This window comes from Anoplopoma fimbria, chromosome 20, assembly GCF_027596085.1.
Source record: "Anoplopoma fimbria isolate UVic2021 breed Golden Eagle Sablefish chromosome 20, Afim_UVic_2022, whole genome shotgun sequence".
Lineage (NCBI taxonomy): Eukaryota > Metazoa > Chordata > Actinopteri > Perciformes > Anoplopomatidae > Anoplopoma > Anoplopoma fimbria.
Window position 1 is genome coordinate 5,493,551 of NC_072468.1, and position 264,210 is coordinate 5,757,760.

Sequence of the window (264,210 nt, forward strand, 5' to 3'; positions counted from 1 at the left end):
GAGATTAAAAGGAGTATATTAAACTATATAACTCTACTAGAACCTGCTCTCAGAAACTTTCCCACATGATATTAAATTCCAGTCTATTTTCCAAGACATGAATTTCATTGTTTTGAGCGGTAAAAATGCTGCTATTTAGTGCACGAATCATTAGGAATTTGTGCTCTTAAAATCTGCCAGATCAAAATGGATTAAGTTTATAGTCAAATATGTGTAGATGAAAATGCTTAGCAAAATTATAGAGCTAATTAGGACAAGACATTTAGACAGCTTTACCTATATTTAATTGTCTCAAAAACTGATATTTCCTTGGGGTTTTCATTTCTCACCAGCTTCCCATCTGTATTAAGAACGGTCCACCACCCTGAGGACATCTGGCCAATGGGAGCAGAGTGGTTGAAAATGGCTCATTAGTGAAATACTGAAATGTGCAGTGAGGGAGAAGCTAGTTAGTCAACTGACAATCTGGTATATTAGAGCCAGAAAAAACAATGGTAGCCCACACAAGTCATTATGCTTTGACACGCGCAAGGGAGGAAAACCAAGAACTTCCCAACTTCTGTCCCCGTCGCTTTCTGCTTGTGAGAACTTCTGATATTTACAAAACCGCGAGTGCTTCCATCTATCATGCAATGTGTCAATATTGCTGGCCGTCAATGCTGTTTGGTGACTTTCCCGGCACACATTCAGCCCCTCGATGAGAGGGGAGGAACGCCACGGGGTGTCTGTACATCAGAGGCAGCCAGGAACATCCCTTCATTGTACCCGCGCATGCTCCTCTGCAAATTGATTTTCTCCAGCAGGCACATGCCGACGCCAACAGACCACAAATGCCTCCATGAGCAGGACACTGAAATCAGTTTACCGCACTAACCTGCTCAGTCACTAGATCTCAACTGAGCGTTTTCAGGATGACATGGTACAAACTGCAGCCGAAGCCCACCGCCGAGCACCAGAGAGGCTCCTCAAAGGGATTCTCTCTGACAAGGAAACCAGAGCTCTAATGAATTCATATGTCATTCTAAGAGCTAACAGGGGGTCAAAGTCAGTGTTTAAAAGGTGTTACTATTAGTGTATTTCTCTGAGCAAACACCCACACTGAGCAAACACCCTAAACCTATTTGACATCTCAGCCTAACACCAGCTTACATTACATCATCACCCTTTGGGTGAAATCTGCTCGATGAAGCTTCGGAGTAACTTCAATGAAAAATCCCTCTGCCAAATATTTCTAATCCATACACAAATCCCAGACTCAGACTTTAAAGTAAATGCTTAACCCGAACCTGAAATCAAACCTGTTCCTGCCAGTCAAAAAGCAAAAAGTCTTCTTCATACTTTCTTTACTGAGCGTTCTGTGATCTCAGTCACACTCCCTTGCTGATCCTCTCTGCTTTGATTGCTGCAATTAGCTTCATCTTGGTCAGTTACATAATGTCCTGACAAGCTGCCACCTCCTCATGTCATCAAGACTGTGGCAATTATCCATCCATTTCAACCCAGTCTGTCCCAGAGAGATTTTAGGAAGCCAATGATTTTCCCCTTTCTATAATTTCTGTTACTCTACTTCATCTGATTTGTTTTAACACTCAACTTTAAAATAACGTAATTTCAACAAACTCTTCTCAGACATACCGCTGTTTTCCCTAACTATACCGTTTCAGTTACAAATGCTAATACTGCTCTGTAGATAGCTTGTAAATTCTTTATGCAAAATGGCTCAGGTTTCCGCTCAAACACGTTCCTATCATGTGTGAGAAAAATAGTCCTTTTTTTGCAGCAGCACAAACTGTACCTATACAAGTGTCGTTAAATGTCCAATCATCAAAATTGACCACTCTTAAGATTTGTTAAAAAAATAAAATAAAATGACAGTAATTTATACTTGCAAAGCAAAGTACATTCAAGTCCCTTAATTTTGTTCCTTTTCTGGAGTAAATTATCAGCTATTTGTAACCACCGACAGAGAGAGGCAGGTTAAATGGCACATCACAGCGTAGACAAAGAACTTTTAGAGTAGCTAATGCTGCAGTTTGACTGCTCTTGAATGCGTGCAATTTGGATAATGGGACGTCAAATCATATACCATTTCCCTTTTAAAATGTGTTTAAAGGTTGAGACTGGATGTCAGCTCACACTAGGTGTTATTGTTAACAAGGATTATTGGCCACAATGCATTGCTACAGGCTCTCTTTAAATATCTACAGTGTCCCTTGGACAGAGATAATGTCAGTGCTTATTTTGGGTAAACCAAGCTGTGGTCAGCAAGTGGAAAACTCATTAAAACTCTGTAAAAGGCGCAACAGAGAGAAGCAGCAGACTGAATGATAAAAGCTCTCAACATTATTTCTTACACCAAAAATACTGTAGCAGGGTTTCACAATGGAGGCATCTCTATTAATAAAAAAAGAATAGATTGAGCTTCATTATTTTATATTTTATATATAAATTAAGGATTTGTACATTGCTGATAAAGAAAAAATACAAAACATCTTTTGATCTTACATGACATTTACATGTGAAATTTTACACAACATATTCAATAACTTACAAATGCTTTATTTCTGCATAAAAAATATATCTCTTTACAAAACTTTTTGTAATATGTACATATTCATATACACAGGTTTTTGAATGGGATAACAATTGTGTGGTACATTTGAAAGCATTCTACTCATCTGATGCCTGTGAGACTGACTTGCCGCATAATGTTTTTACCAGGTGCAATTTCTTTTCTCATCCATAAGAAAGATGAACTCGCAAAATATATTACATATTGATAACACAAGACATCTTGCCAAAGAATGCCATCAAGTATCAAAACTGTATAAATGTACAAAATGTAACAGCAATGACAGGAATCAAAGTAGTGGTACAAAGTACTATAGCAGCAATTGCTATACCGGATCACTTTTTGCCAACATGAACGGGTATGAAACTATGAGCTGCTTTTCAAACACACCTCTGCTTTGATAAACCATCAGAGCTGACATCACTCAGCTAAATCGTTGCAAACTGTGCAGATACAGTACACCTATAACAGTTTTACTAATGCAATAAATGTCATGTCTTCCTTAAAAACATATGCCCATACAGTATTCAAGGCACTGCAATGATGTAGAAATGTGATGTCTCAATTTCATTTTTAAAACTTGGATGGACTTGGATGATGGTGCAATACTGATAGTGGCTCATGTTAAAGTGTGCAAATTTGTTCATGTATACTGTACATTTGTTGGCAGAAGCTGATGGTTCAGTAAGACATTGAAATAACCATTTGTATCAGTGTGTGTCAATAAAATAGGCCAAGGCCGTGTATTCATCGCATGTCTCAGAGTAGGAGTATGGATCAAGAATTTACTGACTAAAGCTTGGTTTCCCAAAAGAATTATAGAAACACAAACCCTGCTCCGTTTATTAGAAACCAGAGATGATGTGGAAGTTGCACTTGTCCTTTTCTTTGAATTCATCTTAAATAAAGGAGCTGCATGTTAAACAAAAGACAACAAACTTCATCTGACCTCAGACTGCGTCTTCGCACTTTGATTTACCTGCATCACGGCTTAAATAAACTTCTGGGAAACCCTGCCAGCTCTAGGTTCTGTGTGCTGTAGGTATTCTCTTTTTGTCATCCTATAAAACCTTAAATAACTAATCAAGGTGCTCCTACTTTAAGATTCTGGACATATACAGACTCAAGGCTGGGGTTAATTCACACCAAATTTGGTTTGTTTGGGTCACAAAAATACTGGAAAACTAGGTAGAATAAACAAGAATACAGGTTAAATATATGGATGAGGCCCAGATGACCAATATACTGAAAGTTACGGTTAGCATTGACTAGACTCTCAGACTAGTCAGCAGTAACTCTCATACTTAAACAACATTCCTGTCAAAGACGAATTCATAGCACACATCTCGATGATAAACCCTAATGTTAACTATATATCTGAAGAAAATGTAATCTGTTGCTGTCAGAAAGCCTGCACCGTAACAATAAAAGCCGCAGCATTCCCAATGGCACTGGAAAGAAATCGTACTGCACTTCAGTAATTAAATCCCTGGCCATATATTTCATCAGTCGGAGGTTGCATCCAATTAAGAGGTATAATTGAGCATATAACTTTGAACAAACTACAGCAGAGACACTTTTCAAAGAGAGGCAGTTTCTTCTCTACTTCCTCATCTACGTGCTTACACACTCCACTGCTTGGAAAATAGACTCTAAAGATTACATTGACTGACTCACAGTTGAGAGGCTCCTCACCTCCATGAGAAGAAAATTAGGATGAATGTGAGACCAAGACAAAAAAAAAAAAAAAAAAAAGGTCTAGATCTGGGCTGTTTTTCTTCAAAAGAAAAAGTTAGAATTTTTCATTTGGCATTGTGAAGTAACCCCTTTTTATTTATACTACAGAGCATAAAATACTCTATTTTATCTATATGCCAGAGGCTTTTTTATTCATAAAGCAACACTCACAGAGTGTAAAGAACTACGGGAAGATCCGGAGAGATGAGGGACCTCCCCTTCATCTCTCTTTAATCTTTGACCTTTTGTATCCGATCGCTCGCAACTGCCGTAAGTGTTGCTGAAAGTGTGCTTTATATTTCTGAGCAATTGTGTGTCTTTGATGTATGTCATCAGAAACAAGAAAAATATAAATATGTCCATATATATTCATGTTAAGCAAACAAGGAGAAGTTGTATTCTCCCTCTATTTCTCTCTCTCTCCTTCTATCCTTCTCTCATACTCAGTGGACATCAAACCATGGTGCAGATGGTGTTGAGATTGGGGTCAAAGCGGACAACTTTCCCCTCAGCCGCTTTTGTGTTTGTGTTGTACATGGGATTCTCAAAAGTGGCCTGTCCGTTGTTATTCTCATGGACAGAACATCCTGTGTACTGCGCTTTATCTGTTTTCCTGTAGAAAAAAAAAAGGAGGTTGCATATTAGTTGAGAGACAGTATCCCAATTATCTCCCCCCCTTCCAATCCAATAAACATGTCTCCATTATCTTTGTGTGGACAGCTGCAGTAGGTAAATGAGGCAGAATGGTAATTATTGTTGAAAAGATCAGTCAGAGGAGCCCTATACCCGTTCACTGGTAACTAACATAATGAGTGCAACATTTGCATGTCACAGGTTGTGTGTGTATTTGCTGATTCAATTAAGACAAAATCCTCCAGTCTGCACACAGTACATACATTCATACATCACATCACGAATCGTATTGAAGGTGTTCTCATTAAAAATGCCTGACGTATGCTGCTGTGTAATGAGGTTTGGAGTGTAACACGTTGATTTATATTGCATCATGCTTTGAAGCCATTCCCAAGAAAGCTACTGTATCCAGAGAGGAACCTTTCTGCATAAAGCAGGCTGTGGAAGTGGGCCACAGTGTACCATCTCACTGTGCATTTCCTTTGGCTTCAACTGAACAAACGTCTACATACATATGGGTTTCTAAAACTTTTTCAACATCTATGGTCAATAACTTTAAGACTCAACATGGGACGCAGATGAAATGGTGCTACTTTCTTTCTCACGTGGGAACAAAACAGATATCCTATACAGGAGCTACTAAATGTGGGTTCTAAGCTAGTATGGAAGACACCAGTGTATACTACATACCTCTGTTTGTAGAGATAAAATCCGAGGCCTGCAAAGATGAGGGCAAAGAAAGGCACAAGGATAGCAACAGCAACTGAACTGCTGTTGGTAGAGCCGTTGGTTTCAGGGTCAGTGAGTGTAACATTCTCTCTCACACTCAAACCTGGAAGAAAAACATCAAATTACAAAAGGAATACGGAATATAGTCATAATACTGAATGTGTGAATGAAGAACGTGTAAAATATTAAGATCTACAGAATGGCACAAACACTGAGGAAACAAAATGGAATAATGGAAAGATACGTATCCTCTGCTGGTGACGATAATGATGATGATCATGATGATGATGATGAAGATAATGCAAAGGAAGATGATCACAATGATGACAAGTCGGAGGCGCAGCAGCCAGTTTATAAAGATGCCAGACATAACGATCTTACTGATAATGATCACTGCGACTGTGATAATCTTGTTGAAGACAATTATGAAATGATAACAGAAATGTTGAACAAAAAGAAATGAAGGACAACGATGTGGAAGGGAATAATCTACTTTTGACTGTCGCAATACGTGAGTGACACCCCACGTATGTATGATGTCAATGCAGAGCAAATATTATGTATCTTTATTGTTTGAAAAAGAGGTGTTACAAATCTTTGAGTGAGCCACTTAACTCAGACTTATCCAAACAAACTATTTCCATAGTAAGTCTGTATTTTACTAAAATGTATTGACCTTTTCCCTTTTCACAATCTCAAATATTTAACATGGATTACTATATAATATTAATACTCAATAATATTAATATTATTGTACAAGTCTATTTGTCTTTAAAGACCTCTTGAATGGTCTCCTGAGATTATCCTCCTGAATTTGCATTCAAAATGCTGTCAAGACTTCATTCAGTAATAATTGCCAAAGCAATTATAGAAACCAGAAAAAAGTGCATAGAAAAAATTTGATAACAACTCCAAATAACACAGATGCCAATTCGTAATTTTATCACATGACCTGTGCTAGGTTGTTTTTGTGTGGTGCAATTTATACTTGAAAAATTCTGGACATGGCAGATTTGCACATGATTGAGATCACAGACAACCTATGCTATTATTAAACATTACTTGAGGTCCCCAGATTACACTAATCCCATGCGAACAGGATTTATGACCTCTTTTGGATTTCAGTTTCCAGTTGTATATAAAAAAAAAATACTTTAAATGAACCCTGTCACAACATGTTCTGTGTTTTGTTTGAAATGTCCAGTGGCTGTTTTCTCTCAGAATCTATTAACAGTGATGGAGAAAATATGTATATGCCAAAAATGTTGTCATATCTGTACTAAATTAAGGTTCCCCTTCAGACATACAAAAACACAAAACTCCACAGAAAATTCAATTACCTGGTTCAAATAAAACATTTAAATTACACCTATTTTTTCTCCCTTATTAAAACATTCAGATTCTTTGATTTCTTTAAAATATGTTCTACTTTCAAAGTTCAACTGCTTAACAAAAGATGTGGCCTACTTCACTGAAACTCCATTCTCAGTTTATGTGTGCTGAAGATTTTGGGTTCCCACATTACACTTGTTTAAGCTGCATATTGGAACTAGTAGTGATGTCATAAATCATGTTTATTTGTATGAATCTCTTAAACTCAGATTGAAGGTGAGCACAGAGAAACTTTGCTCCTTCAGAAAGATTCATGTGAAAATAGCCCTCTAAAGTCAAAAGCTACAATTGCATCATTCATTCACAACAATCAGACCACATTTTGGAGTGGAGAAGGGGTCTAAATATCATTCTTTCTTTACTTTTATTGTGAAAATGAAAGACTAGGAGTGACCAATGGCAATGGGACTCATTGCATTTGAAAAGACACATACCGAGTCTCTGTAGTCCAAACTGTCCGTAGTCTTTACCCTGTATAAAGCCTTGGAACACATAGCTGCCACCCTCAGGCTCAGCCGAAACCTAGTGAGAAAAAAAATAACACAAAGCTCGAGGAACAGTACATTTTGTTTCAATTGCATGAATTAAATCAGATTTTTCTTGGCACATAAGAGAGTGTCTCATCCATTCCACACCACATCAAAAACGACATTTAGTACAACAGTCAACGCATTCTGTCATGCTACATTCAAAAATAACACCTTTGTTTTTGTAATCCCCGCTTTGGAAGCTGTGCAGTGTGCTATCAATAGCTCAGCAGTGTGCAGTCAGCTGTCACACTTTCTTATTAAGTGGACCTTGAAGTTTATTTTAGAAGAGGATCTTCAATTCCACAAACGAAAATTGTTGTCATTCCAGGTCCCTTAGGTGTCAGGTGTGTCTGAGCTTGTTCAGCAAATTGTCAGTAAGGGAATGCTTAAATGGCTCATACAGAGCCACTGGCTCCTCTGATGTAAAGCCTATTTAAATACTGTATATGTAAAAAAATATCAGCCAATAAACTAGGGAATAACCATTCTACTTGTTATCACAGTTTCTTCTCATGTATTGTGATTATTTTTTTTTCCATTTGCTGGTACGGTAAGAAGGATGAGAAATAAACAAATAATCAGTAAACATTGGCTTGATTCAGTCCAAGAAAGGCTTATTTCTGGCTCCCAAGTAGTCACAGCCCCATTACCTGAAATATTCTACTTGTCTGTCTGACTGAACAAAAAGATAATAAAAAAATAAAGAAAAAGACAGTCACAGCTCCTGGTTATTTTTCAAAAGATCACTGGCAAGCTTCAAATTCCTGTGTATACTCACAAATCCATCCATTGCCCAGGTCTCATCAGTAATCCTGTTCAAGGAGCTGTGGGCCAGCACTCTCATCTGGTACAGCAAGAGCATTAACCGTGCCTCCTGGCGCTTGTACACTCCTACAAGGTAGAAGACAAGAGGCAGTACGAGAAATGATATGAATAAAGAGATGAGGCAATACGAGTGCGGGGGAATGATAAAAGTAGAAAAAAAGAAGCGGGGAGAAGTAAGGAGAGAACATAGAGAAAAGCAGAGGAGAAACAGTAAGAAAAGATCGTCTGAGGAAGGAGGGGAGGAGACGAGTGACTCTTGAGTGGGCAGTAAGTCAGTCAGCGCAGACTAATACATCCGTCTTTAGAGCCAATAGTTAATTTCCACTCTCATGCATGAGATCATTTGGTGATTGACTGATTGACATGAGGCACCCTCAAATTAAATGGAAGTGACATACAGAGATAGTGGGAGGAGGAGAAGGGAGGAAGCAGAAGACGTATGATTTTTTAGATGACTCACCAGAGAGCAGAAACTCCATGTTGCTGTCGTTTAAAGTTACATTGACTTTTCCCGTTGTGGCATTAAAGCTTGTGACCGTCAGAGACATCGGCTGTTTCTGGCCTTTGTAATCGTAGGAACCCTTCCACACGAAATCAGAGGCAAAGACGTCATCAGGAACTTCAGGAAAGAAAAATAAAACTCATTTAATAATGTCATTAAATTATCTTTCGGAAGTAACATCAAATCAATATTAGGTTCTTAATGCAGGCTGAATACTTGCACCCACGGTGCAAAATGGTAATTAGATATGCACTGGAATCAACATATCAAACGGCTGATAACAGTCTTTTCTTCAGTTTGAATAAATCACGTTCCTTATATGCTTTGACAATCTCAATTAATGATAATTAAATACATTCTGAAAGAGATAACTATAGACTCAATCTGTGAACTCTGCAAAAGTTTTTTAACAGTTTTGAACTGATTAAACTTTTTGTGGAAATTTTAGAGCACTGTCATTATCTACTGGTAATTATTTACTAGAGAATTATGAGTCAATTATCCTCGCGGAGAGGTGACTGCTGGTAGTTAATAACAGGAATTAAACCTAATAATAGTCAGAATAATTATCATTGGAACAAAATGAAGAGGTGGAGAGGGGACTTCGATGCGATGTATGTTATTTTACTACAACTGACGTTGCTAATAGTCTATTACTTTGTATGATACTGACTAAGCAAATGTAAAACGTAATTCCATAAAGGGTTATGCTACAGGCGCTCTCTTTCACAGTACAGTTTCACCTTCCTGGGTAAATTTGAATGGTTTACCTGGAACATTGGCTGAATGCACTGTCCCTTGTTGGTCTTAATATGGTAAAGACTTGGTGATTTTATTAAAATACAATATTTTTGAATATCAATGCAGATTAAGTGCCTTTTGAATATCTCCATCATAAACACAGAATAATACCTCTACCGGTTACATTTATTTATTATAGTATAATCAGCAAGTTATTACATTGTTGCAGCAAAAAGTTTTTAATTATTTTCTAAGACAAATTACATTATATGTATTAAGTTGATATTGCACATATTTATGACCAGTAAAAACGGCCAGGTAAAAAAAAATTACACTTCATTTAATTTATTTACCAATTAATCTTTCTTTATCACTTAGAGATGAATGCATATGCAACTGCAAATCAGAGCATGTTATTGTTATAATACAAACAACACACATCAGGTTCTATGCTAATAATTTACTCATATGTTAAGTATCTTCCTCTGCTGTAAGAAACTTAAAAGCACTAATGAAGACAGTGAAACCTTTATGATCTTGCTGAGGATATAAACAGATTTAGCCACTGTTTAAGACATTTCACTAACACAGGACTGCTGACTTCTGTGGCTACCCGCCGAACAGCTTGTGCAGTTAAAACTCACCATGTATTTTAGGGCTGGGTGTCCCTGGTACGGGTTTGACAGTTTTCTCATGTGATTTGGAACCGACTGCAGAAAAACACAAATATGTATTTCACATAGATGAACACAGCGGGGCTTAACAGCAGGAGGATGTTGGAAAAGTAAACACTGCTCAACTGTAACATGTCGCCTGCATTAAACTCTTCCTCACTTTGGTAAGATTTCTGGAAGCTCACTTCATACAAACATTTACAAATCAACACACTGTTGAAACTTCAAGTTTAAAAAAAACAAAAACGAATAGGGATATAAAATCAGTTGACAGTACAGTGACACAGAAAACATCCCGGGAAAACAAAATGTCTCATTATATTCTTATTTCACTTAACTATCAGTGAGCAGTAGCACATTGGATGAATTCTGAAAAACTAAGCGTATGCACAAGTGCAGTACACATGCCTCTAAAGCGCCCTACGCTTTACACACATTCACAATCTTTCCCTCACACATTTAAATTTTTTCTCCAACCCCCTCCTCCGCACCATCCTCTCCATCTTCTCCATCCACTGCCCCCGCAGACCTCCACGGACAACGTACCTCTGCACACCGGCACCTTGCCAGTCCAGCTGCCGTCAGAGCGGCAGACACGGTGCTCTGAACCCCCGGAGAGGAAATAACCTGACTGACAGGTGTAGACCAGGGTGTAACCGTAGGAGGGAAGGTCTAGACCCGCGACGTCGGCGTTGGCCGGGCTCCTCGGCTGCTTGCAGGAGTGAGCTGGAGAGCGGGCAGAGGGCAGACGCGTTGTTGGTACACACACATACAAATGAAGCCAGATACACACAGCCATGCACACGCACTGTCCAATGCACACACTAGCGCACACGCTCACACACATATAGATAGACAGGAAGATAATTAAGCACTCACTTTAGGGAGTGAGGGGAAGAGAGAGAGAGAGAGAGAGAGAGAGAGAGAGAGAGAGAGAGAGAGAGAGAGAGAGAGAGAGAGAGAGAGAGAGAGAGAGAGAGAGAGAGAGAGAGAGAAAGAGGGGGCTTGAAAAAAATCAAGGATAAAAAAGATAGCACACACATTTTACAATGTAATTGAGTCCAGGGAGTTATTAGGGGGCATATTGATACTTTAATACATTTAGTTCCTTTTCTGATATGAATATGGACACTTGTGACTTAGCTGATACATTTATTTATTTTAGCCTGCAAAATGTATTGAGCACAAATTAAGTCCAAAACTGTAACTGTGTGAAATGTTAGTCATTTAACCATAGCCTTGGTTTGCAAAAAAAAACAACCAAGAAGCAGTACAACAGAAAGGTCTGGCTGACTCATTATCATTCAGCAACAGCTGGAAAAAAAACACTGGGAGTTGTTTTTGTGTTTCTTGAACTAATCAAAAATTTCAAGGGCGAGACCAGACAGACTAAGCTCATTGATGTCCTTGCAAAGCAGTGCTGAAGTGAATGTCATTGTAAACCGTGTGAGTATTTTCCATTACCAGGATGTACATATAGGTTGCTGGGTCACAGACATGTGTGGACCCTGGAAGGAAGAAGACTGATGCCTGAAATAAGTGGATAATAGGAGGCTTATAAGTGGAGCCCATGTGCTGAAAGACAGACCTGTCCAACCAGTGGCAGTGTCACAGCCACTAAAATATAAGAATGTTGTTGTTGGAACTGGAGTTTTTTAAGGCTGGGAATCAGTTTTAACTTTCCTGACTCTGACTTTCTCAGCATATTAAAATATTCTGTTTCAAAAAGCAGGAAGGTGCGGATTTAGGATAGAGTTGAAAAGCTTAGTTTATAAGAAACTAGGGACAAAAGCTGGTATTGCTGTGTTGCAGAAACACTAGCTTCTTATAGACCCTACTAAATATTTTTATTCTGCCATGAGTGGGTTGAAAATACTTAGTTTAATTTACATGTCAACAAACTCTCAAAAAACGTATGCAAATCACACCGCACCACCAAGACACCGAGGGGTTGAACATTCAGGCTCAACAATAATATGAAAATAGCTAAATAACTTTGCGGCTTGTGAGTAAAAGAATACGTTGCCAGCTGCTGAATGGGAGGCAGCTGCAAGGGAGTCACAGTACAAAATCGGTCCTTCATGGCGTCTTAATGACATTAGTGGCAATTGGGTGTGGAAGGGATGCCAGGATGAAAGTTTCTCGGCTTTATGAAAGACAAGGAGGCTGCAGGAAATTCCTCTTGTTGGATATTACTTTTGCTGGTGTTTAATATGATAATAATATATGTGTGTATGCATGTCTGAAGACATACATTTCTCAGTGCTCTAGATAGTAGAGCAGGTGCATGAAAACAGTGTGCAGAAATCCAGGGGAATACTTCTCTTATTCACAGCTACACAGGGCCTATAACGATTTAGTATACATCAAGAAAGACTGATGTAGAAAGCACAAGGACAAGTGTATAAGTCACCCGTGTGCTCCACCCAGAGCTTTTTCATGAGTTGATAAATCTGCCTTGAGGAAATCTAATGTGATATTTATTTACACTACAAGGAAGAAGAAAAACTGCATCATACAGTTAGTCGCAGATTTTAACTCTGGAGACCTAAATAAATAAATAGATACATATTTAAATAAACACCCTTCTTGCTGTCTATGTTATCCATTTAAAATAGCAAACTATCAGTGCATGTCCAGGGTGGCTGCAGACCATGAATACTGAAGACACTTACAAGGCCCATGGATTGTTGTATCAAGACTCGTCACAGTGCCATGTTTATTTACACTTCAAACAGCACAGCAGGCTTTACTCCTGAGTTTACATGAGGCATCAAAAGACTCTTTCACTGTGTAATGTTCTTGGTTCAAAGTTGGTATCTCCGATAGAGACTGAGTGCATTAGTTCGACTCAGACAGACAGAGACAGATGGAGGCAGACACAGAGAGACAGTCCCGCTGATGGAGTTCTGTTTGAGCCAAGGAGGTTGGCCCGCTACAGACAGCAACAGCAGTCCACTTTCAAGAGGACAAAGTTAACTTTTGAGTTGTTACAATGTGTTTCTTATTACTTTTCAGAATTATCTTTCAGTCTTGTTCGCATGTCTTGCTGTAGAAAGTGATACATTCTTAAAAGGCTGATGCTTTGGAACTTTAATTCATTGTTGTTTTTCAAAACATCACTGTTGGCTGTGAAGAAATCAGGGGATTTGGGCTGTGTATCTTATAAACAACAACATTGATCTGATAGAAAGGTAACATTCTTAAGATCCAGTGATGCTAAACTCTGTCCATTGCATCTATTACATCATTGTGTTGATAATCCCTCTACATTTTTTTTGCTTTTGCCAGCAGTACAAGATTGGTTGGCTCCACTTTTAAATCCATTTAGGTGGCTTCACAGTTACAGAAGAGCATTTAATCACAGAGAAAGGTATTTTAGAGGATTTATGACTGTTTTGACCGAGGGTCAACACAGCGTGTCGAACCCATACAAAAGCACTTATACTTAAATACATAACCACAGCTTTCCCCCCAATGTATTATGGACTAGACAGCTCTCTGAGTCCGCATGTCCACCCTCAGGGCTTCACAAGTGAAAAATGAATAAAAAAAATAATGCCAGACGTCAAAGGACTAAAAGTGTTATATTAAAGCAGGATAACACAGTGACCTTTTGCTTTGTGTTTTTGGATCTCCAATGATGAAAAAAAAAAACATACTGATTAAGGTATATGGAGGGCTATTCAATGACACATTATTTCAGAGTAACTTTACAAACATAAATGTCATGTTGCCAGAGTAACATAATGTTACATCTGTGCAGACCTGTAAAAATAATAATGGCTTCTTCTTTGCACAAATAATAATATATTTATACATTAGACCAGCAATTTCTGAGTTAGCAAGGTCTTTTAATGACATCATTCATAATTTTGCCAGGTTGCATCTTATCAATTGTCACCACTTATACGTTTATTTAACTTAACCAATATTTCTGTGACATTAAGGTTACAGTTTTCCTCAGTCATACATGCGATACGTTTGAGAAGTTATTCCTAAAAGTATGGGGTGCTAGAATCTGTTGACCGTCAGAGATACATTTCTCGATTTTAATTCCAACAGTAAACAATGACAGGACGAGGGCAGAGGAAAATCGATACATTTTTCAAGCCACCACAGGCAATGGAACAGAGCCAGCGAGCGGCTTCAGAAATGCTGCAACCTCAGCAGAGACGGACAAACCTGGCTAAAAAAAAAACTGCACCTGCTGAACAGAGCGAGTCGGGAGAGTTAAAAGCCTAAACACAGGATGCCTCTGAATGAAATTGGTTGTCAGACTGACATGTCAGCAGCTGGCTTCACAAATTCATGGTTACCGAAAAAGGATATAAAACGTGGTATTATAAATGTACCACTGAGAAAGTAAATGTGGCTGCTGGGATGCTTTGTATAAAAATCCAAAAAAGGTTGACGAGAGGAACCACCCAGAGGCTATTCACTGGGGTTCAATGTACCACCAAATTCAAAGTATGCACTGGCATCTAAAATATCAGCTCTAAACCTTAAATGTTTTAAAAGTTATACATGTACAACCAGGTGGAAAAAGTTGCTTAATTTAATAGAAAAACAATACACGTTCTATAAAACAATACCATAGATGTTGTGTGGCGATAAATTCACTATTGTTGCCTGATGTTTATATTCATGTTGAGTTTATGTCAACATGTATTCTTTATTTATCAGTTCATGGACAATGTGGCATCCATTAACCCCAACTCGACAACTCTGATTATAATGTCTAAACGTGAAGTTAAATATCAAACATTGTCAAAAAGGAGTACAGAATCAAGACATTAACTCCTGACCTGAGCTCGTGTTTGTGTGTTGCCCAGCAGTAGAATGCTAAGATGCTGCTGATTAAGTGCCTTATATTTAGACCTTTCCAACAGCATTGGTAGACCTCATATAACATAATAATGACATTATTTTGCATTAAGTTTCCTCAAGAGAAATTGGTTGTTGACCTGAAAGTGAATTTAAGAAAATTTTATTTCAGAAGGCTTAGAAGTTTATCTTCTTGTTCAGTGGCTTCTCTTCCATTTTTGTTGAATTACTATGAATATTGGTATTTTCTTTTTTCCTCAGGAGCTCCAAGAAAAAGTATGTATCTCACAGGACCATGCCATCTCAGCCTTTTAAAGATTTAGACAGCAGAGTGTGCAGCCCTCGAGAGAAGGAGACTTGTATATGGTGCACTATTTATCACTCATTTATCTGCATGCAGATATTTCTCCTCACCTGACGAAACTCTGCCAGAGAGAGGGTGTTAATTTTCTGGTTATGACGAATTTTGTATGTGCCAGTATGAGGAGTTTGCTGATGCTTTAACCTATAATTCTGTTGACATACTCTCACTCTGACTGCTCTTTTATTCTGAGGGACCTGTCACAGTGCTGGCAACAAATGCCATTAAGGAGCCAGGGATGTGCAATCTCCTGAATCATTCCTTAGTGAGCGGGATGATGGGGTCACCAGTTTGAAGACACAGGAGAAGCAGGAAAAGCTGAGGAGTCTAGACAGGAGAGTTTTGGGGTTTCTCTTCTCCTGTCAGCTGTTAAACATTTATTAAAAAATAAGCTCCATGAATAACAATAAGACTATGACTGTGACAGCCAATTTTGTAAATATTTTGTTGCTGTGTTCTGCTGTAAAATGTTGTGTATAACTGTAAACTCGAGTATAATTATATTGTTTGTAGATTTATTATAGCAAATCTATAAGAAAATATTATTTTTTTATACCAGATATTTATTACGTAAACGGCCTGTGCCTACACACGATCACAAGCATGCATCCTATTTGTTTCAATGAGGGGAGACTAAACATTAGAAACACCTCTCAGAATCAACACGATACGTTTCCACAGCAACACAAGCTACAGCCTCCAAAACGACCATTAAGTGGAATCAACACCTCTCTAAAACAGTTTAACATCGAACATGATAACCCTCATGACAGAAGGACTTAATGAAGTGATCACGTATTAGCCTGTATTAGTTTCAGCTAGGTGTATCTAATTATCTAGCAACCAAGTGTATGCACATTAAAAAGACTGCATGCACATATTCAAGGATTCACAATCCCTCTGAAATGTCCCCTCTTCCCACTAAAACACACACACACAAAGCCGTGCTGCATAGTAGATCAGGCAAAGAATGACGGGTAAGTATTACGATGTTTCTGCTCCCTCAGCACAAATTCAAGTGGGTGTTACATCTTGGGGTAGTTATGAAATAAAGACTACAAAACATCATTTGAATCCCCTTATTACACAGCTTCAAGTGTTTACATTGTAAGTGCATAGCAAAACGCAGACTATAGTACTTGAGTTGGGAAATTTCCATGAAAAATGAAGCAGCTGAAAGGGATTCCACTGAGATACTGTATTACATCACAATGTTATATAGTATCACTTGGCGAAGCGACTGGGCTAAACTGCACAGCCCTGGTTTGTTGTTGGTCGACAGTACAGGTAGTTCAAACACAATGACAGTGATCAGGAAACACCTCCTCTCAGAATTACATGGCATCTGACCAGGAGGTCAAAGGTTATGGCCGGACAGAGCGAATCAACAGAAGGAGAGCGGGTGTTGAGGGAAATAAAATACATTATCTGAGTAACCTGCAATGCAGATAAACAGTGTCAAGATGCCAGAGGGGGAAGCAAAAAAGAAAGACAGGGAGAGTAATATGAGGATATTGCGAGAGAGCGTGAGAAACAAGCACTCACGGATACAGCTAGGCTGGATGCCGGTCCAGGTGAGATCTGGCAAACAGAGGCGAGTGGTGGAGCCCTGCAGTAGGTGTCCCTGTTGGCACTGGAAGTCCACTCTGCTGCCCACCTGGCCACAAACAGACAGCACACAAAGTGGAGAGAGTCAATACACTGATGCAAATGCCAATAGGCTCCCAGCATCAAATCTAAAGAGCTTGGAAAAATACTACACACTAAAGTTTTTTTCCCCCCTTTTTTTAATGATTATCTGTAGTGTGAGGAGGCAGATGGAGACTATTCCTAGAGGCGATGGCCCATGCTTGTGTTCAAAACTGACGCACAGACAATTATAAAGTCATGGAAGGAATATCGAGAAAAACACGTTTTCAGTTATCTTATTTGTTTGTTTGTGTCAATCTTTGTCTTAAAACATTCTTTGTTTTCTGCTATCTTAATAAATTACTTATTTTCAGCCACCAGCCCAGTCGGCTATCTAAAGACAGCATCTACATCTCATTCGGGCTGTCAAGATATTGGTAATGTTGTTCAGTAATGCAGAAAAATGCAAGAGTACAGTCATTACAAGCAGTGATCCAAATAATAAGCTGCTTTTGCTTTCATTTGGGACAAATTTCATATCAGATATTCTGCTGAATGTTGTGGAGAAATTGTTTGCACTTAACTTGTAAGTGACACTCAGAGAGCAACACGGAGGAAATAAAATGAAATACACTGGCTGAAAGCATCTCAAGGGAGCTACTGAGCACACACCAATGGTCATGATGTCGCTTTTTCTTTTTCGACTATGATGCATTTTAGCATTTCTCATTCTACATGGATGGTCAAACTGCATGAAAGGCACATTATTATAGATCCAGACCAAGCCTGTACACATTCACAGTGTTAGAGAAATCCAGTGTGTTTTCTGCAGTGCATCCACCTGGGATGGATACATGCATCACTGCTTCATCCTTGCTCCCACATAACATCATCCAAAGGAATAAATGATGATTCTACAATCCATTGGAAACGGCCCAATTGAAAGAGGACTGAGCACAGGTAACACAGTCGAGCTGCAAGCTATGAATGGTACGTTGCTTCTTCTTCATCTACCTCAATCATATGGAGATTTGTTGTCCAGCTGAATTAAGAGAGTGTATAGTAGACTCTTCTTGTGATAGTTGTATACTCAACATCCATTCTTATGCTTCATGTTTTATCTATAAGCCTGCCTCCAACTAGAAATGTAATTTTTCTGGTCCTGTTTGAAATACATTCTCTGATAGAAATTCACCTCAAAGTTAAAAAGCATAAGAGCATATATTTATAAAATCTACGCATTGCAGGTTTAGCTCATTTTACCTTGAAGCCCGTTGTGTAATTCATGAAGCCATGCTCAGGTGTCCCTGGATTTTCACAGGTGGTTCTCGTAGGCTCTGGAACAGGAAATCATTGTCATGATGAGCCGGGGAAATGAGAATATGACAGAGGGGCAATCATTGATAATGACGAAGCAATTTCTCTCTGGTGTACCATGTACCAGAGGACAATTACTGAAGTGGCGTGGTAACATGAGCAGAATTACCCTGCCATCTTTAGTCTCTTTGACTATGAATTCCTTGGCTTTTTCAAGTCTCAGGAATACAGACTTCTGAGACTTTTAATCATTGGTGAGACAAAATTCAAATTAAGACACATCCATTTTGGAAAGCGTTTCATCAGCACTTAATATATCCTGCAACACTGGGCTGCAAATATAAAGCATCACCCCTGAGGTAACAATATAAATAATGCAATGCATTCTCGTGATTAAGCTTTACATCAGTGCCAGATGGCAACGCTCTGATTCTAGTTCACCTTCAACTGTGTTTGATATCTATTGTTCGTCACTTCAAGGGAACCAACAGAGAATGATCATTTGGAGTAGTGGGATGGTACTTCTTCCATCTTGTATATCTGATTTGCCTTTGTTATTTCACTGCACATATTAATATGCTCTTATCTTGCTTATGAAATTCTGGCAAAACATAATTAAGCGATTAATTATGAAATTGAATGGCAAATCACAAAAACCACAACTTTTAAAACACAAGCATTACACCCCAGTCCGAAACCTAATTGTTCTTTGGATTAGCTGAATCAACATACAAATGAATAATTCCGTACCTATACATCGTGGCTGAGAGCCGCTCCAGGTGCCGTCCTCCTGGCACATGCGCGTCGAAGATCCCACCAGCAAGTAGGGGATAGTGCAGCTGAACACCACCTCAGACTTAAAGATGAAACTGCGTCCTTCTCTCCGTCCTCTGGCAGGCATACCAGGGTCTCCACAGAACTTGGCTGCAGAAGCAGAAATGTGGAAAATTGCTGATGTGATAAACTGGGGGGCCAGCAAATTCAACACAGATGTTATGCATTTTCCTGCAAGTATTCATCCAACAGTGAACCACACCGCACTGTTGCACCTCCCCTACAGTTCTTGTCAATGTTGATGCCTTATTCCTCTTTCCTATTTTTACGAATTAAACATTAATTTCTTTCTTACCTGATAACACATAAGGAATACTGCAGCAGCTAGTCAATTGAATTAAGCATTGGGTCGACTATTCGGCATTTAATTCAGATATAATATGCGTTGCTGCACCCATAAGATCAGACCATGGTGAGGAGTGCCTTCAGTGGTTTCCTCTGCTGCTGTGAGCTCAGCTGTTTTTCCATGGTCTTTTTATTATACCTGATTTATTCGAGTAGCTGTTAAAATGATTGTCTTTCCATATGATTTGGAAAGTCTTCATGGACTGAATTATTCAAATTGCATTGACATTATGCTTGAAACACAAATTCCTCTGGCCATTTTCTTATTGCGCGTGGGCAGATGCACCGACGTCTTTGACTCGTGATGAATTGCTCCGTCTCAACAATTTTTCTTTTGTTTCCAACAATCAACCTTTCTGTTGAGTGGTTACAGTAGGTATGTAAATATTCATCCTGGCAGCAAAAGGGGGAGTGAAGGAGGTCATGGCACTCGATTTTAGATCAAAATAATTAGCATGTGAAATATTAATTTCTCTGACAGGGCCCTGAGGTTAACACAACTAGAGCCATCTGCTGCCGCTGTTGCTCCCCAAGCCTCTGGTATGATATCGCCTTCATAATGGGACTCTCGCCACAGCCTCAGCAGACGAAGCCCGTTTGATTATCACTGCTGCTCCTTCAATTTATTGCTTATAGACATCTAATCAAATTCACTGGAATAATTTAGGCTGAGTGGCTTTGATGGGGATGTATGTCAGCCATTTTAATGTCTGCCAATGTATCTTCCTATCCATCTTTATGGTATATATACACATCCATCAGCTATAACCGCACTGATCAGTAAAAGTCACTTGTTAGCTGTGGGAGGTTCAGTAATGCTCAGTGTGTGAGAGAGCAGAGGCGAGGATGAGAGTCACAGCGTTCAGTCACGCAGCCGGAGCACTGTGGGATCAAGCCAATAATAACGCAGACTGCTTCTCCAGACCTGACATGTGCTGCTGCGTGGAGGTCTGGAGACAGAGATAAGTTCTCGCTTACTCTCTTCCTGGAAGTCAGTAACCAACAGGGGCTTCCAGCCAATCCCTAACATAATAGATATCTAGTAAAAAAAACAAAAATGGAGATTAGAATCCAGCCCATGCAGGAATGGCTGAATAAAGCCATTATTGCAAATACTGTTATCTCGGAAACAAATCCTTGTATTCAGACAGATATCTTCTCAGAGAAAGGATGTTTGTCTATACTGCAGGTCCCATCTGAAAACGATGTATTGTGAGTCCTACCCATCGCCCAATAGTTAGTTTGACTGTGTTTGATGTGTCCACGAATAAAGATGCAATTCTCTCTCTGGATCTGAAAAGATAAATGTCACTATTCAAGCAAAATTGTGAGATTGCATTTTTTTTTTTGGGAGGGTTGACAATACAGGCCAAACAGGTGACATGCACATCACTCATAGGCTTCAAGCTGCAGGGAAATAATGTGCTGTTTTATGGATGTATAAGAGAAATGGCCGTGGGCCAAACCAAGCTCAGCATATTCAATGTGCCTGTGTGCGTGTGTGTATGTGTGTGTGTGTGTGTGTGTGTGTGTGTGTATGTGTGTGAGTGTGCGTGTCTCTCTCTCTCATGCTCTATCTCTCAGCTTCTCCCATTCCTTGATGAATTATCAATGCTTTGAAGTAATCAGTATGCAGAGGCCAGATTCAAAGTTGGGATCACAGTCTCATCCCTGCAGACACATGAACTAGCGTTCTCAGACACTGCATTTTGCCACTTGCTCTCCTTTTCCCATGTGTTGTGATAGGGACCATGAATATGCATCTTAATCCTGTTTGGCTGCAAGTGCCTACATAAGTACTGATGTTAAGAAATGCACAGATGGATTTGCAGTGCAGATGCATGGCATCTCCTGCAGTTTTGCTCAGCTGTATTTCAACTAAAAGTGCAGAGTATGAATTGCAATCATATTTCTAAAGTCTACAGCAGTGCGAGCCCACTATATGTCTAATACACAGCAATAATTTTGCACCAAAATAAATGTAATAAACTTATCGGGGAACATTTGCTGCAGATGTGTATGATAGAGCCTTAAGGAATGTGATTATTCCTCCTACTCGGCTCATGATTGTGTTGGTAAATATCCTCAGTGTACAAGACAAGTTAATGTATTGACTAATGCTTGGGGTATATCTTTATAGTTGCATTTAATGCACAGAGATAACAAAACAATTACTAGCCTGTGGGCATATTCAGACGTTCCATGAAAAATGTTTGTGTTTATAAAGTAATGCAGAGTATGTACAGTAATGGTCGGGCCTATGACTACATTGTGAACATTGACACTAATTAAGGATTTACCCCTTAAGGATGACTTCATGATTTATAGGGACCAGCACCTGAGAATGCTGTATATAGTGCTGGGCTCACATTTTAAATACACAGATAATAGCCTTTTCTACACAAAATATGATCAGCACTTTCTTCCCTTTTTTTTTTTATTTTTTTTTGCCTTTAGTAAACCTCTGTCATTTATCACAGACTTTCACTTCGAGTACCCAAGCAGGAGGCTAGCTATAACAACATGTTTAGGAGAGCAAAGTTCTTTACAGAAGCTGGTTATTGATCACACGGAATTATATTTTTTAGTGTATTGCTCTCAATTTGGGTCAATTTTGCACAAGCATTGTAACCTGTATTGTATGTTTTAGGTAATAGAGCTATTAAATGTCATTACTACATCAAAAACTATTCTCGACTGGGACATATTAAACAACCATTGCATCAAGGAACATAAAGGTTACTGGCTCACATAACTGCGAGAGGTTGTTTTGGGGGTGCTGATGTGGAAAAATGATTGTAGTTTGTTGAGGGGTGACACTGCTCATCATAATTGCAGTAGACAGTAAGTAGACATGGTACATCTACCAAATGGAACCTCATCCTTTTTATGTCCAGATGACATTTTTTTTATCCATTATAACAATTCGGGACCAGAACACAGATATACCAGTGCACTTCAATAAAACAGGCAGTTGGTCACTTAGTAGGGCTAAAGCACATATCTGGTCATAACAGACAAATCCTTTACAGAACCTTTACAGTTAAGCAGGACGTAAATCAGCAGTGTGCAGATTGACTTAGAAGAATTACAATAAACGACAGCAATGTGGCCATTTGGAAAGGCAAATGGCTGCATGAGGTACTGTGATTCCAGTTGCATGGTCACAAACACTAGCAGTCTGTCAGCTGGATCGCAGATGCTAAATACTCAAATGGGACCATGTTCGCTTGACTGAATATGGCCACAAGCACCGGAATTCTGTCATCAGCATCAATTACAAAAGAATACAGAAGTGAAAGCAGTTCATTTTAAATAGGCTCAGGGGTCTCGGACTGTTTTTTAGTAATGATCCAATGTGGGTTACTAAAATACAAACCATCTTACTTCTCCTCAATTGATAAACTCTTATCTAAAGTCAGCAATCAACCCAGTGTAGTCACAGTCTGCATTATTATATCATGCAGCAATGTGATAGCAGAAACTCCCTGCAATAGAAGGCTGCAATAATCAATCAATATGATGCAAAATGCAGCACTTCAGCAGTCAAAATGCCTATATTCACTGGTTAGAGTAGAGATCTTTTAGCGCAGCACAGCTGTCCAAAAAAACCGCTGCCTTTTTCAGCACTTAGAGTTCTGTGCATGACTATTTATTGTGGCATTTGCTTCTTTTTTACTACCCTTAATCCAGCAACATTCAGAGAAAAACACATGCAAGTGCTTTACCCTTCTGGAATTTTAGATTTCTGACTGATTTATATAATGAAGTAATTATTTTGATGACAGAGAAATGGTTTTAATGCATCCCAGGGATTATTATTATGCTTGTAAAGATGATTGATGGCCTTAATGCAGTAAAGAGCATCAGACAACCCACTAAGATGGTCATCTTCATCATTAAATTGTAGCTTGACTTTAGGCTGGAGGTCAATTCACTTTTCATTGAATCAAAATGTAAATTGGAGGTTCCATTTTTATGTAAGAACAATGAAATGTTAATTTACGTTAATGAACAGGTAGGATACAGCGTTTTTATCATGCTTGGCAGGTTTTGTATTTCAAGTTCGAAAAAGAAAAATACACACTGTATAACATACTGCTTATGAAAGAAAAAAACTTGACATCGCAAGACCCAGCTCTGCATCTCTGCACGGCTGTCTTATTATATGTAATTCAGCTTTTCCATCTAGACCCTGATGTTAAGTTCCATGACTTATTCATGACTTTCAATAATTTCATTAACTTGAGATAACCTCTAAAGTGGAAAGCAGCAAAGTGGTAAAATGGGCTTAATACCAATGAACTGAATGTATAAGGAGGAAAATTACATGCAGATATATCCCGAGTACGAGATCTATTTGAGAAATAAAATGATATTCTTTTACTCACCAAAGAACATTTATTCAATGTTTGGACGTTCTATCACTAGGTTATATATACCTCTCTGTATTCCATGTTTTCTACTTATATTTTCACACGTGGCAAGGTAGAATCTCTTATTTCTATTTCCAAATAATCTAATTCTGAATCCATGATCATGAGATGAGTCAGAAGAAATGCAACAGGAGGCCAGATTTTAAGCATGAGTCCAACATTTTACATGCTTGATAAAGTTTAAAAAGGGGCATCAGGAGAAAAGATCCAAGTTAGCACACTGTGCAAATGACCATGTTTCAGACAGCAACAGAATCGAACCAAGACCATCTTATTTTAAACATAAAGAAACTTCCTCTAGAGACCACAATAATCATTATAATCAAAAAAGTACAAAATGGTGACTCACGCAAGCACTGAGGCAGGTCTCCGCTCCATGTCCCGTTCCCTGTGCAGGTGAGCACAGCAGGGAAGGACAGCTCGTAGCCAGGTAGACAGCTGTAGCTCACGCTGGTACCCCATTCCAGGACTGAGCCCTCCAGGAGGCCGTTGGGTATGGATCCGGGTCTAGGACACGTCACCACTGTGGGGATAGTGAGGAGACAGTTACAGACAAGATCAGCTTATTGGAGTGCAATAAATGCACAAAATGGGTCCATTCAAGTTTGATTAGAGACCAGGATCCAAAGGGAGCTTAAAACAAGACGCACATCAGAGCAAATCCAGCCCTACTAAAGGGAAAAACAAAAAACTTTGAATCCATCAAAAATCAATTATAGAGGAACCAGATCTAGCTTAGATCGTATGATATTTAAAAATATATAATATTGCAATTATTGAAAAAATACAAAGCAATAGTAGACTGACAGCACATAGACGTTTCTAAGATTACATTTTAAAACATAACTCCTTATGATGTAAACATGAATGAGTTGGAGTGAAGAGAACAAGTTAAATCCTTGGTAGTTTTTGGTTACTGTGCATAAACTGCACTGTGTAAGGCTCTCTTTAACAGTCCCATCTAAAATATCTGCTGTGGTCATTTGATAATCAAGACAAATTTAAACAAGAACACTGTTGAAAATATTTGGTTTTACAATCTTGTACACAAGAATGAAGGAGCAGAAAATATCCTTAAAACTAGAAGTACCACTTTGTGATTATTTGCCTCCACCATTCATGTTTCAGTCTACATGCATTACTGTCCAAAATGTCCTCACTTCATGATTAGATCCTATTCAACATTTGTGGGAAATTGTCATAATTAGCCAAAAACATGTTTTGTGAAGTCACAGTGACCATTGACCACCAAAATCTAAATGTTGAATGCAGTTGCATTTATAAAGTGCCTTTATAGTCTTTCAATCAGTCAAAGTGCTTTAAAATAATGTCAACATTCATCCATTCACACACGTTAGGGACAATGCAAGGTGCCATCTGCCCATTAGAATCTTAACTCAACTAATCGTTAACACTCACACACCAATGCCATAGCCAATTTGGGGTTAAGTATCTTGCAAAAGTACCCGAGATCAAACCGCCAACCTGTTGACCCGCTCTATCTCTGAGCCACAGCCGCCCCAAAAATTGAATCAGTTTATCCTTGAGTGCAAGGCTCAAGGTGTTCCTGAGATATTGAGCTTGCCTGACATGATCGTCCGAACTATGTATGGACGGAAAACCCCAAAACATAAGGCTTCCTTTCATCGATGCGCCTGCACAGAGCCATACAAATTCTGATGCTTAGTACAACTGAAACAAAACTACAGCTATTTGGTGTGACTCGAGGATAACAGAAAATGTTAAGCTTGGAGATAATTACGAGGATTATGTGGATTTACAGGGATATGGCTAGATCGTGGGTCTTTCCATTTCTAATCTAAATTTTAATAAATGGAGGTGGTGGTGATTATGGTGAGAGGGGCAGTGGTGTTAAAATGTGTTAAACATTTTAATGAACCCACTTTCTATCCAATAAATTGTCATTCTTACAGGTGTTATCTTCCCATTTAAATCCAGAATGATAAAATGGCCAGAGGGCCTAATCCCTGCTTCCTTAAAGACAAAACAGGATTGAAGTTAGCTTCTTCATGCAGAAAAACCATGAACATATTTTGTCAAATTGTATTATTGCACCACATAATTAAAATGATAATGCTATTTAACAAGCAATACAAGTGGCACAAATTCACCATTCTAAATAATGTGGATTATGACTGAATGAAAACAAGGTCTTTAGCCCAGAGAAACAGCCTGTGTTTTGACTCGGTGGGTTTCTGTTTGGGGTATACTGAATTATTTCTGTAAGAAATAAGGGGACATTTTGTGTCTGTGTAAGCCATAAACTTTCTGTTCAACAAATGCAATAAATTAATGCATAATAAAGCTCGGAGTTTGTTCTGACACACTTGGAGATGAACCCGTGGGGATGCAGATGGGATATAGGTTTTAGGGATGTGAATAAATTATAGCGGTTGTTTTAAACCATTCCTATCCTCCCTCATCACCCATCATTTGCCCAATTCTCTCTCTTTCTTTTAGACATTCTCATGCATGTTGAAACCCTTGAACAAAAATCTGCAATTTGGACGCGTGCTATATCCAAGCCTCGTAACTGTCTGGCAAGATCAGATGTTTAGTTTACAAATCCAGTTACTTAGACGGTCATGTTAACACCATGGCTCTGAAGTTAAGGTTTAGTATTTCTGCAGAACAACATTATTCTCATTTACCAAATACATGACAAAAACACACTGATGCAGCCATGTGAAGGCAGAGAGGTGGACATGGCTCTGGGTGGACCAGGAATATAGACACACGTCAAATGAATGGGCATCACTAGAAAAAGACTTAGCTAAGGCAGGTTGGACTAGCTGCCAACTGACCAATGGTCACTACCATGACTGCCTTCTTCCAACCAACAATTCTGAAGCTTCAATAAGTTCAAAGCATATTACCTTTTCATTTCCAGAGGTCCACAACCCACCTCTAAACCAGAACTGTTCCTACCGTTCCTCAGTTGAAGATATATTCATATTTCAAAACACCATCTCTGGTGACCAAAAGGCAATTGTTTTCTTTATACAAATTTAAATGGACTCAAACTATGATGCATAAGGACAATAAAGGAAACTCATTTGGACCTAGTGTTTCAATATTTAATATAAAGTAGCTGGCAAAATGAACAGATACAGTATTGCATGGTGGCTTCTTTTCATACACAGACGTTTTATTTACACACTTCGTAAAGCCTAGGTTCACCTGTTTAAAAGCTAGGTTTTAAACTGTATAATAGTTAAAATTGGAAAATGAATAGGTTTCTCATGATAACATTAATATAAGGCAGCCACATGATGGACAACTTTCTTGCCTCTTAAACTTTTTCTACAAAACAACTTACAGTAAATGTGGAGCAAGCCACTGTGGGATATTCACACATTCTCTCCAAGGTGGAACCATCTTTTGTTCTTGTTTGGCAGCGGATCCAAAAGGATTTCCATATGGACATGTTGCAGCAGTATGTATGTATGCTTTAGATGTATGCTATACTTGGAAAGATATTTAGGCCATGATTAATACTGAGAAAAAGTTAAAGATAAACCATGCTGATGTTGTAATCTGTTCTCTAATGTTTTGTTTAGTAAAGTAATTTCCTTTTTCAAGTTCTCAAGAAGGAACAAGTTCACTTGAAATAGTTTCTTTCTGATGTTAATGAATTAGTAAAGTGCACCTTCAATTTGGGATTTCCATGCTGTTGCTCTGGAGCCCTAGAATAAAAAAAGGCACTTCATTTTGAATACCTCTCTAAAATGCCCAGCTGGATGTTGTGTAGTAGAAAGTTGGTTTGTGTGTGTATGTGTGTCTCCCCCACAGTGTGTGATAGAAAAGGAGGGAGAGGAAAGACAGATGGAGGGAGAATGTGTGAACACACATGTGCAAGTAGGCAAATTACGCTGATTAGAGGGGTAGGCCCACTAATCCCATAAGCACTGCATCAGAAATTACTTTGAATAAATGAAAAAATAAAATACTAAAAATGGCAAGGCATGGGTGGCAGGCAGAACTGAATGGGAAGTGGAGAGTGTCCCCATTTTCCTAAGTAGTACTAAGCAGCATTAGTGCCTCTTAGCTGAACACGCCAAACCTGGGATTCAAACTGAATCCTTGCCGGGCGAGGCTTAGGATGCGTCATCGGCAGTGTGTTTATGCACAACACACACAAACGGCATGGCCATCACTGACGCATCCACATTATGTTTAAAATGAATGCACAGAGTCGGCACACGTAAAACCTCTTTGTCTCTTTCAGTCGCAAATTCTTTCCCTCCCCCTTTTTCCTTCTCTCACTTTCCTCTCTCTCGCTCTCTGCCCCTCCCTCCCTGGAATATCGGCTCATATCCTTGCGGCACATCATCCAAATCTATGACAAGATGACAGATGCCCCGCATCATGACAATTTCAAACAGCTCACCCCGCCTGAACCGCTGCACCTTCAACTTGAACCCAATCATGCAAAAGAAAAAGGCAACCGATCTTATTGGAAGAGGCATTGTTTTCAGTTTAGGAAGCGAGAAGAAAAAAATGGATATTTTCTGAGTCCTTTCTAAGACCTCTTGCTGCGTGGGCTGTCAGCGAGAGATGATAAAAAAGCCGTGATTACCAGCAAGCTGTTATATTGCTTGTCCTAGATAGTCTTAAAATGAGACCAAAGGAGATGAAGTGAGCAACGGCAAGGAGAAAAAAATAAAGCCTAAAACATCTGAACTTATTCTTAATACCCCATACACACTGAGGAATCACAAAAATGAATATAGTGCATACACTTCGTAATCATACTCCTCTCTCCTGCCTGTCTTTTATTCATTTATCCCATGGGAGAAATACGTACTATTAGAGAAGTGAGAGCAGCGGCGAGGGTAAGAGGAGGTGGGAGGAACCCTGTGGCACGCTGACTAATGCATACAGGTCAGTACGGGCTGACAGCACTCAGGCAGCGGCGGGAGTAAGGGGAGCAAAAGTGAAGGTGTGTAAGCATCTGTGCCTTTATATGCATGAGAGAGACACTTGTGTAATTGAATGCCCCTCATGTGATTGTATGCATGCATGGTGTGAGTTCGTGAGTGTGATGAGGATGGCTAGGCTCTGGAGTTTTGCTCCTCTCCAAGCCACCGCCATCGAGCGTAGCAGTATCGGGGCTGAGTGGCCTGAGCTGTTGGGGTAGCTGTCGGGGATTAGGGCTCGGAAGTTAGGAGCTTCACACACACTGTTATACACACATGCGTGCACATATACACCCATGCTCTGTCTCTCTCTCTCCGTTTAAAAACTTCCTTGGGTAACAGCTGTGCGACCATGGATTCATCAGCCTCAACATACCACAGAACAGGGAGCATTAATAATGTAACACACCCATGAAATATTACAATTCAGTGTCAGTTTGGATGTTGTAAACATCTAGGCAAGGTCCTACAGGGAGCCTGAGGAGGGCAAGAAGTGTGCGGCTTAAAACCACAGTTCCCTATGAGTTGAGCTGAGGTGATGACAGACAACTTCTGGTCAGTAAAGCCTTTCTATACACAGCATACGGTACCTATATACGTTATATCTAGAACCAAAAACAGCCATTGCATATGAAGAAAAAAGAACAGGCTTCATGTTTTTAACAATCCCTGATACTCATTGCCTTACAAAAAAAAATGCTGTCTGATTCTCTGTAACTGTTAGCCTTCGTTTAACTTATCTGTACATTTTTCTCCCACCTGTTGTTTCGTTCATTCGTTTGCATGTCCGTCTCACGCTCCACCTCTTAATTCTCTCACAGTTAATTTGTCCTTTCCCATTTCTCAAGAGGCCAATTCAACACCAGCTTTCTTTTCTGTAACCGATACATCAGCCTGGGAATGGTTCCTTAGCAACAGTAAGCAACCATTTGCCTGGTAGGCTCTTCCCTTTCCTGGAGTACTTTTGAACCGGTTGCTGCACAAGTTAATCCTCCCTACAATACTTACTTTTGGCTGTCGATGGAATACGTGTTAATCTATGCCTCCACTCGAGCGTCATAAATCATAGAGTGATGTAGTGCTGATGGGTGTTCAACAACTAAGTCCTTCTTAGTGGATTTTTTTTAAAACTTTGATGTTAATCACGCCCTTAGAGTGCACACATACTCTTATAGAGAGGAAGCCAGTGATTAACTGTTGGAGTGCAATTACAGGCATCCTTGTTGTGATGAAGTGGACTTGTTAGCCATCCATCATCAGGTGTCAGATTAAGTTTTAGCCTTGGCTCCGTGCCATCACAGGTGTAACAGTACTGTAGAGGCAGGTGTGGGTGAAATCACTGTGTCCTGGATCAAGTGCTCAAAAAATGTATTATCTGGGGACTTGTCAAAATATAGTACTACTTTTGTACTGGACATTATTTAGAAAATCAGATTCAAAATTGCCTGTAGTGTTTATGTGGATGTGTGCAATTCTACTTACGCAAATATATACTCCTGAATATGCATTTGTGTGTGTGTGTGTGTTTGTGTAGTCATTCAACCTTATGCATTGTTGGTACCACCTTTATCAGCACACTGAAGTGAACAATATGACACTATCTGACCACACAGGAAGTTCTGTGTCACCTTGCTTACAAATCTCATTAGATCTCAGGGTGTAAGCATGTACTTTATATCGTACGTGACAGGGTGCTAGCGTGCCAAGGTTGTTACAGCACGGTCTGATGGTTATCAAGGTTGACTGTCTACTGTGTCACGCGGTGTATGTGAGTGTGTGCATTTGCGGGGTGGTGCTTACCTTGGCATGCTGGCATGGTGCCACTCCAGGTGCCATTGTTAGTGCAGGTCCTTGTGACAGCGTTGTCCGCTCCGATCATCACATACCCCAGCTGACACATGAACGTCACATTCTGCCCCACGGTGACGTCCTCGCCAAATCTAAGTCCATTTGCTGGAATACCAGGGTCGCTACAGGTGATCACTGTAGTCGGGAGTCAAACATAAAAAAGTTGCAACATTGTAAGTTTGTCACCAATGACAGTAGGTGTACATTGAGTGGTGGTCTTCAGTAACTGAGTGTTAATTGTTTTATTACGTATATGGTTTGAACTGTTCTCAACAGTTGCAAATAGCGTCCAATTGTTATTGCACAGTACAGTTACAGTACTCACTCAAACCATCCAACTGTCTTCTTGAGTTGTACTGTGACGGGAACACTCAAGTTATAACAAGTTATAAACATGGGCGTTTCTACAATCTATTCAATGTGACGAGAACGTGGTTATAGTCCAGGGCACAGGGTCACCATTATAACGAGATATGGTTACAGTGATTTACACAATAATGTTCCCAAATTAAAAACTGTTCATGGACTCAGAAAATAGCCTCGCTTTAAGCTTTGTGACGATGCATTTGTTAGATGATATAATGGGTTTTAGAGGGTCCTTGCCTAATGCTTTGGAGAATTCCATTAACACATAAAGGAACATTTATTTTAACTTTAAAATCTCCAGATATTGGGAAATAATGGTCTTCGAAGGACAACAATGTATTTTTATATGTACAAAAATCCACTGGACACTAAACATTGTATGAAGCACAAAAGGTGGTGGGGTTATTGCGTTTGTTGTGCACAATTGTATCAAGGCAACCACAATGAACTATAGTGCATAATGGCTCTATGCTTCCATGAAGCATTTTTTCAAATTAGAAGGCCAAGATTGTCTCCGCATACAGTATGCACGTACATAATAAAAATGTGATTCTGTTGAGTCTCTTATTTTCATATGCCTATTCTTGGCTTCTTCTTATGGCATGATTAGTCCAAAGTAAACAGATGGCAGAGCGTTGGCCCACTACACTGTCAGGTCCTAACCTAGTCCTATCTCCGATGTAATTGTAAGTTGTCCGCTTCTATTTGATTGCTTTTTTCAAAGCCCTCGTTTAATCTTGGAGCCCTTATTTGTGCCTACTTATTATAAAATCGTTCCCGACTTGTTCACCTTAGTGTAAGATGCCAGTTTGATGCATATGGCTGTCCCTGCTTACGCCCCCTCCCTTAAATTAATTCTTGTTTGATTATGTTCAGTTCCTGCCAAGGACCTCAACACTTGGACATATTTATCGTTGCGGGGTGAGACTAACTATGTATCCTGACAAGAAACATCAGAGAGCTGTTGTGAGCACAGAGTGGGATCTTCACATTGCCACCAACAGAGGTCTGGAGTTGAAGGCAGTAAACTGTTTGCTCCAATAATTAATTAATCCTAGATGTATCCACAACATTTTCAAAAAATTAGCATACAGCTACAACACTGACAGCTAAGACTGTGCCTTGCTGAAAATCTTGTGAAATGGCGGGTAAACTGTAAAACCTTTTTGTTTCTGATGGTATTTGTTGTGTGTGTTTATCTGTTCAGGAATTACATTCTAAATCCTCCTAAAATGTCCATGCCCCATATAACCTGTAATCTATCAGATGACTGAATTGCAGTACAGTTGCCATTTGATACACGGAGACTCATGATGGAAGCCCATGATTTCTAATTTCTCTTGTACATTTGCACTGCTGCATGCCTTTTATGGAGAATAAAAAAAGATTGTGTAATAATTTAATAAAAGGGACCTGTCAAACTGATCTAATTTCTTGGACTTTCTTGCTCTTGCAGGTTTTGTGTCAGTTCACCAAATCATTCACCAACATATATTCCCAGTCAAAGTGAAGTAAAAAGTATAATATTTCTTCTCGCAAAAAAAGTATACTATAATAATAATAATAATAATAATAATAATAATAATAATACTACAAGAGAAAGTAGAAAGTGCCATGAAAAGAAAAAAAAACCATGTACATAATTTGTAATACAGTAAAATGTGCATTTAATACATATGTACAATGTGTAAGTACTTAATACAATACATATGTATGCACATTGTTGGGGAACATGGGTGTTTTTGTTTGCCGAATTATAGTTATTCGGTTCATTTAAACTAAACAAAACTAAAAACACATTATCTTGAATTAAGCATGATGCCTCTCCAAACATAAGCCAGAAGCAGCTGGCATGAATGAAAGACAGCTGATTCAATTTAAATTGCTATCAACTAGAAACACGTCATGTGGATCTGGAAAGTGGTCTTACTAAAAAAGAGAGAGACAGAAAAAAGTATGTGTATACATGTTTATGTGTGACTGTCTATCTGTAGTAGTGGAAAACCCAGTCAGTCAGCAAAATGCAGAGAAGCTGCTGGCTGTTGACTTTGACTACTTAACAGCTTTTTCATTTAGTACATTTACTTGGTTTAAGGAAAACAAGTTAGGGGGAAAAAAATCATGTTATGGCAAGAAATCAGAGAAGTTTGCATGCAATGCTATCAGATCTCTGTTTATCACTGTATCATATTGATGAACCAATGCTGACATATTTCAGCTGTCTTAGTGACCTGAATAAGCATTCGCAGACTTTAGTTACAGTCTGTCATAACACTGGAGCACTTGCACCTTAAAAGAGGACAGGGTGCATAGTGTGGAAACAGACTTGGATTTTGAATTTCATTATTTAGTTAGTTATTTGCAAGTACACCACTATGACTTCTGATAATGTTTTGCTCATAAAAATGATGTTTAAGAATCAGTTGGTATTGTTATTGGTTGTATTTATGAGCCCTGTGTTTTATGTCTTCTAAATGTATGCATCCCACTGCTGCATAACCACCTGCCCCACTGGGGACGAATACAGTTATTGATTGGTGCGGCAGAAAATCTGACTGTTCACTTATAAGTGCACTAATAGGCATTTTGTGATGCCTTCATCTAATCCTATCCTCCACCCCACATCCCCTTAACCCCCACCTACAACAACTTTGTCAGCGTTTAAACTAGGGGAGAGGGGAACAGAATGGAGAAGAGGAGAGGAGAATACTAAAATCTAAAAGAGAAGATATAAATCAACAGAATCACGGCATGTTACAAGGCAAATAGTCTTCCTGAATAATCAGTGTTTACTGTTTATTTAATCTAGTGCTCTATGGCTTTAGTTCACAATTCACTGAGCCTGTGTCTTTCCTAGTGCACTTCTGCTAATTCGCTAATTCCTTAACATGCTCTAAAAATTTCATTTATCAAACATCAAGAGTGTTAAGAACAAAATAAAAAGGAAGAACGTTCCTCTCTCCCCCTTGAGAATGTTGTGTGACTTTGATCTGGTAACCTACATGATCGATTACCCATGAACCGTGAAAATGATTGCCTCCTTAATGACGGCACACTGAGCCAATCTTGGCATCTTGTTGATGTTGATGGCGTGTTGATGTCCCTGAACTGACCACTAAGACCTAATGTGAAGTGATGGCATACAGGAGGATAGCAGTTTGCCGATGAGTAGGCTTAAAAGCGGGGGCAAAGAGGAAAAAAAAAAAGCTATTCTGCCTTTCTGCATGTTTCATCATCATTATTCAATCCAATTTTCAATCTTTCTCTCCTTCTCCCTCCCTCCCTGTGTATCTCTCTCCAAAGACTCATTTCATTCCAAAATTGAAAACTATGCCCATACCATTTATCTTTTCATGTGATTCAATAACAAGCACACAGAATGAGGAAGGAGGAATATGGTGATTTTCAGAGAGAGGAACAATGTGTAATTTTGTTTGATAGTCAACCTGGTGCAAATTGAATATAGATTGGCATACTTCTTAATTACTGCAAGGCTCATTTGAGTACCAGACAATAAAAAAACTGCCTGACAGTTCTGAGGCTCTGCAGGGAGAGAAGGCTCAAAGAGATTTATGTGCTATTTGAAATCTTATACTCTATTTTAGCACAGCTGTTGATCATTCAGAGCGCCTCATTTTGGCAGACATAAAGAGGAAAATCATCTTCACTCCTGTCTTTCTTAATCCTTCATCTGCTTTACAGTATAAATGACATGCTTAATTTGTCCATACAGTATCACTGTAGACACTTATTGAGACTGACACACGTTGACATGTGTTATTGGTCAGAAACTTCCTGCCATGCATCAACGGGACTGCCCTATCTTCCTCCTCCTATCTTTAGTTATTTTTCTTCTCTATTTTGAAAATCGACGATAACTAATTCTGACACTGCCATTGTAGGGGCATTGTGTGACTGAGCTAAATGTGATCAACCAAGAAACAATGAATTGTGCTCTGTTGCGTTTTCTGGTTCTCTGCACATATAAAACTCACTTGTGCAGTTGGGAGCCGTTCCAGACCACGTGCCATTTGCCAGACACTGGCGTGTGGGCGAGCCAGTGAGGAAATAGCCCTCCATACAAGAATACACGATGGAGTGGGAGAAGGTTGTGCCATCCACACGGGAAATACGGCCATGAGCAGGTGTGGCTGGGTTCCCACACTGTAACGCTGCAATACAGGGGAGAAAAGGTGAAGGTCAGAAGTGTAAAATAGTAATGGATTTTCTATTTTCCATATCAGCGATTCACAATCCGAGAGCTGGGTGTCTCCAAGGTGGCTGCAAGATGAGTTCTGAAGGTCTCAAGGTGATTAAAGGGCAGTGAAAAATATATTACTTCCATATTGTGTCAATAGTCATTTTTATTTATAAATAATTGCCGTTTTACTTTTGACCTGATATAATATTTGCAGTGTCTTGACTCAGTCCGATAAGCACTGAGGGAGAACAATCTGAAATAGGCAGATAGAAATCGTTGGCTTGTGTCAGAGTTCCCCGTTATGTGTTTGAGCCTCACATCAGCTTTTTTTTTTAAAGAATCTGTGAACCAAACCAGCAAAGAACCACTTATACTAGCTACACAGCATCACAGCTTTATTAAGAGAGGCTAATTAGCAGAACTGGTACAGTAGTTCACAAATCCCCATCACCCTTTTGATGACTCATCAGTAAATTAAGTTCAGTTTGTGTATTGTCAAGTCTCATAGTACATCCATAGTAAAGACATTTAGTGCCGTCTAACAACAAGAAGAGGATCGGGAATGTAATGTGAAAATTAGCAGCTGTGGTCAAACAATTACATAACTTTTACAAAAACACATGGAACACATAATAAGAAAACAAAACAAGAATAACCAGTAAAATTAACAGTAAACATAAACAGCAAATTCTAAAGAAACAAATATATGTTTGAAAGGAGTAGGCAGAAATAAACACTTAAGAATCTAGAATGTAGATTAATTTATAATATATGAAATATATGACATATCACTCCTGGAAATAAGCACATAATGAACTCAGACGAGAGGCTGAATATCATGGTTGAGTGTTACTTTAGATGCACAAATGACAGTGATAAAAAAAAAAAATTCTAAAGTGAACTGAACTAAGGTGTCCTTTACATCATTTTCAGAATAAACAGAAATGTAAGAGATGAAGGGACAGAGTTTGTTTCATGTGTTTTCCTTCAGCTCCAAATCATGTCTAATTACAAACTGATTTGCTCTCTCAATCACCTAATTGCCTGGAAAATCTGAAACAGTGATTCTGGTAGGAGGCAGACGTGACGTAGGTGTGATATCTCAATTAACACACACGCACACGCACGCGCACGCACACGCACACACACTACTCAGGCACATACCCAAACACAGCAGGTGCCATTCTGCTCACATTACTGTACTGTAAAAGCGCACACAAGCTTATGCACACAAACGCCAAAAATATAGTATGGGAGCCCCTTTGGCTCCTCTCTTAATAATTCAAGACAGACATGATGACAGACGCATAAAACAAACCTTGATTGTATTGTGAGTTGGATATTAAGCTGAATATCCTCAGTGACTGTTTTCCAGAGACTGTGAAAGGTTGTGGATAACGGATGGATGGGCTTTAACACTAGACAAGGTTTTAGATCACAGTAAGACAGCACTGAAACTCACTCAGGCTCCAGTGAATTTCTGCCCCCTCCCTCATGAGGTGGAGGGACGGCTAAAACAATCTTTAAATCAGGACTTCAGCCGGTGAGATGGAGAGATAAAAAGGGTAGTGGAAGAGAGATGTGGGGTAAAAGGAGAGGAGGGAGGCTAAGGTTGAGCGATAGAGAGACAGAGACAGACGAGGGTACAGACGGAGTAGTGGACAGGGACAGAGCGATGGCCAGGCAATGACATTATGACAGAGAGAAATCAGGGGAGAAGAAAGAGAAAAAGACTGACAGCAGGGGAAACAAAGGATAAAAAGAGAGAGACAGACAGTAAAAGAGAGAGAGAAAGAAAAGAGTTGGAATAAAAGGCAGATATAGAGAGAGTAGTTCAGAGAGCCTATCATATTAAAAATGACACTCGCACTGTGCCAACCTGAAGGACAGTAAGAAGAAGAAAGCAGAAGCAGTCAAACATTTGCTTCAATATCCGGTTGACCCCTGGGGGTAATTTATGCAAGATGTAGAGCTGCCGTTCAGTGAACTAATATCTTCAAAATCCACAATGATTCATTTATCACAATCCAAAAGAACTTGGCTTTAGGTGTCTAGAATTAATGAATTTTTTGGTTGCAATCTGGAAGCTAGTCACAGCACCATGTGCTGGCAGGAAACACCAGACTGCAGCAGAGAGATACTTATCCATCTGGTGCAGTACTGTTTGTGAGCTTTTGCAATCATTTGTGTGCGTAGTTGTGGATGCACATGAGCACCTATCTGCACACTCTATGCACATTCATGCTTGCGTGCTGCCCGTGTGTGGCAAACAGTGTCTTTGTGTGTGAGACACTGCTGGTTACAGTTTGAAAATGTTCGATACCACAGCTGATGAGTTTCAGTTCCTTACCAAAACAAATTTAACAAAGTGAACATATCAAATTCATCAGTGGTTAATTTTAAAGGGGTATTTCATCAATATGATATTGTACTTCCATAACACTAGGCGACTAACAAGAGACAGGTTTTCAAAAGAATCATTCAAATTGGAAGGGGGCCTGAGATAACTAAACATTTAACTCTTAAATATAGATTAAGCCTGTAAAACACTGGATCCACCAATCCCATTATGCAATCCCATAGCGTCGTTTGTACCCTGCATAGTAAATGCCCATGTCTTGCAAACTACATGCCCCTAGTTTATAACAAAGCAGTCGTACTGAAATGTTGCCTTGATAAAAATGATTAAAGTAAAACAATTTCCAAATTAATTTAAAATAGGAAATATCAGCTCAAAGAATAATAAAATCAAGACTAGGAATCTCATCAAGCCTTCAATTGCAGCTTTTAGTAATTGACAGTTTTTAATATTTGCTGCTACGGGCAAAAAGGCAAAAAAGTACTGAGGTATGATACCCTATCCTAGTGAATCTCTCTGTGTAACTGTATGAGCTATACCATGTCTGTGGGCCTGTGTGTGAATGAGTGTGTATGACTACGTATGTGTGTACCATCTCTTTGTATGACCCCTATGCACTCCCCTCCTACTGTTTCATAAGCAACATCACAGAGACATTTGACAGATTTCCCTTACGTTTGCAGAACGGCTGTCTGCCCGACCAGGTCCCGTTGGGGAAGCAGATCCTCTCTGCCGACCCGTACAGCGTGTGTCCCACTGCGCAGGTGAAGCGCACCTTGCTGCGCACTTTGAAGTTCCCTGCGTCCCTGGTGGCATGCACTGGTGTGCCAGGATCCCCACAGGTGCCCGCCGAGTCGCCTGCAATGGGAGATAACCAGACAGGGAGCAATGTAAACAAGACCCTGAAGATGCCATCCACTTCAACTGTCTCTGTTTGTGTTTACAGATGGACCCTTTTAAGCTGGTATGGCAGTGAATTACCACACAATGTTCCTATGAAGCGGAGGGACACTACAGAGAGGACTTACAATCAAACTGTACATCTTTTGAGTCCTCCGGGAAGCAGCTATAAAACACACAATGCACCAATGAGCACTTGTCACCGCGCCAACAACCTGGAGGTCCAATACCTTTTCACGGCTTTGACACCAGGAGCTTTCTGTCCATAAAAACAGCAGGGCCAGCATTAAAAGGCAACCAGCTGTGGTTATGAGGAATGATGAATGCAGTTTGACCTCTGAAGCCAAATGCGCTTTCATTATCCTGAATTATCTCTCCTATCTTTTATTCTGTGGAGTACTTTCAGTGTATTGCACCACCTGTCTTGGACATCTATAAATTAACTGGTATATAAAAAAAGATACTGTGGCTCTTGTAAATTCTCTTCTCGTGTCCTCATTAGGGCCATCACTAATGGACGAAAAAAAAGGTTTTCTATCTGAACCATTGAATGGGAGATAAAGATGATAGGTATGGATGAACAGCAAGCAAAGGCAAGTGTTGTGTGAGTGAGGACAGAGTCCAGGTTTTTTTTTTTTTACTGGGGACATCCTCAGAGCAAAGGAAAAAGCACATGACACCAACCACCGCTTCCACCGCTGCTTCTGATCTCCCAGAAATTAAACCAACTGACGCAATAAAAGAGAAAAATGTTTGGCATCAGAAGACAGAGTATCACAGAAAGAGAGATATAAAAGGAACAGACAAAGCCGAAATGCAGATAGGCAGATATTCAGACGGACAGAGACAAAGACAGAGAGATAGATCACTGTGGTTGTCTGTACAGTATATGCGTTGTCTCTTTGTGAAGGACCTGTGCTTTATTTGCTGCAAGATCCCGTTCTTTGAGCTGTGCACACACCCTGTGCATCATTCCCTGTGCGTTGGCTGCTGCTCTCGGTCTGCTGTAATACTGGACTTGTTGACAAAGCCTTACTGCACAAACACAGAGCTCATATCTTCTACATGCATCCCACTGCTCACATCTGCTCAAACTGGATTTGTCAGGTCAGAGGCTCACAGCTGGAGATGATTAGTTTGTGTGTGGTTGTGGTTAGCAATGAGTGTGTGTGAAAAAAGTGTATTGTTGCCTACCTTTGTTCTGCATATGTCTGTCTGAGAGTGTTCTCGTTGAATGTGTTTGAGTCCCCCATTCTGTCTTTGCATGTACTTGCATACACTCGTCTTTGCAAGTGCATGTTAAGGATGCGTACTTATTTGTTGCCTGTGTGTGTGTGTGTGTGTGTGTGTGTGTGTGTGTGTGTGTGTGTGTGTGTGTGTGTGTGTGTGTGTGTGTGTCCACTTGCGAGTGCACATATGTGTGTGTGTATGTCTCACAGCAGCTGTCGGTACTTCATTAGTCTCCTTCGGTTAGGTGAGGCAGCCCGGCTCGGCATGTACTGTGCCAGTTATAATCTCTCTAATTGGGATGTTGGTGGATTTGGTTGGAATCCGAGTTAATGTCCGTTCACCAGGCTCCCTTTGTGAAGAAATAATAAGGCCTTCAACTCAGCCATGCAGCAGACAAAAAGGGGAATGGCTTCGCAAGCAGTTTTAAACCTCCTCTTACTAATTGACAAAGGAGGACGGATGAGAGGAAGGATAGACGCATGGATGGATAAATAGATGAGACATGTTACTGAGGCTGGGCTGGACTTCTGAGGAATTCATAGCCCAAATTATGGTGTTGCTATTGGTGATGAACACTCTCTGAGAATACAAATGTGCCATTTAAATAATTTCTAGTCCTGCAGACAAAGCTGTCTATAGACTCCGCAGCAACCTTTCTGCAAATAAACTTTAAAATCCTTGCGGAGGCATCACCAGACAGAGGCATTTAAAGTGTTAGTAGATATACTAACCCTTTCAAGATAGCTCGTTTATTTTGCCAACACTACAGTTCTAATTGCATCACCATAGAAGCCTGTGAATTTGCTGCATCACAACTTCACTTCCTGTAAGCAACAACTCAGATAAAGCTCCGTTTCAGCAACAGCTGAAACAGATGTTTACTTTCATGGATCTGAATTCATCAAGCCTCTGTGCAGCAGTACAGAAAATTGCGATTGCAATAGATTGAGATGCAAGAGTTGTTGTGCGATGTTTGCACAAATGGTGTCTTTTTTCATTTTAATTTGCTGATTTCATAGTTAATTAGGAGCACTGTTGCAGTACAATACCGTGAAAATGTTACACTCTAACGACTATTTATAACCAACGTCAATATTAAAGATGTAGCATAGTTATATGGTTTCCTACAGGTCACAAAAACCTAACTACATAATTTCTGCACTTTCTCTTAGTTTGTCCGTTTGTTTTTTTATTTTTTATAAATATATATATATATATGCACTAAATCTCCAATTTATATGATCATGATAAGGTCAAAAATTGAAATCAGTGGTGTCAAATGCTGCGCTAAGGTCAAGCAGCAAAAGTACAGAGCAGTGTCCAGAGACTGCAGCCATTAGTAGGTCATTTGTAACCCTTAGAAGAGATGTTTCGGTACTATGTAGCTTGCGAATTAAAATTGTCAATAAACGCTACATTGCGGACTGTGCAGGTTGATTGCAGCCAGGTATGGAAGCTAAGAATGGGGCTATAACAACCCACTCCGAAGTTGAGTGGAGGGATGGGGCCGGAGATAAAAATCTGTTTACCATGGGCCATGAGGGAATCAAAATTGCTAAAGTTCCATTTTAATATTTCTGAGGCCTGACTAGGAATGTCTATAAAGCCGATATGGATAAAAAAGCTCCTGGGAGAGGGGGTTCTTGGCCAGGGTGCTAGGAATCTGGTCCAGTATGTCAGTCACCTTAGTGCCTGGAAAGTAGAAAGTCGCCACTGATTTCTTTTTGACGTTCCTCACGATTGAATCCCCAATAATGAGCGTGGTTGGAGGGGAGGCGGACTGAGGAGGAAATTGTACCGGTGATGACAGAATGGATCGAAAACAATTGACAGAGAGGGGAGCAGGATTGTGAAGTGCACTGTGTAACGGCAAGGAATGGGGCGGGAGGAGGGCCTAGGTATGACCGGTGGAGGGATCGGAGGCGACATTGAGCTGTAGGATAGTGAAGGCAGGGGAGATGGAGAAGGCTGGGATTACCAAGCCAGAAAAGGGAAGATATGCAGGTATGCAGCGCATCCATTTTTCTGCAAGATGTCATAGTTAGGACACGTAGGAGAGGAGAGCCTCCCTTTCTGCTGACCGGTGGTTTAAGTCTAGCCCCAAGTTGGACCCAAGAGGGAGAGACAGAGAGAGCAGCAGGACAGGCAGCAGTGGCATCAGACTCTCGGGCACAGGTTGTGTGGACTGTTCTGGGCCAAAGATGATGGTGTCCATGAAATTCTCAGCTTCCTGGATCTGGTAGAGCGTGGAGATTCTCTGTTGCAACTATGCAACTTTATCAGCAAGCGGACGCAGCTGACACAACCAGATGGGGAGCTGAGTGGAGCCATGGTATGTGGATGAGGTGGACACGTGGGCTCCAGAATGGGAGCCTGTTGCGGTGGTCAAGTGGTGGAGATCCTAGTTGTGACACACCATCAGTGTGTTGGATCACAGCCTCCAAACTCAATGTAGGTAGGTAGGTAGGTAACTAGCCTAGCTGTTAGTTTTTAACAGGAGTAACAATAAATTTGAAATATTTGATCAAAAACAACATTTTGTTGGCTTCGTTCTCCAGTTTTATCTCCTTCCAATGTTAATAATGCCCAGGTTTTCCTGGCAAACCTTTGTCTACCGTGCAACACTTGCTCTTTTGACCATAAGCATTAAAATGACATGCTATATTAGATTCTACGGCTATAATTTCAGGCCTAAAACAGCTCTTAGGCTGTACACAGCAGATTATTATGCAGGTGCAAACAAAAGAGAAATACTCCACATCACCTTCATATCACTCCTTCCATTCTGCAAAACTAAGAACAAAAAATGTCATGGAAACTGACAATGAGAGAGGTTTGAGTCTCTGCAATCATGCGCATCTCCTTACTATCCTGGGAGTTTAAATTCTCTACTGCCTCACTACTTTCCAACTGTCTCAGTAAATACAAAATATTGAAGGAGAGTGGAGAGTTTGCACCCCCATTTAAAGAAGAAGAAAAAAACACTTTCATACGAGTCTGCTTACAAACATTACTTCTGGGCCGGTGAGTTGAACAAACCAAGTGAACATTCAGTAAAGAGAATCCACTTAAATGGTCAGGAATGCTTAAGTGAGATGGGAGGTAGGAACACAGAGGGGACTGAGGGGGGAGCTTTATAGTTCTGCAGACATACACTAAACTTTCTTTCAGGTTTTCAGGAAACGTCAAGAGAAGAGCCTGCAACTAAATGTGCTGAACACAGAAAATTCTGTTAAAACTTTTGGTTGCCAGAGTCCGCACTCAGATTACTTCAGGGGTGATATTTCTCACTCGAATGATTGTTTTATGGAGGAAGCAACATTTGCTTCTACACTTTCTTTGGCTGAGGAGTGAAGTCATGACACCCTATCACTGTTTTAAAGTGGAAGGATGGGTAAGGGTTATTTCGTTCTGATCTACCATCAGTGTATCTTTACAGTCATCATCAGCCAAATGCACAACAGTGCCTGTTCTGAAATGCTGTAACTGCTTTGAGTAGATGGGGAATCGGTGGACAATAACGGTCAGATATTTTGGAATGTAGGTACAATTAAAAAAAATAACTTTAAGAGCTCCACATGGCTCTAGTTTGAGGGCAGTAAATTGGCTCAGTAGGCTGATAAATATCCCGTGCTTGTTTGCTCTTCACACAGTCTCTATCCAAATATCCCATCAATGCCAGGACTCCCAGGTACTACGATAGAGTTTTGGTTTGGTTTTACATCAAAACAAAATTGGGCACTAAGACAGCTCTAGCGGGCTCTAATACAATGGAGTTTAATTATATTTAGTTTGAGAAATTACATTTAAATAATTCAAATGTAATTGTCTTGAATGTGTGTCCTGATTAGTCTGTATAGTTTTCATTGGAACTACTTACTACCAAATAAATAGTCCTTATGAGAACTGTTGACAGTGTACTCTGTGGAGTATTAGGGGCATTGTTTCTTTATAAAAAAAAGATTTTTTTTAGGAGTCATCTTTTAATGCTATGAACTACACAAACAGAATTCCATTATACTCCATGGTGTTGGGGTGATGGCATTAATCTCAGACAAAGATATCTTAAAGCCTGAGCAAACAGAACTAACAGTATCTATGTGGCTTGATATCACTAGAGGAAATTGAGAAAATATGTTTTAATATGTTTTGGTAAACAGAGAATCTCTCTTTTGAAGGCACAGACTAAGTTACATTACATTACATTACATTACAGTCATTTAGCAGACGCTTTTATCCAAAGCGACTTACAGGAAGTGTATTCAACATAGGTATTCAAGAGAACTACTAGTCACCAGAAGTCATAAGTGCATCTCCTTTCTTAAACAAGCATCTTAAAGCATAAACCAGAGCAAAAGTATAGTGCAGAGGCAAATTACTACGAAAACAATAATTGCAACAGAATAATACGAATATAATAAGTGCTACAAACTACTACGAATAGGATAAGTGCAGTAAACGAATACGAATTCAATAAGTGCAGCGAACTGATACGAATACAGTAAGTGCAACAACTAATACGAATACAATAAGTGCTACGAGGAAGGCTCAGGGTAGTACTTTTTGAAGAGGTGAGTTTTCAGCCTGCGCCGAAGGCGCATACTCTACTAAACAAATCAAACAACTACCTTCTCTAATATGAGACTGATTTAAGTGTCATAAGGGAGAGTGAAAGAGAAAGACTTTTGTTTCATTGTGTGAAAGCATGAAGGAATAGGAATACTTGTGTATGTGTACCACTATATTTGTGTACCTGAGCAGTGGGGCAGTGGACCGCTCCAGTGTCCGTTCAGTTGACAGGTGAGTGATGAGTCTCCTATGAGCTGGCGGTCTCCAGAGCAGGAATAGCGCACCGTGGAGCCAAAGGTGAAAGTCTCTCCGCTCATCACTCCGTGGGGAGGTGTACCTGGGTGGCTGCAGTCAACCTCTGCATGACAGAGAGTGAGGAAATTAAATGTTGTATGGCTCAGCAAAATCCCCAAAATCCCCACCAATACTGGTGACACAACCAACGTTTTTCTACTGTTAATAAATGGCTTGATGAAAGAGGGACATACATATTACATGGCTTGGTGCTTCATAAAGAAACATTTCCAAAACTAAAAACCCATCCGGTAGCATGTTGATCTACAATTCTGTGAACTTTGAGTCTATATGCAGCTCAGAGAAGCTTGTGTAGAGAGAACAATGTGAGAAGACTAATGTGCCCGAGTATTAAAACAAATATTGGTTTGCTTGTGAAGAGCTACTTGTCTTAATCATTTTTCATTAAAAAGTCAATTTGATTTAATTTTGTATATACACTTAAATGAATGCTCAATGGGTTGTTTTCAGGACTAACATCTGATTTGGTACGTTACTTTCTGTGCTACTTTATCATTCTTTCGACTCTTACATGTTTGTGGGTGCTGTTACATATTCAGCTTAGTTTTATAATGCAAAGGAAGTTTCTGCAAATATTATTTCTTAAAGAGTCAGTGAAGCCTGGAGATATGAATAAACATTTGAGACAGACACTCCTCTAATTACAATTCCGCTTGATAACTTAAATTCCGTGCGTCATTGCTCTTCCATGACATTGAGGGCTTTCTGAGCCTGTGTGCAAAATGCAAAGATTTACTCTTGATCATTCCACTAGAAATAGGTCATTACTGTTGGCGACCTCCCGCAAAAGTAGAGTGCACGACGAGCCAGGTGTTTGAGAGACATCCTCAGATAAACCCTACAGCTCACAGACGGTTGTTGTTAGAATTTCAGCGTTTGGTTTTGAGGGAACATTAGCTATAGCCTGAACAACTGGCCCTATGACAGTTTCCCCATTTCTCCATTAGGCACAGTGCAACATAACCATAAGCCACTGGGGCATCGAACATTACACAGATGCTCTCAGCCACAGCGTTTAGCAACTTGTACCATTTAAACTCTAGAAGCAAATGAGGACACAAACAAGGTTGTGGACACTCAATCGAGAGTGAAACTTCCCTTCATTTTTCATTTGCATCTCTTGCTTTGTCTATCAATTAATTAACTTTTGCATAAATGCACTAATTGCATAGAAAAGCAGATAGGCTGATGCACTAAATAACGAACAAGAAAAAGACAGGAGAACACTGGTAATACAATGATTTGGCAGTTGATCGCCAAGGTAATAGTCTAAGTAGCCACCTTACCTATGCACTCTGGTAGAGGTTTGTCCCAGTGGCCCACCGGTTGGCAGGTGAGCACCGATGAGCCGAACAGGTAATATCCCGGGTTACAGTCGTAGAAGACCACGCTGCCGAATGTAAAGATACCGTGCTCAATCTTACTCTCCCGGATAGAATTAGCAGGGATACCTGGATCTGTGCAGTTTACCACTGAAATAAAAAGAAACAAATATAGTTGTACCATCATGAGTCAGTCAATTAGTTTAATCATAACAGGGGAATACTGACGCCAGAATACTGACAGCAGCAATCAAATCTATTTATATTACTGCAAGGATATTCCTGGCTAGACAGACTTTTTGTATGTTATTTCAGGCAAATTAATGCTCAGTGCATTAATGCATAGTGGAATAACAAATTGTTGAAAAAAAGCCTGTATTCCTGTGGCCCCAAATGGAGTCTTATCGAAGCTCTTTATACCCTAATTTTACCTCAACATAGCAAAGAGTTAAAAAAGCAAGACAGCACAACTATTAACAGGCATGTGGCAATCTGCCTAATTAATTCCACCCAGCATCTTCACTGGGGATCCGACTTTTCTTTCCTGGATGCTTTGCAGCCTTCTTTTGTTTGGAGCCTCATTTGCATAAATACTATCTGTCAGCATGTTCCCACAGTGAGTTAATAATAGAACTGTTGATATGACCTGATCAGTGGCCTTTTCTGTTTATTCTACAAACAGGAAGACAAGTGAGTTCAGGCTATATTTCTCAAATTCACAAGCATCCATTTAAAAGGCAGTCGAAATTCTCTAAAACTGCACTACTTGTTTAAACAGCTGAAAGTAGAGGGTGAAATTAAGCTCAAAACAACATTTAAGTTAAATCAATAATGCAAATACACGGAAAAACTAGTTAATTGTGAGAAAATCTTAGTGGAAACAAACACACATTTTGACAAACAGAGTCATGACAGTTTAATACGATTCTAGTATTTTGATCTTTTACCAGGTCTGTCTCTAGGATGCCATTCACAGTAATGAAAACTGTGTCTCTTCACATCTGACTGCCAACAAAACTCGTGCCAAGAGGAGGGATATTTTTAAATGGGCCAAGTCTGGCAAATCTAGCCTTGGTCGACTAGATTCACAGGTAGCAGACCAATTAAAGCCAAAATGGAAATCAATCAAATGGCTTTCTTTAATTGTGTTTTAATGATCACTTCCTGATCTCTTACTTTGTCTTACAGAATGTTTAAGCCAGTTGAGATCACATGTACCTACATTTATTACAGCCCCACGCTGCAACAAATATATGCATTAAGCTAGAAGCATTTTCAAAAGGAATATATGAAAAAGCATTTTATTTTTTCCCAAGCATTGTTCAAATAAATCGCTTCCATCATTCTGCACCATATATCTATTGTCCATTCCATTTTATTCGGGGAGAAAAAAATGGAAATGGTGGAAAACATTTTCAGAGAAAAGCATTGTCAACCTGTCAAATTATTTTGGGCACACAAGAAAACATTTCTCTGCTATGGTCCCACACAAAAAATGCCTGGAGTGTTGCTGATTGTAATGCACCACTAATGAGCCTAACCTGGGCAAACAAAAATTGGACACAACCAAAACACAGCCACCGTCTGACACTCTCAATAAGATGTCTTCCACTAAATGCACTCTGAGCTCTGAAGCCATCAAAGTAATCTCTCCCTGCAGCAAGCATCTTGGTAAAAACTGGCAGTAGAAATTGTAGAAACAATTCCCCTTTTTCTCACCCCTTTCCATACATTCAGCTGCAAGCTCGTTATAGCTGTTTCCCTGCTTCTGCTCCGAGGCAAGGGCTCCAGATGTTGTTACCTAATGCTTAACTCAGAGAAGTAGAACAGATAGTGACTTTTCTCATTCACATCAATAGATATGTGGACACAACCTCTATCCATTCTGCCTCTGTGTTCATGCCTGTGCAAGCTGGCGGTCACTGGCTGCTAATTCCTGAATGATCACGATACATCTGCTGGCCTCTGAATTCTTCTGGTCATCCTAGCCTCTGATTCCTGAACCATCACAAAGCACCGTAAAAAGCCATTTCATTCAGTTCCAACACTTTGGCTGGATCCTACTTCTGCTCGCTGGCAGCTAGCTGCTCTACTGATGGCTGGCCTGCTTCACAGGAGCAGAATTAGATAGAAGTGGCTTCTGTTATCCAACATTAAAACACCTTTGGTTGTAGTGATACACTGACAGATACACTCTTCAGAAATGGATAATTGCAGGTGGTTAATGAGATGCATATGGCTATGACAAATCTGCGAGTTCCAAATTCTTGTAGTAATTCTTGCTTTCTTTTTTTCCTGTCCGTCTCGCCTCCTGAGGCAATGTCTGTGGTTTGAGCCTTAGCTGAACATGCTGGCAGAGACAAGCAGCTTTTTAGTTCAACTGTCAAGATACATCTGCATCCTTCTGATACTTTGAGTCAGTCCAGCTGCTAATCATTTATGCAGGAGCTCTGTAGCTGGACTTTACCTCTGCATGTCGGTGGCTGCTGGCTCCACTGGCGGTTGGCCTGGCACTGGGCGGTGGAGGGTCCTTCCAGGGTGTAGCCTTTGTTGCAGAAGAAGCGCACCACATCATTGTAGTTGAAGCCGTCGCCCGTGGTGCGGCCATAGATAGGGCTACCTGGGTGGCCGCATGTGACAGCTGAAGTTGACACGCATCACCCGGGGATGTGTCAGGGACGAGGAGTAGGTTGGAGCAGAGGATGGAAGATGAAAGGCAGCAAGGGATGGATACAAAGGGAAGGTAAATTGGACGGGGGGGAGACACAGAGTGTGTGGAAAGAGAGAGAATAAGGGAGAGAGAGCAAAATTCAATAACGATGATCGATAGGTGATGTACAGTGACACCTATCATAGGAATTTCATTATCATATCATTAACCTCAAAGGACAATAGGATAATTAGGAATCAAGACATGATCTTGATTTGGAAAGGGTAAACAGCTGACTTTACATCGCATCAATAGGTGACTAGGAGATTGAGAATCACATTATGAGGATATGTATCAACTATTGACTTCAGCGCTTCTACAACTGAAGGAGAAGGAAGCTATTTAACAGTGATTTAAATCTTTAAGAATGCGAAGAAATTATTATCAATTGATGTATTTTAACAATGCAATCAAATCATTGCGTTTGATTTATTAGTTTCTTGTGAATACAAATTTACACATTAAAGGCTTCCTTGTAAAATGATCAAATCAAAATCTAGGATTGAAAAATACAATCGTCTCCATCAGCTCTTTCCGATCTGAACAATAATGTCTACAGTGAGAAAATCGGGAATAACGCACACCTGATCCCTACTTGCAGTCAATGAGGGAGTGAGAATTGTTGTTGAAGTACTTACAGATACAAACTGGGAGCTGTCCAGACCAGTTGTGGTCCTGCTGGCAGATCCGCACTGAGGAGCCAATGAGCCTGAATCCAGGGTTGCATTGGTAAACCACTGTGTCTCTATAACCAAAGTTCTCCCCGATCACCTGCCCGTTCACAATCTGCTCCGGAAGACCACAGTGACCGGCTGCAGCCAAAAACAAAACAGTGTTGCAAAAATGTTTTACTATTTAATTGTCTTAATGTTTATCTCTCTTTCTCAACAAGATCAGGATTTTTTTCATAATGGAGACCAGGAAAATACAGCACACATTCCCTAACACTTGTTGAATATGGTAATAATTACACTCAGCTGTCCGAACATAAGCGACAATTCAGTTGTAACTAATGTGGGGGTCAAATTTGTGCACTAGGTGCAATGCACTTTGCATTAGAAATCATAATGAACTATTGCAGCCAATCATTCATGTGGTCCAGTACTTAAGTTCCGCTTTCTAGTGTCTGAGAATAATAGCTCACAGTGGCGTCCACTGAACTAATGGACGGTGGTTGCATGGTAGAAACACAATTTTGATTGTGTTATCACGTTTGAATAACTTTGCATTTTGACAACTGTATTATGAAATTAAATGAGGAAACTGGTGATTTAAAAAGGTCTCAGAGTTATAATGCTGGCAAACAAAATTAGTTTGTATATTCATGAAACATATTGGATTTGGAAAGTATTTTTCAGCTCATTATCTCTGAATTATCATTTCTAAATTCACATTGGCTTCAGCTTCTCTTATGATAACTCAGCTTTTTCTCATCTACAGTAGACAGAGGGACGCATGTGAAACTCCTCAAAATCATTGCAATACGCTCATGCACGTAATCGTATTACTTTCAGCTACAATAAATGCCTTTCAGAGACGAGAAATCTTGCGGAGATTTCCACTGACACTTAAAACCTGGGAAATTGCCACTGACTGTGAGTCTGATTTCCCTAATTCACTCGTGCACCCAAAAACTCAGCCGAGCATTATATTATCACACTCCAGTTGAGTGCAGCCAGATTCTATGAAGATAGTGCTGAAGTAGGAGACTATACCGAGAGGACCCTGGCTATGTAAACCCTGACAGTCACATTACTAAACAGGAGAGGTGCCCTTCTTTTAATGAACTGCACCAATCTTGAACGGAGCTCGGAGCGCTGGAGCTACAGCGTTGATAAATGGGCTACTGCGTCTGCCAGGGAAACCGTCACAGTCTGCTGCTGCGTGGGTTTGAATGCGGCTCAAGTAATTACGTATGTCTCATTTTCTTCCACAGCACAGAGCCGAGATGAGCTGTTGTAAGCTAAGCTGGAGCCTATTTTCTTGTTTATATATCGTAACAGCTCAAATTGTGCTGGTACAGCTTGGCAAGTGTCTCATAGATTCAGGACAGTCTTAGCTCTAAAGCTGCTCTCTCACATTTAACACCAAATCACACTGACTCGGGGGCTCCACTGTACAGCGCCATGATCCAATCAGTTTTTTTACTTAATGCTCTCTACAATGTCTGAAACAGTCTGATCTGAACCAGCCCAAAGGAAAGGAAAATAGAAAGTGGCAGCGTTGAGTACCAGCATGATGTCAAAACCAGAAGACATAAAAAAACGGACATCTTTCTAAATATTTGTACACTTGGCAACAGAACCAATTATAGCCACCCTCTGCTTCCCCATCTGGTTCAATTTCAGGCATGTTGGCCCACCAAAAAAAAGCTTATATCCTGTCTGAACAGATCGCCAGCAGTGTTTGACCCCTGTCAAGGCTGTCCTTTATAAAGTTAAAGAGAACATTAAGACCCCGCTTACCCAGGCAGTGAGTCTCCATCCCACTCCAAAGGCCAGAGAGGAGGCACTCTCTCACTGTAGATCCGGTTAAAACATAGCCAAGGTTACAGCTGAAAATGGCTGATGCTCCGAAGGTAGTTTGAGTCCCAATTTTCTTCCCATTAGAAGGAGTGGGCAGATCCCCGCAGGAAATGACTGCAATAAGATGAAGAAGATAGTGAGACGAGGATGGAGGAGGCACAGAATGAAAGATCAAGAAACCAGGAGAGTGAGAGAGAGAGAACAAGAAAGCGAGACAGACGAGATGGAAGTTGGCTTACATCTTCAGAGTCAATGGGAGAGTGCAGTCATTTACACCCATCTTGCTGTCCTTAATGCAATAAAAGAATGACCTGTACTATATCATGGGGAGGATAATGATGGTGTTTGCCTTTGTACCAACATCTTTCATCATGCTGGTTGGCATCTCCTCTTGCCATTACACAGGCTTTTCAGCTCTTTTGCTCCTCAAAAAGTAACTCCCATGGCAGCAAAGAAAAGCTTTTATTTCCCATTGCTGCAATAAACAAACTATCCTAGGCTGAGACAGGAGGAGGTATAGAGTAAAAAAAGTGTATCATTGAGCTGTTGATTGAGTGAGCTGTTACTAAGGGGTTCATTCTCCAATCTTGCAACATCATAATCCTTGAATCTAGTGTGCGATCTAGGACTAAACTTTTTCATTTTGGTGAATACAAAAGGTTCAATTCCCTTCTCTTCTATCTTTACTATGAAACTAATGAAACACATATACAGTGTGTTTGTGTAATCACATGCAACATGTGTGCATTCACCAATGTTTTTTTCATGTATTTTTCATGATAATGCAAAGGCAAAATGAAGATGGAGATTTCATTTCATGGAACTTTATCTTTTTTGGTTAGTAAATTTTTTTATGTAAATGTGTGTAATCTGCAAGTGTTTATTCAATGTGTTGTCACTTACTTCTACAACGAGGCCTTTCGTTTCTCCAGCTCCATACCCCATTAGCCAGGCACTGGATGTGGGCGGGGCCAACACGGTAGAATCCAGGGTTGCAGGTGAAGATTATTTTAGTTCCGTACTCATAGTGCGAACCGTTGACGATCCTCCATTTCCCGTGGTCCAGAGAGAAGGAGCTGAGACTAGGGCACATGATGACTGTGCAAAAGAAAAAGACGACGACGGGGAGTGGACATTGTTAGTCATCCAAATGGACTGACATCCTTTTCCATTTCTGTCTCTCATCCCTTGCACACACACTGCTAAGCCAAAATCTGTAAACATATGTACCAGCTCAGCAGTGTAGAAGAAATTGAAATAGCTTTAATCTACATTTTAATTTGAATCAGTTGAATAGACAAATCCGTGTAAAATGAAAACTTTTCTGCTGTTATTGTATACAAATGTTCCTCCACAACAAAGCTGTTTATGTATTGGCAATCTCGAAAACCAAATGAGTCTAAAAAAAAAACCCTCTGCTTCCCTCTTTGCTGTGAAACACACATACAGCAGGGAATAAACATTGGTCTCAATAGTAAACAACGTTGTCAATCACTTGCTAAACTGACTTTCAAACTTGGAGGCTTTGCACTGGCATGTAAAACACTCACCCCAGTGCCAGCTACAGATGTCCTTTTAACTATTCCTCCCTTTCATCCATCCATCTTATCATCACTACCCAACAAGTTAGTGTTTCTATAATGAAACCAGAACGCCTGCTTCTGTTGGGACTGCAAACCACATTCTATGACACCCTCCTTTACAGAGCAGTGTTTTGTTGAAACCTTTTGATATTCCACAACTTCTCCAGAGAATTTTTTATTTTTTTTAAACTCTCACTTTTTCTGTCTCCAACACAGCTGTCAAAGTCAGTATCTTCTCCATAACTTTTCCCTATCCTCATCTCTCAACTTCTCCTTCCCAATGCTGAACCGTGCGATGGGTTGCGGTTAGCCCCCCCCGTCTTTCTAAATCGCTCTCCCCCACCAAAACCTCCTCTACTCACCGATGCATCGGGGTATCTTGTTGTGGTTGCTCCAGGTGCCGTCTGGCTGGCAGACTGTGGTCGTCAGCTCTTTGGAGGAGAGCCGGTAGCCGCCGTTGCAGAAGTAGGTCACCCGTGTGCCGACGGAGTAATCAGCAGCGAGCACACCTCCGTTCACTGGTGCACTGGGCACACCGCATGACACAGCTGTGGGCGACAGGAGGACGGCTGTCAACACACGTGTTTGTGTGCAGTACAAGACACATACTAGAGAGATTTGCAGAGAGGCGCCTGACAAACATTATGTTGAAGCACAGTCACATTTTTGTGAGCAAGTGTTAAATACAAATGTAGTTCTGTAAGCGTTGGGAGTGTGCGACCCCTTCGTGGTACACAAACAATGTCAATTGTTATGTAATTTACATAAGGAGCTATGTGTGTCTTTTTTATTTTCCCTTTCAAATGGTTGCAATTATAGTAAGTGAAAAAAAGAAAACCATTGCTCAACACTTGAGACATTGAACGCCTCTGTAGAACAGACCTCACTCACGTGGGGAAACTGTGACGTGTCACAGCAGGGAAGGCACAGGTGTTAATAACAACATGAATAATGACTGCGTTCAATTTAGTTCAGCCAGGGCCACATCTTTGGTGCTGTGCGTGCTAGCTTACTGGAGCACTAAATGGAACTGGGCCGTCATTAACAAAATGTGATGCACCTGTGGTTTCCTTGCTGTGAGTCAAAAAAAGTCTCCTACAGGGTAAGTATAAAAGTGCCACATTTCCCAAATATCAAAATAGTACGCCTCCCTCCACAGACAACGATTTACGCAATACACAAGTATTCACACCCACCCAATGCATTTATAATAATGATGCTGGCAGGGGCGCCGCTAGGGATTTTGGGTCCCATGAAAAGAATCTTTACAGGGCCCCCAACACAGCGGCAAAATTTTTTGATGCTATTTTACATACAATTATGCATTTTAATGGTATTTTTGACTATCATTACCATATTTGTGAAAGAAGAACAGCATGACAGTTGACATGTACAGTAGGGGAAGAATATAAAACATGTGTGATTATATGTTAGTTAATAACTTAGTGTCATTATTTTTTCTGTATTATAATTTCATCATCATTAGGGGCCTCTCTGGGCCCCCCTCCATCATGGGCCCCTAGAATCCGTCTCCTTTACCCCCCCTTTTCGGCGCCCCTGGATGCTGGCATGCTGAGTCATGGCAACACTTAACCAAGTAATTTGCTCACTGTTATTATTTTAGGCCATTGAATCCATAAAACTGCTCTTGAAATCTCACTAGAGCTCAACTAGAGAAATCCTCAGAGTGGAAGTAGTGTAACACACTGCAGAGAGGGGTGTTACCAAAAATAAAGTCCTCCCAAATCTTCTAAGGTTTAAGATTATATTTCATGTAAGAGAGTAAAGCTACTTTACAAATACCTATTCAACCAAGTCAATGACACTTCCAGATATATCTCGGAGGATTTTAATTTGTCAGTGGGTGAATTGAAAACAGTGACTAGTACACGTTACTAGTTTCAGCAGTAACTCTTCCTGTGCAGCACTCCCACATAGAAAGACTCCCACACAGCACCGTGTCCTTGCCCCAACACAGAGGGAATCTGGGTTACTGTGGCCTCAGAGCTTAAACCAGACAGAAAGCTCAAGATAGTAGGTTTCAAGGTGTTTATCATGAGAGCCGAGTCAGAGGGAGTGAGTGGAGCGGGGGGGAAACCAACATCTGCAGGGCCAGACTAAACGGGAACAGTTATGCAAACACACATATGATAAAATGGAGCAGCAACGGTAGCTGCACACTGAGAAACATCAAAGGTAGGAAGATGCCAAAATGGCCTGGAGCCAAGACGTTGCCCCTCACCACCCCATGAGAGAATCAATCAACATTAATTTGAGAGCACTGCTAAGTCACAATCTAACAAGATGTTAATCACGAGAACTAAACACTTTTCCACACTGCAGATGGAAAGTTTCAATGTTAGAAGATTACATTTTTTCCTGAAGTGTATAGGGTCAGTATTTTAGGTCATTGCTCTTTCTCTGAGATGCATGACCAAAACTGATGGATTAATATGCCGTACATTATCATACACGGGATTGTACATACTGTAAATTTAATCTTCACCATCTAGCAGATGGACAGCGTCTGTATACATATATTAGTTCATTTGGAGCCAAGTTTGGGTTTATGTGCTTTGGAAAAGCTATGTGCAATTACCAAAATGACGGAATTAATCACAGGTGTGAAATGTTTTGAATTCATTTTATAGTACATGACATACATATTTTGATTTCAATGCATCAAGCTAAAATGCAATTGAGCACACCATCTGTTGCTGTCTGTTGCTCTGTGAGTGTGTGTGTGTGTGTGTGTGTGTGTGTGTGTGTGTGTGTGTGTGTGTGTGTGTGTGTGTGTGTGTGTGTGTGCTAGTGCATGCAACCATGCGCACGTAAATGCACACATTTCACATGGGCGCATCAAAGAACCCAATTAGTTGAGTGAGACCCAACAGCAGCAGACACTGCATGCTAATGGCAAGTTAGCCAAAGTAATTTGAAGAAGTGGAAATTGACAGAAGAAGGGAGGATTGATTTCCGATTCGTTTCCACCTGACGGGGTACCGGCTCTCAATCAGGCGGGATTCAGTTCAGCTGCTAACAACACAGGAACAGGGCTCTGGATGAGACACTCCTTAAGCGCCTGCCTGTCTGCCTGCTGAGCACTGGGGTAAGGAGGCGGTGAGGAACACGGAGAAGAGGCAGGCTCAAATTGGGAATAAAAGGCTGCTGGGGCAGATGTGCTCACCTTGACACGCTGGGACTGGCGCATCCCAGGCGTAGTAGCCATAGGTGGTCTTCTTGCACACAGCTGTGCCCTTTCCGATCAGCTTGTACCCCCTGTCGCAGGCCCAGCGCACCATGCTGTTAAGATGACCCCCGGTCTGGCTCACTACAAAGCCGTGTTGTGGGGAGTCCGGGGTACTGCAGTACATTGCTACAATGGATGGAGGAATAAAAGGAACAGGGGAAAGGAGCGAGATGAATAGCAAGGCAAGGGAGAGGAGCGAGAAACAGGAGGGAAGGTGAGAATGAAGTCAAGGAAAGGGAGTAGAGAACAGATAAGCAGATGTTTACAGGGAAAGAGAGAAAAGATGCAGAGAGAAGGATGAGAGGCATTAACAAGGCTCCTCTAGAGAAAGACTTAGGTGAACATTTTAGTTGCAGTAAGGCTCCATTTTAAATGCAGAAAGATAATGGAGGAGTGTCACATCTATTTAGCACTCGGGCTGTGTGCCACACAGCAAAGGAAGTCCTCAAAAATCACATTATTACTATTCCTCTCCTTGACTATAGGCAAGAACATATTCAATTTGATTTAACACATGCAATACTGGTGCATCCTGCAGTTATTTGTTCCACAGCCTTCCTTTCCTTTCCTTCATTTTACAGTCCTTCCAACACAAAAGAAAGCTAAATTTGATTTCCAGAATATGAGCACTGAATAGCCGATGGGACAAAAAAATCCAAGGGAGGGCTGTCCGCTTCGCAAATGTTGTCAAACATTCCTTCAAATCAGCATGACTGGGAGACAGCATGTGATAGCACACGCTGGGGTTTAAGTCCGCTCCTGTTCAAGTCAATCAAGTCAAGGAGGAGTTTTCTCTACAAAATTCATCACACCAACTTGCTTTCAAAGCAACACACTAGTGTATTAAATATAATGGAGAGACAACATGAAAAATAAATGTCTTTTGTGCTTTTTTCATAATTATTGATGCATTTCAAATGGAAGACGAGTCCCTATGATACTCTTGCTTAGCACCACTTGCTTTATTAAAAAGATTATTAAGAATTTAAAACCTTTTTAAATTAACGAGAGCGAAACAGCATGGAAGTCTTCCAGTGACTTTCCTACTGTCTCATGATTTCTGTGTGAAGACATCTCCTATTGTGATCCATTATCAATTCTGTGGTACTTTTGTAAATTAACTGATATTAAAAACTCAATAAATAATACCCCCAGAGCAATCACAGCACACCGTGATAAAAATCATGGGGTCCCATTGTATCTGCGGTAATATGCAGTCGCTTCAGCAGAGAAGGTTCAATGAATATTTGCCCCTACTGTAGTGTTATGACTTGTTCAAATGAAGTGCCTCTACACAGTGCTTACAATGAGTTGTAAACCCATGACTTTTATCACTGTTCTGTAGTTTAGAGACAAAATGTATTCAAATAGCACTAATAAAAAGAGAATATGATTATAAGCTGGATACATACTTTGATACTCACCCACGTATCTGATGTTGAAGCCGCGTCGGTTGGTGCCGTGATCAGAGGACCAGCGCAGCAGGAGCTGGTGGCCTGTGGTGGTCAGGCTGAAGGGTGTTTCAATGTCACCGCTAAGTGATGCCAGGCTCTGGCTGTAGATGTTGGGACCTTAACACAGATAAGACACACACTCAATTTCCAAGTAAAAGATCAGTGTCAAAGAAAAGTAATCTTTGAGACAGACGTGAAGGTGAATCTATATTTTCTTAGAAATAAAAATAAATAATTACAGGTAGGCTAGTGACAACAACAGACGTAATATCGATGACATTTCTATATGACAATCATGGCATCAACCAAAGAGTAACATTTATTTTACCGAACACATGGCTGGAACACAAAATCTGCTATACGGTACCACATTCAAAACATGAATGCAGAAAATAGTAGTGCATAGTAAAATATCATAAGAAAAGATGAATGCGTTACTGAGAAGCACTCAGTTCATAACAAGACGAACACATCAAACATTTCAGCTAAGTAGCATTTTTGGGGATCTTGCTAACGTAATCTTTTATGTTAAGCCTATAAACCACAAAATTCCAGCAGAATTCACCATCAAATATTTCCAAGATGTCAAACTCCTTCTCTGTCTGGAAGAGTTCAAAGTGCAGAGTCATGTTGTAACCCTTCTCCACGTTAATCAGCCAGGAGCACATCTGGAGGTTGGGGTAGTTGTCTGGGTAGCCTGGACTCAAGATCACCCCCGTTGAGTCGAAACGCACCTCATGGGCTGGACATTGGACTGGGAGAAGAGAGGACAGAGGTTAAAGAGGGAGATGAAGGCAGTGAAGGCAGTGTAGGCGGTATAGGAGGCAGGATGGAAGGCACAGTTAGAGATAAGGCAAGATGAGGTGAGGGGAGGAAAGACAGGAATGCTCCACTGTGAGAGTAGAAATTACACTGAAAAAATAACTTTTACAATTACATTTCAGCCAGACTGATATTGCACATAAAGGCTGAGCTGGTGAGTCTGCTGTTGTCCCTCCCCCCCTCCAACCTACCCCCCAATATCAATCTATCAAACAATAATACTCAGTAGGTGAGACAGCTAACTTTGAAAGGAAAAATGCCGTGTGTGTGTGTGTGTGTGTGTGTGTGTGTGTGTGTGTGTGTGTGTGTGTGTGAGAGAGAGAGTTAATTTGTGTCAGCTCAAAGCATTCCCTTAATTTCCTGTAGGCTGGCATGTCTGATATAATGACAGTTCTGTTTCTTTCTTTTCCTTTTCTGCTGGTAGCAGAAGTCTCTCTTCTGGGCCACTAGTGAAGAAACATGACGCATATGAAAGGTTAATGCGAACAACTGTTCCAGATAAAAAGGTCACGGGAAACAAGCGGACATATATCAAGAAAAAAAGTCACAGGGAAAGGATTGTTACACAAATGCATATTCCTGCTGGCAGGTCACTGCAGAGGTTTTCAACTAGAATAGCCTTTGGCTGAAAGATAACAGGCAGATTTGATCTCCAAAAAGTCAAAGTCAGGGATTTTCTAAATAACAATGCATTTCTTAAATCACACAATACACCAGGCCCTCTGCAGGAACAGAGGTCAAGAAAATGCCATGTAAAGAATACTACAAAAGTGAAACAGGTTTTGTCTATAGAAAAAGTATACAGTATTCATTAGAGAGGCAACAAATCTCAACTGGATCTATTCAGAAAATAAATCAGCACGGCAATCAAGATAAAATGGCAATATTTCAACATGACCATTGCTTCACAGTTTGTGAAAGACATGATCAATAAATCATTTCCTGATGAGTTGCTTCTGTTCTTTGCATTTGACAAAGTTCTCTTCATTAATTCGGTTCTCTGAAACGGGCTGAATTTCTTCATGAATTAACACTTTTGATACAATGACTAAAATCCATTTTCAATTATTGCACAGCCCACAAGGGTAAAACACACAAAGAAAAAATAGGATTTTTGAGTCATGCCACCTGAAAGTATTTTGTCTCATTGTGAACACTGACGTCACAAGGAAGCACTGCACAGTAGTGGGTGGTAATGAGTCAGGTCAGTGGTCATTTTTTCTGTTCGTCATTCAAACTTTGCTTTTCTGAGTGCTTTTCTGCACAGTTGAGAGACTTGATTTTGCATTTGAGATGAAAAAGCAGGTTTGTAGCACTGAATGTTAGGGAGAGAGTTATGACCCTCACTGGCCATATGATAGAGTTCAGAATGGGGTCTTCAGTTGGTGCAGTTGCATCAATTCACACGGCTGCTTCCTCAGTTCCGTCTTCAGCAAGAGCCTCTGCTTCTACTGATGCCAGTGGGAACACTGGACATAGAGCCAGCACCAATTCATTTTTAAGGAAATATGTGAAATTTAAAAGAAATTGCTGCAAAAAATTGCTAATTTCTTTTCTTTTTCATACACATTATATCACTGAGGTTAGCAACCCAGGAAACAAAAAAGAGAAAGTTTTTTACACTGTACAGATGTCGTTCCCTGCAGCACTTTACCATATTGGATGGCTTTAAGATGTACATGAAAGACTCACTTGATAGGATCTTATGCACTGCAGGTAGAACCATCTATATGGCAACAGTTTCTTTTTTAAATAATTGAGCCCCCAATGCTTGTTTCATAAGCTAACGTTGCCAGGCAACAAACGTAACTCCATCCAGTAAGCACAGTTGTGGCTTAAACTGCTTTGCCTCAAACTTTAGTTGCAGGGATTTAAAACATGAATCATGAGAGGCTTAAGACCATTTCAGACACCTCAACACTGCTACTTTATAAGATGGGCTTTTAGGGGACCATAATCAGGATAGGATGCTACTCTAAATGCAGAGTGAAGCTTACAATATATTCATATGCTAATTTGGCTTATATACATATGTAGACCTCTGTACCTTAGTGTCACAAAAATGGAAGGCAGCCAGAGTACTGTTATTATCATACCAGCTCAAATATTTAATATTATAAATATCATAGCTCAAGTATTAGGCAGATGAATTAAAAAAAACAAAACTAATATTATTACTAATATATTAGTATAATAAACAACCATCCTCAGCTAGTGAGTTACATTCAGATAACTACTGAAAATACTGATTTCATGCACTGTCTCTCAAGACCCTTACATAAAGTAATGTACAGTTATTTGCAATGGAGCCCATGCCAACATGATGTGTTTGAAAAGAACTGGCACTGGCATTTGTTAAATCTTGCAAACATTGCAAGACGCGCCTCTGTAATTCCTTGTGCAAACCACCAGTTATTTATTCTTTTGCTCAGCAAACTGTGTATGGAATGACAATGCCATGGCAACGACTGTTACATATTGACTGCTACAGAGAATCATACAATCAGGCTCACATGAGTCTAGTTAAGAAAGAAATTAGAGCAGAAATTGTTTTTCATAAGATTTTCTGTTACATGAAAATCAATGAAAATGTGAAGACCAATATTACAACAATAAATGGATTAGACTCAACATCAATGTGGCAGATGGTTTACCAAGCAAACACAGCAGTCAACTCAATTGTTGATCTATCCTTGATCAAAGCTACTGCATAACCTTCCTCATAGGAAGACAGAGCCTGGGGAAATATCTTAAAAACCAGGGGTATTTGGGGGTGAAATTGCATAGCCGTGCAAGGACATTTCAGTGTTATCTTATATGCATAAAATGACAATTAACGGAAGGGTTGACCGAAAACAAAAGCGGAATTGGGGAACACAGGAGAATTCTTTTTCCTGCCCGATCGGCAAGCTGCCAACAGGAAATGGCCCCTTTAAAAGCTTACTGTAGCAGTCTCTTGGATGTGAATAGCAGGTCAACTCAAATTAAGTTCAATTTTACATGTCCCAAGGAGAGCAATTAGTTTCGTGCTAGAGGTGGCACAAGGACATAACATATCCAACACAAGAAAATGTAATGAATTCTTGACTACAATAATGAGGTGATCCATGAAAATGTCAAACAACGAATTACTAACCCAGACGTCCTACAATAGTGCTAACTATGCCAATTTTATGCTCAAGGCAGGTTTATAGGAGCAGTTCGATAAAGATTTATACGATACTTACTCATCATTTGGATGCACACTGTAACTTGCCTGTTATCTGCTCATTTTGGTATGGGTTTTAACAAGTGTAACCTCTTCAGTAGACTACCTATGTCTTTTCTCATATGACTCAAATGTTTTCTATACAATATTGAATTTCCTTTGTTCAATCCATACCCAGAATAACCTGATTTACATGGCCCATTGACTTGGCAGTGCACTGCAAAATGTACTGGGATGTATGAGAAACTGTGCTGTCCAACATCAAATTATGCCGCTTGACCGATTGCCTTGCATAACAGAAACCATCTGAAAAACAATGTTGCATTCTCCCAGAATAGTCCCAATGTGCTTTGCCAATCTGACTTTGGCAGGTTAATTTAGGCTCTCAAATTAAAGCATGTGAAATAATTTCAAGTACAGTATGTAAGTTTTAGCTGAAAGGAGTTAGCTGGTCTTGGCAGAACTCTGTGTTACCGTAACACATGAGAAGGTGAGCTGGCAAGGCCAACACAACAAGAGAGCTTGAAATACCTCCCAGTACTTTCAAGTGAATGACTTGGCAGGAAAGAAACGGATCAAATTATTTCAAACTATTCCTATTGTCGCTGATCTGCTAACTTGGTTACAATAAAAAAATGAACTAACAATTAACAACTAACAATAAAACAAAGCATTGGTTAACATGTCACAGCAATTCCATTACTGTCAGGCTTTACATGTTCGTACATCTATATGCCAGAGAGGTATGATACAGACTGCATGTATGCAGTGAAGCTTTTCTCTCCTCTGTTTCCCCTCTCTCTTACTCCGCACTGTCTAACAAGCTAATAAAATGCTGCAGGACTTCATACCCCTTGTGTTTTTATAAATTATTCATTTAAAAAAAATGCCAAATGCAGCACAAGTGAGGGTAGGCCCTGTTGTTTTCAGGACTCCCACGTATGCACCTACATCAATTAAAATTTGATCAAATTACCAAGGTTTAGGTCTCTTTGACCTTTGTGCATACAGAAGAAAAAACCCAGAAACATTGTCAGTTCTGTAGCCTTTATGAATAAAGCATAAGAATATCTTCCAGAGCTTGGATCACTGATCTTAAGCTTTGCCATTACTATTTCAGGATTTTCCAGACAGACAAGAATCGCGTCCTACACTATTCCTATCAGTGCGAGACGCGCCGTCTACGACTATGAAATCATGTCCTGCATGCTTATTATTAATTATGACAAATTGATCATAGAATAATGCAAACACACCTGCATATGCACAACACTTCACTTTAACGCTACAAAAGCTAAACATTTCATGCCATGTTATGGTCCATTTAATGTTTTTGGGATCCCATTTATTGCTCTGAACCTGGCTTCTCTTTCTTTATAATCAAAGTCTCTCAGAAATGCCCAACAACACACATTGAGACCATTGCTATGTATTGCAATGTTATTCATTTTTGGGAGCTTTGATAGATAGCATACCATTTCATTCTCAGCTAAAAGAAAATAGGAGAATGTTGAAATAGTTTTCCATGACAACACAATATTTTTCCACAACATTTTACTTCTTCTCTCATTTTCCAGGATGAGTGGGAAACCCTGTATTTGTTGCTTTACTTGTGGCACTTTCCATATACTAAAATGAATCAGGCAAATTTTTACTTGAAAGAGCAGCTGCAAAATTGCTGAAGGGTAAGAACCAAGATATCAGGACATGCATCAAATAATAACAGCAAGGGTTGAGCAAATCGTTTCCAAATCACTAGTGCTATTCTAAGATGCCATATGAATGCAGGCTCTGAGTCTGAAAGTCCAATGTGATTACTCATAGTTTCTAGAAAAAAAAGAGAAGCGCTCATCAACTCATGACCAGACAAAGGACTTAAGGGCCCTTCAAAAAAGGCCTATCCTAAGGGAATAAGAGGTTTCAGAGCGCTCTGTTGTCTGTGGCAGAGATGTATTGGCATGACAGGCAGGCTTTTGGTCTAAACAAAATCTCTGATGCAGACAACACAGACATTTCTTTTCCTTTACTTCATGTTTGAAAATCCATCTTCTGAAAAAGAAACATGCCTAGGAAGACATTATACATCAGTCAAACCCACAGCGCCATTTGAGCAAGGATTAAGGGGTAAAATATAAGCTCCTATCCTTCTGTGGGGAAAAACAGCTTGAACTAGCCCCATCTACCTTGTTTCATTGCAACAAAAAAAACCACTTCTGTAATCTGTTTCACGCTGATCCTTCACAGTCATGTGCTGCTTCTAGGGGAGCGTATGTCTATGATCTTGGGTCAGTAGTAGTATGTCTCAGTGATTCTTGACAAATTAGAATAGAGATGTGGTTTTTCCACCAGGAGGCTGCTAAAAGGGGCCCTGCTAAATGATGCATCAACAGTGGGTGCTGCTGACTGCATCCAACCTTGGCAGAGTGGCATCAAGCACACTGATAGAGGCACACATACCTGAATATGGATAGTTGTACACATTGCATGTGCATTGTGCACACACAAGCATTTGAAAACACATCGAGAGGAACACCTGCAAACTACAACATTTATAAAGCCAAACAAAAACATGAAAATAAAGATTCAGATATTGGATAAACCAACCTTGACAGATTGGTGGGGCTCCATCCATCTGTAGCCTCTCTCCGAGTCGACAGGTCAGAATCTCACTGCCCACCAAGGTGAAGCCTGGCAGGCACGAGTACCGAATTATGTCCCCTGTGAAGTAATTTACACCCACAATCATACAAACACACACAAGCCGGGAGTGGATATGAAAAACACATCCATCCATTCATCCGCCCACCCAACCACAACCAAACAAACACACACACACGCACATCCCCACAGAAGTGTTAGTTAAAGCCTCCTCAGTACCAGCACTTGAAACAGTAATCAACAAAACATTTTCTAATGAAGATTGACGTCCCCTTAGCAGGCTGTGGTACTGAAGGCACTTCATTACAATACAGCCGCACACTTATACACAAACACACAAACACTCGCATACGAAATCAAAATTACACTTAAATCCATAGACACAAAGTTAGGCAGCCAGTAGCCATATGATTTCCAATTCAGACTTACTTCTGAACACTGAAAATACAAAGAGCTTATATGAAGAAATATTTAGTCCTTCCCTCAATCTAATATTCAATTGCAAGAAGTATGAAAAGATGGAAAAACTCAAGAGTAAGGAAAGAAATATAAGACGGAATAGCAAAGGGCAAGAAAGAACAAGGAAGACAAAGGGCACATTTGCAAGTAGAATGAGATAGTGAAGGTTGATGCAATCTATATTTTATACATTAATTTACATACATTTGAAAAAATGTGTATAACAAAAATGTTCAAGTGAATATGAACTACAGCCAAAGCTGTTTGAAATTATGAGATGGATATAAGAGTAAAACTTAAAGAGAAAACATTCAAACAAACAATGCAAGATATAGCATACAGGGGAAATGGATTTATTTATTAATGGCTAAAACACATGATATGTCTATTCCCATTTCCTTCTTGTGCCCGTGGCTGTCCAAGCAAATTATGTTATGTCTGGTGCAAATTTATTTTAGTATGCACTGTCCCTGGCCAGTAAACAAGCAAAATAAGATAAGACAAACCTATTTCAAACTCTTCATCATCGGTTAGGATAGTGGCGTTGGCAACAGGAGGGGGTGGCTGACATGTTCTCAGCTGGTATGCTGTTGGGAGAGGACAAATGCTGAAATCTGCAACAGTGTATGGTGTGTGCACTCAAGTGTGTGTGTGTGTGTGTGTGTGTGTGTGTGTGTGTGTGTGTGTGTGTGTGTGTGTGTGTGTGTGTGTGTGTGTGTGTGTGTGTGTGTGTGTGTGTGTGTGTGTGTGTGTGTGTGCATGTGCCAGTTAGTGAGAGAGAGTGAGTGAGTGAGTGAGTGAGAGAGAGAAAGAGAGAGGGATAAGAATATGTGTTTTCTGGTCTTACTGTAGTACATTCTTTACTCTTCTATCATGATGACACTTGATTAGATCATAAATTGCCACCTATCACTGTTCATGATCATCAAAAACCAATCACTTATTTAGGTGGGATGGGGGGAATTTTATTATTAATCAACTTCTTTTCGATGGGGCGTTTTAATAGTGCAGGCAAAAAAGCTGGCATAAAAAGGCATTCATCATTTATCATTACAGAGAAGTGGAAGCAATACCGTATACCAAAATGAGAAAAGCCGAATAATGACTTATAAATGAGGGAAAATTAGAGACGTTCCTACATAGAAACACAGGGACAATTTCCCTCTGTTCTTTTGTGGTCTTCATTATTACACTAGGGTTCCAGCAAAGTGGAGAAGCAAAGCACAAGTGCGGGACAAGGACTTTACTTAGCTGGTATCAAAGGGGAGGTTACCGTAATAATGCAGCACAAAGAAGCCGCTGGTGCTGAAGTCGCTGTGGAATTTGATGAGGACCTGATTGGCGGTGGTGGACACGCCGTCCTGTCCGGAGCTGCCACTGAACTGACCAATTTGAGGTGAGGCCTGGTCAGGTCCATCCCTGAATACAGAGAAGGGGAGGTAGGAAAAGAGAGAGATTAAAAGAGTGAAGGGAGGAGGGAGACAGAGAGAGAGAGGGAGAAAGAGAGAGCAAATGGTTTATGAATAAACACCAGTAATAACTTGCTGGGATCAAAGAGCAGGTCTAGTTATCCCCGAGCAGTCTTACCGACCCAGCAGTCATTCCGAATACCTGAGAAAAAGTTTCACATTAATCAACACTGTCAAAGTAGAAGTTTAGTATGAGTAAGCTGATGAGGCAGTACACCACTGAAACTTTTGCCTCCTCTAGCCATGTTCCATATTGATGGGGAATAAAGTTTTTTTTTTGAAAAGAAAAAAAAAAATCAATGATACAGAACCCTGCAAAAATGTGCAAAATCCACAACAGCGTCTCTGACCTCTTTTTTTCCTTCCAAACCATTCCTTCAAAATTTCGTTGAGATTGTTAATATTCTGTACGTGTACGTACATAATCAGGCTGTGTGGTTATCAGTATGCTTCGGCCCCCGCGACCCTGGAAGGAAGAAGTGTTTAGAAAATGTATGGGTAATTATCAGAATATCCTAAAGTCTTTAACTGAATAACATGATGGACTGTAAAAGGAACTGTAGCCCTGGGAATCAAAATGTAATTGAATGGTAATGACCTTTTTGATTTTCACTATGGAGTGTAGGTTGTTTTCTGTGAAGGATGGGTAATGCTATGAGAGTGTATACCCACATTATATTACATTACTTTTACACTAAATGTCATTTAGGCACATATGGCAAAGATGTGACAATAGTTATATGTTTTGAGTGATGAAAACTAATAAACCAACTTCTTAAGGTAGCTATAAATCACAAAACAGATAGAAAGATAAGAGGCTAAGGCCATAAAAGCCACTGAAATAGTTATTGGCATGATGCCAGTGGTGGATGAGATGCTGAAGGCCCCGAATGTTGTCAGCCTGTCGTGCCTGACGCATCACTTGGACAGCATCCACCTAGGGCAGTTGGAACTGCGACCCCAAGTGAAAGACTTTTTAGTATCTATGGGCCTTGTTCCCAAATGAGGGTACAATGTAGTGTGAAATTGACAAGTGGCATAGTAGTGAAATGCCATGATGAAAATGGAGCTAAGCCTGAAGGTGAAGTTCTCAATTTATGGATACAAAGAGCTGAAATGAGCTGTCTGGGTAGGTTGGGGTCATAGAACGAGAAGACGGGTATATGGGAGGAGCTCAAAGTAACACCTGCTGCTCTACTGCTGCTCCTGGAAAGAGCCAGTTAAGGTAGTTCAGACATCTAATGAGGATGCCTCTGGGACGGCTCCCTGTGGAGCTACATCAGGCACATTCGACTGGGAGGAGAGCCTCGGGGCAGACCCAGGTCATGCTTATACATTCCAGCTGACCTGGATGGACCTAAGGATCCCCCAGGCGAAGCCGAAAGGAAGTGGGTGAAAATGGAGATGCATATAGATGCAGAGCTGGCGAGATGATTGAGATTTAGCAACCTCTAAATATTTCACATACTGTTTCTACTGAAGTAGCTAAACTCATTAATATCTTTGACTCTGTTGGGTGATAGAGAGCAATGTTACACGAGCAGAACTACTTTATGGCAATATAGGATTCATAGGATTTTTACATCTTTGTGATATTGAAACTTGATTTGTCATATCATCTTATTCATGGTAATTTCCTATACTATGACATGTATCCCTACTGCAATGCAAAACTAAATTTACTGAGACTACTCTCCATATCCCCCATCCCAAGGTAAATAGATAGACGGATGGCTGTGTACTGGTGATAGAACCATATATAAGATGAGAATTAGCTGCTGATAGCACAGAACACAGAAGCATCTCTGCTAATGAGAGCAGGGAGAACTTTCAAAACCCTTTTAAAAATACCACCATGATCTGTATTCTGAAATAAGCTGCCGAAATAAGTTGGATACATCTTTTTGGGACGTGATGTAGCGTGTGCTTCTGTTCTCAGAGAATAAAAAGAAAGACTCATGCGAGAAGACGTTGCTTTTCTATTATGTATATATGAATGCCATTTTTGTATAAGAGAAAAATATTTCATTACTGGCACTTTTGGGTAGCTCCAGGCCTATTCACGTGAATGATGTACATTAAATGCTTTTTGTATGTGTACCTTTAATATAATATATATTAAAAAAAAGTCTTAGTGCAATTTCATTTCAGAGTGATCAGCAAAATGGGAGATGGCAGTCAGGCAGGGAAATGCAATGTTGCCATCAGGGAACAGATTGTTTATGTACTTTTTCATTTGAAAACAGTAGTGCCAATAGCTCCCTCCTCCCCTACTGTATGCTGGGAGGCATTTCCCTCCTCTATCACCCATGAGGTGAGGTCCATGACTGCCTGAGGCTTAAGAAAGGGAGAGGCAGAAGGAGAAACAGAGGGTGAGACAGCCGCTGGACTGATTACAGGGGGTTAGTATGACATTGTTTACTGCTGTACAACTATCTGACAAGAGTTAACGTTTCTCCATACTAACAAACATCCAAGATAGCTCAGAGCTGATGTTTTCATGCTTGCACACATTTCTGTTGTTTTACGTAACACTCACAGGAGAGGAGGGACACACAGTGACTCAGACTTTACTTCAGTTTCTCTTGTTTCCTCACACACCAGAAACTATTTTGTACCAGCAAGGGGCTGTCAGAATAAAAGTTGTCAGGGAAAGTAAAATTAATCCACAGATTTCCAGACAAAAGTCAATATATTTGGATGGCTATATGGATGGCCCTCTAATATGGGTGATCGGATATGGATTGTCCAGCTGGCCTATGGCCTTAAAAAAGATGCTGAATTCCTTTCACAGCATATCTATGATGAGGGATTGCCTCCACACAGCTCTCCACATGGCAACAATTTTTAGTTTGCTTTTGGGATAAGTAAGGGAAATACTTGACCCATCTGGGTGTTTTGGCTCATGCTCTGCTGCAACAACACAGTCTGTACTCCATGTTGTCCCTTGGTCCGTCACATCTTTGTTATTTTTGAGTGTTCCTTGTTCTCAGTGTTTGATTGTGTGCAGTCTGTGAAAGCAAATTATCCTCAATAGAGTACAATAAAGAAGGAATCTGAATCAATACAGAATATAATTCTGAAAAAAAATCTTATTATGCCCCTCAGTTTTTCCTTGAGTAGAAAAATAATACTTCAATTGTAAAATCTTTTGGGAGCTGCTCTATTAGCAATGCGCTGTATGTGGTACAAACTTGGCAGACACTTTAACAAGGGTAGATTTTGTGGTTAACTTCCAACTGTAGTATTGTTTGTATAAATATATATTATCTCGATTTCTAAAGCTTAAACAAACATCACTAATAATTGAGAAAGACCGCCTCCCAACAATTGTCAATAGAACTCTGTATGCAGCTATTTATACAGAAAACTTTGTGTGTTTGATACGCCATACGCTGATGGTAGAAGAATAATGTCAGGAGATGAATAATGTCCTACTGAGAGAGAAATGAAAACTTACCACACAGTAATGTAGTCATAGATTGGCTCTGTATTGATAACAGAGAAATTGATGTAGATGCCATAGCCGGGAGGAACTCGGACAGTCCACATGCAGTCCTGGAAGTGTGGATACTCGGCTGGGTGTCCAGGAGAGTAAATTGTGCCATTCATGGATGTTACATTCCCACCACAGAGAGCTGGAGGGAGAGAAGAAAAATCAGAAAGGCTGGATAAAAATAGAAAGCCAGTCTTTGATTTACCTCAAGCCATAAAACTTGCTTTTATGATTCAATCGCCACTTCAATGTTGATAAAACAAACCGTAACTGTGTGTTATTGGGTTATCACTGTTTTACTGGGGGGAAAGAATGCGCCTGTTGGACACAACTTCGGGTATGTGATCTTGATGCCACTGAGTAGTTCAGATACTAAAACTCCCCCGTCATATCGCTTTAGAGGGAATGTGTTCAAATTTGACTTTGAACGGGAAGTCAAAGCTAAAAAGCTGCCCTAAGGATTCCAAAAAAAACAACCTGTAAACTTAACGGGTACAATACTGCATCTACGGAGCAAAACAAGACTATTTACCACTTTCTCAGACAAATACCAAACTCTGTTGTGGACTCGAAACATATGTTCCTTCTACACTTAACTTATGAGAGGAAAGCCATCATTTATCATACCTGAGCAACACCTGAGCAGTGTCCTTGAGACAGGTGTAATCAGCTTTGTAATAAGGACTTGCAAATGCTCCATATATCATTATATCAGGCTGTGTCAGTTTATAGTTCAGTAAAGTGGTGGTAAAAGTGAGTCAGATGCTTTCATCAGCTAGAATAAAGGACAAGACTACAAGAAGACTCAAGAACCTACATTCTTCTTTTCAAAATAACTTCAGAGAGTTTATTTTTAGCTAATAATGGCGATGGAAAAGCATTTCCTTCACTTTAGTCAGCTTCTCAGAGAGTAGCATGCATCACTTTCTCAACGATTTCTTTTGCAAACATGTATTTTAACATTTCTCCACTAAGTTTGGGAAAATCATGACTGATAAATATAGATTGTTGTCACTGTAAATGTATGCTATTTGGCAGTGCAACAGTAAGAGGGGTTCAGCGCTGCTTTTTACACATTATATCTGCACATAAACAACACTCGCCAGAAAACACCTGTTGTGTTTATAAGAGGCACTAGCCAGTCACCTTCGCAGCGTGGTATGGGGTAATTCCAGTTTCTGCTGACTCCATGCAGACATGTAAGAGATGGCTCTCCAAGCAGAGTGTAACCTGAAAGGCACTCAAAGGAAATGGTCATCCCCACACTGTAGTCCTGACCGATCACTATGCCGCTACGAAAGGGTCGCGGATCTGGACATCTCTGAAGCTCATATGCTGTGGAAAACACAAACCAACACACATACGTTGAGGATTAACAACCACAAAATCCAGGAAGTAAATTATTGAACGATACGACTACAATACTATAAAATATATAAGATGAAAGAGAACCAAAGGAACCAAAGCCTGGCCATTGAGATGTTAGGAGCGGCTAATCTTACATCATTGGTGAAAGGTTATCAGATTGCCTACATTATGATATGCTTTTTTATTAAAAACATCCATCTATTCTTTATCATCTTCAGGAATGATATATACTTTTTGTTAGGATTATTCTTTTTTTTAGGTTTACTAACGTTATAATTAAAGTCACTATCTTCAGGAGACACCTGTAACCCACAATCAAACATTACATTTTAAGTTTCAGCATTTCTGCCATGCATTATGCATGCATGCTTACACACATGTCCCATGCAACGTTTATCTAAGCTATTTATTTATATTGTTTAATGCGTGTGGGGGGGTATGTATGTTTGTTTTTATTTATGTAGTGTTCTGTATTTGTCTTATCGCCTAATGTCTGTATGATTTATCATGGCCCAAGTGTGCTTAGCCTTTTTCTTCTAAGATGTAGGTTGGGGTCATTTTTCTTTTTTCAAAGTTCGCCCAAAATACTTAAATTAACAGTACTGTAATAATGTTAGCCGATTACTAATTCTTCTTTTTCCACATTGGCTTTAGCACAGAAAATACCCCACTGACATAGCAAACACTATTACAATTCAAGAATATGTGCTATGGAACGTCTCGGAGGAGGTCAGCATTGATTTCTTTTTTTCTTTATTCTTTAGCCTTTTGTAATCTTCCAACCAAGTGAAAGATGTCCCTGGTCTGTATCCAACATGATTGACGGTCTTTTAAGTGCTCTATTAGCAAACTCTCTTTTAACGTTACCATAAGGACCAATCTTTGCTCCTCACCCTGGTAGACAATGTGGAAGCCAGGCTTGTTCTGGGAATAGTCGCTGTGGAAGAAGAGAGTGGTCTCGTGGGTGGTGCTGAAAAGAGAGTTGGGCACAACGGGGCCACTGAACCGATCAATCACTGTTCCCGTCTCCAGGTTCCCACTGCGCACCTCAAGGTAGTCATGAACAGGCTCTGTGGAGAAGTTCAGAAACTGCAGATGGATCCCTAAAAAGCAAAAAATAAAAGGTTGACGTATGAGACACACTCAAGAATATATGAATAAAGTACAAGTGCATGAATGTGTATGTTCTTTTCAGATACTGTAGTGGGAGGTTACTTCAAATTTAATGTTAGGCATGCATAAAACCAGCGGGTTCATTTTTAACAGAATAAGAGGTTGAGAGGAGTTAACAGAACAGTGCAGAGGAAAGCAGCAGAGAAGACATTGGAGCGAGCAGAACAAAGAAAGAAAAAGAGAAAGGAGAACAAGAAAGGAAAGACAGAAGGGGGATGACAGACCGAAACCAATAGGGAGTTGAACTCTCCAGCTGCAGTCCAGGCTGCTCTGGTAATTCCCTGCGAAGCCTGGGCTGAGGATGACGCCGCTGAAGTCTGTCATAGAACCACCACACTGAGCTGAGGGAGACCAACCAAGGAGAAAGAACATGTCACTTCCCCACAGAACGGCTCCATGGGAAAACAAAGAAAAACAATGACTGGGCAAATATGGTGGGAGGGCAAAGAACACGCATAGTTGTTCAGTATGTGTGCAATAGAGGAGGAAGAGTAGCAGTGCGTTTAATGTCTGCATTTCGCTACATGTGCTGATAGGCATGCGTGTTATATGCTCGTGTTTTATACGCAGACTGTCAGAGAGGGGGGAATGTGTGGGCAGGAGAGAAACGGAAATGCTGCGAGTGTGCTTTATGAGCTTAGGATTGGGGAAGCGGGGACGGGTGGGTGTGTGGGGGTGCATGTACATCTCTGTTTGAGTGTGTGGATTATGCTCCGTAAGGGCGTCCGTGAAAAGATAACGGACTCAGGCACATTCCTTGTTTGGTGGTGCTTTAAATTAAAATAAATGAAGGAGTCAATTCAATTCAATACGGCATCACTGTTTACTTCATCCTCCGCCTGCAACATGTTTTATTTTTTTTCTTACTGTGTGTTGGAGAACACTTCAGCTTGCTGTGAAGGTTACACTCATCCCCCTCTCCTGTGGCACATACCCTAGTCTTACATAAACACCCATGTGTAATGCAATCGGAGCCACCAGAGGCATCGATGTAAACGTGTAGTCATTTTTCCCCCCAACCCTATTTATGAGGCAAATGGTTTGGAATGCGAGCGGTAATGCTGCTAGTTCTTTGGAGACCATCAACCAAGGCCAGCACACAGGAAAACACTATCTCAGGATTTAATTGTGCTGCTGGTGGGGGAAACCTGCTTGACCTGTTTGCGTTTGAAATGAAAGAGAAGCTGAGGAGAGGCACTTATGAGGATGTAATACAGCATGTGTGGGGGCATGCAACCACTTTGATGTGAGTTTATCAGCAACAAAGAGGATACAGATCCTTGGGTGTTGGGGTAAGCGCATGTACTGTAAATGAGCGAGGACTTGAGCTAATGAGCGAACACACACGTCCAAGAGCAGGCCTGTCAGTAAACAGTAAAGCTGGGATTTATGTCTGCAGTGAACTGTGAAAACCACAGGGACAGAACATTTACATGAGGAGTGCAATGAGTGTGTGCCTGAGTGTGCTATCGTGTGTGTGTTTAAAAGTACGGTAAGGCGTGTTCGCACGAATATGTGTTTGTGTACAGCGAGGTGTCAAACGACAAACTGCTGCGCTTCCTCGGTAATCTCTGGAATCTGTCACTGTGACAATCAACTTTAGAGGAAGTGTTGGGTGAGAGTAGAGACTCATGAGGGCTATCAGAAATCAAACAACACACTGAGATGGTGCAAAGCCTTATTGATTTTCAACTGAGGGGGAAAGCAGAAAAATTCATAATCCCCACTACTCAAGCCTCCCCGCCCACCCATCATCCTTTCCCCTGGTCTTACAATGAAATTGTTGCTTTCCCTAATACAATAACAAGTCCTCTGTGAGGGCATTGATCTATTGTGGGGCTTTGTACGAGTAAAGTATTGCTGTGGGAGGAATAAAAAAGATATAAATGAGAGAAAAGTCAATGAGAAAGGGAGAAGTGCAAAAGACAAAAGAAGGGGCTAAATCTGTGTTTTATGCAACAAATATGGATTTGTAATGCAATATCACCTCATTCGAACCCTATACACTGGCAATGTCAGGCTGTATAAAATAATACATTACCTAAACATAGAGGTACGGGGTAATTCCACCTTCTGACGGGGCCAGGCATGCAGGTAATATATGCATTACCCTGTACAGGAAAACAAACAAAAACAATATCTTCACCAACTCCAAAATACACGGCAATAAAAAATAAGGAACACCTGGAGATCAAACAGACAAGTCTTCTGCAAGCAGATTTTATTTCAGTCCTGTGGATCTTTGGAATTGGTTAACAGTCAGATTTTTGGATTTCTAAAAATCCTCTTCTTAAGGTCCTGTGTGTGTAAATATTTGATGGTATTAAGAGAGGGAGAGTTGTACTACACACACACACAAAACACACACACACACACACACACACACACACACACACACACACACAAACACACACACACACACACACACACACACACACAAACACACACACACACACAACACGTGAACTCGGAAGACTCAGCCATACATGTGTTTTTGTTTCTTCAATGGCCTCTGGTCTGTTCCTGGTGTTCAGATACCCAGCCCCGAAGATGTGTGTAAGAAGCTGCTAGTTGGTCGAGAGAGAATGGGAAAAGATGTGAATGCTTGAGCTGGGAAGGGAAATCGGTGTGGGATTAGTGAGGCGACTGTTAACACAATCCATCGCCCGTGGCATCGGAGGGTTCTACAGCTCAAAAAGCCGCGGCTACAGAATCTACTTGAGGAAGATTGGAGGAAGTTAAAGCTGCTTTGTTACAGACACACGCTCACACAAACATCCAAGTAGAGCAGCATGCAGGCAAAGTACACACAATAAAGATGCAAGCTCTAATACATGGACAGTTACACCACCCGTGTGTATTGACTAATTTTTTTCCCCTGCACTCTGTTCCGCTAGCTCACATACACACACACACACATGCACGCACGCACACAGATGTCATAGAAAAAGTACTTAGTAACGCTGCCTTGACAGACTCATCCTTTGGGGTATTCTGTTGAAATTGTCACTGTAGGCAGTTAGATATGATTCACTTATCATAACCATAAGAGAGCTGGATATCTGCTTTACCAGCACTGTGTGCTTTCACCTACCTGTAACGAGAAGCCTTGATCGCACTGGAAGGACACCATGTCACCCACGGTGTAGCGGTCGCCCACTTTCAGGCCGTTACTGGGAGGCAGCGGCTCTGGGCATGAATCCAAACCTATTGCTTGGGACAGAGTCACAACACACAAGTGTGGACAGCAATCATTCTTCTGCACAAAAGGGGAACAATCAAACATTTAAAAAAAAAAAAAAAAGATTAACACATTTGATTTTGTTTCATTGTTGAACATCCATCGCATAAACAATGGCCACATTTACATTGAATCCTCCAATAATTATAGAAAGGCATAATTTAAAAAAACCAAAAGTTTAAACACGTAATTACACGCTGCATCATTTTAATGGGCTTGTAATTGCACAATAATTAAATAAGTCGTTTTTTTTCCCTCTGTCATGTCATCGTAACATTTGGAAACTGGGACATGTCAAAAAGCTATTCTATTGGAGGCTGTTATCGCAAATTCCTTCTGACATTGATCTGAAGCAATCACTGTGAAATTGCAAAGCAATCCCTGTAGTATTACTTGACAGTAAAATTGTGCTCCATTGGAACACAAGTGATTACAGTGCCACTTGCCAGGTAGCGTGAGGCCTTTTAAAGGCTTAAAAGCCATGGTTGATGGCTATATATTAATGTAAAAGTATTTGAGCAAAAGTTAAAGTTAAGTTAAGCTTTTCATTTACATAACAGGAGCAAACATCTCACTTTATTATTTATACACTAATAACATGCTGTTAGTGAAAAGTAGCATTGGAAAAAATGCTTATTTTTTAAGCTTTCAACTGACACAAGTCATCTGTCAATAGGTTTAAATTCCAGAGATGCAGCAATTCCTACTGTCAAAGTCTGAGGTTTTCATTCTAAGAACTATAATTGACAGTAAGGCTCCAGAGCTTTGTAATTACTATCCCGGAAAACAATTTCAACACTCTTGAGGTCAGTATAAACCCTCAAAGATTCTAAATGTCACCCTTTCACTTTCTTTTTGTCATCTATAGGGGTTATCTGCATAAAAAAACAAAAAAACTTAGAATTCAATTGACTAGGAATTAAATGTTTGTTTCTAATTTAAATAATTACTTTGATTAAAAAAAAAAATCTTGGCATTGATAGTTTTTACTATTATTATATATTATGAGCTGCTTAGAACTAAGAACTAGTGTTAGGAAATTAAACCGGTTATTATTCCTTCTTTGATATCAGTTTCACATTGCTGTGAAACGTCTCCTTCAAACAACTGTATTTATTAAAGCTGCTCGCCAAAAACTACAATTTACAAGATAATATGTCAACACATCGATTGATTAAACTTTGCTACTATTTTTTACTGAGATTGACACAAGTCAATAATAATAAATCATGCAATCTCTGTTAGTGTTAGCAGTTAGCGCCTATATAAGATGCCTCCGCTACTTATTTTAGACAAATTGCAAGCTTCATGTCTACTTCACTCAAGTGGAACTCAAGCTCACAACATGTTTGTGTGTGTGTGGCTGTGATGTTACCCTCTATACCACATCCGCCAGCATTATATTATTCTGTGGCACATATGTGGAAATGTGAGCGTCAAGAAAAGAAATCAGAAATATATAACTGACTGGTTGGCCATCTGTCTATAAGATCAGCTGAAAACCAGCCAGTTCTGATCGGCAGCTGATCTTTGGTACATCTTCATTGATTTCAGAAGTAAAATTGGATGCTGTACTGCAGCAGCAGTAATACAAAATGTAATGGAAAGAAAGGGAAACTTTGAAATAACTTTGAAAAAATATATAAATATACATTAATGCGGAAGCTTTCTCTTTGACACATAATTAGTAAGCAGGGCGTAGGGTGAGAAGTAGTGGGTGGGAGAATATACAAAACCCAGCAATAAAAAAAGAAAACAATGTATCACAACCTATGTGTAGGCACAGATAACACATACAGAGAGCCCTCGAAAAAGAAAAACACTAATTTATATACACTCGCACACAAGTCCACTCAAAGAGCTAACAGGTCCAAGCAAGTATGTGGGTGGAAAAATGTAAACATGGCTGCTAAAATGGCCACAAATGATTCAGAACAATTTAAAGTCAACTCTTAAGAGCACTGAAGAGCGGGAGTGGCCACTCCACTCAGCATCTAGTGAAAGTCAGAGAGGATATTTGGGTGGGAGGAGACAGTAACCTAATTATGACAGACATTCACAGATACAACAACTAACGACGAGCTCCTGTACAAAGGCAGTGGGCGGATGCTTTGACGTTTTCACATATGTTGGTTTAAATTAAAGTAATACTTTGACAAAGTCATATGACTTTGAAATAGATTCAAGGAGATTTGGTGACGGAATTCATTAAAACAGTGTTTGCTGCTATTGTGAAGGGCTGCCATAAGGCAGGTTTGACATCAAAGCACAATACAGCTTTAAAAATGAAACTGTTGCATGATATTATACTGTGTCCTAAACAGCCTTCCCCTTGCACTGTTTTGGCATACTGTTTCCTAAAGCAGTGGATTCTTAATTAAATAGAGGTTCAAAGAATGAAAGTGAATATAGGATTGATGAAATATTGTAATACAGGAGCATCTGACAAATGCCTGCACTTATCAGTCATTTCGAAGTAAGGTTTTTTTCTTACTCACACAGCCAGAGGCAGTTTGCCAAATTTAACTGGGCACAAATAGACCGTCACACTGTTGTCAGGTTAATAGTGGGTGCCCACTAACAGACGGCACTGGTTCCCGTTGAGCTCCAGATGGGTTCCAGTCAAATTATCAGAATACACATTTTGGCAGGGACTGTTGTCATCCTGCTGTGAGAAGGTCGACACCCCACTGTTCTAGAGAACACTACGGCGTCTGTAGGGAGTCCCGTCCTTATCAACATGAATCATATTTTCAACAGGATGCCTTGCTGATTGTACCCAACCAATGAAATTTGATCACTTCATAACTCAACAGTTACTATCTACGCTTCTAGCTGAGCGGTTTACTGTCGCCTTTTTTCAATTTAATATGGGAATTTACATGAATGTAATTATTTTAATAATAAACTGGAATATACCAAGATAATAAAAATCCACTAGGCAGATGCAGAAGCAAAAAACAGAATAGTTTTCTGAGAGGATTTCTAAGGGCACACACATGCAACAGCAAGCTGAGCGATTAAGTTTTTACAAAGCACAGTACTGTGGTTATACTGTGGTCTGTCAACAGCACAGGCAACGGAGAGTTTAAGATAAGGAAGAGATGCTTTAGGTGGGTGGTGGCATGCACAGCAGGGAAGAGTGGTATAGAGCAGATAATTTAAGGTACACCAAATATATGTTTCTGCCTGAGTCATTCGACCCTATGCTTCATACAAAGTGGGACTTGTACACAAACCGACCGGTCTATCTCACTGTCAATTAACGTATCTCTAGCCCTGGTCCATGAGCATCGTTGTCTCTTTTATTTACTGGTTATGATGCATTGCTTTTGTAAACAATTCACAGTCTAGGAGTTGAACCTTGACCCCTATGTCAGAAAGGTTAGTGACATGAGCTGCGTTCCAAATCACATACTTTATCTTTTTACTTTTGGTTCATACCGCAGCTGCCCTTACAAAAATGCAACTAAACTATTCATTTATATAAATCAACGTAAACCTGTAAAAAGCAACTATTTAGATCAAATGCATGGATCGTATTCAGAAAAAAAGGACAGCAATACATCTTAATTATGTTATTATACCTCATATTTGAAGGTAATGATAAATGGAGGTGGTAGATGGCATTTCGAATTTTGTTCCAAGATCAACATTATCTCTATTAATTATCAAAATAAGAAATGTGATGATTATCATCACCAATATCACATCATTATTATCCTCCACTGTGTTCTGATCCTCATCCTCATCATCATCAACCAGCAAATTAATCTCACTTTTGCTACCTTCATAAATAAAGTAAAACAACCAGTCTAATCAGTTTGACAACCAGGTGATTAAAATCAGGATCATACTAATTGCCATATAATCAATATTCTTGATTTTGCCATCATGACATTTCATCAAAGATAATTAAAAAAACAACGAGGCCTCACCTTTCCTGAAACATGAGACAAATGCTGTTGCTTGTGGGGTAAAAGTACACATAAACCATAATCGTTTCTGAAACTATATGACCGGAGGCACAGAACCCGTCCTGTTACCGTGCAACACAACTTGACACTGGAGCAGGATAAATACACTAATGGTAGGTATTGCAGTATCTACAGGTGGAGTCAGTATGAGATTCAAAAATCATAATTCACATCAGCTTCAGTCATAAATCCCATCAGCTGCCTTTATCCTTTTAAAACAGTGGGTCAGAAAGGAGATAGATAACTCTCAATTAAGTATGTACCACGAGGATGCCTGCTTCACACGTAGCTTAGTCTGGTGGTTAGTGTGTACAGAGTTACAGAAGGTTCTGTATCCATTATGCTATATCTCAGTGTTGTACAGCCAAATTAAAGAGGTTACACAACTCTCTAGTACCCCATGATTTATTCATCAACCGTTTTCTGCCATTTTGTCTTCATCAGGTGTCAGAGGCTGTTTCTGTTTTTTTACGGAATTCTTAACCAATAAACAGGTAAAAAGGGTGAATATTTTCCAATACAAATAAAACAGTCCTGTATTCTTTATTCAGGCTACTCTTTCAAAACACAGTGTTGTTATCCAACCTTCATCACTTATTATAACAAATACCTAATCTCAAAGTCCATCTGCATTTCAACTTAACACATCCAACCAAGACCCACATTTCCAACGGCTCTCAAAGATACCATGTTAATAATTACAAAAGCCGCCAGACTTGCATCCAGATGAAAGTGACGCTTTGAACTGGCACGAAATTAGTGGCCAAAGAGTTGCGTAGTACATAGGGACTAATAGATGAGAGAAAGACCTCAGCACAGTCATATTAAATTGCACTGCAGTGTACGTTCCTGCAGCACAGTTTACTGTATTGTTCACTGCTGGAGAAGCAAGTGGTAGTGAGAACATGTGAAACTTGATTGCAAGTAATCAAGTATGGGTATAGACCAGGTGATTTCTGCCCTTGGTCTTTGAAGGAGCAACATTCAGCCATAATGCACATAATCATTTGAAATCTTTGAATAACTTGATTATATGCACATCCCGATACTTATCAAGAAGACTACATATAATATGCTTAGCATTTACTGAAAACTCGCATTAGTTTTGCTTATTACCATAAGCAGTGCCATAATGTCCTTTGAGTGGCGTGACTGAAATTAGATGTGTGGTGAAAAATTTATTTTCAGATCTTGGGGCTATTTCAGGGGATGAATTTCTTTCCAAGTTTTCTAGAATCGATTCATTCTGTTGTCACAATCACTCCATGATGGTCGTGGAAATAATGTGGGCCTCTGCAGACTGCAGCAATTGAAGCCCAGTTAGGGAGTTTATTTGGGATGCTTACTGCCATATTGCCTGTTAGAAGATGCCAGTTTTGTTTACAAGTATAGCATACTGTCTGCCTTAGGAGAGCCGGTTAAAAGCTTGCCTCTTAAAAAGTTGTAGTGATGGGTTGTATACAAGATTTTCAATAACTGGTGGACTGCAACAATCACCCAAAGGAGACATTTGAAAACAGATGGTTGACTGGCTGGATCTGTTTCAATCCCTCTTGCCTTTTTCTTCCCACTGTACTGAGTGTTCAGCATTCATTTCTAGCTAAAAGTGTACAAGTGTGTAAAAAAGAAATGGGTGGTTCAAAGCAACCAAAGGCTGGAAACTAGAAAAGTGCACTAAGTAGAGTGCAGATCTCCGCCATGTGTGTCTCCAACAAACACTGCTGTAATGTTTGATTAAATAAACAAACCACAATTGTCTAAGCTCTTGTCTAGACCACGAGTATATCCCACAACGGATACACTAATTTAATCTACAAGTGCAGTACCCGTTTGTAGCACAGGGCCGATTGCTTGGCTCCCGGTCTTACTGCATTGTTGACAACCACTTACTGCTCATTGACTCTAGGGAAGAGAAGAAGAGTTTGGTTGTAACGTAAGTATTTCCATCAGTGGACTGCAGTCAATGAGCCGCAGTCTGCTCGCTACAGAGGACTATCTCGACTGTCAGCAGAGCCCTGAAGCCCCGACCCCCACAGAGCGGCGTTCGCTTGTTTATTCAAAGTTTAATAATATTGAAAGTGTCAAATTCGACACGGCACTCCCCTTCGGTCCCCAGCAATACACCCGCTAAGTGTGAAGAAGATCGGATGAGCGGTTCTGGAAATATGCGAAATACATACCCACAAAAAGACAGACAAAGATTACTTGCTCTATAGTTCTGTTGCAGCTGTCTGCACAGGCTCCATGCAGGCATCGCGTCTCACCAGTATAACCGCGACGTGAAGTGTTTTTTTTATGCTTCAAGTTTTTCTTCAATGTTTTTTTTAACAATACGCTGGTAAACGCAAGTTTGATACCCAATAAAAAAGGATCTGAATAAATATATCTATCTACATTTTGCAACCTAATCAGAGCAGAGTGTGCTGCTCTCTGGCTCCGTTCAGAGACTAGTTTGTCACAGACTCTCCCTTCACTTTTGCCCAGCAGCTAGGAAGCAAGACACAGGAACTTGTTGGGTATTGGGGAGTATTTTTGCCGTGTTAATTCGGGGTCAAACTGTCAAACTGCCGTGAGCACAGACACAATCTCTATCTCTCTCTCTCTCAGCCACACACACTCTACGCACACGCACACTAAGCACAGCCTCATCGAGCTAAAATCATATGCATGTGTTGGAAATCAGGTATACCACTGGGCCAACGTGCAGCTAACCTAGGCATGCAAATCTGACTGAAGCAGTTGTTGATCACTTGAGTTTAGCCTGGACACATGGATGCACACACAGGGATTGGATTATCACAAAATGGGAAACAACAGACCACAAGATGAATACTTGAGCAGTTCTATAGAAAAGCAACATGGCTTTATCACACATAGATGTTTGCCAATAGGCACACAGTAGAATCATATACTAGGCAATCAAACAAATATGAACAACAAGAAGAAAAGTAGAAAGGAGTTTGACCGGAGCTGGGTTTACATAAAGCATCAGGGAATGCACTTTACATGGGCAGCCGTGGCAAAGTGTAAGACAGACATTGAGGAGAAAGAGCTGACTGTGAGACATGGCACTGAAGTGACTCTCAGCAGTAGGTGGTGTTGGTGGTGGTGGTGGTGGTGGTGGAGGGGGGGGTTGGTGCAGAGAGGAAAGTGCCCACAGAGAGACACACAGCTATGGAGTGTTGCCAGGAAAGAGGAGGGTGTAGTGGAAACGGAGCGCCGACTGCGAGAGACATGACTGTGAAGTCGTGTCTCAGCAGTGGTGTAATGCTCGCGGACTGACACGACTGACAGCCGGCACAGACTCGGTGACAGCAAGGTTTTTTCATGCTTCTTTTGTTTTGCAACACATTTGTGGGAACTGACTGAAAGTTTGAGTGGGGGCTGATTTTACTCAAAACCATGTTAGTCTTTGGTTATGTTATGTATGGGAACTAAAACTTTAGTATGTTAGCAGGGCTCTTATCCTGGCCTTTTGTTCATGCCCTTTGTCCTTTTGAGTCATCCACATCCCACTCATCTCAACATTATGGAGGTCACATCTTCTCCACTCTTACTGTTCCCGTGGTTGCGCTTTTTCACTGCCCTCCATGTACTTGACTGAAAATGAGGTTTCCCATCGCCACACACTTAAGTAAGAAAATTGCTTTTATGTGTAGGTGAGCAGTAAGTAACCAGCTAGCAGAAAGCCAACTGAGGCAGAGACAGGGAAAAGTACCAACTTAAAATTCATCTAACCTTAAATGGGACAAATAACAAAGAGGAAAATTACCCTGACATTAAAAGAGACAGCTGGAAAAGGCATGAAATTGGTCACAAAGGACTGTACTATCAAATATCTGCAAATAGCTCAATACATTACCTGCAGATCAGCGACCTTATTTTCGTTTACACAATTTTTGAATGGGAGGACTGAGCAAGTCAGTTGTTCCACTGGGGTCGGCTACACTCCTTTAATTTTAGTGCATGGTACATTTTCAGTATGCTCCTTTGCAAATATGCCCCTAAGTGAATAATAGCCCGCTGAGAGATAAGTAAATGTAGTCCCGAAATGAAAAAGGATGTGGGTCCAGTAGCTTTTAGCAATGGGAGTACTTGAAAACAACAAAGATTGCCAGGATATAAAGTGAAAAGAAATTTGCTCACTCACTCTCTAACCTCACACTTTCTACGTCAGTTTCTGTGCCACCCAGACCAGCTGTCGCTCTTATTCTTTATACCTCTGTGCAGCAGCTGGAAGGTGGTGGCAGATGGAAACACAGATTCAAACTGACAACAGACAAAGTGACAGGCAGGTAGACAAGACGTCTCTCCTCATACCTGTGTACTCCAAGTGGAAGCCAGCGGCGGACACACTGATGTCAGACTGGAAGGTCAAGTACAGGTTGTTGGACGTACTATTCAGCAGTTGAGGAATTGTTGTACCTGTATTATACAACAGACAAAAGACGGTTAAGACCATGTCCTGCCCATATTCCAGATTTAAGACCACCAAAAACATGTGGACCTGCATAACACATCAACATTTATTGCACTTCAGCTTTATGCAGTGTAGATGAAAATAAAATAAGTCCCTGGATATTTCAATTCAAATTCTGATACGAGCCTGGACACAAAGACACTAGCAGCCATTTCACCTCCAAAACCTCACAAAGAGAGAGTTGCTGAGTATTATCAGCAGGTAGTCAGAAAACATGCTGCATTTTGGATGATCGGCTATTTATGTAAGGCTTTTTGGGTTGACCGGAAAATAAAGCATTACAATAGTGAATGATGTGCAGTAAATTTAAAAAACAATGATTGTTCATCTACATGAATCACACAAGCTGTCTCTGTAACACATTTTAAGGAGTCAATTGTGTTCGACACTTCCTTTAGACCTTTCACAAAATGAAAGACATGAACATGATCTCTAATTCTAACTCTGAATTTGCACTGGAGAATAGTCTTTGTGTGTTGCAACAATGAGGTTGTACTCTTCAGGTACAGGTTCATATTCTCTATTCCAGGCGAATGTCTACGCCAATTTGCATGGAGAATTTTACATGTATTCATAATCATCTTCATCAGTTAAGCCCCAGATAAAATTGATTGCTAGCCATTTAAAATTCCTTAGCCTTTTCACACCACATGCTGTCCTGCACAGTGAGAGCTGTACTGTGGGGCTATTACAATATGTAAAGAGTTTTGCTCCAAAATGAGATATCCACCACTTGAGAAATCTGACACCTCGTCTCATGAAATTGATATAAGAAGCTGAAGTCATTATGCTACACCAGTCCCTCTGATACCACGATCCAGCTTTTAAAATTATGTGATGGCCTGTTTCTAGTAGGTTACCATGTGGCAAGAACTCCATTTTCATTAGTGTGAGCCCCAAGGCAAAACTGCATTTGTAAAAACTCCAGTATGAAACGGGAGCTAAATTACAAAGATCTCAAATGCAGGGACAGGAATGTTGTGTTTTTTCATCTTTGACTCCTTTAACTGGTTTAGGAAAGAATTCTTAAAGGACATGCCAAATGTCATCAGCTCCATCACCACATCTGTCTGCTGCTGGGTCCCAGTGACATCTGATTGAAATTCAAGAGGGAGCTGGCTACTAAAATTCAGTTGTATCAGTTTTACCTGAGTAGCTACCAAGCCTTCGAGCATTGCCATCAACCCCGTCAAAGAAATCCAGCGAATCCCAGTTGTGTTCTGTGGCGAAGGTCACAACTTGAATCTGAAAGACAAAGATACCTTAGTAATAACGCCTTTTGGTAAATCAAGTTGCAGTTTACATCCATGTCTTTCCAAAATGTCATCACTTCATAATTTTATCCTATTACACATTTCTGTATAACTGTGAATTATTAAGATATGGCCAACAACAGGACACGGTGACCTTTGACAACCCAATTTCCTCAAGGCATTGAGGGAATTCAGTGATGACTGAATTCAAAGATGAAATCAGTTCATCTTTCAGTCCAAGTGGACATTTGTTCCAAATCTGAAGAAATTCCCTCCAGGCATTCCTGAGATATTGCGCTCACATAATGCCTCGGACTTTGGCTTCCGCCAGCGCAGAGGCATTTAATTAAATCCACACAAATTATCTTTTAATCTCTCATCAAACATCAGACTATTAAGATCTACATATGTGTCCTCTCACTTGGATGCCGGCTCCCTCAGGAACAGAGATCTTCCAGGCACAGTTCAGATAGTTGGTGTATGGGTCTGGGTATCCAGGAGAGAGGATGGTGCCCTTGCGGTCAGTTAACACCCCGCCGCAGGGAACTAGACAAAGGATAACAGATTAAAAAAAAGAATAAGAGAAAATATAGTTCAGGCTTAGGTCTGCACACACACCTGCAGAGCCACCAGTGGGCAGGGGTTAATCATAAAAACATAATTTCACAATACATGGATTTTAAATGAGCCTCCATAAAAATCACTTCATATGATGTGGACTCCAATGAGAGCCAGCCATGATAATGACAGGGTTCTACTTGGTATGTCATGTAAAAGAGCTTTATTTTATGACCAGATGATGATGATATTGTCATTTAATGCCTCAGTGGAGTTTTGCATGACCGCACACTCGCCTCTCGGTCTATTCAGACATAAACAGTTCAGGCCTGATGTTATTTTATCCCTTGCAGGCCGCACAAATCACATCTATCAATTGTAAAAGCTATTCCTCTCAAAGCGCACCTTGTTTCTACCAGAGCCACAAGTAACGTATTTATCAAGCCTCTTGGCTCTCAGACGGATGTTGAATTGGAGTCACTGGCCAGGTTGTGCTGACATTTTCAGGCACTGTGATATATTTGAGCATGGGTAAAAAATCTAAATGAAAAAAAGGGCCATAACAGTTACAATTTCTTTATTGCTTTTGAGACACTGCCAATTGGCCTTATATCCAGCCAGCAACCTTCTACACAGTGTTTGGCTCCACTTTTTGTCCATTAAGGATTGTGGTAGCCCAACCTTGCAGACCAGAATCCTTTGGATTATAACACACAACAAAACACTGAACAAAATGCATTCCCTTCCAATTGAAATGTAGTCCTGCTGGCTAATACAGAAACAAGCAACCTATCAGGCTGATGGGATTTTTGCTCAGCAAAATCTTTTACACTATCACAAGAGAAGTCTAATGTGCTTGCGTTGTCATTGTTGCTTTTCTCTGTTAGATCCATTGTTATGCCGTTACCAGCTGGAATGTGTTTGTCATCACATGCATATCAACAATGACAGATTCTGTATACTCCAAAAAACCGACTCCTTTATTCCTATTTTTTTTTCCTTACTCCTGATGCTGAATCAGGTGTTCCTCAGATTAAACTGCATGTTGCAGAAGGCTTGAGTTTAGCACCTAGCATTTGTTGTAATAGTTTTGTATAGGACCATGAGCAAAGCTGTCAGCCAGGGTGGATAAGGTCCTTCAGATGTTCAGAGAATAGTACAATGTGTTCTCACAATGAAGAACCAGCTGCTGTTTGTCAAGGACAGGGATTTACCCAGTACAGGTCAACGATAATCACCGTTTTCCATATCCATCAGCCATTGGAAAGTTGGATGTCAAAGACAATGGGAGACAGAGAAAATAAGAGAAAAATAAAATATGCTACTTATCACAAAGAAAAAAAGTGGCTGTCAGAAAAAACGGAAAAAACTATTTTTTCAGCTATCAGCTTGCCACAATTTCAAACTCATCAATATTTTACAGGTGACATCTACCTGATAGAATTGTGCCAAAGTGACTTCTCTGTTCTTTTCCCTCCGAGTGACACATTAGAGGGAAATGATTTCTATACTGTACCTCACAGCAATCACAATTTCATGTAATCACCGCCACAGTAATGACAGCTTCAGCTAATGCATGTCACATGTAGAGAATTCAGTATTGATTAACTCAAGACCGAAGGAGAACAGCTTGGGTAATTGTTTTTAAATTCTGCTTTGCAAATGAAACATGAAGGTCAATGCCGGGGAAATCTAGAGAACTGTAGTCGAAGGTTACAGGCTCATTGTCAGTAGCCTTGTTTTCTATTTATTCATTTCCTGCTGGCTCTTTTCTAAAAAAATAAAGTACAAAATAAAGAGGGACACAGACAGATGTTTTAAGTCCAACATTCAACTGCAAAACAATTAAAACCATTTTAAGAATAACAAAATATGGGCCTTTTCTGTTTTGCTCTAGTTTCTAGAACTTCAATTCTTCTAGCATGAAACCACATTCTTGACAACAAGCCACAGACTCGTCCTAGAGAAAGACCCAGTATTTCAGTATAATTTAACAGCTCCTTTGAGTCCCCTGAGCTGTCAGTTAATGTAATTGGTTGAGCAAGATTAGAAATCATGACACTCATAAAAGCGTGAATGCTCCACACACCCATCTCAATCTGTGGCAGGCTCATATGTCAGAGTTACTGCAGGTAGACAAGCGTGGGGACGACACACATTGTGAGACACCATTTAACACCATCTGATATGCAGGGGATTCACAGCAACTTTTAATTAGATGTCTTTTAATCAAGATATCAAAAACATATCTGCACATAATGTGTGTAGCACATAGGCATTCAGATCACATGCACTACTTAAATTTAAGTATATATTCCGTAATATATATTTCTTTGTTTTTAGGATAATACACATCTTACATACTAATGTTTTATTCATACTACATTAAATCCATATGTTAATTCTCCACTTTAAAACTGGCTTTTGTCAATTACCTTGTACTTTTTTTCCATCCACCACAAAGTGACAACATGTAAACAAGAATAATATCCTCTGATGTCTCAGTAATCTTACCTCTCTCTTCATTATAAGCAGTAGAGTTTAACTCTGAATGCAACTTAAAGCTTTCTTAGATTAGTTAAGGACCAAAGATGACACCCCTGCCAAAGTTTCAAGATTAGCTTTCTCCAAGAAAGACAGTGTAGGCAACTATGACAAACAAAGCTATCCCAAAATTGTGAAAGATTATATATAAATGGAATTGAATGTGGTGAAATGTTGCTGTTCCTGTTCTCAGGCAAAATTGTGGTGGGTTTTTTTGAGGGCTAAAATAAATTAAAAGTATCAACCAGTTGGTCAAAGTCATTGCAGACAATACTTTAAAGTGAGCAAAATGGAACAGTCACAATAAAGTGAGAAAAAGATATTTACAAAAAACTAATTGATTTTTCTATGTAGTCTGAACATTTTGGAGGGGTGGGTGGTGGGATTTTATATTTTTCATTTTAAAAACAATATGTTGTTCTAGAATTTGTAATGAATGCTATCTTGATAAAAAAAAGATGGCTATATCAATACACACAGAGTCACACTGGCAGTAATTTCCATTGGCATTACAGAAACTTTAATACATTCCAAAAGTATCATGACCTTAATACCAGCTCATCTTGCTCCGGAGAGGCACTCTGGCCGGGTCTACCAAACACCCAGACTGTGACACTTTAATTGGTCTTGGGAGGCTATTTCAAAAACAAGCATTCAGTGTTTAAAAACAAGCTCAGTGAATCTTGTTGACACCTTCGGAAAAGTGTTTAAGCCAACAGTGAATTCCAACATGTGGGCAAACTGAGTATGAATCATGGCAATCTGTGCGCTTATGTAATGCTGGGCAGTCGTGATCAGTAGTGATTTAGTTTGTGTGTAAGATTCAGCTGCTCAGTTGTGTAGGGAAGCAAATGGTGCTCATCTATCAGTATTTACCTTTACTTTTCTTTTATTGTCACCTGTAAAGGCCCTTTTCATTTCCATAATCTAATGGTGATGTTTTAATAGAGCCCATCATTTACACATGACACTGAAAAATGTAGTGATCAAGTCAAGTCAAGCTCCACCAGAAAAGAAACTAAAACAGCTTGTTATTCAAGTAAACTGTTCTCCATAAAATTCAACAGAGGCCACCCAAACATTATGCATCCGTTCAGGCGAGGCTAATTAAATCACGGTAGAAGGCTGTGCTAGCAAAACTAAGTCTCAATTCACCAGCTTTGTATTTGTGAAATTGAAAGCAAAACAAGTGTTGCCTGACGAGCCGGGTCAATCAGAGCAGGACAAGGATGCTGGAAATCTGTCTTCTGAAACACAGGTACCTCACAGGAGAGCGGTGTCTGATGCCGTCATATCCCATAAAGAGGTCTTGAGTAATTGAGCACAGTGTTTTTGTTGAAGCTTTCATGAAACTATATCCATTATTCTGGACGACTTCACGGCCGCTGGGGGAGATGCTGCAGCCAGATTCAATCTCCAAATAAAAATCATTGTGTTTAAAATGGAACTGCGCGTGCCACTGCTATCCCCTTTCCACTTGGCAGTAAACTCGGATGAACCTTGGCTTGAAATCTTCCGCCCTCACCGGCTTGGACTCTTTGCTGGCTGGCACAAGGCCTAACCTGAATAGATTTCTCCCGTCTTTGTCTGGAGTTCTTTATCTTCCCAAGGTAGACATGCGGATGTCTTCGTGAGACTGAATGCATGTCGCTGTACATTCACACATAACAGCTGTGAAGAAAAGGCATGTATATCTGTTCATGTGTATGAATCTGGGATGTGTGTATGTCTATGCATATTAATGCAGGTATGTTAACTGCACTGTATGTGTGCATGGCTCTGTGTATGCTAGCCAAAGGCCCATGTAGAGAGAGATGCTGGTCCCTTAAGTAGATAGTCCACACTATGAATAGGCCATCATGTGCTGCTGTAATGATACGGCTGGATCATTACCAGGTCCTTGTGTTTTTTGTTTAGGTTAAAAATAAACCAGATTTCTGGTTCCTGTCGTTTTGACTGATAAGAGGTCCAATGTGTAAGATTTTTTGTCTAAAACATTCAAAATATTAACTAATACTATCAACAAAATGTGAAGAGGTTACAGTGTTGATGTTATGTTATGTCAAAGGCCTTTGTATGGAGATGCAGAGACATATTTTGTACTGAAAAAAAAAAAGATCATGCTAACCTGTTAGCCCCAGCCCGTCTTGTCTTGTAATACCACTTGTACCTTGACAGGCCATAGTGAGAACCCTATTTAACATCCGTAATGGTGACATAAATTGCTGTGAAAGTTCGTAACTCTGTCACAGATATGGCAAAATAGATACTGATTGTAAGTGATTAGGATACTTAAATCCCGAATAACTGACTTTTTCGTCAACCTCCATAACACCTCCATTGTCTACATATGGGATGGCAGTGTATTAGAAACATCTTCTGTTGCAGTTCTGTTGTATTGAATTGCATAAGATAGTAAACTGTTAATTGGATGTATGCAGTGCATAAGAGATGTGGGCCACGTAGAAAAAGTTACTTAAAGTGTGGGCTCTTGGACAAATTCACATAACTATTTATTTTCCTATTAGTCTGGCAAGGCACAGGAACAGAAATCGCTTGTCTGGGAGGAAAATTTATGTGACACCTTGTTGTATTGTTTGTCCTTGCTTCTTTCTTCTTGTCTAAACTATCAACACCAGAGGCAGGCAGATCCTTTGCAATGGGTGACAGACATTAGGATAAGTAATGGCTAGGAAAAACAGACACCAACCGTTTCTGTGCACCTGCTCTATCTTTTTTGGATCTGTGTGTGTGTGTGTGTGTGTGTGTGTGTGTGTGTGTGTGTGTGTGTGTGTGTGTGTGTGTGTGTGTGTGTGTGTGTGTGTGTGTGTGTGTGTGGGGTGAGGCGAGGATTGGAAGATGAGGACGCTTACCAACACATGTGGGCACAGTGCCGTTCCACTGGGCCAGGGCATTGGGCACGGCCTCACACCTGATGGCGTTGGAGCCGTGCAGCGTGTAGCCTGGACTGCATTCAAACAGCACCGCCATGCCGATGCCAAAGTCGTTCCCTATCCGCTTCCCAAACCGGGGCTCAGGGACCGAGCTACACTGAGAGGCGCTTGTCCGGGGGACAGCTAGGGATAAGAGGGAAAGAAGCGAGCATGAGAGGAGGAAAGACAAAAGGTAATGGGTGGGTGGGTGTGTGGGTTTGAATCCACATCATCCTGCTCTGCTCAGCCATGCCCATCAACAGCCAATGGCACTCTGCTGAACAGCCCTTTATGTGATGAGTTTTTAAGGTTTTTTAAAGCAGGCAAACACACTCAATGCACCAAATGAGTTAACAATTCTGGAAATGTATCAGAAAAAACAGCCTTACCTTGGTAAACAAAGTGAAATCCTTTAGCAGTTTCTGTTCCATTTGTGGTAAACTTGAGCGTTATCTTGTTTCCTGAACTCAAAGGGAGTGTTTCGCCTAAGTTACCAAATCAAAAGGACACATTATAAGTCTGTTTAGAGGATGCTGTCTACACATGTCCACAAATAACATATAAACAAAGTGACAAATAATTACAAATTCTGAATATAAACCCTGCATAACCTTATTAACCAGACGCTAATCTGCATAAAACAGGAAAAATATTGACTCAGTTCTGTGTAACATGTCAATGTGATTTAAATTTACAGTGTAATCTAAACTACAGTTCAATAAATCTTCAGTGGTATTGCTGGAAATGGCAGATCTGATTCATTTGTATGACAACAGCTGGTTTGCTTTTGTTATTTTAATTTGAGATCTCAGGAGTTTCTGAAATTGTAATCATAATGTATAATGTATCATCAATTGTGCTTCATTATATCATCATAACAAAAAATGCACAAAGGAAAAGAAAATCTATCCTTGGCAGGATATAGCGGCTAGGATTTTAGATTTTTAATTTGTCGGGAAAAATAGCTTGTTATTTGACTGGAACTGAGAGATGAATGTTCTTTGCTTGCCTGCGGTGCTAAATGATGTGTTTGACTTGAAAGAACTATTCATATCTATGAGCTGGAAGCATAAATAAAACAAAACCCTGGGTATAAAGGTTCCAGTGTTGTGTTTTATTACCTGAGTGTGATCCATATATGGAGGAGAGAAGAGCTGAATCTGGGGAGGATCCGTCATAGATCTCGACCACATCACTGGTCAAAGTCTGGAATACCACAAACTGACCGAACAGCACTGCAAGAAAGGAGAGGGAGGAGAAAAAGTCAACATTAAGCCCATTCACTGGGGCTTTTATTGTCCCTGGAAGGAAATATACATGTGAGCCAGTGAGAATAGAAATAATTATCTTTTGGATCTTTTTTAAGAGTCGGACTGCTGCTGACACCTTGAACCATAAACACAGAGGTTAATGTTGTTTTGACTCGAATACTCCCAGGGGTGTCGTGAATCCAATCTAATTTGCATGCATCTCTCCCAGGATGATACTCAAAACACCTAAACTTTGAATAAAATGCCATTGGCAGATTTATGGACGATGTACTGATATCTATTTGAGATCGTTTTGTTACAAATGAAACATGTTGCACCTTTAAATTATCACAGTAAAGTGGTTTTAAAGTGTTTGAGGCACATTTACCAGAAGCATGACGGATGTAAACTTTATCTTTATCGTCACATTCATGCATACATGAAATTCGACCTCTGCATCTAATCCATCCTGAGCTTCAGGAGCACTGGGCTGCTGTAAAGCGCCTGGAGAGCAACTTGAGCTTCAGTGACTCGCTCAAGGACCTTTGACGTGCTGACAGGAGGAGCAAGGGATAGAACCGCCAACCTTGAGATTAAAGGACCACCCTTTCTCTTTTTGGTGTGCCATGGCATTTAAACGTGTGGAGAATAACACACAATACACAGCGGATCCTTAAAGTCTTACTAAAATCACATTCTATCATCCCTTTTTGCAACCAGTAGTAATGTTAATGTGTTTTCACATTTGCTGTTATAGCTTTTTATCAAAATAGAAAAAGGTTTTTGGTGAAACATTTGAAATGCTCCTTTTCCTCTCAGTCGCTGGAGTGGCGTGTCAGTGTGTGTGTTTGACTGTCTGCAGCAGCAGAACCAAAGACTTACGCCATAGTTTGCGTGTACGTTCTGAAGAGTAAGGACGACACCAGTATCTGAAGTAACATTTGAAGGATGTACTGGGGCTAATAAACTATCTAGTGCGGTGGATCAACAAGCTAAGGTGCAGTACAAGACACGGTACTAAACTCAAGCTCAGTCAGTGTGACTGTCTGCCTGTTATAACAGCTTTATGCAAATTTTATTGTCTGTTATTTATTGACTGTGTGGAAACGAGTTCTCCTACATCGACTGAGTAACACCAAACTAAGGGGAGCCATATTGAAAAACTATAAAATACAAACTTCTCCCTTTTGGTTTCTGATTTCTATTTCTCAAAAGAGAACACAGGAAGACATGTATGGTTAGGGCATCTGGACAACGTCTTTGCAAAGTCTGACCTTTAATTTAATTAAACTGCTTTACTTAATTACATGTCACACAAGAACATTATTGTTTATCAGAAAAGCAATGATTAAACCTTATCATCTCAAAAAAAATACCATAGAAGTTCATTAACATAGAACTTATGATAATGAACAGGGAATTGTCTAAACAATGTCATGCATGAATATTTCCAATTAAGCATTCTTGATAATATCAATGTGTACACACCACTGAAATATAATCAGATCTTTCTCCAAAGATCACTTCTTCTGTTTTACCATGTGTGTTTGTGTCTATGAGGTTGTGCATGCCATTGTGCGTATGTGTGTGCGTTGCCATTCGTAACACTTCAGCCTCAATCTTGCCCTTTGGTGCACATGCTGTTTACTCATTTATTTTAATCCCCCTCCCCTCTCTCTTTCTCTCTCTCCTGCCTCTCTCTCTAACCTTCAACCTGATGAAGATGGGCCATTAACGCAATAAGTGTATTTTTTGTGCATACCATGGGGCTGAGCTCATTAGCATGCTCACTGTGTTTTTTCCCCAAACGCCAGCTTATATCCGTCTACAGACAGGCAACAACAGCCACAGTGTTTGTGGTTAATTGAGGCGATGAACACGGTTTAGGTAAACATCCATCACGTCACCGAGGAAAGCGGCACCTTACTTTGAAATTCCTGTCATATGTAAAAGCACTGGCTCCGTGCATGCAACACATGCTCCTGGCACTGACATGCTTGTGTTCAGCTATGCAAGCAAGGAATCACAATCATAAGGAAATTTGATTTATGAGAAGGAGCAGGTTATGAAAAATAATTAAAAACTACTGATATTTAACCTTTCCAGGAAAATGATTTCCCAACTGTCTCACTTAGTTTCAATGAACCAGTGTGTGGGATGCTTTGAAAAAGAGTTCATTTAAAAGAATAATAGTTGGCAATTAGCACCATCATAGCTCTGGCACAGAGATAATGTGAGTATGAAATACCATCCTGTTTTGACAAGTGGGTTTAAACTGTGAGAAACACTATTCCTAAATAGCAAGATGTCATCTCATGTGCAGCTTCATCAAGCATAATTGTGTTATCAGTTTGTAAATAGACAGAGAAAAAGTACAAAGTCTCTTAATTACATTTTTTTAGACGTGTCATGAAAATTAAGAACATTTTAAACGAGTAAAAGAAACTGGTACACAGACACACATGCATGTTATTTGAAATTGGGTCACATTGTGAGGAACTGACTCTGAATTGCTGAAACTGCTTAATAAAAAGCAAGACCGTTTTCGGTCAGTAATAGCTTCCATCTATGGGTTAGCTACGTCTACATTACATTTACATTACATTACAGTCATTTAGCAGACGCTTTTATCCAAAGCGACTTACAGGAAGTGTATTCAACATAGGTATTCAAGAGAACTACTAGTCACCAGAAGTCATAAGTGCATCTCCTTTCTTAAACAAGCATCTCAAAGCATAAACCAGAGCAAAAGTATAGTGCAGAGGCAAATTACTACGAAAACAATAATTGCAACAGACTAATCCGAATATAATAAGTGCTACAAACTACTACGAATAGGATAAGTGCAGTAAACAAATACAAATTCAATAAGTGCAGCGAACTGATACGAATACAGTAAGTGCAACAACTAATACGAGTGCAATAAGTGCTACGAGGAAGGCTCAGGGTAGTGCTTCTTGAAGAGGTGAGTTTTCAGCCTGCGCCTAAAGATGGGCAGCGACTCTGCTGTCCTGACGTCAGTGGGGAGTTCATTCCACCACTGAGGGGCCAGGACAGAAAAAAGCTGTGACCGGGTGGATCGGCCGCAGGGACCTCTGAGCGACGGGGCAACCAGTCGCCCCGAGGCAGCAGAGCGAAGTGGTCGGGCGGGGGTGTAGGGCTTGACCAAGGCCTGGAGATAGGAAGGAGCTGTTCCTTTCACTGCCCTGTAGGCTAGCACCAGAGTCTGTAACTGGATGCGAGCTCTTACAGGGAGCCAGTGTAGAGAACGGAGAAGGGAAGTTGTGTGAGAGAACTTGGGGCGATTGAGGCAAGACCCACTTAAAAATATGTTAAAAAAAAATAAAAACACTGATAACAGAGGTAACTGCTAAAGGTAAAAAAAAAGGCAGCATATGTTTCTGCTTCTGGCTATGAATTATGGAACAGCTTCCTGTCATCTTCACTTTGTACTAGTTTGGCTCTTTTTTGGTATTGAACCGCACTGTCAAACCGTTATACCTGCCACATAACTAAGACAGACACGGCAAGAAAAGAAAATGAGAGGCAGAATAAGAAACTGAGAGACTAAACGCTCCCTAACAGCCACTGGAGGCGACGCTGCAACGGTGGTTTGGACTGACCACCAAGAGGCCGACCATGTGACGGTGCTGAAGATACGGAGGGAGGAAATGTGGGGGGTTTGTGTACATTGTACTCTGTTCTCAAAATAAGAGTGCCTTACTTCTTACTCTGTTTGACATGAAACAGATCGAACACACACAACCGTAAAAGACAATGACAACCAAAAACCTCTGACAAAGCAAATAAAACAAAAATGCATATACACATCTGTACAGGCAAGGTGTACTCACACAGAGCAGCACAGGCGGACCTGTTTCTTTATCTGTGGAGTAGAGAGAATGCCTATGGCTGAACCAGGGCCTGAATAAGACATGATTTTCCCCTCAGGGACAGCTCACTGCTGTGGTATTAGCATACCAACACCGCGCTCTCCGCCTGCTTTGTGAACACACACGAACACGAGCACACGCACGCACACACACACTCACAGTACAGTCTCTCTCATTTCTGCCTCTAATCCACAGCCAGCCATGCATGACTCCAATCTGCTCCTTTGCTGTAATCACGTCCAGATATTAAGTCAATAAATCATTGTAAACTTGTTACCTAATTTATGCAGCAGTATGATGAATCTTTTTGTCCTCTGGGCCTAGTCATGGTAGTGAAGCTTAATGCACTCGAACAATAGACAACACTGCATGCCTGCATCTTCACCTTGAATTATCCCAAAGCGGTTAAGTCGCTTTAATCAGATACCTCTTTTTATTAGATCATGACTTTAGTTCATTCCTACATCTAATACCTGTATGCCTGCTGGGCTGAAATAATGGGAAAAAAGGTACAATTACAGGTTGATTCTACTCCCATGCGATGGTAATCTAATTCTCCTTCCTTTTGAAAGCAGTCATTCTAAAAAATGTGACAAGAGGCTGTGATGGTTTCTACTACCCATGGTGCTTTCTGACAGATATTGATGGATTTAGGGGACTGTTTAAATGAATCATGATTAAAGCAATCACGTTTGAGTGATCATACAGTAGAGCAATGTACAGAAAACCAAGGGGTTGTAAGGAAACCACAGTCACATACAGTTAACACTTTGAAATTGCCTTTATGGAAAACACCTAGCAAGGGTTGCATAAGACATTTCTGCGTCAAAAAAATGATGGTTCCCACTACTTGGTTCATTCTGACCCAATACACACAGTTCCTGCAGACATTTGCCAGTGCATTCACACTGTGAAAATCCCTTTGCCACCATGTATCAAAGGTGCTCTATTAGGCTGTGATCTGGAGAAAGTGAGGGGAACAATTTTGGGATGATGAGTGCTTTGTGACAAGGCTTGTTCCCAGTGTCTATTCGGAAAAGTGTAGATAGTGGCAATGAATGGATGCACCTGGTCAGTAACAATGTCTATGTATGTTGTGCTGTCTGAATGGTGCTCGGATGGTATTACAGGGTAACTTATCGAAAAGGGGTATTTTTCAACCTGAAGCCTATTTTCCAATGTCAGTGTGTCTAAGTGACTAATATATATATTTTTTTAATTGGTCTAGTATTTGGGGAAAACGCTACAGATAGCAGCCTAAAAGGGCTGTAATGTAATTGCTTGGGGTATTCTTCACCGTCAATGTACGTTATTATAAATGTCTGGCAACATTATGGTAAGGATCCTAAAGAGAAATAAAAGTTTTCCTCAACTTTTGCCTTCTCTTTGCTAGTGTCAAGTGACTTGTTGCCTTGTAGCCTTGGATGCAACGAGAGATTCCACAACATGACTTCTCCGACAAGTGAAAGGTAAAGACGAGGGTTTTTTTTTCTGTTGGGTCCTTTCCATAATATTTTCAGGCACTTAATATATTATAACAACAAACTGAGCCTGCCAATGTCAAAAACAAGCACTTTGAGTGGATGTAAATTGACAGTGAGGTGTTGCCCTGAGCGATAGCATTATGTCCGTGTGGCACCCTGGACATTTGAATGGCTACAATTATTTGCAGGATTGTTAATGTATTAGTGTGTGTTATTAACTTGTCCCCCACACCATTATTTTCTGGTTATTATAATTTAAAACGCTTTGTGTTACTTCTAAACTAACCTGCTTTCACCTTAAGTAATCGGAGGGCGAAAATCACTTTCGCCAATAGGGGGCAGTAGCGGCTTCTGTATGGTAGTGACGCTGTAATTCTTTAGAGAAGCAAGTTAGTGAAGCCAAGAAAGGACAGTCAGGATAGCGGCAGTGAAAGATATTCACCTGAGACTGTCTTTCTGTTTGTATTCACAGGTGAGAGAAGTACACAAGCGTCATATACATTATGTTAAGTTCGCTCGCTTTTGCGGTGCCATGTTTTCATGTTTATTGTTGACATATAAGGCAGCTAACTGAAGCTAGCATCAGTAGCTAAACTAAGAATGTCGAGCCCGCTAGCTCTTTGGCGCCAGCGTGACGTCACTAACCTAGCCGTATAATTGCATTGTTCCATGCAGGCTACACAGATAAATGTTTTGTCCTGTGCTGGTGATAAGCAGTGCTTTATTAGTTATGTTAAGCTGTACATTTTAGGTTGTGTATTTATATTTTGTTTAACCTAATTACAGTTGTATTTAGATAGTCTCACTGATGTATGTTTGGCAGTGACGCTGTAATTCTTTAGAGAAGCAAGTTAGTGAAGCCAAGAAAGGACAGTCAGGATAGCGGCAGTGAAAGATATTCACCCGAGACTGTCTTTCTGTTTGTATTCACAGAATTAAAAACTCATCTGGCGACTGAATGGAAATTGTCATCATTCAGTGTGTAACATCCGTTTAGCAGCTGCCGTCTGCAGTGTTCATTTTACCGGACAATTTCAAAAAATGTTGTCCCCATTAGTCACTTAGACACAAAAACATGAGAAAAAAAAAAAAAAGGTCCAGGTTTAAAATACCGAAGCTACCCTTTAAGGGAATTAATGACTGCCAAGAAAACATCTCCACACAATTACACTACAACAGTATCACAGCAAAGCAAGATCACTGAAAAAGCTGGATGCAAACCTTTGATGAGATACAAATTTCCTGTTCAATAATATTAATAATCATTGGGTAAATGTTGTTAAATACAATCCCTTCTTTTTGAATGTGTATACAACCAATATGGTTTTTGAACGTTTCTTTCCATTGAAGAAGGGAGTTTTCCTTATATTTCTGCTTAAATAAATGGGTATGTAGATAATAAATTACTGTGGTTTAACATGTGTTAAAAGGTTAGGGCAATCAATGAGAACCCCCCCCCCCCCAGAGAGATAAGAAGAGCAGACGTGGCAGCATATCTGATTGGCTTAATGCGACGGCCCCTCCACTATAAACTTTGGCTGCACTTTTCTGTTTTCATCTGGCTTCTTTATCATCTCGACTTTTGGCATGGAGTCCTTTCCGCTGTCCAAACAAGGGCATGTGCTGCAGATATAGGATCATTACAATACAGCAGGGAAGAGAAACGTCATAATCTTAGAAAGGCTCTTTCAGTCTCCAGCTCTCCCCCCTCTGCTATTTGATCTTCCCCTCCACAAAATGAATGAGCATGGCCCGCTGGATCACTTGTGTGTTGTGTGTAGTTGATGGATTATCAGAAAACTTGTGTATGCTGGCCAGGAAAAGAATTCCACAATGAAGGGTTGAGATTGTGTGTATTATCTTGTTTATACGTACACTGGTAGCAAGAGAGAAATAGGCCATTTTGACATCGGCCATTTTGACATGTCAAAGCAGGGTAAACACAGGTGGAACTGGTAAAATGAATAATGGTGCTGTTCTATTTAGTGTGTCACAGCCATTCCAGTGAGCCAGCGTGCTGAGTACCAGGGCCCTGACCCACCTTAATGGAACACGACCAAAATGAATAACACGTTGTTAATGTTTATCGCTGTGAAGGGCTTTCCAGTTTATATGAATTTATGTTTCTCTAAACCGCAACATACAGTGGATGATTTGAGAGACAATTATAATTGCTATTATTATTATTATTTTTTTAAAGTCTATAATGCCTGTTGTATTAATCCTTTTTTTCTTTGTTGCTATTTAACTTGAGCAAACCAATCTGCTTCTGGATTGCATTTCGTTTACGTTTCTCAGTAGCATTATTTTAACTACACAGATTATTTCTGTGGCCACACAAAACAGATTAATATGTTGTTTTTTTAATTCACTGAACCGACAAACAACTCAGAATGACTTCAGACTGGTTGAATTAGTTTACGTAGAGAGAGAAACCATACTCCACAGTCTATGGCTTTAATAACGTATCTGCTAACATACAGCATATTTGCCGCAGATGTAAATATTAATTATTAACTACCTACCCAACTGGCTAACCACTCACCCATGCTAGATGACTGCCAGGTTGTTATATATGACTGATATGGGTATTAAATAACCACTTTTCTCCAGTCACACATGAAAAAGACTTGAATATTTAAGGTTTAATCTAACTAACACATACATTAAGCAAAGCTAGAAAAAGATGGTTGATGGTCCGTATATATAAATCACTGCAATCCATCTGAAAAAAAAGACTCGTGCTGCAGACCATCTGGTTTGTCAGAGCATCTGTTTCTTAATAATACAGTTTCAGACTCACAAGCAGCAAACAAACAGGGTTAGGAACTCTTCCACTGGTTCTTGTTGAGGCGACTTCTTTCTGTCATAAATCAGTCCTGCACATTTTCTTCAAGAACAATTGGCCTCATGATTTTTCCGTGTTCCACTTACAGTTAAACAGACTAACCTCCTGCACTAGTTACCAGCTGAAGCTACCGCTAGCAAACAAACAAAACATTACCCGTACAAGAACAGAACAGTTTAATTAAAGTATTAGTTGGTCATGTTAGGTCACACTGTCCTGCTGGAATGCAGAACTTACGATTAAATATTCAAGGTTACATTTGTGGTTACACACATTAGTGGCCATTCCATTTTATTCAGGTACTTCTAAACCTCAACAGAACCTTGCCAGCACATTAATTATCTGTGGTAAGCAGGTTTGGTTCGAGTATTTATCTAAAATGGAGTATAAAAGCGAGATAAGAGGCTCTGGTTCTCCGGTATCATGGTGAAGTTAATCAGTGGACCTTGCCTGCCTCTGCAGAGTTCCTCTCCCTCTGCAATTTGCCTCCGTCTAAAAGTTTTTAAAGGGATTTTGTCTAACAGTAAAGCAGCAGTGGGCTCTCCAACTTTAATTATCCATAAAAAAAAACTTCCCATACAACACTTTTGTGCATCTTTATCAATATGCCAATTTAGCCAAGATGTGATGGAGATGCTTGCAGTGCATCATCTGCAAATCCATCATCCTCTTATGGACTGCCTCATTTTATGTTATGTTTCTTTTCCATAAACAGCTATATCTCACCGGCCCCCTAGGCAAGCTTGCAGAGTATATTAGAGTTGTGGAGATTTTTCGATTGTAAGATGCACCACGCTGGGACATTGACGATTCTGCACTGCTGCAGTCACAGAAAATGATCAGAAGTTTGGTTTGATTTCAGCTCAGTGCGAGTCTTTACTGTGCTTTGCTGTCATTTACCGTCACGCTTGTTCTTTTCCTCTCCTTTGATTTTTGTGTGTCACCTAGTACGGAGCATTGTACGACCAGAGAGGCAGCATTCAAACACTTGGCAGTCCGCTAACCCGGAAAAAGCCTGAACAAACGACGTGCTGAAATTAAACCGCGATGTTGTTAACCATGTCGGGAGATACAGTGACTTGAATGAAGTGAGAGTAGAAGAACTATGAGTAAAGAAAAGTCTGCTAGCTGTTAGGCTAATTCATGCATTATTAAATGCTACAGGCATTAAAGAAGTGCCCCATCTTAACACTGCTATGTGAAAACTTTATTTTTGTAAATCAAAGCAAACTGCAAAATAATTTATGTTTTGTGTTTGTAATGTTTATGTACTGAGATGGGTCACAAAGATAATGGTATTGAAAAGATGCTGCTTTTTAGATTACTGTAGTCGTCTGATTTTTGAAAGCACTTTCTAAATAAACACGAGTCCAGATTTATCTGACCGCTTGTTTTAATTGATGAAAAAGTAGCCATGTGCAGTAGTATAGAATATGCAGGATGCAATACATTATCTTTATTGAATTGCATTCAAATCTTGGACAGGTGAATCGTAATCGAATCGTGAGGCCAGTCTAGATACACACCTCTTAAGAGTATTCAGTTCATGGCACTTGCTTTCAATCAGCTGATTACTCTTGTGATCAGCTACCTGCCTGCACATTTGTGCCACATTGACTCCTCAAAGTACCTTGATGAGTTACTTTTCTTGTTATCCTTTTATGTTAAAAATGAATCATGGGACACTTTTTGCAACAGCGCCATTGTTAATTTTAGTAGTTCCCGCTGTTTTTTTTCACTGCAGCAACAAAGCAAAATGTCTGCTGTGGAGAGGGTCTATGGGGTTTGTGTTCTGCCTGGGGCATACAAACAAAAGCATTACTTAAAACTTTCCATTCAGATTTTCAACTTCAAAATGCACTGAGATTAGGTGGATTCAAACTCAGTCTCTGTGATAAATGACCCCTGATGGTCTACTACAGGTCGACATTTAAACTGATGTCCTTGATCCATTTGCTTACTTTTATTGTAAACTGCTTGTGTGTTAAGAATCCTTTTCTCTGTTATCCCCACAATATGTTTGTAATTGGAGTGATACATTTAGAAAAAAAAGTTTTGGTCAGTCAAACTAAATGACCATGATGGCAGTAAATTAAATAGATGGGAAACAGACGTTCCTACCTCTACAGAGCCACTCAGGTAAACTATCAATGGGCCATGTTGTGAAAAACAATTGCTCAGGATACCACCAAAGTAACTGGAATGTAAAGCAAGCCCATTATTGCCCACAGCCACTGCATTAGCTACATGCGCATAAAGGCAAACTATGCACAAAGCTCAATAAGGTGTTAAACACCCTCACAGCACAAGCAGCAGCAAAAGGTAAGGAAAATGGAAGCATATGTTTGTCCTTCTGGCTATGAATTATGGAGGAGCTACCTGTCGTCTCTGCTTGGTGGCAGCACAGGCCTCCTGAGATTGTGGGCTGTGACAGAATACACAAGCCTCATTTACTGAAACCAGAGGGATTGTATGACTGAAAAGACACATATATTTTTAATGACCCATTATCACAGGAAAATTGCATCAGCCCTTTTGGCAGGCAGTATGTGGCTACACCTTGGCACAAGCTGCATCAAGTCCATTAGGCTTCTATCTCGGGTAAAAGAAACAACAACTCCCGTCTATGGGTTGAAAGCTGTAAGTAGCTGGTCATCTCAAGAGAAGAGGAAGAAGGAAGAGGAAAAGGGTATATAAACGGCTACTTTTACTTCCACTCTTTTTGCTGATTTTTTTTGCTTGGGTTTTTATCATCTAGTTCTCTTCAGGGGCGGATTTGACAACCAGCACAAACTGTTGCATTCTCACAATGGGTACAGAGAATATCATCAACTTTAAAACCACAGGTTGTCAAATCCAGTCAATGCAGTCATTCAAGTAAGTGCTCGACGGGAGGGTTTATGTTTTCCCAGGGTCCTATGGTCCCCAGTTCAATATCCACTTAATATCACACATTGCAAGAGCTTTTGAAGGGTGTTCGCACTAATGTATGTTTCTTTAGGTCAAATGTTGAAATCACCCACCTCCAGCTTTTAGCCTAAACCAACACCCTTCAATTTGTGGGCAAGATAGATTTTTTTTTTTCTTTATACATTGATTTACCCACAGTGGCCGAGCAGATTTTTAACATTCAAATTGCATTTGAAACTTCCATGTTCCTTCATTTGTTTGCAATTTGAACTGCAAAGACAGCCCTTACCAATCTCTTACAATGTTAGTTTATATCAAGAACAAAAGGACCCTGGGAACATAATGATGACCCCTGCTAGACACTTGACTTTAACATAGGCACACATCCAAAGACATATGTACCTGTGAAGCGCTTTATTGAAAACAACTTTGTAAATCAAGGTGGGCCTGGATCCGAGTTTCACTGTCCATATTAGGTTAATCACACTGAGGGTAGTGTATATGATGTAAGCTGATACAGACAGACAAGGTAATGCTTTTTGTGTGGGATGTAGCAAGTCATGTACCAGGGTCGCCCCGGGCATAATCTTACTCTCCAGTGAACATCACTGATGAGTCAACAATCAGTCCCCAGGGTCAACGATTTTAAGCTCTCTCTCGAACGCACTCCCTTTCTCTCTCCCTCGCTTCTCGTTCCCTGTCACGCTCATTAGAAACTCTCTCACTCATTATCACTCTACATCTAACTTGTTCTCTCTGAGCCTTTCACATTCAACCAAGATCTATGTGCCTCTTTCTCGTAGTTACTCCCTTTACCGCTTGCAGTCTCCACAGTCTCTCTCTCTCTCTCGCTCTCTCTCTCTCTCTCTCTCTCTCATTCTCTGTCCATCTTGTTACAGCCCAGATTTATTACCACAATCTGTCAGTGCTCCCGTCTCGCCTCCTGACACATTCTGTGGCAAACAATATGCATATGTTGTTGTTAGTATTATATAGACAAATACACACTGGCGCTATAAAAAGCCTCAGGCACATAAACAGAGGTGACAGAGTGTTGTGTCTATGAAATCAAATCGTCCAAAGACTCATTACGAGCATCCTCCCAGAGAGACTACCTTAGGATCTAATGCTACTTTTGCATAGTTAACCACAATAAAATATTATGGCGTTATAATGGTTATCAGATTTGCTACATAACCTTCTTAAAATAAGTTCCAGAGTTAAAGGCGTATATATTGTGATATTATTGTGTTGCTAAGGAGAGCCTTAGATAAAATGTTGAACTTCAGTCATGTTCATGGCTTCTCACAATCATCTCAATAATAATGAGATTTTCAAATCCACAGCTGATTTTCAAAGGTTATCTATAACTTAACAATATTTGGAGTGAATGTAGCTACATCTCATTGGGGATATTACATGCACGATCCAATTCAAAACAGAAAGGAACACATTACTTTGCAATAGTGGAGGGTCCTGCTAATTGGAAGAATTTGTTTCACCTTTTAAGCCTTCAAACATTCTCAAGTCCCCTGGGCAGAATACAAACTACATAAACTTAGGCTGGAAAAAAATAATCAATTTACCAATTTACTTTTACCAATTTGGAATTTTTGCCAAAGATAAATGTGTATCCACATGTTTTTTAATTGTGTTTCCGTGTACAGGATGTGAGTTTATCCTGTCAAAATATTGCAAATGTCAGTCTCTCTGTTTTTATGTAAAAAAAAAAATGCCATGTACTAGTGAAGTAGGAGAAAATAATTAGATACTAGCCACTAAACTTAGTGTATGCAAAGGGGAGTGTGTGTCTGTATGTTTACAAGCAGTGCCCAAGGCAAAGGTTGAGCACCATGAATAATTCATCTCTTTACAGAAGAAGCAGAGTTATTGTTTGAAATATGACTACAACCATTATTTCTGACAGAATAATTAAACATTAAACGACAAGACAGATGCACATTGTACCTTAATGACATCTGAATGGTGCAAACCAGAATAAGATATGCAAAGCGCACAAGCTTGAGTGCTAGGCTACCAAAAAATGATGGCTCACAAATTAATGGAGAGCCTTTTTTTATTGACTCAGTGTCTACTGCCGGCTCTTTGTTAATAATTTTTATGATCATCAACTGGAATAGAGTGCATAAATGCAGACATGAACATGTTTCAAATGCACATGATAAGAGCAGAAACCAGGTACCTAAATAGTAAACATACCGTGTGTCATGTGGGACCAGCAAGTCCTATGCAAAAACAGAAATGTATTTTGTATGATTGAGGTGATGCTTGAGGCAGAATTGGACTAGATTACACTGTGGTGCATTGTGATGTGGATGGATGTTTATTATGTGCATACATTATGTTGTTATATCAGGTGCAAAATGTGGTATGGCAAAAGAAAAACAGACAAACAGGGAGGTAAGCACCTATCCTCACTGTTAGTTCAATCAGCCAGACAGAAACCATGACAGCTTGGTTAGAATACAGTATATCAATACAAGCTGCACTATGATACCATTGAACAAAATATCTGCCAAGATCTAACACATAATTAAACATACCAAACTTCTTCAGTTGTCAAACTTATTTGCACTAAAAAACTTGTAAATAAAAACTAGTAAATTTGTGAATTTAGGAAAGCTCCAGCAGATGACAAAAAAAGGAAGATCATAGCTGATTATGTCATCAGTATAAGTTATATAAGTTTGCATGCATAAACTTGCAGGGCTCAACGGTAACAGCTGCCCAGTTGCCCAAGGCAACAAGATCTGAAACACTATCAACCATTGGATTTGATTTGGTTGGCCATGTTGGAAATCTAATATAGCTGTGATATGCCTGCTTGTCTATCATTGTTAAGTTTCTTTTGCATTGTGGGTGAAGCCAAACCAGTTTTTTTTATGATAATCAACAATTTAAACATATCTTTCATTCCGACAACCAACAGCTGATGGCTGGTTGCCGCCCTGGCAACCATAGCTCTAATGTGATGTCAGGCAGTGTACGGGTCGGGCACTGACTTCATCAAATATTCTTATAATTACCATTAAGAGCATATGATTAATTAGTTGTGTTAAACCAACTGTGTACAATTCTAAACCTGTTCCATTTTTTGATAAGATTACCACAGAGCATTTTATGATACATATATTTATACCAAGGACTGGCCTTGAAGCTACGACTTGACAGCAAAAGACATACATCCACATAATACGGCCCCCTCCCTTGACCCATGTTTAAAACCCTCAGGTCATTGGGCCAATGTCAGACATGATATTTCTCACCGACCTTTTTCCTGCCAGTTCAACCAGGTAGACATAATGTCTCAAAGGCTTATGGAATGCTATCGGTCATATAAGGGACAGACTAGGACACACATTTGATATCTTCCCGAGGCGCTTACAAATTTCAATTACCTGTATAGTAGACACTGAAATGTGATTTCTGCTATCACACTGCCTATAGGCTACACTCAGCTGCCAAGCTGCTACTGAGAAAACAGAATTTATCTCTGTACTGTTTTATCTTTAGAAACACTAAAATGCTGCACTCTACATCACTTGCCCTTAGTTTTATAAAACTCACATGTTAATTCATAATATCTCAATGAAAATAAACAACATATAATGAAAACACAATAAGGAGCGCTGCACTGGGACAAAAAACTAGGTGTCGGTTACATTGAAGTAAAATCTGGTGCTCTTCAAGTATGGGTTAAGTAGTCAAATACGAATTAAAAAAACAGTGGCTTACTTTGAATAGAAGTCCATGTTATAGGAAGGCAGCTTGAAAAGCTTCTGAGGCACTCTGTTTGTAAGTTAAAATCCTTTATTAATACATGGATTAACACAGTTAAAAAAAGGTTATCCATGCATTAATAAAGGATTTTTTCAATTTACAATCTCAGTTCTTCAGATGCTTTTCAGGCTGGCAACCAATACCATGGACCTCCATTCAAAGTAAGCTGTCACTGACAGTCACTTTTTTATATCTATATACCTCTATCTATCTATCTATCTATCTATCTATCTATCTATCTATCTATCTATCTATCTATCTATCTATCTATCTATCTATCTATCTATCTATCTTTTTATGTATATATTGTAAAACAAGTCAGTGTCTAGTTGTCCAAGTGCACATTTTGTATGCACTAGGCTCCATTTTGTCATTACAGCAAAGCTTGTAAAAGCACAGCTTGTTTTTCACTACTGGCAATATGATGTTATGATGTTGGCGCAGCGGCATTATCCGTTCTGGCTTAAGCTTTTATATCAAAGATTCCTATATTATTAGTGAAATGAGGGGTGCATGCTTCAGATTATTCAGGATTTCTTGTTACATCATAGCTAGAGTCCCAACATTTTCAATCTGCTCTACCCAAGCTGTGAATCACTGTTGCTTTGTTATACTATTACTCAAAATACATTTCCCGCAAGCCATGCCACAACAGTCTTGCTCATAATCAGTAAGACTTTTCAATAGCCTCTGTGCCTGAACTCCCTGGAATAAATCTTCAGGGCCAGGTGGGAATGTTGCTCGCACACTCCATTAAGCTTTTGCGGGCAGTTTAAGCAAAGGCTGCATTTAAATGCAATATTTATAATACACTAAACAAAAAAACACACAAAAAAAACCTGTGGGTTTCTGGACTCTATGAGCAGGGGGAGATGGCAACAGAAGATGTAAACTGTCGGGCTGGATCATCACACGGGGGATTAATCTGTTTCGTAAGCATGGGACTTAACTGAATACAAACCTCTGCAGCTCTTCGTGACTAACATGGAATATTAAACAGGAGCGCATCTTTGCTGAATTATGTATATACAGAGACACTTGGATAAACCTGTTTTATCCAATTTTTGCTTGCTCCATCTATTTCCCACAGCCCTCCATTTCTTGACCTTCCTCTTCATTACCTTTGGTACGGAGCATTTTTCATGTCAACACAATACATTTTTTGCTTGCTCTGATCCTATTCTGCTTTAACGCATCTCGCTAAAGCCCAAACGCTGCTGTTCTTCAGGTGGTGTCATATCATACGTAGGAATGGTAAACAGCTGGTAGCAGTCCCCTTTCACAATGTTGGTACGCAATTCTAACATGTCTATATTGATTAAATGTGATTTCATTAGACACGCACCACTGTCAGGAATAGCAGTGGCCTTCACTGACCTTTGTTTATTCATAGTGTTACCATTGGCTCGATGCTCGGTCTATTCAGTTGTCAGATATGAAGCAAGTATACAGGGACTGAATAATAATCAAGCAGCAGGCCTTTATCCCGAGTGTCAATGGCTGTAACCATCAAACATACCGATCCAAACTTACAAAACACTGAAAGGCATGAAAGACAGATGAAGCACTGTAGGGAAATGAATTATACATGTCTGAACATTTTGTTTGGTAGTACTCTATCACCCATGACCAACTTTTCCAAGTTTTCATAAACTATCCTCTATCCTCATCATTAATCGCAAACTCACAGAAAACACGAGATCATTATCTCTATTTGCATCCTCTTCTCACTGCATATTTGAAGTAAATATATTCCTGGAGACCCATATGGCTATAAGCAGCAGTTGAATAGATAATATGTAACAATTTTCTGCAACTCTGTGGAAATAATGCTTGAAACACTTACCAAAGTCCCCAGGGACGAAGATGTCGTAGACACAGCTCTGGCCTCGGGTGTAATTATGTGGGTAGTTTGGTGAGAGCACAGTTCCCTCTGAACCTGTGAAGTGACCTCCGCAGGGAGCTGTGGGGACAGGAAGGGAAGCAACACAGAAACACCGTTAACAAATGTGAAACAACCAGCTTTCAATACCTGGGGAAATGAGGCAACAAAATACCATCAGCAGATCTATTTTTAACTGGCACAAGTGCACAGGTAAGCAGTTCATATCACAAAATGAGATGAAAAAGTCACCTTTGAAACTTTCAGCTGCTGTCAAATTTAATTTTGGCCAGCATACCAAAAATATTTTGACACTTCAGAGGCACTTTTGGGACAGAAAAAGAAGTCTGAGTTGTATTTACAGGGTTAAAACCTAAAAGGGAAACAACCAGTGAGAAAAAGAACATTTTGCCTTCAAAATACGTAAAAACACCATCAATCAACAAAACACACAATCACAAAAGTTCCACAGGCCTTGACTTTAATCAGCCCGTATCGCCCAGCAGCATGTTTCAAGAAACTTTGACTCAACTCTTCAGCTGAAACAGGCTCACAGTCAGCAAACTAAACACATAACAAATCCAGTATATCTTGTGAAGATATCAAAAACCATACCCTTGGATACTTTCACTTGCACCATCATCATAGTGTAGGCAGATATTTAACTGGCGACTAGCTTCATCAATATGAGCTGTGGTCTGTCTTGCACTTGCGTCGCATCTCAGGCCGTTTCTCAATACCAAGTATGGTCAAGTATGGACTTGCAAACTTGCAAGTTCATACTTGGATAGTTCGACTCGGGAGTACAAACTCCCGAGGATGGGAGGACGCAGTACGGTCATTTTGCAATTGGAACAGCAGCGAACTTGATGACGTCACCAACGTCACGACGTCACCAACTCAGCTCGTCGGTCCCGCCTACTCCGGTTATCTTCAGTCATATATATTGACAATAAAACGAAATATGATATAAAACACAACCCTGCCTTTTTTCGTTTTCATTTAGAAAATATAAAAATATTAATATGTATATGTTTTGTGTTACATCTGCAACCACAACCACAGAGACACCGGAGCCAGCGGCACATCTGGAGGAGCCTTGCCGAGATCAGGCTGCTGTCAGCGGGATGCATGAGCACCACCGCCCGGTCTCCTCTCTGGTCCTCTCATATCTCCGACAAACGTCGGCGCTTTTTTCAAACAGGCTCTATCTTGATAAATTGACCGCATATTTTAAGTCTTAACAACTACATTCTCGCTTAAAAAAATGTTAAAACTAAATTCCGTTACACAACAACAGCAGTATTTAGACAGTTATAACTGACAGTTGTGAGCCGTCTCCGCCACTGTCGGCTCTTGTTTGCTGGTGAAATGCATTCTGGGATACTTGGCTGTCCAAAGTCCACACAAGTCTCCTCCGATGCATCCTCGATATAATGGGCGGAGCGAGGACACATCCGGGTATCTGGACCGTACTTGGCTGAATGCGAACTTGTGTATTGGAACAGTACTTGGGCCGCGCTAGATGACGTTTCACAAGTTCACGAGGACACAAGTACAGAGAAGTTCACATATTGAGAAACGGCCTCAGAGTCCTATCTTAAGTCGTTAGTGATGTACCTAATTTGTCAAGAGGCCCTCTAACGTGGTTGCCTTAGACCTCACAGACCGAGCCATCAGGTGGGGGAGCCTCGACTGTAAACAAACACGCACACATTTGTCGGGGGGAAGCTGTCACCAGCTGTTCTGAACCCCCATGTGGGCCAAATAATTTCGCATGTCACTGCAGTTTCATCGTGCAGCACAGGAGAAGATGAACAAAAGCGAACAGAGGCGCTAATGTAGAAAGATGGCTCAGCAATTTATCCGCATTTTGGGTCTTGGAGTAGCAAGAGGCAAGTAATCAAAAATACAGTATGCGAATACGGCAAGTGGGACTCCGAGTCAAACTGATTAGTCAGACAGAATGGGAGCCATGGTGGGTGAGGAATTTTGAGAATTCTACTGGTGCGAAGGAGGGCACACTGTACTGTCAATCAACAGCAGGTAAGAGCAGCACCACAGAAAGGAAGGGATTCTCCAGATAGGCTTTAATGGTTCCGTTCTGACAGGTGAGTGTAGTGCTAAGGAGAAAAGGGCACACTGCAAAACCTGCAAAATCATTCTGTGCTCTGTAAAAGACTGACGGTAGGAATAACTTGAATCCCTAGAAAGAAAGGTGAGTTATTACTTAAATAAATATTTATACAGTGGGTACGGAAAGTATTCAGACCCCTTTAAATTTTTCACCCTTTGTTTCATTGCAGCCATTTGCTAAAATCAAAAAAGTTCATTTTTTTTCGCATTAATGTACACTCAGCAACCCATCTTGACAGAAAAAAACAGAAATGTAGAATTTTTTGCAAATTTATTAAAAAAGAAAAACTGAAATATCACATGGTCATAAGTATTCAGACCCTTTGCTCAGTATTGAGTAGAAGCACCCTTTTGAGCTAGTACAGCCATGAGTCTTCTTGGGAATGATGCAACAAGTTTCTCACACCTGGATTTGGGGATCCTCTGCCAGTCTTCCTTGCAGATCCTCTCCAGTTCTGTCAGGTTGGATGGTGAACGTTGGTGGACAGCCATTTTCAGGTCTCTCCAGAGATGCTCAATTGGGTTTAGGTCAGGGCTCTGGCTGGGCCAGTCAAGAATGGTCACAGACTTGTTCCGAAGCCACTCCTTTGTTATTTTAGCTGTGTGCTTCGGGTCATTGTCTTGTTGGAAGGTGAACCTTCGGCCCAGTCTGAGGTCCTGAGCACTCTGGAGGAGGTTTTCTTCCAGGATATCTCTGTACTTGGCCGCATTCATCTTTCCTTCAATTGCAACCAGTCGTCCTGTCCCTGCAGCTGAAAAACACCCCCATAGCATGATGCTGCCACCACCATGTTTCACTGTTGGGATTGTATTGGGCAGGTGATGAGCAGTGCCTGGTTTTCTCCACACATACCGCTTAGAATTAACGCCAAAAAGTTCAATCTTGGTCTCATCAGACCAGAGAATCTTATTTCTCATAGTTTGGGAGTCCTCCATGTGTTTTTTGGCAAACTCTATGCGGGCTTTCATATGTCTTGCACTGAGGAGAGGCTTCCGTCGGGCCACTCTGCCATAAAGCCCCGACTGGTGGAGGGCTGCAGTGATAGTTGACTTTGTGGAACTTTCTCCCATCTCCCTACTGCATCTCTGGAGCTCAGCCACAGTGATCTTTGGGTTCTTCTTTACCTCTCTCACCAAGGCTCTTCTCCCACGATTGCTCAGTTTGGCTGGACGGCCAGGTCTAGGAAGAGTTCTGGTCATCCCATACTTCTTCCATTTAAGGATTATGGAGGCCACTGTGCTCTTAGGAACCTTGAGTGCTGCAGAAATTCTTTTGTAACCTTGGCCAGATCTGTGCCTTGCCACAATTCTGTCTCTGAGCTCCTTGGGCAGTTCCTTCGACCTCATGATTCTCATTTGTTCTGACATGCACTGTGAGCTGTAAGGTCTTATATAGACAGGTGTGTGCCTTTCCTAATCAAGTCCAATCAGTTTAATTAAACACAGCTGGACTCCAATGAAGGAGTAGAACCATCTCAAGGAGGATCAGAAGAAATGGACAGCATGTGAGTTAAATATGAGTGTCACAGCAAAGGGTCTGAATACTTATGACCCATATATATATAGATATATCTATATATATATATATAGAGAGATATATATATAGATAGAGTATCAGGTTGCCATTTAAGATGTTCATGTATAAGGTTTAATTTCAAGAGAGCCCAGATTACCTTCAAAATCTAAACTTCCAAGAAAATGTTTATACATGTATATATGCAGCCTTTGTTAAACATATCACTACGAACAGAAATGCAGCTGCAAATAAAGAGGTTTGAGTGTTTTTACATTTTGAACTGGCTCCATTTGAAGGATATTGACCCAGGAGGCCTGCAATCAACTGCATTTAGACAGACATGGGAGCTAATGGAACCCTAATCTAATCTGCTGAATGCATTGGGTGAGATACTAAAACGTGGACCGACAATAGATTCAGTGGAAATGTAAAACATGAGCAATTTTAGCTGATCAAGTTTACGATTAGAGCCTAATCACTGCTGACCAAAATATCAATTGAGTAGTGAACCATATTTTTGGCGTTTCCGTCCATCAATTGTTGTTACTCATCGGTCAGTATATATATATATGCCTATGCAAATATATCTGTGATAAGATAATATCAGCCCCCAAATGTATTGGTCTGGCTCTAGTCATGTATGTAATCCATAGGCTGAAATGTACACCATTGTACATATACACTGGATTTAAGTACATGAAGTTGTTAAACGGATGTCATTTTAGCATGTCCAAGTAGAACAGTGCGATTGCTGTCCACAATACAATTCAACAACATATAATGCAATAGGAATCAGTCTTATTGGCAATTGACAACTGTTAAAAGTAAACTGCATTTTGCCTCTTTTGAAAAATTCCATCAACTTCAGTTAATTGCTAAATAATGTGAAGGGACAGGAGCTGACCATATGTCGGGGCAGCCTGGAGCCATTAGATTTAGCCTGTGGACTGTTAAGTCATCAGTCTCAAAGTGAAAATACTAAATGGGGAAATGCTGATGGACCCTTTAGTAAAGCACATAACCGCAGGGCTGTTGAGTGAAGGTACATAGGTGCCAACTGTAAAAGTAATGAATGGCTCCCTGGTGTGAGAGCCCCTGTTCCCCACTGCTGAAAAATAGAGCTGAATTATAATTCAGCCTTGGCAGATCAGATACTTTAAAGAAGTATAAAACTACTGGAGGGAGGAGCGCAGATTTTTCTTAACATTCTTCACTTCTTTTCTCCCTTCTCTTCTTGACTTTGTATTACTGAAAAAATATAGCAAAAGACACCATCAGTTTGGCTGTGAATGATTCCAACAACAATGAAAATGTTTTATTTTTCAACACTTTATGAGGTTGCTGCAACCAGTTAGTTTGAACATAAACTAATTCTGCAGACCAGGTAGCAGACCATTCTATACACCAATTAAACATTGTGACTTTTATATTTCCAATAAAATACTGAAGTCTTTTATTTTACTATACCACAAAGTATGATTCACTACTTGTGATGTCTGTGCCTTGCATATCATGAATGTATTGACATTGCTTTTGTTCACCAACCATTTCTTTCAAGCTAATATAACCCTGCTTAAATTAAATGCAGGTTTTATGTTTAAAATAAATGTTTTATGTATATGTTTATGTATAATGCAAATAATAAGGTGGTATAATACCTGGGCTTTTTCCCTGGAAGACATCATTTCTTTTAACCATCATAAAGAGTGTCTTACAAGATCAAGTGTGAAATTAAGTTTATACTTTAGATATCAATTCAAGGGACGCTTCTATCAGCAATTGATTATAGAGATTTTTCCTCCTCTTTTAAAATGTAAGACTCAGTATATCATGCTGCGTTTAGGGTTACGATTTGTCTCTGAATCAGGTTTTTGCACACATCAATGCAGATGGTATGGGAAGGTTGGTTTGCCCTCCTACAAAAGTGTTTTTCTGTATAAGGCCATTTTACATGAACTGCCCGTTTCGGTAAAAGCACTTTTAAAAGTTTTTGTTCCCTCATCTTGATGTGAGCTACAGAGACATTTTGCAAACAAGATTATTACATAAGCATGTAAGATTTTAAAAACAGCATTTAGTGTAATTTGAGCACTGAATGTACTTGCCCTGACACAAAATGAAAACTCTTGCAATTTGCTGGTTTGTTAAAAGTCTGTCATTCTTTAATGAGCTCTTTTTTAAATGGTCTGATCAGACTGATAGGGTTCAGCAGTTGGAAACCATATTTGGCAGCTGGGTATGTATTGGAAAAAAGCGCTAGTGGTATGAAAATTTGATTTTGAAAACTATATTGTCTATTCTTTTAAGTTGTAGGATTAGAAAACATAATATCCAGTTTAATGTAAATTACCTTTTGGGGGTTGAAAATACATATGAAAATGAACTTTACGATTTGAGTGCTCTGCAGTGATAAGACATGCCTTCTGGGAGAGACGAGAACACCTCACATCTACTCATTTTAACACACAGCCCAGTTCTGGCCACATAGTATCAAATATTGACCAAACAGCTGGCGTGCAGTTCTCTGCTACTCAGGCCTTCTGTTAATGTAGCAGCGTTGCCTCTCACCTTGACAGCTTGGTTTGGCTCTGTCCCACTCTGGCCTCTTGCTGTTGCCCATGACGCATGTCAGAGTGGAGTAGCCCTGCAGCTGGTACCCAGCCTCACAATGAAATGTCACCATAGATCCCAGCTTGTAGTCTGTACCCATTCTAGAGCCATTCATCACGTTCCCCGGATCAAAACACGCCTCACGCAGTTTTGCTGCCAATCAAAAGAACAAAGCTTTTAGAACAGTGACGCGTCTAAAATGAGAGGGGTTTCTAATTAATAGGAATAATAGTTATACAGAGTGCAAGGGTGTGTTTGATTTAACACTTCAAAACTTGTTAAAAATTAACAGGGTAAACATTGTGGAAATGGATACAGGTAAATTAAAGGCATTTCTCCCAGTTTGCAACAACATTAGAAAAAGTAGTTGTGTATAGTAGCAAATTCCCCCCCCAAATTTTGCTGATTCATTTAAATATGTATCCAATTTAATCCCCTGCTCTAACATTCTGTGAAAATGCATATACATCCCACTTGCATGGACCTTCAGAATACCTTTGTATTCCAAATGAAAGCCAGTGTAGCTCACAGAGCCATCGCTGCGAAATGCCAAGTACATGAAGTTGGAAGTGCTCTCAATCTTCTCAGGAAGTTTACTGTCTTGGAAACTGCCAATCAGATGAGCGCTGCTGTCTGGCCCATCGTAGATATACACAAAGTCATAGTTGGGCTCAATACTGAAGCTGTGGAAGAAGTGGAAGAAACAGAGAAATTAGATAAAGCGGTTATTATTTTGTCAAGTAATAACCACCAGATTGTACAGATTGTGTGTGAGAATTAGAATGTATTAGGATTTCAAAATGCAAGTGTGCACCACAGTGCTAGAAGTGAGTCATGCCAAGCGATTTGTTTTGCATCTCCAGACAAAGAGATAAAAAAAGATATCTCCCCCAAGAGGTGAGAAGAGATTAAATTGTTGTGACACTGCACTGGCACAAAATCTTCCCAGACGGCAATGGCAATGCAGTGTGAAAAGATCGTTTCATATTGTAGCGCTGTATATCAAATCACATGCCGCAGTGAGAGAGAGAGGCGCATTTGTTTTCAAAATAATGAGCATGGTTTATGACAAAAATGTAAATAGCTTGGAGATAATTGCATTTGAGCTGGATCAAGGCAACTCCAATTTAAAATCATAACTCCATCCTTTCATTTGGCTTTCCCAAGGGAAAAGCAGCATTGTACCAACTATATTAGATGTTTGTTTTGAAGGACAAAGTTGAAAAAGAAACATGGGGACTTTCTCTCCTTCACCTCGAGAAGAGGGAAAGTGGGTGGGAGTTCAGCAGAGCCGATGTTCATGTGCTCCTTCTCCAGCCCTTCATGAAACGACCACAAAAATAATACTCAGTCAAGAGCAACACGGCAGTTGAAAGGTGCCCTCAGGCCCATCTGTGTGTTTGCTCTGCCAGTATTGCTGCTACATATTTGGATTGCAATTAATAATGTAAAGTGTATGGTCCGAGTACCGTTCAGCCTAGGAAATGAGTGGCATGCATATCACAGGTCTGCCAGCAATATACAGTATTCATCCAGGAATCTTATTTCACCATATTTCACATTGGCTAATATGTATTTGTAGAAGTACTTCCTTCTGCTTCCCCCCTATCTCCCAACACACCTGGACTCAAACTCAGGACCTCTGCTTAACACACATGGCCAACTTTGCTCAATACTATGATGTTATAGGTGGTTCCACTGCAGAAAACAAGCAATTCCGAAGCACAACCTGAGCTGCTGTTCAGCCAATAAGAACTGACTCCTTTCTGTTCCAGGTAGGTTACAAACATACCTTAGGTTTGGGGTAAGCTTCATCTTGTAAACTACTGGACCATGTACTAAAAAGGACTGTTATTTTTGTTGCAACTACTGCTCATATCCTGTAGAAACGCTGTATTTCTTTTTTATGATTGTTTCAAACTAAATGAAATTATGTGATCCAATCACGTGAAGAATCTGTCAAACCCCTGCACTTTAAAATGTATATATCTATATTTCAATCTGGACATTTAGGCCGTCAGTGTCACAACAATTCAATTAAGTGCCGTTTTGTTATATGTCTTGACCAAAAGCAATTAAAGAAGGTAAAATGGACATTGAAGCGGCTCGTCTCACCTGATGAAAGCCAGGGAAATGACATAGTCAGAGTGGACAGCAATAAGCCAGTCGCAGTCTTTGCTGTGTGGGTAGGGGTGTGGGTAGTTGGGAGAGAGGATGAATCCTGAAGATCCAGTCACATTTCCACCACAAGGAGCTTGAGAGATAAAAAAAAAAAAAGAAAAAAGAGATGGATGAAAAAGTGTCCACAGTGGTCACAAAAAAAGCCTTTAAATGTGCCGCACCTGCTGCAAACGTCTTCAGCTGAGCTGAAACCAGTTTGAAACAGGTAAGGATTAAATCCTTGTAGGTCATTAAATATAATTGACTCAAATTTCATGACCTAATTCGACCTTTATCAGCAACAACAGTCGGGTACTGCAATGACATGAAGCCAAAAGCCACGGCATTAGAAAGACTACGCCATCATTTCCCGACATACATTATGATTACAAGGACTATTTTTCTGACCTGACACTTAGCATTATCATCTGATTTTTTCTAGTAAATTTTCCAATTAATTTCTGGTGTAGCCTATAAGATGTTTTATTCTGTGTTCAACAGGTCAACACTGCACACAAATGTCTCCCTGAATAGTTGTACAAATCAGGCAAGCAAAAATATGATAAATATGGAGAACTTTCAACTGTAAATGATTGAAGCAGAAAATGAATCTCACTTCTGCAACTCTTTCAATACAGTGCCTTCTTTAACTGACTTATTGTTTAATGCTTGTCCTTTTATCATCTTGATAAATTGATTGATGTTGTATTCTGTTTATTGGTATGTGACTCTTGGATCTCATTAACATTCAGGCAGTGTGCAACTCACAAGGTGTTAAATCAAATTAGTCAATTACGGCACATGGATATTTCTGCTCCAGGATTTAACTAGATGGATTATGTCTAAATGATTTTAAAGGACATTTTGTTGTGCTTCTGCATGTCAGAGGATACTCTCTGAGCCTCACAAAAAGCTTTACTTGTCATTCGTTAAGTTTGATGAATGAACTGCCAGTTGTCATGTTTCACTATGAAGAAGTGTTAGTAACATTATGTGGTCGCGGTAACACTTACAGAAAGCTGTCATTCACATAAAGTTTTCACTCATGCAGACCTGCTACTGATGTTGATCATGTGATTGCATAGCGAGACTTACAAATGCCTAGCTCCATCCTGGCCAGGAAAATAAACTCAGTTAGACCTTCTGGCAGCAACATCTAGTGTTCTTTGGACCTACTTAGTGTAATTATTTATAATTGCATTGTTAAGTAATTAGCTGTTAAGCTTTGATAAGACAATGTGTTGGGAGACCTCAGAGTCCTCAGTCTTTGACTGTCTACAGAAGTGGATTTGTCCACATAAGAGTTGGCAGCGACTCAAAACATATCTGAAGAGTCTTGTTTATCCTGCACATATTCTTAAGACATCAGTGAGAGAGAATTATAGTCTCCGCTACAGCCAGCTAATAGAAAAACTCCCTCGCTCCCTCTTTCTTTCCATCGCTCTTTCACTCTGATCCCCTACACCTCCCTCCTTCTCTCTCTTTCTCCCCCTCTCCTTCAATCCATACACCTCTCTCTGTCACCCCCTTCTCTCGCTAACTCACACTATCTCCCTCTTTCTCACCAATGCAGCTTGGAGGGCTGGGTTGCCAGTAGTATCTATTTTCCACTTGGATGCAGGTGATTCTGCTCTCCCCCTGCAATTCATATCCCGGATCACAAGAGAAGGTCACCGAGTCATCGGGCTCCCGCCCTTCCCCGTTGCGACTACCATTCATTGGAATACCTGGATCTCTGCAAGCTGTCGCAAGCGAACCTGAAGGACACACACATATATGAGCACACATGTGCATGCAAAGTAAAGGGAATCAGTGGGTGCACGAGAGAACACACACAAACACACAAGGAGATTCATATCGTACGGTAGACAGCTGTCAAGCTGAAACTGTTGCTCAAACAGAGTAAGTCCACAGAACAGATTACTGACTGATATCAGTCACAATCCTGCTGTGTTTTCCTAATCTGTTTTACTAAACCACAGCTGCAGAGCCCAGAGCTACCAGAATGATCTGGTAAAATCTGATGGATTCTTCAAATATTCCCATCTTGACAGACTTTATTGAGAGACTTAACACAGTTAAGTATATTGCAGTTTGGTGGTGTTGCTTTTTTTTAAGAAGTACACGAGGAAAACATGTTGAAAAAATGCTAATATGAAATGAAAAGGTAAAGGTGATCATATTGTATATGATGTGATTAATAGCTGACATACTCAGCAAATTACATCTGATGATCTGTTTCCAAATAAAGGTGCAAAAGAAATCAGTCTATCAGTTTAACATCTGAACAAAGAAGTGATCATAAAAGTTAATTTTGTAAAAGAGAGACACTTAACCTAAACTCTACATAGATGATTGAAGAAAGTTTAACTTTATCTTCAGAATTATGGTTTAAAGGATTCATTTAAACTGAAAAAAAATTGTTCTTATTGTAATACAAACAGCTTAAAACCTGAAAATACAATGATATCCTCAAAAATGTCCTGGTTACCACCCACAAGACACTGTCACTCATTGGTGGTCTGCAGAAGCTCACTTAACACAACAAGATTTTGGGGTACTGAAAACTGCTAGCCTCAGGCAAACTGGGTATTTAAGTGCAGTATGCGCTCCAGAATCGATTCCAGCTTCTAAAGCATGCAGTGAATCCCATGTAATTGATTTTTTCATTATGCTTGTGTACTAAAGAAAATGAAAAAAATACAAACCCATCACACATAGCATACATTAGGGGGGTGTTATGGAACTGCTGTACTCTTGTGCTTGGCTTTGAAACTATTCATCAGCAGAACATGGAGAGTGCATTAGTAGACAGCCAGCAGTGAACTGTGAAATACCTGGCACCTTCACTGCTCATTAAGACATGGTTAAAGATTATATCAAATACTGAGCGATCCACAATGAGGAAATGTTCAAATTAAAAGCTGCACCATACCTCCGTTTGATAATTTCACATAAATTGGGGACATGCTTAAAATTCAACATCATATAAACCTTTGCATGCTCTGTGGTAACACTTAATATATCTGTATAGACAGACATCATATTAAGGGACAGAAAAAATGTAATGATGTTAAATTTCAAAAAGAAATGTTAAACAAGTATGATAAAACTGTCAGGTTAGGCAGTATACAACATGTATGTACTTGTACATTTACCTACATAAGCCTGATGATTTTCAACTCCTCAGAGAGACTCTGACTAAGAGCAAACAAATTACGGTAACATCTTTAGTACATCAAGTAGTCGGAAGTAAATACTCACTGGAGAAGTCAATGGCAAAGCCAGACTTGGTGATATAAAAGTCGGTCTCAAACTGTATGGTGACAATGTTGAGAGTGGAGTGGATCCCCTCAGGCAACAGTGAGCCGCTGACCTCCTGCAGAGACATCTCGTTCTCGGGAGGCCCGTCCCACACCTTCAAGATGTCGTGGGACGCCTCTGTGTCAAATGCCAGAAACTGGAGACTGGGAGAGGTGAACAAAAAGAGACCTTTAGTTTGGCTTTAGTTCAGTTCAGTCAGTTTAAATCAAGTCTTTACATTTAACATATGATCAGACTGAAATTAATTCAGCTATATTCATTTATTCGAGTTGAATTCATGTTCACTTGCACAATTGTGCATTTCAAATACAACAAAAACAAATGTTGTTCGAGAAGGCAAGCAAAATGGGTGCTGAACTTAGCCAAGTTACATTAAGTTCAAAGGAGAGCTCTTTCTAGAAACTTCGTTCCCATGCTTTTGGGTATTACAGTTGAGATTCGGTATCATCAATCAATTTCTGCCAAAGTTAAAATAGGAGAGCACAGACTTATCTGCAATCTCATCAAGAGATGGCCTGAAGCACTTCTTCTGACAAAGAATGTGTGGCTGACTTTACGAAATCATACCATGTTTACTTCGACCTCTAAGCCCAAATGGGTTTTATTTCACAGTAATACTAGGAGCTCTCGACCAAAAAAAAAAAAACCACTTCCATGTCCTGGGAAAATTCCCCCGGGTGCTGTCACAGTGTCTAGAAAGTCCCTCTCCCTATTGTTGTTAATGGAGCTGCTGCAGGCTGTTCCTCTTGATGACATCTAGCTCTAGAGGAGAATTGTTAATGTTTAAAATCTGAACTCAACTTCTGAACTCAACTAGTCTTTTATGGTCAGGTCAAGTTATGATGACCTCAGGCAATTTAAGATGAATGTAAATCGACTCACATCATTTAACTTCTAGACATTTACCTTGTGTGAAAACTGCAGTCTCACGTAAGCGGCAATACAATTCCCCTTCGTTTTATCACACAAACGTTTTATCACACAAACGTACTGAGTGTCTTATTGTGTAGATTTAAACATTTGTTTCTTTATAAGACTAATAATTCAAGACCCGAAAATTAGCATGTTTTGATAAATAATTGCACAGCTTAATTAAATTATTTTAGATTATGAGGATTTTCTTAACGTTATAAATGGATTAGTTATAAAATGACAATAGCAAACATTTTTTCATACTAGATATACCGTATATGAATAAATATACATGTATTATGTTACCATGTTCATAGCAACTTGAGTTACCTGACAATGTTGCCAGAGTTGACCTCTATTGTCCAGGTGCACCTTAGGTTGTTGTCGTAGGGGAAAGGATACCCAGGAGAGAGGATACGTCCTGTAGACTCACCCTTAAAACTCCCACCACACTCCGCTACATGCACACACACGTGCACACACAAATGAACACAAAATACATGAACCCCTGAAAAAATGCAAACTCATACAAGATTAATTAGAGACACATTCACACAAGCAAAGGCTCATGCAGTATGTCCAAGGAGTCCAAGCTCACTGAAGCTCAGAGTCTACAATGAGGACTAATGAGCAACAGATTAAGCTCTGCTGAAAATGAACAATTTTCTTTTTCCAACAGGTAATGCAATAAGGACTTCCCGCCTTGGGCAGAAATAGCCACAGATGCAAAACTTGTTTTGCCTCTAAGTATGCCTTCTAATGATGCCATTAATTAACTTTAAAAAGACTGTGTCCAGAGAAGGTATGGGCTGGGCTTTGCACTGCAGGGAGGACACTGCTACAAATGTTAATGACTGAAGGAATGTCTTATCATCCAATCTATGTTGTCTCTCCCCTGGCTATCGTCTTGCTATCTATATTACAGAACAAACGGCACTTAATTATTAGGAAAATTGCATTAGATTGCCACAGTGGTAGGCTATTATCAGTATCATAACACAGGCAAATGTAAAAGTCCTTGACAGGAGCAAGGATGTGGCCCTGGAGGAATGGCTGGAAATCCCATTTCAAAATCAGCGCACAGATACATAGCTCACTATTAATATTGACCATTCAGTGATCCAGCATTGTTAAACAGTTGATCAATAGACTGGTTTTTGTGATGGTATTGAACATTCCACAATGCCAGACCAAAGTCTTTTCAGGGAAAAAGGAACAAATACATGTTCCATTGAAAAGGACACGGTGGCATTTAAAGAGCAATTCTGCAAAAATCTGGAATTTATGCATTTTATATATTTTTTTACCTTAATCCATCACTGCTACACATCAAGAAACAGACACAGTCACAACACCTTCCAGACTCTCGCAGCGTGCAGGTAATAGCTTCATCATTTCTCTGTCTCAGCAGATTTTGAATATAAAAGGACAGCCAAGACTGTACATTGATAATTATGCCTTTACATCTTGAAATAAGGTCTGATCAATGGCTTGTGGATTCAACATCTACATAACACAGCCTATTAATAATAATTAATAATAATTAAGCCTTTATTAGTCCCACAATGGGGAAATTATTTCTCTGCATTTAACCCATCCCGGAGGAGCAGTGGGCTGCAATGAAGCGCCCGGGGAGCAACTTGGGGTTAGGTGTCTTGCTCAAGGACACCTTGCTGCAAGAGGGGTTTGAACCACCAACCTTGTGGTTACGGGACAAGCGCTCTACCTCATGTGCCACAGCCGCCCATCAATAATAATAATCAAACAGTAAATGTTCAATTGCAATTTAGATTGCTTCACTTTAGTGTTGTTAATGACTCAATACAGCAATATCTTAATCTAGAACACACAGGGAGATCCATGATTTAAAATAAATAATCAGAGTAGTATATATTCTCTTACAAAATGACAGTGAGTATTTTCTTTCAACACACTTCAATTAAGAAGATATCATGTTGAGATAAATTCTTAGGATTAACACCTGGCTGAGCAATGTTGACATTTTTTTTATTATTATGAATAATAATATAAGCTACAACAGAGGGAAAGAGACAGGGACCAAAAGTGTAGATAAAGACAGTCTACAGACAGACAGAAAAGGATTACCTATACATGACGGCAGGTTGTTGTCCCATGCCCTTCTATCCCCAGTCATGCACTTGAGTATGCCGCTGCCGTGCAGGGTGTAACCTTGGTCGCAGCCGAAGGTGATGGCACTTCCAGCAAAGTGACCCTGGTCACTGACTTTGAAGCCGAACTGGGGCACACCTGGATCATCACAGTGGGAGAGCTCAAAGCCTGGACGAGCACGATTGAGAGGCACAGGATGAGGAGAAAAGGGTGGAGAAGAGAAATCGATGAAGAATGATATAGTAGAAGGACCATGAACACATATAAACACAGAACTCTTTGTCACCAAGTTCACTGAGAGCAACCACTATGTAAACCAGTGCAACATTTCCATTTATTTGTATTGTAAAAGAGTTACTGATTAAGCTTTGAGAAATAAATGTGAGTTAGGGGCTGGACCAACAGTCACATTATATTACTCGGCAGTAAAAGATTCCTTTTGGACACAGAGCACAATTAGATGTTCACAATTAAACGTTCAATTGAGTGTGGGCATTTACCACGACTGAGAAACAGCCCATCCACTCGTAACACTTCTGGGTAATACAAAGGAAATAAAATAAACAAGCCACAAAAACAAGGAAAGGTCGCAATAACTCTTTAGCCACAATGTTTGAACTTGACCATGGCCGTTATATGTATTCTTCTCTTTAAGGTACTAAATGTAAGTGTTCTACTATGCAGCAACAGTGGCCGCACATAAACCCAGCAGTGCTGATTTACGGGCTCTTCTCACAGCGAGGTCCATGCCCATGCCAGATGTTATGGTAGTATTACAAGTGTCATGCCCAGTATAAATCTCCAGCAGTTACTGCTCACATTTAGAAAATTACCTCCACGCTTTTGGTAGAAGAGTCATGAAAACATGATCCTATTCCATGTTCTGATAAGATTTAAGCAGCCCATATCACAACCTCTCCTTGCCCTCATGCTGTTCATACATCAGTCAAGCCTCTCCGATTGAAGAGACATTTATTCAGGTGAAAGACCAAGCTGAGATTGCACTTTGAGATGGATAAAGAATGCTGGTTTACACTCAAAGCCATTTGCCTTGTGCAGTGGAAAAATAAGAAACGAAATGTAATTACGTGATACTTAATTATGGCTAATTTTGCAACTCAAAAGGCACCTCGAAATTAAACCAACATTTCTTCTGAACTAATTGTGGTAACATTTAGATGCTGATGGCAATCATTTAGCTTCTGTAAACGACTACATAGAACTGATTAATGTACATTTTATTATTGTTTTTTCAGGCCTGTCAGGTAGCAAAACCAAAACCAGGAGTAATGCTGAACTGCACTATAGTCAAACTGTTATTTCATGTGAGCTATAGTATAATTGCCTGCACCTGGCACACTTGGTGTAATAATCAAAGACAGAAAATTGCCTGTGTGGACATAGTAACTGCAAGTTAGCTAAAAACTTTTTTGCTTTCATACTATTCAAGTCAAAACAGCACTTGGCCCCGCTTCCATTTTCACTAACTATGTTGAATTCTACCTTAAAAAGCCCACTGGTAGACGAAAAGAATTTGGAGAGCTCAATTGCAGGTGAAACAGAAAAAACACTTTAAATTGGACTGCAAAATGCAGCGTCACCGAAACATTCTCTCGTCACAGTAATAAATTAGAAACGGTTAGCAACAATACACAGTCAGCAAGCCAATTAGGGGGAGAAACAAAAACCCATCTATTACTGGCGCACTTACAGCAATGATCCAAACTTTCAATACATGCAAACGCACTAACGCATACTATATGTAGAGGTACAGAGTATAAAGAGTACATACACATAGCTAACGCACACACAAACACACTGATTTCAAAACAATCCCAACAATAATTCACCTGTTTTAACAAGGTACAGTTAGGCAGGCATGGGCGCTAATTGCACGGGTGGAAGGCAATGAAAAAAGAGGGACAAGGGATTCACATAAAGAGAAGCAGGGGGAGGGAGAGGGAGAGGAAAGAAAAAAGGCTAATTTCCCTGCAGGAATGGCACAGAAACACCATGCTGTGTTTAATGGATACCCTGACAGTGAAAGACACAGTGAAGCTGGATGAGGGTCAATTAAAATTTCCTTTAAAATTCTGCTACTTGAAAATGCCTGGCTCCTGAATTGAGGCTAAATTCAGTCATTTGGAAAAGCTTTAGGGCCCTCCTCCCCCAGGGAAATGAAATGTGACTCACTGTGATATATGAGCCGGAACCCCGCTGCTGTCGCTTCCTGGTCAGAGTAAAACTCAAGCCACAGATAGTTTGAGGTGCTGGTAAGGGACAGACCTTGCATCGACTCGCCTGTGTACGAGCCAAGGAGCTGGGCCGCACCGTCTTTACCATCATACACCTGATCAGAGACAGAGAAGAAGAACATAAAAGAGAGTTTAGCTTTTCATTGAGGATTAAATACCCACGATGAAGTAAAATAATAATATCAAGAATTGAATATTAAAACTGAAGAAAGATCCACAGTGAAAAAGCAGCTTTTAGTACCTATCCTCTGGTTTATATGGCACATCTTCTGAAAACCAATGTCTTAAATGAGATGTAAAAATTTGATTGGAGTGACCATAATTATCAACCAATATTATATTAGAACTAAATGCAAATGAGAGTAAGAGTAAGGTAATAAAAAATGTTTTGCTTAATATAATTGCATTGTTTTCACAGAAATCTTTATTTGATCCACATGCCTAATGGAACTAATTTGTTGAAGAAGCACCCTTTTAAATTCCTACAAATTTCTAGCAGCAAATTTATTTATTTTTCCTGATTGAGATCTCTGAAACAACAAAAAATGAAATACATGGCTCTTCCTTTGAAATACTGCTGGGGCCCTCTCTGTCTTGTTTTGTCCCCCCCCCCCTTTCTTCATGTCAATTTAGCTCTCTAAGCATGTCTTTTCACATTTCCGATTGTTCACAAAACGACTAAGTACAAGAGATTACTGTCTACACAACTCCAACCCCAGATACACTCATAGTAGGCGGCAATGATCTGTTAATTGGAGCATTAGACAACACATCTACATCCCAAAAAGAGTGCATTCCAGCTGTGAAGTGGAGACTACATAGTCATTTGCATCACATTTGTGGTGCTTACCAAAGCTATTACAATGCCCATGGGCAAGGAAATGAATCCCTTCCTTCCCATAGGAAAGCTGCTGCTGCTACTATTGTTTGGCCTTTGCTCTGACTTTCAAGACAAAATAATTCTTCATTCTGCCTAGAGCTTTTTTCCCCGTGTGGTGTATAATACAACAAGCACCAGGACCTTGTACTTAAACATTAATTTAACAATGACACTAATAGATTTGACTTAGTTATTAACCAAAGCCCTGTGTTTATTTGTTTTATATTTTCTGTCAACAAAGAAAAGCAACTGCATTATGTCCTTACCTTAAGAATGTCACTTTGTGCAAGTTGAAAGGTGCCGGCAGTGATGTTGATGCCTTTTCCCGTTTGGACATGAATGCTGTACACACATTCGTGGCTGTTGTCATAGTTCATTGGATAGTTTGGTGACAAAAGAACTCCCTCGTTGTTGGAGACTGTCGATCCACATTCCGCTGCAAGAAAACAAACACACAGAAATTTATAATTCATTTATTTGTTTTACTTAAAAATAGGAGGATGCCTACTTTAAAACTCATTACCAATTAAAAGAAGTCACTATCTGCCCTTCATAAATATTTTTGCTATTTGTTTCCATGCACTGTTATGTAACAGTTACGTCATCATAGCACTCCTTTATCACAAGGCTAATTTAAGGCTATTAAATTAAGGCTGAGACAGGGTCTCTGACCCCATGGGGTAAGAGTCTGAGGTCAGACACATACACAATGTAATTGCAGCAGTGACGTTGGAGGGTTACAGCAGACGGCGTTAGAAATAAAGGGGTGGTGTCCCCTCATGCCCTTTTTGGGTGTGCTTGGCCTGACAGAACTTTTTGGGACAAATATACTAGAGTTGGTTGCCTATTAACATTTAATTTGCGTGAGTCTATGAAAAGCAAGGCTCCTCTCTCAAAACATGTAAGTCTACCAACGACTTGCATATTAATTTGAAGACTCCGTGTTCCTGATATCTTTATTTTTTAAACTCAGACCTGCTGAAGCCTCAGTTGCTACGTGAGTGACATGAAAAAGCTGTCTAGCTCAAATCATGGTAGAGAAGTGAAAAATGAACCCTTCTTATCACATGAGAGAGAAATGCAGGGCGACCTGATCATTTATGATTACCGTAATTGAGAATGTTTGCTTGTTTTTGTGTCTTATCTTTGATGGATAAAAAAACATTTTTTTCTTAACAAAATGTAAGGTAAAGTGATTCCTGTATGTTTTAATGCCGTTTTAAAGATGTTTAAGGATTTTTAAATATTATCGGCATAATATTGTGAATTATTTTGCCCAAGGTCATCTTAAAATGAAACATTCATATCATCCCATGCCTAGATGGAACTGGTTTAAATTAAACAATGTCTCGCTACAAAATGACTATCTCTTGCGTCAGCTCTTAAAATGTGCAAGTAATTCATTTGAGCTTCTCTGAGACAAAAAAAAAAAATTCAGTAAGGTGCTATTGTCACTGAACTCCTTTGCCTTAACCTGACCTTGGAGCACCCTTCAGTGGAGTAGAGTTATCAGAGGATAGTTTTAAAGGGGCTTTATTTGAAATTGAGACCATATCTATTGCCTCTCAATGGCTCTCAACATGGCGACTGCTGAGTCGGCAGGTTAGCAGCTAAATGTGCTAAAAGTACAAACAACGACGCTGACGGTCATCCTGAATGTTGGGAGAGCGACTTCATTCTCTGCTCAAGTGGACATTAATCCACTACACATTGCAAAACTTACATTGTAAACAGTTTTGTGCAGCTTTATTAATGCTTTGAATATTGTTTATAGCACCTTTCTTTACCTAGCAATTCTAAACAGTATTAATTGCAGGTCTGAGCTTTTAATGTTGGTCTACTAAACTCAAAACAATTCCACTGAGTTCTTGAAAGTTCATATCTGTGACGAATACATTTAAAACATAACATTGGCTAGCATTGAAAAATTCTGCAGTACACATACACAAACAGGAAAGAATCGGAATAAAAGCAGCTGACCACGTACCCACACACCTTGGCAGAGGGGCACTCCACATGCGCCGGCCACCTCCCAAGCACACTATCTCCCTCGCCCCCTGCAGACGGTATCCTGTGTTGCAATGGAACGCCAGTGAGTCACCAATGCCAAACCTGGAGCCCGTGTGCCACCCGAACCCAGGCGTCCCGGGGTCCTGACAGGGTTCAAGATCGTACTCTGCAAACAAGATATCCAAAAGACATCAATTCATCATTATTACTCCATTAGAATGATTTGTTGCTTATTCTTGCCAATGATAATAATCCCCAAGGAAATTAAAAAAGTCTGTTCTCTTGCTCTCGTCAATGAAACTCTGAGTGCATGTTCATCCAAAGCAAAGCAGTATCGTAGCTCATGGGGATTAACGGCCTTGCTCAAGGACACTTCCTCAGGTTGGGATTCATGCCAAAAGCTTGAACTCTGGATGAAAGATGAGCTCTCTATAAACTAGGCCACCCTGCATGGAGAATTATTATATATGGGCTGTTGGTTGCCTTATCATTTAAGATGCAGATGTCACTCAGGCCGTATAAGAATAATAAGGTCTTACTTCCAGTAGCATTCCTCTCACGGAACATACTTCGTAATATGCAGAACTAAGTACAACTATTGATTTCAACACGGCACAGCATCAGCATCCCACCTTAGGATGATGTGGCCTGACAGCATTGGCAATTTTTGTTTAATCAAAGGTCACGAAAAGGTTAAAAAATGAATTCTAATCAAGAAATCTATAGATGCTAATTACAGAGCATGGAAGGACATACGCACACACACTCACAAACTCAATTTCATGAATATTCATGGCTGCATAAGTTATGCTTCACTTCAGCGAACAGCAGGCAAACATTTAGCCAGCATGCTCATGAAGCAGTCTCTCTCTCTCTCTCTCTCTCTCTCTCCCCCTCTCCCCCTCTCTCTCTCCCTCTCTCTCTCTCTCTCTCTCTCCCTCTCTCTCTCCCCTCTCTCTCTCTCTCTCTCTCTCTCCGCCCTCTCCATCAACCCTGCTCACTCAGCATCACCATCTGTCTCATCTCTTTTCCTCTCTCACTATCCTCCTCCCCAAGCCTCCCATCTCCACCTCTCTCTCTCTCTCTCCATTCCTTGGTATCTGCATGGGGGCCCATTATTTCCGTACACCCCTCCCACCCCCTGCACTTTCCCCTCCGTCTCCTCAGTCCTGAGGAAACTGACCCACATGGCATGCTTTGATGATCATTCCCATCACGGTCGGACAGCTTCTACCTGCGTGACCTCGTTGTTTCTTAATTATCCTCCTCTGATCGGCGCAGCCTGAGGTTTGGTCCGCCTTAAGCCCGCTCACATTCTGACCAGCAGATCACTCCTCACGTGTTACTTTATGCGCTTTAGAAAAGCTTAGCAATCCTCTGTCAAAATGTTTCACTTATGCCTTCTAACCTTTCTACTTTACAACTCCACCCAACCTATTTTCCGCATCCTCTCTCCACCCAATTCATCTCCCTTCCTCTTTTAAAGCTTTACTTACCCATCCTGTCTGCACACCTACCAATACTCCCCCCCCCCCCACCTGCCTCCTACAGACAGAACCCCATATATGCTGTCATACCCGAGAAGGAGATGTTGAATCCCTGCAGCGATATAGAGAAGTCAGAAATGAAGCGTAGCTGGGCCTTGAAGTTCCCATATAGGCCGGCGTTAACTGGTGAGGGCCGCTCTGGGCCGGTGAGTCGAGCCAGTGGCTGGACGAAGCTGCCGTTTTCTGTTATCAGAAGGTAGTCATGATGATCCTCCAGGTGGAAGGAGTAAAATGTGAATTGAACACCTTTGAGGAGAAAATAGGACCCAGCGTGAGAGGAGTTCAGGAAAATACGAAGAATCATTGATGGCAGCTATAGAAAAAGGCTTTGAAGAGAATATGTAAAGCAAACATTTGATGTTTTAATGTCAGTACTGACCCATAGGGTTATGAAATGGATTTGCGGTTTACATTGTAGGACACAGAATGAAATGTAATGCAACAACCTCAACCTGAATGTGACTATTATTCAATTTTAAAGTAAGATATATATATATTCCAAATGTCATTATCATGATTAAAAATCAGTTGTATAAATTTGGGTTTAGCTTGCTGAAACATCCATCTGCAGAACACATTTTTCATTCATTAAATAATAAATGCTTTAATCTTTACAGCAGCTGTATGAGAATACTGAAATAATCCTACTAAAATGATCATACTAAAATGAAAGGGAAAAAAAAGAAAATCGGACACATAATAAGGGACACAAAAAAGATTAAAGGCAATTTCAAAGTGCAAGTGAATAGCAAACTCAGAGGGGAAACTAAAAAAATTAAAATGATTTTCACAGATTAAAACTATATGTAATTTAAGAAGCAGGGCCTTTCCTCCAGCCCATGAGCATTAGTCAGTTTCACTTTACCACACTGTGGTCTGCCCATCTTGAAAACGTGACGACAACAGATCTCTAACTGGCCTAGCTAGCCAATTATACAGATTCACATAAGAACAGGCAACATAATCAGAGACAGAAAATCTGCTTCAGCAGCAAATACAATTTGAAATAGTGTTAAGGTTGTTCAAAATTATACTAAATGTTACATCAACACAATTTTTTTTACTTTTAGGTTGGAAAACAAGATCTAGGTCCGAACACCCTGCTTCTATTTTCTGACTGTAACTCAAACCCAAATGCATCTTCATTCCATCCATGATGGCCAGTTGGCTGCTTTTCAGTACAATACGCACACTGCTTTTTCGGTGCCATCTGTTGAATCTGTTGGAATATGACTCTATAACGTCCTCCACAATGTTTGGCTCCCTTGATAAAGAAAGTCCCAAATGGCCATAAAATAAATAACAAAATGAAATGATTGATTGTGCTCTGTAAAACAGCAATTATATTACAGAAAGTCAAGCCAAATGATCAATTAATCAAGAGCCATTCCTGTGAGGGGGCATCCCAATATTTTAATATAGTTGATACGGGATGTTGGTAATTACTGAGTGGAATAGTTACATAACTGCCATCCCTAAAGATGAATGTGTCTTCCAGTCAGTGGCCACAGGATAAAAATACTTGAGGAAAAATCAGTGCCATGATAAGAGATTCATAATCCTTATGGCATCACCTGTGTGTGTAATGAAAACTATCTAAAGAAAATGTATATTATGTAACACATGGACTGTAGTACAATGTCTAATGTGTAGTTTTGATTAACACCCTAACCTGTTGACCAGGTGCTGATGCAAGTATTGTACCAGTAAGTTTCAAACCTTTTTCATGTTTAAATAATTAAAACAAGTGTGTTTCTGGGAACTTCAATCTTAAATGGTGATCCTTTGACTTCATGGCTTTGGTTTTGCTCAGTCTCGCTGTTTAAATTGAGGCCCTGCCTCTCTAATCATATTTAAATTTATTTGAATTTGGCCCTGATCAAAAATGTGATGTGTAATAGCTTATTTTCATCACTTACAATCTATAATTAATCAAAATTGTTTGTTCTGCTTCACCGTTTTAGTTGAGGTCTAGTTTACCAATTTTGCAGTTTTTGATATGTGTATATGAGGTTTGATTGCTAATTACCCCACACTAAATTAATTTGGCATTTTTGAATAATTTACACCGTATTAAGCCCTGTGTAGAATTATATTAGGTTCAGTCAATTAGGCAATTTTCATAATTTTGAGTTACTTTTATCGGTTTTCAGTTTTGGGTGCAATTGAGTGTTATGCCTCCTGTTATTGTTGAATTCTAAAGGACCTGTGTACGAAATAAAAAGGATAAAGCTGTTGATAGGAGAACATGTGGGAGGTTATTGTTATAGTCACTAAAAATATAAAAAACTGGAAAAAAGAAGAGCAATGCAGTGCAGTTAAAACAAGGTTTGATTTGTTGGTTTGTGTTATTTGGGGAGGATTGAGTGATGTCTTCAGGTAGTCCACCTCTTTATTGCACACCTCTTAAAAACCACATACACATATATAAACATCATCTTGCCATTATAAGCCTAGTGTGTTATATATGTGTACAGTTAACCGTTCCTACATGGCAAGAAAAACAATTAATGAGTTTAACACAAATTTAAACTTAGTGGCAGAAATAAAAAAAATACTTAATTTTGCTTTTGTCATTTCAAACAACTCAGAGTGGAGGGATTGCTGATAGGTATTTTTCTGGATTTCAACCATAAAAAGGTGATGGTAAGGAAATTGAGGTGCCACAACAAGATCCATTGGCAATGTACTAATAGTAAAATATGGCATTTCAATGGGAAAGAAAATGACAAGACGGTAAAATACAGGGATAATACAGCTACATGCTATTGAACTGAGATAAGCTCAGTGTGCTTTTCAAATGATAATGAATTGGAAAGTCTTGGAGAACTGGTTACTGATCACATAACTGACAGTGAGAGCTGCGATAATGGAATTAAGCTAATTAAATAGAGAATAACATGAGAATAAAACTGAGATCCCAGATTTGTCTTACAAGGTGAACCACTGACACGTCGAAACAGTTCATTAAATGAGCTAGGTGAAAAAAATGAGTTTTAAATGCTATCCAACTGATAATTGTATAAAATCAGTGCACTGTACAACATTGGCTCGAATAAGTATAATAAGTGGCAAAACTGTTGATGAGAAAGAACAAATTTAACTCTCCAATACTGGAACGTACTTTAAAAAAGGAACCATACAGTTAACTCTTCAACGAGTGTAATATTATCCCTACACATATTCTGGATACTTGCCAAATGAAATAAAAGACGTGCATTTAAATGATCTTTGCTTGAATCACTTCTTACTTTATAATAATAAATCTTTGTAATGTTCTTGGAATCTGTTGAAGAGGTGTTGTTTTAATTTATAGCTTTATAATTTGGTCATTGTGAGGACTATTGAATGTCAGCGTGGTAAGGAGGACTATAGAAGTAAACGCACTGCAACTGAGCTAGTATGGGAAGAATAGTGCAAAATAAAAATATTTCAAAAATCAATATATAGTTCCCAAACCATTCAGTATACGGTTTAATACCAGAATAAAATGTAGTATGCATGGTATGTATACTTATATGTTGGAGAATGTATTATTTTAAATGAGTAAGGTTTTCCTACCTTTTCCATGGCTGACTTCTACGGTCCATGTACAGTTTAGAGAGTTAGGATACAGCTCCGGAAAGCCAGGTGACAAGATGATCCCCCCAGGTCCTCTGATATCTCCACCACATGATGCTGAATAGAAAAGGAAGATAATGAAAGTTACCTGATGCTGGAGAAAAAAAAAAGAAGACATTTTTAAATGAACCAATAAATCCTTCACTCTCACCAGGAGCAATTTAAATGAATAATGCATTTGAGTCATATCACATCCTGTTCTGCTATTTTTATGACTACCTGTAATTCTGCCAACACAATGTTTTTTTTCTCCTCTCCTAACCTGTCCCACTGCCAGGGCAATAAATTATTCATTAATTCCGCTACCCATCCAAACTTTCCACTCCTATGGTACCTTAAACTGAAAGGCTTAGTCAGAAAACGTGATAATCCATTAAATTTACTTACAATTCACAAGAACCGACAAAAGCAAATCCAGTGGTTTAGAGCATCAGGCTTTATTTTGATTGTGATTTCAGAGTGATTTTGAATTAATTCCAAAAAGAAACAATCAGCCCAGTGCTGCATCCAACTACTTTTCAGGTCGGTGGGATAATCCAGTTGCATCCAACCGTGTAGAGTAGTTACAGTTGCGGTGATTGGGAGTGTTTTCTAAAGCGGTAACATCATTGCCAGCTCAGAAATATGAATCTCGTGCATGTTGATTATTGATTTTACTGCCAGAAAACTCCTTATCTCATCAAAGGGAGTTAATGAGATACATCTCTACCCTCACTGGCTGCCGAGCACCGGGAGGTTAATGCTAGATCCGTTTGAAGGTTAAATGGTCCAATTGGATATTGTTCAAACCTGCAACCGTTTTCTGATGCCGTCATTGTGTTTTAAACTAAAAGGTTATATCACGTAAAGGGCACTGTTTGTTTTTTTAAATAGCGCTGATGGAAATTTACAAGCTTTGTTTCCTTCTGTCTTTAAGTACATTTGTGTGTTTGTGTGTTCTTTTGCTTGAATGCCCTGAGAGTGGTGTCCTTACAACCAAATATCTGGATACCTTCTTAAAAACAGCAATTGTTGACAAATATTAGAAGTAGAACTTTAGTGCATATTTTCAAAGTAATGCATGTCAGATGATGTTTATGGGGGAAATCGCTGAGATGCCTGAGGCTCCACAGCTGCACACACCCACCCCCCTCTTATCCTCTCTCCTACCACCCTTGGGCCCTCCAGCAAGCAAACCACATCAAGGCCCGAATCCTTCCCCACCAACAAAAATTATATCAAATATTTTATTAATGAGCCAAAATTACATAAAGTCATTAAAAGTGGATGAGTACGCTTGGCAAACGATCTACTTTAGAGGCTCCATAGGCAAAGAGCCAAGGCATTTGGCACCATTCTGGCACACACCTATGCAAGAAAATGCTCCACGCCATGAAGTACATTATCAGGACGACTGATGGGCTGAAGCTGCATAACACAGCAGTGTGTCATATGCACGGTATGGTGCCCAATGCCAAACCTTGCATGTATTTTATTCGTTATATTCTTTCAGCCGAGTGATCCGTGACTTAGAGACATCATTTATGGTTTTTGCATCGCAACAATCATCGCCACAATTGTCCTTCAGTGAGCTTCTAAACAGCAACAATGAGCCCAACTGTACAAACACAGCCGGGAGAGGGAGATTATGGGAGATCTCACAACTATCAGGGACATGCTGAACTTCATGCTTTGAAGTTGAGCATAATCTGTCTTCAGTATTACATGATTCATCGCACCCCGAGTAAGTTGTTCACACGAGGACGGGGTCTAATTGTTGAGTAAAAAGCACTTTGACAAGCTTATGTTTGGTTAGTCAGACCTGCTGTAGGCTAACCCATAGTCACTTATGTTTGTGTCGTTGTCAACAGGGCCATGTTCTTTTTTATTATTGTTTGTTTTGGAGGTTTGAGAATAAAACATAGCAATGGTAGCAGCTGCAGTAGGAACCGAGTTATCTTTTGAAAACCTAATTTAGAAACCTCTTGCCAGTGGCAGCGTCCCATTTGGCCTAAAGACTCCAGACTATACAGTTCATTCTGTGCAAATGGATCCTTTATGTGTGTTTTCTCAAAATAGTGCTGACATCCTAATGAGCTGATGTGATGCTGTACAAAATTCAAATCAGTGCTTCAAGTCAAAACTGGGTCAATTATTAATTACCCCTGAATGATTCTTAACATACATGTTAAAATGCATTAAGGACAAGAATTGTGCTGTTCGTAATGGTGGTTCAGCTGTAAGGTGTTCAAAGTGCCTTATATTATGTCATAGTGTCATACAGCGTAACTTTAAGACCATACAAGCGAAAGATGTTTTATTCAAAATAGAGCTTACAGATATGATTAGCATTCACTCAAAAATAAATTGTGCGGTCATGGATGAGACAGAAGCCTCAGCTGGAATGAACTGCAAAAAAATGTTACGTTTCGTATGCGTACCATCACAAGTGGGCAGTGGGTGGCTCCAGAAATGGTTCTTCTCACAAACCAGTGGCTCGTCGTGGCTCAGCCTGTATCCGGGGTCACACTGGAAGGACACCGTGGAGCCGATGGACAGGTCATGGCTTAATCGTAAGCCATTCACTGGAATACCAGGATCCATGCAGGAGTATGTGTCCAATGTGACCACTGGTGAAATAAAACCAAACAGATTCTTGAATATGATGCGAGACAATTGTACATCCTCAACTTGGCAATTCAATCTTAACCCATACATTTAATTTTAATAGTAAGTCCTCTTTGTTTACCTTTAGGTAGCGTCTAGTTTATGTGTTAACCTATAGCCTTGTGGTCGGTTACTGTGACTGATGATAATTACCAAGTAACACATCTACATTGTGTAGTGACCAAACTATGTACCAAGTTCAGCAGTTTTCTGCAACTGACTGGATGTTTTTTTCAGATGTCAGATCCTCCTCAACCATTTAAACAGTAGAGTAGGAGGTCTGCTCTCGCATATACAAAAAAAAAGTATGACTGTCAGGCTACAGAGGTATATTGAAGCCATACAGCATTCATGAAACATGTGATGACTATTCTATTTTTGCAATCAGCAAACTTTCTAGGCCACATTCATACAAAAGAAAGAGAAGACAGAACCTTTTGATGTCATAACAATCACAACAATGGCAGATCTCGGGTTGCAAACATAATAGAGAAAGGAAGGTTTTCCAAAGCAAGTGATTTTCTTTGACTTTTATTTTGACTTATAAATTTCAAAATGAATGCTCGCTCACACTTACCCAAAAGTGGGAAAAAATATATTGCATGATGCACAAAGGGGACTGAACCAAAGAAAATGACACATTTCAGACAACAGCAAAGGCTGTTTTATAATAAGACTTTGAAGAAAAAATGAACTATTGCATTGACTGCAGGGTGTCTGATTTTCTGTCAGCATAACCTTGATAGAGTTGTTGGTTCCTCTGCTGTTAAAAAAACAAAACAAGGTTTCGTCTTCAAAGTATGCTGGTTTTTGATGCACAAAACATATGTTGATTTTAGGCATTGACTGGCAACAGTTGTGTAAGCAGTTATCAAGTCATTGGTTGAAAGCCTATGCTAAACTGCAGTAGGATTATCAGAAGCTATAGTTTTATTAAGCAGTTTTCTGTTTTCGCAAAAAAATTAAATGAACATGTAAGCATTTATTCTTATTTATGTTTCTCACTGGGAAATGGGTATGGTCTGTCTCATTTATTAATCTATCTTTCCATATTTCCAGAGCTCTTAAATACCAAGCCAGTAATATATAATTGGAAACTATGGAAAGATAGATAGATTAATAAACGAGACAGCCATAGCCATTTCCCAGTATGTGTGTGTGTATGTATGTATGTATGTATGTATGTATGTATGTATGTATGTATGTATGTATGTATGTATGTATGTATGTATGTATGTATACATACACACATACATAAATATATATATATATACACACACACACGTATATATATACATACACACATTATTATTTATATATATATATATATATATATATATATATATATGTATGTATGTATGTATGTATGTATGTATATATATATATATATATATATATATATATATACACACACACATACACATATATACTCATATATACATACATATACACACATTCATATACATATACACACACACACACACACGTATATATATACACATACACATATACATATATTATTATTATTATTATTATTATTATGTATGTATGTATGTATGTATGTATGTATGTATGTGCACGCACGCACACATATATGGACAAAGCTGCAAGCTAGTTATCTCATTTTGATCTCTTTGGAAGGTGTCTTGGTTCTAGTCCAATTTCTGGTGCTTGAGTAGTTTCAGGTGATTGACTCTGTCAAGGGACTTAGACATGTCAGCAAATAGTATCCTGTTCATTGTGGGATGTCTGGCATCACTGACTGTGAACCCAGCATGAAGTGCATTTAAAGGGTCGGCACCCAATGTGAAATTTATGTAAAATTGCATCCACTACAGATTCAAACAGCACCAGATACACATGCCCTCAGCAAGTCAAACAAATATTGTCTGAAAATGTCCAGTACCCTATTGTTAGTAATTCTGATCCATTAGAAAACGTGTAGTTCTACTGCATGGCAAGCAGGTGCTGCTTTTGGCTTTATATACAAGAAATGACACAGTTAACAGTGTAACAGAGTTATATTATGTGGTTTGTGTGCTATAGATTACAGTCATGAACATTTATAACTTATATAACAGCCCAGGACAACTGATTATTCATGCGTGATAACAAGGCTCTTCCTTTGTACTTCTAGTCCTCTGTAGTAAACTTGTCTTGCTCTCCTTGAGTAATACGTGATATTTTTAGTATGGAAACACACTAATATTGCCTGAAGAAGAGGATTCATTGATCATTGCTGGTACTGGCCTCCAGGGTGCAGGAATTTGGTGGGAGAAAACAGACAAAATAATAACAAAAAAATACAATGGTTATGAGTGAAATTAGAGAAAACATACATTGAATATATGGGCCTAGATATGATTTGATAACATTTTGTGGTATTTTTTGTAAAATAAATAGTTATCCATTACATACTGTACAAAGGCAACGGTATGCAGTGTTCCTGTGTCTCAGTTGAATCACAGCCTAATTCACTACAGCCTTATTTTGTAAGACCAATTTTACAAATGAACAAGGATGGGTTTCCCTAAAGTATTTCAGCAATAAGATGTTTCCTAAATTGCAATGGAAGAAGCTAATATGATCTTACTGTTATTGCTTTTCAATAGCCTCATCAACAAAAGAAAAATGCACTTGAGAGTGAAACATAATAAGACAAAGGCACTTGTGGTCTGCTTTCAGTCAATAATACAGACATAATAACAAACTCTGTCTTATGAAATCACATCTGAGTGACAAGGGTAATGGTCCTCGTGAAAACAATCATGAAAATAGATCACACTATATCCAGAGTATTCATTCTATTTCTATTTGATTTTTCAAAGACTACCATTCCATGCATAATGATGTGGAGAAGAAAAAATTGTAAACAAACTCCCCGAGAGCACAGGATTTTACCCAGGTATACACAGTATTCGATTAAGTACCTCTGAGAGCTAATAGTTCTCCTCCCTAACTCAGATGTTTTTAGTCAGTCTGTGCACAGACAACCTTCCTCCACAAGCATGCACATTTAAACTCTGGGCTTCTGTTGCACCTGACAAGAGACAGGACAGTGCTAGAACACATTTTGATGGCAAAACAGTGAATCGGTGGACTGGGACTTAGGTTAGGTCCCTTCAAGTCCGTTGTTGATGTTACCCAAATTACATAAATTCCCACAATTGCACTGAACATTGTATGCTATGCGCTTTAGTCCTTATTGACATTTACAGATTACAGCACAATATTATATAAAATAAGCTACTTTGATAAAGATGTACAGCGGGCTTAATCCTAAAGTTTGGCTTTGATTTCACTCATGAGCTATTCCCTAACCTCACACACAAAAGACCTTGCAAACAATGTTTTTTTTTAAGCTACTGCTCAACCTGAAGTAACTGAGGTATCCTTAAGAAAATAGGTCCTCTTCACAGTAGCCGTGTCATTTCCCTGCTATAACATATTATTATATTCCTTTATTGATCCCCATGGGGGAAATTCGAGTGTTATATCTGTAAAAAGGGCTTATTAACAGTTGAGATATAAGATTTACTGTAACATAAGATCTACGATTCATTGTTAACCTTAACACAGTTTGGTCTTGACACATAGTTTAAGATACTTTATAAAATGTTAGAAGAAAGGCAGACCAATTTAAATTGAAATTAAACCCAACATACTTACCTTTTTTGCTATTGTTGACATATCTAATTTAAAATCAATGAAACACTATTGAATGATATGAAAAGCAAAAAAAAGAAAAGAAATCTGCATTCATAACTCCTGATGTGTTGCTGTGCATGCAGCAATAGATACATTCTCTCACCTTCAAAGAATATCTTGAATCCACTGTTTGATCGACTGTTATCGGTGGTGAAAAGCAGATACAGGAAGTTACTGCTACTAAACAGGAACTGAGGGACCTGGGTTCCATTAAAAGAGCCAATCAGAGGAGAGAGCAGGTTGGGGCCATCATGCACTTCCAGGAAGTCATAGCTGAGCTCAGTTTGAAACCTTAAAAATAGATAGAGCAGAGAGAGTACACAATTATTTTATATTCAAAACATTACTTCAGCTTTGACTGATTAGACAATTTGAAGCTATTTAGCCAGTTTTGTCTGCAGAGAAAATATTCAAATTTTATGGAGATAAATGGGAAGAAATTGCTTGCGCAACAATGAGTTTCTTTTGAACCTGAAATATATGGATCCAAGGTCTCTACATCATCAAACAAGTGACAATACAGTTCCAATATTACTATAAAAAAATTCCTCCAAATAATTTCAGCAAGAGAAAAGCCACACCTCTCTTTGTTTTAATGCAAAGAGCTTAAAAAAGAAGCTGCATAAACTAGGCTTATGAAAACATTGGCTCGTTTAAAGTGAGGAGGAGCAAAAAAAAAAAAAAATCATAGGAAAAGTAGCTCTTTGTTTTTTTACAGAGGAGTTTGTCAGCACTGAGAAAGCGTTGATTATAAAATATGAAAATGTTATGGTTTCGCTCCATAATGGTAGGAAATAAAGATCTTACAGCAGAGACTATTTATTTCTTTTTATCGCAGCTCTCTAAGGAAGTGAGCCGGAGTCAGTAAGCAAAATAAAGAATTACTCGAGGCTTTCAACATTTTTGGAAACTAGGTCCGGGACTTTGTTCCACCTCTTCCAACTGTCTATTTCTAACTCAAAGGCTTCCAGGGTTAGAGGTACGCCTACTGTGTCTGTGCACATGTACACTAGTGTATACAATTTACATGCATGTGTGGTTTTAAAAGAGCAAAACTGTGATTAAAAGAAAGCCCTCTCTCCTCTCTTTCTCTCACACAGAGACACACAGTTGCAAGGCTTTGAATTTGTCTAAGGTCCTACATATAGGCCCATGAGTCTACGCAGTCAAGTGTAACCATTTAGAGGCCAGGAGATCAGAGTGATCCCTAGCCGTGTGTGTGTGTGTGTGTGTGTGTGTGTGTGTGTGTGTGTGTGTGTGTGTGTGTGTGTGTGTGTGTGTGTGTGTGTGTGTGTGTGTGTGTGTGTGTGTCTAATGTATATGCAGGTCTGTGTATAAATAGTACTCACATGCAGTGCAGTTTGTGGATACACGTATATAAGAAATTGTGTGTGAGTATCTCTTTTTTCCGACGGATGAGTTGTTGCAGCACTGTCTTACAAACCTGTCAAAGCTGATCTTGATGGAGCTTCCCAGCTCGGCCTCAATGACCCACTCACAACTCAGGGAGTCTTTGTAGTAGCCCGGCCAGCCCGGGGAGAGGATGACACCAGACGGCCCAGAGTAGTGGCCCCCGCAAGGAGCTGGGAGAGCGGAGAGGTGGAGGAATGGTGGGAGGGATGGGGAGGATAAAGATATAAATTAAACACATAAATAGATTGGATAAGAGAGGAGGAAAAAAGGTGTTGTTTTAAAGATGATACCACTCTAATCTTTTTGTGCCCACATGAAAAACATTGGAAGAAAATAAATATAGGATGAGTCACTAAAGGGCTGTTACCCTTTAGTAGAACTGCATGTTCCATATAACCCACTCACTATTTCCATTTTTTATCTGTTCTATCTCTCTCTACCTGACTCAATAGCTGACACATCTGTCCACCAACCACACAATAATAAGGCATTCCATTTCAGTACCTTCACATTTGGGAATGAGTCCACTCCACATCCCCTTGCCTTCCTCCAGATGGCATGTGATGGTGTCAGCCCCCTGCGTCTTGATGAAGCCCTCCTCACAAACCACTGAGATGGAGCTACCCAGTTGGAAGCTGTCCCCAAAGCGCCTGGCATTCAACGGTATGCCAGGGTCAGGGCACTCATTACGCCCGAAAGCTTGTAATGAGAAGAAAGAGAACACGAGCTGGTGACAAACGCTCTTGTGTGAATGAGAAATGGGGTCTTTGAGAAGTCGGCAGATAAGGGAAATGGATGTAGCGGTCCATGGGAGAAAAAAAACTACTGAGGTCTGCTCTGTATACCCGAGGGTGACAATAGCCTGTCTTAGGAGCTTGTTGTGCTTTCGCCTGGAGAGAAAGAACTACGATGCTGTTGTATTAGGCAATCAGCCACAAGAGTAAGGAACTGTTTACCCTATCCTAAATGCCGCCTTTTTGTCTGCCTAAGGCACACAGGCTTGACTTGGGGTGCAATGTAGTAGCATTTCTCATTAGTGCTTTAGCATTCATTTCAAAAAGACAAGAGTATGCTTTGCGACTAAAAAAAACACACAAATGACTGGTACTGCTGAACTTCATCCCATCTTTCATCTTTAATAAGATATAAGATGTTATTTATTTGCACTTTACCCTTGATAACTTTTGTTTCTTTGGTTAGTTGTTTGTAAGTTTTCTAAAAGCATATTTCAGAGCTCAGTCAGCCCTGATATTTGCAAAGACACATTCCCACTCATCCCTAATCATAAACGGAAAATGGTCGATGCAATTATTTGTTTATAATGCTCTCCTATGCTAGAATTCTTTCAATTATATTGATCAAACATTCCCTTACTGCTATAAGTGATGTTGAACCCTCGCCCAGACATAGAGTGATCAGCCTGAAACTCCAGCTGCAGTACATTGCTGTTGGACGTCAGGTGAGAAGGAACTTCGGCCCCTGAGAAACGTCCAAGTATGGTGGCTCCTGACTGATCCCCGTCTTTGATAGTGAGGAAGTCATAGGGGGGCTCTAGGTCGAAGTCATTGAAGGCCAGGTGGATTCTGGAGCCAGGCTCAGAGATAATGAGCCACACGCAGTTAAGGTTGTTTCCATAGCCCTCTGGGTAGTCAGGAGACAACACCGTCCCCATGGGAGCGGTGAAGTTGGAGAAACAGGGGACTGTTTGATAGAGGGGACAAAATATATTAGTAATGATTTTAAAACTTTAATATCCAAGGCAAGGCTATTTGTTTTACTGCAACTCTCACTGGTCACATGACAATGTACACTGAGGGCTGCCCCATGACAGGACCAGACACAAATATCAGTATAGAACAGTCAGTCCTGTATAACTAGCTCAGCAATCAGGAGACAGCACTGCTCCCATGGGTGCTGAGTAGTTGGAGAAAAACAAAAAACTGTAAGGTGGATGGAACAGAGGAGTTAGTGTACAAAGATACAGACAAACAGCAATGTAAGTACACAGGAATACTGCACACTGTCCCAATGGAACAGAAGACTAGATTTTTGTTACAGATTTGGGTTAGATATAGTGAAGCTCACAGGAGAGGTTTAGGTTGTCTTGAGAAAGGACATTGTTAAGTATTTTAAAGGTTTCCCTTCTACTGAATATTTGTATAGTGCAACAGTGTATACCCTACTTTCTTCTCTTTTGATTAACAAGGCAACCCTATCCTATCAATTTCACATTTAACATAGTATATATTGCTGTTTCCACACACAACGCACTACATGGTCATTTAACAACACTGTAATTAATGCGCCAATAGCTTAGTGTCATTGTGAACTTTCCAAGCGCATAAGTAATTGCTTCATTTGCTGTCATAGAAAAAGAGAATGTATTGGCCTCACATATGCAGATGGGTATATTAGCCGACCACTGATTGTTGTTCTGGCAGGTTATCATCCTCTCCCCGATGAGCTCGAATCCAAACTGGCATTCAAAGCGCAGGACATCTCCATTTAGAAAGCCACTACCCTCCTGGTAACCGTACAGAGGTGTACCAGGGTCACCACAACTCTCTTTGTCAATTTCTGTGGGTGAGGGGAGGAGAGGAGGAAGGAGGGATGGAAAGAAAGGGGGCAAAGGTAGAAAATTAAGTCAAGCCAGGTACTTTGAGGTACTTTTTTTTTCATTAACATTTATCTATAAAGGTCCAGGTGAAAAGTCTTAGAGCCTGGTTAAGAAAGTTTCTTTAAAAGGAGATAGATAAGCAAGTGAGAGACAGGCAGGCGGACAGGTAGAAGGACAGAAAGGCAGACAGGAAAATGGACCCGTTGCTTTACTGAAAGACGAATGAATACAGACGGACAGAGATGATATCAGCACTAAAGTCTGTGTACCTTTATAGTTGATCTTGAAGCCTATCGAACCCACACTCTCATCAGACTGGAGATGAAGCCACATCTGATGGGACATGCTGACAATCAGGTCTGGGACAAAGCTCCCTGTCAGCCTGCAGACAGGAAAACAAAAATAAGTCACAATGATAGCAGAACCCTCTTTGATCTTATTACACAGTTTTCAAAAAAGTAATTTAAAATGTATTGAAGCAAAAATGCAATGTTCTAAATGCTCTCTATGGTGCTTATTGGTAATTATAGGGCATTACAAAAATGGCTTCAACAAAGCAAGCCTGCACTTAAATGGTGCAGTCATTAAATTCATTCAGAGGTTCTCTGCATAGTATAGCTTCACAACATTATCCAAACAAATGCAGATCTAACCAGCTCTGCAAGACATTTACCTACATGACCAATATCATAGTACAATATATATATCCAAAGAAGTATTTTATGTGATACTTACACTTGTATTATTGTTTTGGAATCACCTACTTCCCCTCCATCTCCAATTGTTAGCGAATCATACCCAATTTCTAGGTCGAACTCTTCAAAGTTGATCTGAATAACCTGTAAAAAAAAATACAATTCAATAGGTGTTAGCATGCAGCATGGCAGTGCTTGGGAGAATTTATTTATTTTTTAGAAACATACTATTAAAGCATTTATATTTAAGTCTTCCCACATGCAGTGGTGTTAAACAATTTGTGTGTCAGCAACATTTCTTTAAATCTAAACTCTAAAACACCATCTGCCCTGGAGGTCATTCTGTTCACACCCAACTGTACCCGAGTGGTTCCAACAGACATCTCTACCGACCGACATTGCTGTCCTGGGAGTTGATCTTTTTCGTGGAATTAATTTCTATAAGTTAAAACCCTCTCAATGACGAGCCATAATTCAAAATGATTCTCAAGTTTTATTACCAAATAACCCGTCATGTAATATATATGAAATTCATAACATAGTTGCTCATTTCCATAACTGGCCTTTAGAGAGTGTGTTCCTGGAGACAGCTGAACTGAAAAAGGCAAGCCTACGTAAAGAAAAGCCTATGTAATAACTATAAATAAAGTTATTATTATTGTTATTATTATTATTATTATGTAATGCCTTATACGAAGAAACCTAAACCTAAGACTTCCTCCTTTAACACAAAATAGCTGCATATTATAGCCTACATTCTGATACTTTATAAATTATACAGAAACTACCCCTTAAACTCAATCCAACAATGATGTCAAGAGAAAATGGAAGACAAACATGGACCTCAACTCACATCAAATTTGTGTTTATAGAATAAGGCTTTGACGAATGGTGCATGTCCATGCCAGACACCCCCGCAAACAAAAGGACACCACACACATCCTTCAAAGCCATATAGAAAGTGACAGCAGCATCTCTTCAAATTAGCGAAAATCAAATACTAAAAAGCAATCATGGCAGGCAAATTTGAAAGTCCGAAATTTGAAATTGCCTGTCCGCATTCACCCTTGAGATATCTTTGTCAGCTGTCACTGGTCTTGATCTTTTTTCCCTTAACAAATGTACATAACGTCAGAAAAGATGACATATTCACGGATCAAACTGGCAGCAGCTGCTTACACTGATGATAATCATGTAAAAAGATTCCGCTGCAGAAACATGTCACAATAAAGCCATATTATCTCAACCAACGCTTCGGATTAGTGACAAAAGAAAGGATGTTTTAATGACATGATGACAAACATATGATGGCTGCTTGCTCAGCCTTAACATCCCTTTCTCTGGCCATTGGGAGGACAATGCCTGCGCAATATCCATGTATAACAGGCTCATTACAATGCACGCATAAGCATAATTACCATAATAACACTAATGGTCCAAGTTTCACTGCCAAGTCAATGGCGTGTTTGCCTAGGAGAGGACACGGCAGCACAAATCTATGGCTCTTGCCAGTCCTAGTGTGTTCTGAGTGAGCGTTAGGTGGTTAGTAATTGCTTATTAGCAGGATAGCACTTTGTTGAAATCCCCTGTGTTTAAATCTCACTGGAATACCGACAGAGAGTAAATTTTGATCTACAGTAGGAGAGCACTAATGACCATTAGGAAAACAGCTCTGACCCCTTCACTCTGGGGAAAAGCTGATCTCATTCAATATTTGTTTTTCGCCATTACAGTTCCCAAAGACAAATAAAGCAAATTGCTTGATTGCCAACAGCCTAGTCTAATCCAAACTGAAATGCAACCCACTGCTATGTACAATAAATGAGGGACATTGACACTGAATTTAAAGTGAAAATGCATGCATATTCTATGTAACCTTTTCCCACCTTGGAAAGTCCTTGGAAAATAGATGCATATATAAATGCATATCATGGAAGGGTATGTCCGGACAAATGCTCTACACCACAGGTAGGAGGAAGCTTTCAAATGTAAAAAGGTGAGGGTTTACTCTACGGAGGAACCATGGGGGAAAAAAGTCAATTTATTGTTGCCTATATCACTAATGAGGGACTGTTACACTTGTTTATGAGAAACACAAATTGGATATTACACCATATTACTTCTACTGAAGCCATTATTTAATCTTTATATTTACCATATGTACAGTGCAAATAGACTGTTCTGAGGTCAATGTTACAAGCTGAGGCAAAGTAATCATAATCTAATAGGATTTCAGGTAATAATGGCAAACACATTTTATCTCATGTCAGATTATTATCTTGACCTCCTTTGACAGTAACCGTGGTCCTCTCGCCTTTATCTACAGTATCTGGCATTTCTATCTTGATAGTAACGAATATATTTATGCTGTAAAGAAGGTGTGAATAAGTACGACACAGAACATGAGATGGGCTGTACACTGTTGAAGCATTGGAACTGTCTGTAAAGAAAAAAAAAAAGATGCAAAAAAATTATTTGGCATCCAAAGGCCTGTTTTTGGTGAGTCTTCACATAACAACAACAGCAGTGGGTTTTCATTAGACATGGTCCAACAGAAAAAAAAGATTAGAAACTCTAAGAAGATCCCAGACTTTAATGTACTACCTTGTTTGGATCGCTGGCTGTGATGATCCACACACACTGGGAGTTACTCTCATACTGAATAGGGAAGTTAGGGGATGTAAAAGTCCCAGAGGGTCCTTGTAGATTCGACCCACACGTTTTTACTGCCATAAAGATAAACATGAAGACACAGACGATAAACACATTAAGTTAAAAGATCCTGGATTATTCAAAAATATATATCAAAATACAGTTAGACTGTTAAATTCACAATAAATATGCTCAGAAGGGAGAGTGATAACTCCTGCATTGTAATATGACAGAAAGGTAATATATTGTTTGCACAAGAAGATAGAAGGTCTATTAGCTGCACTTTCATTAATCAAATTCTAAAAGGTGCTCCAGGTATTATGAAACAGAAAAAACAGGCAGAGTGCTGCAGCATGGGCTCTCATACATAATTAACAAAAATGAACTTTCCTCTATCTGCATAGTGCCTATATCCAGAGGCACTGCCTTAATCAAACTGTTTTATTAGCTCTTCAGAAGCCTCGCTCACCCTTGCAGACGGGTCTGTGGTCGCTCCAAGCAGCGAAGACTTCTGCTACGCGCTGGCAGGTAATCGTTTTGGACCCCTGTAGCACATGGTCCTCGTCACAGGTAAATTGAGCAGTTGCTCCGATGCTGAGAAGATAATAAACACTATTAACACCCGAAAAAGCAATCAATTCCTGAAAAATGACTCCTGATGAAATAACTTCATATATTCATTATTTATTTAATGTCATTCATAACAGGTTTACATTGCACAATGCATCAATATATTAAATTCAGTTGACACATGAGTGAATTTAGCAATTTATTTATTAATCGTCCTCATTCTCCATACTTATAATACAAATGTCCCAGTTAAAAATGATAAACAGGGACACCCTTTAATGCAGTGGAAGTTTATTGCACCTAAACTGATAAACAGCTCAATTGTGTTCCTATATGAAAGCTAGAAATAAATCATATTTTGTGTAAGCGTTAACAGAGTCCAAGGGAGAGATCTTAAGACACAAAAGATATATATTTCACAGAGAAGGAAACATATACTCAGTTGTGCAGGGACCTGAGAGCAAACATAACTGTGGTAGGTAGCTAAATCTTAGCGTCCAACTGGCTTAATCTTTTAACCTGAGCTCAATATGTTGCATTCTGACAAAATGTCAAAGAAAATCTTAAAGTGGATATGATGATTGGGTCTGGTTCATGAAAAAGAAGACAGACTATAGAGCATGATATTAGCAAAAAGATTATCCTTGACCCTGGCAAATTTTAAAAGAGATTTGAAAGAGGTTTATGTGAACCCTGATTTTGTTGACTTGATAAAACATGACAGCAATACTTGGAATATGCTCTATGCCATAATACAGAAACTGGATGGAGAGCATGCTGTCCCGCTCCTTTGCTCTCTTCTACACAAATCTGAGCACCATCACTTTGGCTGCAGCACCCACTCACCTGAAGTTGGAGCCGGTTCGTTTGCCATTCTCCGGCTCCCCTGGGTCAGGGCAGTAATTAGACACCTGTTTGATTCCTCCTTCATTCACTGAGAGAGAAAGAGAAGGACCAAGAACTCTGTGAGAAAAATACTTTCACTTTCAAAGCTCCGAACTTTCAGAAAACGACCCACTGCAGTGAAAAGCACTTGAATAGTAGATGACCCTGTCTGTTTGTACGTTTTGTGGTTATGTTTTTTAACAGAATTACTGGCTCCAGTAATCATGTCAGGGCTTTGCATGCATTGATGTATTTGTGGTGGCCCAACACAATTTCAACATTGACTACCAAAATGGATAAAATGGATAAAATCTTATATCATTGCAGAGCTGCACATATTGCATTGATTCTCTTAGACCCGCCCTGTCCCTCCTGCTCTCTCTCACTAACACATTGACGGTGGACCCGTTCGTGAGTAGTCCCTCCTCTTCATGCACACTCTGAATGAAAACATAATCAAGCGCTGGAGGAAGGATTGTTATTGGCTTTAACCTACAGAGAAGATGGCTGAATAGAATCAGTCCATAGTTCACAAATGGTTGGAATCCTGAACCCCTCTGCACAAATGCATCCAAAAACGGATGCATTCAAGTTAACACCGATACGTTAGTGGATCTATCTTCTTAAAAAAAAACACTGTCGATCTCACAGACCAAACTCTACAATTAAGTTACTAGCCAGCATAAGAGGAGCCTAGCAAGGATAGCTATAATGTAACGTTTGAATACAGCGAGGTTGTCGAGGTTAGCTTGGCGTATGTACGCAACCTCCTTCAGCCACCATCACAAACAGAATCTAATATTTTGGGAAACTCTGCATGTAACAATACCAGATTTTTATACAATTCATGATCGTGGCCCAAATAATTCACGTTAATGATATTATTGCAATACCTATAGAAAACTTCAAAAAAATTGTAAAGCTTGCTTAAATTTGTTTATTGTGCGTTTTGTCTATTTTTGGACAAATTAATTACACACAAAATACAAGCGCAGTGAGGTGGAGAACGAGTCTGTAACAATAACTGTATAAAAGTGTGATTTAAGAGGCTCTGGATTATTTACATAATATTGTCATATATGTGTATTATCAACATAATATCAATATTTTTATAAATATCACGGTTATTATCAATACTGGTATATCTTGACACCCTTAGTTAAGTCGTCTCTCAAAGTCCATGAATTTAAACGGCCAGTTATTTGGGAGCCCTTTGTGTATGTACACAAGTGTTTTGCGATATCGAGTGAGTATCAAGGGTAAAGGCAACACTCTAACCTGAGCTAGACAGAATATAGGGAAATATATCTGGGCCCAACAGGGACTAAGAGGATTAAATAACCTTCAACTATCAATGGCAGGAGCTACAATAATCACTCAGTGAGACTCTCCATACATAATAATAGTTTAAGCACACTAGATAAAGCCTTGTAGATATGCTTTCATATGAAGTATAGCCTTTACTATGGTGCAAATGTAGAGAGGAGAAAGGACTTTTAACAAGCTCATCTTATAAATAAAAGACTACACGCGCTGGAAATGAAATTCCTGAGATATGTTGTATCATTATCTTCATTAAGGTTTGTTGTAATATTTGCAATAAGACATCATGTCCCCCAGACAAAGACCTTTCCGTGTGTTTCTTTTCACAGACATCTTTCAGGAAGTTCATTAGCTTTGAAGTTAATTGTTGTGGGTAATAATACAGCTATGGGTTCAATTATATGCAATGAATCCACAAGGCATATGAGCCATGTCTCCACAGTCTTTTAAATGATATAGAGTATTGTCTTGTAGAAAAGAGTACAGCCCTCTGCATTATTCATGTCTCCATGCAATGCCGAATATATGACACATAAGGTAATAAAGATTACAACCTGTTATCATTGAAGTGTTTAGCACACTGTGGAGTTAGAGGGAATTGTGTTCCAGATTTATGTTAATGACGCAGCTCCGCAAGCAATTAGAATGCATTCACTTCGGTCTGAAGTGTACACAAATCATCTGACAAGTGAGTGGTCACTCAACCTTGACTACTGCTGTGTGTGTAGATCACACAGTGCATGAACATAAGTCAATCTGATGTCCTGCTTTAATAGTACAGGATGACACATAAAGGGTTTTGGCCGACGGAAACTGATCAAATTTAGCATTTGCTGAAATATACATGACTAGGCCGTAGCGTGTCAGGACAGGAAGTCTGGGGCAATAAGGTAGATCATCAGAAAGAAAAAGAGACTGCACTTCTGCAAAATCTAGTACTGTAGCTTAATTCCTTCACCAAATGATGCAGCAAAAAAATAAGAGACAAGAAGGAAACAAAGACCCAGAACTCAAGTCCTACATAAACAAAAAAATCCAAACAATGAAAACAGTTGCATAAGAAAAATAAAAGACTTACTCAAAGACAGTTTGTTAGTGTTGTCCTTTCCTGGTAATAATTTTACCCCTCTGGACTTAAGCTCTCCAGAGCTTTTCACTGGTTGAGAGCAATAGAAAGAGTTAATTAGATAAAAGAAGTTACAGTATTAGATGTGAGAAGATACAGTTCAAGTGTTTCTTTCTCTGGATAATACTTGGTCTTATGAAGAACATCAAAAATGTAATTGCTACTGATGTGCAGCATCCTTTTTCAAAAGAAATGAGTCCGACGGCTCTGATGCATTCCTAAGGGTTGTATATAACCTTAATTAGCTTCTCATGTTTGTTTGTTCATTTAACTCAGACATATTAAACAGTGGATGGAAGTTGATTGGTCAGAGCAGATTTAATAGTTATAGCTTATAGGGGGGAAATACTATCAGCAGTATCAACGAACAGCCCAAAGACTGCAATGCTACATTTTAAGACAGTCTAATTAAACACAGCAGGGGCCAGATTGCACACACAAGCCAGGTGATGCAAGTGGCTGTCATCATTTTGAAGTGTCAACAGAATAGACAAAAGCAATGAATTATGTATCAAACCAAATCAAGGTTATTTGAACTTGAAAGCATTCAGACGCTGCCTCTCGTCTGAACTGCACTGGAGGTCAAATGGTTAATTCAACTCGTTAAAAACACAATGCTCAAAAGCACACTGCGTCATTGCTTTACCACAGTCCAACAATGCACTGCAATAGATGAAAAATGGGAGTTTTCATGCAATTGATTTCATGTCTTCATTTACAGTGAGTTGCCACACATGCATGTGACTGAAGGTTTTCATAGAGCTGTTTATGGTGGAGTTGCAGGTTTCCTTTTTGGCTTGGGTCCAGGCTTAAAGCCTTTATGGTATAGAATATGCAGCACATACTTTAAAGTCACGCCATAGAACAATGTCAGGGTAATGGATTATTGAGCTGACGGAGCTAAGTTTTTATAAGAGCAAAGGATATGCAGTATTTATCTCTCAATTTTTTTGATTAACAAGGCCCTTTGAAGTCAATGGTTTAAAGCAGAGAAGACCTTAATGGCCTCTACAGAGGGGGTATTAATCAAACTGTTTAATATTCAGTTAACAAAGATCAAAAACAGTGCTGTAATTACAGTGTGTTTTTCTTACGATGATTCCTTTTCATTCAAGTAGGGGTCCTTCTATTAAGATGTGCAAATTAAGTAATCATATCTTACCTTGATACTGAGCCCTGAAGCCTTTGTGGCGGTGGTTGCTCTCTGTCACAAAATGCAGCCGTAGCCAGTTTTTGTTGCTGATGATGGGTGCTGGAATATTCATTCCAGTTATCCTGAGTGTAAAGAGTCACAAATAAACGAAAACACATGTTAATCGGTTTTAACCAGTAATTCAACTACATAGCTTCCCTGTCACTAGCATTCCAGTGTCACCATAATCACCTATCAAAAAAGGGAAAATAGGTAAAAATGAATGAAAAACTTGGAGAAAATGATGTAGACTTCACCAGAATGAGAGGAAATAATTAATCCTTTTCTACAGTATGTTAGGCCTGGATAAAAAAAATGGTACCCTTAAAATGAAGACCAGCTCTAAAACCTAGGGAAAAAGCCTGTCTTAACTTTGACTCTGCACTTATGTGTGTTTAATCTACAGTATGAGCCTGCATGTACGTGGGCAGTTGTCTTGACTCAAATCTGAGTCTGTGTTCCATCTGTCTTAGTGACTGTATTGGTGTTTACATCAGAAATTTTATGCAGCGCATGGCTGCAGCATCGGGGACCCTCTATAATTGTAGAGATTTAAAGCTCCTAGGGTCGTTCTCATTTGTCTGGTTGACCAGCTCTGGCTTTTTTCCCTGCATCACACCCGGTTTTAAAAAAAACATGCTGCATTTGAGCCCCCCTGTTCCCAAATTGGCTCAGTGGTTGAAAAGAACAAAGCTGTGTTAAGTTGTTATTTCGTGTTTGTGTGTAGGTGCCCATACCCGTGCCTGTCTGTTTTATTGTGTGTGTAAAGGTGTGTGTATTTGTGTTTAAGGTTTGTTTTTCTGTGTAATTTCTTTGGCATTCACTGCAGAGCTACCAGAGGGGCAGGCAGACAAAATAAAAAGGAGTGAGAAAGAAAGTGATGTGGGTAAACAAAGAGGAGAGGGTGACTTTTTCCCTTGGTGGCCATTGCAGTTATAGAAAATGCATTACCAAGTCTACTTGACATTTGATTTCTCCTTATGTCGATTACACCACTGGTTCCTGCTGTTTAAATTTTAATTGTATTACTTCAGTGAGAAAAATTAAATTCGTCAGACAGATTTAAGGCTGTTGCATGTTTTATTGTTAATTAATCAGCAACATAGATGTGTTTTTTATATTTTTTAATCCAAAATATCCATCACAAAGGGAGAGGATGGCAGCTTCCGGTGAAGAGTTAAAAGGTAATTGATTTTCACACAAAAGTTGACCTTTACTTTCATTGAGCCATTGATAAAATGCTAATGACACCCATAGACGGGCCGAATGAAAAACAGCAGACTTCAGGTAGCTGGACTATTTAGAAGAATCTGCCTCCATGTTTTCTGTAGTGGAAGCTGAAAATGATCACAAGGTTTTCTGCAAGAAAATGGATAGTGACAATAAAGCTTTAACCATCCAGAAGTTGCATGGATGCTCCAGGCAGAACAGGAGTGATGTTACAAATTTAAGACCAGCGGAGGTGAATATACTGTTATCACCACGGCAAAGTATGGCAGAGGAAGTGAAACATGATCTGCCGTCAACAGTAAATAAAGGCTTAATGACACCTTATAAAGGACTTACTCCCATGTGTACATTTGTTTCTGTGTGCGGCAAACCATTCTCCTTATTTATTCTCCTCAATAATAATCTGAGTGCCCCAAAAAAATATATTTCTGTTACATAAAAACAATGCAAGGACAAAGTAAAATAATGTGTAAAGTATTATTATATTTTTGGAGGTGTCCTGTTAGCACAGATGTCCAAATAAACACAAATGTGCTCATTGGCTGGAGTCAGAGAAGAAAGACTTAAAAGACAGACTTGACCTGAGAAACTGATGTCTTGCAAGATAAAATGATCTTTTGCTTTCTTTGATGACTTGTTTCTCAAGATGTCTTTACTTTATATTTCCAGATTGTGCTCACATGTTTAACTGCAGCCAAAAGGTTACGCCAAGAAAACTTGTGGAGAGTGATCTTCCTAGTCTCCTCAAAACAGATAAGAACAAGGGAGCGCTGTCTTCTGTTTCCTTATTGTATCTTCACCAGTGCACATTGTAGTGTACGGTATATCGAATGTAGGATGTATAGGTATATAGTGGTATTAAAATTGATTGTTATCGTATCGTGTATATTTGCTTATCTTCGGTATTGACAAAATATGACATTTATGAGTGTGTGTGGGAGTTAAATGTACAAACAGGAGCAGCCTGGCAGTGCTGTCACGCACCTACAGTATATTTGAATTGTTAATTATCAAAAAACATCATTTTAAATGTTGTTTTTTCATTTAATGGTTCATTTAACATGATATAGTACTGCCAACATGGAGACTAATACGCTTCAGTTATACAACACGTTTTTTATCAGGTTTATAATAATAATAAACTCACTCAGATTAGTACCTGCATAGATATGTATTATGCCTTTACAGAGATTACTTCTTGGCATGAGTACAGTGATTTTATGTGCTCGGTTCCATCCAAATTTTAGCGTGCTCCATATAATTGATTTGGAGCATCTCAAGGACTAATGGTAGCTTCTGACATAGGTTTTGTGAGGCACATTAGAGAGTTCTCATAAGACGGTCTCTAAAGTGGTCCTGATTGAATAGGACGAGGGGTTAAAGGGAGCAGGGCAATCTCATCAAAATACCAACGTAACGAGTCCCAGTGCGCAGCTGCTGTGGCCAAATGTGACCTAGAGGGCAGAGCGATCAGTTGAAATCTCTGGTGTCTCTACTTGGTTTCACAGAGAGGCAGGTCATACCTAGGTTCACCCCGGATAATGAGCAATCAATTCAAATTTGTCAAAAAAGATTGGGCCAAGTGATCTTTTCCTCCCACCCATATTCTATTAAAAAAAAGGGGGAATGATTATAAGACTATTTTTCTGATAAGGAAGAAGCTGTTGCTCTCTTTATCCTCCTCACGCTACCTCCTCGGCAGAGACTGCTCAGGAGCTGCACTTATACAGTTCGGTGCCTGTCTGCCAGTAGATTGACTCTGAGAACAGTAAGCCAGTCACCAAATACCCAGTAGCTCCTTACATTAATTGCCCTGGTGGAATTCTTGGGTCAATTGTCAATTCAAATTCCTTCAATTAAACATTCTTGGCAGACAGACTGCAGTAGAGGATAGCTTTTGCAGACATTTTGATGGGTTATATTATGCCTGGAAGGATCAATAATAAATCCCAGGAAGAAGAAATTGAATCTAATACACATGGTAATTTAACCAAAAGTTAGTAAATAAGCTGCAGGGCACTTCTTGCTCTCAACCTGCTTTGAAAATTTTATTCCTCCTCTGACACCTTTTAGCCACTCTGTTGAAATAGGGTTGTTCATATTCAGTGACCCAATCAAATATTGCCAGATTGCTGAGCAACTCAGAAACCTATTCTTAAGTCTCGGCTGGCTTAGTCTGTTTACAAGAAAAGTATCTAACGCCAGAAAAACCTTTCAGGTTTTATGTTCTGTGTCCATATTTGAAATAATGAGTGACGTGTAATCTACAGCTTGTTGGTTTTGCCCTTTGTGAACGGGGCTGTACAATCACATTAAAGGTCAGAAGAATAACAAAGAACTGTTTTTCTTGGTTGAGCCAGAATCTAATGTTGGAGGAAAAGGAAACTGAAGGTTATTTTTTTGTCTACTTTCACAGTGATTGATGTGTAGCCTCACATCAACCTTCCCCAGTGCGACGACAATGGGATCAATAAACTAATTTGCAGAGATCTGAAAGAAATTTTCCAATTGATAAAAGGATAAAGGCTGCTAAGAGGTGTCAGCAAAACACATTTCTTGCCTGATAGTCTTGAATGTTGTGTACTTTCAACTATCAGGAATTGTTTTTTTTGTATTAGTCATAAGATATCATCCACTTTCAGGAAATTGCCTGGCAAAATTGGGCAGTTCAAAATGTCAATTTTATAACAACTATTACATATACCAGAATAACATATTCAAATATTTGCATTAATTACATACAGTATTTGTGGAATATATGTGTTCATTAATAAACTAACTGAATTATTTAGCTATTTCTTATTCTCCAGTACTGAAGTAGGCTGAAATAGGCTAAGACAAGATGTTAAATCTGGCTGACTTTGAAGTTTCAGGCTGTCAATCATCGTTAAGCAGCTCTAAGGCTCAAGGCTACATTGACAGTTTGCTTGTCTCTGCCTGCAGCTGGTGCTATATGTTAGGTTGCTTGGAAGTTTAGCTGTCCAACGGCCTTGTACACAGTCGGAGACACTCGGAGAGAGGGAGCGAGAGCAATGAATTTTATGGGCATGTGAGAATTGCTCGCTCTGAATCCTGTTTGTTTGCCTGCCTGTATGTTTGTTTACCTGGCCGAGTTGAAGGCATCTCTCTAAAATTCTGGTCCTGCTGCACTCAAGCTCACCGAGTCCCACTTGAATTGTAGGGTTTGAAACGAGATCTCGGCCTGACAGCCTCTGACATTTGGTGACTTACGTTGACATCATCTTGGGAGTTTCAAAGCATTCAAGTGATGCATGGTGACCAGTCACCTCACACATAAGTAACAACCGCCGCAAATAAAGGAACTGCTTGTTGAACTGCTATGCCTGCCTAAATACACAGTATGTGTCTTTTCATCCTCTCCTTAGCTGCAAACAAACACTTTTACCATTGTAGTATCGCCCAATAACAAACAGGGTCACTGGAAAAGTATGGCTTACCTCACGTCTTTCTAATTGCTGAGGCCTTTAGATAAGTTCATGTTTTGTATGTTAGATGCCATTGATTTTGAAAGATAACAGAGACATCTCTCTAAAAACTCAACATTTGTGTTTCTATTACATTTCCTTGTTTACTGTTGTGATTTATTTTGGTTTAATATAATAGTCAGTTGTTTAAGAAACCTTCTATTGCAAACAAGCCATTGCTACTATGGTCGGTGTTCAAAATAAAAATCTCTAAAGATGTAACTCAAATTAAACAATGCATTTTTTTAAGTGCCCAGTATACCTTGTTTTTTGTATCTAGGTTTAATAAAAATGTGAGATGTTGGTTGCAGAAGTCCAGTACAGAGCATTGCAATAAATTATTTGAAAGACATTTGTTTTTGCTTCCACTCGACAACGACAGTCTCTCAGATGTGTGAAGATATTTCATGACCAGAGGACTTATTAATAAAACTAAATAGTAATATAATGTATGTAAATGATTAACCGCTTGGAGCCACTTTTCTTAAATCAATAAAAAGCAGGAGACTCAAGACACCACAAAGCATATTCTGTCAGCGAAAGAGTTAATTTTGGAGCTTTTATACCTAAGAGAAGAGGGTTAGTTGATGGTCTGTCAAAACACATCAGTGTCACACCATCGTAGCTCCCTGTCAAACTCTCTTAAGCTACGGCAACATGCAATACTTAGCAGTCATCACCACACTCCGAGCACCTCTCCTTTTGACTCCCTCTGTCTCTCACCGACACAGTGTCTGCCTCTCTCTCTCCCTCTGACTTCGGATGACAACTCTCAGGGACAACAAAGCTTGTAGCTCAGTGATTGATTAGAGCTTCTTTCAGACAATTATAATTAATGCCCGGCAGGATCACATAAACCTGGCAAATGCTCCCATTCACTCAGGACGCGAGAGAGATGGATAACCTTAGCCTCAAGGTTGGGGGTCAAATCCATTTCATATTTCCTTGTTTCAGTTGGGAATTACTTGTACATTAAGCATATGCAGAAAGCCATAAACCAAAGTGTCTGAAGGCTGCTTTTTAAACAAAAGTCTGTTGAATATTTCAAGTGCACTTTAATTTGAATTATGAAAATGGAATCATGTGCCCTCTCTGTGAATTGATTGAATTCAATCAGAACCACAAGGTATATTTAAAACGTTTTTCCTGCACACAACTGTCCATGAAAATTCATTAAAGGTGCATTTGTATCCCAGCTGTTTTTTTCCCCTTTAAGTTCCCAATTCATGCGGCTGGTTTTAAAGTGCTGCTCTTATTACATGGTCATGTTCCACCATACACACAGAACCTTTGTTCTGCTTCAAGATCACAGCATGCAAGCCTCGTTATCTCAAGAACTAAGGCGTAACCCTTAGGCAACACAGGCTTGTCTTACCAAGCCCCCAACTCTCTTTGTAATAAACTGAGAGCTGCTGATACAGAAGCCAGCTCTACTGCGATCCGTCAATCCAGACTCAGAACTTGTTTATTCTCTCTATGTGAAACCTTTTGTTTTTGTTATGGTTAAATATACAGTAGTCCATTCTCTACTACTGCACAGAAAAGACTGAGATAGGTAAATAAATTATATCATCGAACTGAATGTGATATTATTGAATCATAATCCCATTGTTATAGTTTATAACACTAACTTTGAGAACAGAACTACAGCTTTTTATTGGCCCCCAGCCACCCAAGTGATGGCAGATCTCTATCTGTATTTCTTTCATTTTTTCCTATATGGTTATGTATGAGTTCTTCCATATATTCTTTTTCGTTTTTGAAGTTCAGCTGTTGGCAGGAACATATTGGAACTGAAATTCAGCCTGAGACTTTCAGATGGAGAGGCCTTTAATGTGAGCACTTCGGGTGCAAGGCTAATTTTTTATCTTATTATTTTTGTGTAATTTGAACACTAATACAGCTTTTGTGGTATAATGAGAATCTGATGATGCTGAAGAACTTCAAAACACTTTTGGGTGACTTGCCAACACCTGCAGCCTCAGCTTGTATTAACACGTCATCACTGCACTGAATCAAAACAGACTGGCCAGGCAAACTGAAGTGAGGTGGGAATCCAGTCATGGTTGGTCACGTTCACAATGAAATTATTGTGCCGATCAGATTGCAATAAAAACGAGGATCAGTCCAAGTTGGGAACGGCCGCAAGTATCTCCAGCAATACTAAAAGGATTAGATTGGTCCAGTCAGACCGGCGGCCTCTGCTCTTTGCAGTCTGCAGAGGCACAGGCCAGGCTGGTCCACACCACGGCCAAGGACCATACGGTAACTACTGCCATCAGAAATTGAAAAATAAAAACTCTATGACCACTATTCAGTTGGGCCTGGACTGGATGAACCAATCGGGAGTCTTCCCAAACTTTCCGATGGCTTATCAGCACCTGGCTGTTGGCCTTTAAAGCCCAATGAAACATTGTTTGTGACGATGGGCTACACAAATAAACATCACTTAAAAACTTACTTTATTGGAACTTTAACTTGTCAATCAAAAACTTCATACTAATTGGGATAAAAGTGTAAGCATATCTGGATTTCAAGAGTTACTTTCTGGCCTACATTTGGTTTTGGCAGCCCTGTTTTCTAACAGAATATAGGCCATGAATTACTATAGCACTAACAAATGATTTTCTTGAGAGGATTTAGTGTCGTTATCTAACACTTCATCTTCACTTTAACCTAATTAAACCTTTCTGTTAACACCTTATCAACATCATATAACACATTCACCCTACAACACAGATAATCATGCACATCTGGTGAAACACAAGCACTACACACCCTCACTCATCCTCACATCTCAACTCACCAGATGCTGGCCGGTTCAGATCCCTCTACTTCCAGATAATCCGACTTCTCCTCCATCTGAAATTCAGTGAACACTAGGGAGATGGTGTCCCCCGGATCTGCCAGGATGGTCCACTTACACTCCCCACTGCTGCCCAGACCTCCAGCCCCACCACCGGCGCCAGCAGAGTCACCGCTGGGGATATCGAAGCTGGAGATGAGCCCGCTTGAGCCCCTTAGGGTGCCGCCACACGTGTCCTCCGCTGTCAGTCACCAAAGAGAAAAGCGGGGTGGAGGGGGGAGGGTTAGGGGAGAACAGACACATGTACTCTGGGTTATTTCAGAGGTTTTACTCAAAGTTAAACATGGGGGAAAAACTGGTTTAAGGCATGAAACATCTGTACCTGTCTCCTCAGATAAATGTAAACCAGAGAAAAACCAATGATGAAGCTGATGTTAGAGCCAAAGGCCATTTAGACACAGCATTTTTTTTTTTTTCTTTTCACACATTCAAAGGTCGTCAGGTCCAGAATCTACAGCTAATTCGAGCACAATAATGGGACTGCTAACAACATGAAACATAAGATTAAAAGTTGCCAAAGTCTATTTGACAGTGGCAAGAATCGTGAAGCATTCAGTTCAAGTGACAATGGGTAGAAAAATGTATCAATTACTAGTTTGATAATTCTGTCGTTTCCTTCACTGTAGTTTGTGATGGGGAAAAAGTCCTAAATATCTCTTTTGTGCCATTTCTCTCTTTCCCACGATCTTGTCTGCTCCCTCCATCCAAGAGCCAGTAATTCATCATTGTGCCCTCGGAGCCCTCGGAGCCCTCTCATGTTTCAGGAAACAAACAAATCGTGATAAGCAGGGCTTGTAATGCTGTGAAATTGTATATTTCTTCTCCAATGTGGGAAGCATGGCACGTCAGTTGAATGTTAATGCACTCTACCATAACAGTGGCTTGCTCTCTTTCACTCCACGTCCCTTATCCCTTCTCTCCCCCACCCTTTCTTATATCTCTCCATCTCTCTCTCTCTTTCTCTCCATTCCTCCCATCCGAGCCCTCTCAGATCTTTCTACTATTACTCACCACCCTCCCCTCCACCTCTGTATCTGTTTTTTCTCCCCGATGAATTCTAATGATGGCAGAGCTTTCACAGTTTTCACATCATTTAAGGCTAATATGTGACACTCAGCTGTGCCAGCTGAAACCTTTGATGGCTCAGCGCTCCACTCAGGGCTGTCAGAGCTGCCAGCCTTGGAACATTCCTGTATGCTGCATTACACGATTGGTCAAGGAACAAGGAAGCGGGTGTATGTAATTCAAAAGAAGATAAAAAAAACGAGGGAAAAGATGGGAGAGCAGAGGCTGCTAGTTAACGTGATCATGTCCTTTGACACATTAGCTGTAGCATAGCAACTGATCAAAGTCTTCATAGGGAGGGCAGAGATGGCAATGATACTCTGTGAGACAGCGCGCACGCACACGCACACACACACACACACACACACACACACACACACACACACACACACACACACACACACACACACACACACACACACACACACACTTTCATGTGTTAAATACCTTCAGCATTGTGACAACAAAATTTGAGACATTTAAGATGCCATCCCAAAGCGTGCCCAGCACATTTGTAGAGTAATTGGCTATATCCTGAAATTAAACGGATATTAAAAGTGCTCGAAGTCTGACCAAAGGAGCCATATCAGTTTTTAACCTTGATGACAGACGGGGGGGGGGGGGGGGAAGCTTAGTGTTCTCATGGCCGTCATGGCAAAGAGAGCAAGGAAGAAGTGGTGGAGAAGCGTTAGATTATGAGAGAGAGGTGAGTGTGGCAGAGGAGATAAAAGACAAAAAAATATATATCTACAATGGGAAAAGAAAAGTGGAGAGAAAATCAAGAGTGAGAGAGAATAAGGAAAGGATACAGAAAAGAATGGGAGAAAGAATTTTGCAAAAGACAAAGAAACAAAGGAAAACTATGAGGGATGGAAATGGAAAAATAAATGTCACAGAAATGTCAGGAAAATTCAGCAGGGAAACCTAAAACAAATGTCTTTTCAGTCATACATTAGTGACATATCCCCCTCTCCTATACCCTGTGTTGATTACAATATCAGAATTAAGATTTAGACACAAAGTTATGACATAAATCAACTTTTATATTACGGTTTAGACTGTACATGTCTTTAAGAAACAGTATGTAAGATTTATTGGCATCTAGTGGTGAGGTTGCATCCAACTTAACACTCCTCTATTCATTGTGAACGTGACCAACCATGACTGGATTCCCACCTCACTTCAGTTTGCCTGGCCAGTCTGTTTTGATTCAGTGCAGTGATGACGTGTTAATACAAGCTGAGGCTGCAGGTGTTGGCAATTTCAACAGTTCAATTTAAATCTCAATTTTTTTTATAATGATCATCACTGAATATGATGGAAAACAAGGCGCAGGTTTAGGACTAAAACTGATTGTCACCACATTATACAACATGTTTTTTAATGAATCCATCTGTATCGGACAGTGAAGGACCTGGGCTTCTTCCAGAGCTGCTTGGGCTAGTGTACATTTATCAATATCATTTCTTGAGCAGGCAGGTGATTTCTATTATATACAAGCAAAATGTTGTACAAGCTAAATTTGCAATATTCAGGAGAAAAACATTGTAAGATAGAAACTTAATGTAGTTGTAATGGACATTTATATCGGTGTATGTATGAAGTATATGGTGTGAAGGTCTGACTCAAAAGGCCGGGAACCTTATAAGGTGTTATGCCCCAGGCCAGGTGCAGGAAGAACAACAACCATACACAAGTTCTTCTTTTAACTCCCCTTTTTCCCATCTCTCCACCTGTCCTTCTTTCCCCTTTTGGCCTTCTCCCCCTTGTCCTTCTTCTTCACCTTTTGACCTTCTTCCCTATTTTGGTCTTTCCCATCAGGAGATAATAATTCAGAACTGAGCCTGCAGACACTGATTTATAACCCTGGTCACCCCGTCTCTGTGAGTTTTCCTGCATATATACCAGGGGTGAGCAGCCTTTCTAGCCAGTGCATTGCTTTGCAGGCTCCCAGTGATACTGTAAACCTCGGCCTCTTTCTTGCAAGAAATAAAATACCTCAAAGACATTCATTTGTCATTTGATAATTATTTCAACGCTCATTGAGACTCATCTCGGGACATAGATAAATCGTAAATTGTTTTCCACCACATAGTGCACATCCTAAAGTCTTTCAGTGCTTTCTTCCATCTATCATTCAGTGCTTCGGATTTGTTGGAAGCTATAACTGAATAGCATATGTATTTAGAGTATAAAAGACACATTGACACTTTTTCATGTTGTTAAATGTGAAAAGAAAAAAACTAGCACAATTATCCAAGAATCAGCAGAGCATCTGTAGGGCCTAGGGGCATTGTAAAATTAAATTTGATATATAAATCGATCAAACATTAACACACAGCAGTAAGACTTGCTACTGTAGATTTCAAATTAGGCCTTGAGGTCCATGTAGACAGCTAGCAGAAACTGCAGGCTGCCATCCAGCACCGTCTCTGTTCTAGCTTTGACTGGAAGGGACAGAGGCCACAACATTGCCACTGTGGCAAATGATACCACTGACATTATCATAGAAAAAAAAAAAAGAGAGAAAATTAAAAGACTCTCTCACAAACAGTAAACAAAAATGAAAGTCCTTTTTTGCTCCTCAGATCTTTGAACACCAGAATAGGATGCTGGAACAAATAAAAAATAGCTCCTTTATAGTTTTCTCTGAAGTGGTTTCAATGATAACAGACTTGCTCTCTGATCGTCTTTGAACATCACTCAACTCAGGTTGCGACAGCGTAAGCTGGGTGCAAAAGTGTGAGTGACAGTTATAAAAGGTGCCGTTATTTATGAAGACTGAAAATAGTAAACATGGCAATGGTAACTGTCCATTGTCTGAGAGCAACTTTTAAGGAGATGCATTTAAAATTCTGAACATTAATATAGGAGCAAACAACTATTTGCTATGTAAAGATATAAATGAGTAATGTCTACTTGTGTGTGTGTTGTTATCAGAGCTCCTCCTTACCCTTGCTTTTAGTTCATGTTCGTGCATGTGAGCGTGCCCCACTGGCTCCGGCTACAGCTCTCAAATTCGCCCGGACCGACAGCGTCGTCGCAGCACCCCCCCTCCGGTTCCCCACTCAGGTTAACACTGTTAGCTCTTTCAGCACTTAATAATAATAATAATTGATTGTACTTGTATAGCGCTTTTCTAGTCTTCCGACCACTCAAAGCGCTTTGACATTACCAATCAATCACCCATTCATACACTGATGACAGGAGCCACCATGCAAGGTGCCACCTGCACATCAGAACCCTAACTAACATTCATACACATACATACACACACCACAGGAACAGCCTGCGGGAGCAATTTGGGGTTAAGTGTCTTGCCCAAGGACACACCGGCATGGACTGCCGGAGCCAGGGATCGAACCGCCGATCCTCTGATTGGAGGACGACCCTGCTCTCCACTGAGCCACAGCCGCCCCACTTTCGCCGTAGTTTGCACTGTTAGCCGCTGGCTCGCCGTTGACATATTGAGAGCTGTTATGAGGCAATCGAAATCTTTCCAATCTCTGATCTGCACCTTTAAAGAGACTTTTTGGTCAAACTAAAAAAAGCTGCCAGTCATGCTCTGGTTTGTGTGCAATGGATTAACCACCAATATTTCGGTACAGGGCTTCCTTAAAGGCATGGGATGGATTTCCACAAACACGTTTAATAATAGTGATCTTATAACTCAATGTGTTTACAGCTGTAACCAATTGAATTGCACAGGAAATTTGGGTAGGTGCTTGGGAGCAATTCATTATTGAACATAAATACTACAACAGCTTTCTTAGCGGTTTCTTTGAGACACATCAATGCATGTTACCGTAATTTATGAAATGGCGATCCGCTGTCTGGGACTCAAGAAATCGCTTTGCAGCTTGAGAATTTTAAATGGCTTCAGTTGTATAATTCCTTACTGGTTCCAAATATTCACATGCAGCGTTTCATTGGGATGCATGGCAGCATTTGAGGTACAGTGTGCCAACGAGGTTTAGTGACATAAAAGAGGCTATGAATGCTGGGCAATGTGTTCCCTAGCAAATCATTAGAGCATGCTCCGGATTTAAAGACGAAGGAGGATCCTTCTCTTTAAAAACGGTGGCAGTGTAAAAAAAAAAGGGAAAAAAAGATGGTGGTGAGGATTAGGACTGCTTTAGCTGAGCTCATTTACATCCCCAGCATCAGCAATCTAATGCTACTTGAGGAGGGATTAAGCCTCTCTCTCCTTGACTTCGATCAGATATACAACACTTGTCTTTCTACTTAGAAATATTCATCCCAGAGGATAGAAGGAAAGGAGCTCTAATTTCTAATTTTCTACACTAGCTTTGTAATAATCCCTGTGTTAATGCAAAGGCAGTGACTATGACTACAGTATGTCACTCATATTGCTCAGCTGCAAGTTATGTTAAAAATTGATACGGTTGAGAGGTAGTAAAGAGATATATAATGATTGCAGAGATGCAATTTCCTAGTGCATCACTCATTTTGCTGTATATCATTTTCATTACATTGACCATCTCTGAGTAATTTCAGATTTTAAATTAATAATGAGAGAATATAAGGATGATTCACATGAACAGCACTAATCACGATGTTACATAAGGGTGAGGGATTTGGTCATTTTTTGTTTATTGAAAATAATGATACTGACATCATATTATTATCCTTCTGAAGTCAATGAATATTATATACGAGGATCACATTGTTAACTTAATTCTTTATCCAAACCCTATTACAATGGTTGCCTGTTATCAGCCTTATGAATTAAATGTAAGGACTTCTGGCAGCAGCTTGGTGAGGACATTGAGCCATTTCCATATCAGTTCCAACTGTGGAGGACAATTAAGCACTCACTTGGACTGATTTTCATATTTGAATTTTCTATTTGCGTAGCAGAGTTGAAAAGGCATTGCAGAGAGGACTGCGCTTTAGTCTAGTCGCAATACCAGATATGGAAATGTTGTTTTCTGTGACCTCATTCTCTTATTCTGTTGGACAGTGGCTGGCAGCAGGAATGACAGTGTATCCATAGACCATATTCTCATGTTACCACGATGTCCCTGTTTGCTGTCTCACTGCCTGGCTTAATGAACGTCCAGAGACAAATTAGATGGAAGGAAGCAAAATGGGCTCCTGGGAGGAGCAGTAGCAGCTCACAATTAGAATAGCCATTAATTCTCCATCTCACTGGCTTTCTGCTTGGAGTTGATGCGGTCCGTCGTTTTTCATGTCAGTCTTTCAGTCTCTGACTCTACATACATATAACATCCCTCCACCTGTATCTACTTACCTCTCTCTGTTTAACTGTCAACCTGTCAAGCTCTATGGCTGCATTTTAGTTACAGCTGCAAAGAATAAACACACATTTATGGTGAATCTAAATGGGATAACACCTGGCATTGAGATGGCTTCACCGTATTTACAGTATATTATTATGTGATTCCTATAACCCTGACAGCCCCTCCCAACCCATCAATTCTGCTTTTCTCAATAATAGAGATAAATTAACATGATGGTTATGTGTAGATTGTTTCATATGAGACAAAAAAAGGACATGAAATACTAAAATATATCACTTTATCTATAGATATTTCCATGTTGTGCCTCCAAACTGCAGTGACCACTTTTTATGAAATGAAAGTTGACATATCTTTCCAGCATATAAACTTATCTCTGATAATTCCACAGTTTAGTAATGATGTTTCATATTGGTCAAATTTGTGTTCTATGGCTTCATTATCCTGTTTTTATTGGGAATCGGTATTGCATGTCTCCCTGCCCTTTTCTCTTTTCCCTCCTCTATTCCTCTGTCTTTCTGTCAGCAGTACACACAACCACAGAGGACTTCAGAAGTTGGATGAGGATGGAGAAGAGAATTGGGAGTAAGATGAAAGAGGAAGAGAGATGGTAACAAAAGGAGGTGACTGAGAGACTGAGGTGCCGGCCGGAGGTGGGGGGGGGGGGGGGGGGGGGGGGGATTGGGGAGAGATTTTGTGTTGCTGTGTGTTTAGTGTGAAACAATTGGTGATGAGCAGAAAGGGCAGGGTCTCTGAGGAAATAAGATCAAAGGACCATCTGCCCACATACAGGAGCCGGGATGGATTTAGTCGTGAGAGAGTAAGAGAGAGAGAGAGAGAGAGAGAGAGAGAGAGAGAGAGAGAGAGAGAGAGAGAGAGAGAAAGAGAGACTCGAGCAGTGTCCAAGCCTGAAAAGGAGTGATGTTTCTGGCCTGTGGCAATAGAGGCTAACACCATCCTTAAATGGAAAGAACCCTCCATCTGCAGCTATTTGTTCCTTCCAAGCTTGCCATTTCTCAATCATATGCTGAGCATTTTCTTTTTGCTGTGCCTTGCACCGTAGAATGAGTTGGCATGAGCAAATTTGCTCTGCTGGCTTTGTGATTTCTTTGGCCTGTATATAAATAATGGGAGGGGGGATTCTTTCCCTTTTTTGTATTCTCTCTCTTCTGCTGGGATGACTTTGCACATCTTAGACCTAGTAGTCCACCAGCATCAAAATGTACTAAATGCATTCAATTAAGAGATTCAGTTAGTTTCCTGCTTTTCATCTCAATAAAGAAAACTAAAGAACAATCTGCTGAAATAAAGAGGCAATTTAATATACACACAGAACTACTCCCTAAATGTCCATGTGATTCAGTTAATTATTGTAAGGTCAGTTCTTAAAAGTACGATAAGGCTATTTTAATATAGCCTTGCAGCATACTATGTCAAGTGGACACCGTCTCTAAGAATAACGGTCAAGGTTTCCCTGCCTAAAATGAGACCACAGCAGCCCTTCCTGGTGGTTTGGGGTAAAGGGAGGTAGGGCTGTCCTTGACGAATAACGATCAGACGATATTGTCAACTAATCGATTAGTTTATTTAATCAAAAGATCTGTAAAACTGAGTTTATCCACAAAGAATCATGCAAAAGCTGCATTTTAAATCTTGTGTTTACTATAAATTACTCATTTACTTTCTTGGAAATAAGTCATTCAGCAAGAAAAAAGCATAAAGAACGACTAATCAGATTAGTCGGCTTATCGATTAAGAGGAGGCAGCCCTAAAGGGAGGCCAGCACAGCAAAAGCAAAGAAAAAGATGAAGACTACCTTGAATATGTGCATCACAGTTTTGAAGTTCACCCAAACTGCAATAAATATCTCTCACCTTTACAATGTTGTTGCGTTAAAGGCTATATTTAACATTAAAAACATTAATATGGTAGCAAATAACTTTTTGCCATGTAAAGATATTGAGGAGTACTGTCAGAGAATGCTGCTCTCCCTCAGGGTTTGTCGTTACTGGAGTTTCTCCCTGCTTTGTTAACATGGCCGGGCCATCTGCGTGTGCTTGAGTGCATGTTATAGTCTGTTAGCGTGCCCCACTGATTAGCTCACGAACACTGCTACGCACTGCTCTCATCTGGAGGTTACAACTGATTATAGCGTGGTCACGGAATATTAGCATCCACCCTCCAATCCCCCCTCAGGTAAACACTTAGTGCATTCCAATACCCATACTAACATAACATTTAGTATGCCAAAAAACTATTAAGTTGTCCCAAATCATAGTTTGTCCAAAGCAGTAGCCCAAAATTACCAGGATGTTTTACTATATCCGGTTGCATTTTGCAGTATGCAAGCCGGCATGCATTTCTGGCTATTCTGACCCACAATCCTTTGTGCAGCAGATACATGAGCAAGAGGGTCAGAGTTCAAGGTGCCATGTTATGAGGAAGTATATCGCAATTGAATGCATACTGCATGCACCAGTGTGTAGTTTGTAAGGGCAGCTACAGAATATACTAAAGTAAAAAGAAAAAATTTGCAATTTGAAATTGCAGCTACTTTTAGCTCTGTCAGCACTTTCGCCATAGTTTGCACTTAGCGCTGTTAATACCATTAGCAATGAGCCACCAGATCAACGGTCAACATGTTGAGGTTGGTGAGAGGCAATTGAAATGCTCCCAACCTCGTATCTTGCACCTTTAAACAAATGCAGCAAAAGAACGTTGTTTGAAGGTCCAAATGGAGATTTAGACAGGCTTTTAACATTGATTTAACCTAACTCGCCTACACCTAGTTGCTTCCATTGATTGCAGCTCAAACATTTGGAGCCTACATCACAATTGCCCCTATAAAGGGAGCACTTGCAGTATCTACAACTGCCCTACCTTATTTTGAACCCATCATGCCAAATGATCACACTCAGATCTCTGTACAGACATTGTTCTGTAACAATACTCATAAATTACAATCTACAATGACATTCCAAGTTCCTACCTGCTGTTCACCCATCATCACAAATTTCTTGAGGCTCTTACCAGCACAATGGCATCCACATATATCATGGATTATTTCCGTCAGTGTTACGACAGTTCTCATCTAAGCACGGCAAGGGATAAACAGCATGGTATGAAGAGCACCAGTCAGTCATTCATCAACCAGCTGTCAGTAAGAAACCATCGTTATGCTATAGCGTCCTCTTCATTCTCTGTTCCTGATGGTTGAGCAAAAGAGCTTGCTGAGACAAATTACCTATGCACAGCATCCTAAAGGGTTCAAATCCTGGCCAACACAGTATTTCTGAATAGGCTAGGAAGTTTCTGAGCAGAAAATGAAGCAAAAACCATTATAAAGCTCTCAAAGTGTCAGAAAAGAAAATCTAATACACCTCAGGCAATGCAGATTCTTGAAACTTTTTGAAATATTTTAATACTGTAAACTGATCTTGGCTCCTACTGTACGCTCCTACTGTTTATGTTCATGTTATTCTTCAGTTTTTAGTTTCAGAATATTCAAGAAGTCTGAATAGCCAAGTGCATGTTAAGTGAGACAAGCAGTCATACATAAAGTGTAAACGCTGGGACTGCTTACTGAAGAGCTTTTCTTTTAAGATTTGGTGCTTTATTAGATGAGATGACAGGATTTGCTTCGTGAAACCTACAGCAAATTTCAAAATGCCCCCTATCCTAGAGATTTTTTACAAGACGTAAAACTACAAAACTACATAATTAATTGATTTGTCTTATACACTATATTGAATGAATTTGTCTTATACATTCACTTGTAAAAAGGTTAACAGTCCAACTATCTATTCTTATTTTTGGGTCAGTTTTACTGAGGTAGTTAAAAAATGTAATTGGTGAAAAAATGTCCACCACATATAGCGGTTTGCCATATTCATGTATCAGCAGTCTCAGCATATTCGATCTGACTGAATAATGCTGCATTTACTTCAAATCCTCCAGACTGTGGCCTCAGAACTGTCCCATCTCTCTGCTTTAAGTACAGCCCAAGTGGCAATGCAAAAATCCAGTATATGCACCACTCCTGCTAACAGAGTTAATGTATTTAAGCTACTTGCTCTACAGGAATAAATATTTAATTAACCTTTGGAGCCACAGAGGCTCTAATCAACTTCTTCAACATGATTAAAACCATTCCATCTCATTAGATTGCAAATAAATTTACAGATCTAATGGAGGCTTGTGCCAGACTTTATCATATCTGTGGGGCAGACCAGTCACCCAATCACACGCCATCAAGCTGTCAATTATGTCAAAGCAATTAACTTTAAACAATCCATGAAAATCAGACATCAACAGGTCAAAACAAACCAATCCCATGCTCATTTTAAATGTCTTAAGGGAACCAAGAAATGTGTAGATAACATGCAACCATGGTTGGTACCCCCCCGTCACTTTGTACTCCTGGAAGGAAAGTTGGCAGAAGCTGTCATAATCTGCAGTTTAAAGGATTAAAACTCATTTTCAGTGATAAAACATTCTTACCTCGGCAGATTGGCACAGGGAAGTCCCACACGGACACGCCGGCTGTGGTGGTCACACAGGTGAGGAGTGAATGGCCGTCCAGGACATAGCCGGTGACACACCGGTAGCGGATCTTGTCACCTATGTTGAACTGAGTTCCATTCAGTATGCCTTTAGGTGGAACCCCTGGGTTTCCACACGAGCTGCTTCTCAGCTCTGGAAAATGATAAGAGAAGACAGTATTGTTAGGAAAAACAATGTGTTGCTGTATAAAATATGTAGCAAAGTGTTTCCTAAATTTCGGCTCTCGTCATGTATGCAAAGCAATATGGTTGTATTTTCATAGTTTTAGCTACCTAAAATATGTCCATGTTATACATGAGATTGATAGTCATCTTGGCTTGAGTATTAGAGTATTTATATAATGCTAATAGCTAGTAAATGTCAGCGCAAGTATGACATTTACGCCATTGCTGCTCAGATGCTCAGTTATGTCTGAAGAGCTGTAAATACCGAGGGAATTTGATAAAAATGCACTTCCCAGGGAATGCTGAAGTACCACACTGGTGTCTTACCCATCTCTTTACATCAAGAATTCACTAAATAACAAATCTATAGCTGGAGGCTGCAGTTGGGGGGGACAGGAGGCGGAGAAAAACAAATACAGTTGCACAATGCCCTAGGAAAGAAAAAGCATGGTAGTTTAAAAAAGATGATAAGAGAATGTGAAAGAAGCTACAGCTGCAGAGTGTAATATTCTTCCTGCATGGCCACATTTCTTAACAGTTGGTACAAAACTCAAATCACAAAAAAAAAAAAAAAAAAAAAAACTCACAGCACTGAATGTGCACTAGTATTTCAATTTTTAAGAGCACTTATTATCTGATACCTACTGCAGGCCGAAGGCCAAAACATGAACAGGGCCTTTTAACATGAATACTGGGCTTCCATAGAAATGCTCATTGGCCCGTTTTACCATGGCAATGAGACATTTCAAATGATGTGTGCTTACATGGATCTCTTTTATGTTATTATTGTCTTTCATTTTTGTCAAAAGTTTGGACACACCTTCTCATTCAACTACTTTGAAGAATCTAAACTATAAAACATATTCTGGTTTGTTTGTTTACCACATAAATCCATATGTGTTCCTTCATAGTTTGGATGTCTTCAATATTAATCTACAATGTAGAAAAAAATAAAAAATAAAAATAAAGAAAAACCATTGAACTTTTGACTGGTACTGTTTATGAACATAAGAACGTGAATATTTTCTAAACTTATATCTACTACTTCATTAATCATGGTACAAACATAGATTTTGGAGGTAAAGAACTGCATGTGACAAAACTACCAAAAACAATGACAAATATTACTTGTACTATATTGCATTTATATTTCTTTGAATCCTCTTGGCAGACACACTTTTGTAGATGGCATGGTGTACTTACAGTGGGGCAAAAAAGTATTTAGTTAGCCACCAATTGTGCAAGTTCTCCCACTTAAAAAGATGAATCCAGGAAATCACATTGTAGGATTTTTAATGAATTAATTGGTAAATTCCTCGGTAAAATAAGTATTTGGTCACCTACAAACAAGCAAGATTTCTGGCTCTCACAGACCTGTAACTTCTTCTTTAAGCGGCTCCTCTGTCCTCCACTCATTACCTGTATTAATGGCACCTGTTTGAACTTGTTATCAGTATAAAAGACACCTGTCCACAACCTCAAACAGTCACACTCCAAACTCCACTATGGCCAAGACCAAAGAGCTGTCAAAGGACACCAGAAACAAAATTGTAGACCTGCACCAGGCTGGGAAGACTGAATCTGCAATAGGTAAGCAGCTTGGTGTGAAGAAATCAACTGTGGGAGCAATTATTAGAAAATGGAAGACTGCAGCTACTGATAATCTCCCTCGATCTGGGGCTCCACGCAAGATCTCACCCCGTGGGGCCAAAATGATCACAAGAGCTGAGACCAAAAATCCCAGAACCACACGGGGGGACCTAGTGAATGACCTGCAGAGAGCTGGGACCAAAGTAACAAAGGCTACCATCAGTAACACACTACGCCGCCAGGGACTCAAATCCTGCAGTGCCAGACGTGTCCCCCTGCTTAAGCCAGTACATGTCCAGGCCCGTCTGAAGTTTGCTAGAGAGCATTTGGATGATATGGTCAGATGAAACCAAAATAGAACTTTTTGGTAAAAACTCAACTCGTCGTGTTTGGAGGAGAAAGAATGCCGAGTTGCATCCAAAGAACAAGGGGACCAGGACGACTGATCCGTGTAAAGGAAAGAATGAATGGGGCCATGTATCGTGAGATTTTGAGTGAAAACCTCCTTCCATCAGCAAGGGCATTGAAGATGAAACGTGGCTGGGTCTTTCAGCATGACAATGATCCCAAACACACCGCCCGGGCAACGAAGGAGTGGCTTCGTAAGAAGCATTTCAAGGTCCTGGGGTGGCCTAGCCAGTCTCCAGATCTCAACCCCATAGAAAATCTGTGGAGGGAGTTGAAAGTCCGTGTTGCCCAGCGACAGCCCCAAAACATCACTGCTCTAGAGGAGATCTGCATGGAGGAATGGGCCAAAATACCAGCAACAGTGTGTGAAAAGCTTGTGAAGACTTACAGAAAACGTTTGACCTCTGTCATTGCCAACAAAGGGTATATAACAAAGTATTGAGATGAACTTTTGTTATTGACCAAATACTTATTTTCCACCATAATTTGCAAATATATTCTTTAAAAATCAGACAATGTGATTTTCAGGATTTTTTTTTCTCATTTTGTCTCTCATAGTTTAGGCCTCTCTCATCTTTTTAAGTGGGAGAACTTGCACAATTGGTGGCTGACTAAATACTTTTTTGCCCCACTGTATGAGCTGACAGTTAAAGTACTGATGATCAATGCAGTCTTTTGCAAACTATTGAGAGAGAACTTTGATAAAGATCTACAGTAAGTTGTGATAAACAGGCCTGGGCCGCTTGTCCATTTTGTATTCTTTAGCTTGGACACAATCTTCCAGTACATTTCTCTCCTCCATTAGACCAGTAGAAATCAATCTCCGCCAATATTCCCCTGCACATGTCCAGCCTGCACGAAATGTATCGGCAAATATTTTATTGGAAGCAGTACAGACCATAGCACCATCATCTGCTTCTTTTTGCTTCAGGAGTTACATGTTGACGGAATTGTTTAGTAACAAAATAAGGATCTGGGGTCCTTTTGGCAGTTGAAATTGCAGCCAACCTTATGTATGCGTTTACCTCTACCAGTATCAACTTGTGACCACAATTTTAAACTAAGAGTAACTAAGACACAAAGCAGTATGTCTTGTTAGTAACTGCTTTCATGATTAGGGATTAGTGAACTCTTGTTTTGTCATCTATTCACAGTTAAATATTTCACATAAGATATATCTGTTAAGAAAAGATAATTTCAGTAAAAAATAAATTAAAAAAATAATCCGGACCTGAAAACATCATATGGGACACTTAATTGTATTATTAAATATAAAGAGTGCATCTTAAAAACCCAAATAGTCTGATCAGATCCGGAGTTCTCTTGTTGAACCTACTTCCTTAGTCCTTAAGCTCGTCACTGATCATGCAATCAAGTCGTATTAATATCTTTGATATGTGCCACCTGTTTGAGGCTAATTATTCAAACTGGCCAGGCAGGGAACAAAGAGGCATTTTTAAAAATCACATAATCTGTATCAAATGGATTTATGGATGGATAAAAGAGACAGAGTTAAGAAGAAATATATTTGAGACCCTAATCCTGAAGTTGATTTCAATGAGAGACATATCTGTGACGCTGCATTTTCTAATACAGTAATAACTTCCAGGAATCATTTTTGAAATCCAATTACTAATCCACTTTACACTGCAGATGCTCACATAAACATTCCTCATACGTATGATCTCTAATGAATGCAATATAAATCCTCAACATCAACTGCCGGCTGTTTATTTTTATGAGCAAAATTAAATACCAACAGACTGTGACAGGAATAAAGCAGGAGGAAAGGGGACATCAGAGCATGTGTGGTTTCTTTTTTTAATAAATACAGAAAGTGTTTAATTCACATTTCAAAGCTTCATTGAGGGTATAGGATTTATATAAAAGTAGCTTTTTAGGTTAATCAACTTTTCAATGAGAGAGCAGAAAGGAATCATTGGCTGAGGCTCTTATTGGTATTCTCCCATTTTAATACCAGCAATATTGAGACAAACGCTCCCGCAAATGAATCTGTCAGAAGAAGAATAAAATATGTACAATGGGTTTATTATCTATTTTATGTATGTCAATGCAATTCTTGTGTTTCAAACTGCAAAACCTCCTTTCCCAAGCAACTCACAAAGTCCAGTGTAAAATTATATCGAAATGGGATTTTATGATTGACAGCCTATTTGACTGATGTGTTTGTGAGGTGCAAACTGAGGGAAGATGGAGCCATACATAGTGCAGCACTAATGATGACCAATGAAGGGGTGAGCAGTGAGAGTCACAGTTGAGAGTCCACACAGGTTTGACATCTGACCAGTGCAGAGGTCAGGGGTGAGGAGCAGCAACTCAGTCTCCCAAGAATTACATTTGCAACTATTTTGCATTTGAAAAAACTATTATTTACACAAAGTTTGGTAAGGTTTAACCATAGCAGACTGTTTACTTGACATTCAGATATGTCACTGACAAGGTTCACCTCTCATAAATAAACCATGGAACAAAATCATATGACGCACATTGCATAAACTATAATAATAAGGTAAGAATTGATATAAAGCACCATCCAAAAACGTGGTTTCTATGGAATTAATTTGAGAGTAAAGACAACACAAACTACAAAGAATGCATTCATCCCTACATGGCACAGCATGATGCCTGGTAACAAACCGCAGATAAAATATTTCATCATGGGAATTATGGAGAGCCTGTGGAATTTAAAGTTATTTGTTTGAAATATCAAATTTGTGGAGTTAAACAAAGTGTGTCTGAGCACATGAAAGGCAATCTAAATATCTAAAAACTCACCACATTAACCGTTAAATGAAATTGCGGCACACTGCAGAGCTGAAAACATTTGAATCAAAAGCATCTAAACAAGACAGAAAATCAATTGGTCAGAGCGGACTGGTTTCAACCAGATGTTATTCAGAACTCCCCATGACCCAAATCTGTTTCCCACAAAGCCTTACATCACACCAATAATGTTTGACTAGGCATTTACCCTTTATGGATGATGATGATCACTGGAGACTACCAAACGCACACTGTGCTTTAGCTATTTAACACTCATCTGCCAATTTAAAAAAAACTTGATCAGCAAGAGCCCGGCTGCTAAATTAGGCTGCCAAGCATTCTGTGGATGACTTATTAGTGGAGTTCTGTGCCAATGATGTTTATAGGAAAACAAGGTTAGATGCATATGGATGTGTATGCATCACATAGTGTGCTGTACATTTCAGGTATGAGCTTTCCATGGTACAATATGTGGGTTGATAAAATAATCAGACAGTGTTTTAGTAATTCTAATGTTGGCCTATTTAAAGCGAGTGTCTATGGTTATGATAGAAAATAACTACTTCATACAACCCGTTGTCCTTCCACCTGAAGGTAGAGGTGTTTATTGCTGTTCGAAACGGCTACACTGGAAGTCGGGGTGAAAAGCTAGCCATCATAGAGAGTGGCGAGACTCACATTGTCAGACACTTGCTCCTTGACGACATGATAGGGTTGGTTGTACACACTAACAGTGCTTCATACCTTGAATAGAAGCATCTGCATTATGCAATATACATTGCATGGGATGTGCAAGTTTCTTGACTAAACTGCTGTGACTTGGATGTGACTATGAGTAAAATCAAGAACTTAAAAGTTTGTGGCCGGTTTGAGTGTTACAAATCATACCGTGTACCCTGAGCGGAATTATAATTTTAGCTGCCAGATGTCGCTGGGACCTTGGACAGATTGCACTCAGCCAAATAAAAATGTGATAACCTATGAATTATTTTACAGGATGACACCACATTTTCCAGGAAAGTATTGGTCTTTAATAATTTCCCATGGATTTTCTATGCAAGGGAAAGATGTATTTACGACGCAAGCTTAAAAACAAAAACATCCTACCTACTACAAAACTAGTTGTTCAGCAGGTTGTACAGATTTTAGTGAATGCTAGTGTGCATGGTGTACAATATCTGAGTTATAGATTCACTGGTTACTTAACATTCAAACTGACGTACAGCAACTAATTACAGTTATACTCATTACTTTTTGCAGCTGTTCTTGAGATAACTGTATAGAGGAACAAAATCGCAAGCACAAGTAATAGTTTGGAGAGACTAACCCCAGGTCACCAATTAAAAAGTAATAGATACATCTCAGCTGTAATTATACCAGCACCGAGTCATTGGGCTTTGGTTTGTATTGAAAGTCATTAATAATGTCTTAGACAGACATAGCTTTTGAATTTATTGTAAGGACATATTTGAAGCATATTTGAAGCATATTTGGTTTGTTAAGTCCACTCACTGTAGACAAAAAACTGTGCCACAATTGCAGCTACAGTAGCTGCATATCTGTAAAAAATAAATGAATAGAAAAGTACTTTGAATAATAGCCTGCACTTAACAACTGAATCAAGATTTCTGTTTTTACGAGGGTTTGAAGAGCCCCCTAAAGAAATCAAGTGTTTTAGATACAGTGTTAGCCCCGAGCCAACAAGTGTTGCTGTCTGGAGCACCCTAAATAAATTGTTGATATAACTGAACCTTTGGAAAACAGCTGCTCCTAAACACCAGGGGCTGGTTCTGGTGCAAAACCTCATGAAAACCTGAACAAACTTCACTTCCAGGAGAGACACAAAAACAATGCCAATACAATGCTGAAGGAGTGCTCTTAAACGCACAAAGCACCACCCACTCTGCAAAATGATGCCTGGTTAAAAACAGTGCATACGGTGATTAACATCATAATACACAGTAAGTATCATTTGTGATGCCAGAGAAAGTAAAATACTAACAACAATGTCGAACTAAAAGCATCTCTCCGACCTTTGTAAACTAAACAGATGAGAAAACAGATCTGTTTGAATCTTTACCAAAACGTGTTCATTGTAGAAGAGACCAATAATGTATCAAATATAACATAGGGCCTGGTAAACCAACATTTCAGTGAAAATACCGCAGTTATGGGATTCTGTCATTGTAACTAACAACGTTGACCTACAGTTTGGCTCCCAAACAGTGGGACTGAGAGTGGCTTAGATTATCTCTCATCACAGTGGTGAGTTATGTGAAATAGTAAATGAGGTAGTTGGGTGGGAGATTTCTCTAGGGGGCAGCTATTTATTTCGCCTGTATATCTAATGACTCGGTAGCCCTTTGATGAAGATGGAAGTTTCAAGGAGTGGCAGTGTTTGTGAGCGCACAAGCAGCACACTTTCCCCACAGGAGCCGCCTGTAGACTGCCTGTCTGGCATCCTAGCTGGCTGCTGAGCTGGATTTTCATGCAGGGAGAGGGGGGGGGGAGTATCGACTGAACCTATGTTGGATCACAGGGCAATGCAGCTGGTAAACACATGCTCATACATGCACACACACAGACTTTTCCAACTCAGTGGACAACCGGCATAGCCACAGAAGGACAGATGAAATGATTTGGGGAGAAAAGATGAAATTATGTTTAATGGGTCACCTGTCTTTCAAAGACTTTTCTGAGTAAAGGGCAGGTTGAAATGGCATCAAGGCCGGTTTTAGATAGGCACGGCAATGTTTTCACAATAAATACACAACCTTCAACAAAGGGCAAGCAGATAGCATTACTCCCAGCTCGGTACATGTACGCTGCACAGAAGCAGCCTGTCTCTATCCCTTTGGAAGCTCCAAGCACCAATGGCCATTGTTTGGCTGTGTTATACATTTTCTCCTTAATAAATGCAGCTTGACCCTTTCGGGCCTTGCTCAAGTGTTAAGATTGCAGGATCACACAGAGAGACAGGTTATAGTAGAGGAAAAGTAGCCACTTATCAGTTATACAATTCACAGAAACTTGGGAGCTGGTTTGCATTCCAAGACACTTGACAAAAGATTGACAGGCTGCAGTGTAATTAAATTCCAACTGGCCATGTCCTTCACCGTGTCCTTTGTATGCACGCGGATTCAAACTCACTTGATTGCAGTAAAGATTCAATCATATCTGAGTGACTACAAGCATCGCACACTTTCAGTCAAAAGAATGAGCAGCGCGCATATATTCATGCATAAGATCTAGCTTAGCATATCAGCATAACAAGGAACAGAGGCATGAAGCGGTGACAGTGAATGCAAATGACTACAATATGGATGAGCACATTGAATATTTCTGTTTTATATGCGTCATGCATGTGGCTCTCTGATGATTATCAAGATGTTGGGCTTCAGATGATGGTGATGACAAGGATTACGATACCAATTTACTTTTTTAGTTTACATTTCTTAATAAATTGCACCAGTATCTACTGAATCTACTGTAGTACCATCATCAGAAATAGAGCAGTTTATTCACATTGTATGCCATCATTGCATACAATACACAATTTGTTGGAAGACACCATTTTAAAATGAATAGCATCATCATACCAAGGATTTCTGGGAAGGCGCCTGTAGAGGCTTGAGTAAATAATAACGTATTACTTATATTGTTGTTTAAATGTTTATGCTGTGTACTGTGTACCGCCTTGTAACATGAGGTTATTAAAGAATGAATGATAGTCATAAGAAAGTGAGCTGTACATTTGATGGTCCAAGTAGGGCTGGGTATCGCTACGGATTTCCCAAATCTATTTGATTCTGATTCACAAGGTCCCTATTTGGATAGTTCAGTTACCATACCAATATTGTTTGGATATGAAAGAGACTCTCAGAGAACGAATTCTGTAAATTGTACAAGAAACCCTCTAAACTGGTCTATTCCCAAATTCAACCAGCCATCTGCCTTTAGGCTTGGCAGTAAGTGCCCCACTTTACGACACTGTTCTACATTGCAAATATGTGTAGATAAAGAAAACAACTTGTAAAATGCCAAGCGCAAGGTTAGCCACTCTACTACCGTGTGAAAATAGCCAAGGTCGGGTTTAAGTGCAGCCACATGTTTACATATTACGTTGTTGGTATGAGAGCAGAGTCATGTGTGCCCGAAGCGAGTGCGTGTTTGAGAGAGATGGTGATGCATCCAGAGCAGATCAGCTGTAAACAATTTAAGCAGAGAAAAAAAAATGCAATAAAGTTGTCTTGTGTTATTAAATGTAAAATGTGACACACATTTTTCTTGGCCCCTCTACTTCTGGAAGAATCCCAAGTGGCTGCTTGGTGGCGCACTCAGTGGAGCAGCTCCCGGCATGTTTTGATTCCAAAAATCTTGTTTAAAGTATCATGCAGCCACAGGAAAAGGCATACATGTTAAAATATCAATCTCTGGCTTTTATGAGTCCATATCAAGTAATTCAAATGAAGATCGATTCTTTAAACCCTAAAATAAATATCCCCAGCCCACAGCTTTGGCTATAATCCTTTATCCATACAACTCCTACACTACACATTTATAACAGTATATGTAATTTCATATAACGGTATCTATCACAATATAGCAATTGTTCTGTAAATTCAATTAAGAAATGTTAAAAATAACTATAGTCTACTTAGGGGTGTGCGATACCAGTTTCATCACCGGTGTCACATTCCGCCATGACATTGTTTTCCAACACTGTCTTTACCGTGATGAACACTCACACATTCTGGTTTAGCACACACGTGAGGATGAGGGAGGGAGATAAAACTCCCGATAAGGTACGTCAATCCCACACTGTTTAGGTACAGACTACCTCCGTTTTGTATCACGGAACATCTTGCTTTTCATTTTGGCACCCATGTTAACAGGTTAGAGCACACAGCATGCATGTGGTGTCCACACAGATAGCAGTGCTCCTCAACAGCTCATTTTCACTGTCTATTTTTTTTTTTCTGAGAAAAATAGGTGACACACGATGAATCTCTAGATGAGTTTCCCGCTGCCATGCCACGCTGCTCACAGCCCATTTGTCTTTTGTACAGTACTGTTCAAACTGTGTCTACACTGTATTTTGAAACTCTCTCTTCATGTGGGTTAACATTTCAAAGGTAATGTCAGATTTGGGTTTCTTCAAAGAAGAAATTAAAAATAAGAAAACATCAGTATATATATGAAAAAAATATTCTTTATAGCTGAGATTCAAGTTGCTTAGCAATACAAAACTAAAAACAGCCTGGCCGTTAACTAACTTAATGACTCAAATTTACATTATGGGGCAGGCTCCTCCTCCCAGAAAACTCATTTGGAGCCAATTAACACACTCATTTGTGCTTTTTACCTTTTTTTTGCTTTGTTAAGTTATGTTACCTTACATTGGATATAGAGCAAAAAATCGTAGAATCATTACATTTCAGTCATTTAGCAGATGCTTTTATCCAAAGCGACTTCAAGTGTATTCAACATAGGTATTCAAGAGAACTACTAGTCACCAGAATCATAAGTGCATCTCCTTTCTTAAACAAGCATCTAAGAGCATAAACCAGAGCAAAAGTACAGTGCAGAAACAAACTAATACGAATACAATAAGTGCAACAAACTAATACACTAAGTGCAACAAACTAATACGAATACAATAAGTGCTAAGTGGAAGGCTCAGGGTAGCACTTCTTGAAGAGGTGAGTTTTCAGCCTGCGCCGAAAGATGGGCAGCGACTCTGCTGTCCTGACGTCAGTGGGGAGTTCATTCCACCACTGAGGGGCCAGGACAGAAAAAAGCTGTGACCGGGTCGATCGGCCACAGGGACCTCTGAGCGACGGGGCAACCAATCGCCGCGAGGCAGCAGAGCGAAGTGGTCGAGCAGGGGTGTAGGGCTTGACCAAGGCCTGGAGATAGGAAGGAGCTGTTCCTTTCACTACCCTGTAGGCTAGCACCAGAGTCTGTAACTGGATGCGATCTCTTACAGGGAGCCAGTGTAGAGAACGGAGAAGGGAAGTTGTGTGAGAGAACTTGGGGCGATTGAACACCAGACGTGCTGCAGCTTTCTGGACAAGCTCCAGAGGTCTGATGGCTGACTCCGGGGCTCCGGCAAGTAGTGAGTTGCGGTAGTCCAGGCGGGAAATGGTAAGAGCCTGGATGAGCACCTGCGCCATCTCGTCAGTGAGGAAAGGGCGAATCCTCCTGATGTTGTAGAGGAGGAATCTGCAGGAGCGAGTGACCGATGCAATGTTTGCTGAGAGCGACAGTTGGTCGTCCAGGGTCACACCCAGATTCCTCGCAGTCCGAGTTGGCTTCACAACGTATCATCAATGGTGATGGACAGGTCTCGGTGCGGGCAACCCTTCCCCGGGAGGAACAGTTGCTCGGTTTTGTCCAGGTTGAGCGTCAGGTGGTGTGTCGCCATCCTCTTCGAGATGTCAGCTAAGCACGCAGCAATGCGTGCCTCCACTTGAGTGTCACCGGGGGGAAATGACAATACCAGCTGGGTGTCATCGGCATAACAATGGTAAGAGAAGTCATGCGAGCGAATAACAGAACCCAGAGATGTTGTGTAGAGCGAGAAGAGAAGGGGGCCCAGAACTGAACCTTGTGGAACCCCCGTAGTCAGCATGCGTGGTTCCAACACGGCAACCCCTCCATGTCACCTGGTAGGATCGACCTGTCAGGTCCATCTACACATCGGACTTCAAATATAACTCATCTACACATCGGACTTCAAATATAACTCTGCTACCTGCCACCTGCAAAAGTTCTCTGACGACTCTGCAATCGTCGGCCTCATCTCCGCCGGCGATGAGAGGGAATACAGAGAACTGAACCAGGACTTCATAGGATGGTGCCGGCGGAACCGCCTCCAGATCAACTCTGGTAAAACCAAAGAGCTGGTGTGGACTTCCGCCGGGTAAACACTGTCCTCCGGAACCAGTGAACATCCAGGGACAGGACATTGAGATTGTGCAATCTTATAAGTACCTGGGTGTTCACTTGAACAATAAACTGGACTGGACTAATCATTCAAATGCACTGTATAAAAAGGGTCAGAGCAGACTCTATCTGCTGAGGAGACTAAGGTCCTTTGGAGTGCAGGGAGCACTCCTGAGGACCTTTTTCAACTCTGTGGTGGCATCGGCCATTTTTTATGCAGTGGTCTGCTGGAGCAGCGGCATCTCAGCAGCCGACAAGAAGAGACTGAACAAGCTTGTCAGGAAGGCCAGCAGTGTCCTGGGGTGTCCACTCGATACGGTGGAGGTGGTGGGAGACAGGAGGATGATGGCCAAGCTGTCATCCCTGATGAACAACACCTCTCACCCCATGCAGGACACCCTGGCAGCTCTGTGCAGCTCCTTCAGCCACCGGCTGCTTCACCCCCGGTGTGTGAAGGAGAGGTACCGCAGGTCCTTCCTTCCTGCTGCTGTCAGGCTGCACAACCAGCTCTGCTCCCAGCAGACCACATGACACATGACAATAAAAACACTGTCTGTAAATATAATATTTCAGTTATTGTGTTTTTCTACTGTTTTTATTGCTTATTTATAATACTTGTTTTGTTTCATTTTTTTTTCATTTTTTTTTTTTTATCTTGTCTTTCTTTACTATGTCTCTTGTGTGCACTTTAACTCTATGCTGCTGTAAGCCTGCAAATTTCCCCGCTGCGGGACTAATAAAGGATTATCTTATCTTATCTAGGTAGGATGCAAACAGGGAGAGTGCAGAGCCTGAGGCGCCCATCCCCTCGAGGGTGGAGAGGAGGATCTGGTGGTTCACCGTGTCAAACGCCGCTGACAGGTCCAGGAGAATCAGCACAGAGGAGAGAGAGTTCGCTCTCGCGGAGTGAAGCGACTCTGTCACCGCAAGGAGGGCTGTCTCTGTCGAGTGACCCACCTTGAACCCGGACTGGTGGGGGGCCAAGAGGTTGTTCTGGTGGAGTATTCCTTTCAATTCTGCAACACCGTGTTATTATACAGTCACTGCAAAAAACCCACATATCGCCCAAGATTTCATCAAAATGTATCATCTTCTTCTTTTATTTGGAACATCCATCCAAAATAACAGCTTTAAGGTTCCTCAGAAGACGATTTTAGTATAACAGGTTGGTTAACAGGTGCAAATAGACCCTTTTACAGTTTGTAAACAATGATGCTTACAAAATGTTATCTCTGGTCATTTGCAGAACGTCAAATACCATGACATAGACTGTGATTTAAAATGGGCACTACAAACACAAGCTTTGTTTTCGGTCCAGTGGCAGTCAACACATTTAATAACTTGCAGCCACGGAGGCCACCGGTGTTTCGGTTCAACGAGTGACCGTGTTAACTAGTGACTCTTAGCTGAATGCATCCCGGGTTGCTCGTAGAGACGGCAGCTGTTGAAAAAACCAACAGAACATGTAGGTGTCCTGCTAAAAGCCTTCTGTCATTTTTTAATACACACTCATCTGTGTTTACTATTTACGCCTATCATTAAAGCAAGTTTCCACGAGCATCCACGGACGCATTTGAAAGCGGTCGCTCATTAAACTGAAACACCTGTTGCTCTGAAACTGCCGTGATCCTATCAGAATATGCAACAACCAGACATTTTGATGCTGTTAAGAGTTTTAATTCAATGTTTAAAGCTTGCTTACTCGTCTGGATGGCTGGGGCATAACGCATGCATCTTTTTGGTGATGTCAGCCATTAAAGGCTCTATAAATATCACCCTGACTGCAGTCTGTACAATATAAAAATCCCACAAATTTGTACTTAAGACCTACCAAAAGAAAAAGTGTGAACATTGAACCAGAGTTCTTCCTCATGGGTTGGTTGAGATGCCTCCTCCAGCTCTACTTCACCCTCATCTACTCTACCATGTCTGCCAAAATCCCGTTACCTTTAGAGCTGAAGCTGGATTTGCAATATCAGGTAAGAATCACAAGATTACACAATAGTAGCTACTGCGGGGGAAACTTTTTTGAGAAGTCGCTACCAGTGGAAACATTTCTACCGGTATAAAATAATAATAATAATAATAATAATAATAATGAGTATGTGTAACAAAATGCGATTGACATCCAAATCAGCATGAAATTCTGTTGAAGATTACACAGGCAAAAGGTAGAGGAAGAAGAACGAGATCAAATTCAACCAAGCCAATAACTGGAGACAGAGAGAGAGAGAGATATACAGCGGGTAAAATAAGTATTGAACATGTCACCATTTTTCTCAGTAAATATATTTCTAAAGGTGCTATTGACATGACATTTTCACCAGATGTCAGTAACAACCCAAGTAATCCATACATACCAGAAAACAAAACAAATAAGTCCAGAAACTAAGTTATGTGTAATAAATGGAATGACAAAAAGTATTGAACACGCTTACTGAAATTTATTTAATACTTCGTACAATAGCCTTGGTTGGTAATGACAGCTTCAAGATGCCTCCTGTATGGAGAAACTAGTCGCATGCATTTCTCAGGTGTGATTTTGGCCCATTCTTCCACACACAGTCTTCAAATCTTGAAGGTTCCGTTCCGTTCTTTCCATAGATTTTCTATTGGATTCAAGTCAGGTGATTGGCTGGGCCATTCTAGCAGCTTTATTTTCTTTCTCTGAAATCAATTGAGAGTTTCCTTGGCTGTGTGTTTGGGATCATTGTCTTGCTGAAATGTCCACCCTCGTTTCATCATCATCCTGGTAGATGGCAGCAGATTTTTATCAAGAATGTCTCGGTACATTTTTCCATTCATCCTTCCTTCAATTATATGAAGTTTGCCAGTGTCGTATGCTCAAAAACAGCCCCACACCATGATGTTCCCACCTTCAAACTTCACTGTTGGTATGGTGTTTTTGGGGTGATGTGCAGTGCCATTTGACCTCCAAACATGGTGTGTATTATGGCATCCAAAGAGTTCAATTTTGGTCTCATCTGACCAGACTATATTCTCCCAGTATTTCACAGGCTTGTCTAAATGTTGTGCAGTAAACTTTAAACAAGCTTCAACATGCTTTTTCATCAGCAATGGAGTCTTGCGTGGTGAGCGTGCATACAGGCCACGGCGGTTGAGTGCATTACTTATTGTTTTCTTTGAAACAATTGTACCTGCTGATTCCAGGTCTTTCTGAAGCTCTTGGACAACTCTTCTGATAATTATTTTCACACCTCTGTCAGAAATCTTGCGAGGAGCACCTGGTTGTGGCCGGTTTATGGTGAAATTATGTTCTTTCCACTTCCGGACTATGGCCACAACAGTGCTCACTGGAACATTCAGAAGTTTAGAAATCCTTCTGTAACCAATGCCACTGGTATGTTTTGCAACAATAAGGTTGCAAAGGTCTTGAGAGAGCTCTTTGCTTTTACCCATCATGAGATGTTTCTTGTGTGACACCTTGGTAATGAGACACCTTTTTATAGGCCATCAGTTGGGATTGAACCAGCTGATATTAGTTTGCACTGTTGCAAAGGGGCAGGACTGCTTTCTAATTACCGATAGATTTCAGCTGGTGTCTTGGCTTTCCATGCCTTTTTGCACCTCGATTTCTTCATGTGTTCAATACTTTTGCCCTGTGTCATTCCATTTTATTACACATAACTTAATTTCTGAACTTATTTGTTTGGTTTTCTTTGTATGTATGGATTATTTGGGTTGTTACCGACATCTGGTGAAAATGTCATGTCAATAGCACCTTTAGAAATATATTTACTGAGAAAAATGGTGACGTGTTCAATACTTATTTTACCCGCTGTATACAAGGAGAAAAACAGAACAGGAGATGGAAAGCACAAATGGGCAGATGGAGAGGGGAGAGGTCCTGGACTGGTCAGGTCTGGGGCAGGTGGGGAGATGAGGAGGGGGTAAAGGGGGATGGAAAAGGACATCATGAAAGGGAGGGTGAGTGAGGCTACAGGACAGGGTCAGTCTGTTTGTGCAAGTGAAGGTAAGGGAATAAGACAGAAAGTAATGAAACAGCTGAAGGTATTGGGAGTAGAAGGAAAGGAAGAGAAGACAAGCCATAGAGACAGAAGGAAAGGCAGTAGAAGGAAGGGAGATAAGATGATGAAACGCTGAGGAAAAGAAATGAACGACTAATAGAAAAAAAAAGGCACATGAAATATCATAATGTAGGAATGCAGAAAGAAAGATAACTCGAGATGGATATGCGATGAGTGTTCAAATGAAAGAGCAGAGGGGGAAAAGTAGGGGTGAGCGAGATGGTCACAGAAGGATAGTTCATATTTAGACAGCTCCCCACTGCACTCGGCTCTGCCTCAACACAGATAACTCTGTACATCCATTAGTTCGACTAATTCCCTTCGCCATCTGCCACGCAATTTCAGATGCACCTCTGGAGTTCCAGAAAAGGTTCGGGAGTTTGGGGGGAAGGGATGTTGACTTGGAAAATATGAGATTAATTTGCTTAATTTCAGGTTCCTAATGTTTCCATAACTCAACAGTGGAATTCCTACAGGAAATCAGGTGAGGTAGGTGTGATCATATGTCCCCCCCTCTTAAGAATAAATGGGGTCCACTTTTCTTGGCTGATGGATTTTTCCTTCTTAAATGAGACTTATGTGGAGCTGTCCTGATCTTAGTCTCTGACTTCAATTCCAAGATTCTTTCATTTTTCCATTTCAAACAGCCATTTATAATGACAATAAAAGTCAAAGAGCAGAAAAATGATGGTTCTCTTACCTTCATAAGCTACCTTAAATCCATGGGCGCTTACTGCAAAGTCACTGGTAAGCCTCAGTGAAAAAATGGAGCCCGAACTGGTAACAGGCGGAGGGATGGTAAATCCTGTTAACCTGCAGATAAGAGAGAGACACATCAGTACTGAATGTATGATTTCATTCATATGGATTACTTAAATATGCTTATAACGATACAAATATATTGTGCAGTTCTAACTCGAGCCTAAATCAATGCAAGACAAATGTTTTAATTAAATCTATGTGATGACAGTCCAACAAAACCCGCATAAATGAAAAGGATTATTACTTTGGTAAAACATTTGCATTTTTCAGCTTTCACATGCTAAAACCAGTTTAAGAACAATCAACGCCCAGCAAATTGTAATTATTCCAAAAAGACAACACTGTGGAAAAGTTCTGAGGCAGAAACCCAAACCCCGTCTGGGTTTGTTAAACATCGGCTAGCTTTGTATTTAAATTAGATAAGCCAGCAGGTGAAGAGGATGACTGTAAATTTAGAAATTCCTATTGAGAGATGTCTGCAATAAAATGCAATGATACAGAAAACCTGCACACCAAAGTAACCATCACTAAAAATGATGACTGTTCAAAGACCTCAAACCTCGCACCGCTGGTGAGTTTGGGCGCTGTAACTTTTGGTGTGTAATAAAGCATAAGTGCTCTAAGAATTGTGATGCAATTTGTCCACCAATAATATACTGGGTACAATACAATCAAAATCCAAGAGAGAACATTCCCTATTGTTGGATGGTGTTTGAGGGCTGGCAGCTGTATTGTAACAGACTGCTTCATTACTGCATTTCAAATTAGGTGCAGATCCAAACAAATCCATTTACTTTCACGGCGTCGTAAACAAGATGTGTGGCTGACCATTCCTCAGCAGCAGTTGTTGATGTTCTATCGACCTTCCACTGCTGTAAGCCAGGCTGTGTAGCAGTGGACATAACTTGTGCATGAAACAAAATGTCTCCTTCTCTATAGTTTCCTCTTGTTATTTTCTATTGCTAGTTTTGGGGCCGTGTGTCTGAACCTCTACTTGACAATAAGCCAGGTGAATAATGTCAGTAGAGGGCCAAGTGTGGGAAAACAGAACTTCCCCATGTGACAGCAAAGAAGAGGGTGCTGTATTTACAGCTTCAATAGAGTTTCCAATTACAGCAGTGTGAACTGTGCTGGTCCTTGCACTAAATAATTACCCTTTGGCACAGGTACTGCACAGCATGCCAAGATACTGCTAAAAGTCAATTGCTACATGATGCAATTTTGAATACATTTATGGAGGAAACAGAACTGGAATTGTAACATTGTTAGAAGCTTAAATCACTCACAAGAGAACTCTAGTAAATTTGCAATCATGGTTAAATTAAAAGTGACAAGGCCCGTGCATCACAAGAAAGTCTTTGCTGGAGTGCTTAGACTCAAACAGCAAGCACAGGAGAAAGGTAGTACATTAAAACAATTCACTTTTTATGGTTTTACTCATTATTGTTTCAATGTTGTTTGCTTAGGCAAGATTCAAGCTGACCACAATCTACATATCAAAAGGCAACGTCATTCATTTTGCAGGCTCAAACCTTGTGCACATAGTGCAGAGCTATGCAATAGGACACAAATATGTAGAGATGTGAAAAATCATAATATCAAGGAAATCGGTCACAGACATGGCAATGTCTGGGTCATTAGAAATATGGTTCCAGTCAGAAGTCAAATGAAAAGGCCAAGGATCTGCCTTCAGTTCTGTGCTTCTGTTCACAAAAGCCTCATTGAATAGAGAAGTGTGTAACCATTGCCTTCTCTCTGGTTCTAATGTAAGCTGCTGTGGCCCTCACTCTTTCTTTTTCAACACAGCTCTTTTCAATAAAACACAGTTTGGTATCACACTGGGATAGTCCTTAAAATGAGGCCCCCTTACCCAAAGTCTGGGGAGGGGGGCATCAATGGGGCGGCTAATTATTGGCAGTGCAGAACAGAAACCGAAGAACAATTAGTGGCTGCAGAATCGTGCTCGCACAAAGGTCGATGCCACCCACCAAGAAGGGTGCAATGCAGTTACGCAATGACTCTGAAAAGTCTTGACCTGCAAGGGTGACGGAATCATTGGTACCAATGAAAAGTGACGTTCAACTGATGTTGAAAGTTGAGCAAAACCTTCACTTGGTGTTGCGGCATTTACTATGAGGACAGAGTGTACAGAGGATAGGAAAAATATGTGCTTCTATGGCAACATGCGATACAGCCAGACAAAAAGGGCAAAGAAAACAAGAGCTGTGTTTAGGCAACATATACAGGGTAATGTGAAGAAGTAGTCCTTATGTCTCCTAAAACCAACAAAGAAAAATCATTTTCTCGTGACCACTAGCAAGGTGAATGAAATGCTGTAGAAAAAAGGTCAGCCGCCATTCCAAACTGAACCCAAGAGTCACGTTCCAAGTCTCAACAGGTTAATCCTTTGACAGATTGCACTGTTGTCATCATGGCACGAAAAAGCAAGGGAATGAGGATGTCACTGGGTTAGTGTACATGAGGGGAAGACATATTTTCTAAGGCTGTCAGTGAGAAGGATTAGGAGGTGACAGTCAAGGTGGAGTTGGTGAAAGACTTATTTCTGATTCAGACAAGTCATGTCTCAAGTCAGATGGGTCAAGATAATGCGGGAATAAATTAAATCTGAAAATAAATCTGAACAAGCGACATCTCGCCCAAACCATGGGCATGAAAGTGTGCGACTGCAAAATAAAACTTTCTTAAATAAACTAAAGAAGAGCAGCCGACATTTTTGACACATTTTCTCGAGGAGTCTTCAGTGCATCTTCAGAATATCTAATGTGATGGTTTGTTGAAACTAAAGAAGCACATTGTGACCTAAGTAGGTCTTTAACAAAAAGGCAGACAAAGATCTCCATCACATGGCATTCACTGCTACTTGTTGCTTTGGCAACTGGAGCATCGGGTGAATGGTTGGAAAATGTCATTAGGAAATAAACACCATGGGGCTTGTTGTCTCCTCTGACAAGAGGCTTGTGAGTGGTATATCAGACACAGGTCTGCAACTAAATCACACTCCCATTTCAACAAAGAAGACATCATAAATTCCGGATTATGCCCTGATCGGACTTTGGGAGGTTGGCCAAACTCACTAAGGAATTTTCATTTTCATTGGCAATGGTTAAAGTACATGAGTTTATGGTATCAAAGTAAAGATGAAAATTCATCAAGAAATAAAAGTGAAGTACAAGGATTGACACACATTTGTTCAAATTTGTCTGAGCTACTATAAAATCTGGCAATCAAACACTTACATTTAATCTACAGTTTATTCCAGCTCACTGCAAAAGCCGTTACTGGTTTACTGGAATATGGTGTGAACTGGACCTTTTTAACCACACCATTCATAGACATGCTATTGTGAACTTTCTTTTTAAAAGCTTGTAGTGAATTTGCACATAAGAAAAAGAGTGGTTAAGGACTACTATTGTACATCCAATGAGTAAAGGAAAGTACAGTAGAGTGTTTGGATTGAAATACACCACCATTTTGTGACAAAAAGATTCCAATTCCAGAGAAAACAAGGTCATACAATGTACAGTAGACAATGCAGCCCAGTCTGATTTGTAGCCAATTAACAACATTATTAGTTCTGACCTTTGATGGAAGCGTGTGCTTTAGAGGTCATACAAAGTTGAGAGAGAGTTATTTGCATGAAAATGCTTTGATGAATGTGATGAAAGCGTGTTCAAAAACAAAAAATAACTTGTGTGAAATGCAGTCTCCACAGTGGCACAGCACACAATAATGATTTCCTTCAGGCAGTGAGTGAGACGGGAGAGCTCATTTACAAAAAAAAAAAAAAAAAAAAAAAAAATCTAAGTTTGTGCAGCTCAACAAATCAAAATTGCACAGTGCTACAAGTGAAAGTCAGATAAAAATTAGTTTTGCTGCATCTGTATTGGACCCAACCAGGCCAACCAAAGATGCCACAGTGGCTCTACAGACACCAGATGTGGCGCCCCCTGCTTATGGATCAAAGCAACTCCAGTGGCAGCAGTATGACTATGTGTGCCTGGGAACAGTGTGCTGATGATTGTCTGGACAGATGCAGCCTTTCCTTCCACCTGAACACACTACATCAGCCCTGAAGGTAGCTGTCAGACATTCCCGCCATCTGATTAGTGTGTCAGGGTAGTGACGTGCCGTAGAGAGAGCGAAAGAGAGAAGAGAGAGACGGGAATGTTGTACCTCTATTTGTCTGACTCACTGTCTCTCTACCTCCATCTGTCTTTCCTTCTGTGTTGCACTAGCTCTTTCTGTCACACTAGCTTTCTCATTGCATGAGGTCGCTCATATTGACTGTTACTCTTCCTTTTCTTGCCTTGCTGGTTCATCGTTTGTGTCGCTTTGCCTCTTTCTATCTTTTTTTGCCTCTGCCAACCTCTCCTTGTTGCTGCACCGCTCTTAACCCGTGTCCCATGGGAAAAGAAGAAGAACAAAAAAGCAGACAGAGGGTGGAAGAGCCCTTATGTGCTCTGACTGGTCATACCTAGTAAGCAATAATTAAAGTGAACCACTTGCATTTAGTTTATTGTAAGAAATGGAGGACAATAAGGAATGTTACTCACTTAGGTGAATAATGTCCTGTTAGCTTCCTTCACAACAAAACAACAAAAAAAACCAGCAGGAGATGATTAATAGATCTCCTTTATCATTACAGCAGCCCTAGACACTGACATTTTGGTTTAATAACTGCAATGATAAAGGTCAAATCATCCTATCAATTAATTCATCCTTTGCTCTTGTCTAATAAGAGTGTGGAATATAAAAAAAATGTATTTCTTGAATTGCAATGTTAAATCTAATATGCAGAATGCTGGTGAATGGTCAAAAAAAGTTAATATCCTTGTCTCTGTGTCTAGTATGCCATGCCATTGTTGTTTTTTTCTACAGTATGCATCTTTAAGTAATTATCCTGATGTAAATAGGCAGAGTGTCAAATGCAAAAACAAAACTGGGATAAATATGAGCTATCATTTCAACTCTAAAAAACTAATTAGTTCACGGGTGTGCAGAAAAAAGGGTAATTAATCCTCTTCCCCTTGCCTGCCATCTGCATTGTGGTTCTGGTATATTTGTGTGAAGATGAGAAGGCAGACTAAGCATAGATTTGATTTAGGTTATCCTGGTTGAAGGGGTGACAAAGCAGCAGCAGATACATAACGGAGGGATGCACATCCATTAGTTTGCTTTTACTTCATGAAAACCTCAAGCTACTTTCAGTTATTTGGAAGGTGATTTGTATCAAGTCGTAATGAGTCACAGTTACTTCATCCATCACGACTAATGATTAGCTTGTGACTGGAGATAGATATGGTGTCAAAATGGCTTACGAGTCACATTATTAATTTACATGCATGCAATATTGTTGCGTTTCATTTATATTCTTTATCCTCTCACCGCAACCCATATTTCTACATGGATTGGCTGTGGGCTGTGCACTGCATGGCGACGAGCTGCTTTCTACAGAGACTAATTTAATCCTAGCCTGCTGCATCATTTTTCTGAACTGCACGTGATTTCTGCACTGTTCTCTTCGTTCAAATAGACATTTTAAAATGGGGGCATTACAATAGTATTACTGAAACAAACAAATTACAGATAGATTTTGATGTGATATTTATTTACTGGGTGGGCAAATTCAGAATGGCTTCAAATAACACAACTACGGCAGGCCTCCGACATTTGATTATAATTATTGATGCATTAATGTGTTTTTTACTTTAATGTGGCAGCTGGCAATGTGGAGCTAATTTGACCTACTTCAATATGCAACTTAATTTAACAACATAGTTTATTAGGTTTTTTTTTTTTTTTTGTATTGACAATCTGAATCCGCAAAAGCAGCCTAAGGAGTAACTAGTATTGTACAATAATTCCCTCTTAGATGTAGTAGACTAGAAGTATAAAAAGTTATGCAAAAGGGAAAAACTCAAGTAAAGTAGGAAACAAGTACCTGTGCTCATCTCAAGTACAGTACTAAATTTGATTTTGATTTTTTTTCATTTGAGTTTAGATTTTAAAACAGATATCCACACAGTGGAGTACTTTGAAAGCAAAGCTGAAATAAATAAGGATATGTAATAGTTCTACTTAGTTAATTACCTTTTTGTACAACTTGTGGCTGCTTATAAGCAACACTACAATTTTAGCACTATAAACAGAAGGGGAAAAACTTTAACTGCTTAAGCAGGGCGCTCAATATAAACAAATTTACACATTTAGGATTGGAGGTGAATTTGCACATTACCACAAGCGTTATGGTAGACAGAAATTACCAAAAGAACCTAACCTATATGACAAAAAAAATGAAAAAGAAAAAAACTGAGTAAAAAAAAAAAGGTAATCATATTTTTTCACTGGATATCATTTCATCTTTATCTCAATATGACTTACACTGTTTTTTTTTTTAAGTGCACTTTACTTACTATATGGAGGTAAAGCCAAAAGTCTCACTGTGGTCCACTGCAGTACACCAACCACTGCCTGACATCTACTTTCTGTTTCCTTTCAAGAAGTCCAACAGCTACTTACTTTCAAAGTACAACCAATGATAGAAAGCTTAAAGAAAAATAGATTTGTTTCATTCTTCGGAATGTTTGAAAGAAATGAAAAGGAAATAAATGAACGTCTAAAAGGGATTTTCCCAAAAATTTGCCAACCAGCAGGGCAAACGCGCCAAGCAAGCGTTTAATAAATCAGTTTTTAGAAATGTACCTCAATGTGATTTGAATAACTGAGTATATCACTAGTTTGAAGACCTTGTCCATGTCTAGGTCACCTGACTACCTGGTCTCTGATTATTTGATAAAACCTATCTACACATACAAGTATTACAAGTAAACTCTGAAAGAAACAGCATATCTGCCGTTACATCATGAAGAGTAAAAAAACTGAAAACATTAGAATATTAAAATACACTAGCAGGTCCACAATTCTAGTCAAGATTCATATTCACGCTCACTTAAAGTACCTTTTTCTCTCTCGCAGTCCAAAAGCTTTTAGATGTATATTTACAATGTTTAGCTCTAGGTTTGGTTAAGGGCCTTGATGGAGAAAACGTGACTCTTTAGACAAACAATGCATCTAAAAAAAACTAAGCCTTAATCAACATAGCATTCAATATGAGCTTGTCATAGTCATTGTATAATGACAGCAGCAAAGAAAAAAGAAAAAAGGTAATTTCTCGTGCAGGGAAACACTGAAATAAAAGGCTTCAATACATTAACTCACCTCCTTTCCTCTACCATCTTTAATATGTCATTTCAGCACAATAATGAGCACTCCAACCAGCCATTCTCAGGCACGAGGGATTGTATGTAATGTAAGTGCAGCACCGAGTGAGAGGGGCAATTCTGAGCAAAGAGAATGCATAGATCAATGGGGAGACACACTAATCAGGTCCATCACGATGATGTTGATTCTTTTTCATGTTAAAAATTCATTGTCGCTTTTGTCGTGTTACCCTCTGAATTTCTGCCTTACTTAATTAAAAGCATTACTAAATTAAAAAGGAGTCTTTAATCTCTATCAAGATTTCTATTTTTAATTACCCTGGAAGGGGAAAAGAAAAGCATAAAAAAAAAAAGGGTTGCCTGTCATTGTGTTCACCTTCTTATTTATTCCAGCTGGAGATACACCTGAGCGAACACGACATCAACATACTTTCAGAGACGGGAAGGAAAACAGGAAGAAAAATGCTGCTGCCATATGGAAATGTGAATCTCTTAGAACAAGTTGCTGGAAAACAGTTTGTGCTGCAACTTTTTTGACAAAGTTTTACTAAAGATATGAAAACACAAGGTAAGGAAGCTTGTTTTTTTTCCTTCTTCTGAGTGATTTTTTGTTTTGCAGTGAATTAATTGTGTACGACCAGGCGTTCTACTAGCGTACATTTTGGGCCCCAGAGGCACAGCAAAGACTCTGTCATGGAATTATCATTTTCTGGCTCCTCACAACATAGTCCCATATTGTGAGGAAATCCACCACTTGGAAAAAAACTAAAGTGTGACTAAAACACAAAGAACTACGTTGCTATTTAGAGGTTTGGGCCGGATAAGCAAAAACCCATCACAATTTGAGCCATCTGCTTTTGTCTCGTTGCAAGAATTATTTGTGCTTTTCCTCCATCTCTCTGAATGGAAGGATTAGTTCCATGTGAGTTTAAATATTCTCAGCAAAACATCATCTCTGGTTCCTTGTTTAGCAAATTGTTAACCCTATGTATGACACAGCTCATCAGCAATGGCTCTCAAAAGCTTTCGGACAAGAAACCTACTCTAAGTGTCTACTTTATTAGGAGCTAATGTAATCCAACACAACTGTCCTCCCAGAAAGTCTTTTATGATGCCTATAATGTTGACTTTGTCAGAGCAGGTATTAAATACACTACATGTTTTAGCATTTATGTCATAGTAAGGGAAAGTTTTCTACTTGACTGCTTCTCATTTTCTACCCCGCTCACGTATGGAAATAAAATTGACATAAGAGAAACACCACTCAATATGCAGTCAAATACAACATCATCTTTTACTATGACCTCAATAATAAACATGTAATTACATTTACACTTTCCAACAATGTCACCAAAATCTGAGTTTCGTAAAGACAGATGTAATGGCAGTGATTCTGAATTGGAAACTATTTGGTTGTACAGATGCATCTTACGAAGTGGCCACTGAGCACATTATTAAAAAGGAACAGTGTGTGATATTTAGTGGCATCTAGTGGTTCAATAAAAGAATATTGGAAATACTTTCTTTTCATTTATTAAATTTAACAAGAAACTTTGTGTATTTCACCAGAATCCCATACAGAAAGCAGCAGAACGGCACAAGTGATAACACTTTAACATCTATCTATCGCAAGTGATATTGTTGGCACGATGCTCAACCTTATCGAATATCACATATTTTCCTCATATCCTGCAGCCCTACTCCCAAACCTCCTATTTATATACCATCACAACTGAACCATTAAAAAACTAAATTAATTAGTTGTTGATTGTCATATCTCAAAACATGGTTAAACATGAGAAGAAGAAATATGATTACATTTTAGATACCCTCAAAAACAATAATCAGGGTGCCATTGTCAACATTAAAATGATTGTGGATTGTAGGAACTGGTTTTCTTTACCACCACAGAACCAATTGTATTTAAAGTTTAGTTTGTGTATTTAAGAATCGACTCTTTGGACAGGAGGGATTTACCAAAAACACTTTCTCTAGTTTTGCGGTGAATTTACAGAACAAGACAAGAAAAAAAGTAATCTGAAATATGACATTGTTCAGGAAGCATGTCAGCAGTACTGGCTGCTTACATTAACCTTAACTAATCGAATTTCCCGCCAAACCCAAGCAGACAATCATAGACAAACTGACACTACAAACACTTCTAAAGGGGTTTCTGCCTATTTATCAAAAAGATTTACACCTGTGCAAGTGCTAACAAGTTTAATCCAATATAAAATAGTAATTTCAACCACATTTGTTTTGTATAATCCACATTGTTATCAGTGGAGTTTAGGCAGTTCAACTGAGATAAATACTATAACAACACACCTGTACTCAAATACTGATATGGTATGCACAACCTGTTGTATAAAAGGGCAACAAATATGGCATACACACAATATTCCTAATTCCTTTATAATTTCTTGAAACCTTAAAAAAAGTTGTCCTTTAATGAATAAAGCCGCTTTTAGTGTTTAATGTCTGTTGTTTTTGTTTTTATTTGCACTTTATTAGAAGGTGTTCATGTCATATAGCCAAGCCCATACACACAACATATAAATAATAAGAATACCTTACATATTCAGGCATTGTTTTGTTGTTTGTCACGTCAAGCATAGCACAGGTGTACTTTAAGGCATCGCATTACGTCATGACAGTATTAGCAGAACTTTGGGTAACTCTATGATAAATGAACGCGTGACTGAGCGTGTGACGTCACGGCAATTTTACTGACATTTAGCAGGTCTTCTGATGTTTTGCAGAAGCAGCTATAATATTGATATTCCTGTCATGTTGGTATTCACGTCAACATTCAATATTATCAATACTCGTGTCCGACATTTAGCGTTAACGATCAGCTTTTTACATTTAAGTTAGCATGGCTAAGTTAGTAAATGTACTAATTATGTCAATGAAGACTACAGAACAAAGTGAAACAAAAATCAGGAAGCAAGCCACTTACTAAAGTTATGAGCACATGTCAAACTGTCAAACTGGAGTGTGGGAGATTTGTGCTGCATTCAGGAATACTGGGACATTTAGCAAATATCCTTTAGTGGACAATAAGGAATCCACAATCTGATTGTCTATATCTTTTCTGAGATTCCGTAGTGGAAGAAGAACTGAGATATTTTACTGAAGTAAAATAAGAAAAATCCAACAATGCAAATATACTCCATAACAAGTAAAAGTGCTGCATTCAAAATCCTACTCTAGTTAAACTACTTAAGAATTGGCAGCAAAAAAGTTTCAAAGTAAATGTAGTTATCGCAAAAAACTGTCCCCAATTAGAGAGTTACATTTTCCGCAAATTATTGGAATATTAAAACTGATTTATTTATTGTCCTGTACATGCAAGAAGCATTTCGAAATCATCAACGTAAAGCTTATGTTAGATTTAGCAGTACAATTGGGGCGTCTATGCTATGAAAATTCTATTGTCTGAAAAATAATTGTGATTAAAAAAGACCTGCTTTATAAGTACAGTTTCACGGATTAAAGATGTGCTGTTTTTTCCAAAATGCATAAAGGCTTTACGGTGTCACTGAATTGTATTAAGTTATAATTGGCAATGGAGTAAACATTCTGGCACTGTGACAACGCTAGTTATACTTGACAGCCATTAAATTTATCTCAGCATATGAAGCAGCAACAGCATGTGTGATTGCTGAACACATAACTTGTTGATGTTGCGCCATTTTGATGCCATTAAACTCAAATTACTAGCATTAAAACTCCCTCTGTTTATAAAACACAGGTTTTGGACGATATTTTGGGTTGACTTAATTTAATATACTTGTACAAAAATAATCTAAGACAGCAATATTTGCTAGTGGAGAGAACAATATGGATGCAAAGTCATAGCAATGTCAGGAATTGTTCTATAATTGCTCATAGACCAAGACACAAGGCATTATATTTCGAGGCTTTTAAACAATAAAATGTGCAGCAAGAGTAATATATGTGAGATCATTACGTGATGCGGAGTCAACCAGCATGGTGACAAACCTTTCATAAGCCTGACCTTGAAAAAAGCATTATGCGACATAATCTTTTAAGTATCTAAAGTGATTCAGCTGCTAAAGTATCAACAATGATTCAGCTCTTGAATTATTCACCCTTCATTCCCACTCTTTGCTATACATCCTTCATTGTATTTGCATGTGACCTCGGAGGAATCATTTTGGCACTGTCTTTTTGAGTTTTTTAACAGAGAAACGCTGGACCCCACACTCACCTCTGATGGAGCATGCTTTTGAAAACAAGTGGATAATCAGACACTAAGATGTATTTTAAAAAAAAGCTTTCGACATTTTTCAAAGCTAATGTGTGTATCTGCTCCGACGAGAGATAATCTTCTAATAACACACTGCACACTTATCTATAAAGAATGGGTTTATTTTGAGCAATTTGGCTTTGACAAGAAAAAATGTGATACCTTTGTGGCGTTTTCCTTTGAAATCCAAACACAAAATATTTGTTTTTTAAAAAGCAGGATTCATTCTGGATAGTAGGAAATAGGAAATCATGAAAAATGTCTTCCTTTTTTTATGGAAAAATAACAAAATATTAAGGTTTTTCACTAGGCAAGTCAATCTCATCATGATGATTTAAGTGTATTTGACAAAAAAAACAGAATTAATTATTAATCAAAATATGTGTGCCTCCCACAAAAAACTCCAAGATTCTTCAAGAAGGGTGTACTCTGAGAAAATGTATTTTTTCTATCTATCTATGCATGCACTGCCTTTATGGAGCAGTATGTCCATCCCTAATGATGTATTTACATGTTGGTTCAGTACGCTGATGGAAAGTCGTCTTACCATGGGTATCAATTTTTCTTTTTTAAATTAAATTATCAAACACTCCTTAGCTGCATAGTGAGAATTTACCGTCCCCTAAAATCAAACACAGCAAGAGACAAATAATTCTGTTAGAGACAGCTACTGAGGAGAGGGATGAAATGTAAAAAGAAGAAACATAAAATAATATTCCCACATCACTTGAATGTGAGTATGCAGAAAGCACACTAAGTAAACAGTTGTTTGTCTGCTCAGCGACTAAACAAGGAGATAGCTTTGTGTTTGATTTTCATGTTTTCTTTAGCTCTGTCTCTTCAGAATAAAGGATTGTGGCTACTGAGCTGACCCAAACATAACTGAAGCCAACAAAAGATAGCCCATTCAGAAATAAATGCTTGGGCTTTTTCTCAAAGCTTACGGTTTGATCTTTGCCATGGAATCCAAACACATGACTATTGAAAGTGTGTTTTGTGGAGGAAACAGTTTTTTTGTACTGTACTTTATATTTGATCATGTACTTTTTTCTTCCTTTTATTGCTGAAAAAAAATCCATTTAGATTACTTTCTGGAGTAGCAAATATTTCACACACATTTAGATAAGATACTTTTAAAGACTGTTTTGGTTAAATGTACAAGAAACATTAAAACAAGAAATTTCACATTTAAAATCTAAATCCGAATATTCTACAGTTTTGTGAGGACATTTCAACTCACCACAAAACCATGTCAGAAAAGAGTGGACACAGTACAATCCACTGCCAACTTGCCTGACAAGAGTAAACAGTCTTTGTCATGTGTACATTAAAGATTAACTTTCTATCGGAAGTGATCATTAAAGGCCTCCCTCCCTCTTACTTCCTGTCCCTGCCTGCAAGCCTTCAAACACAGATTTCAAGGTGCATGGCTTCAGGGCCGCTTCCTTACCTCGTCCTGAAGTTAGCCGGGTGTGGATGCCCGTCATACAAAGATAAAAAGTCGTATTCCTCCTCCACAGCGAAAGATTGAAAAACTATATGAATCCTGCTCCCCTCCTCGGCAACAATCACCCAGGTACAGTTCGCTCCATTTGGATATCCGTATGGAAACCCGGGGCTTTCTATCGTCCCATTCCTCCCTTTTAAAGTGCCTCCGCAAGTATGGATAAAACCTGGAAAGAAAGGAAAACACACAGTCATTATCAAACACACAGTGAGTGTGTTTGACTCCATTGAGGAGACAGAAAAAATAAAATGCTCTTCATGGAAGAACATGGAAGAAATTGAGTAAATTGTAGAGATCCCTGCAGACAATGTACTTTACTTTGCCTGGTGCAAACATTCAAGCAGCAATAAATAAACAGAACGGCTCTTAACATTTTTAAATAGGCCTGTACAGATGCTATTCCAAGTAACGTTTTTATTGTAACAACTGTGTGCACCCTGTAAAGTCCAGGTGCAATATTTCTTCAAGTGAGAACAAATTGTTCCACATTGTTCTCAGCTGGCAGAAGCTAAGAGGGAAATCTGGCAACAAGCTGAATAAGAGCCACGTTTTGTGTTTCCATTTACGTTTTCAGTTCCCCTTCTAATAAAAAAAAAGAATAAGCTGTAACAAATATTGCTGTCATTTTGGAAGATGTGATGTGATGTTTTTCAATGTTATATCGAACAAAAAGCTACCCAAGTTGGTCAGAAAGCCGCCAGAGACAAGCAACAAGCAAGGTCTTCCAATTTGGTGCCACTAGACCTTAACACTCACTTTCACAGCCCTCACAACATATATCTTTGCACCTTGCTGCACAGGCTCGCTGAAAATCAATACCCTTGACATATTAGGTTGAGCATTATACTATCATTCTCAAAATGCAATAATGGGATTGCTTGGCTAACCTTTGTGGTGTTAATGTAAATGAGCAAATGTGCCACGCCTCAGTAACTGTAACTCAAACACATGTACAAACATAATTTGTCTCTCTCATGCACAGACATTTACAATAGCCCTTTCCTCACACAATCACAGCTATTCTTTCACATTTACCACATCCGGCATACACCCAACCACACTTGAAAACAATGTAGTCACTCACTCCTATACACACTGTCTCACACTGCGAGAAAAAAAAAGCAGAAGGGACCTTTTATATGAGGTTATCCTGCATATTGTCTAATGAAATGCATACTTAATTAAGATGCATGGTTTCCCCCTCACGGATTTACTCCTAATGTAATTAGCTTTTCACACTCGGTAGGTAAAGGATGTTTTGCATAGTGTTGGCTATACATACACACTGCAGTATGTGGAAAAAAGCAAAAGACAAATGTCAGTTGGCAGCTATGCATCTGAAATGGCGTCTAACTAGAAAATCAGTCGTAATCTTTCCTGATGATATGCACGCCTTGTTATAAACTGATGTGAGCAAACAAAATGTTTAACTCTGAGATTAATTTCCCACTTGTCAAGCTGTTTCATTATTTTAGGACAAAGCCTCCCAGCTGTTTATATTTCACAAAAAACACAACTCTGTTATCACAAATATGATAATTCTGTGGGAAAAAAATTTCCACAATCTTTACATCTTGCAATGCCTTCAGGATATTATCCTCACAGGGGTCCTGACCCAGAGTCCCTGACAGTACAGTATGTCTCCACATACGGTCCAGATGACTCACCTGCCCCTGAGACCAATTCACTCTTCTGTTTCCATTGATCTTGTGACCTGCCCTTCTTATTGATCCAGATATGGAGACTGTATATGTCATGCCCACACAGGTTTATAATGTAGCTGGTGATGAGCTGCGGCTCTAAATACAGTGGGGGAAATCTTGCCATGGTTTGTTCCATATCTAAAATGCAATTATTTCTGTCACCATTCATCCAACAGGGTAATCATGGCAATTTTGCAGCATTGATGCGCTGCCTACAGGGTCAACACGATCCAACCTGTGGCATGGTGCATCATTGCTGCTTTCAAGTGCTCTCAGGAATAACAGAATTACCAGCAGAGCCCTCTTCACTGATCCAACAAAGTTGTTGATATGACTGTAAACGCGTGGATGTGTAATTGCAGTTTGACCAACATTTACTGTGATATTTGCTGCTGCTTGGTGGTTGAACATATGGAGGTTATTCGCATGCTTCTATTTTCAATGATAATTTATCATAATTTGCCACGCATACTTGAATTTAATGACCTGAAATAGAGCAGACCACGCTGCCTTCATTTTTACAAAGCTGCCACCAACATATTTCCGTGGCAGCTTTTGCTCATGCTTCCAACTAAAAGCAGTTTGATTGGGTGCATGTGTAAGACAGACCACCTGCAGTTCAGACTTAATTCACTTCAATAAAAGCAGAAGAATCCAATCATTATGAGGAAAGGAATGCATAACAGCCCACTATTTGAATACTGATGTACAGCTTCAGCCAATTGTTTATCTTGGAAAGTCACCTCTTTTTTTTGAGCATGGTTATGAAAACATATTTCAAAAGCTGGCCATAGGATGATGCAATTGCATTAAATATCAGTAAAGCTGGCAGCTACAAAGATGTTTTCAGTGAACTTTTACATGGAGTGCTACTCAGCAGGAAACAGTTGTATAACGTCTTCTATGTCTCCGGAGGGAGCTTTCTAAGGTCTGAAAAAAAAACATGAGAATGTCATCAGGGTTTTCTCGGTTTGGGCTTGAGGCTTCACGGTCTAAAAGTAAGTCTGTGTTTCTAATTGAAGTTGAGGTGTTTGACAGAAGTGTGCATTTAGGAGGTAAGAAGGGTCTAATGAAAGATGCTATTCAGAGGCATTCTGAGAAGTAAGATACGTTCTTTAGGAACTCGATCCAGTCAGGCATCTTTAAGTCAGGAGATCTCTTTCTCTCTTTCGCTTTGATTTTGAGTCCTCTTATTTCATGGAAATAGTGATACTAAATTGCTGGAATACCCCTTCAAGTATTACAACAGAATGATTACTACTAACACTTTTCTTGATTTGATGCGTGAGCAAAAAAGGTACAAAAAAATAAGTATTAGTAAAAAAATATGAGACATGCAGTTCCAATCACTGCTGCATAACCATGAGCGCAAGCCAAGTACACTTAGCTTGAATTGTGATGAGATTACAACTTTAACCTGAAGCAATCCTGGTTAAGGATATCGTCGGAGCATAGAGAAAAGCCTCTGTGGGGATCAGAAGCAGCCACACTTTTAGAACGATTATTATTTGAGGTTCTCTTGTATCAGATTCATTCTTTATTGTCCCCTATAGATGAAATTATTAATCATAGTGTGCACACAGAAATAACATTCAAAACAAAGTATAAAAAGAACAGGAACATAACATCAACAGAAGTCTATTAAAGTGGGCCGAGGCTAATGGAAGCAGTTATGACTGATGGCACAAAACTGCTCCTAAAGCTTTTTTTCAGATTGGTTGTCTAAATCTGCAGCCAGAGGGGAGGAGGGTGAAGCTTGGGCTGAGCGAGTGGCAGGAGAACGTGTGGTCAGCGAGTGGTGGCAGTGTCAATGAGAGCTGGCAGATTGGAAGTGGGGAGGCCAATTATTTTAGAAGATAAGTTACTGTTTTTCAGGAGCTTGTTTCAATTGGTGAGGGCGAGCATAGTGACATAGCAGGTGGCAGAATTACAGGAGGAAGGGCTTCAATAATACTTCAGTACAGAGGAAGCAAGAGGTGGGTTTGAATGAGACTGTGCTGTGGTGATCAAAGCTCAGTTTGTTGTCCAGGATGATGCAGAGGTACTTAAAGCTCTCCTCCATCTCCACTGGCTGGCCCTTGATGAAAGTGTGGCAAAAAAAGGGGTGGTGATTGTATTGAGGGTGTCAAAGATGAGCTCCTTTGTCTTGGTGACATTGAGGAGGAGGTGATTCTCTGTGCACCGTAAAGGCAAGTAGGGCTTTGTCATCAGAATGTTTGAAGATTCTGTAATGCAAGAGGGCCTTAGACAGTCATAGAGTGTGTAAAGGGACTCCGAACACATCCATGGGGATCTCCGGTGTTGACGCTAATTATTGGGATGTAGTTTGCACACCCTGACCGCCTGGGGTCTGTCACTGAGGAACCTGTGGATTCAGCGGAAAAGGAGCGGTGGAAGAGTAGATAGTGGAGATTGCTGATCATCAGATGCCATTGAATAGTATTAAATATATATAGTACATAGTATTGAAGGCTAAAATCTTTAAAGAGGACCCTGGAATAGTAGCCGAGGGAGTCCAGGAGTAGGGGAGAATGTGAAGGAGGACTGCCACAGCCTCCTCTGCCCCTCTCTTGGCCACTCGGCCCAGGATATAGGTAATAACGACAGCAAGGATAGCACCCATAGAGTTCTATTAGTCCCTGAAATATTTCAGCGTTTGTCAAGCATTAGGTGACTTATGTTCAGAGTAATGCTGTTTGTGTGAAGTGCTTAGCCATGTTTGTGAGGCTGATTGTTCTGATGTCCTGAAGACGACAGAACAGATGCTCATTGCAGAGATATTAATTTCCCTCTTTCCGCCTCGCTCTCCCTCTTTCTCCTTCTCTGATCTATGTATTTTTTCATCCTTCAGTATCAAGCTCTCTGCATCTCACTCAACTTTCTTATTAATTGCCTGTTCAGCAAATTGCCCCCGCCCCCATCTGTGCCCCCCCCCCCCCCCTTTGTTTTTCCCATAAGCTATCCATTATGAATTGCAATTCCCCTTTTCAATGCTGTGATTCACATGGGCTCAAAAGTATGTTAATCACTGTCATCTCCATAAGAACTGCATCTATAAAAAGAGGATTTTTGTAATCATTCATCTTCAACAGAAAAATGATGGTTAACAACAAGATGTGCTTAACTGTACAGGATAGCGGACATGCATTGCATCCCTTTACCACTTACACCTACAGTATTTCTTCTTTGAATTCCACTGTCATCACTTGCCTGTTCCGACCTCTATCATCACTTCAATTGTGAAACGCACTCCCTAGGGTTTTCTCCGATCCCCGTGTTGGCGCCATGCCGCAACACCGACCATAAATTGTGATGAGAGACCAAATTAACAACATGCTGTGATTGCACAGTGGGGAAAATGCGGTTCAGAAATATGAATCAGTATCATAATGCACAAGCCTGGAAAAAGACGGGCCTCAGCAGGTAGCCAGGCTGGCTGACAGACAGCTCAAGAACAGTCCCAGCTGTTCCTCAAATAGTTACATTTACCCCTGGCCCTTTTGGATATGCACACACAACCGCACCGCACCTTTGATGCTTATAACCGATTGTTATGCTTGCTGAGCAAAACGCTGACAGAAAAATGGCAGTTGTCTACCACCTTGATGAGATTTCTGAAGGGGTTCATCTCTTTGTCAGTTTGAATTGAACGTTTTTGGTTTGTGTGTGAGTAAATGCATACTTGTGCTGTTGGCCTTGTGGAGCTTTTCACTAATGCAAAGGGTGAAACAAGACTACTGAATGTGATTATCTCTTCTTTGCCCAGTGAATACAGAGATTTTGAGCAGAATGAACCAGTTGAACCACAGTGCTGTACACTCTGTAGAAGGAGAATAAGATTGATTTAGAAAACAAAATACATTATACATGATATTGATAATAGAATTTGTTGCAGGCTAAATACATTATTTAAGGTTCATGAGAGACAACATTTTGGCTTTCCAGTACACGAGCTAGTGTCGGAAGGGACAAGTGCCCCCTAAAGAAGTAAACAGCCAACACGTTGTCCTCCAACATTAATGTAGATTTGAAGCTGGGCCATAAAGAGAAATGATTATGTGCAGTAGAGAGAGTGGAGGAGGAGTCATTTACTGCCATCCAAATTATTATGAGTGACAAACAGCCCATTGGGTAATGGTTGATTGCTGATGGGTATGAAAGATTGCCCATCCCTATCGACTATTTTTGAATAAAGCATGATTAAACGGGCTTGGAAAATAAACATTCACAGTAAGACCTGCTCCCTTCAGGTAATTGCTTCAGGATCTCACAGGGCAGATTTAACTGGTAGACAAACTCTTTTCTTCCCTCTGTGGGAGGTGAAACTGTTGAATTCCGAGCAAAGACTGCAGCACTTGCATGGTTTGGCAAATTTATTGTGTTCAATTTTCTGTCGTCCCTAAACTGTATTGAATTTATCTGCTGTCTATTGTGCTGTGTTTGTCTTTTATCGACTCTCTATTGTCCTTAGTTTATGTGGCAGCGTGCATGTCCAAAACTATTTTTTCAACGAGACAATAAGGTCTATCTCATGTAACAAATCCTGTGGCTTAGAGCAATCAGAGATATATTGAAATGAGAGTGTTTGTGCCTTGATTAATGGCATTCAATGTACTGGCAATAAAACAAATGTTTTAGCTCCCCCCTTTGGCACCAGTCAGTGTAAACGTCATGCATTAATGGAGCAACAATGCATATTTTTGTCAGTATGGCATTAAATTGAACAAAATACTTTTTGAAGACAGTTTGTTGTTGAGTTCTTCCTAAGTAGCACTTCTAAACATTGCAATGTGAGGACAAACAAAACAGCGAGAGGACATCAGCTGCAGGGCTCTTTGTAAGGACATTTGGTAAGGTCCATTGGACACTGTAAATGGACCACACAGGTCTACAGTGTCAGAAGAAAGGATGCTGCATCGTGAAATTGTACCATTAGGTCACATTGGGTCATTTGGCAGATGCGTTCCACCCAAGCGACTTACATTTTTTTACATGTACATCTGGAACAATTTGGGGTTGGTTGTCTTGCTCAAGGACACTTCAACAACTGGACAAAAAGGGCCTGGGATTGAGCCGTCCTATGACTTATCGCCAACACGCTCTACCACCTGAGCTACTGCCGCACCAGACACGATTCATCAGTTTGTAATCATACCCCTGGTGTTATTGTAGCCGGTGGGAGCCTGTGTTATGCTCTGAGCCCAAAGAAAGTAGAGTAGAGGTGGACTTGTTCCTTCAGTCTCTGACACACTCATGATATGTTTATGTTTCATGCGCAAGTTCCACGTTTTTTTATTTAAAAATACCACAGTGGTATAAATTTTTACATATACATTTATTATTATGTACTGTATTATTACTACTGTGTTTAAGCTTTATTAAGGATTATTTTGAGCCAGAGCCTGCCAGTTAAGTAGCTGATCTAGAATCTATATACAAACAGTGTGTGAGCTGATATACATAATAAAGCCCTCACACCTTTTGTATCGTGTTGCTGAAATTAAACAAACAAGAGAAGTTTGAGATTATAAGGAACATATAGATACCTCTAAATAAATAGTAATCTAAAAAATAGTGACAGTTTAAGGATGCAAGGGTCAGCTGTATGACTCAATGGAAATACTTATGCTTTGCATGCATACACAACAATTTCATTAAATCAACATACTGATGAAATGAATAACTAACAATAATAAAATGCACAATTTCAGAGTTTTAAAAGTAAATGAGCCTTGCTTTGAACACCACTTTGTCCACCAGTCGATGTATACTCAAAAAAGTGTTTTGCCTTCACCCTTCATACATCACAGTATCGTTCTTCAAACAAATCCTGAGCCCAATATCCACAGGCCTACTGAGCTATGCGCTTTCAAGCTCCTCTTCGTGATTTATTTTCGGCATGTATTATTTTCTCTCTGCTTGATACTCCATTTCCTTGCGATTGACTGGGGTGTACGCTTAGTCAAGGACACCTCTTCTTCCGGATGGCATTTCATCATTGTTCATGATGATGGCCTATCACAAGCAGAGAGGGAGGCAACAGCTGCACTTCTGGCAATCAAAGTTAAAGTACAAAAAACAACCCTGCATTGATTTGCACCTGACCTTAAAGGTGAGTCAGCCAATATAAAGATATCCATCAGTGATGCCTGGTTACAGAGCACTGACTGGAAAGATAGAGCCCTTACCAAGCACAACAAAGGTCAACACACATTCTGGCTTTATTTGCTGCAAAGTATCCACACCTCTTACAAAACACAACAAAGAGAAAGAGTAGTGTTGTACAAATACACTCCCCTGAGTATTGATTAATACAGTCCAGAAAGAGGAAATTGAAATTAAAGAGTGTGTTGAACATCACCATTGATCAGAGGAAATGTGCATGGCAGTAAAAAATGAAACCTTTTGTAGCTTGTCTGCTGTCATCCCTTCAGATCATGAATCTTCAGGGTCCCGCCCCGTATCAAATCAAAGCTGCTGCAGCACTTAGTTGTTATATTTGGTGGTAATTTTGGTTTTAGAAATCCAAGCACTTTTCTCTTAGATATATGACAAGCTGTACTCCCAGCCACAGACATAAAATATGGAGGCAGGAAAAAATAATTTTTCATCAGCACAACCAGGAATACAACAATGATGACTGCAAGGACCCAGACAGCAACCTTAGTAGACAAAAATCTTAAATTGATGTCCCTGGAGAGAAGGATTTTATCTGCATGGCTTTGCCGCACCTTCACAATTCACACTGATAGAATGTGCATTATCGCGGACCCTCACTATGCTTGTCTGCATGCTTGATGAAAGGGAAATGGGCTCCATACAACAGAAACAGAAAAAGGGCTTTCTAGAGAATGACTATTACCTCATGAGTGTGTCACTGCAATTTGGAAAAGGGCTGTGAAATATTCCATTTGGTGGTTTTAAATTGCCAACCACTGAGGTGAGAAATAGTAAAATCAAATACACTGCCACACTGAGACACAGCTGGCACAAAACAAATACACACTCCAAACACACACCGTTGCACAAGGAAATAACAGAAGTTGTGCGTCTGAATAGCCAAGTGTAATAACTGTTTCCCAGCGTCTGCATGCTGCTGATGCTTTACCCACTTCCCAGCAGATACAGTATTTTATGGCTAGACACCAATACCTCCTCAAAGTGCTACTGAGCCATATTGCACCTGATGCCAGGTTACCACTGAGAGAGCTGCTTTAGGAAACTGTGAGACCACAACACATTATAGGATGCCTGTCTCTCTAGCCTCCAATCTTCCAAACAGACAATAACATCAACACTTAACTTTCCCCGAAAAAAGGGGAAAGGGAGAAGAGGCACAGAACAAGAATCTTTCTTTTTCCATCTAAAGACAAAAACAGAAGCTGAAAAAAAACTCAACTGTTTCACTTTCCAAGTAGAAAACATCTTCTTCCACTTAACAGCCTGCTCACACAGTGAGGACGTGTATTTCAAAGCACCACATGGAACTCGCTTGAAACTCAATCACGAACTTGCAAACCGCCTCATTAACATTTAGCTGGCTGCAGATTCTCCAGAAAATTGTTGCACCAGTTCTATACATGCCGCCATGCTCAACATTCAGGAAAGAAAAGTAATGGTGGCAGGTGTTTACTTGCAGATGTAGACATGTGGATCTCACAACCCACAGGCAAAAAGCATTTGCATGTGTTTTGGGAGTTTCCCATCAAACATTTGTACGCACTGTTAGATCACATAAATTAATGGATAAGAATTGCTTCTTTTTCACACTAACTTGCAGCGTATATTAAATACTTAAATAGAAATACAATTCAGTTTGTGGCTGTAAAACACCAAAATGTTTTGTAAATCAATGTCAATTTTCCTCTTTAAACCTCCATAAGCTAGTCTTAAAGTTTGGCAGGTTTGTCAGACACTGGACCAATATAGAAGTCAGCGAAGTGTTAAATAGCAGAAATAACAATTATACAAAAAATTATATTAATAAAAAAAATAATGTTTAAAATAATGTTTGTAATTTTAACAAAACTGATTATTTAATTATCAAAATAGTTGGCACTTAATTTTCCGTTGATTGACTAATCGATTAATGGATGAATAATTCCTGCTCTAACTCAGGTCTTTAGTCTACATATGCAAATTTTCTTTCGGCCTCTGCATCAGCCCCTTGTTTACTTTTTTCCTATTAACAAATTATTATATATTAGACCCTCGTCCTTCACCCTCCGAAGAGATCGAGGAGGCAGAGGACACACAAGGGCAACCCAAGCAGTGTGAGCTATACTCGTCCTACAATACATTAGCAAATATACTTGTTTTATTAAACAAAATACATTTTGCATGATAAAACATCAACTATAAGTACACACACAGAGTTAGTATTAAAAAGACAACAAAAAACACCACAGTTGTAACTATAATTGCAAGTAGGTGGCACAATTAAGGAGCTATAACTTTACCATCTTTTGCTATTACTGCTACTGTCAACGCTTTTAGATTCCACAGGTTGGATTGGAACTGCAGGTCTAAAACTGCTGTCACTGCAGTTTAATAATATTGGCTGGCAGCTTCTTCGTCTCAGTGACACTGTCTGTCCTTGATAATGCTCTTAAGACCAAAATTAGACTTGGTTTTAAACTGAGACTGTACTAAATGAAACGAGTACGTGCTACGATAAGTGCAGCTCCACAGGCCAAGGCCAAAGGCCAACTCACACAGCAAGGAACCCTAAAATCTGATAACTTGTCAATCAGTTACTACGTGTTTTTCCACATGTTGAAAATACACTGCATGCATTATTTTTACTTCATTCCAATCCTTACAGAAGGGGCAACACTTTAAAACAGTCAAGTCAATTGTTGAATTTATCGCAATGTGAAGAAACCAATAATTTCCAAAGCTGCTGATCTTATGCAACTAAGAGAGTATGGTTTACTCGTCTAGGTCTATTTTCTAGGTACATGGAATACCCAGTGCTTCCTCCTCAACACTGATAGCAAATTGGTGTAGTTGAGAGTCTGAGCATGTCGACAACATTAATTGATGTGAAATATGCTGTGGAATCACAGCAGCCTCCGCTAAGCAGTGTACCTCCTAAATTACCTTCACATCACCCCACTTTGTTTCCCTGGCCATGCTTCGCCCCTGCCTGCTCTCCTGTCACATATCAAAACTCCAGTCGACTGCCACAGAGACAAACGAGAACAGCGGTGGACACTGAGGAGGAAAATTCATGGAGTTATGTGGGCTACATAACTCCATGAATTGATAAAGTCAATAATGCTGGAAATATAGTATACAATATATTGGGACGGGGATTTTACGAGATTAATAGAAAAAAATATCCAAAGGTATAGCTATTATTGTGCTTCAATGAACACATGTGAGATTTTACTTGTGGCATGTAGTTACTGGTTTATTAGTTAAATCTCACTTAAATGAATGCTTTAATGCATTTCATTCCTCTCCTATTAATTAGTCAGTTAACATATCCCAACTACAATGTATTTGCAAATGTCTTACTTGACAGGTTTTCTAGATTTTAATCACTGCAGGGATAAGGTCAATTAAATGCATACAGTATTATCCATGGATACCTTGAAACCTCCACCTAAGGTGCAGAAGACATTCCACCTTGAATCTGTAGCCTTGACTCTGGAAGCAGCCGCTCCTCAGCCTATTACACTTAATCTCAACAAACGGTGAGCTACTTTTCTTCCTCAAGACAAGATATTGCCAATCTCTCTCCCCCAAGAGTACTGCTTATATTAAAACTGACACCTGAGAAGAACTGACTTAATCAGAACCAGCAAACTATATCAGACCTTCGCAGGGACCTGTCAGCAACATCTCAGGGCCTGGCCAAGGACTAAAGCCACAGGGGAGAGGCCCGTGGGTGAACTGAGTATTACTTTGGTACACCACTAGGGCTATCCAGTGAGACGTCAGCACTGAAAGAGGCATCAGGAATCCGAGGAGTCAAATTGTTACTGTTCCAAGTATCTGTGCCCTGGGAAATTGGATATTGTTCCCTCCAGTTATATATAACCTTTATTTAACTAGAAAGTCACATTGAGATTAAAACCTCTTTTAAAGGTGAAACCTAGCCAAGACAGGGTCAAATAGCAGCATCCAACACTAAACAGGACAATAAACTCAAATCACAGCTGCAACAATAGATGCAGCGAAATACGTCACATCAACAAGGCAGCATTTTGGCTAGTGTTTGTTAATTAATTGAAGGAAATGCAGCTGGCAGTGACCACTTCCTTTATTCTAAGTTAAATTAATTTAAAGAGATAAGGGGCTTGTTTGGGCTAGTTTGAGCTTGGCCTGCAGAACTTTCCAGGACGAAGGACTTTAGTGGAACAGGCTTGTTTTGTGCTGATAGAAATTGGTTCCAGTTGAACTCAGGTGATTTCTTCTACTGTTGTGGAGGTCAAGAACCTGAGGGGCAGTGGGATAATGCCGCAAAGTCCCTGTAGATAGTGCATAATTACACGGACAAATTGTAATCCTGATTAGCTTCAGCAGCCTTTCCAGCCTGTTTACATAATCACATTGAGAGAAAGTCTTCATCAAGGGCTCAGTGGCCAGATTACTGTCTGTGCAGAACCCACCTGATTACCAGCAATTAGTGACTGGCTGATATAGAGTTTTTAAAAAAAATCACACCTAGGCCTACATTTTAACAAAATATGGAAGCTAGAAGGAAATCTGAGAAATACAGTCACAAGAAACAGTGGTGGGACACAACAGATGGACAATTTTCAACAATCTGTTCGCTATCATTAATCGTCTGGTGTCATTTGACGTGCTAATGTCAGCGCGGGAAACAGGCCAGTGCCTGGGTGTTCTGTTTGTCCTCTCCTGTGGTGTCCCTCTAACTTCCCATGACGATCATGTCCCCTCCTGCTTTTCATTATCAGGTCACTGCTAGGACTGTCCTGTATGAAGACTGAAACTGGATATTTGCATAAATTGTGATTACATCATATTGCTGCTAACACAAGCATGTGTCATAAGACTGGCGCAATCTTTGCTTTGTGACTCTTTCGTTATTGTGATCTTGACTGATCGTTGTCCAATTGATGGATGGAGTGTGATTGTCATGGGAAAAAATGTCAAACGCAGCTGTTGTACTCAAGAGAAGATACAGTAAAGTGCTCAGTATCAGCGTTGAGGAATTCAGTTTGTATTTGACCCAGGTCTTTTGCTCTATTTAAAAAAACAAACCCAGTTCCTGCAACTTTGCTTCCTAAATTTGTGTCTGTGTCAAGCAGTTTTTTAAGTTCCCCGAGGCTTAGGTGACACAGTTGCAGAGGATATCCTCGGTTGTTTGGTGGTGGACTGCCGCAATGAGAACATATCATTTTTTTAGTCAAACATCGCTGGGTAGTTTAATTTATTACAAAACTAAGTTGCTAAATGTCACTAGATGCCACTTTATAATATAGAGTGCCAAGGATCAGACAGGTAAGTGAGAAAACTTTGTGAACTGTGCACCACCCACGCACATGGATCCTGGTTCAAAAATATTTTAACATGAAAAGCATCTCTAGCAAAGCTGTGTTGTACAAACTTTTCTAGATAGAGGCTTTTTTTTTTTTTACAGCATCATTATCTCAGCAGCAGAAGTGAGTCACAGGCCAGATCTCGATCTTTTTGCTTCTGCAAACATTGTGTCACCTGTCAGAACACGAGAACTACAGGTGGTCCATGGTTCCTCTTGCTCACCCTGGTCTGTGTCACTATTTCCTTTGCTCTTTTCCAACAGAAGACCCAGGCCTCCTCATCATTCTCCTCCTTTCCTTCCCCCCCTCCCCAATCCATGGCTGGCTGGTTCCCTAATAAGAACAGAACTAGGAGAATTGGCAGTGGCCTCTGGGTTTGACATTGCCACAATGTGGGTGGTGAAGAAACAGCACTGTGCCCGACTCTGCTCGTCTCGACTTGGCTCATTCTTGGTGGGCGCTGCTACTCTGGATGCTGCACATTTCATCCACCCCCAATAGACAGACACGAGAATTACTCACAGGGTGAACAATCTGCATGTAAATTGATATCTGTGTGTCCACACTCAGACAGCCATACATGCATTTAACAGATAAACTGAAATGCATTCACATACAAAATGTCCCTGAACACACACACACACACACACACACACACACACACACACACACACACACACACACACACACACACACACACACACACACACACACACACACACACATCAAGAAGAAAAACATGTTGAGGGGTGGAATTGGATTTCCCTTTTTTCCTTTGGCTTTCATTTTAGTTGGAAATGAGAATTTAACACAGCGAATGTAACATTAAATAGCTTATATGATAGACAAAGAAAGAGAGTAACACACACACATAAACACACGCACACACACTTATGCACAGTTTTATGTAACTCGCATTGTAAGAGAGCAACAAATTGTTTATTACATTTCCTCTAAATGCTGGATGAGCAAATGGTGATTGCATAGTGGTAAATGAGCAACAATTGCTTTTGTCATTTTAAAAACTGTCTGAACTGACATTTCAGTAGTGATGGAGCTGGTAACGATCCGGATGAACGTCGCTGATGCGTTCAAGGAATAAAATGGAATCAGCGGTTACCTCACCAGCTAGAGCGACTATTCAAATGGACAGAGCCCGAGAAGGAGCCACTGGAATACTAACAAGCCCACCTTACACCTGCCTGCACTGGCAGGTCCGATAAACACCAGTCGACAAATTGGTTCCACATTACTAATTGCCTCGACCCCCTTAAAACTGTTCCAGTAACCATTTCTGGTGAGACATTGGTCTGACGCAAATCCCACATAAATACTTGAAAACTCGACCCAGAAAACAGACGAGGCGGATGGCTCTAGCCTAAACAAATAAGATGATCTTTACATCCTATAGGCAATCTGCAGTGCATGCACTTGCGCCTCAACAATTCACTAGTTAGCCTACTAGGCAAAGCAGCTCACGTAGGCTATTAGAAGGAGCGTAGGCTACCGCAAGAATATCTATTGAGCGCCTCAGTCAAAGCCTGCATTGAGCGCCAATCCGGGGAAATGCGTCCCTTAAAACTCTACCCAGTAAACCGTGCTGGCCTATTTTGCGCACGTCTGTAACGTTAAAGCTTTTGATTTATTGCACACACGCACAGAAACACAGAAACACACACACACACACACACTCTCTGGCACACACAGGCGCATCAGAAAACACAGAGGCTTGCTGCAGTGGCTCGTACCTTTCACACAAGTGAACATCAGTGAAAAGATGAGATTCCAAAAAACAACTCCCGTCCTAATCCTCATCGTTTTGGCTTGAACAAAGTCCCCTCGGCCACATTTAACGCATCTCCTGTTGAAAACGTCCCGTAGTTCAAAAGATCCGTCGTAGTATCCGTCCCTGTAAATCCCCTTCATGTTCACAACTAACACATGTAACCTACAGCCTATGTTTGCGTTCTGTTCGGGTTTTGAAGTAGATTTCCTTTTCCCCTTCTCAGAGGAGGACTGATGTCAGCTGATGGGAGAGAAGTGAGAGAGACTGAATTTTAGGAGAGGACCACAGCAACCTGGACGAGGGCTCAACCATCTCTGCTGAGAGGGGCATCAAGTGTGGGCATCTCTGGTCGTGCGCTCTGGCATCTGCTGTTCAACATCTTTCCTTTTTTTTTTTTTTTTTTTGAAATCCCTATAAACCGGCTGAGGACGGAGAGGAGTCTAGCCCTGTCTTAGAATGCTGCCTTTATCGATCGACATTTGAACCACGTAGAGAGAGAGAGAGAGAGAGAGAGAGAGAGGGGTGGCGGGGAGGGGGTGGTGGTGTAGTGAGAGAGAGAGAGAGAGAGAGAGAGAAAGAGAGAGAGAGAGAGAGAGAGAGAGATCGTCCTGTGTAAGTATGATGTGGTTGATGTGTGGCTAACAAATCATGAAGTGGGAACAGTGAGGTGTGGGTGGCAAGGGAGGAGGAGGCACGTGTTTATGGGAAGATTGTAAATCCCGAGGGAGAAATGAACTCTGTTAATGACAGCATGTGGGTTATATGTGTGTGAGGGGTAAGGGTGGGGGGGATGTTGGGTGACACTCAGACAGGCAGCATCCTCGTCCCAAAAGCTGATGAAAGAAATTCGCCTGGTAGGCAATCCCACCATAACTCTGATTTTCATTTTGGAGATGGAGCGGAGCGGTTATTGGGAGTGATGGGACTGGGCGATCTGCAATGCAAAGACGGGATGATGACGGAGCAAAGCGCGGCTCGGCTGCAGTGGGGCTCTTCTGCCACCTAGCTTTGGAAGAGTCAGCAAGCCCGACTTTGAAACGGAGGGGAAAAGGTGAACAGTGAAGTGAGATTGCACGTAGAATAAATTCAGTCTGCAACACATTCAGGGTTTATTCGACAGCAGCTGATTCCGATGCGTATGGTTTTGTTTCCCCTTTTTTATCAACATGATCGCTCAGTTCTTATTCAATCCGAGCTAAAGTCTATACGTTCTGAGAGCAGCAGCTGTGGACAGAGCTCAGATATCCGGTGAGGTATAAATCACTTATGTGCATGGCTCCTGGTTTGAATATTGCCTACTTAATGATTGTCGCTGCAATGACCTCCATGGAAATCCATATCCTTTGCCCTAGTATTGGTAAGATTTATTAGCTTGGAGTCAGCAGGATGAGTCCATAAGGAAACCTAATAAATGAACCCTGAGCCTTTCCTTGTATCTATGAGGAAGCGAAACAGAAGCTAAGCTTCCCAGGAATTTACAGCGTGAGAGCTGTCCATGGTGCTGAACCAGAACCTTTAACAACTTTAAACTAAAGGATCTGCTTGTTATTGTGCCCCATTTTGTAAGAAAACGGACTTATGCTTTCACAATGCCTCACCAAAAAATCATGTTCCTCAAAATAATGTACTTTATTAATTCATTAACACTTGTATTTCAAACACTTAATTGACTGACTGGGTAAGAAAACCTACAGAGAAAAACATTTGCCACTTACCTGAGATTCCATTATAAAATAGCAAATCTGCTGTCTGGATTTTCATCGTTTTGCATGTTTCTATTCTTTGTCCAAGGTTAGTTGGCTAGACAGGGTAAACCTCCCACCCCTGCTCTCCCATGGGAGGATACATTGGAGAAAACAGCTTGATCCGGCTGTAATCTTCTCTAATTATAAGGCAGCAGAGGGCAATGGGATTGTTGTCCTTTGGCCAAATATTCAGAAAACATACTTCACCCTGCGAAGTAAATGGTGATAAATATCACAGTTGTAATTGTAATGCCTTGATATTTATTTGGGATTTTGAAGCTGTAAATAAAGCATTTTTTTCTACTTTGTGAATTGTGTTTTATTCAGTATTTATCTTGTCTTTGCCAAGTCAATGCAATGTATTGTAGCTCTTTGAGAAAGTCTCATTTTACATGTTTCTGTGGACAGCTTGATATTACTGTGATCTATCTCATTCTATCTTTACAAACTGAATCGCTACCACATGAGTGATAGATTTGTATCCTTCCTCCATTTCTCTGTAGAGTTGTTTATCTGAATGGTTTATGCAGCAGAGGCAAACCACTGTGTATCTGCCAGTGTGGAGTGGAAGGTCCCTTATTCCCTCCTGGCATCAGGATTCTTCAGGTGTTTACAGGCCCAGTGGAGGCTGCTGGGAATGGATTGAGGCACCAGGCAGCTTGTCTTTACCACTGTAATCGACAGGTGGGCCCAGGAGAGTGGGCTTCAGTCGTATTGATGCTTTTCGCCAGCTCTGGCTTGCTGCTTGATGAGCAATCAGACTGCCTCTTCCCTGATCCTCCTGTTGTTTTGATGTGCATTTATGCGTGTGTGTGTGTGTGTGTGTGTGTGTGTGTGTGTGTGTGTGTGTGTGTGTGTGTGTGTGTGTGTGTGTGTGTGTGTGTGTGTGTGTGTGTGTGTGTGTAAGTACTTGTTCATTCTGTGTAACAGTTCGTAGATGCCAAATTGAACACTGTTGCACATGCGGGCAAGCATGGTTGAGCATTCTTTGTGTATGGCGGCATCTTCGTGCAAACATTTGCATTAACTCATCCTGAAAGGGAATTTGTGTATTGAATGTACTTTTCTTTGTTGGCCACTGCATCAAAAACATTTGAATCAGTCTGCAAACCAGACAGCAATATGAACAGCCACTCAGCCACTGCTACAGTGACTGCACCAGCTCTGTTTTCACCCCAGGGACTCAGGCTGTTGTACTTGTGAATCCGGGCAGCATGTTCTGATTAGCTGCGGCCATGTACGAGAACCGACGCCGGGAAGGTTTTCGTGTCACACAGGGGCCAAAGGTCTCCTGTCTTCCCGGGGGTTCGTTGGGGGTTTGTGAATGTGTGCGCATGCATGCTGTATGTACATGAATGTGTAACACGTTTGCCCTTGGGGGATATACACTGAAATGTGTGTATTCCTGTTTAATGCAAATGAATGCCGTACGCCTTGGCATCAACTAAGATGAAATCTTCATGCTTGGGTTATATTTTCCTTCTGTGGACGCCTGTTTGCATGTGCATGTGCAGTGATGCCGTACACTTCGGCATACATCTAAGTTGAAATCTTCATGCCTGGATTATATTTTGTTTGTGTGTTTGTGTGCAGGGGCAAAGTGCAGCTGGCAGGGGGTTGATAGAGTAAGCGCCGGGGTCGGATTATCTGGCTTGACTTCCCCAGAGGAATATGTCTGGATCTGGCCTCTCTCACATACTGCCGCTAATCCACTGTTGGGTTCTGCGGCTCCATTGCTCTGGGTCTGCTACCTACAGCACCCACGGGGGCACTGCGAAGGTGGGTGTAGGTGAAAAAACTAGAGGGGAGATATCCGTGCATGTGAGTAAGACGGCAGAGGGGGTTGGGGATGGACTAATGTGTGATGAAGGGTATCTGGGGCATGGAAAACATGGAGTCCAAACAAATGTCCATTTACTATTTAATGTTTTTCTTAATGCTTGTGTGTACATGTGAGCACTGTTGAGTAGCAAATAATAAATACATTCATTCAGCGCCATGCTAATGTGGATTATCTTTGGTCCATTCCATTGCTTGAGGATGGCCCGTCAGTGAATAATAGTTGAAATAGTGTAACGTGTATCTCACAATTACACAAAAGTGTACCTTCACACCTTATCGTGTAGCAGGTTACATGGTGGCGTACTGACAAAAACATGCATTGACTGTTTCACTGGCATGCCTGGTAAGATCATCGTCAGCGCAATGCTAGCACTTTGGCTCAGGGCAACACTGAGCTACAAGTCGTGGCAAATGGTTTAGTCTGAGTAAATATGGATAAAAAGTGACATAGAAAAAATCAAAACCATTTTTGATCAATTTTTTTGTCTATGAAAAGCTTTATAAATATGAAACATGACCTACAGCTACATCTACCTTTTACCTCACACGAATACTTAGACACACTCTGTTTGACCTGCTCTTTCCTAAGTCTCACCACCTTTACCTCATTACTACATGTTCACAGCACTCGGCTTTCTTTTGCTCGTTATGTTCGATATAGGTTTCTATATCAGATCCCTGACGACCGTGCCTGCTCATGTGCTTTGTTCATACATCTGACATTAAACATTCTTAAACCTCATTGTCTTCTCAGGAAAAGCCTGACACAGTAGAGACAGAGAATAAAGGAGGGAAAGGGGAGGGGAAAACAAGGAGCTGAGAGAAAACAAAGGGTTAAAGATATTGATTGAGGAATGGTGGCAAACATAAAGGTTGGAGATAGAAAACAGATGTAAGTGAGAGAAAGACAAGGAAGGACAAACAGGCAAATGCAGGGCAGAGCGAGGATGAATGGAGGTGGTTGGCAGGGGGAAAAAAGGAAGAGTGACAGACAGAGGAGAGGAGCAAGGGTAAAGCATTATTAACAACCAAGCCAAACAAAATAGATTTGAGGAGCACAGATGCCTGAACAAAAAGGAAAATTTAATGAATAGTTAATAACTGGATACCAAATAAATATGTTTATGAAAGAGATTTTGGGTGACACAAGCCCAAGCGAGTCTATGGGCTGGGAAGCTTGGAAGTGTTTCATAATTTTTTCATTTAAGATGGAAAATATTTCAGTGAATGCATCACAAACAAAATGGGAAACGGTTGTGTTTGGATTTACACTTAAGGTCAAACAATTTAAAACCAGATGGAAAGTGTTTCAATTCCTACAGTAATTGGTGAAAAAAAGACTGTTGTTCCCCAAAGTGATTCCACTGCAGCATACCCAACTTCAAAGATGGTCTCATCATATACTGAAATGTAGAATGAACAGTCTGGTGATAAACAGACTTAATCATATGAATAAAAGATCAAAGGGAAAAATTGCTGATTGAGAGAGAGAGAGAGGAGGAGAGAATAAGCAAACGCTAGCTTTTTGATTCACTCTACCGAGGAAGAGAAACCGAGTTAAACACCTTTTTTTGAGAGAGGAAAATGTGTTTGATTGTAAGTGTGGAGGAGAAACTTGTAAATGTGCTGGTAGAATTAAAAATGTGCTCGGGTTATTGAGTGAAAGGTTTTTTGACAGTCCACAACATAATCGGGTTTTCATGACAGCCAAGGCTAATCACACTGTGAAATGCCAGACTTACCTACACTGAATAAGATGGTGCTATGCTTAAAAAGCACCTTTACAGTAGTACACACTCAACCTTTTTGGGCACACAAGATTAGCAATTTGTACATCAACTGTAATCATTTAGCAGAGTTGTTTTAATGCATTTGTTCCCATATTAACAAAATTCCCATCCCTGCTGAGGAGAAAATTACTCATTTGTATTCCCTTAAAATAGCGTCTGTGTTTCTTCAGGACAACAACCACATTCTGTTACATCATGCTTCTTTCAAAGTGACTGGAATAGCTACATTATTTGCACATGTTGTCACTGTCTCAGCGCCAAGCAGAAGCCAATCACTTTAGACTATCATATTACAGTATGAAGCACATGACGTGCTGCATGCTTGAGCACACAGAGTTCTTGTCTCAAACGAAACAGATTGCTGGTTTTATTTTTTAAGAGTTTGCAATACTTTTTGCAGAGCATGGCACAAGGCTGAGGCAAATCAAGTACCCAGCTAAGCAGCTTAGCGAGTCCTATAACACTTGGTGCTCCCAAGGTGAAATACATATGTCTGTTGGAGCAGCTCACTACATTCCACGTAGGTCAATGACTTACCTGGGGCTCAGGTTCCAACCACTTCCTGTTTCAAGTGATGGGTCAAGGGTATCCTTGTGGTGCTCTGTATGCCACCTACTCACTGTATTTCTCTTTTCCTTGCCTGAATGTCATTGCCTTCATCTAACTCTTCTTAAATAGTAATGAAAATAATCAATGGTTGAGTTAAATTACACCATAAAAACATTAGTATTTGCCTTCAGCAAGATACATAGAGCGATACTGCATCAGCTTATTTTGAAAATGAACAACCCTCCTTCCCATATTTTTTCATTAGATGAAATTAAAAGTGTACATATCCATGAGTACCAAAATTATTTACCATGAAATTAAGTTGAAGAGGCCAAGAAGTAGGTTAACATAGTTATTGGGTAAGTTGGGATTGTTATGATAAAGATCTTAAAGAACTAAAAATGTATGATTTCACAGTCTATGCAGGAAGAGCACACGCTTCAAGAGTCTTTCTTCTATGTACAGTAGGACTTTGAACCCTCGTACTCCAGGGCTATTGCACACAAATGATCTTAGGCAGTGCACAATGCTCCTTCTAATTATTAATATAAGGGCAACTTATTTATATTTAATTGAATAGCTTGAAAAGGTGGTACAAGAAATAAATAACAAAATTATAAAAATAAAAAAAACTAATTGTGGTCTCAGGGAAAAAGGCAAAGATCATTTCTTCTATTGAACACGAAGCCCAGTTTGTCCAGAGGCTCCTGTAAGAGCTGAGCAGAGCTGAACATGGGTAGGTTGAGCTGGTGGGTAAGATGACTCACCACTTATATATACACAAAGACATCACTGATTTAATCAATTTTCCCTATCTCTGAAGGTAGAGAGAGCATAGACAATGAGGTAAAAGTGTACTTTATTTTTGCTGAGTCAGATGTTGGCTAAAGATAAAGATCATTAAAATGCATTGAAATGGAATTAGATGCATGTGAGACTTTAGTATTATATACAATATGAATAAATGATCTAATTCTGGAGCTGATTTACTGTGTGAACTAGTTTCTAATGTTATGTAATCTTATTCATATTCTAATGAAATTAACTTAAGATAACAAATGTTTGCTGAAGTGGGATTTTGTCACTTCAGCAAACATTTGTCGCAAAGCAGATGTGTGAGGATTTGATCAGAGGAGAGGGATCAGACTCCCTGATCTAGCTTCAGATACATGCATATACAAACTGTACACAAATCAAACCTGTTAATTCAAACTGTGTAGAGTTTATCAGTAGATTATGAGTATTAAGGTACATTTAGGAACTAAAACATATGTTTTGCGAAGATACAAGTCATCTGTGCCTGAAATCCAACAGGTGGCAGCTGAACATGTTCTGGTGAAGACCAAAAATAGTGCATCTGTTTTTTTTCCTGTAGTATGGGAGAGTCTTGCATCTTAGCGCTATAGGATTTATGTTTCCTCTTACTTACCCTTACCCTTGGGCAGGTTCTGCTAAAAAAATGGGTCATACTTCTAAAATTGCTTTGAATCCATGTTTTTGTGTTAGTTCCCATGGATGCCCAGCAACCTTAATTATAAACCGCAATTACTGCCTGAGGTGAATACACATTTATTTTGCTGTACAAGCATAAAATGTGAAAAGTGGATCCATTTACCGTTTTCGCCATATGGCTTTGAACATAAACACCTGTGTGCTGTTTACTGCATGGGAAATTGCAATTTAAAGACATTGTTTAGGATTTGAAGCCTTACATTTGCATTTTAGATGTAAGTATTTAGATTATATTTAAACACAGGGTGATAACAAAGAACATGTTCCCAGATCCCAGTAAGAGCAATCAACCAAACTTAGGGAGTGCAAAGGTTGAGCCGTTTTGGTTCTTACAATACCCGTGGGACCATAAACTGATACTATTGGCTTGAAATGGTAGGAAAAGAAATAGAGTAAGTGCTGGACAGAGAGACAGAAGGGATATTTTGAGAGAGCAATTACAGCCAGTGGAGGAGAGAGGATATGATTCAGGGAGGAAGGTGAGACAAGTGTTGAGCCTGCAGTGGGATACGTACTTCATCACTCTTTTCCCCTCGGAAGGGAAATTTGCAAAATCTCCTTTTGTCTAAGGACATTATTTGCCCCCCTGGTCTAAGATTAAGCTGACTGCACAGAATCACAATCAACAATCAATCGAGGGTATACCAGGCATGCTGCTAGGATGGTTTTTGGTTGTATTGAAATCAAGTGCACATTGATTGTGGAGCATGATAGAATTCCATTTTAATGCATTTTCATTTTGCCCTTGCCTAAATACCAAAATGCAGCAATCAAGACCTCCCATTGTGATTGCCCTTTAAAATACCAATTAGATTCATTGTGTTTGATGAATAAATACCTGTGTGGAGCTGCATGATGTATTTGTTCAGGATTTCAACTTTGTCTGTTTTTGAGAGTCAAGTGTGGAAACTTCCATGGGCGAGAAGCCAGTAGTAGAGAAATGTCTTGGAGTCAGTGTCACTGAGGCTCGACTGTTTTCTTCCTCCCACAGTTACATATGGAGGAGAGCATTTTACCCATGTGAATATGAGGGAGGGTGAAATTGTGAACCAATTATTTGTGCCTGATTGGGTGAGTGAAAGGCATGACGCAGCATACACAGAAAAGGTTTTCTAGGTGACGTTGAAAGTTTCAGACTTGTACTCCAGCCTGTGGTGCCCAGTCACTGGAATGAGCAAAAAACTAACTTTAAATAGACGGGTGAAAATGCATCACTTTAGCAGCTAAGGAAAATTCCCACTCCCATCGGATCCCATCCACACAACCAGTGTTGCCATAATTTAGCTTGGCATCTAGGCTGCCTTGATTTTGTGCTTTTAGATTCTGTTGTGCTACCTACAAGATTCCCTCACATCGCACATAAAAAGTAAGAAGTAGTGTCTGTTTGGTGCCTCCTCTTCTCTTCATCTTTATTTATTGTTTTGCAGACTGCTGTGCTATTGAGTCTATCTAGTTTTGCTCCTGACTGAACTGAACCACCCCCATCATTCCTTCAAACAAGACATAGCAGAAATGTCATCATGAGAAAAAAAAATCATGACTGTATGAGTCAAATAATAGTGAGAAACTATTTTTCAAAGAAACTAAGGTGACACATAAAAAAGCATTTGAATGCATTTTCTTCTCAACAACAAAGAGTGTTAGACTTATTGATAGTGACAAGTTATTCAGGAAAACAGGAGAACAAAGACACTGGTTTTTCTTTTTTTTAAATAAGCTATACATTGCTTCACATCTTAATTTTCTTTGGCCCGAGACTGACAAAAGTCCTTCATAGAAATGCCTCATTACACTTCTGAGGATCGTATAAATGTGTGTGTTCCTTGTTTTATTCTCCAGCTTCACTTGCAATTAATCAACCAGTATGAATTTATTTTAGCCTTAAAATCACTTTGTATTTATACAATACAATCTGTATATGTGGCAAAACATCTGGTTATGTTTACAAAGGAATTTATAATTGTGAAAAGTACTTTAAGTGCACGTGAAACAATAAATCTGAAGTGGGCCGAAAACATTTTTGGGCAGTACATTTTTAAATAATGTTTTCCTTCTCATGGAGACACAACTCAAAACTTACACCTCACATTTATTACTGCACCATCTCTAATACTGCACTACATTTAATAAGTTGTGAAATTCATTTAGCTAGATTGCTAAAGTAAAAGCATTTGCACAAATACATATTGCTACAAATAACATCTAAATAAGTTCATTTTGTAGAACAGTGAAAACCAGTTTGGTCTCTTTAATGGAGCAGAGTATTGTGGTCTGTAATAAAATTGAAAAATAGACTTGAAGCCATGGGGAAGCTCCATTCAAAACCATATGTGTGCTGCTGTGAACCGATAGCTACTAAAACGTTTTATTAAGTTCTCTTTTGGACAGCTGTGACTGAAGCAGCATGCTGTAATATCTTTGTGGGAAACAGCAGGTTGGGTCTGTGTAGTTTGTGCAAGAGCCTTGATTGAGGTTAGATTTCCCAGGATTGAACTCAGAGCTGCTATTTTAAAGGCAGCAGGCACCTCTTCTGTCTGCAAAGATTTGTTGATGCATGTGGAGATGAAGTGAACCAAGATGGGCGTAACAGGATTTAAAGATAGGTGTAGGTAGTGGGCCGAGGGAACAAATGGTGCAGTTAGAACTAGGTATGATGGCCTGCAGAGGCAAGCTGTGACCCCAGTGAAGGGTTGAAGTAGTTGTGGTGGATCCAGCAGCCAGGGCTGCCATTTATAGCCGGTGCATTTCTGATGTTCCAATATATAATGCAGGACTGGCAGTCTGGATTCTTAAATGAGCAGGGTTAATCTGGGAGTGAGGGGATTTTTCTTTTAAGCAAACAGTAGTTCTGTTAACATGGAGCGTTAACCACAAAAACACTATGTGTGTACCCATCTGCTCTAACAAGTGTGTTGAATACATTTCGTTCCTCATAAACATTAGCAAAACAGATTTCTTAAGTTCAGTATTGTTTACATCCATGTTTAGCTAGTCCTCTTTTTCTCCTGTCTATATTGAGTGAAATAGTGTGAAACCATTGGCAGGACTGTGCCACGAGTCACCAATGTGGGTGCACGACATAAATCAAACAGGGACCCACTCGTAGAAAAATCTCATTAGAGCTCCTTGCACTAAAAAAAAAAAATCCTCCTTTAACAAAATAAAATGCTGTCCTGTAAATCCTATGAATCCATATGAAATATGTTAAGCAACCAATGACTTCACAACATAACCACTAGTTCTGTCTTTAACAACCATAAAGTCAGATTCCATATATGCACACACAATTAACTAAATGCTTTTTCACAGCAGACATGTTAACTCATTGTAAGAAAAGCACAGGTGTTAGTAAGCTCATTAACAGTGTCCAAGACAGCATGTCACAGTGAGGCAAGATTGAATATTCTGCTTGTACTAAGAGTTTTATTTGATTTAATAAGTTATCATGCTGTTAGCTATTGAGCGTATAATGAACAATGAATAATGTTTAATAGGCTAAAGTCAGGCTACCTGAAACGTTAGCAATGCCTTACCTACAAAGCAAATGTTGCTCACTGAATGACTTTCATCAGATTATCTATCTATCATTGGATTGCCTTCATCTTCTCACTGGCACTGGAAATGTTTCAACCCAAAAGTAAACCAAAGTTGTTTATTTATTCATTAAGCACAAAACCAGAAACACTTGGCTTGAATAACAGATCATCATCAGCATATAGGGCTCTTTATGTACGAATGTAGAGATACATGTGTTAATATTTATTTGATCACAATCAGTCATGTAGGGGAATGAGTGAACAGCATGTAAGGCAGCAGAGTGGGCGGACTAATGCTCTTTATGGAATTATAGGTTGTATACATACACACACATTCATACGCATGGCCATGCTGTCTCTTTCTTTCTTTTTTCTCTCCTTCTCCTCTCCTCAGAGCTCGACAACAGAAGGCAGCTTATTGAACAAAGCTCTAGGGCGGGAACACATTCCATCATTTCAAAATGAAACAAGTCTAATTTTGCTCTTTACTCTCTCTTGTCGCCTTTCTCTCTCTTTTTCAGGCTCCATCCTTACTCCAGTCTCTCTCTGTTCCTCTCTATTTCTACCTCTCTTTTATCTCCCCCACATTTTTATCTACTTCTCTCTTTCTACTCTCTTTCTCTTCTCCTGTCTCCTCTGTCTGTGGACCAGGTAATTCCCCTTGCATCCTCCTCTGGGCAAACGAGATGACCCACTGCTTCCTAATTACCTCTGCACTCTCCCATTCTTCTCCCATTATTCTATTAGTATCTACTACATAATAATCATCAGGGTGGAAATTGGATGTAATAGCTTAGAGCAAAATGTGGTATGAACAACGATGCCGAGGACACAATTAAATGGATTTGGTTTTACAAGGCAAGTCAGTCAAGTTCGTGCTAAATAGAACAAATGGAATAATTAATAATGTTGACCATAACAAGTGTAGGTCATTTTCTATAATGTAGTTCTAAATAATTTCCTGCTTTGTACGTATACAGTGATGAAGGTTTCCTATAACAAAGGAAAGGGGGGAAATGTATCCTTTTCTTCACCATCAGTGTACTTGTTGAATGTAACAGATTTCATGTTATTACAGTTTTTTGAATTTTTTTAATGGGTACGTTTGTTTATTTTCGAAACAATGACTTTAAATATCTGACCAGTTAGTTTGTTGTTCACAACAGATTAGAATTTCTCATTTATTCAAGCTAAACGCATGTTTTTGGCCCATGAGTGAAAACAGTACAATTTGCATAATGGTTTAATGATCAAAACTGATAACTTGATTCTCAGTAAAAATTCTCATGTTCTTCACAACTTCTAAACATTCTTTCAGGATTTGAGCAATCAGTTTTCTGGTTGGCATTCAGTGAGTAGATCTTGTGATAAGACTATTTTGTAAATTAATAAAATATAAACATATATATTTCTCTGTGTTTTGTCTTTATGCTGCACTTTGTAATAAAGATTTAATCTTTGCCGACTTTTTAAGATTCCTACTTTTATCCTTTCCTTGTTGTCATTGAGGAATACAGATGTAATTATCACACTCAATAGTTGCTTTCATTCATTTTTGGTAATGAAAGTGCTGGTACTTCGAGCAAGAAAACCAGAGAAATAAACTTGATTTGACAAAAGAATTCTTCACACTTTTAGCACCATTCACTCTTTGAAGGAATATTTTCTCCAAAGTGCCCTGCAGCATATCAAGTGTATGAATATTTAATAGTAAGACTTGAACCCATAACATTTCCTGTGGCTGCATTTACATGCATGGAGCAACACAGTTATCCGCCATATTCTGGTTGACATCTTGTTCAGGTTAAGCTGTGCACCTGCACCTTTGATAAAACGTTTCTCTTGTTGTGAATAAACCAATTTTCGTCACGGGGTGTGGACCCAAAAGCAGAACGACCAGGAGACAGATAAAGTTCTGGAGCTTTATTCAAAGCTGGACACACAGCAGACATACAGGTAGGGTCAGACTCACATTGGGAAACAGGCAGGGGATCAGGCAGACGGAAACCAGAGGAAGCGGAGGCTAAACTCGTGGTCGGGGACAGAAGGCTAAGGCTGCTAACCAAGGCAAAGGCAAGGTCGGGGACAGAAGGCTGAGTCGTTGACCGGGGCACAGGCAAGGCAGGAAAGTCCAGACAGGCAGGGTCGGCAACGGGAACTCAGTCCACGGGAAATTGCTGGAAGGTCTGACATAAATGCAATGAACGATCTGGCAGCGAGTGTGTGACTGACTGGGGTTTAAATACTGCAGGGTGTAGGTGCAGCAGAGTGAGCAGGTGAGAGGGATGGTGCTGATGAGGTGGGTGTGGCAGACAGGTGAGTGAGGGAGAGTGTGGTGAGAGAGAGGGGGCTGGGCTGTGAGCTGGGAGTGGCCAGAGTGAACTGAGAGAGAGTGACAGGCAGGTGAACAGAGTGAGCCAATTAGGTGAGTGAGACAGAGTGACAGGGAGTATGGAGCTACTGACAGTATGGAGGAAGAACTGTGACAATTTTAGAATATTAATGTACGATCGTGGTGACTGTCACAAAGATAAATAATTTCTTCGTTATTTCATTGACATTAATTCTAATACAGGTGACATTAAATAATATACAAATACTAAAAACAAAAGTTAGAACCGCTTAGTTTTTTTGTTAATAAAAAATATAAACAGAATACTGTCGGAGTCAGTGAGTTTGCACAGATGGCAAAATCCAAAGCACAAGATTTACATTTAGTAGTGTTCTTTGCCAGGCATCTTAACTGTGCTTCTCAGAATCAGAGTCTGAGCTTAGACAATTTAACCGGGTCTTTCCTTGTGTTAAGCCAACTGCAGGCAGTTCTTTGTGCATGTAAATATAGTCATTGTTGATACCATACTGCTTTGAGCCACTCTTACATTATTCTTCAAACCTTAGCATTCGCGCAATTTATTGGAACATATGTCTCATGTTGGCTGTCATTTTAATATTGCCACCACGATAACGAATATAATGAAGATTTTAATAGCAAAGTTATGCTATATGATCTAATATCAAATACACACAATCTGATAAACATATATACAAAGACATAAAGCTGGCATGTACAAGTAAATACTGAAGGCTGCAGTGAGTTTGTCATCCACAAACAGGATCTACAGTAATGCCTGGTGTTTGCCCACCCACACATTTCCTTCACCCTGAGCCATGATGTGGCTCAGGGTGGCCTGAAGCAAACATCATCATTTTCATTAGCATTACAAAGGCCCACATGCACAGGGGTCTATTCCTGTCGAAACCCTAATATAATTCATCACAGTCTGGCGTCTTATGGCAAAGTTATTTGGCAATCTGTGGTGCGATATGATCCAATGCAATTTAAAAGTTTAAAAGGCTAAAGAGTGTCACATAGGGCTGACGTTTACAATAAATAAATTATTAGAATGTCACCGTTGTTGTGGTAATGTACCGAGGAAACAGATTCCCAAAACCATCAGTTTTTGTTGCCAGGTGGGAAGACAGTAAGGGATCACATTTGTGTTGCTACTCAACTGTTTTGGTTGGGGATGGCATTTGCAGGGATAATATGAATCTCCACACAGATGGGTGATAAATAGAAGACATGGAAGGTGAATCCAAACAGGTAGCTCCCATTTATTTCAATTACAGTAGAGCTGCTCATCCAGCGCATACACTGAAAAAGCCCCCAACTTTTGAGCACACTTGCTGCCATAGTACCTATAATGCATGTACAATAACTTCCTCTGTGCAGACCAGCCGTCTGCAAGTGTGGAAAAAATGTCTTGATGCAGCTTTCTGCTGGCTTTAAAATTGGCTTTATTAGATGGAACAATGGCGTAATTGAACTAAAAAATATTAAACTAAAAACATTAAATGTCTTCAATTGTAACTCACATGAACATGCTTTACATATTCAGGACAGATTTGTTGGTTCACAGTGAATATTGGATATTGTGCTGCAGGAAAGGTTGAAGAAGTCTAAAATAGAGCTAAAGCTGAACCATTGCTGTGAATGTCTGATAAATCTTTGCAATTTCACAGCAGGCAACAAAACTGACATAATATCCACAATAACAACGGTGAAATGATACTTTAATAAATAACATACTTAAGAAAATGATTTCACGCCACATTTCAATACCTTTAGATTAGTATATAATGTACTGTTAAAAGCATCAGAAAAAATATCCATGCTACAGTAATCTGTTTATCTTGACCATAGCTATAAGAAATTGATATTGACTTCCCTTAATCCTTAGTCAAGGCTCTCCTCCACAGGCGCAACGCTGCAGGATGCTGGTAGAATACGTTTGATGGAGACCTCCAAGCTGCACTCAGGGATCCTCATTGTATATAGGATGACATCAAGCCTGGTTGCAAGCAAATAGACACTCAGCACGACTCGCATTCACACAACCACAAAGAAACACACTCACCAGTGTGTGTCATTCACATAAAATATTTTATTTTTCAATGTGATCTTCTCACTCATTATTTTATGTTATCCTGATTGATTTTTTTAGAAGTACCACTACTTTAAACTTAATGAAAACGGTGCCATTATTATTATATTATATATGTTGAATCAGAAAATTAATTGACATTATTTGGCAGGTTTGTGGAGTGAATAACCAAAGTGATGTAAAGATGAACAATGAATACAATACATTGTGGTGCTGGAAGCCCATATGTGAAGATTTTACCAAGCAGCAACCTATTGTCCACCCCTTGGAAATGATAAATCTCAAAGTATTTATCCTGATATAACCTACATTTTACAGAAAATATAATTATTAGTCAAATGTTTTTTATGAAGATTTCATTTTTTCTAATTGAGTATTTTTTTTAGAGGGGTGGGGTTTTCACCAAGAAAATCTGGACTCATGCAGAGTATTTCTAAAATCCTGGCTACAACCCTGTTGCTAAGATGAATTATTAAAGGGAAACGAATGAATGAATGAATTAGTTTTACAAGAACCATATACAGTTCTGACTCTCAGACCTGAGGAGAACACTGGAGGAAAAGTAGTTGAAAGAGGTGTGAAAAAGAAATGAGAGTGAAAGTGAGAGACAGGCGAACAGAGAGGGAATATGCAAAGAAGAGACAGCGTACGCCAGAGAGAGAGAGACAGGCAGAGACAGAGCGATAGAAAGTGGAGAAGTGAGAGCAAGCTTGCGGGAGAAGAAGCACCGGCAGAATTTCAAGTTGCACTTATGGCATTGCTCTCACACCTTGACCTCTACTGTTCTTGCATGGGAATAGCTCAAGGCCTGCCAGACACTGTTCAGGGCTGTTGTAATTCACTTTGGAACTGGGAGATAAAAAGCAAAGACAAATCCAAAGGAAAATTCCACTTTTATTCTCTTTTATTTTATTTGTAGTCACAGTGGGGCAGATGAAAACACAGTCATGTCCACTGTTGATAGAAAATGGACAAATGTTTCCTCCTGTGGTAGTTTTATTGCAGCACTGACATGAAGGTAGGAGGGATATGCTCATAAATGGACATTTTTCCTCCCACTTTAACTCGTTGAAAGAAGCATTACACACATCTACCAGCTTGCAGACAACACTCGGCAAACTATTAATAGATATTTCTCCTTTTTGTGTTAGAGAGGAACTAGCACACATTCAGTAAGCCGCTGTCTAAAACAGCCCCTCTCTACCTGAGCTGGCAGGAGCAGATGCCTCATTGTACACAGAGAATCAGTGAAATAAATCTCCTCTGTAAATAGCTCCCAGACTCTGAGAGACAGATTATTGCTCAGATCAAAAGAGGACCGTCTACCGAGGGAAACAACAGCACCTCAAATATGCTCGTTAGTCTCAGGCAGTTGAACCGAACATAGCATTTGCACAGTATAATTTAGAAAGATAGATAAAGGCTCCGCATAGGTGCTGAACAAGTACAGAACATGGCGGCCTTTTGATAAAGGAAAGTGACAAACAAAAAAGCTGTACTTGATGTAAATTTAAGCTTTTTTCTTTGATTGTTAAAGCTGTAAAGTATCATGATTCGTCTGAAAACATGCTACTACAACTGTGTAATAAATAAGGGCCAATTAAAAAGAAATACAATTAGGTTGTTGGAAGCTGCTAACACCTGCCGTGGTTTAGTGATGGATCACTTTGATTGGAGTAGGCATAAACAAAGTGAGTCTTTTCTGAAATAACTGCTGCAGTGATTTTGAGAGTGATCATTATGAGAGAGAGAACACGCTTCTGGCAATCCTCTATTTTATTCTTCTGCCACTGCTCACATAGCAAAGCTAGCTCGTATAACAAAACACATCATGCCTGCAATTTCTGTCGCTTGCATGGCAGTAGCTGTGGGACTTTGATGTTTAAACTGTTGAGGCAACACATACATACACATACACACAAACACACACACACACACACACACACACACACACACACACACACACACACACACACACACACACACACACACACACACAAAACACCTTAAAAAGCTAATAAGCTTAACCAATCCACCGTTACTGAGTCGCATTCTAGTAACGATATTCTGATGAGTTTCTCTCTCTTATTGCACCTATTTTTGTTTTAAGACAAATATGCTGAAGTTTTGAATTAATGATGCTCTGCTCAGCCTGCAACCCAAGAGAAAAGGTAAACAATAGTGTTTTCACTGACTTGATAATATAGGCAACAGTTTATATGCAAAAGCAAATCATTTGCAATTTTTAAAAATACATTATGGAACTCATCTGACAATCTAATTTGAATAATGCAGCCAACTGTCTTTTCATTGCTATAATGGCCCTCATTTACATTGCAGCAAGATTCTGGATTCCTGTACTGTTTGCCTCTGCAGCCCAACTGAAAAGGGCCAAACACTGGATGATTTTGGCAGATAACCACCCGTCCCTCTCAGCCTCAGGGTATAGAAGTGTAAGGCTTAACACACTGAAATAGTTGCAGATTTACAGAAGCAAACACAACAACATTAAGGAAGAATAGAGCTTGGGTTATCAGTAGAAGAGTAATTAATGTGAACTTTAATCTGATCATGGTCAGTATGTGTAAATGTAGAGAAAAGGGGAAGACTAAGTTATAGGAAGGCAAGCACATGATATCCCAGCACTCCGCAGGGAAAAGAGGGTGGCGGGGGGTGGGGTGTGACATAATGATGACCTCGGAGTGAGCACTCATTAACAATAATTGGAATGAAGTGGACAGAGAAGAGCTGTGAAAACCTGGGTGTCATCTAATGAATCATCTACTTGAGAGGCTGCAGCAGCATATATAACTCCCTGATGTGAATTTCCGCTGGCTTTTTATAAGAGTGAAGTGCATTGGGTTTATCTCATCACAAGATGGTCTCTAGTTTTATCTGTATTGTGCCTTTTATTCATGACGGAAAAACCTTTCCAAGCGAATGCCCTTCCTAATTGCTTGCTATCAGATGCTAATGTTACAGTTCACACAGTTTCATAGAAACATGTGTTTGTCCCAGCATATCCTGTTCATCCTTTGCGCAGCACTTCTTTCTCGGACAGAGGAGAGTAAAATAAAAGTGGATGGTGCAACACAACTAATGAGCTATGATAGTTTCCTTCATTTTGGACTCTCTAGCTCTCCATTTCCTCAAAGGTCGACACTGTCAATACAAAAAAGAACGTTTGCCGTTTTCAATGCTTGTGTGACCAGGCCTTTACATCCAGAGAAGATCTGCAATGTTTCAACAAAGTAAAGAGATGTCGTACATTTCCTTGAAATACAGCTACCATTTTTTTTATAAGGTACCCTTTATAATGGTATATACAGTAAGTTGTAACCAGTGGATCTAATTATAGATCAGTTATAAAGCAATATTTAGAACAACAGTCAGTCAAAAGGATTTTTCCAAATCTGGCAACCCAAGTATTGTTTATATTAGTGGACTACAACAAATTTCTACATCTTAACTGAATAAATAATTAACCATTATTTAAATGGTACTATGAAAATACTGTCTCCATACTGATCTTTACCAGTTATACCCACTACCTCCACTAAAGAATCTGCTCATTCGGTGCAGTGCCTCAAACTGTTGACTGTTTACGATTTCCCTCACACATCTAACCCGCCAAAACAAGTCCTGCTGGTAGGGTGTCAGGCCCTGACTTGAGCAAACATGTGACTACTGGTGCATATCTCCATCTTTGTGACAGCACCATTCATGACAGCCCGACTCCATCTTCCAATAAGGAGCAATCAGCCCCTATCTCAATCCTGCCCGAATGTCTGTGGAGTCTCATCATTGTGTCAATGGACTGTGCTGCTCCCACATGATTACAGGTGTGACCTTAGCAATCTCTGCCCAAGTATGAGGCAGTTATCGACTTTCCTCATCCAAAACATAGTTGCATGATTCAGCAATGTCCTCAAGTGCAAAAGCAGTGAGCTGTGTGGCAATGAATATTTTTGTGGTCCCCTCGGTGTGAGCTTGATGGTCTCACAGCGGGGATGGTGTCATCACCGAACTAAAGCATTTGATTAAACCCAGAGTATGTCCAATTTGCTATTGACTCAAGTTACTTAAAGCACTTGAAATATTGACTTGCAAACATAGCAAGTCATAGCAAGTCATAGCAAGTCATAGCATAAAATAATTCTGGCTGAGTGGTAGAGATGAGAAACATCGTGAAATATAATATATTTGACAAATGCCTAAAAGTGTGCAACTTGTGATGAAATCCTGTGAAATATATCACATCATCACAGGGCAGCATTTTAAAGCCTGTGTATGAAAATGCCACCAGGTCAATATCCTTCAAGTGTTTAAGGCTACATCTCATGACTGATGTTGTTGACATTTGGACATATTTTCTCTTGCAAAGGGAATCATTAGTAATGCTATTCAAGAAACTCTCAATTGCTGTGTGCTGCACAATTTTACACTTTTTCAGAACTCAGAAATGTCTTGAACACAACTACAACAAGAAATATTAAGTTAATTCCCGATTACTGTGTGCTGACCTTACACCTCTACACTCAAAACAAAGCTTATCAAGCTTGACATTGCTTAAGGCGGTGCATTCAGAGGAAAATTTCATGCTCCAAGACTCACATATTTATGTGCACAAAAATAAAATTGGGATGGATGTATTCATACACACAGTATCTGAATTATTGAAAATCACGTCTTCTGCCAATGTTTGTGCTCCATTCATGGATGTCAAGTTAGCGGGTATGAGTTCAAGGGTTTGTGCACTGCAACCTTTCACATGTAAATTACAGCCCTGCGAGAAGTTATATGAAAAGGAACAAAAGGTCTGTTTATTATTCACCAAGCTCTTGCATGCTGCGTACTATCACGGCAATACTCGGATGACAGTAAGCTGTTACAGTATTAAGAGCAACAATGCCAGCTGACAAATGTTTCATCCAACACTCGACCAAAGAAAGACAAACTTGTTTAAAGATATTGTTAACCTAGAGCCATGCAATCACAGACCACGGCTCTTTTAAAGCACGATATGCAAATATATTCCTATGGCATAGGGGAAGTAAAAGGTAAGAAACATGCCCAGTGCTGCTGGTGTCTTGTGGTGATCAAAGCCTTGCACAGACAAGGAGCGACGCTCCCCTGTGGGCCAAGTAAATTCACCATTACTGGCCGTGCATATGCAATCAGTCCAAGCCAGTCCCACTAAGAGCCTTTCATCAAGCATTTTATGGGACAAATGTCTGTGCACCCAGGCCCGGGCTGACTCTGATGAATGGTGGAGAAAAGTTTCTCTTTTCTTGTGTAGTCTTCATTTTAGAATGAAATGAGAGAAAGAAGAGATTTGTCCTTTGGCTCATTTTGCTCTGAGGTTCAGTAATGTCCTGTACATTAAAATAAACATTATAATGATGAAGAACCATTTTTCTACACTGCTCCACATTAGTGAAAAAGTGATTAGCAGGAGCTCCAAAGGCATGTTAGTCATTACAATTGAGATTTAACCAAGCTAGTCACAGGCAATAGTGGGACCAAGTTGAAATAACGGTGTCACTCAGAATGACACTGCAATATTTTCTGGATGGTACCTGAAGTGGCCAGTAAGATTGGGGTTACCCTTGCTGCCACAGAGGACCAGATACAAAACTGAGGATTAGCATTGGAGAGTAACAGCAGTGGACAGACTGGACTATATTTAAAAAAAAAAAAAAAAGACAATTATGATTACAATGTGAAAACTATAAACAATGAGAAAAATCTGATATCATGCAGCCGATAAAAGTGACTGTGAGTAAGTGGACCAAAACAAGCTTCAACTAGAACATTTCATATGGACCACAATAAGGGCACATTTTTTGGAGAAGCAGCTGTAGGTGGTTAAATGTGTTGAAGCCGCAATTTGGATGAATTCGACCATTTCTACAGATTTGTGTTACTCACTCTTGTCAGGCCGGGCATACTGAAGTGGAAGGGAGAAAAGTGAAGTACTTTTTTCTATGTGTTGTAAGAGCAGGTTATAGAGCAGAGTTTTGCAGAATGGTTGAGGTTCTCCAAAGAAAAGCAATCGAAAATGTTTTTTTGTTTAAATTACTACGAGCCAATGAGGTGAAGTCTACTGCAGAAAGATCGCCTCTTGATAACAAGCAACAGGTGGAAGTTGTGATCGGCAAAATGGTAACCAGCATCTTACCTTTCTATGGCAGTGTTTCTGTTTTTTCACACAGAAAATCACCATTGTGCAGCATGTGGAGTAAGATTATTTTGTGTTGGAACAGAGACGGAAGGGAAAGGAACGATTGAGCAAGCAGTCTGTTTTGAGCCATCAATACAGCCTGCCAGTCTTCCCAGTTATGGTTGTGTTTGTTGTTGGAAATTAAAATTATGACTCAAAGTTTTGTTGGTAATAATTTAGCACAGTTTAAGTATTACACTGCAAAATGAAGGAGGGAATTTCTAAAATAAAAGGAGCAAGGAGCTGTCGGGGTTATTGATTTGGAGGGGGAACGACACAGCAAACCATAATTACAAGTCATGGACTACACTTCCATTCCTTGGCCTTTGTGTTGCTGCCTACTTGTCTTGAAATTGTCCTCAGCCCTAAGTTCATGCTGTTATTTGCCAGTCCGTGTTTGTATTGCAATGTCCCTGATGTTGCAGTGCTACACAGTGACAAAGACAATTTGAAGGGAGTAAGAAAGGAGAGTTACCAAACAGAGGCAAGCTTCACCTGAGTTACTCTTTTTTTGTATAACTGAAAGCTAAGTGACTTCTTTGGGGGAGCTGGGTGTGATATTTAAGGAATGTCAGCCCAGTTCTTTCAGGAAATATTCATCATATTTGTTTGCTGTTGGCGTAGCAGTGATTTAGGACATTTTACAGGGACATTGTATGCCAGGAAATTACATAATTGCATACACAAAATGCCAGATATGGAGCTACACAGAGAGCTGACATTCACCTCCACAGTGAGCAGCCTAAATATGCAGGTTAGGAGCACAGTAACCCAGATTTGTTGTTGTCTGGAACACACGCACACAACCTTACACATGCATAATCATTCACACACGCACACACGCACACGCACACGCACAAAGACACACATGCACAGCACTTTCATCAAAGTGTCATTACTAGTTAGACCTATTCTAACCTTTTATATTATGCAAAATTTGAATGAAATATTTAAAAAAGAAAGTGGAGGATAACGTGGAGTGTTTATCCAACGGGGGAGTGAGGCACCACTCTTGCTCTTTTTACTTGGTCCACCTTCTGTTGAGAGAGGATTTGCAATTTGTGCAGAAGCAAAGGTAGTGAAGCAGAGAACCCACAAATCTCACAGCACGCCCTCATGAGATCATGATGGATGGGTGGATGCACTAAACCATTCAGGTAAAATGGCACACAAAGTGTGCCCCGTGATGCCACTTGTTGCTTCTGGTGCAACACTCTGAAAGGCTACTTCTTTTCAACAGCAACTCCAAGCGAACGCTACTTTCTATTGAAAGCACCATGCAAAGATCGAGACACAGAGATACAGTTGCAGAAGCTATAAAAAGATGGAGGATGGGTTTGAGATCTTCCTGGAGTCGGTAGAAAGTAAACTGCTTCATCTCAAAATCAGACAGAGACTCAAGGAATAACACAACAATTCTCCAGCGATGACGGAGAGACAAGAAGACAGCAAGCAAAGAGAGCAGAGAGATGTGCTCAAAATGTAACAGTGAAACAATGTCAGCAGGTGTTTCCTGCTGTGTATGCTCTGAATGTGCTGTAGATAGATAGATAGATAGATAGATAGATAGATAGATAGATAGATAGATAGATAGATAGATAGATAGATAGATAGATAGATAGATAGATAGATAGATAGATAGATAGATAGATAGATAGATAGATAGATAGATAGATAGATAGATAGATAATTAGATAGAGATATAGATGGATGGATGGATGGATGGATGGATGGATGGATGGATGGATTAATTTCCTATTGCTTCTACAAGACTGCAGCTGTGACATCATATCAATGCAAAATAATCCAATATTTCCTTAATAATACTGCCTCTCAAAGGTCTAGTCAGTGTGCAACAATGGTCTTTTGTGGTACAAACCCAGAATGAATTATCTGCCTGCCAAAATCCTAATTGTTTGGTGGCATACTTAAGCTTCAGGGTACCAAACAGGCTTTAACCACACAAAGTAAAAGGTGTGGGCAGAAGGGACAATTGCTCCTGCCTACAGCTAACATTCTGAAAAAAAACACCTAGTCGTCTAAAACAAAACACAGCCAAGGACAGGGCCTAATAATTCAATGAAATAATAAAAAACCCAGCTACGCTATAATTTCCCTCTTATGCTAAAAGTGGACTGCTGCTGTTTACAGATGTGACAACATGAAAATGATGGTAATCAAGTTCAGATCACCGGTTATTTGTGCATTTCATAATTGAAAGGAAACATAAAATTGCTATTATAGCCCTCTCACTGGATGATCATTTTCCACACTGCTCTGTTTTCACTTGCACCATTTGCTATAACAGTGTGGAAAACATTGTTCTGACTGGATATTGCCTTTGGTGTGGGTGCCCTTTGGAATATTATAACAAGCAGCGTGTGAGTGATGATTTCTAATGGTGTTATTTGATGCTATTCAGCACTGAAACCTGACCCCAAGAGCCTCAGCTTACTCAACTAGAAAGCTTGTGATGCCTCTAAACTGTGGTGAGGGAAGGCAACTGACTATCTCTGTTTTTCAGTCAAAAGTCATCTGAAACAAGTGATTTAAATGACCTTTTTAGAGAGTAAATCTGTCACAGGGTCAGGCTGCTCTCACAGCCCTTTGGCATTTGGCAGGTTATGCTTTGGTCTTGGGTTTTGTACTTGTGTCCCTGAATTGTTGGTAAGAGTTTGACTTTGCTGATAGAACCTTGTTCTCTATGAAAGATTCATGAGGGGAAAGAACAAAAACACCACAGAAGTTTTGGACTGAAAAAGAAAAAAGAATACACATACACCCACAGAACCACTCAGAAGAAGTTTCATCATTTTTCTTGGATTTTTTTATTTTATTTTATTTCGTCCTTCAACAAGCTAAACTTAAATTAACAAAGTGATGACTGATGGTAAGGAACAAAAATCAAAAGGGTAAGGGAATGATATTTCCTTGCTTATTGGATAAGAGTTGATGTATCACAGTCATTAGCGTGAATTGTAATGCAAAACGCAGCTCATCAGTGCTTTTTCCCACAGCCAAAAACCTCTGCTCTGTCCAATATACCTGGACTGATAAGAACAGTGGATCTCTATTATCCTGAGTATCTATTTCCCTGAGGAGCTATTACAGTCGTTAGCCTTATCTTATCTTTAAACAAGGGGAACTAAATGGCGCTCCCTCCAGCCCTATTCAATCTGAGAGGAGGAAACCTCAGCTCTGTGCTGAGGCAACTTTAGTCACCAGAGACGGGACTGGTGTCACTGAGCCTGGGGCAACTGGCCTGTCTGGCCCACTGTGGCTAGAGAAAAGCGATGACTCTCAGTATAGCGGATTGGGGCTGAGTCATAATGGGCAGCGCAGTGGAAGGATTACAAGGGAACACAAGGCTTAGCCACATCTTTCTCTGGGCATAATGAAATGCATCCACCTACCAGCCTAATTACCACTGACTCCGGCCGCTGGTTAGGATCTCTTAATTCTGTCCCAACATGTGTACATTCGTAATTTTGTTACAACATGTACTAACTATTACTTCAGCCTTTATTCTAGTTGCTTGTAAAGTAATGCTTCTAATTTTAAAAAAAAATTATTACAGTAGTATTTCACTTCCAAGCAGTTGCTAGGCAGATTTAGTTTAGTAAACTTTAGAAGTTTAGTCCCTGTATGGCCCTAGTAGACTTACAAAAATCTAAATGAACAGCATCTTTCATTTGCCCTTCTGTGAGTGGTTTAATCTTAGGCAACATGGGGGCAGCAAAACAGGCTGTAAGCAAAACTATATACAAACATATATATATATATATATATATATATATATATATATATATATATATGTATATATATATAAGCCACTTGGCACATTTAAGTCCAATATGCACTGTCCTGGCTCTGTTTTGGTCTCCACCAACTCTTAAGGAGAAATATGTGGCTTTTAAGCCTCTAAGAGCTCCACTAGCTTCACCGGCTAACTGGGTCGGTCTGGCGTAAAGTATTTGGCAGGTAGCATAAACTGGGGTTATCAGAGCATCATTGCTGAAAACAGCTCCCTGCTGCGTCTGTGACCCTGATGATGGTAGCAGTGAGAGTTAACTAAAACAGAAACCTGGTTGCACTAAAAGCCAGTAGGAGATAATTCACTCTGAGTGGAGTGCAGCAGGAGATCAGAAACTGAAGATACAATGTTTCCTTTTTTCAGGAAGTTCCCCATTCAAGGGTTTAAGTGATTCAGTCCACTTGTGCTTGCACAAACTACATTCTTTGAAATGTTAAACACAGAGAAAGCAACATCTGCATGAATGACTTCCATTAAGCACAAACCGAAAAAAAGAAATCAAAGGGAGTAAAAGCACATTTATTCCAAACGAGAAGCTCAAGGTAAAGTAAAAATCGGGTTTGAGTTGCAGCCTGTTAAACTCTTGTGTTCACTCACTCCCTCAGTACCTTGGCAGGGAAGGATGGCATTGTGCCACAGGGTATGAGCAAACCCTAAGGCCATCATCTGTAGCCCCCTCAGTGCTGTCAGAGATCGCACTTGTGACTAGTTAATCCAATTTAATGAGATGTCAGAGGCTTGAAATTTGGTGGAAAATGGTGGTGTTGTAAAGGAGCTTTAGTGCTCTCTGCAGTTACCAACGGAAAAAGACAGTGACTGTTTTTTCCACAGAAAGATTTATTACACCAGTATGAAAGCAAAATATAAGCAGTAATCATGGCATTGGTGACTCGTCAGTGAATTATATTCTCCTTTCAACATGCAAGTGGGAAATTCGTTTGAATAATCTTAAATCAACACTTAACATTTTTCCCCTCAAAAATAAAAATAATCTTTGTATTCTGCTGCCTCTGACTCATCATCTGGACCTGTGAATGCATTTTGTGTTGGTGTAGAAATGGCACACAGCTATACATTTGGCAACATCATCTTGTTAGGCTGTTTGTATGCCACAATCTTCATCTTTGCTTTGAGCCAAGCATTAACAACACCTTTAGCTACTAAAACAATTCACTGATGCCAGCGGTATGCGTTGCTAAATCGCGTCGGTTCAATTAACTCCTGCACTCTGTCACAGACGCATGCATTTGCACACATGCCCACACACAAGCGGGAGCGGCTGAACTGATAGACAAACATCAAAGAAGCAACGTGGAAATGGAAATGGCTGGGCAGCAGCAGCTCGAGCTGAGCCACAAGGTGAGGGACAGAGTGAGACTAATGCAATGGGACGTGCTAAATGTGAGCTAAAGCACCGGCAGGATGTGGAGCAAGAGCGCTTCAAAGCGGGGTGTTGGGCGTTGAGCACTGGTGGCTCTAATCCAGACTGACATTGTGTGAACTACAGTAACTAAACCGCACATCAACATGGAAGCCATTGACTCACTTCAGAAGATGAACTTATCCCTTAAGATAGTCTGACATACAGAGAGGCTGACAGGACCCGAGATTTTAATATTTTCTCACTGGAATAACCATTTGATGTATAGTCACATCTGGGGAAAAAGGTTTGTTCAAAATTTAAATTCACATTATGTGTGACAAAATTATTTCAACTCACAAAGCACTTTGGATTCAATAACAAAGGTAGAGTAAAGGTGGAAGACAACAAAAAAGAGGACATTATTTGTTCGCTAGTGTTAGCAACAGCGTAGTTCAGGTTTAGACCATGTACGTTGTGTTTGAATTTATTTGAAAGGACCAAAAATGTTTTATCTTTCACTGAAACTTGATTTTTAGTTTTTTTTATGGTGCAGTTTAAACAAACGTGTGGCCTAATAGTAAGAGCAAACTATACTGTTGGGGACAGTTTTTTCCGCTCAGGATGAATGCACTTTGGTCGGATTATTTCAGCACGTTCTCCCCCCAATAAATCAAATACCACAGTTTGGTCAGAGCTCAAAAGCTCACACTAAGATGCTCTACGTATCCCTCTAGTTTCAGTGTTGTTCATGCCAGTATACAGTCATGTCAGCATACGGGTTTGTTAACATCAAGAAAAATATGGAATAACCCCAGCTTCATCCTTTAAAACTCAAATGGTGAGCCTATAGATGTTGAGCACAACAGGCAGGCTTGGCTCTTGTTCAGTCCGGTCTAATTCAGGCCAGTGCTAACCTGACGTGTGGGAACACCCAAGGACCCAACCTGTTCACACACAATCTGCAGTGGCACAATCCCATTACTCAGCCTGTTATTGGCCCCTTTCACACAGTGCAGCACAGCACTGGATCAGTCAGCCACAGCCAGCATCGTTGCCTCTCTGGGGAATAGACTGGCTGCTTGATTTTCTAAGGTGCTCGTCTCACATTCTCCCCCTCCCTTACCCTTCATTGTCCTCACTCCTCCGTGCTCGCCGTCGATCTTCCCTCGGTCTCTCTCTCTCTCCCTACCCCGCATCTCTCTAGCTCTCTCGCTCATCCCCCCCCCCCCCGCCTCTGTTGCCCTTGCTCCTCCTCAGTATCCCCTGTCCCGTCTCTCTCTCTCTCTCTCTCTCTCTCTCTCTCTCTCTCCAACCTTGCCATGGTCCCGGCTCTTCCTCTGGACAACAGAAAACCTTATTTAGCAGTCTGCTCAGCACAGCCATGGCAAAGCTGCCAATTCACCTGCATAGATTGCTGTATTCTCTACCCTGTCTCCATAACCCATTGCAATTACAATCCCTGCATAAGTAAATGCACCTGGTACACAGCCATGTCTGATCAGCACCCTGTATCAAATCCACACCTTTAGCAAAGGCTTTATTCCACATGGTTTCACTACCAACAAATACTGTTTTTTAAATGTGAAAGCAACCATTACCTGACCTTAAGTATTGAATTTCTGTGTGAAAGAAGAGTGCACATTAAAAGAAAAGCAAGACCTCCTGGTCAACATCTGAGTGCCCATGTGTTGTCATATTTTGCACTCTTTGTAATGCTGTGCTGTGCCTCGCTTTGAAACCATTTAAGGCAGATGTGGAACCATCTATGATTCATCCTGAATTACAATGCAAGCAAGGGCCACCTGATGTCACGCATGTTTGGTTCACCAGATACACTTAATGAAAAAGCACCTTTGTAAGAGAAACATATTTAATTCATGTGTTGACTTATAGCTGCAGTTAGAAAACCACAGAACTTGTCCATTCTTCTGACTACGGTACCACCTGACGTGTATTTCTGTAAAACAGCACCAGGGGTTGGTGAGGATTCGCCAACCCCTGTTGTGTGACGGTGACGGTATTTGTGATGGTATTTTAACAGGTGGGATGGTTCTCACAAAATGTTCAAAACAGCCCTTTTATCATGCTCAATGCCTTTCAGATCCAACCAGATTCAATGAATAATTGAAAGGGGCTGAGAAGAATTCTAATCTCACAGTGGTCGAAAAAGTGTTTAACATGAAAGCCAGCTGATTGTCGGATTCATCAAAACCTTTCACAGCAAGCAGCTGTTTGTAATGCGAACAGAACCTGCCCACAGAATATTTAACCAGCTTGACCACAAATTTTACTCAACTTGCAAAAGAGATCGAAATGTTTAGGAAAAGTGTCAAATTTACTCAAATGGGTTTACAAATGTGGTCATATAAAGGTTTATGTTACAAATACAAAAGCTTACTATATTGTGTGATACAGAATGAACAAATACTGTCTTACTGTGGACATAGAAAAATACAGCAAAAAAAGTTTGAATTAAGACCAAGACAAGGGTGTGTCTGATTTGACCCAAAGGACTTGGAGTGCATGCAAAATATGAAGATTACACCCATAGTTAATTAAAAAGTTTCATCATTCTGACTGTGCTAATTTTCCATCTGTGACTTTGGCCTCTGTGTTTTTAATTTGGTTTTAATGTCTTTAATCTAAATTAGCCTGCTTGAATAAGAAAAATATATATTATATGAGATTAATTTGACCTAAGCACTTACATAGCTAATTCCAAGATGCACCTCTTGATTAAGGAGCTTCTAGCCATGTGTAATAGCTGAGTTTGGATCTCTTTGGTCTAAATCATAACTGTCAGGAGAATGCCAGGAAATGCTTTCTAAACTAAAAAAAGATTAATAAGTGTTGAAGAGTGTCAGCGGCCTTGTTCTGAAGGGCACCATCGTTGCACTTTTTCATTTTCAATCACCACAGATGCATCTGTTTATACATAAGGATGTGGGGTAGAGTGATTTATCTGACTGTTACAACACTTTGACTGACTCTCCATATTCTGGACGATAAAAGCCAATTCACAGCGTCTCAACAATGCTGCTAACAGCCAACAAGATAACAAATATGCTTCACATTCTTAAAAGCTTGTTATCACTGTAACAGAGAAAAGAAAATGCCCCTTAAATACTTTCTGATACAGAAAATAAATTTTTCAAATGCCTGAGGAAAGAACACCCCACTGATGTGCTCAGTGTCAATGTGATGAGAGCTTTATGGGAAAGATACTGTGTACAGACAGTGCATGCAGTGCATCTTTGATTGTGTGTGTGTGACAGTGTGTGTGTGTGTGTGTGTGTGTGTGTGTGTGTGTGTGTGTGTGTGTTGTGTGTGTGTGTGTGTGTGTGTGTGTGTGTGTGTGTGTGTGTGTGTGTGTGTGTGTGTGTGTGTGTGTGTGTGTGTGTGTGTGTGTGTGTTACTGTGTGAGCTACGGATTGGTGTGTGTATATGTGTGTCAACTGTCAAGTGTGCGAGCAATTGAGTCTGTCTTTATCGTCTGCTGTGATACCATGCTGACCTTCACAGGGCTTGCTGGGAAACTGCAAATAGCTCGGGGCAACAGTCATCAGGACACTCACAAATTACAATGTCTGCGATGCCATTGGACTGTTTGTCGACTGGCCCTCCGAGGACAAGGCCTCAACCTGAGGAGTGTTAAACAAAAACGCTCCACCATGTTAATTTAAAAAGGTCTTGAAACGGCAGAACTTCTGACTAAACTATTTAAAAACCAAAGGCCCTAAAAAGTTAATTTGTTAATCAGTTTCTTGTGATCAGTGGTGGAGGGAGGATTCAGATCCTTTATCACTGCTACTACTTCATAAAATAACTAATACCAACATAGAAATAGAATAGGGGTAGAACAAACATTCAACTATTTTCCATGGTCATTAGACTAGAGCAAAAGAAAATAGCAATTGTCACTGGAGCCGTAAACTGGTGTTTCAGCTTGATGGGAAGAGAGTGGACACAGCCAAGACGGTTGGCTGGCTAGTTAGCCTGGTAGCTTGTCCTTCTCCAGAGTGAGCATTAAAGCACTGCGGAATTAGCTAGCTAGCTAACAAGCAAATAGCTGGCTAGTTAACTAGCTGCCTTGTTAATTCCATCAGACTTTAATGCTACACTGGTTACAGAAAATAAGCCGTTGTCATCCGGCAATAGCATTGTGGTTTCCCAAGCCGTGACAGAAGTGGGGTGGATGAAGCATGAAGTTATAACTCCCCTGCTTCAAAACATCACTGCCACTTGCCGTATCGTTTTAGTTTATATGGAAGTTAGCCTGCTACACAACGGCAACGGTACACATAAAAATGGCCTCCGCTCTGACCATCCTGCTACTTTGATTTGTATGGGAATGTCCGTTCTACTCCTATTTTATTTCTATGAATATAACACCGTCAAAATACTCCTGTGAAAAAGGTGATGTCATATATTTCTGTGCACCTATCAGGATTTAGCAACATTTGAATAAAAAAGGGCTGACAGCTGTGGGGTTGTTTGCTTATGTTTGCATTGTCAGTCAAAACTGATCAAACCACAACCACATAGGATGAAGCTGATTAAATGTCAAACTCTAAATAAATGATACCTTTCACTTTGATTGTTGCTTTGTATTCATGGCTATTTAATATCATAAAAAAATACCTAAGTCTACGTTGACTTAAAAAAATTGGAAAATGCTAATTCTGATGGGTCAAATTGGTGGCCAATTCAATTAATTAGATCAGCATCTTTAATTTGATAAACTTTTAAATTGAAAACAGCTGGTGGAGATAACTCCTGCAGGACAGTATAATAATTATATACAGGGAGATTGGGAGGGCACTCAGGCTTGATAAACTGACAGACTGATAGGAATGAAAAGAGCCACCTGAAGACAGTTTAGATCACAGATCGCAACGGGTGATGGGGTGTAAGAGGATGGAGGTAAGGAACACACACATAAAAGAAAGCAGTCACACTAAGGATTGTGGTGAGAAAGGGACAGGAAGAACAAGAGCAGGGTGACATAATACACAAAGGGATGGCAGTGATGACCGAGCCAGGGAAAGAAAAATCCAGCATCCGTGTGATACCACTAATGAGGTGGCTCTGTGTTCTGTTATTTCAGCCTCTTCGTCATGGTCACCTCTGTTGCTGCCGATCACTTAGGCCAATCAGTAATAAAGCATGTTGCAGTATACATAGCCCTGCCGCTACGGTGGTGAGGGTACAGGTGTGAAAATTAGCCATTCGATCCAAAGGGGGGCCAGCTTGCTGTTACCTTGGAAACCAGTTCTGGTCTGTGGAAATACTTTGTTCTGTGTTGCCACCTGAAAGTTCCCTCTGTGAGAGGAGAGGAGGCTGATGAGGTGAAGGTGGAAAGGACTTTTTACATCAATTTTTTTGATTTTTGATTTTTATTTGACAGACTTTTGGGGGAAAAATGATTCTCTAGCACTGGATTCTCAAATGAGGTCAATTAATCCTCAAACAAATCTCATATTTTTCAAGTTTCACATAAACCTGCAGCAGTGGACTTCACTGAATTTCACTGTTGACTTGTTTTCCACTTCCTTTTCCATTCTGTGCAATTGTTGAGGCTGAGGGTGAGGCTATGTATTCATTTTCTTTTCTCATTCTTCTCCCTCCACAAAATGGATCAGAAGTGGATGATGCTATTGTATGCTTTCTTTTCCTCCCTTCTGAAGCCTCGGTGGAAGATTACTAGCCTTTCTGTACTCCACAGAGTTCAGGTAGAGTATGCCTTGTGCTTCATCTCACAGGGAGTGTGAAACTCCAGAGATAACTTTTGAACATTTCTACATTTCCAAAACAGCATATAACAAGAAGAATGCAAACAAGAGTTTATGCCTAAATGGATACACATATTCCTTATTTTCCCATTAAAGGTATAATATGAAGTCACATTGCCAGTTGTTGTTTGTAAACACAGCTTTCAACGAGCCAGCGAGAGAGAGAGAGAGAGAGAGAGAGAGAGAGAGAGAGAGAGAGAGAGAGAGAAAACGCAGCAGTTGTTGAGCTAAAGTAAATAAAGAGAGGGACCATAAGAACAACGCTGTGATTCAGAATAATAATAATAATTTTCTGAATCTTTCACGACGGTTACGTTCAAAAGCACACATTAACATATCCAGACCTCCTCACAAACACGTGGTAAGGTGCCGGATGTTGAACGAATGCAGCTCAAGGCACGCTTCATTCTGCTGTCCTGTCTGCCACTCTCTGTCTGTGTCAGGCAGGTGAAGTCTGTGACCCTCGGTACACGGAGAAGCGCGACAAAGTGGCGGTGTTTGACCTGGGTATTAGAATGGGCTGTATACCCTTATGAGCTTATTAGCTGTGGATAACAAATGCTCTTTGCTGACGCCAAGAAACGTCTCAAACACAGCAAAAAAGGAAGAAAAGAGAAAATACAGGCAGAGGGCAGGGTCTCTGCAGATACTGACATCACAAACTTACTGGGTCATAAATGATGATTGAGAGGGGATTACTTTTGTATTAGTCTATGGATTGTTTTTTTTAGAAAATTGTTGCTTATTATACCTTTAAAGGATTTAATTGATTGTCCCTGTCCAAGGTTCGACATACATGATTTTTATGCATGAGGCTTAAGGGATTTCATAAGATACCAGTCATAATAGGTCAAACAAATCCATCAGAAAATGCACATCATTTCCGTATGCTTTGAGTTTCATTTAATTTCCCTGTAGCTAATGGCTTTGGGCATTTGTGTATTTTTTTTGTACCGTCATAACTCCACTGGAGACCCTTTTGGCATATAGCCTCGCAAACTTTCTTCTATCTTAGAGGGGAAAAGTGCCTTTAATCTTGATGCAACTGTGCTCGACAAGTCGCGTCCCCGGGTTCCTGGTGAGAGCTGCGAATGACTGAGTGGCAGAAAAGCCAGTGTCATCAGTGCAGAGCCGGGCTCACTGATTCCTGGTCTTATAATACCCCATGCTGCAAGGCCTCAGCTGTGCTTGTGTTCACCTCTCATCTTGTCCATCTGTGTCTGGGACCACGAGGGCACTCCAGTCCTCTACCTTGCTCTCTCCCTCTCCATCCCTCTCTATTTCTCTACATCCTGCCTCCATCATTAGAGTCAAGCCTAAAGAAAGATAAGATCGATCTCTGAGTGAGTTATTAGGGAAGTTTTTGAACTCCGGAGAGACAAGAGAGAGTGCAAAAGCGGAAATCAATTTTTTTACCATGGTATTATCGTGTCTACACACAATGCTGTACATGTGAACTAACTACATAAGAAAAACACTTATTGACAAGAACAAGAATGCCCTCGAGGACCTCGAAATCCCTTTTGTGGGTGTCACTTACATTTTAAAGCATCATCAAAGAGCCATTGTGCAGGTAACCCTCCAGCTATGCACCACTTTGGTCCAGTCCACGTATAACTGGTTATCAGCGGAGATTTTGAGCTTTGGCTGACTCGGCAAGAGAGAAAAAGGTTAGTACGAGAGGATTATGACACAGACGCACTGCAGCCTGATACATTGGCTGGCTTATCACACAAAGAAGGGCCCCGCTTTAAAATTATCCTCAGATAAACTCAATTCAACTTGTTAAAGGCAAGATATTCTGAAAATGTATTTATTTATTTTATTTCTCTTTTAGTTGAATAAGAAGTATTGCTTTATAACCAAATCAATGACAGTTTCTTTGTACCTTGATTTCTGAGACAGTGCAAAAACTGTTAAAAGAAATTAAACAATAAATAGAATAAAAATGCCTGCCTTTCCACCCACACAACACAGACTTCTACTTCTACAGATCAAATATTCATACAACGAGTTCAAATATTTGATTTGCTTGAAAATCGTCCTGTCTCAGCTTTCTATTCAAATTTCAAATCTCCTCCTCCGTAAATGGAGCATGATTCAAGAACTCAGAAACGTATTATTGAAATGAACTCCCACATCATCAGTATGTGAAGACATGATTCACATTTGAAGTGCTCACCTCTGCTCATTAAGCTTACTCATTCATTAATTACTCACAGGCAGGGCTTGTTCTGAACGTGACCAATGTTAGGAACAGATACAGCAGAGTGATCATTTATACTGTTTCTCTACATGGATTCAAATCCTTGCTGTGTGATAATTGAGATTGCATTATTCAACTTGGCTTAACTGCTGACTAACTTTTAAATTGTGATTACTTTTTTTTCAAGGGTAATTACATTCTATGAACCGAGCCCTGTAATGAGAAAATTTGTTTCATGTCTTCCTAATATTTGCCTTCAAGGTGATCAATATCATACTCCTTGTGTTTGCAAAAAGTAAACTCTGTGTGGCTTCAATATTGAAGGTCCTAGGCAGCCAAAAGCAAATGATGGACTTGAACTTGAATTATTCCTGTGCTTTATTAAATTGAAGAAGTAGGACTGTGTAAAATAATTTTAAGGCGCTTATTGGGATTCCATCTTTACCTTTGGGATAAGGCTTATTGCAAATTTATTGCATGGGCACAGAGGTCAATGAGCCCAGGATTGGGTGCACTAGCTATTCATAAATCCATACTATGTATGTATGTAACGTTGTCTCTAAATTATTAACCACCAGCTAATATCAAACTAGTGATTTACCTACTCCGGTCGCACCATTAAAACTTAAGAAAATGTCATAGCAATCGAAAGCAATCAACTTTGTACACAGAAAGTCACTGCATCATCATGAGCTGTGACAAAAATGCCCAAGAAACAATTAAACGACAAATTAATCTTAACATGCTTTTTTGATGCATATTGTACAAGAAATTTGTGTTTTAAAGTTAGTCTGGTGTTATTAGCATAACACTTTGTAATTTCAGGGATATTGAGTTGTATTGTGGAATGGATGTAAAACACTCCCATTTAAGATCATTATTAGAATTAATTTTGATCAAATGTCAGGTCAGGTCAACACTCCATAAAACATCTTCAGTCATAACGGTTCATATATAAGCATGCTAATGTTAGTTTTGTCGATTTACGCAACAGTTATACCTTTTCAGTTAATCATATTTGGTAAGACTTCATCTCTATGTAGGAACTACTTTGTGTGGTGTTACCCATTTTAATGGTAGGTAGATCTGCACTCAGTAAACACTTAGGCCTATGTTATAACCAGTCTGAGTCTGAACTTATCAGAAAGCAAGGTGCGACCGGCTTCAGGAACCGAAAACTCCCAAAATGTCAAAGGATTAATTAACAACAATGACTTTTCTTCATCTGTCTGGATGGAGCAGAGATGTGTTTGACGGATATGCCCTGCTGCTAAACCACTGCGAATTATTTTTCTTGCTGGGTCGTATGGATGGAGTGTGGGTGGGGAGAGGGAGGGTCATTATACTCAAAGTAATGAAGGGATCTGTGTTAATGTCCTTTTGTTGAAGCGTTACATTTTACCTCTTCCTCCTCTGGGACGCTATTCAGGCCCATCATTGAGGTTGGTAATTTCTTTTTCACATCCTAATTGTCTTTCTTTTTGTCTGCTTTTTATCAGAGACATACAGTCTCTGTTGCTTGAATTAATTTTTGCCGGTGGCGTAAGGTCTATTGCGTGTTGATCATGGCATTTTAATGCATCATTTGTTAAAGCTTTGCACATAATAATGCGTTTGAATGAGTTCAATTCAGTCTGCCTGTCATTGGAAGGTGATTCTAGATGTCCCTTTGATAGTTGATAGATGTTCGGAGTAAACTATCAACACAAGGACTAAATAATGCTTGTTTTGGATATGCTTGGTGTGATCCCACCAGCTGAGGGATTTCCCTCATTTATAGCTCTGTAATGAAAACGGCTTTAGGCGTTCACTGCTCCTCCAATGTTTATCACCACTACCATCATAATTCTGATTAATCACCTTGGTACTCCATTTTTATGTTGGCTAGTAAAAGCTCAAATGAGATAATATCTGATTATTGAGGAGGGCGTGCGTACAACTGTAGCCTCATGAGCGAGCAGTACAAACCATGTGTGAACAGTGGCAATGACATCCTACAATATACTTATGCATATTGATTTAAAGAGCCCCAGATCAAATGTGGCTCAATCAAACATTTGTCACATCTGATTCTTCAAATCCTCCTCACAGTAGCTAAATGAGCACAATTGACTCTGAATCTGAATGAGCCACGTTACCATACCTGCCTCCTGTTTTTCCACACAGTCTTCTGTATTTCAAGGGCCTTTCCCAACGCCTTCTTGTTTTGTTTTTTCTCCCATGATTCCTCAAACTGTATACATACGGGAGATAATAAGGAGATTAAGTTAATCCTGTACATTTTCCAAGAGTTTCCTGTAGGTTTAAATCGCTGGGGTCAACTTGAAATGTTTGATTTGAATTTGATAGGAAAAACACGTTAATAGTTGCTCACAGAACCTATTTTCCTTTTAAAGTGCACCAAACTGATGAATTTAAACGTTAAATGTCCCCCCCCAAACAACATTTTGAATAGGCCTCCCAGAAGCTACAAATGTCCCTGCATGGCTGTGTGATCACAGGGATTAAATGCAGGGTGTATGAATCAGATATCTGAGCGGCCATGGGAGACTGAAATAATGAACTCACTGCAGCAACCATGAGGCAGTCTCAGATAATGCTTAGCAATGCACTCTGAAAAGTCAGCCAAACTAATGGTACTGAGCTGGTGTGTTTGTGGGTGTGTGTGTGTGTGTGATTGAAAATGAAACAATAAAATGAAATCTGAAAAGAGTTACATCTGACTGAATACTGACTAAGCCTTGAATCTCAAAGCAGAACTGAAACAAATATTTTTCTTTTTGCTAAATGGGCCTGTAACTTGATGGATTTCCCGGTTTGTGAGTGACGCCTAAAGAATCATTTTTCAGGGAACTAACGGCAACTGTCATTGTCGTGTCAAAGGTAAGAAGCATGTAATGAAATTCATGGTCTGTCTGCAAGGTCGTGGCGACGAGGATATGAGGACTAACAGATTAAAAGTATCCTACCGCTGACCCTCCAGGAGCCTCCAAGGTGAGCTTCAATGATTCTGCACATTCTCTGTGGATGCTATAATTGCTCTTTTTCTAAATGTTTCCATGCTGTGTTGCTGCATGAAGTAACACGTTAGTTCAAAATAAAGTTGCCTTTAGGATGGTTGCATAATTCTTAGTTTCAAAGTTTTGAATCCACTATTTTGGGTTATGAAATACTGAACTGCTCAAAGTCCAATAAATACCAATCAGTTATAGACTTTTTTTTTAAACTGCAGCATTTCCCACACAAGAATCTTACCGGGATCAAACAATAGTGAATTTTCAAGCCAGCAAGCCTGTTAATGCTGGGACTTTAAGCGGCATCTCTGGGTGAATTTTACTTTTAGGTGGATTTATTTAGAGATTTGATGTTAAAAATCTTCTAAAACACCAGTGAGATCATATTAGAAGCTGTATCAGTGCAATAAATCATCTTGTGAAAAGATGAACACCCCATCTCTTTTTCCAATCTCAATCCTCTTTAGAAGACAATTCTAGACACAATAAACCCGCTCTTTGATGGGAGAATCACATCCATTTTATCTCCCCATGCTGCTGCAATTGCACCGTTACCAACAAAAGTTATTTTCTCCATCAGCTCTAAACTACTACTTCTGTTCAATATAATATCCAATTAACTAACTCTTGCTCTCTCTCTCTCTCTCTCTCTCTCCGGGTGGGTGGGTTCTATCCCTGTGCAGTCAATGAACAGAATCTGGCCAAAGGCGGTCTGTATTGTTTGCTTTAGAGCTCTGATGCTGACTAAGATTAATCAGAGGATTTCCTTGCACTGGTTGCCTCAAGGAGACGTGGCAAAAGGGGATCTGCTTCATAAAGCGTCAGGCTTTGGGAGAAGAGGTGATATGGCAGGAAGGTTGGACAAAGACCTGGTGCTGTTCACTGCAAGCAGTCCGACAGGAAAGTGACTATTAAGTGGCAGGGTAGGTTGGCAGGGGGGTGTGTGTCTGAGCCTGACCCCTTTATCAGGCAACAGCACTGAGCTGCCGACTGCGGACTGCCACAGCACTAATCACCAGCCGTCTGGCAGTAAAAGAATAGGCTAAAGCCCAAGCTGGATTCACTCAGCCAGCCAAATGACAGCCTGTTAGAGAGGAAATAACTGCTTTCAGATCAGTATCACTCATATCAGTCGATGAACACTATGGGTTTTCACCTGCACCTACGCCATGGAATTTTCTACTGCACAATAAAAGGACCTTTGAATTGCTTGGCTTTTTTTTACTGTTTGGGCAAGAAGTTAAAATAAGGAAAAATAAAATATAACCAACCATGGTGCCAGATGACAGCTGCAGTTGAATCTCTCAGCCAGGTGTCAGATTATATGAAATTGTCAAAGATGCAAAAACAAAAAGAGAAATATTGGTTCGTAAAAGACTGGGAAAAATGAAATCTGTGCTGCCTCAACCTGCATCAAATGTATTAACTAAGAAAGACATAATTATAGAAGATATTTACATTCTGTAAACAATAGTGGATTTAGTCATTTCGGGGTCCTAAGGCACACAAACCTTGTTTCTCATCCTTTTTTTGAATCCATAATTATCTAAAACAACCTGACCTGTAACTTCTCCCCTTCAGAAGTCTTCACACAGCAGTGATGTCCAGGCATCTGGAATTGTATCCGTAAAAAAAAAAGCACAACAATCTTTTTTTTTATAAACAATATGATCTCTGTACAATTGATTGGATTTTATTGTCCTTTCACATGGATGATCTGTTATTGGTTGTCTTCCTTTTGCTTAGGTTTGCAGTAGGTTCTCTGATAGAATTCCCTTAATGGACTTGCTTGCTGCCCACATTGGAGAAGTTGTTTATGTTGTTCTGTCTTCTATCCTGTGTTGCTAAAGTGAGAAAATAACACACAACCAATAAGAGGGTCAATACTACTGAACTACAAACAGTATGCTTCCGATTCCAGGATCAATGCATTCATATGCAAAAACTGCTCCTTTAAATCACACAAACTTGTTAGTATAGTGCCTTATTTATGCATCCAGTAGTTACAGAGCAACATCATCATTCATTTGGAGTCATGTCCCTGGCAACTCTTTGACTCCAACTCTTTAGCTGGTCCTTTTAGACATTTTGATTATCTTGGACAGTACAGATAAACTGGACAGTCAATCTTGTCAGTCTTTATTCAGACTAAGATTTTTTCCCTGCTGATTCACGTTAAGAGTGATTTAAAGGGTGAGATCACTGGCCTTCCTGTCAGTGCTGGTATTAGTGCAGATGTAACTGTTGAAGGACACACGTCACAATGTGACTAACCGTAGAGCAGCTAATTCTCAGCCACGCATCTAACCTGTGATGCTCTCTGCAGAGTCTCTTTCAGTAAATATAAATGTAAATTTCTCCTTTTCAGATCTTTACTCATTGGAGTAACAGGGGGGCAACCTTGTCCTTGTTTTGTAAGGAAAATTGTGCTATTATGGGAATATATAAAAGCCAATATATATATTGCCTCAATAGCACTATATATATGCTTCTAAGCTATTGAACTATAAAGTTGTCATTCAGTGCATACATTATACTTGAAAATCAAATTTGTCTTGCATAACTCAATTTCACTCAAAGTTCTGTAACACACAGTACAAAAGACATCCTTTTCAGTGAAAGGCCTGCAGTATTTCACTCATATTAATTTTGTGTCCATTTCTCTACACCTGTATCTTCACTAATTTTAAGGAGAGTATTTGACAGTTCATGTCAGATATAATAACTACAAGCTTTTAACAGATATCCTTCATCAGTCACTGTACCAGCTATCTATGTGTGGGTCTCAACAAGGTCATAATCTGTCATTTAAATGATCCCACGTTATGCAACGGCAAATGGGATGTGAATAATGGTACACGTGCACTGGGGCAAATTTGCTATACTGCTATACAGGACGTGAACAGCGTGTGGGGATTTTACACTGACCTCCAGGGTTCAGTGGTATCTGTTTATATAGCTAGGCTAGGTGTCCAGTTGCAGGGTGTCTGACACATCAGATATGCTCCCATTTTTGTGCACAGACCATGTCAACTCAGCCATGTGCAAAACCAATTCCCTCTAAACTGGGTGAAGGATTCAGAAATTTCTCTTTACTATTGTATATGAATCAGGTGCCACACCAAATACAGTGAGACAAGACTCCAAACGGCTAGCCTCAGACAATTCTGAGGGGTCCTGGAGTGAGAAATCGCGCATGGAATGACCAATTTCAGCTCTGAAAATTATGTGAATTTATTCCAGCCAGGCCTAAGGTATGTGATGTGGAAAATGCTGACACTTTAAGAAAATTTACAACTGCTTGGCCTTGGCTTCCCTGGCAAGAGGGTTGGGAGAGCATCAACCTGATTTTCTCTAAATCACTTACCTGCAGGCAATCATGCCCTTACCCTGTTATGGCCACCATAAGCTTACCTATCACACTCCCGCAATAACACGTCGGCAGTTGCATCCAATAGGTGTAGCATCACCCTGCAGATGGCTTGGGTGAAATTGAATTAAAGTGTTGTAGAAAATCTCGGATGTTCACCACCGGCTGCTGTGTCTATCGATGTGCATGTGATCATACTGTTGCTGATCAGCGTCTCACCATGAGATTCTGTTAGGAATCTGTGTGTATGTGTCCTGCTGGTTTGATTTACACAGCACTTGTCATGCACTGTGTTATGTGTGGTTCAGGTCACAGGTGGAGGCAGCGAATCGTTGTGCAAAAATAATGTGATTGAATGTCAGTGGGCTTGCTGCTTCCCTCAAAGGAAATAAATGGACACCAAATGACAAGGTTCAGGGCCTAGGTATCAACATTTGTTATAGTCAAAATACTTGTGGAAAGTAAAAATAAAGGTGAAGGTGAAAGTAAAAACAAAAAGGTTTCCAATTATTGTTTAAATTTGTGTTGAAATCATTCTGGGAGATGATGTGGTGGTTCATACTGCTAAAAGGACAGTGACAGCTGCTCTTCGTGCATCTCTGACAATTTGCTGTATACCTGTATAAACAATGTGAAACACACATTTAGAAACAGTTCAGAATGCAGAAATTGTGTCGTTATTTCGCTTCAGACAGATGAGAGACATCCACTGAGCGACTGTACATGTGGCAGCGCGTATGGTCCAACTTAGTGTGATGAGAGTCAAAAGTAGATAATAAGCTGTGGGAGAAACAAAAAGGAATCAAGAATGAAAGAGGGAGCATTGATCACATTTTCACAGTATGTACATAATTGATCAGTGCTAGCATGGAGCCCATGGAAGCATTTCACACTGCATTGAAACAATATAGGTGATCTAACTGTCACTTGACACAATCACACTGATGAAGCTGTTTTATTACCTCTTTGAATGGAGCATCATCATTGACAGTTCCCTCTTTGAGTTATCTCCATCGGAATCAGGAATACGACAACGCTGCGTTTCCTCGTTCAAACTCCAAATAACCATCGTCAGACAGACGTAGAAGCATCAAGTGAACTCAGAATGCCCCAGAGTCGATTCAGGAAGTTGTATATGTAAGATTGACTCAACCCGGGATAAGGAAACCTAGCTGGAAGAAAATCTGGTGCAGGACAAAACAACTGAGCCGGAAGAGATGAATCTTTTATCTTTTATGGGTTGAGGCCCAACATGTATCCTGGGAGCAGAGCAAAAGGCAGGCAGTGGTCAAAGGCTTATGTCATACTGGAGATGTAAGAAAAACAAGTCAAGGTTTAAAGTCCAAAACAAGATATAAGGGACAGAGCCAAGTTAAAATAAGCGAGAAAGAATTTCATTTAAAACAAAAGAGATGCAGAGAAAGAAAGAAAGAAAAACATTGTCCATTTAACATATCATGTGTTGAATATTTCCAAAGTAAAAGGATGTTCAGTACATTAGTCCTACTGTTGCACAGCATGAAAATAAAAGCTTAAATTAGGTGCTGGTTTTCTCTGAGGATGTCTGTGTGTAACAGGCAGGCTACATTAAAGCTAGAGCGAGGAGGGGTGAATGAATAAGTGAACAGAATGTTAATGTTTACCTGCGAGGGAGAAATATTCAAATGCACATCACTCATTCTTAGGACACAAGCTGAGACCAAGGCGTGGAGTGCATGATTGAACACCAAAGGGGAGGGTGCTATCAGCATTTATCTTTGAGATTCACAGCTGGGATATAAGGTGCTCTTTAATTGTGGGTCTGTCTATTGCAGGTCACAAGCATCTCATCAATCACTCTGCCTGGGGTAACATGGCAGCTCCAAATTTAAAGGAGCAGAGGGAAGCTGATCATGAATTATAATTAATATGATAAGCCGGCAAATAAAAATGTATGAGTATGACATTCAGATTTTTAACAAAGATAATAGATCACAAAACTTAAGTAGTGTATAAAAAGCAACAGGCCCATAAAACAGCATTAAGAAACTGGAGGTCACAAACAGCATGTGTGCTCCAGAAACCTCAAGTATATTTGTCCTTAGTTACTGTTACACCACTAAAGGGTTCAGGCTCCTGTTCCTGGGAAAGTCTCTGAAACCCTGAGCAATTGAATCCGTATGAGATCACCTCATATCTAGGTGAGGTCACAGACTTCTGCAGACTACCGCATAGATATCTATTTGATCCAGTTTATTCGTAATAAATGTCTCATACAACTGAGACTACACCTGCACTTTTAAATATGCAATAATTGTTTTTTTGTATGCACTTTGGGGCAGCGGAAACAAGCTGCGGATACGTCTTTGACATATGATCCCCTTTAAAGTTGACATGGTGAAACAACAAAAGCATTAGTAGTGTAGTCTTTCTTCTTTCCAAAGTCCAATATATGCTCTCCTTTTAGCTCTGTTCTTGTCTCCATCAACTCCTGAGCAGTAAATGTAAGTAAATGCTCCATTTGGTGGAAACAATGCTGTTGACAGTGAACAAGAAAAGTAAAGTTGGGGGCAAGAAAACAAAAACAATGAGCTAAAAAGTGCTAAAGGAGTCTGTGGAGCAGGAGAGGTGCAGAGTCTGGTGATCATTTCTTCTGTATTAGCTCAGAGTGACTCCTTATATATTACAAATATCATATGTTCCATTGTAAATATATTTTTAAAAATGACTATAGCTGCTTCAAATTATTAGTTGACCTTCTAGAGTTAGGGTACTAAACGTATTTGCCTGCCGCCAGATGGAGGAGAAAAATCATACCGCTTATTATATCTGCATGCTAATTATGGCAGTCAATTAGCTTAGACCCAGCAGTCAATTGGCTTAGCTTAGCTTAAAGACAGTTCCTCAATAACGCCTAGCAACAGCCTTCATTCATTATTGTTATTAATCACATTACTTATTATTATTATTAATCACATTACTATCCCTATTTTCATAATTATAATTCTACTATAATAATTGCTGCTGTTATTATAAGTAGTCTTATTATATGAATAATTTATGTCGTATAAATTGAATTTGTATATCCGTACCAGCTGTCATTGGGCGTTGGACAAGTCGCCAGACTATCACAGGGCTGACACATATAGAGAGAGACATCATTCACGCTCCCACACCTACGGGCAATTTAGAGTCATCAATTAATCAAAGCTGCATGTCTTTGGACTGTGGGAGGAAGCCGGAGAGAACCCACGCTGACACAGGAAGAACATGCAAACTCCACACAGAAGGACGTCTAACCCGGGAATTGAACCCGGGCCCCTCTTGCTGTGAGGCAACTGCTAGCCACTACACCACCGTGCAGCCCAGCAATAGCCTTAAAGCTCTATTTTAAACTAATGTATTTTGTTTGTTTAATTCATACTTTTACTGGGTACCGGTGTGCTAGCACACTGACTTCCTGAAGTCTTGTTTTCATAACAATTGTGGAATAAAACAACCTCAGTACAATGGGTTAATTAGTGAGCTCTAGAAGGCAAGGCTAGCTCTTTTCACCTGCCTGTTAACGCACTGAATAAATGGACTTAAAGGCATTATTTTACAAATCCATCTTGACCGGCTAAATCAAGAAATCAATAAAAAACACTATTTATTTTGTGCAACAGCCGAGGCCAAATCTGAGTATCAATAGCAGAGAAACAAAGCCCAGCAGAAGATTACACGCAACATGTGATTGATCTTCAGCAGAAGGACATCCAGTACATTTGTTTTAGTGGCTTGGGGATAAAACGAGACATAAGTGATGGAGTGAGATGCACCGTAGCCTTGCCTGAAGCCTGCGGATGCATGTGACAGACAGGGTATCATGCTCCGAAACCCTTCTTGAAAGGCTTCTTTTGCTGCTGTTGTGGGGATTAAACCAGCCTCATAATGGCCTGTGGGATTTGTGCCACTGCCGGGTGACAGCTGTCGAATTGGGTGGCAGGCAGAGACGAACTGCAACTAGAACACAGCGCTCAATTTATACAGTTGCCAATCACGGCGCAGATCTATTGACCAACGAGAGAGAGAAAGAGCGATGAGTAAAATATAGAGCTGCTTCAATGGCAGGTAGAGCGTTGTTATGTGGAGAAATGTAGTCACATGTTGGTTCCCCGGACTTTTACGGATAATCTCATAAATGCTAAATTCCCCAAACCATACCCACACCTCTTCCCACAACTGCATCTGCCTTCCTTTCCTGCCCTTGTTTTGGGGATTTGCAAGATTATTTTTCCACGGGAACTACTTTACATCATCAACAGCTACTCCATACAGAATCCACAGTTGCCATGGCAATAGGAAAGAGAGAAGGAGAGACACAGAGAGATAGAGAGAGATAGAGAGAGAGAGAGAGAGAGAGAGAGAGAGAGAGAGAGAGAAAAGAAAGGAAAATAATTCAGAGTTGACAGGGAAATAACTGGTTTCATTATATTCAGCCAGCTGATTCTCTCTAGCACCAACGACAGGGCGACGGCAGGCACCATGAAAGAGCTTCTGTTTGTGTTTGAGTGGTAATAAATTACTGCTGGGGTCAGGGCTGCGCAGGCCGCACTCCCTGATTAAATGAGACCAAACTTATATCCCTCTGACATCTCCCAGCATCCTTCTCAGGAATCTGAAGGTGCAGAGACAAATCCCATAATCCTAATTAAGTATTTCCTCCTATTGCGGCGTACAAAACACCCGACTGTTTACACAGCTAAAGCCCTCATTCGGTTCCCATGCTCAGTTCAAACGCATAGTTTAGGGTAATCTCTGCAAATGCTGAAGAGAAAAGTGACATCACAGAAAGGGATGAAAAATAATAATAATTGGGAGGGCAATAAATCACTTGGGAGGAAGCGGTGGAAAGTTTAATGGTAAGTATTGCGTCGGCAGACCACAGAGCAAGCTTCTGAGCGGTGGGTTAAACATTTTTTGCCTCGTATTTGAGGATATCATTCTCATTTTCCTCGACTCAGAGTAGTCTCACGGTCAATTGAGCCGGATAGTCGGGGAGATAAATTGCAGATGCAGCTGCTGGTTTGTTTGCTTCTTTCTTCTGAGCAGTTTAACATTTCAAAACAAGAAGCACAATGAAGCAAAGACACACAGCACTTCTAAATCCACATCAATGCTTCAAGTGGGAACAAAAGGTGAAGTGTCTGGACATATGGAGGGAAACACCGTAAGTTTGTTTCAACAGAATCCCTCTATTGGATTTAAACAGCATGCACTCAGGGTTACATAATGGATGTACTTCAGAGGATATCTCATTAACTTCTGTACTGTGGCAACTTACATAAATAACAATTACTTTTAAAACAAGTAGTTAGGCTCAGACTTTCCTGTAATCCCTTCTTTAGCTTTTATAAACAGAATATAAACAATATGTTAATGTATAACATATTATCATGTTGTTTTAAGAGTATCACATCATAAACAGGATTTGTGATCATGATTAATCAACCAATCAAGGTCAAATTAGCAGTTTACATAACAAAGATGGTGAAACAAAAAGCACATACCGTATAGTTTGAATGGACTTTTCAGTGAAGTAGGAGACATCTTGTATGTGGCAGGTGAAACTAAATAAAAATATTCAGATATTCATATATTGTGGAGTTAATATTGAGGTGTAAGCAACAGACGTCATTTTAACTAATTAAACAGTTTCCCCTTGCCTGTGAATGATTTGCATGTGTATAAACTCTAAATGTTTTCTAACATGCTGAGAGGATTGAGGAGTTTCCTTGTATTCATGTCATTCAATATGATTATAGCTTTGTTATACTCACTTATAATTCATTCAACTTTTTATTCATCAGTCCCAAATACTTCAAAGGAGAAGTTATAAAACGGCTTTACATCAGCATGAAACTGCATGTGTTAAAAAACACTCATTAAGTATTAATATGTCGTCATGTTGTTAAAGCCTTGAAAATGCCTCTTAATTTTAAGATTAATTCCAAACACCACATCATTTAGATTCTCATATGACTGCTATTTCCCGATTAAACTTGTAAATAATCTATCATCTTTATCTTCGCCCAACAACACAGTCAACAGTTAATGTCATGATTTATATGAATGCTGAGTATTGAGCACCAGTTGGACTCCCGTGCATCTCAACTCTATTGCCCTTGAGCCCTGTCGTGACTGCATGATTCAGTCCAAACTGCTTTCCACTGCAAACAAAACACTGTCACTTTAAATACAAGCTGAACCCATGTCACTGTGTTTGCACTCTGCAGGGGCGCGAGGCTTCACACAACACTCGTGGTTCTGTTGAGGGCATTTTAAGATTAGTAATTCCTCACACACCTCGGGATTAGGGACAGGGGAGGCTGTGCCCCAGTCAGCCCTCAAGGGCAACGTCGCCCTGCAGTGCTGCTTCAGAATTACAAACATCAAAGATTCAGCCTAAGCAGAAGCCACCAATCAAAAGCCAATCAATACCTGCTAGGAAGAAATGCCTCCCATCATATAACACATC

The 264,210-nt window shown here is 39.9% G+C and overlaps 1 protein-coding gene across 1 annotated transcript; it reads right to left on the bottom strand.

Moving 5' to 3' along the window:
* Positions 1 to 4,762: 4,762 nt before the first annotated feature.
* LOC129110230 (CUB and sushi domain-containing protein 3-like) lies at positions 4,763 to 216,653 on the bottom strand. The gene is made up of 70 exons (XM_054622416.1): positions 216,476 to 216,653; positions 201,455 to 201,677; positions 188,426 to 188,538; positions 171,720 to 171,914; positions 160,813 to 161,053; positions 153,262 to 153,374; positions 152,052 to 152,129; positions 149,612 to 149,699; positions 148,665 to 148,789; positions 148,148 to 148,269; positions 145,584 to 145,687; positions 145,118 to 145,230; positions 144,626 to 144,808; positions 143,606 to 143,932; positions 142,736 to 142,930; positions 142,263 to 142,401; positions 140,922 to 141,109; positions 136,885 to 137,073; positions 134,405 to 134,521; positions 130,874 to 131,089; positions 129,274 to 129,462; positions 127,553 to 127,722; positions 126,345 to 126,501; positions 124,128 to 124,319; positions 122,352 to 122,478; positions 121,050 to 121,252; positions 119,351 to 119,542; positions 117,741 to 117,879; positions 116,121 to 116,308; positions 115,584 to 115,778; positions 109,328 to 109,444; positions 92,417 to 92,530; positions 91,685 to 91,780; positions 91,236 to 91,439; positions 85,682 to 85,806; positions 85,156 to 85,252; positions 83,848 to 83,952; positions 75,404 to 75,522; positions 74,351 to 74,420; positions 72,534 to 72,650; positions 72,030 to 72,239; positions 70,915 to 71,103; positions 69,733 to 69,910; positions 66,077 to 66,222; positions 65,310 to 65,390; positions 64,291 to 64,404; positions 58,222 to 58,410; positions 57,615 to 57,773; positions 56,140 to 56,328; positions 53,315 to 53,500; positions 52,273 to 52,467; positions 51,310 to 51,483; positions 49,483 to 49,656; positions 48,602 to 48,775; positions 46,099 to 46,284; positions 44,682 to 44,855; positions 38,474 to 38,656; positions 35,234 to 35,410; positions 30,825 to 31,007; positions 24,434 to 24,607; positions 19,220 to 19,393; positions 18,416 to 18,489; positions 17,069 to 17,180; positions 10,882 to 11,061; positions 10,306 to 10,371; positions 8,879 to 9,037; positions 8,372 to 8,484; positions 7,498 to 7,585; positions 5,633 to 5,774; positions 4,763 to 4,922 (listed from the first exon to the last, which is right to left on the bottom strand). Exons 1-70 carry the CDS (start codon positions 216,651 to 216,653, stop codon positions 4,763 to 4,765), a joined length of 10,866 nt encoding a protein of 3,621 aa, XP_054478391.1.
* Positions 216,654 to 264,210: the final 47,557 nt, after the last annotated feature.

Coding starts and splice junctions, on each gene's coding strand:
- LOC129110230 (XM_054622416.1), bottom strand. CDS start 216,653: ATGAAGGGGATTTACAGGGACGGATACTACGACGGATCTTTTGAACTA. Junction 69,911..70,914: donor CCCCATACCACGCTGCGAAG/GTGACTGGCTAG, acceptor CTCTCCCTCCAG/CTCTCTGTGGTGGGAATGTA. Junction 66,223..69,732: donor TATGACTACATTACTGTGTG/GTAAGTTTTCAT, acceptor CTCTGTATTCAG/GGATGGACCTGACCAGGCCT.